Source organism: Pan paniscus, chromosome 19 (genome assembly GCF_029289425.2).
Source record: "Pan paniscus chromosome 19, NHGRI_mPanPan1-v2.0_pri, whole genome shotgun sequence".
NCBI lineage: Eukaryota > Metazoa > Chordata > Mammalia > Primates > Hominidae > Pan > Pan paniscus.
In genome coordinates, this window is record NC_073268.2 from 47,790,106 (window position 1) to 48,078,463 (window position 288,358).

Consider the following 288,358-nt stretch of genomic DNA (forward strand, 5'->3'; position numbering starts at 1 on the left):
AATGGAATGGAATGGAATGGAACCAAACGGAATGGAATGGAAGGGAATGGAATGAAACCAATCGGAATGGAATGGAAAGGGACGGAATCGAATGGACTCAACGCTAATGGAATGGAATGAAATGGAATGAAATGGAATCAAAAAGGAATGGAACGGAAAGGAATGGAATGGAATGGAATGGAGTGGAATCGAACGGAAGCAAGCAGAAAGGAATGGAATGGAAAATCATGGAATGGAATGGAATGGAACGGAATGCAATGGAATGGAATTTAATCAACCCGAGGGGAATGGAATGGAATGCCATGGAATGGAATGGAATGGAATCATCCCGAATGGAACGGAATGGAATGCAATGGAATGGAATGGAATCAACACGAATGGAATGGAATGGAATGGAATCGAATGCAATCAACACGAATGGAATGGAACGGAATGGAATGGAATCAACCCGAATGGAATGAACTGGAATGGAATGGAATGGAATGGAATGGAATCAACCCAAATGGAATGGAAACGAAATAAATGGAATGGAATGGAATGGAATCAACCCGAGCGGAATGGAATGGAATGGAATGGAATCGACTGGAATCAACCAGAATGGAATGGAATGGAATAGAATGGAATGGAATGGAATGGAATGCAATGGAATGGAATGGAACGGAACGGAATGGAATCCACCGGAATGGAATGGAATGGAATGGGATGAAATCGAATGGACTCCACGCGAATGGAATGCAATGGAATGGAATGGAATGGAATGGAATCAACAAGAATGGAATGGAATGGAATGCAAGGGAATGGAATGGAATGGAATCAACCCTATTGCAATGGAATTGAATGGAATGGAATGGAATGGAATGGAATGGAATCATCCCAAACGAAATGGAACGCAACAGAATGGAATGGCATGGAATGGAATCAACCCGAACGGAGTGAAATCTAATGGAATGAATTGGAATGCAATAAAATTGAATCAACCCGAAAAGAATGGAATGGAATAGAATGGAATGGAACCGAATGGAATCGAATGGTATCAACCGGAATGGAATAGAAGGGAATATCTTAGAATAGAATGGAATGGAATGGATTGGATTGTAATCAACCCGAGTGGAATTGAATGGAATGGAATGGAATGGAATCATCCCGAATGGAATGGAATGGAATGGAATGGAATCAACAGAAATGCAATGGAAAGGAATGGAATGGACAGGAATCAACCCAAATGGAAGGGAAGGAAATGGAATGGAATGGAAAGGAATGGAATCAAGCCTGATGGAATGGAATGGAATGGAATGGAATGGATTGGAATGGATTCAACCCGAAGGGAATGGAATGGAATGGAATAGAATGGAATCGAAAGGAATGGAGCAGAATGGAAGGGAATGGAGTGGAATGGAATGGAATTGAATGGAATGGAATCAACACTAATGGAATGGAATGGAATTGAAACGAATGGAATAGAATGAATTGGAATGGAATGGAATGGACTCGAATGGAATCAATCCGAATGGAATGGAACGGAATGGAATGGAACAGAATGGAATGGAATGGAATGGAATCGAATTTAATCAACTCTTATGGAATGGAATGGAATGGAATCGAATGGAATCAACAGGAATGGAATGTAACGGAATATCATAGAATGGAATGGAATGGAATGGAACGGAATGGAATCAACCCGAGTCGAATTGAATGGAATGGAATGGAATGGAATGGAATCATCCCGAATGGAATGGAATGGAATGGAATGGAATGGAATCATCCCGAATGGAATGGAATGGAATGGAATGGAATGGAATGGAATGGAATTAACCCAAATGGAATGGAAAGGAATGGAATGGAATGGAATGGAATGGAATGGAATGCAATGGCATGGAATGGAATTGATTAGAATCAACACGAATGGAATGTAATGGAATGGAATCAACCCGACTGGAATGGAATGAAATGGAGTGGAATGGAATGGAATCAACCCAAATGGAATGGAATGGAATGGAGTGGAATGGAATGGAATGGAGTGGAATGGAATGGAATGGAATGAAATAAACACGGTTGCAATGGAATAGAATGGAATGGAATGGAATGGAATGGAGTGGAATCTAACCAAATGCAATGGAATGGAATGGAATAAAATGAAATGGAATGCAATGGAAAGAAATGGAATGGAATGGAATGAAATGGAATGGAATGGAATCAACCGGAATGGAATGGAATGGAAAGGAATGGAATGCAACGGAATCGAATGGAATGGAATGTTATGGAATGGAATCAACCAGAATGCAATGGAATGGAAAGGAATGGAATGGAACGGAATGGAACGGAATCAAACCGAATGCAATGTACTGGAATGTAATGGAATGGAATGGAATGGAATGGAATGGAATGGAATAAACAAGAATGGAATGGAATGGAATGGAATGGAATGGAATGGAATGGAATGGAATGGAACCAAACGGAATGGAATGGAAGGGAATGGAATGAAACCAACCGGAATGGAATGGAAAGGGATGGAATCGAATGGACTCAACGCTAATGGAATGGAATGAAATGGAATGAAATGGAATCAAACCGAAAGGAATGGAACGGAAAGGAATGGAATGGAATGGAGTGGAATCGAACGGAAGCAAGCAGAAAGGAATGGAATGGAAAATCATGGAATGGAATGGAATGGAACGGAATGCAATGGAATGGAATTTAATCAACCCAAGGGGAATGGAATGGAATGCCATGGAATGGAATGGAGTGGAATCATCCCGAATGGAACGGAATGGAATGCAATGGAATGGAATGGAATCAACACGAATGGAATGGAATGGAATGGAATCGAATGCAATCAACACGAATGGAATGGAACGGAATGGAATGGAATGGAATGGAGTGGAATGGAATCAACCCGAATGGAATGAACTGGAATGTAATGGAATGGAATGGAATGGAATCAACCCAAATGGAATGGAAACGAATTAAATGGAATGGAATGGAATGGAATCAACCCGAGCGGAATGGAATGGAATGGAATGGAATCGACTGGAATCAACCAGAATGGAATGGAATGGAATAGAATGGAATGGAATGGAATGGAATGCAATGGAATGGAATGGAACGGAACGGAATGGAATCCACCGGAATGGAATGGAATGGAATGGGATGAAATCGAATGGACTCCACGCGAATGGAATGCAATGGAATGAAATGGAATGGAATGGAATCAACAAGAATGGAATGGAATGGAATGCAAGGGAATGGAATGGAATGGAATCAACCCTATTGCAATGGAATTGAATGGAATGGAATGGAATGGAATGGAATGGAATCATCCCAAACGGAATGGAACGCAACGGAATGGAATGGCATGGAATGGAATCAACCCGAACGGAATGAAATCTAATGGAATGAATTGGAATGAAATAAAATTGAATCAACCCGAAAAGAATGGAATGGAATAGAATGGAATGGAACCGAATGGAATCGAATGGAATCAACCGGAATGGAATAGAAGGGAATATCATAGAATGGAATGGAATGGAATGGACTGGATTGTAATCAACCCGAGTGGAATTGAATGGAATGGAATGGAATGGAATCATCCCGCATGGAATGGAATGGAATGGAATGGAATCAACAGAAATGCAATGGAAAGGAATGGAATGGACAGGAATCAACCCTAATGGAAGGGAAGGAAATGGAATGGAATGGAAAGGAATGGAATCAAGCCTGATGGAATGGAATGGAATGGAATGGAATGGATTGGAATGGATTCAACCCGAAGGGAATGGAATGGAATGGAATAGAATGGAATCGAAAGGAATGGAGCGGAATGGAAGGGAATGGAGTGGAATGGAATGGAATTGAATGGAATGGAATCAACACTAATGGAATGGAATGGAATTGAAAGGAATGGAATAGAATGAATTGGAATGGAATGGAATGGACTCGAATGGAATCAATCCGAATGGAATGGAACGGAATGGAATGGAACAGAATGGAATGGAATGGAATGGAATCGAATTTAATCAACTCTTATGGAATGGAATGGAATGGAATCGAATGGAATCAACCGGAATGGAATGTAACGGAATATCATAGAATGGAATGGAATGGAATGGAACGGAATGGAATCAACCCGAGTGGAATTGAATGGAATGGAATGGAATGGAATGGAATCATCCCGAATGGAATGGAATGGAATGGAATGGAACGGAATCATCCCGAATGGAATGGAATGGAATGGAATGGAATGGAATGGAATTAACCCAAATGGAATGGAATGGAATGGAATGGAATGGAATGGAATGGAATGGAATGGAATCCAGCCGAATTCAATGGATTGGAATGGAATGGAACGGAATGGAATGGAATAAACACGAATGGCATGGAATAGAACGGAATGTAATGGAATGGAATGGAATGGAATGGAATGGAATGGAAAGGAAAGGAATGGAATGGAATGGAATGGAATGGAATCATCCGGAATGGAATGGAATGGAATGGAATGGAATGGAATCAACAGAAATGGAATGGAATGGAATGGAATGGAATCAACCGAAATGGAATGGAATGCAATGGAATAGAATGGAATGGAATGGAATCCAACCGAATTGAATGGATTGGAATGGAATGGAACGAAAGGGAATGGAATGAACCCGAATGAAATGGTACGGAATGGAATGGAATGGAATGAAATGGAATGGAATCAATCCGAATGGAATGAAATAGTATGGAATGGAATGGAATGGAATAGAATGGAATGGAATGGAATGGAATGGAATGGAATGGAATGGAATAGAATGGAATGGAATGCAATGGAATGGAATGGAATGGAATGGAATGGAATGGAATGGAATGGAATGGAATAGAATGGAATGGAATGCAATGGAATGGAATGGAATGGAATGGAATGGAATGGAATGGAATGGAATAAAATGAAATGGAATGGAATGGAATGAAATGCAATGGAATGGAATGAAATGGAATGGAATGGAAAGGAATGGAATGGAATGGAACCGAATGGAATTGAATGTTATGGAATGGAATCAACCAGAATGGAATGGAATGGAATGGAATGGAATGGAATCAAACCGAATGGAATGGACTGGAATGGAATGGAATGGAATGGAATGGAAGGGAATGGAATGGAATCAACCCAAATGGAATGGAATGGGATGGAATGGAAGGGATTGGAATGGAATCAATCCGAAAGTAATGGAATGTAATGGAATGGAATGGAATGGAATAGAATGGAATCGAATGGAATGGAGTGGAATGGAAAGGAATGGAGTGGAATGGAATGGAATGGAATGGAATGGAATGGAATCACCACTAATGGAATGGAATGGAATTGAAAGGAATGGAATAGAATGAATTGGAATGGAATGGAATGGACTCGAATGGAATCAACCCGAATGGAATGGAATGGAATGGAATGGAATGGAATGGAATGGAATGGAACAGAATGGAAAGGAATGGAATGGAATGGAATTTAGTCAACTCTTATGGATTGGAATGGAATGGAATGGAATGAAATGGAATGGAATGGAATGGAATGGAAAGGAACCAACCGAAATGGAATGGAATGGAATGAAATAGAATAGAATGGAATGGAATCCAGCCGAATTGAATGGATTGGAGTGGAATGGAACGGAATGGAATGGAATGAACCCCAATGAAATGGAATGGAATGGAATGGAATGGAATCAACCCGAGTGGAATGGAATAGAATGGAATGAAACGGAATGGAATGGAACAGAATGGAATGGAATGGAATGGAATGGAATGGAAAGGAATGGAATGGAATGGAATGGAATGGAATGGAATGGAAAGGAATGGAATGGAATGGAATGGAATGGAATGGAATGGAATGCAATGGCATGGAATGGAATTGATTAGAATCAACACGAATGGAATGTAATGGAATGGAATCAACCCGACTGGAATGGAATGAAATGGAGTGGAATGGAATGGAATCAACCCAAATGGAATGGAATGGAATGGAGTGGAATGGAATGGAATGGAGTGGAATGGAATGGAATGGAATGAAATAAACACGGTTGCAATGGAATGGAATGGAATGGAATGGAATGGAATGGAGTGGAATCTAACCAAATACAATGGAATGGAATGGAATAAAATGAAATGGAATGGAATGGAAAGAAATGGAATGGAATGGAATGAAATGGAATGGAATGGAATCAACCGGAATGGAATGGAATGGAAAGGAATGGAATGCAATGGAATCGAATGGAATGGAATGTTATGGAATGGAATCAACCAGAATGCAATGGAATGGAAAGGAATGGAATGGAAAGGAATGGAATGGAACGGAATGGAACGGAATCAAACCGAATGCAATGGACTGGAATGTAATGTAATGGAATGGAATGGAATGGAATGGAAAGGAATCAACCCAAATGGAATGGAATGGAATGGAATGGAATTAAATGGAGTGGAAAGAATGGAATCAACCCGAATGCAATGTAATGTAATGTAATGGAATTTAATGGAATGGAATGGAATAAACCAGAATGGAATGGAATGGAATGGAATGGAATGGAAGGGAATGGAATGGAATGGATTGGAACCAACCGGAATGGAATGGAAGGGAATGGAATGAAACAAATGGGAATGGAATGGAAAGGGACGGAATCGAATTGACTCAACGCAATTGGAATGGAATGAAATGGAATGAAATGGAATCAACCCGGAAGGAATGGAACGGAAATGAATGGAATGGAATGGAATGGAGTGGAATCGAACGGAAGCAAGCAGAAAGGAATGGAATGGAAAATGATGGAATGGAATGGAATGGAACGGAATGCAATGGAATGGAATTTAATCAACCCGCGGGGAATGGAATGGAATGCCATGGAATGGAATGGAATGGAATGGAATCATCCCGAATGGAACGGAATGGAATGCAATGGAATGGAATGGAATCAACAAGATTGGAATGGAATGGAATGGAATCGAATGCAATCAACACGAATGGAATGGAACGGAATGGAATGGAATGGAATGGAGTGGAATGGAATCAACCCGAATGGAATGAACTGGAATGTAATGGAATGGAATGGAATGGAATCAACCCAAATGGAATGGAAACGAATTAAATGGAATGGAATGGAATGGAATCAACCCGAGCGGAATGGAATGGAATGGAATGGAATCGACTGGAATCAACCAGAATGGAATGGAATGGAATAGAATGGAATGGAATGGAATGGAATGCAATGGAATGGAATGGAACGGAACGGAATGGAATCCACCGGAATGGAATGGAATGGAATGGGATGAAATCGAATGGACTCCACGCGAATGGAATGCAATGGAATGGAATGGAATGGAATGGAATCAACAAGAATGGAATGGAATGGAATGCAAGGGAATGGAATGGAATGGAATCAACCCTATTGCAATTGAATGGAATGGAATGGAATGGAATGGAATGGAATGGAATCATCCCAAACGGAATGGAACGCAACGGAATGGAATGGCATGGAATGGAATCAACACGAACGGAATGAAATCTAATGGAATGAATTGGAATGCAATAAAATTGAATCAACCCGAAAAGAATGGAATGGAATAGAATGGAATGGAACCGAATGGAATCGAATGGAATCAACCGGAATGGAATAGAAGGGAATATCATAGAATGGAATGGAATGGAATGGATTGGATTGTAATCAACCCGAGTGGAATTGAATGGAATGGAATGGAATGGAATCATCCCGAATGGAATGGAATGGAATGGAATGGAATCAACAGAAATGCAATGGAAAGGAATGGAATGGACAGGAATCAACCCAAATGGAAGGGAAGGAAATGGAATGGAATGGAAAGGAATGGAATCAAGCCTGATGGAATGGAATGGAATGGAATGGAATGTATTGGAATGGATTCAACCCGAAGGGAATGGAATGGAATGGAATAGAATGGAATCGAAAGGAATGGAGCGGAATGGAAGGGAATGGAGTGGAATGGAATGGAATTGAATGGAATGGAATCAACACTAATGGAATGGAATGGAATTGAAAAGAATGGAATAGAATGAATTGGAATGGAATGGAATGGGCTCGAATGGTATCAATCCGAATGGAATGGAATGGAATGGAGTGGAACAGAATGGAATGGAATGGAATGGAATCTAATGGAATCAAACGGAATGGAATGTAACGGAATATCATAGAATGGAATGGAATGGAATGGAACGGAATGGAATCAACCGAAATGGAATGGAATGGAATGGAATAGAATGGAATGGAATGGAGTCCAACCGAATTGAATGGATTGGAATGGAATGGAACGAAATGGAATGGAATGAACCCGAATGAAATGGAACGGAATGGAATGGAATGGAATGAAATGGAATGGAATCAATCCGAATGGAATGAAATAGAATGGAATGGAATGGAATGGAATAGAATGGAATGGAATGGAATGGAATGGAATAGAATGGAATGGAATGGAATAGAATTGAATAGAATGGAATTGAATGGAATGGAATGGAATGGAATGGAGAGGAATGCAATGGAATGGAATGGAATGGAATGGAATGGAATGGAATGGAATAAAATGAAATGGAATTGAATGGAATGAAATGGAATGAAATGGAATGGAATGGAATGAAATGGAATGGAATGGAATGAAATGGAATGGAATGGAATGAAATGGAATGGAATGGAATGAAATGGAATGGAATGGAAAGAAATGGAATGGAATGGAATGAAATGGAATGGAATGGAAAGGAATGGAATGGAATGGAACCGAATGGAATTGAATGTTATGGAATGGAATTAACCAGAATGGAATGGAATGGAACGGAATGGAATGGAATCAAACCGAATGGAATGGACTGGAATGTAATGGAATGGAATGGAATGGAATGGAATGGAATGGAATGGAATCAACCCAAATGGAATTGAATGGGATGGAATGGAAGGGATTGGAGTGGAATCAACCCGAATGTAATGGAATGTAATGTAATGTAATGGAATGGAATAGAATGGAATCGAATGGAATGGAGTGGAATGGAAAGGAATGGAGTGGAATGGAATGGAATGGAATGGAATGGAATGGAATCACCACTAATGGAATGGAATGGAATTGAAAGGAATGGAATAGAATGAATTGGAATGGAATGGAATGGACTCGAATGGAATCAACCCGAATGGAATGGAACGGAATGGAATGGAATGGAATGGAATGGAATGGAATGGAATGGAATGGAATGGAACAGAATGGAAAGGAATGGAATGGAATGGAATTTAATCAACTCTTATGGATTGGAATGGAATGGAATGGAATGGAATGAAATGGAATGGAATGGAATGGAAAGGAACCAACCGAAATGGAATGGAATGGAATGAAATAGAATGGAATGGAATGGAATCCAGCCGATTTGAATGGATTGGAGTGGAATGGAACGGAATGGAATAGAATGAACCCGAATGAAATGGAATGGAATGGAATGGAATGGAATCAACCCGAATGGAATGGAATAGAATGGAATGGAACGGAATGGAATGGAACAGAATGGAATGGAATGGAATGGAATGGAATGCAAAGGAATGGAATGGAATGGAATGGAATGGAAAGGAATGGAATGGAATGGAATGGAATGGAAAGGAATGGAATGGAATGGAATGGAATGGAATGGAATGGAATGAAATGGCATGGAATGGAATTGATTGGAATCAGCACGAATGGAATGTAATGGAATGGAATCAACCCGACTGGAATGGAATGAAATGGAGTGGAATGGAATGGAATCAACCCAAATGGAATGGAATGGAATGGAATGGAATGGAATGGAATGGAATGGAGTGGAATGGAATGGAATGGAATGAAATAAACACGGTTGCAATGGAATGGAATGGAATGGAATGCAATGGAATGGAATGGAATGAAGTGGAATCTAACCAAATGGAATGGAATGGAATGGAATAAAATGAAATGGAATGGAATGGAATGAAATGGAATGTAATGGAATGAAATGGAATGGAATGGAATGAAATGGAATGGAATGGAATGAAATGAAATGGAATGGAATCAACCGGAATGGAATGGAATGGAAAGGAATGGAATGCAATGGAATCGAATGGAATGGAATGTTATGGAATGGAATCAACCAGAATGCAATGGAATGGAAAGGAATGGAATGGAACGGAATGGAACGGAATCAAACCGAATGCAATGGACTGGAATGTAATGTAATGGAATGGAATGGAATGGAATGGAAAGGAATCAACCCAAATGGAATGGAATGGAATGGAATGGAATTAAATGGAGTGGAAAGAATGGAATCAACCCGAATGCAATGTAATGTAATGTAATGTAATGGAATGGAATGGAATGGAATGGAATACACCAGAATGGAATGGAATGGAATGGAATGGAATGGAACCAACCGGAATGGAATGGAAGGGAATGGAATGAAACCAACCGGAATGGAATGGAAAGGGACGGAATCGAATGGACTCAACGCTAATGGAATGGAATGAAATGGAATGAAATGGAATCAACCCGAAAGGAATGGAACGGAAAGGAATGGAATGGAATGGAATGGAGTGGAATCGAACGGAAGCAAGCAGAAAGGAATGGAATGGAAAATGATGGAATGGAATGGAATGGAACGGAATGCAATGGAATGGAATTTAATCAACCCGCGGGGAATGGAATGGAATGCCATGGAATGGAATGGAATGGAATGGAATCATCCCGAATGGAACGGAATGGAATGCAATGGAATGGAATGGAATCAACAAGAATGGAATGGAATGGAATGGAATCGAATGCAATCAACACGAATGGAATGGAACGGAATGGAATGGAATGGAATGGAGTGGAATGGAATCAACCCGAATGGAATGAACTGGAATGTAATGGAATGGAATGGAATGGAATCAACCCAAATGGAATGGAAACGAATTAAATGGAATGGAATGGAATGGAATCAACCCGAGCGGAATGGAATGGAATGGAATGGAATCGACTGGAATCAACCAGAATGGAATGGAATGGAATAGAATGGAATGGAATGGAATGGAATGCAATGGAATGGAATGGAACGGAACGGAATGGAATCCACCGGAATGGAATGGAATGGAATGGGATGAAATCGAATGGACTCCACGCGAATGGAATGCAATGGAATGGAATGGAATGGAATGGAATCAACAAGAATGGAATGGAATGGAATGCAAGGGAATGGAATGGAATGGAATCAACCCTATTGCAATGGAATGGAATGGAATGGAATGGAATGGAATGGAATGGAATGGAATCATCCCAAACGGAATGGAACGCAACGGAATGGAATGGCATGGAATGGAATCAACACGAACGGAATGAAATCTAATGGAATGAATTGGAATGCAATAAAATTGAATCAACCCGAAAAGAATGGAATGGAATAGAATGGAATGGAACCGAATGGAATCGAATGGAATCAACCGGAATGGAATAGAAGGGAATATCATAGAATGGAATGGAATGGAATGGATTGGATTGTAATCAACCCGAGTGGAATTGAATGGAATGGAATGGAATGGAATCATCCCGAATGGAATGGAATGGAATGGAATGGAATCAACAGAAATGCAATGGAAAGGAATGGAATGGACAGGAATCAACCCAAATGGAAGGGAAGGAAATGGAATGGAATGGAAAGGAATGGAATCAAGCCTGATGGAATGGAATGGAATGGAATGGAATGTATTGGAATGGATTCAACCCGAAGGGAATGGAATGGAATGGAATAGAATGGAATCGAAAGGAATGGAGTGGAATGGAAGGGAATGGAGTGGAATGGAATGGAATTGAATGGAATGGAATCAACACTAATGGAATGGAATGGAACTGAAAAGAATGGAATAGAATGAATTGGAATGGAATGGAATGGGCTCGAATGGAATCAATCCGAATGGAATGGAATGGAATGGAGTGGAACAGAATGGAATGGAATGCAATGGAATCGAATTTAATCAACTCTTATGGAATGGAATGGAATGGAATCGAATGGAATCAAACGGAATGGAATGTAACGGAATATCATAGAATGGAATGGAATGGAATGGAACGGAATGGAATCAACCGAAATGGAATGGAATGGAATGGAATAGAATGGAATGGAATGGAGTCCAACCGAATTGAATGGATTGGAATGGAATGGAACGAAATGGAATGGAATGAACCCGAATGAAATGGAACGGAATGGAATGGAATGGAATGAAATGGAATGGAATCAATCCGAATGGAATGAAATAGAATGGAATGGAATGGAATGGAATAGAATGGAATGGAATGGAATGGAATGGAATAGAATGGAATGGAATGGAATCAAACAGAATGGAATGGACTGGAATGTAATGGAATGGAATGGAATGGAATGGAATGGAATGGAATGGAATGGAATCAACCCAAATGGAATTGAATGGGATGGAATGGAAGGGATTGGAGTGGAATCAACCCGAATGTAATGGAATGGAATGTAATGTAATGGAATGGAATAGAATGGAATCGAATGGAATGGAGTGGAATGGAAAGGAATGGAGTGGAATGGAATGGAATGGAATGGAATGGAATGGAATCACCACTAATGGAATGGAATGCAATTGAAAGGAATGGAATAGAATGAATTGGAATGGAATGGAATGGACTCGAATGGAATCAACCCGAATGGAATGGAACGGAATGGAATGGAATGGAATGGAATGGAATGGAATGGAATGGAATGGAATGGAATGGAACAGAATGGAAAGGAATGGAATGGAATGGAATTTAATCAACTCTTATGGATTGGAATGGAATGGAATGGAATGGAATGAAATGGAATGGAATGGAATGGAAAGGAACCAAACGAAATGGAATGGAATGGAATGAAATAGAATGGAATGGAATGGAATCCAGCCGAATTGAATGGATTGGAGTGGAATGGAACGGAATGGAATAGAATGAACCCGAATGAAATGGAATGGAATGGAATGGAATGGAATCAACCCGAATGGAATGGAATAGAATGGAATGGAACGGAATGGAATGGAACAGAATGGAATGGAATGGAATGGAATGGAATGCAAAGGAATGGAATGGAATGGAATGGAATGGAAAGGAATGGAATGGAATGGAATGGAAAGGAATGGAATGGAATGGAATGGAATGGAATGAAATGGCATGGAATGGAATTGATTGGAATCAGCACGAATGGAATGTAATGGAATGGAATCAACCCGACTGGAATGGAATGAAATGGAGTGGAATGGAATGGAATCAACCCAAATGGAATGGAATGGAATGGAATGGAATGGAATGGAATGGAATGGAGTGGAATGGAATGGAATGGAATGAAATAAACACGGTTGCAATGGAATGGAATGGAATGGAATGGAATGGAATGGAATGGAATGGAATGGAATGAAGTGGAATCTAACCAAATGGAATGGAATGGAATGGAATAAAATGAAATGGAATGGAATGGAATGAAATGGAATGTAATGGAATGAAATGGAATGGAATGGAATGAAATGAAATGGAATGGAATCAACCGGAATGGAATGGAATGGAAAGGAATGGAATGCAATGGAATCGAATGGAATGGAATGTTATGGAATGGAATCAACCAGAATGCAATGGAATGGAAAGGAATGGAATGGAACGGAATGGAACGGAATCAAACCGAATGCAATGGACTGGAATGTAATGTAATGGAATGGAATGGAATGGAATGGAAAGGAATCAACCCAAATGGAATGGAATGGAATGGAATGGAATTAAATGGAGTGGAAAGAATGGAATCAACCCGAATGCAATGTAATGTAATGTAATGTAATGGAATGGAATGGAATGGAATACACCAGAATGGAATGGAATGGAATGGAATGGAATGGAACCAACCGGAATGGAATGGAAGGGAATGGAATGAAACCAACCGGAATGGAATGGAAAGGGACGGAATCGAATGGACTCAACGCTAATGGAATGGAATGAAATGGAATGAAATGGAATCAACCCGAAAGGAATGGAACGGAAAGGAATGGAATGGAATGGAATGGAGTGGAATCGAACGGAAGCAAGCAGAAAGGAATGGAATGGAAAATCATGGAATGGAATGGAATGGAACGGAATGCAATGGAATGGAATTTAATCAACCCGAGGGGAATGGAATGGAATGCCATGGAATGGAATGGAATGGAATCATCCCGAATGGAACGGAATGGAATGCAATGGAATGGAATGGAATCAACACGAATGGAATGGAATGGAATGGAATCGAATGCAATCAACACGAATGGAATGGAACGGAATGGAATGGAATGGAATGGAGTGGAATGGAATCAACCCGAATGGAATGAACTGGAATGCAATGGAATGGAATGGAATGGAATCAACCCAAATGGAATGGAAACGAATTAAATGGAATGGAATGGAATGGAATCAACCCGAGCGGAATGGAATGGAATGGAATGGAATCGACTGGAATCAACCAGAATGGAATGGAATGGAAGAGAATGGAATGGAATGGAATGGAATGCAATGGAATGGAAGGGAATGCAACGGAATGGAATCAACCGGAATGGAATGGAATGGAATGGGATGAAATCGAATGGACTCCACGCGAATGGAATGCAATGGAATGGAATGGAATGGAATGGAATCAACAAGAATGGAATGGAATGGAATGCAAGGGAATGGAATGGAATGGAAACAACCCTGTTGCAATGGAATTGAATGGAATGGAATGGAATGGAATGGAATGCAAGGGAATGGAATGGAATGGAAACAACCCTGTTGCAATGGAATTGAATGGAATGGAATGGAATGGAATGGAATGGAATCATACCAAAAGGAATGGAACGCAACGGAATGGAATGGAATGGAATGGAATCAACCCGAACGGAATGAAATTTAATGGAATGGATTGGAATGCAATAAAATTGAATCAACCCGAAAAGAATGGAATGGAATAGAATGGAATGGAACCGAATGGAATCGAATGGAATCGAATGGAACCAACCGGAATGGAATAGAATGGAATATCATAGAATGGAATGGAATGGAATTGATTGGATTGGAATCACCCCGAGTTTAATTGAACGGAATGGAATGGAATGGAATGGAATCATCCCGAATGGAATGGAATGGAATGGAATGGAATGGAATGGAATCAACAGAAATGCAATGGAAAGGAATGGAATGGACAGGAATCAACCCAAATGGAAGGGAAGGAAATGGAATGGAATGGAAAGGAATGGAATCAAGCCTGATGGAATGGAATGGAATGGAATGGAATGGATTGGAATGGATTCAACCCGAAGGGAATGGCATGGAATGGAATAGAATGGAATCGAACGGAATGGAGCGGAATGGAAGGGAATGGAGTGGAATGGAAAGGAATTGAATGGAATGGAATCAACACTAATGGAATGGAATGGAATTGAAAGGAATGGAATAGAATGAATTGGAATGGAATGTAATGGACTCGAATGGAATCAATCCGAATGGAATGGAATGGAATGGAATGGAACAGAATGGAATGGAATGGAATGGAATCGAATTTAATCAACTCTTATGGAATGGAATGGAATGGAATGGAATGGAATGGAATGGAATCGAATGGAATCAACCGGAATGGAATGTAACGGAATATCATAGAATGGAATGGAATGGAATGTAACGGAATGGAATCAACCCGAGTGGATTTGAATGGAATGGAATGGAATGGAATCATCCCGAATGGAATGGAATGGAATGGAATGGAATGGAATGGAATCATCCCGAATGGAATGGAATGGAATGGAATGGAATGGAATGGAATTAACCCAAATGGAATGGAATGGAATGGAATGGAATGGTATGGAATGGAATGGAATCCAGCCGAATTCAATGGATTGGAATGGAATGGAACGGAATGGAATGGAAGAAACACGAATGGAATGGAATAGAATGTAATGTAATGGAATGGAATGGAATGGAATGGAATGGAATGGAATGGAGTGAAATAAACACGGTTGCAATTGAATGGAATGGAATGGAATGGAATGGAGTGGAATCTGACCAAATGGAATGGAATGGAATGGAATAAAATGAAATGGAATGGAATGGAATGAAATGGAATGGAATGGAATGAAATGGAATGGAATGGAATCAACCGGAATGGAATGGAATGGAAAGGAATGGAATGCAATGGAATCGAATGGAATGGAATGTTATGGAATGGAATCAACCAGAATGCAATGGAATGGAAAGGAATGGAATGGAACGGAATGGAACGGAATCAAACCGAATGCAATGTACTGGAATGTAATGTAATGGAATGGAATGGAATGGAATAAACCAGAATGGAATGGAATGGAATGGAATGGAACCAAACGGAATGGAATGGAAGGGAATGGAATGAAACCAACCGGAATGGAATGGAAAGGGACGGAATCGAATGGACTCAACGCTAATGTAATGGAATGAAATGGAATGAAATGGAATCAACCCGAAAGGAATGGAACGGAAAGGAATGGAATGGAATGGAATGGAGTGGAATCGAACGGAAGCAAGCAGAAAGGAATGGAATGGAAAATCATGGAATGGAATGGAATGGAACGGAATGCAATGGAATGGAATTTAATCAACCCGAGGGGAATGGAATGGAATGCCATGGAATGGAATGGAATGGAATCATCCCGAATGGAACGGAATGGAATGCAATGGAATGGAATGGAATCAACACGAATGGAATGGAATGGAATGGAATCGAATGCAATCAAGACGAATGGAATGGAACGGAATGGAATGGAATGGAATGGAGTGGAATGGAATCAACCCGAATGGAATGAACTGGAATGTAATGGAATGGAATGGAATGGAATCAACCCAAATGGAATGGAAACGAAATAAATGGAATGGAATGGAATGGAATCAACCCGAGCGGAATGGAATGGAATGGAATGGAATCGACTGGAATCAACCAGAATGGAATGGAATGGAATAGAATGGAATGGAATGGAATGGAATGCAATGGAATGGAATGGAACGGAACGGAATGGAATCCACCGGAATGGAATGGAATGGAATGGGATGAAATCGAATGGACTCCACGCGAATGGAATGCAATGGAATGGAATCGAATGGAATGGAATCAACAAGAATGGAATGGAATGGAATGCAAGGGAATGGAATGGAATGGAATCAACCCTATTGCAATGGAATTGAATGGAATGGAATGGAATGGAATGGAATGGAATCATCCCAAACGAAATGGAACGCAACGGAATGGAATGGCATGGAATGGAATCAACCCGAACGGAGTGAAATCTAATGGAATGAATTGGAATGCAATAAAATTGAATCAACCCGAAAAGAATGGAATGGAATAGAATGGAATGGAACCGAATGGAATCGAATGGAATCAACCGGAATGGAATAGAAGGGAATATCTTAGAATAGAATGGAATGGAAGGGATTGGATTGTAATCAACCCGAGTGGAATTGAATGGAATGGAATGGAATGGAATCATCCCGTATGGAATGGAATGGAATGGAATGGAATCAACAGAAATGCAATGGAAAGGAATGGAATGGACAGGAATCAACCCAAATGGAAGGGAAGGAAATGGAATGGAATGGAAAGGAATGGAATCAAGCCTGATGGAATGGAATGGAATGGAATGGAATGGATTGGAATGGATTCAACCCGAAGGGAATGGAATGGAATGGAATAGAATGGAATCGAAAGGAATGGAGCGGAATGGAAGGGAATGGAGTGGAATGGAATGGAATTGAATGGAATGGAATCAACACTAATGGAATGGAATGGAATTGAAAGGAATGGAATAGAATGAATTGGAATGGAATGGAATGGACTCGAATGGAATCAATCCGAATGGAATGGAACGGAATGGAATGGAACAGAATGGAATGGAATGGAATGGAATCGAATTTAATCAACTCTTATGGAATGGAATGGAATGGAATCGAATGGAATCAACAGGAATGGAATGTAACGGAATATCATAGAATGGAATGGAATGGAATGGAACGGAATGGAATCAAACCGAGTCGAATTGAATGGAATGGAATGGAATGGAATGGAATCATCCCGAATGGAATGGAATGGAATGGAATGGAATGGAATCATCCCGAATGGAATGGAATGGAATGGAATGGAATGGAATTAACCCAAATGGAATGGAAAGGAATGGAATGGAATGGAATGGAATGGAATGGAATGCAATGGCATGGAATGGAATTGATTAGAATCAACACGAATGGAATGTAATGGAATGGAATCAACCCGACTGGAATGGAATGAAATGGAGTGGAATGGAATGGAATCAACCCAAATGGAATGGAATGGAATGGAGTGGAATGGAATGGAATGGAGTGGAATGGAATGGAATGGAATGAAATAAACACGGTTGCAATGGAATGGAATGGAATGGAATGGAATGGAATGGAGTGGAATCTAACCAAATGCAATGGAATGGAATGGAATAAAATGAAATGGAATGGAATGGAAAGAAATGGAATGGAATGGAATGAAATGGAATGGAATGGAATGAACCGGAATGGAATGGAATGGAAAGGAATGGAATGCAATGGAATCGAATGGAATGGAATGTTATGGAATGGAATCAACCAGAATGCAATGGAATGGAAAGGAATGGAATGGAACGGACTGGAACGGAATCAAACCGAATGCAATGTACTGGAATGTAATGGAATGGAATGGAATGGAATGGAATGGAATGGAATGGAATGGAATGGAACCAAACGGAATGGAATGGAAGGGAATGGAATGAAACCAACCGGAATGGAATGGAAAGGGACGGAATCGAATGGACTCAACGCTAATGGAATGGAATGAAATGGAATGAAATGGAATCAACCCGAAAGGAATGGAACGGAAAGGAATGGAATGGAATGGAGTGGAATCGAACGGAAGCAAGCAGAAAGGAATGGAATGGAAAATCATGGAATGGAATGGAATGGAACGGAATGCAATGGAATGGAATTTAATCAACCCGAGGGGAATGGAATGGAATGCCATGGAATGGAATGGAGTGGAATCATCCCGAATGGAACGGAATGGAATGCAATGGAATGGAATGGAATCAACACGAATGGAATGGAATGGAATGGAATCGAATGCAATCAACACGAATGGAATGGAACGGAATGGAATGGAATGGAATGGAGTGGAATGGAATCAACCCGAATGGAATGAACTGGAATGTAATGGAATGGAATGGAATGGAATCAACCCAAATGGAATGGAAACGAATTAAATGGAATGGAATGGAATGGAATCAACCCGAGCGGAATGGAATGGAATGGAATGGAATCGACTGGAATCAACCAGAATGGAATGGAATGGAATAGAATGGAATGGAATGGAATGGAATGCAATGGAATGGAATGGAACGGAACGGAATGGAATCCACCGGAATGGAATGGAATGGAATGGGATGAAATCGAATGGACTCCACGCGAATGGAATGCAATGGAATGGAATGGAATGGAATGGAATCAACAAGAATGGAATGGAATGGAATGCAAGGGAATGGAATGGAATGGAATCAACCCTATTGCAATGGAATTGAATGGAATGGAATGGAATGGAATGGAATGGAATGGAATCATCCCAAACGGAATGGAACGCAACGGAATGGAATGGCATGGAATGGAATCAACCCGAACGGAATGAAATCTAATGGAATGAATTGGAATGAAATAAAATTGAATCAACCCGAAAAGAATGGAATGGAATAGAATGGAATGGAACCGAATGGAATCGAATGGAATCAACCGGAATGGAATAGAAGGGAATATCATAGAATGGAATGGAATGGAATGGACTGGATTGTAATCAACCCGAGTGGAATTGAATGGAATGGAATGGAATGGAATCATCCCGCATGGAATGGAATGGAATGGAATGGAATCAACAGAAATGCAATGGAAAGGAATGGAATGGACAGGAATCAACCCAAATGGAAGGGAAGGAAATGGAATGGAATGGAAAGGAATGGAATCAAGCCTGATGGAATGGAATGGAATGGAATGGAATGGATTGGAATGGATTCAACCCGAAGGGAATGGAATGGAATGGAATAGAATGGAATCGAAAGGAATGGAGTGGAATGGAAGGGAATGGAGTGGAATGGAATGGAATTGAATGGAATGGAATCAACACTAATGGAATGGAATGGAATTGAAAGGAATGGAATAGAATGAATTGGAATGGAATGGAATGGACTCGAATGGAATCAATCCGAATGGAATGGAACGGAATGGAATGGAACAGAATGGAATGGAATGGAATGGAATCGAATTTAATCAACTCTTATGGAATGGAATGGAATGGAATCGAATGGAATCAACCGGAATGGAATGTAACGGAATATCATAGAATGGAATGGAATGGAATGGAACGGAATGGAATCAACCCGAGTGGAATTGAATGGAATGGAATGGAATGGAATGGAATCATCCCGAATGGAATGGAATGGAATGGAATGGAATGGAACGGAATCATCCCGAATGGAATGGAATGGAATGGAATGGAATGGAATGGAATTAACCCAAATGGAATGGAATGGAATGGAATGGAATGGAATGGAATGGAATGGAATCCAGCCGAATTCAATGGATTGGAATGGAATGGAATGGAATGGAATGGAATAAACACGAATGGCATGGAATAGAACGGAATGTAATGGAATGGAATGGAATGGAATGGAATGGAATGGAAAGGAAAGGAATGGAATGGAATGGAATGGAATGGAATCATCCGGAATGGAATGGAATGGAATGGAATGGAATGGAATCAACAGAAATGGAATGGAATGGAATGGAATGGAATCAACCGAAATGGAATGGAATGCAATGGAATAGAATGGAATGGAATGGAATCCAACCGAATTGAATGGATTGGAATGGAATGGAACGAAAGGGAATGGAATGAACCCGAATGAAATGGTACGGAAAGGAATGGAATGGAATGAAATGGAATGGAATCAATCCGAATGGAATGAAATAGTATGGAATGGAATGGAATGGAATAGAATGGAATGGAATGGAATGGAATGGAATGGAATGGAATGGAATGGAATGGAATAGAATGGAATGGAATGGAATAGAATTGAATAGAATGGAATTGAATGGAATGGAATGGAATGGAGTGGAATGCAATGGAATGGAATGGAATGGAATGGAATGGAATGGAATAAAATGAAATGGAATGGAATGGAATGAAATGCAATGGAATGGAATGAAATGGAATGGAATGGAGAGGAATGGAATGGAATGGAACCGAATGGAATTGAATGTTATGGAATGGAATCAACCAGAATGGAATGGAATGGAATGGAATGGAATGGAATCAAACCGAATGGAATGGAATGGAATGGAATGGAATGGAATGGAATGGAATGGAATGGAATGGAATCAACCCAAATGGAATGGAATGGGATGGAATGGAAGGGATTGGAATGGAATCAACCCGAAAGTAATGGAATGTAATGGAATGGAATGGAGTGGAATAGAATGGAATCGAATGCAATGGAGTGGAATGGAAAGGAATGGAGTGGAATGGAATGGAATGGAATGGAATGGAATCACCACTAATGGAATGGAATGGAATTGAAAGGAATGGAATAGAATGAATTGGAATGGAATGGAATGGACTCGAATGGAATCAACCCGAATGGAATGGAATGGAATGGAATGGAATGGAATGGAATGGAACAGAATGGAAAGGAATGGAATGGAATGGAATTTAATCAACTCTTATGGATTGGAATGGAATGGAATGGAATGGAATGAAATGGAATGGAATGGAATGGAAAGGAACCAACCAAAATGGAATGGAATGGAATGAAATAGAATAGAATGGAATGGAATCCAGCCGAATTGAATGGATTGGAGTGGAATGGAACGGAATGGAATGGAATGAACCCGAATGAAATGGAATGGAATGGAATGGAATGGAATCAACCCGAGTGGAATGGAATAGAATGGAATGAAACGGAATGGAATGGAACAGAATGGAATGGAATGGAATGGAATGGAATGGAATGGAATGGAATGGAAAGGAATGGAATGGAATGGAATGGAATGGAAAGGAATGGAATGGAATGGAATGGAATGGAATGGAATGGAATGCAATGGCATGGAATGGAATTGATTAGAATCAACACGAATGGAATGTAATGGAATGGAATCAACCCGACTGGAATGGAATGAAATGGAGTGGAATGGAATGGAATCAACCCAAATGGAATGGAATGGAATGGAGTGGAATGGAATGGAATGGAGTGGAATGGAATGGAATGGAATGAAATAAACACGGTTGCAATGGAATGGAATGGAATGGAATGGAATGGAATGGAGTGGAATCTAACCAAATGCAATGGAATGGAATGGAATAAAATGAAATGGAATGGAATGGAAAGAAATGGAATGGAATGGAATGAAATGGAATGGAATGGAATCAACCGGAATGGAATGGAATGGAAAGGAATGGAATGCAATGGAATCGAATGGAATGGAATGTTATGGAATGGAATCAACCAGAATGCAATGGAATGGAAAGGAATGGAATGGAACGGAATGGAACGGAATCAAACTGAATGCAATGGACTGGAATGTAATGGAATGGAATGGAATGGAATGGAATGGAATGGAATGGAAAGGAATCAACCCAAATGGAATGGAATGGAATGGAATGGAATTAAATGGAGTGGAAAGAATGGAATCAACCCGAATGCAATGGAATGTAATGTAATGGAATTTAATGGAATGGAATGGAATAAACCAGAATGGAATGGAATGGAATGGAATGGAATGGAATGGAATGGAATGGAATGGAATGGAATGGATTGGAACCAACCGGAATGGAATGGAAGGGAATGGAATGAAACCAATCGGAATGGAATGGAAAGGGACGGAATCGAATTGACTCAACGCTATTGGAATGGAATGAAATGGAATGAAATGGAATCAACCCGGAAGGAATGGAACGGAAAGGAATGGAATGGAATGGAATGGAGTGGAATCGAACGGAAGCAAGCAGAAAGGAATGGAATGGAAAATGATGGAATGGAATGGAATGGAACGGAATGCAATGGAATGGAATTTAATCAACCCGCGGGGAATGGAATGGAATGCCATGGAATGGAATGGAATGGAATGGAATCATCCCGAATGGAACGGAATGGAATGCAATGGAATGGAATGGAATCAACAAGAATGGAATGGAATGGAATGGAATCGAATGCAATCAACACGAATGGAATGGAACGGAATGGAATGGAATGGAATGGAGTGGAATGGAATCAACCCGAATGGAATGAACTGGAATGTAATGGAATGGAATGGAATGGAATCAACCCAAATGGAATGGAAACGAATTAAATGGAATGGAATGGAATGGAATCAACCCGAGCGGAATGGAATGGAATGGAATGGAATAGACTGGAATCAACCAGAATGGAATGGAATGGAATAGAATGGAATGGAATGGAATGGAATGCAATGGAATGGAATGGAACGGAACGGAATGGAATCCACCGGAATGGAATGGAATGGAATGGGATGAAATCGAATGGACTCCACGCGAATGGAATGCAATGGAATGGAATGGAATGGAATGGAATCAACAAGAATGGAATGGAATGGAATGCAAGGGAATGGAATGGAATGGAATCAACCCTATTGCAATGGAATGGAATGGAATGGAATGGAATGGAATGGAATCATCCCAAACGGAATGGAACGCAACGGAATGGAATGGCATGGAATGGAATCAACACGAACGGAATGAAATCTAATGGAATGAATTGGAATGCAATAAAATTGAATCAACCCGAAAAGAATGGACTGGAATAGAATGGAATGGAACCGAATGGAATCGAATGGAATCAACCGGAATGGAATAGAAGGGAATATCATAGAATGGAATGGAATGGAATGGATTGGATTGTAATCAACCCGAGTGGAATTGAATGGAATGGAATGGAATGGAATCATCCCGAATGGAATGGAATGGAATGGAATGGAATCAACAGAAATGCAATGGAAAGGAATGGAATGGACAGGAATCAACCCAAATGGAAGGGAAGGAAATGGAATGGAATGGAAAGGAATGGAATCAAGCCTGATGGAATGGAATGGAATGGAATGGAATGGATTGGAATGGATTCAACCCGAAGGGAATGGAATGGAATGGAATAGAATGGAATCGAAAGGAATGGAGCGGAATGGAAGGGAATGGAGTGGAATGGAATGGAATTGAATGGAATGGAATCAACACTAATGGAATGGAATGGAATTGAAAAGAATGGAATAGAATGAATTGGAATGGAATGGAATGGACACGAATGGAATCAATTCGAATGGAATGGAATGGAATGGAGTGGAACAGAATGGAATGGAATGGAATGGAATCGAATTTAATCAACTCTTATGGAATGGAATGGAATGGAATGGAATGGAATCGAATGGAATCAAACGGAATGGAATGTAACGGAATATCATAGAATGGAATGGAATGGAATGGAACGGAATGGAATCAACCCGAGTGGAATTGAATGGAATGGAATGGAATGGAATGGAATCATCCCGAATGGAATGGAATGGAATGGAATGGAATGGAATGGAATGGAATCATCCCGAATGGAATGGAATGGAATGGAATTAAATGGAATGGAATGGAATGGAATTAACCCAAATGGAATGGAATGGAATGGAATGGAATGGAATGGAATGGAATGGAATGGAATCCAGCCGAATTCAATGGATTCGAATGGAATGGAACGGAATGGAATGTAATAAACACGAATGGAATGGAATAGAATGTAATGTAATGGAATGGAATGGAATGGAATGGAATGGAATGGAAAGGAAAGGAATGGAATGGAATGGAATCATCCGGAATGGAATGGAATGGAATGGAAAGGAATGGAATCAACAGAAATGGAATGGAATGGAGTGGAATGGAATGGAATCAACCGAAATGGAATGGAATGGAGTGGAATGGAATGGAATCAACCGAAATGGAATGGAATGGAATGGAATAGAATGGAATGGAATGGAGTCCAACCGAATTGAATGGATTGGAATGGAATGGAACGAAATGGAATGGAATGAACCCGAATGAAATGGAACGGAATGGAATGGAATGGAATGAAATGGAATGGAATCAATGCGAATGGAATGAAATAGAATGGAATGGAATAGAATGGAATAGAATGGAATGGAATGGAATGGAATGGAATAGAATGGAATGGAATGGAATAGAATTGAATAGAATGGAATTGAATGGAATGGAATGGAATGGAATGGAGAGGAATGCAATGGAATGGAATGGAATGGAATGGAATGGAATGGAATGGAATAAAATGAAATGGAATTGAATGGAATGAAATGGAATCAAATGGAATGGAATGGAATGAAATGGAATGGAATGGAATGAAATGGAATGGAATGGAATGAAATGGAATGGAATGGAATGAAATGGAATGGAATGGAAAGGAATGGAATGGAATGGAACCGAATGGAATTGAATGTTATGGAATGGAATCAACCAGAATGGAATGGAATGGAATGGAATGGAATGGAATGGAATCAAACCGAATGGAATGGACTGGAATGTAATGGAATGGAATGGAATGGAATGGAATGGAATGGAATCAACCCAAATGGAATTGAATGGGATGGAATGGAAGGGATTGGAATGGAATCAACCCGAATGTAATGGAATGTAATGTAATGGAATGGAATGGAATAGAATGGAATCGAATGGAATGGAGTGGAATGGAAAGGAATGGAGTGGAATGGAATGGAATGGAATGGAATGGAATGGAATCACCACTAATGGAATGGAATGGAATTGAAAGGAATGGAATAGAATGAATTGGAATGGAATGGAATGGACTCGAATGGAATCAACCCGAATGGAATGGAACGGAATGGAATAGAATGGAATGGAATGGAATGGAATGGAATGGAACAGAATGGAAAGGAATGGAATGGAATGGAATTTAATCAACTCTTATGGATTGGAATGGAATGGAATGGAATGGAATGAAATGGAATGGAATGGAATGGAAAGGAACCAACCGAAATGGAATGGAATGGAATGAAATAGAATGGAATGGAATGGAATCCAGCCGAATTGAATGGATTGGAGTGGAATGGAACGGAATGGAATAGAATGAAACCGAATGAAATGGAATGGAATGGAATGGAATGGAATCAACCCGAATGGAATGGAATAGAATGGAATGGAACGGAATGGAATGGAACAGAATGGAATGGAATGGAATGGAAAGGAATGCAAAGGAATGGAATGGAATGGAATGGAATGGAAAGGAATGGAATGGAATGGAATGGAAAGGAATGGAATGGAATGGAATGGAATGGAATGGAAAGGAATGGAATGGAATGGAATGGAATGAAATGGCATGGAATGGAATTGATTGGAATCAGCACGAATGGAATGTAATGGAATGGAATCAACCCGACTGGAATGGAATGAAATGGAGTGGAATGGAATGGAATCAACCCAAATGGAATGGAATGGAATGGAATGGAATGGAATGGAATGGAATGGAGTGGAATGGAATGGAATGGAATGAAATAAACACGGTTGCAATGGAATGGAATGGAATGGAATGGAATGGAATGGAATGGAATGGAATGAAGTGGAATCTAACCAAATGGAATGGAATGGAATGGAATAAAATGAAATGGAATGGAATGGAATGAAATGGAATGTAATGGAATGAAATGGAATGGAATGGAATGAAATGAAATGGAATGGAATCAACCGGAATGGAATGGAATGGAAAGGAATGGAATGCAATGGAATCGAATGGAATGGAATGTTATGGAACGGAATCAACCAGAATGCAATGGAATGGAAAGGAATGGAATGGAACGGAATGGAACGGAATCAAACCGAATGCAATGGACTGGAATGTAATGTAATGGATTGGAATGGAATGGAATGGAAAGGAATCAACCCAAATGGAATGGAATGGAATGGAATGGAATGGAATTAAATGGAGTGGAAAGAATGGAATCAACCCGAATGCAATGTAATGTAATGTAATGGAATGGAATGGAATGGAATGGAATAAACCAGAATGGAATGGAATGGAATGGAATGGAATGGAATGGAACCAACCGGAATGGAATGGAAGGGAATGGAATGAAACCAACCGGAATGGAATGGAAAGGGACGGAATCGAATGGACTCAACGCTAATGGAATGGAATGAAATGGAATGAAATGGTATCAACCCGAAAGGAATGGAACGGAAAGGAATGGAATGGAATGGAATGGAGTGGAATCGAACGGAAGCAAGCAGAAAGGAATGGAATGGAAAATCATGGAATGGAATGGAATGGAACGGAATGCAATGGAATGGAATTTAATCAACCCGAGGGGAATGGAATGGAATGCCATGGAATGGAATGGAATGGAATCATCCCGAATGGAACGGAATGGAATGCAATGGAATGGAATGGAATCAACACGAATGGAATGGAATGGAATGGAATCGAATGCAATCAACACGAATGGAATGGAACGGAATGGAATGGAATGGAATGGAGTGGAATGGAATCAACCCGAATGGAATGAACTGGAATGCAATGGAATGGAATGGAATGGAATCAACCCAAATGGAATGGAAACGAATTAAATGGAATGGAATGGAATGGAATCAACCCGAGCGGAATGGAATGGAATGGAATGGAATCGACTGGAATCAACCAGAATGGAATGGAATGGAAGAGAATGGAATGGAATGGAATGGCATGCAATGGAATGGAAGGGAATGGAACGGAATGGAATCAACCGGAATGGAATGGAATGGAATGGGATGAAATCGAATGGACTCCACGCGAATGGAATGCAATGGAATGGAATGGAATGGAATGGAATCAACAAGAATGGAATGGAATGGAATGCAAGGGAATGGAATGGAATGGAAACAACCCTGTTGCAATGGAATTGAATGGAATGGAATGGAATGGAATGGAATGGAATGCAAGGGAATGGAATGGAATGGAAACAACCCTGTTGCAATGGAATTGAATGGAATGGAATGGAATGGAATGGAATGGAATCATACCAAACGGAATGGAACGCAACGGAATGGAATGGAATGGAATGGAATCATCCCAAACGGAATGGAACGCAACGGAATGGAATGGAATGGAATGGAATCAACCCGAACGGAATGAAATCTAATGGAATGAATTGGAATGCAATAAAATTGAATCAACCCGAAAAGAATGGAATGGAATAGAATGGAATGGAACCGAATGGAATCGAATGGAATCGAATGGAATCAACCGGAATGGAATAGAATGGAATATCATAGAATGGAATGGAATGGAATGGATTGGATTGGAATCAACCCAAGTGGAATTGAATGGAATGGAATGGAATGGAATCATCCCGAATGGAATGGAATGGAATGGAATGGAATGGAATGGAATGGAATGGAATCAACAGAAATGCAATGGAAAGGAATGGAATGGACAGGAATCAACCCAAATGGAAGGGAAGGAAATGGAATGGAATGGAAAGGAATGGAATCAAGCCTGATGGAATGGAATGGAATGGAATGGAATGGATTGGAATGGATTCAACCCGAAGGGAATGGAATGGAAGGGAATAGAATGGAATCGAACGGAATGGAGCGGAATGGAAGGGAATGGAGTGGAATGGAATGGAATTGAATGGAATGGAATCAACACTAATGGAACGGAATGGAATTGAAAGGAATGGAATAGAATGAATTGGAATGGAATGGAATGGACTCGAATGGAATCAATCCGAATGGAATGGAATGGAATGGAATGGAACAGAATGGAATGGACTCGAATGGAATCAATCCGAATGGAATGGAATGGAATGGCATGGAACAGAATGGAATGGAATGGAAAGGAATCGAATTTAATCAACTGGAATCGAATGGAATCAACCGGAATGGAATGTAACGGAATATCATAGAATGGAATGGAATGGAATGGAACGGAATGGAATCAACCCGAGTGAAATTGAATGGAATGGAATGGAATGGAATGGAATCATCCCGAATGGAATGGAATGGAATGGAATGGAATGGAATGGAATCATCCCGAATGGAATGGAATGGAATGGAATGGAATGGAATGGAATGGAATGGAATGGAATTAATCCAAATGGAATGGAATGGAATGGAATGGAATGGAATGGAATGGTATCCAGCCGAATTCAATGGATCGGAATGGAATGGAACGGAATGGAATGGAATAAACACGAATGGAATGTAATAGAATGGAATGTAATGGAATGGAATGGAATGGAATGGAATGGAAAGGAAAGGAATGGAATGGAATGGAATGGAATGGAATCATCCGGAATGGAATGGAATGGAATGGAATGGAATGGAATGGAATGGAATGGAATCATCCGGAATGGAATGGAATGGAATGGAATGGAATGGAATGGAATCAACAGAAATGGAATGGAATGGAATGGAATGGAATGGAATGGAATCAACCGAAATGGAATGAAATGGAATGGAATAGAATGGAATGGAATGGAATCCAACCGAATTGAATGGATTGGAATGGAATGGAACGAAATGGAATGGAATGAACCCGAATGAAATGGAATGGAATGGAATGGAATGAAATGAAATGGAATGGAATCAATCCGAATGGAATGAAATAGAATGGAATGGAATGGAATGGAATAGAATGGAATGGAATGGAATGAAATGGAATGGAATCAATCCGAATGGAATGAAATAGAATGGAATGGAATAGAATGGAATGGAATGGAAAGGAATGGAATGGAATGGAATGGAACAGAATGGAATGGAATGGAATGGAATGGAATGGAAAGGAATGGAACGGAATGGAATGGAATGGAATTGATTGGAATCAACACGAATGGAATGTAATGGAATGGAATCAACCCGACTGTAATGGAATGAAATGGAGTGGAATGGAATGGAATCAACTCAAATGGAATGGAATGGAATGGAGTGGAATAGAATGGAATGGAATGGAATGGAATGGAATAGAATGGAATGGAATGGAATAGAATTGAATAGAATGGAATTGAATGGAATGGAATGGAGTGGAATGCTATGGAATGGAATGGAATGGAATGGAATGGAATAAAATGAAATGGAATTGAATGGAATGAAATGGAATGAAATGGAATGCAATGGAATGAAATGGAATGGAATGGAATGAAATTGATTGGAATGGAATCAACCGGAATGGAATGGAATGGAAAGGAATGGAATGGAATGGAACCGAATGGAATTGAATGTTATGGAATGGAATCAACCAGAATTGAATGGAATGGAATGGAATGGAATGGAATGGAATGGAATGGAATGGAATGGAATCAAACCGAATGGAATGGACTGGAATGTAATGTAATGGAATGGAATGGAAAGGAATCAACCCAAATGGAATTTAATGGGATGGAATGGAAGGGAATGGAATGGAATCAACCCGAAAGTAATGTAATGTAATGTAATGTAATGGAATGGAATAGAATGGAATCGAATGGAATGGAGTGGAATGGAAAGGAACGGAGTGGAATGGAATGGAATGGAATGGAATGGAATCACCAATAATGGAGTGGAATGGAATTGAAAGGAATGGAATAGAATGAATTGGAATGGAATGGAATGGACTCGAATGGCATCAACGCGAATGGAATGGAATGGAATGGAATGGAATGGAATGGAATGGAACAGAATGAAAAGGAATGGAATGGAATCGAATTTAATAAAGTCTTATGGATTGGAATGGAATGGAATGGAATGGAAAGGAACAAAAATGGAATGGAATGGAATGAAATACAATGGAATGGACTGGAATCCAGCCGAATTGAATGGATTGGAGTGGAATGGAATGGAATGGAATGGAATGAACCCGAATGAAATGGAATGGAATGGAATGGAATGGAATCAACCCGAATGGAATGGAATAGAATGGAATGGAACGGAATGGAATGGAACAGAATGGAATGGAATGGAATGGAATGGAATGGAATGGAATGGAATGGAAAGGAATGGAATGGAATGGAATGGAATGGAATCAACACTAATGGAATCGAATGGAATTGAAAGGAATGGAATAGAAGGAATTGGAATGGAATGGAATGGACTCGAATGTAATCAATCCGAATGGAATGGAATGGAATGGAATGGAACAGAATGGAATGGAATGGAATGGAATCGAATTTAATCAACTCTTATGGAATGGAATGGAATGGAATGGAATCGAGTGGAATCAAGCGGAATGGAATGTAACGGAATATCATAGAATGGAATGGAGTGGAATGGAACGGAATGGAATCAATCCGAGTGGAATTGAATGGAATGGAATGGAATGGAATGGAATCATCCCGAATGGAATGGAATGGAATGGAATGGAATGGAATGGAATGGAATGGAATCATCCCGAATGGAATGGAATGGAATGGAATGGAATGGAATGGAATTAACCCAAATGGAATGGAATGGAATGGAATGTAATGTAATGGAATGGAATGGAATGGAATGGAAAGGAAAGAAATGGAATGGAATGGAATGGAATGGAATGGAATCATCCGGAATGGAATGGAATGGAATGGAATGGAATCAACAGAAATGGAATGTAATGGAATGGAATGGTATGGAATGGAATGGAATCAACCGAAATGGAATGGAATGGAATGGAATAGAAAGGAATGGAATGGAATCCAACCAAATTGAATGGATTGGAATGGAATGGAACGAAATGGAATGGAATGAACCCGAATGAAATGGAACGGAATGGAATGGAATGGAATGAAATGGAATGGAATCAATCCGAACGGAATGAAATAGAATGGAATGGAATGGAATGGAATAGAATGGAATGGAATGGAATGGAATGGAATAGTATGGAATGGAATGGAATAGAAATGAATAGAATGGAATTGAATGGAATGGAATGGAATGGAATGGAATGGAGTGGAATGAAATGGAGTGGAATGGAATGGAATGGAATGGAATGGAATGGAATGGAATAAAATGAAATGGAATTGAATGGAATGAAATGGAATGAAAAGGAATGCAATGGAATGAAATGGAATGGAATGGAACGAAATGGAATGGAATGGAATCAACCGGAATGGAATGGAATGGAAAGGAATGGAATGGAATGGAACCGAATGGAATTGAATGTTATGGAATGGAATCAACCAGAAATGAATGGAATGGAATGGAATGGAATGGAATGGAATGGAATGGAATGGAATGGAATCAAACCGAACGGAATGGACTGGAATGTAATGGAATGGAATGGAATGGAATGGAATCAACCCAAATGGAATTTAATGGGATGGAATGGAAGGGATTGGAATGGAATCAACCCGAAAGTAATGGAATGTAATGTAATGGAATGGAATGGAATAGAATGGAATCGAATGGAATGGAGTGGAATGGAAAGGAACGGAGGGGAAAGGAATGGAATGGAATGGAATGGAATGGAATGGAATGGAATCACCACTAATGGAATGGAATGAAATTGAAAGGAATGGAATAGAATGAATTGGAATGGAATGGAATGGACTCGAATGGAATCAACCCGAATGGAATGGAATGGAATGGAAGAGAATTGAAAGGAATGGAATGGAATCGAATTTAATCAACTCTTATGGATTGGAATGGAATGGAATGGAATGGAAAGGAACCAACCGAAATGGAATGGAATGGAATGAAATAGAATGGAATGGAATGGAATCCAGCCGAATTGAATGGATTGGAGTGGAATGGAATGGAATGGAAGGAACCCGAATGAAATGGAATGGAATGGAATGGAATGGAATCAACCCGAATGGAATGGAATAGAATGGAATGGAACCGAATGGAATGGAACAGAATGGAATGGAATGGAATGGAAAGGAATGGAATGGAATGGAATGGAATGGAATGAAATGGCATGGAATGGAATTGATTGGAATCAACACGAATGGAATGTAATGGAATGGAATCAACCCGACTGGAATGGAAGGGAACGGAGTGGAATGGAATGGAATCAACCCAAATGGAATGGAATGGAATGGAGTGGAATGGAATGGAATGGAGTGGAGTGGAATGGAATGGAATGAAATAAACACGGTTGCAATGGAATGGAATGGAATGGAATGGAATGGAATGGAATGGAGTGGAATCTAACAAAATGGAATGGAATGGAATGGAATAAAATGAAATGGAATGGAATGGAATGAAATGGAATGGAATGGAATGGAATGAAATGGAATGGAATGGAATGAAATGGAATGGAATGGAATGAAATGGAATGGAATGGAATCAACCGGAATGGAATGGAATGGAAAGGAATGGAATGAAATGGAATCGAATGGAATGGAATGTTATGGAATGGAATCAACCCGAATGCAAAGGAATGTAATGTAATGTAATGGAATGGAATGGAATTGAATAAACCAGAATGGAATGGAATGGAATGGAATGGAATGGAATGGAATGGAACCAACCGGAATGGAATGGAAGGGAATGGAATGAAACCAACCGGAATGGAATGGAAAGGGACGGAATCGAATGGACTCAACGCTAATGGAATGGAATGAAATGGAATCAACCCGAAAGGAATGGAACGGAAAGGAATGGAATGGAATGGAATGGAGTGGAATCGAACGGAAGTAAGCAGAAAGGAATGGAATGGAAAATCATGGAATGGAATGGAATGGAATCAACCGAAATGGAATGGAATGGAATGGAATAGAGTGGAATGGAATGGAATCAACACGAATGGAATGGAATGGAATGGAATCGAATGCAATCAACACGAATGGAATGGAACGGAATGGAATGGAATGGAATGGAGTGGAAAGGAATCAACCCGAATGGAATGAACTGGAATGTAATGGAATGGAATGGAATGGAATCAACCCAAATGGAATGGAAACGAATTAAATGGAATGGAATGGAATGGAATCAACCCGAGCGGAATGGAATGGAATGGAATGGAATCGATTGGAATCAACCAGAATGGAATGGAATGGAATGGAATGGAGTGGAATGGAATGGAACGGAACGGAATGGAATCAACACTAATGGAATGGAATGGAATTGAAAGGAATGGAATAGAATGAATTGGAATGGAATGGAATGGACTCAAATGGAATCAATCCGAATGGAATGGAATGGAATGGAATGGAACAGAATGTAATGGAATGGAATGGAATCGAATTTAATCAACTCTTATGGAATGGAATGGAATGGAATGGAATCGAATGGAATCAACCGGAATGGAATGTAACGGAATATCATAGAATGGAATGGAATGGAATGGAACGGAATGGAATCAACCCGAGTGGAATTGAATGGAATGGAATGGAATGGAATGGAAGGGAATCGAATTTAATCAACTCTTATGGAATGGAATGGAATGGAATGGAATGGAATGGAATGGAATGGAATCGAATGGAATCAACCGGAATGGAATGTAACGGAATATAATAGAATGGAATGGAATGGAATGGAACGGAATGGAATGAACCCGAGTGGAATTGAATGGAATGGAATGGAATGGAATGGAATCATCCCGAATGGAATGGAATGGAATGGAATGGAATGGAATGGAATGGAATGGAATGGAATGGAATCATCCCGAATGGAATGGAATGGAATGGAATGGAATGGAATGGAATGGAATTAACCCAAATGGAATGGAATGGAAAGGAATGGAATGGAATGGAATGGAATGGAATCCAGCCGAATTCAATGCATTGAAATGGAATGGAACGGAATGGAATGGAACAAACACGAATGGAAAGGAATAGAATGGAATGTAATGGAATGGAATGGAATGGAATCAACCATAATGGAATGGAATGGAATGGAATGGAATCAAACCGAATGGAATGAACTGGAATCAAATGTAATGTAATGGTATGGAATGGAATGGAATCAAACCAAATGGAATGGAATGGGATGGAATGGAATGGAATGGAATGGACTGGAATGGAATGGAATGAAATCAACCCGAATGGAATGGACTTGAATGTAATGTAACACAATGGAATGGAATGGAATGCAATCAACCCAAATGGAATGGATTGGAATGGAATGCAATTAAATGGAGTGGAAACGAATGGAATCAACCCGAATGGAATGTAATGGAATGGAATGGAACGGAATGGAATCAACCGTAATGGAATGGAATGGAATGGAATGGATTGGAATCGAATGGAATGGAATGGAATCCACCGGAATGGAATGGAATGGAATGGAATGGAATGGAATGGAATGGAATGGAATCAACCCGAACGGAATGGAAAGGAATGCAATGGAATGCAATGGAATGGAATGGAATCAACTCGAATGGAATGGACTGGAAAGGAATGGAATGGAATGGAATCAACCCAAATGGAATGAACTGGAATGTAATGGAATGGAATGGAATGGAATGGAATCAACCCAAATGGAATGGAATCGAATTAAATGGAATGGAAAGGAAGGGAGTCAACCCGAATGGAATGGAATGGAATGGAATGGAATGGAATGGAATCGAATGGAATCAACCCGAATGGAATGGAATGGAATGGAATGGAATCGAATGGAAACAATCCGAATGGAATGAAATGGAATGGAATGCAATGGAATGGAATGGAACGGAACGGAATGGAATCAACCGGAATGGAATGGAATGGAATGGAATGGAAAGGAATGGAATCGAATGGACTCCAAGCGAATGGAATGGAATGCAAGGGAATGGAATGGAATGGAACCAACCCTAATGGAATGGAATTGAATGGAAAGGAATGGAAGGGAATGGAATGGAATCATCCCAAACGGAATGGAATGCAATGGAATGGAATGGAATGGAATGGAATCAACCCGAATGGAATTGAATCTAATGGAATGAATTGGAATGCAATGAAGTGGAATCAACCAGAAAGGAATGGAATGGAAGAGAATGGAATGGAATGGAATCAAATGGAATCAACCGGAATGGAATGGAATGGAATATCATGGAATGCATTGGAATGGAATGGAATGAAATGGAGTGGAATGGAATAGATTGGAATGAAATGGAATGGAATGGAATGAAGTGGAATGGAATGGATTAAAATGAAATGGAATGGAATGGAATGGAATGGAATGAAATGGAATGAAATGGAATGGAATGGAATGGAATGGAATGAAATGGAATGGAATGAAATGGAATGGAATGGAATGAAATGGAATGGAATGAAATGGAATGGAATGGAATGTAATGGAATGGAATGAAATGGAATGGAATGGAATGAAATGCAATGGAATGAAATGGAATGGAATGGAATGAAATGGAATGGAATGGAATGAAATGGAATGGCATGGAATGATATGGAATGGAATGGAATGAAATGGAATGGAATGGAATGGAATGGAATGGAATGGAATGGAATCAATCGAAATGGAATGGAATGCAATTTAGTGAAATGGAATGGACAGGAATGGAATAGAATGGAATGGAATGGAATGAAATCAACACGATTGCAATGGAATGGCATGGAATGGAATGGAGTGGAATCAACCGGAATGCAATGGAATGGAATGGAGTGGAATGGAATGGAATCAAATGGAATGGAATGGAATGAAATGGAATGGAATGGAATCAACCGGAATGGAATGGAATGGAATGGAACGGAATGGAATGGAATGGAATGGAACGGAATGGAATGGAATGGAATGGAATGGAATGAAGCAGACTGGAATGCAATGGAATGGAATGGAATGGAATGGAATGGAATGGAATGGAATGGAATCAAACCGAATGGAATGGACCGGAATGAAATGCAATGTAATGGCATGGAATGGAATGGAATCAAACCAAATGGAATGGAATTGGATGGAATGGAATGGAATGGAATGGAATGGAATGGAATCAACCCCAATTGAATGGACTGCAATGTAATGTAATCTAATGGAATGGAATGGATTGGAATGGAATGGAATCGAATCAACCCAAATGGAATGGAATGGAATTAAATGGAGTGGAAAGGAATGGAATCAACACGAATGGAATGGAATGTAATGGAATGGAATGGAATAAACCAGAATGGAATGGAATGGAATGGAATGAAATGGAATGAAATGGAGTCAACACGAAAGGACTGGAACGGAAAGGAATGGAATGGAATGGAATGGAATCGAACGGAAGCAACCCGAATGGAATGGAATGGAAAATCATGGAATGGAATGGAATGGAACGGAATGGAATGGAATGGAATGGAATCAAACTGAATGGAATATAATGGAATGGAATTGAACGGAATGGAATGGAATGGAATGGAATCAACCCTAATGGAATAGAGTGGAATGGAATGGAACGGAATGGAATCGAATGGAATGGAATCAACCCTATAGTAATGGAATGGAATGGAATGGAATGGAATGCAATCAACCCGAATAGAATGGAATGGAATGGAATGGAATAGAATGGAATCGAATGGAATCAACCCATATGGAATGGAATGGAATGGCATGGATTAGAATGGAATGGAATGGAATCCACCCGAGTGGAATGGAATGGAATGGAATGGAATGGAATGGAATCAACCCGAATGGAATGCAAAGGGAAGGAGTGGAATGGAATAGAATCGAATGGTATGTAGTCATCCCGAATGGAATGGAATGGAATGGAACGGATTGGAATCAACCCTAATGGAATGGACTGGAATGGAATGAGATCGAATCAAATCAAATCGAATCGAATAGAATGGAATCAACGCGAATGGAATGAAATTGAATAGCATGTAATGGATGGCAATGGAATGGAATGGAATGGAATCAACCCGATTGGAATGGAATGGAATGGAATCGAATCGAATGGAATGGAATGGAATCCAACCGAATTGAATGGAATGGAATGGAATGGAATGGAATGGAATGGAATGGAATCAACCCGAATGGAATGGAATAGAATGGAGTGGAATGGAATGGAATTGAATGGAATAGAATGGAATGGAATGGAATGGAATGGGATGGAATGGAATGGAATGGAATGAAATGGAATGGAATGGAATGGGATGGAATGGAATGGAATGAAATGGAATGGAATGGAATGGAATGGAATGAAATGGAATGGAATAAAATGAAATGGAATGGAACTGAATGGAATAAAATGAAATGGAATGGAATGGAATGGAATGAAACGGAATGGAATGGAATGACATTGAATGGAATGGAATGAAATGAAATGGAATGGAATGGAATGGAATGGAATGGAATGGAATGACATTGAATTGAATGGAATGAAAGGAAATGGAATGGAATGGAATGAAATGGAATGGAATGGAATCAACTGGAATGGAATGGAATCGAAAGGAATGGAATGGAATGGAACCGAATGGAATGGAATGGAACGGAATGAACCAGAATGGAATGGAATGGAATGGAATGAAGCAGACTGGAATGCAATGGAATGGAATGGAATGGAATGGAATCAAACCGAATGGAATGGGCCGGAATGAAATGCAATGTAATGGCATGGAATGGAATGGAATCAACCCAAATGGAATGGAATTGGATGGAATGGAATGGAATGGAATGGAATGGGATGGAATGGAATCAACCCCAATTGAATGGACTGGAATGTAATGTAATATAATGGAATGGAATGGATTGGAATGGAATGGAATGGAATCAACCCAAATGGAATGGAATGGAATTAAATGGAGTGGAAAGGAATGGAATCAACACGAATGGAATGGAATGTAATGGAATGGAATGGAATAAACCAGAATGGAATGGAATGGAATGGAATGAAATGGAATGAAATGGAGTCAACACGAAAGGACTGGAACGGAAAGGAATGGAATGGAATGGAATGGAATCAAACGGAAGCAACCCGAATGGAATGGAATGGAAAATCATGGAATGGAATGGAATGGAACGGAATGGAATGGAATGGAATGGAACGAAATGAAATAGAATGGAATGGAATGGAATGGAATGAAATGAAATAGAATGGAATGGAATGGAATGGAATGAAATGGAATGGAATGGAATCAACCGGAATGGAATGGAATGCAACAGAATTGAATGGAATGGAATGGACTGTAATCAACCCTAATGGAATGGAACGTAACGGAATGGAATGTAATGGAATCAACCCTAATGGAATGGAATGGAATGGAATGGAACGGAATGGAATCGAATGGAATGGAATCAACCCTAAAGGAATGGAATGGAATGGAGGGGAATGGAATGGAATCAACCCTATGGGAATGGAATGGAATGGAATGGAATGGAATGGAATGGAATGGAATGGAATGGAATGGAATGGAATGGAGAGAAATGAAATGAAATGGAATGGAATGGAATGAAATGGAATGGAATGGAATCAACCGAAATGGAATGGAATGGATAGGAATGGAATGGAATGGAAATGAATGGAATGGAATGGAATGGAACGGAATCAACCAGACTGGAATGGAATGGAATAGAATGGAATGGAATCAAACCGAATGGAATGGACTGGAATGAAATGTAATGCAATGGTATGGAATGGAATGGAATCAACCCAAATGGAAAGAAATGGGATGGAATGGAATGGAATGGAATGGACTGGAATGGAATGGAATAAACCCGAATGGAATGGATTGGAATGTAATGGAATGGAATGGAATGGAATGGAATGCAATCAACCCGAATGGAATGGAATGGAATGGAATGGAATGGAATGGAATGGAATGGAATGGAATGGAATGAATTCAACCCGATTGCAATGGAAGGGAATGGAATGAAATGGAATGGAATGGAATGGAATGAAACGGAATGGAATGGAATGGAATGGAATGGAATGGAATCAACCTGAATGGAATATAATGGAATGGAATGGAATGGAATGGAATGGAATGGAATGGAATGGAATCAACCCCAATGGAATGGAAAGGAATGGAATGGAATGGAATGGTATCAACCCTAATGGAATGGAATGGAATGGAATTGAACGGAATGGAATGGAATGGAATGGAATCAACCCTAATGGAATAGATTGGAATGGAATGGAACGGAATGGAATCGAATGGAATGGAATCAACCCTATAGCAATGGAATGGAATGGAATGGAATGGAATGGAATGGAATGGAATGGAATGGAATGCAATCAACCCGAATAGAATGGAATGGAATGGAATGGAATAGAATGGAATCGAATGGAATCAACCCATATGGAATGGAATGGAATGGCATGGATTAGAATGGAATGGAATGGAATGCAATGGAATCCACCCGAATGGAATGGAATGGAATGGAATGGAATGGAATGGAATGGAATGGAATCAAACCGAATGGAATGCAAAGGGAAGGAGTGGAATGGAATAGAATCGAATGGTATGTAGTCATCCCGAATGGAATGGAATGGAATGGAACGGATTGGAATCAACCCTAATGGAATGGACTGGAATGGAATGAGATCGAATCAAATCAAATCGAATCGAATAGAATGGAATCAACGCGAATGGAATGAAATTGAATGGCATGTAATGGATGGCAATGGAATGGAATGGAATGGAATCAACCCGATTGGAATGGAATGGAATGGATTCGAATCGAATGGAATGGAATGGAATCCAACCGAATTGAATGGAATGGAATGGAATGGAATGGAATCAACCAGAATGGAATGGAATAGAATGGAGTGGAATGGAATGGAATTGAATGGAATAGAATGGAATGGAATGGAATGGGATGGAATGGAATGGAATGAAATGGAATGGAATGGAATGGGATGGAATGGAATGGAATGGAATGGAATGGAATGGGATGGAATGGAATGGAATGAAATGCAATGGAATAAAATGAAATGGAATGGAACTGAATGGAATAAAATGAAATGGAATGGAATGGAATGGAATGAAACGGAATGGAATGGAATGACATTGAATGGAATGGAATGAAATGAAATGGAATGGAATGGAATGGAATGGAATGGAATGACATTGAATGGAATGGAATGAAAGGAAATGGAATGGAATGGAATGAAATGGAATGGAATGGAATCAACCGGAATGGAATGGAATGGAAAGGAATGGAATGGAATGGAACCGAATGGAATGGAATGGAACGGAATGAACCAGAATGGAATGGAATGGAATGGAATGGAATGGAATGGAATCAAACCGAAAGGAATGGACTGCAATGAAATGTAATGTAATGGCATGGAATGGAATGGAATGTAATGGAATGGAATCAAACCGAAAGGAATGGACTGCAATGAAATGTAATGTAATGGCATGGAATGGAATGGACTCAACCCAAATGGAATGGAATGGGATGGAATGGAATGGAATGGACTGGAGTGGAATAGAATCAACCCAAATGGAATGGACTGGAATGTAATGGAATATAATGGAATGGAATGGAATGGAATGGAATCAACCCAAATAGAATGTAATGGAATTAAATGGAGTGGAAAGGAAGGGAATCAACACAAATGGAATGGAATGGAATGGAATGGAATGGAATGGAATGGAATGGAATAAACCAGAATGGAATGGAATGGAATGGAGAGGAATGGAATGGAATGGAATGGAAACAACCGGAATGGAAAGGAATGGAATGGAATGGGATGGAATAGAATGGACTCAACGCTAATGGAATTGAAGGAAATGGAATGAAATGGAATCAACACGAAAGGAATGGAACGGAAGGGAATGGAATGGAATGTAATGGAATCGAACGGAAGCAACCCGAATGGAATGGAATGGAAAATCATGGAATGGAATGGAATGGAATGGAACGGAATGGAATGGAATGGAATGGAATGAAATGGAATGGAATGGAAGGGAATCAACCCGAGGGGAATGGAATGGAATGGAATGGAATGGAATGGAATGGAATGGAATCATTCCGAATGGAATGGCATAGAATGGAATTGAATGGAATGGAATCAACCCGAATGCAATGGAATGGGATGGAATGGAATGGAATGGAATGCAACGGAATGGAGTGGAATGGAATCAACCCGAATGGAATGAACTGGAAAGTAATGAAATGGAATGGAATGGAATGGATTGGAATCAACCCAAATGGAATGGAATCGAATTAAATGGAATGGAATTGAATGGAATCAACCCGAACGGAGTGGAATGGAATCGACTGGAATCAACCAGAATGGAATGGAATGGAATGGAATGGAATGGAATGGAATGGAACGGAATGGAATCAACCCTAATGGAATGGAATGGAATGGAATAGAATGGCATGGAATGGAATGGAATGGAATCAACCCGAATGGAAATGAATGGAATGGAAAGGAATGGAATGGAATAGAATGGAATCGAAAGGAATCAACCGGTATGGAATGGAATGGAATGGAATGGAATGGATTGGAATGGAATGGAATGGAATGGAATGGAATCAACCCGACTGGAATGGAATGGAATGGAATGGAATGAAATGGAATGGAATGGAATCAAACGGAATCAAAACGAATGGAATGGAATGGAATGGCATGGAATCAACCCAACTGGAATGGAATGGAATGGAATGGAATGGAATGGAATGGAATCAACCCAAATGGAATGGAATGGAATGGAGTGGAAGGGAATGGAAAGGAATGGAATAGAATGGAATGGAATGGAATGAAATCAACACAAATGCAGTGGAATGGAATGGAATCGAATGGAGCGGAATCAACCCGAATGGAATGGAAAGGAATGGAGTGGAATGGAATGGAATGGAATGGAATGGAATGGAATCAATCCGAATGGAATGGAATGGAATGGAATGGAATGGAATGGAATGCAATGGAATTTAAATGGAACGGAACGCAGTGGAATCAACTGGAATGGAATGGAGTGGAATGGAAAGGGATGGAATTGAATGGACTCAACGCGAATGGAATAGAATGGAATGGAATGGGATGGAATGGAATCAACCCGAATGGAGTGGAATGGAACGCAAGGAAATGGAATGGAATGGAACCAACCCTAGTTGAATGGAATTGAATGGAATGGAATGCAAGGGAATGGAATGGAATCCACCCGAACGGAATGGAATCTAATGGAATGAATTAGAATGGAATGAAATGGAATCAACCCGAAAACAATGGAATGGAATAGAATGGAATGGTATGGAATCGAATCGAATGGAATCGAATGGAATCAACCAGAATGGGATGGAATGGAATATCATGGAATGGAATGGAATGGAATGGAATGGAATGGAATCAAACCGAATGGAATTGAATGGAATGGAATGGAATGGATTGGAATCATCCCGAATGGAATGGAATGGAATGTCATGGAATGGAATGGAATGGAATGGAATCAACCCGAGTGGAATGCAATGGAATGGAATGGAATGGAATGGAATCATCCCGAATGGAATGGAATGGAATGGAATGGAATGGAATGGAATGGAATGGAATGGAATCAACCCAAATGCAATGGAAAGTAATGGAATGGAATAGAATCAGCCGAAATGGAATGGAATGGAATGGAATGTAATGGAATGGAATGGAATAGCATGGAATCCACCCGAATGAAATGGAATGGAACGGAATGGAATGCAATCAACTCGAATGGAATGGAATAGCATGGAATGGAAAGGAATCAACCCAAATGGATGGGAAGGGAATGGAATGGAATGGAATGGAAAGGAATCAAACCTGATGGAATGGCATGGAATGGAATGGAATGGATTGGAACGGAATCAACCCGAAGGGAATGGAATGTAATGTAATGGAATGGAATGGAATAGAATGGAAAGGAATGGAATGGAATGGAGTGGAATGGAAGGGAATGAAGTGGAATGGAATGCAATGGAATGGAATGGAATCAACACTAATGGAATGGAATGGAAGGGAATGGAATGGAATGGAATGGAATTGAATGGAATGGAATAGGATGGATTGGAATGGAATGGAATGGACTCGAATGGAATCAACCGAATGGCATGGAATGGAATGCAATGGAACGGAATGGAATGGAATGCAATGGAATGGAATGGAAGGGAATCAACACGAGGGGAATGGAATGGAATGGAATGGAATGGAATGGAATGGAATGGAATGGAATACACCCGAATGGAATGGAATGGAATGAATTGGAATGGAATGGAATGGAATGGAATGGATTCAACCCGAATGGAATGGAATGGAATGGAATAGAATGGAAAGGAAAGGAATCAACCCAAATGGAATGGAAGGGAATGGAATGGAATGGAATGGAAACAACCCTAATGGAATGGAATGGAATGGAATGGAATCAACCCGAAGGGAATGGAATGTAATGGAATGGAATAGAATGAAATCAACCCGATTGCAATGGAATGGAATGGAATGAAATGGAATGGAATGGAATGGAATGGAATGAAATGGAATGGAATGGAAAGGAATGGAATGGAATGGGATGGAATGAAATGGAATGGAATGGAATGGAATGGAATGGAATGGAATGGAATGGGATGGAATGAAATGGAATGGGATGGAATGGAATGGAATGGGATGGAATGGAATGAAATGGAATGGAATGGAATGGAATGGAATGGAATGGAATGGAACGGAATGGAATGGAATGAAATGGAATGGAATGGAATCAACCGGAATGGAATGGAATGCAAAGAACTGGAATGGAATGGAATCAACCCTAATGGAATGGAATGAAATGGAATGGAATGGAATGAACCCGAATGAAATGGAATGGAATGGAATGGAATCAACCCGAATGGAATGGAATGGAATGGAATGGAATGGAGTGGAATGGAATGGAATGGAATGAAATGAAATGGAATAGAATGGAATGGAATGGAATGAAATGGAACGGAATGGAATGAAATGGATTGGAATGGAATCAACCGGAATGGAATGGAATGGAATGGAATGGAATAGAATGGTATGGAATGGAATGGAAAGGAATGGAATGGAATGGAATAGAATGGAATGGAATGGAATAGAATGGAATGGAATGGAATGGAATGGAATGGAATGGAAAGGAATGGAATGGAGTCGAACGGAAGCAACCCTAATGGAAAGGAATGGAAAATCGTGGAATGGAATGGAATAGAATCAGCCGAAATTTAATGGAATGCAATGGAATGGAATGGAATGGAATAGCATGGAATCCACACGAATGGAATGGAATGGAATGGAATTGAATGGAATGGAACAGAATGGAATCCACACGAATGGAATGGAATGGAATGGAATGGAATGGAATGGAATCAACTCGAATGGAATGTTATAGAATGGAATGGAAAGGAATCAACCGAAATGGAAGGGAAAGGAATGGAATGGAATGGAATGCAATGGAATCAACCCTGATGGAATGGAATGGAATGGAATGGAATGCAATGGAATGGATTGGAACGGAATCAACCCAAAAGGAATGCAATTTAATGGAATGGAATGGAATGGAACAGAATGGAAAGGAATGGAATGGAATGGAGTGGAATGGAAGGGAACGGAGTGGAATGGTATCGAATGGAATGGAATGGATTCAACACTAATGGAATGGAATGGAATGGAATGGAATTGAATGCTATGGAATAGGATGGATTGGAATGGAATGGAATGGACTCGAATGGAATTAACCCGAATGGAATGGAATGGAATGGAATGGAATGGAATGGAACGGAATGGAATGGAATGGAATGGAATTTAATCAACTCTTATGGAATGGAATGGAATGGAATGGAATGGAATGGAATGGAATGGAATGAAATAGAATGGAATCGAATGGAATCAACCGGAGTGGAATGGTATGGAATATCATGGAATGGAATGGAATGGAATGGAATCAACCCGAGTGTAATTGAATGGAATGGTATCGAATGGAATGGAATGGAATCATCCCGAATGGAATGGAATGGAATGGAATGGAATAGAATGGAATGGAATGGAAACAAGCCAAATGGAATGGAACGGAATGGAATGGAATGGAATGGAATGGAATGGAATGGAATCAACCCAAATGGAATGGAATGGAATGGAATGGAATGGAATGGAAAGGAATGGAATCAAACGAAATGGAATGGAATGGAATGGAATAGAACGGAGTGGAATGGAAGGGAATCGCATGGAATACACCCGAATGGAATGGAATGGAATGAATTGGAATGGAATGGAATGGAATGGATTCAACCCGAATGGAATGGAATGGAATGGAATAGAATGGAATGGAAAGGAATCAACCCAAATGGATTGGAAGGGAATGGAAAGGAATGGAATGGAATGGAAATAACCCTAATGGAATGGAATGGAATGGAATCAACCCGAAGTGAATGGAATGGAATGTAATGGAATGGAATGAAATCAACCAGATTGCAATGGAATGGAATGGAATGAAATGGAATTGAATGGAATGGAATGGAATGAAATGGAATGGAATGGAATGGAATGGAATGGAATGAAATTGAGTGGAATGGAATCAACCGGAATGGAATGGAATGCAAAGGAATGGAATGGAACGGAATGGAATGGAATGGAATGGAATCAACCCTAATGGAATGGAATGGAATGGAAAGGAATGGAATCGAATGGAAAGGAATCAACCCTAAAGGAATGGAATGGAATGGAGTGGAATGGAATGGAATCAACGCAAATGGAATGGAATGGGATGGAATTGGATGGAATGGAATGGACTGGAATGGAATGGAATCAACCCGAATGGGATGGACTGGAATGTAATGGCATGGAATGCAATGGAATGGAATGAAATCAACCCAAATGGAATGGAAAGGAATGGAATCGAATTAAATGGAGTGGAAAGGAATGGAATCAACACGAATGGAATGAAATGGAATGGAATGGAATGGAATGGAATGGAATGAACCAGAATGGAATGGAATGGAATGGAGTGCAATGGAATGGAATGGAATGGAATGGAATGGAATGGAATGGAATGCAGTGAAAAGGAATGGAATGGAGTGAAATGGAATGGAATGGAGTGAAATGGAATGGAATGGAGTGAAATGGAATGGAATGGAGTGAAATGGAATGGAATGGAATCAACCGGAATTGAATGGAATGGAAAGGAATGGTATGGAATGGAACCGAATGGAATGGAATGGAATGGAATGGAATGGAATGGAATGGAATCAACCAGAATGGAATGGAATGGAATGGAATGGAATGGAATCAAACCAAATGGAATGGAATGGGATGGAATGGAATGGAATGGAATGGACTGGAATGAAAAGAATGGAATCAACCCGAATCGAATGGACTTGAATGTAATGTAACACAATGGAATGGAATGGAATGGAATCAACCCAAATGGAATGGATTGGAATGGAATGGAATGGAATTAAACGGAGTGGAAACGAATGGAATCAACCCGAATGGAATGGAATGGAATGGAGTGGAAGGGAATGGAAAGGAATGGAATAGAATGGAATGGAATGGAATGAAATCAACACAAATGCAGTGGAATGGAATGGAATGGAATGGAGCGGAATCAACCCGAATGGAATGGAAAGGAATGGAGTGGAATGGAATGGAATGGAATGGAATGGAATGGAATCAATCCGAATGGAATGGAATGGAATGGAATGGAATGGAATGGAATGCAATGGAATTTAAATGGAACGGAACGCAGTGGAATCAACTGGAATGGAATGGAGTGGAATGGAATGGGATGGAATCGAATGGACTCAACGGGAATGGAATAGAATGGAATGGAATGGGATGGAATGGAATCAACCCGAATGGAATGGAATGGAACGCAAGGGAATGGAATGGAATGGAACCAACCCTAATTGAATGGAATTGAATGGAATGGAATGTAAGGGAATGGAATGGAATCCACCCGAACGGAATGGAATCTAATGGAATGAATTAGAATGGAATGAAATGGAATCAACCCGAAAACAATGGAATGGAATAGAATGGAATGGAATGGAATCGAATCGAATGGAATCGAATGGAATCAACTGGAATGGGATGGAATGGAATATCATGGAATGGAATGGAATGGAATGGAATCAAACCGAATGGAATTGAATGGAATGGAATGGAATGGAATGGAATCATCCCGAATGGAATGGAATGGAATGTCATGGAATGGAATGGAATGGAATGGAATCAACCCGAGTGGAATGGAATGGAATGGAATGGAATGGAATGGAATGGAATCATCCGGAATGGAATGGAATGGAATGGAATGGAATGAAATTGAGTGGAATGGAATCAACCGGAATGGAATGGAATGCAAAGGAATGGAATGGAACGGAATGGAATGGAATGGAATGGAATCAACCCTAATGGATTGGAATGGAATGGAAAGGAATGGAATCGAATGGAAAGGAATCAACCCTAAAGGAATGGAATGGAATGGAGTGGAATGGAATGGAATCAACGCAAATGGAATGGAATGGGATGGAATTGGATGGAATGGAATGGACTGGAATGGAATGGAATCAACCCGAATGGGATGGACTGGAATGTAATGGCATGGAATGCAATGGAATGGAATGAAATCAACCCAAATGGAATGGAAAGGAATGGAATGGAATTAAATGGAGTGGAAAGGAATGGAATCAACACGAATGGAATGAAATGGAATGGAATGGAATGGAATGGAATGGAATGAACCAGAATGGAATGGAATGGAATGGAGTGCAATGGAATGGAATGGAATGGAATGGAATGGAATGCAGTGAAAAGGAATGGAATGGAGTGAAATGGAATGGAATGGAGTGAAATGGAATGGAATGGAGTGAAATGGAATGGAATGGAGTGAAATGGAATGGAATGGAATCAACCGGAATTGAATGGAATGGAAAGGAATGGTATGGAATGGAACCGAATGGAATGGAATGGAATGGAATGGAATGGAATCAACCAGAATGGAATGGAATGGAATGGAATGGAATGGAATGGAATCAAACCAAATGGAATGGAATGGGATGGAATGGAATGGAATGGAATGGACTGGAATGAAATGGAATGGAATCAACCCGAATCGAATGGACTTGAATGTAATGTAACACAATGGAATGGAATGGAATGGAATCAACCCAAATGGAATGGATTGGAATGGAATGGAATGGAATTAAACGGAGTGGAAACGAATGGAATCAACCCGAATGGAATGGAATGGAATGGAGTGGAAGGGAATGGAAAGGAATGGAATAGAATGGAATGGAATGGAATGAAATCAACACAAATGCAGTGGAATGGAATGGAATGGAATGGAATGGAGCGGAATCAACCCGAATGGAATGGAAAGGAATGGAGTGGAATGGAATGGAATGGAATGGAATGGAATGGAATCAATCCGAATGGAATGGAATGGAATGGAATGGAATGGAATGGAATGGAATGGAATGCAATGGAATTTAAATGGAACGGAACGCAGTGGAATCAACTGGAATGGAACGGAGTGGAATGGAATGGGATGGAATCGAATGGACTCAACGCGAATGGAATAGAATGGAATGGAATGGGATGGAATGGAATCAACCCGAATGGAATGGAATGGAACGCAAGGGAATGGAATGGAATGGAACCAACCCTAATTGAATGGAATTGAATGGAATGGAATGTAAGGGAATGGAATGGAATCCACCCGAACGGAATGGAATCTAATGGAATGAATTAGAATGGAATGAAATGGAATCAACCCGAAAACAATGGAATGGAATAGAATGGAATGGAATGGAATCGAATCGAATGGAATCGAATGGAATCAACTGGAATGGGATGGAATGGAATATCATGGAATGGAATGGAATGGAATGGAATCAAACCGAATGGAATGGAATGGAATGGAATGGAATGGAATGGAATCATCCCGAATGGAATGGAATGGAATGTCATGGAATGGAATGGAATGGAATGGAATCAACCCGAGTGGAATGGAATGGAATGGAATGGAATGGAATGGAATCATCCGGAATGGAATGGAATGGAATGGAATGGAATGGAATGGAATGGAATGGAATGGAATCAACCCAAATGCAATGGAAAGGAATGGAATGGAATAGAATCAGCCGAAATGGAATGGAATGGAATGGAATGGAATGGAATAGCATGGAATCCACCCGAATGAAATGGAATGGAACGGAATGGAATGCAATCAACTCGAATGGAATGGAATAGCATGGAATGGAAAGGAATCAACCCAAATGGAAGGGAAGGGAATGGAATGGAATGGAATGGAATGGAAAGGAATCAACCATGATGGAATGGAATGGAATGGAATGGAATGGATTGGAACGGAATCAACCCGAAGGGAATGGAATGTAATGTAATGGAATGGAATGGAATAGAATGGAAAAGAATGGAATGGAATGGAGAGGAATGGAATGGAATGGAATGGAATGGAATAGGATGGATTGGAATGGAATGGAATGGACTCGAATGGAATCAACCGAATGGCATGGAATGGAATGGAATGGAATGGAATGGAATGGAATGCAATGGAATGGAATGGAAGGTAATCAACCCGAGGGGAATGGAATGGAATGGAATGGAATGGAATGGAATGGAATACACCCGAATGGAATGGAATGGAATGAATTGGAATGGAATGGAATGGAATGGATTCAACCCGAATGGAAAGGAATGGAATGGAATAGAATGGATTGGAAAGGAATCAACCCAAATGGAATGGAATGGAATGGAATGGAAACAACCCTAATGGAATGGAATGGAATGGAATGGAATCAACCCGAAGGGAATGGAATGTAATGGAATGGAATAGAATGAAATCAATCCGATTGCAATGGAATGGAATGGAATGAAATGGAATGGAATGGAATGGAATGGAATGGAATGGAATGGGATGGAATGAAATGGAATGGAATGGAATGGAATGGAATGGAATGGAATGGAATGGAATGGAATGGAATGGAACGGAACGGAATGGAATGGAATGAAATGGAATGGAATGGAATCAACCGGAATGGAATGGAATGCAAAGAACTGGAATGGAATGGAATCAACCCTAATGGAATGGAATGGAATGGAATGGAACGGAATGGAATCGAATGGAAAGGAATCAACCCTAAAGGAATGGAATGGAATGGAGTGTAATGGAACGGAATCAACCCTAATGGAATGGAATGGAATGGAGTGGAATGGAATGGAATGAACCCGAATGAAATGGAATGGAATGGAATGGAATCAACCCGAATGGAATGGAATGGAATGGAATGGAATGGAATGGAATGGAATGGAATGGAAAGGAATAAAATGAAATGGAATGGAATGGAATGGAATGGAATGAAATGGAACGGAATGGAATGAAATGGATTGGAATGGAATCAACCGGAATGGAATGGAATGGAATGGAATAGAATGGTATGGAATGGAATGGAATGGAATGGAATAGAATGGAATGGAATGGAATAGAATGGAATGGAATGGAATGGAATGGAATGGAATGGAATGGAATGGAAAGGAATGGAATGGAATCGAACGGAAGCAACCCTAATGGAAAGGAAGGAAAATCGTGGAATGGAATGGAATGGAACGGAATGGAGTGGAATGGAATGGACTGGAATGGAATGGAATGGAAGGGAATAAACCCAAGGGGAATGGAATGGAACGGAATGGAATGGAATGGAATGGAATTTAATCAACTCTTAAGGAATGGAATGGAATGGAATGGAATGGAATGGAATGGAATGAAATCGAATGGAATCGAATGGAATCAACCGGAATGGAATGGTATGGAATATCATGGAATGGAATGGAATGGAATGGAATCAACCCGAGTGTAATTGAATGGAATGGTATCGAATGGAATGGAATGGAATCATCCCGAATGGAATGGAATGGAATGAAATGGAATAGAATGGAATGGAATGGAAACAAGCCAAATGGAATGGAACGGAATGGAATGGAATGGAATGGAATGGAATCAACCCAAATGGAATGGAATGGAATGGAATGGAATGGAATGAAATGGAAAGGAATGGAATCAAACGAAATGGAATGGAATGGAATGGAAAGGAATCAACCCAAATGGAATGGAATGGAATGGAATGGAATGGAATGAAATGGAAAGGAATGGAATCAAACGAAATGGAATGGAATGGAATGGAATAGAACGGAATGGAATGGAAGGGAATCGCATGGAATACACCCGAATGGAATGGTATGGAATGAATTGGAATGGAATGGAATGGAATGGATTCAACCCGAATGGAATGGAATAGAATGGAATGGAAAGGAATCAACCCAAATGGAATGGAAGGGAATGGAATGGAATGGAATGGATTGGAAATAACCGTAATGGAATGGAATGGAATGGAATCAACCCGAAGTGAATGGAATGGAATGTAATGGACTGGAATGAAATCAACCAGATTGCAATGGAATGGAATGGAATGAAATGGAATTGAATGGAATGGAATGGAATGGAATGAAATTGAGTGGAATGGAATCAACCGCAATGGAATGGAATGCAAAGGAATGGAATGGAACGGAATGGAATGGAATGGAATGGAATCAACCCTAATGGAATGGAATGGAATGGAACGGAATGGAATCGAATGGAAAGGAATCAACCCTAAAGGAATGGAATGGAATGGAGTGGAATGGAATGGAATCAACGCAAATGGAATGGAATGGGATGGAATTGAATGGAATGGAATGGACTGGAATGGAATGGAATCAACCCGAATGGGATGGACTGGAATGTAATGGCATGGAATGCAATGGAATGGAATGAAATCAACCCAAATGGAATGGAAAGGAATGGAATGGAATTAAATGGAGTGGAAAGGTATGGAATCAACACGAATGGAATGGAATGGAATGGAATGGAATGGAATGGAATGGAATGGAATGGAATAAACCAGAATGGAATGGAATGGAATGGAGTGCAATGGAATGGAATGGAATGGAACAAACCGTAATGGAAGGGAATGGAATGGAATGGGATGGAATCGAATGGACTCAACGCTAATGGAATGCAATGAAATGGAATGAAATGGAATCAACACGAAAGGACTGGAACGGAAAGGAATGGATTGGAATGGAATCGAACGGAAGCAACCCGAATGGAATGGAATGGAAAATCATAGAATGGAATGGAATGGAACGGAATGGAGTGGAATGGAATGGACTGGAATGGAATGGAATGGAAGGGAATAAACCCAAGGGGAATGGAATGGAATGGAATGGAATGGTATCATCCCGAATGGAATGGAATGGAATGGAATGGAATGGAATGGAATCAACCCGAATGGAATGGGATGGAATGGAATGGAATGGAATGGAATGGAGTCGAATCAACAGGAATGGAATGGAATGCAATGGAATGGAATGGAGTGGAATGGAATGGACTGGAATGGAATCAACCCGAATGGAATGAACTCGAATATAATGGAATGGAATGGAATGGAATGGAATGGAATGGAATGGAATCAACCCAAATTGAATGGAATCGAATTAAATGGAATGGAATGGAATGGAATCAACCCGAACGGAATGGAATGGAATGGAATGGAACCGACTGGAATCAACAAGAATGGAATGGAATGGAATGGAATGCAATGGAATGGAATGGAACGGAACGGAATGGAATCAACCGGCATGGAATGGAATGGAATGGAATGGGATTTAATCGAATTGACTCAACGCGAATGGAATGGAACGGAATGCAATGGGATGGAATGGAATCAAACCGAATGGAATGGAATGGAACGCTAGGGAATCGAATGGAATGGAACCAACCCTAATGCAATGGAATTGAAAGGAATGGAATGGAAGGGAATGGAATGGAATCATACCAAACGGAATGGAATGCAATGGAATGGAATGGAATGGAATCAAACCGAACGGAATGGAATCTAATGGAATGAATTGGAATGGAATGAAATGGAATCAACCCGAAAGGAATGGAATGGAATAGAATGGAATGGAATGGAATGGAATCAAATGGAATCGAATGGAATCAACCAGAATGGAATGGAATGGAATATAATGGAATGGAATGGAAAGGAATGGAATGGAATGGAATGGAATGGAATGGAATGGAATCAACCCCAGTGGAATTGAATGGAATGGAATGGAATGGAATCATCCCGAATGGAATGGAATGGAATGGAATCAACCCAAATGCAATGGAAAGGAATGGAATGGAATAGAATCAGCCGGAATGGAAGGGAAGGGAATGGAATGGAATGGAATGGAATGGAGCAAACCCTGATGGAATGGAATGGAATGGAATGGAAAGGAATGGAATGGAATGGAATGGAATCAACCCCAATGGAATGGAAAGGAATGGAATGGAATGGAATGGAATCAACCCAAATGCAATGGAAAGGAATGGAATGGAATAGAATCAGTCGAAATGGAATGGAATGGAATGGAATCGAATGGAATGGAATGGAATAGCATGGAATCCACCCGAATGGAATAGAATGGAATGGAATGGAATGGAACGGAACGGAATGGAATGGAATGGAATGGAATGGAATATAATCAACTCTTATGAAATGGAATGGAATGGAATGCAATCGAATGGAATCGAATGGAATCAACCGGAATGGAATGGAATGGAATATCATGGAATGGAATGGAATGGAATGGAATGGACTCAACCCGAGTGGAATGGAATGGGATGGAATGGAATGGAATGGAATGGAATCATCCCGAATGGAATGAAATGGAATGGAATGGAATGGAATGGAATGGAATGGAATGGAATGGAATGGAATCAACCCAAATGCAATGGAAAGGAATGGAATGGAATAGAATCAGCCGAAATGCAATGGAATGGAATGGAATGGAATGGAATGGAATCAACTCGAATGGAATGGAATAGAATGGAATGGAAAGGAATCAACCCAAATGGAAGGGAAGGGAATGGAATTTAATGGAATGGAATGGAAGGGAATGGAATCAACCCTGATGGAATGGAATGGAATGGATTGGAACGGAATCAACCCGAAGGGAAAGGAATATAATGTAATGGAATGTAATGGAATAGAATGGAATGGAAAGGAATGGAATGGAGTGGAATGGAAGGGAATGGAGTGGAATGGAATGGAATGGAATGGAATCAACACTAATGGAATGAAATGGAATGGAATGGAATGGAATGGAATGGAATGGAATCAACAATAATGGAATGGAATGGAATGGAATGAAATGGAATTGAATGGAAGGGAATAGAACGGATTGGAATGGAATGGACTCGAATGGAATCACCCCGAATGGAATGGAATGGAATGGAATGGAACGGAACGGAATGGAATGGAATGGAATGGAATGGAATATAATCAACTCTTATGAACTGGAATGGAATGGAATGCAATCGAATGGAATTGAATGGAATCAACCGGAATGGAATGGAATGGAATATCATGGAATGGAATGGAATGGAATGGAATGGAATGGAATCAACCCGAGTGGAATTGAATGTAATGGTATGGAACGGAATGGAATGGAATCATCCCGAATGGAATGGAATGGAATGGAATGGAAAGGAATTTAATCAAACCGAATGGAATGGGATGGAATGGAATGGAATGGAATGGAATGGAATGGAATCTAATCAACACGAATGGAATGGAATGCAATGGAATTGAATGGAATGGAATGCAATGGAATGGAGTGGAATGGAATCAACCCGAATGGCATGAACTGGAATATAATGGGATGGAATGGAATGGAATGGAATGGACTGGAATGAAAAGAATGGAATCAACCCGAATCGAATGGACTTGAATGTAATGTAACACAATGGAATGGAATGGAATGGAATCAACCCAAATGGAATGGATTGGAATGGAATGGAATGGAATTAAACGGAGTGGAAACGAATGGAATCAACCCGAATGGAATGGAATGGAATGGAGTGGAAGGGAATGGAAAGGAATGGAATAGAATGGAATGGAATGGAATGAAATCAACACAAATGCAGTGGAATGGAATGGAATGGAATGGAGCGGAATCAACCCGAATGGAATGGAAAGGAATGGAGTGGAATGGAATGGAATGGAATGGAATCAATCCGAATGGAATGGAATGGAATGGAATGGAATGGAATGGAATGCAATGGAATTTAAATGGAACGGAACGCAGTGGAATCAACTGGAATGGAATGGAGTGGAATGGAATGGGATGGAATCGAATGGACTCAACGGGAATGGAATAGAATGGAATGGAATGGGATGGAATGGAATCAACCCGAATGGAATGGAATGGAACGCAAGGGAATGGAATGGAATGGAACCAACCCTAATTGAATGGAATTGAATGGAATGGAATGTAAGGGAATGGAATGGAATCCACCCGAACGGAATGGAATCTAATGGAATGAATTAGAATGGAATGAAATGGAATCAACCCGAAAACAATGGAATGGAATAGAATGGAATGGAATGGAATCGAATCGAATGGAATCGAATGGAATCAACTGGAATGGGATGGAATGGAATATCATGGAATGGAATGGAATGGAATGGAATCAAACCGAATGGAATTGAATGGAATGGAATGGAATGGAATGGAATCATCCCGAATGGAATGGAATGGAATGTCATGGAATGGAATGGAATGGAATGGAATCAACCCGAGTGGAATGGAATGGAATGGAATGGAATGGAATGGAATGGAATGGAATCATCCGGAATGGAATGGAATGGAATGGAATGGAATGGAATGGAATAGAATGGAACGGAAAGGAATCAACCCAAATGGAATGGAAGGGAATGGAAAGGAATGGAATGGAATGGAAATAACCCTAATGGAATGGAATGGAATGGAATCAACCCGAAGTGAATGGAATGGAATGTAATGGAATGGAATGAAATCAACCAGATTGCAATGGAATGGAATGGAATGAAATGGAATTGAATGGAATGGAATGGAATGAAATGGAATGGAATGGAATGGAATGGAATGGAATGAAATTGAGTGGAATGGAATCAACCGGAATGGAATGGAATGCAAAGGAATGGAATGGAACGGAATGGAATGGAATGGAATGGAATCAACCCTAATGGAATGGAATGGAATGGAAAGGAATGGAATCGAATGGAAAGGAATCAACCCTAAAGGAATGGAATGGAATGGAGTGGAATGGAATGGAATCAACGCAAATGGAATGGAATGGGATGGAATTGGATGGAATGGAATGGACTGGAATGGAATGGAATCAACCCGAATGGGATGGACTGGAATGTAATGGCATGGAATGCAATGGAATGGAATGAAATCAACCCAAATGGAATGGAAAGGAATGGAATGGAATTAAATGGAGTGGAAAGGAATGGAATCAACACGAATGGAATGAAATGGAATGGAATGGAATGGAATGGAATGGAATGAACCAGAATGGAATGGAATGGAATGGAGTGCAATGGAATGGAATGGAATGGAATGGAATGGAATGCAGTGAAAAGGAATGGAATGGAGTGAAATGGAATGGAATGGAGTGAAATGGAATGGAATGGAGTGAAATGGAATGGAATGGAGTGAAATGGAATGGAATGGAATCAACCGGAATTGAATGGAATGGAAAGGAATGGTATGGAATGGAACCGAATGGAATGGAATGGAATGGAATGGAATGGAATCAACCAGAATGGAATGGAATGGAATGGAATGGAATGGAATGGAATCAAACCAAATGGAATGGAATGGGATGGAATGGAATGGAATGGAATGGACTGGAATGAAATGGAATGGAATCAACCCGAATCGAATGGACTTGAATGTAATGTAACACAATGGAATGGAATGGAATGGAATCAACCCAAATGGAATGGATTGGAATGGAATGGAATGGAATTAAACGGAGTGGAAACGAATGGAATCCACCCGAATGGAATGGAATGGAATGGAGTGGAAGGGAATGGAAAGGAATGGAATAGAATGGAATGGAATGGAATGAAATCAACACAAATGCAGTGGAATGGAATGGAATGGAATGGAATGGAGCGGAATCAACCCGAATGGAATGGAAAGGAATGGAGTGGAATGGAATGGAATGGAATGGAATGGAATGGAATCAATCCGAATGGAATGGAATGGAATGGAATGGAATGGAATGGAATGGAATGGAATGCAATGGAATTTAAATGGAACGGAACGCAGTGGAATCAACTGGAATGGAACGGAGTGGAATGGAATGGGATGGAATCGAATGGACTCAACGCGAATGGAATAGAATGGAATGGAATGGGATGGAATGGAATCAACCCGAATGGAATGGAATGGAACGCAAGGGAATGGAATGGAATGGAACCAACCCTAATTGAATGGAATTGAATGGAATGGAATGTAAGGGAATGGAATGGAATCCACCCGAACGGAATGGAATCTAATGGAATGAATTAGAATGGAATGAAATGGAATCAACCCGAAAACAATGGAATGGAATAGAATGGAATGGAATGGAATCGAATCGAATGGAATCGAATGGAATCAACTGGAATGGGATGGAATGGAATATCATGGAATGGAATGGAATGGAATGGAATCAAACCGAATGGAATGGAATGGAATGGAATGGAATGGAATGGAATGGAATGGAATCATCCCGAATGGAATGGAATGGAATGTCATGGAATGGAATGGAATGGAATGGAATCAACCCGAGTGGAATGGAATGGAATGGAATGGAATGGAATGGAATCATCCGGAATGGAATGGAATGGAATGGAATGGAATGGAATGGAATGGAATCAACCCAAATGCAATGGAAAGGAATGGAATGGAATAGAATCAGCCGAAATGGAATGGAATGGAATGGAATGGAATGGAATAGCATGGAATCCACCCGAATGAAATGGAATGGAACGGAATGGAATGCAATCAACTCGAATGGAATGGAATAGCATGGAATGGAAAGGAATCAACCCAAATGGAAGGGAAGGGAATGGAATGGAATGGAATGGAATGGAAAGGAATCAACCATGATGGAATGGAATGGAATGGAATGGAATGGATTGGAACGGAATCAACCCGAAGGGAATGTAATGTAATGTAATGGAATGGAATGGAATAGAATGGAAAAGAATGGAATGGAATGGAGAGGAATGGAATGGAATGGAATGGAATGGAATAGGATGGATTGGAATGGAATGGAATGGACTCGAATGGAATCAACCGAATGGCATGGAATGGAATGGAATGGAATGGAATGGAATGGAATGGAAGGTAATCAACCCGAGGGGAATGGAATGGAATGGAATGGAATGGAATGGAATGGAATGGAATACACCCGAATGGAATGGAATGGAATGAATTGGAATGGAATGGAATGGAATGGATTCAACCCGAATGGAAAGGAATGGAATGGAATAGAATGGATTGGAAAGGAATCAACCCAAATGGAATGGAATGGAATGGAATGGAAACAACCCTAATGGAATGGAATGGAATGGAATGGAATCAACCCGAAGGGAATGGAATGTAATGGAATGGAATAGAATGAAATCAACCCGATTGCAATGGAATGGAATGGAATGAAATGGAATGGAATGGAATGGAATGGAATGGAATGGAATGGGATGGAATGAAATGGAATGGAATGGAATGGAATGGAATGGAATGGAATGGAATGGAATGAAATGGAATGGAATGGAATGGAATGGAATGGAATGGAATGGAATGGAACGGAACGGAATGGAATGGAATGAAATGGAATGGAATGGAATCAACCGGAATGGAATGGAATGCAAAGAACTGGAATGGAATGGAATCAACCCTAATGGAATGGAATGGAATGGAATGGAACGGAATGGAATCGAATGGAAAGGAATCAACCCTAAAGGAATGGAATGGAATGGAGTGTAATGGAACGGAATCAACCCTAATGGAATGGAATGGAATGGAGTGGAATGGAATGGAATGAACCCGAATGAAATGGAATGGAATGGAATGGAATCAACCCGAATGGAATGGAATGGAATGGAATGGAATGGAATGGAATGGAATGGAATGGAAAGGAATAAAATGAAATGGAATGGAATGGAATGGAATGGAATGAAATGGAACGGAATGGAATGAAATGGATTGGAATGGAATCAACCGGAATGGAATGGAATGGAATGGAATAGAATGGTATGGAATGGAATGGAATGGAATGGAATAGAATGGAATGGAATGGAATAGAATGGAATGGAATGGAATGGAATGGAATGGAATGGAATGGAAAGGAATGGAATGGAATCGAATGGAAGCAACCCTAATGGAAAGGAAGGAAAATCGTGGAATGGAATGGAATGGAACGGAATGGAGTGGAATGGAATGGACTGGAATGGAATGGAATGGAAGGGAATAAACCCAAGGGGAATGGAATGGAACGGAATGGAATGGAATGGAATGGAATTTAATCAACTCTTAAGGAATGGAATGGAATGGAATGGAATGGAATGGAATGGAATGAAATCGAATGGAATCGAATGGAATCAACCGGAATGGAATGGTATGGAATATCATGGAATGGAATGGAATGGAATGGAATCAACCCGAGTGTAATTGAATGGAATGGTATCGAATGGAATGGAATGGAATCATCCCGAATGGAATGGAATGGAATGGAATGGAATAGAATGGAATGGAATGGAATGGAATAGAATGGAATGGAATGGAAACAAGCCAAATGGAATGGAACGGAATGGAATGGAATGGAATGGAATGGAATCAACCCAAATGGAATGGAATGGAATGGAATGGAATGGAATGAAATGGAAAGGAATGGAATCAAACGAAATGGAATGGAATGGAATGGAAAGGAATCAACCCAAATGGAATGGAATGGAATGGAATGGAATGGAATGAAATGGAAAGGAATGGAATCAAACGAAATGGAATGGAATGGAATGGAATAGAACGGAATGGAATGGAAGGGAATCGCATGGAATACACCCGAATGGAATGGTATGGAATGAATTGGAATGGAATGGAATGGAATGGATTCAACCCGAATGGAATGGAATAGAATGGAATGGAAAGGAATCAACCCAAATGGAATGGAAGGGAATGGAATGGAATGGAATGGATTGGAAATAACCGTAATGGAATGGAATGGAATGGAATCAACCCGAAGTGAATGGAATGGAATGTAATGGACTGGAATGAAATCAACCAGATTGCAATGGAATGGAATGGAATGAAATGGAATTGAATGGAATGGAATGGAATGGAATGAAATTGAGTGGAATGGAATCAACCGGAATGGAATGGAATGCAAAGGAATGGAATGGAACGGAATGGAATGGAATGGAATGGAATCAACCCTAATGGAATGGAATGGAATGGAACGGAATGGAATCGAATGGAAAGGAATCAACCCTAAAGGAATGGAATGGAATGGAGTGGAATGGAATGGAATCAACGCAAATGGAATGGAATGGGATGGAATTGAATGGAATGGAATGGACTGGAATGGAATGGAATCAACCCGAATGGGATGGACTGGAATGTAATGGCATGGAATGCAATGGAATGGAATGAAATCAACCCAAATGGAATGGAAAGGAATGGAATGGAATTAAATGGAGTGGAAAGGAATGGAATCAACACGAATGGAATGGAATGGAATGGAATGGAATGGAATGGAATGGAATAAACCAGAATGGAATGGAATGGAATGGAGTGCAATGGAATGGAATGGAATGGAACAAACCGTAATGGAAGGGAATGGAATGGAATGGGATGGAATCGAATGGACTCAACGCTAATGGAATGCAATGAAATGGAATGAAATGGAATCAACACGAAAGGACTGGAACGGAAAGGAATGGATTGGAATGGAATCGAACGGAAGCAACCCGAATGGAATGGAATGGAAAATCATAGAATGGAATGGAATGGAACGGAATGGAGTGGAATGGAATGGACTGGAATGGAATGGAATGGAAGGGAATAAACCCAAGGGGAATGGAATGGAATGGAATGGAATGGTATCATCCCGAATGGAATGGAATGGAATGGAATGGAATGGAATGGAATCAACCCGAATGGAATGGGATGGAATGGAATGGAATGGAATGGAATGGAGTCGAATCAACAGGAATGGAATGGAATGCAATGGAATGGAATGGAGTGGAATGGAATGGACTGGAATGGAATCAACCCGAATGGAATGAACTCGAATATAATGGAATGGAATGGAATGGAATGGAATGGAATGGAATGGAATCAACCCAAATTGAATGGAATCGAATTAAATGGAATGGAATGGAATGGAATCAACCCGAACGGAATGGAATGGAATGGAATGGAACCGACTGGAATCAACAAGAATGGAATGGAATGGAATGGAATGGAATGGAATGCAATGGAATGGAATGGAACGGAACGGAATGGAATCAACCGGCATGGAATGGAATGGAATGGAATGGGATTTAATCGAATTGACTCAACGCGAATGGAATGGAACGGAATGCAATGGGATGGAATGGAATCAAACCGAATGGAATGGAATGGAACGCTAGGGAATCGAATGGAATGGAACCAACCCTAATGCAATGGAATTGAAAGGAATGGAATGGAAGGGAATGGAATGGAATCATACCAAACGGAATGGAATGCAATGGAATGGAATGGAATGGAATCAAACCGAACGGAATGGAATCTAATGGAATGAATTGGAATGGAATGAAATGGAATCAACCCGAAAGGAATGGAATGGAATAGAATGGAATGGAATGGAATGGAATCAAATGGAATCGAATGGAATCAACCAGAATGGAATGGAATGGAATATAATGGAATGGAATGGAAAGGAATGGAATGGAATGGAATGGAATGGAATGGAATGGAATGGAATCAACCCCAGTGGAATTGAATGGAATGGAATGGAATGGAATCATCCCGAATGGAATGGAATGGAATGGAATCAACCCAAATGCAATGGAAAGGAATGGAATGGAATAGAATCACCCGGAATGGAAGGGAAGGGAATGGAATGGAATGGAATGGAATGGAGCAAACCCTGATGGAATGGAATGGAATGGAATGGAAAGGAATGGAATGGAATGGAATGGAATCAACCCCAATGGAATGGAAAGGAATGGAATGGAATGGAATGGAATCAACCCAAATGCAATGGAAAGGAATGGAATGGAATAGAATCAGTCGAAATGGAATGGAATGGAATGGAATCGAATGGAATGGAATGGAATAGCATGGAATCCACCCGAATGGAATAGAATGGAATGGAATGGAATGGAACGGAACGGAATGGAATGGAATGGAATGGAATGGAATATAATCAACTCTTATGAAATGGAATGGAATGGAATGCAATCGAATGGAATCGAATGGAATCAACCGGAATGGAATGGAATGGAATATCATGGAATGGAATGGAATGGAATGGAATGGACTCAACCCGAGTGGAATGGAATGGGATGGAATGGAATGGAATGGAATGGAATCATCCCGAATGGAATGAAATGGAATGGAATGGAATGGAATGGAATGGAATCAACCCAAATGCAATGGAAAGGAATGGAATGGAATAGAATCAGCCGAAATGCAATGGAATGGAATGGAATGGAATGGAATGGAATGGAATCAACTCGAATGGAATGGAATAGAATGGAATGGAAAGGAATCAACCCAAATGGAAGGGAAGGGAATGGAATTTAATGGAATGGAATGGAAGGGAATGGAATCAACCCTGATGGAATGGAATGGAATGGATTGGAACGGAATCAACCCGAAGGGAAAGGAATATAATGTAATGGAATGGAATGGAATAGAATGGAATGGAAAGGAATGGAATGGAGTGGAATGGAAGGGAATGGAGTGGAATGGAATGGAATGGAATGGAATCAACACTAATGGAATGAAATGGAATGGAATGGAATGGAATGGAATGGAATGGAATCAACAATAATGGAATGGAATGGAATGGAATGAAATGGAATTGAATGGAAGGGAATAGAACGGATTGGAATGGAATGGACTCGAATGGAATCACCCCGAATGGAATGGAATGGAATGGAATGGAACGGAACGGAATGGAATGGAATGGAATGGAATGGAATATAATCAACTCTTATGAAATGGAATGGAATGGAATGCAATCGAATGGAATTGAATGGAATCAACCGGAATGGAATGGAATGGAATATCATGGAATGGAATGGAATGGAATGGAATGGAATGGAATCAACCCGAGTGGAATTGAATGTAATGGTATGGAACGGAATGGAATGGAATCATCCCGAATGGAATGGAATGGAATGGAATGGAAAGGAATTTAATCAAACCGAATGGAATGGGATGGAATGGAATGGAATGGAATGGAATGGAATGGAATCTAATCAACACGAATGGAATGGAATGCAATGGAATTGAATGGAATGGAATGCAATGGAATGGAGTGGAATGGAATCAACCCGAATGGCATGAACTGGAATATAATGGGATGGAATGGAATGGAATGGAATGGACTGGAATGAAAAGAATGGAATCAACCCGAATCGAATGGACTTGAATGTAATGTAACACAATGGAATGGAATGGAATGGAATCAACCCAAATGGAATGGATTGGAATGGAATGGAATGGAATTAAACGGAGTGGAAACGAATGGAATCAACCCGAATGGAATGGAATGGAATGGAGTGGAAGGGAATGGAAAGGAATGGAATAGAATGGAATGGAATGGAATGAAATCAACACAAATGCAGTGGAATGGAATGGAATGGAATGGAGCGGAATCAACCCGAATGGAATGGAAAGGAATGGAGTGGAATGGAATGGAATGGAATGGAATGGAATGGAATCAATCCGAATGGAATGGAATGGAATGGAATGGAATGGAATGGAATGCAATGGAATTTAAATGGAACGGAACGCAGTGGAATCAACTGGAATGGAATGGAGTGGAATGGAATGGGATGGAATCGAATGGACTCAACGGGAATGGAATAGAATGGAATGGAATGGGATGGAATGGAATCAACCCGAATGGAATGGAATGGAACGCAAGGGAATGGAATGGAATGGAACCAACCCTAATTGAATGGAATTGAATGGAATGGAATGTAAGGGAATGGAATGGAATCCACCCGAACGGAATGGAATCTAATGGAATGAATTAGAATGGAATGAAATGGAATCAACCCGAAAACAATGGAATGGAATAGAATGGAATGGAATGGAATCGAATCGAATGGAATCGAATGGAATCAACTGGAATGGGATGGAATGGAATATCATGGAATGGAATGGAATCAAACCGAATGGAATTGAATGGAATGGAATGGAATGGAATGGAATCATCCCGAATGGAATGGAATGGAATGTCATGGAATGGAATGGAATGGAATGGAATCAACCCGAGTGGAATGGAATGGAATGGAATGGAATGGAATGGAATGGAATCATCCGGAATGGAATGGAATGGAATGGAATGGAATGGAATGGAATAGAATGGAACGGAAAGGAATCAACCCAAATGGAATGGAAGGGAATGGAAAGGAATGGAATGGAATGGAAATAACCCTAATGGAATGGAATGGAATGGAATCAACCCGAAGTGAATGGAATGGAATGTAATGGAATGGAATGAAATCAACCAGATTGCAATGGAATGGAATGGAATGAAATGGAATTGAATGGAATGGAATGGAATGAAATGGAATGGAATGGAATGGAATGGAATGGAATGAAATTGAGTGGAATGGAATCAACCGGAATGGAATGGAATGCAAAGGAATGGAATGGAACGGAATGGAATGGAATGGAATGGAATCAACCCTAATGGAATGGAATGGAATGGAAAGGAATGGAATCGAATGGAAAGGAATCAACCCTAAAGGAATGGAATGGAATGGAGTGGAATGGAATGGAATCAACGCAAATGGAATGGAATGGGATGGAATTGGATGGAATGGAATGGACTGGAATGGAATGGAATCAACCCGAATGGGATGGACTGGAATGTAATGGCATGGAATGCAATGGAATGGAATGAAATCAACCCAAATGGAATGGAAAGGAATGGAATGGAATTAAATGGAGTGGAAAGGAATGGAATCAACACGAATGGAATGAAATGGAATGGAATGGAATGGAATGGAATGGAATGAACCAGAATGGAATGGAATGGAATGGAGTGCAATGGAATGGAATGGAATGGAATGGAATGGAATGCAGTGAAAAGGAATGGAATGGAGTGAAATGGAATGGAATGGAGTGAAATGGAATGGAATGGAGTGAAATGGAATGGAATGGAGTGAAATGGAATGGAATGGAATCAACCGGAATTGAATGGAATGGAAAGGAATGGTATGGAATGGAACCGAATGGAATGGAATGGAATGGAATGGAATGGAATCAACCAGAATGGAATGGAATGGAATGGAATGGAATGGAATGGAATCAAACCAAATGGAATGGAATGGGATGGAATGGAATGGAATGGAATGGACTGGAATGAAATGGAATGGAATCAACCCGAATCGAATGGACTTGAATGTAATGTAACACAATGGAATGGAATGGAATGGAATCAACCCAAATGGAATGGATTGGAATGGAATGGAATGGAATTAAACGGAGTGGAAACGAATGGAATCCACCCGAATGGAATGGAATGGAATGGAGTGGAAGGGAATGGAAAGGAATGGAATAGAATGGAATGGAATGGAATGAAATCAACACAAATGCAGTGGAATGGAATGGAATGGAATGGAATGGAGCGGAATCAACCCGAATGGAATGGAAAGGAATGGAGTGGAATGGAATGGAATGGAATGGAATGGAATGGAATCAATCCGAATGGAATGGAATGGAATGGAATGGAATGGAATGGAATGGAATGGAATGCAATGGAATTTAAATGGAACGGAACGCAGTGGAATCAACTGGAATGGAACGGAGTGGAATGGAATGGGATGGAATCGAATGGACTCAACGCGAATGGAATAGAATGGAATGGAATGGGATGGAATGGAATCAACCCGAATGGAATGGAATGGAACGCAAGGGAATGGAATGGAATGGAACCAACCCTAATTGAATGGAATTGAATGGAATGGAATGTAAGGGAATGGAATGGAATCCACCCGAACGGAATGGAATCTAATGGAATGAATTAGAATGGAATGAAATGGAATCAACCCGAAAACAATGGAATGGAATAGAATGGAATGGAATGGAATCGAATCGAATGGAATCGAATGGAATCAACTGGAATGGGATGGAATGGAATATCATGGAATGGAATGGAATGGAATGGAATCAAACCGAATGGAATGGAATGGAATGGAATGGAATGGAATGGAATGGAATCATCCCGAATGGAATGGAATGGAATGTCATGGAATGGAATGGAATGGAATGGAATCAACCCGAGTGGAATGGAATGGAATGGAATGGAATGGAATGGAATCATCCGGAATGGAATGGAATGGAATGGAATGGAATGGAATGGAATGGAATCAACCCAAATGCAATGGAAAGGAATGGAATGGAATAGAATCAGCCGAAATGGAATGGAATGGAATGGAATGGAATGGAATAGCATGGAATCCACCCGAATGAAATGGAATGGAACGGAATGGAATGCAATCAACTCGAATGGAATGGAATAGCATGGAATGGAAAGGAATCAACCCAAATGGAAGGGAAGGGAATGGAATGGAATGGAATGGAATGGAAAGGAATCAACCATGATGGAATGGAATGGAATGGAATGGAATGGATTGGAACGGAATCAACCCGAAGGGAATGGAATGTAATGTAATGGAATGGAATGGAATAGAATGGAAAAGAATGGAATGGAATGGAGAGGAATGGAATGGAATGGAATGGAATGGAATAGGATGGATTGGAATGGAATGGAATGGACTCGAATGGAATCAACCGAATGGCATGGAATGGAATGGAATGGAATGGAATGGAATGGAATGCAATGGAATGGAATGGAAGGTAATCAACCCGAGGGGAATGGAATGGAATGGAATGGAATGGAATGGAATGGAATGGAATACACCCGAATGGAATGGAATGGAATGAATTGGAATGGAATGGAATGGAATGGATTCAACCCGAATGGAAAGGAATGGAATGGAATAGAATGGATTGGAAAGGAATCAACCCAAATGGAATGGAATGGAATGGAATGGAAACAACCCTAATGGAATGGAATGGAATGGAATGGAATCAACCCGAAGGGAATGGAATGTAATGGAATGGAATAGAATGAAATCAACCCGATTGCAATGGAATGGAATGGAATGAAATGGAATGGAATGGAATGGAATGGAATGGAATGGAATGGGATGGAATGAAATGGAATGGAATGGAATGGAATGGAATGGAATGGAATGGAATGGAATGGAATGGAATGAAATGGAATGGAATGGAATGGAATGGAATGGAATGGAATGGAATGGAACGGAACGGAATGGAATGGAATGAAATGGAATGGAATGGAATCAACCGGAATGGAATGGAATGCAAAGAACTGGAATGGAATGGAATCAACCCTAATGGAATGGAATGGAATGGAATGGAACGGAATGGAATCGAATGGAAAGGAATCAACCCTAAAGGAATGGAATGGAATGGAGTGTAATGGAACGGAATCAACCCTAATGGAATGGAATGGAATGGAGTGGAATGGAATGGAATGAACCCGAATGAAATGGAATGGAATGGAATGGAATCAACCCGAATGGAATGGAATGGAATGGAATGGAATGGAATGGAATGGAATGGAATGGAATGGAATGGAAAGGAATAAAATGAAATGGAATGGAATGGAATGGAATGGAATGAAATGGAACGGAATGGAATGAAATGGATTGGAATGGAATCAACCGGAATGGAATGGAATGGAATGGAATAGAATGGTATGGAATGGAATGGAATGGAATGGAATAGAATGGAATGGAATGGAATAGAATGGAATGGAATGGAATGGAATGGAATGGAATGGAATGGAAAGGAATGGAATGGAATCGAACGGAAGCAACCCTAATGGAAAGGAAGGAAAATCGTGGAATGGAATGGAATGGAACGGAATGGAGTGGAATGGAATGGACTGGAATGGAATGGAATGGAAGGGAATAAACCCAAGGGGAATGGAATGGAACGGAATGGAATGGAATGGAATGGAATTTAATCAACTCTTAAGGAATGGAATGGAATGGAATGGAATGGAATGGAATGGAATGAAATCGAATGGAATCGAATGGAATCAACCGGAATGGAATGGTATGGAATATCATGGAATGGAATGGAATGGAATGGAATCAACCCGAGTGTAATTGAATGGAATGGTATCGAATGGAATGGAATGGAATCATCCCGAATGGAATGGAATGGAATGGAATGGAATAGAATGGAATGGAATGGAAACAAGCCAAATGGAATGGAACGGAATGGAATGGAATGGAATGGAATGGAATCAACCCAAATGGAATGGAATGGAATGGAATGGAATGGAATGAAATGGAAAGGAATGGAATCAAACGAAATGGAATGGAATGGAATGGAAAGGAATCAACCCAAATGGAATGGAATGGAATGGAATGGAATGGAATGGAATGAAATGGAAAGGAATGGAATCAAACGAAATGGAATGGAATGGAATGGAATAGAACGGAATGGAATGGAAGGGAATCGCATGGAATACACCCGAATGGAATGGTATGGAATGAATTGGAATGGAATGGAATGGAATGGATTCAACCCGAATGGAATGGAATAGAATGGAATGGAAAGGAATCAACCCAAATGGAATGGAAGGGAATGGAATGGAATGGAATGGATTGGAAATAACCGTAATGGAATGGAATGGAATGGAATCAACCCGAAGTGAATGGAATGGAATGTAATGGACTGGAATGAAATCAACCAGATTGCAATGGAATGGAATGGAATGAAATGGAATTGAATGGAATGGAATGGAATGGAATGAAATTGAGTGGAATGGAATCAACCGGAATGGAATGGAATGCAAAGGAATGGAATGGAACGGAATGGAATGGAATGGAATGGAATCAACCCTAATGGAATGGAATGGAATGGAACGGAATGGAATCGAATGGAAAGGAATCAACCCTAAAGGAATGGAATGGAATGGAGTGGAATGGAATGGAATCAACGCAAATGGAATGGAATGGGATGGAATTGAATGGAATGGAATGGACTGGAATGGAATGGAATCAACCCGAATGGGATGGACTGGAATGTAATGGCATGGAATGCAATGGAATGGAATGAAATCAACCCAAATGGAATGGAAAGGAATGGAATGGAATTAAATGGAGTGGAAAGGAATGGAATCAACACGAATGGAATGGAATGGAATGGAATGGAATGGAATGGAATGGAATGGAATGGAATAAACCAGAATGGAATGGAATGGAATGGAGTGCAATGGAATGGAATGGAATGGAACAAACCGTAATGGAAGGGAATGGAATGGAATGGGATGGAATCGAATGGACTCAACGCTAATGGAATGCAATGAAATGGAATGAAATGGAATCAACACGAAAGGACTGGAACGGAAAGGAATGGATTGGAATGGAATCGAACGGAAGCAACCCGAATGGAATGGAATGGAAAATCATAGAATGGAATGGAATGGAACGGAATGGAGTGGAATGGAATGGACTGGAATGGAATGGAATGGAAGGGAATAAACCCAAGGGGAATGGAATGGAATGGAATGGAATGGTATCATCCCGAATGGAATGGAATGGAATGGAATGGAATGGAATGGAATGGAATCAACCCGAATGGAATGGGATGGAATGGAATGGAATGGAATGGAATGGAGTCGAATCAACAGGAATGGAATGGAATGCAATGGAATGGAATGGAGTGGAATGGAATGGACTGGAATGGAATCAACCCGAATGGAATGAACTCGAATATAATGGAATGGAATGGAATGGAATGGAATGGAATGGAATGGAATCAACCCAAATTGAATGGAATCGAATTAAATGGAATGGAATGGAATGGAATCAACCCGAACGGAATGGAATGGAATGGAATGGAACCGACTGGAATCAACAAGAATGGAATGGAATGGAATGGAATGGAATGGAATGCAATGGAATGGAATGGAACGGAACGGAATGGAATCAACCGGCATGGAATGGAATGGAATGGAATGGGATTTAATCGAATTGACTCAACGCGAATGGAATGGAACGGAATGCAATGGGATGGAATGGAATCAAACCGAATGGAATGGAATGGAACGCTAGGGAATCGAATGGAATGGAACCAACCCTAATGCAATGGAATTGAAAGGAATGGAATGGAAGGGAATGGAATGGAATCATACCAAACGGAATGGAATGCAATGGAATGGAATGGAATGGAATCAAACCGAACGGAATGGAATCTAATGGAATGAATTGGAATGGAATGAAATGGAATCAACCCGAAAGGAATGGAATGGAATAGAATGGAATGGAATGGAATGGAATCAAATGGAATCGAATGGAATCAACCAGAATGGAATGGAATGGAATATAATGGAATGGAATGGAAAGGAATGGAATGGAATGGAATGGAATGGAATGGAATGGAATCAACCCCAGTGGAATTGAATGGAATGGAATGGAATGGAATCATCCCGAATGGAATGGAATGGAATGGAATCAACCCAAATGCAATGGAAAGGAATGGAATGGAATAGAATCACCCGGAATGGAAGGGAAGGGAATGGAATGGAATGGAATGGAATGGAATGGAGCAAACCCTGATGGAATGGAATGGAATGGAATGGAAAGGAATGGAATGGAATGGAATGGAATCAACCCCAATGGAATGGAAAGGAATGGAATGGAATGGAATGGAATCAACCCAAATGCAATGGAAAGGAATGGAATGGAATAGAATCAGTCGAAATGGAATGGAATGGAATGGAATCGAATGGAATGGAATGGAATAGCATGGAATCCACCCGAATGGAATAGAATGGAATGGAATGGAATGGAACGGAACGGAATGGAATGGAATGGAATGGAATGGAATATAATCAACTCTTATGAAATGGAATGGAATGGAATGCAATCGAATGGAATCGAATGGAATCAACCGGAATGGAATGGAATGGAATATCATGGAATGGAATGGAATGGAATGGAATGGACTCAACCCGAGTGGAATGGAATGGGATGGAATGGAATGGAATGGAATGGAATCATCCCGAATGGAATGAAATGGAATGGAATGGAATGGAATGGAATGGAATGGAATGGAATGGAATGGAATCAACCCAAATGCAATGGAAAGGAATGGAATGGAATAGAATCAGCCGAAATGCAATGGAATGGAATGGAATGGAATGGAATGGAATCAACTCGAATGGAATGGAATAGAATGGAATGGAAAGGAATCAACCCAAATGGAAGGGAAGGGAATGGAATTTAATGGAATGGAATGGAAGGGAATGGAATCAACCCTGATGGAATGGAATGGAATGGATTGGAACGGAATCAACCCGAAGGGAAAGGAATATAATGTAATGTAATGGAATGGAATAGAATGGAATGGAAAGGAATGGAATGGAGTGGAATGGAAGGGAATGGAGTGGAATGGAATGGAATGGAATGGAATGGAATCAACACTAATGGAATGAAATGGAATGGAATGGAATGGAATGGAATGGAATGGAATCAACAATAATGGAATGGAATGGAATGGAATGAAATGGAATTGAATGGAAGGGAATAGAACGGATTGGAATGGAATGGACTCGAATGGAATCACCCCGAATGGAATGGAATGGAATGGAATGGAACGGAACGGAATGGAATGGAATGGAATGGAATGGAATATAATCAACTCTTATGAAATGGAATGGAATGGAATGCAATCGAATGGAATTGAATGGAATCAACCGGAATGGAATGGAATGGAATATCATGGAATGGAATGGAATGGAATGGAATGGAATGGAATCAACCCGAGTGGAATTGAATGTAATGGTATGGAACGGAATGGAATGGAATCATCCCGAATGGAATGGAATGGAATGGAATGGAAAGGAATTTAATCAAACCGAATGGAATGGGATGGAATGGAATGGAATGGAATGGAATGGAATGGAATCTAATCAACACGAATGGAATGGAATGCAATGGAATTGAATGGAATGGAATGCAATGGAATGGAGTGGAATGGAATCAACCCGAATGGCATGAACTGGAATATAATGGGATGGAATGGAATGGAATGGAATGGAATGGACTCAACCCAAATGGAATCGAATCGAATTAAATGGAATGGAATGGAATGGAATCAACCCGAACGGAATGGAATGGAATGGAATGGAATCGACTGGAATCAACAAGAATGGAATGGAATGGAATGGAATGGAATCAATCCGAATGGAATGGAATGGAATGGAATGGAATGGAATGGAATGGAATGCAATGGAATGGAATGGAATGGAATGGAATGGAATGGAATGCAGTGCAATGGAATGGAATGGAGTGAAATGGAATGGAATGGAGTGAAATGGAAGGGAATGGAGTGAAATGGAATAGAATGGAATCAACCGGAATTGAATGGAATGGAAAGGAATGGTATGGAATGGAACCGAATGGAATGGAATGGAATGGAATGGAATGGAATGGAATGGAATCAAACCAAATGGAATGGAATGGGATGGAATGGAATGGAATGGAATGGACTGGAATGAAATGGAATGGAATCAAGCCGAATCGAATGGACTTGAATGTAATGTAACACAATGGAATGGAATGGAATGGAATCAACCCAAATGGAATGGATTGGAATGGAATGGAATTAAATGGAGTGGAAACGAATGGAATCAACCTGAATGGAATGGAATGGAATGGAATGGAATGGAATGGAATAAACCAGAATGGAATGGAATGGAATGGAATGGAATGGAATCGAATGGAATCAACCAGAATGAAATGGAATGGAATGGAATGGAATGGAATGGAATCAAACCGAATGGAATGGAATGGGATGGAATGGAATGGAATGGACTGGAATGGAATGGAATCAACCCGAATTTAATGGACTGCAATGCAATATAATGGAATGGAATGGAATGGAATGGAATGGAATGGAAACAACCCAAATGGAATCGATTGGAATGGAATGGAATTAAAAGCAGTGGAAAGGAACGGAATCAACCCGAATGGAATGGAATGGAATGGATTGGAATGGAATCAACCCGAAGATAATGGAATGGAATGGAAAGGAATGGAATGGAATGGAATAGAGTGGAATGGAATGGAATGGAATGGAATAGAATGGAATGTCATGGAGCGGAATGGAATGGAATGGAGTGGAATGGAATGGAATTTAATCAACTCTTATGGAATGGAATGTAATGGAATTCGTTGGAATGGAATAGAATGGAATAGAATGGAATCAACCTTATGGAATGGAATGGAATGGAAAGGAATGGAATCAACACGAATGGGAATGGAATGGAATGGAATGGAATGGAATGGAATGGAATGGAATGGAATGGAATGGAATGGAAAGGAATGCTATGGAATAGAATAGAATTGGAAGAAATCAACCAGAGTGGAATGGAATGGAATAGATTCGAATGGAATGGAATCGAATGGCATTAACGCGAATGGAATGGAAAGGAATGCAATGGAATCAACACTAATGGAATGGAATGGAATGGAATGGAATCATCCCGAATGCAATGGAATGGAATGGAATGGAATGGAATGGAATCAACCTGAGTGGAATTGAATGGAGTGGAATGGAATGGAACGGAATCATCCCGAATGGAATGGAATGGAATCATCCCGAATGGAATGGAATGGAATGGAATGGAATGGAATAGAATGGAATGGAATGGAATCCAACCGAATTAAATGGATTGTAATGGAATGGAACGGAATGGAATGGAATGAACCCGAATGAAATGGAGTGGAATGGAATGGAATGGAATGGAATCAACACGAATGGAATGGAATAGAATGGAATGGAATGGAATGGAAAGGAATGGAATGAAATGGAATGGAATGGAATGGAACGGAATTGATTGGAATGGAATCAATCCGAAGGGAGTGGAACGTAATGGAATGGAATGGAATGGAATGGAATGAAATGGAAGGGAATGGAATGGAATGGAATGGAATGGAGTTGAATGGAATCAACACTAATGGAATGGAATGGAAGGGAATGGATTTGAATGGAATGGAAAAGAATGGATTGGAATGGAATGGAATTTAATCAACTCTTATGGAATGGAATGGAATGGAATGGAATGGAGTGGAATAGAATGGAATGGAATCAACCCGTGTGGAATTGAATGGAATGGTATCAAAAAGTATGGAATGCAATCATCCCGAATGGAATGGAATGGAATGGAATGGAATGGAATCAACCCAAATGGAATTCAAAGGAATGGAATGGAGTAATCCCGAATGGAATTGAATGGAATGGAATGGAATGGAATGGAATGGAATCGCATGGAATCCACCCGAATGGAATGGAATGGAATGGAATGGAATGGAATGGAATGGAATCAACCCTAATGGAATGGAATGGAATGGAATAGATTGTAATGGAAAGGAATCAACCCAAATAGAATGGAAGGGGATGGAATGGAATGGAATGGAATGGAATCAAACCTAATGGAATGGAATGGAATGGAATGGAATGGAATGGATTGCAATGGAATCAACCAGAAGGGAAAGGAATGGAATGGAATGGAATGGAATGGAAAAGAATGGAATGGAATGGAATGGAATAGAATGGAATGGAATGGAAAGGAATGGAATGGAATGGAATAGAATGGAATGGAATGAAATCAAGATGAATGGAATGCAATGGAATGGAATGGAATGGAATGGAATGGAATGGACTAAAATGTAATCTACCCAAATGGAATGGAATGGAATGGAATGGAATGGAATGGAATGGAACGGAATGAATGGAATGGAATGGAATGGAATTTAATCAAATCTTATGGAATGGAATGGAATGGAATTGGATGGAATAGAAGAGAATGGAATAGAATGGAATCAACCCTTTGGAATGGAATGGAATGTAAAGGAGTGGAATGGAATGGAAAGGAATGGAAGGGAATTGGAGTGAATACAGTAGAATGGAATAGAATGGCATCAACACTTATGGAAGGGAAGGGAATGGAATGGAATGGAATGGAATGGACTGGAATGGAATGAACCCGAATGGGAATGGAATGGAATGGAATGGAATGGAATAGAATGGAATTGAAAGGAATCAAGCCGAGTGGAATGGAATGGAATAGAATGGAATGGAATGGAATCGAATGGCATCAACGCGAATGGAATGGAATGGAATGGAATGGAATGGAATGGAATGGAATGGAATGGAATCAACACTAATGGAATGGAATGGAGTGGGATGGAATGGATTGGAATGGAATGGAATCAACACGAATGGAATGGAATGGAATGGAATGGAATCAACCCGAATGGAATGGAATGGAATGGAAGGGAATGGAATGGAATGGAATGGAATGGAATGCATTCAACCCGAATGGAATGCAACGTAAAGGAATGGAATGGAATGGACAAGAATGGAATGGAATTGAAAGAAATGGAATGGAATGGAGTGGAATGGAATCAACCACAATAGAATAGAATGGAATGGAATGAAATTGAATGGAATGGAATGGAATCAACCCGAACGGAATGGAATGGAATGGAATGGAATCGACTGGAATCAACAAGAATGGAATGGAATGGAATGGAGTGGAATCAATCCGAATGGAATGGAATGGAATGGAATGGAATGGAATGGAATGGAATGGAATGGAATGGAATGCAATGGAATGGAATGGAATGGAATGGAATGGAATGCAATGGAAAGGAATGGAATGGAGTGAAATGGAGTGGAATGGAGTGAAATGGAATGGAATGGAGTGAAATGGAATGGAATAGAGTGAAATGGAATGGAATGGAGTGAAATGGAATGGAATGGAATGAAATGGAATGGAATGGAAACAACCGGAATGGAATGGAATGGAAAGGAATGGTATGGAATGGAACCGAATGGAATGGAATGGAATGGAATGGAATGAAATGGAATTGAATGGAAGGGAATAGAATGGATTGGAATGGAATGGACTCGAATGGAATCAACCCGAATGGAATGGAATGGAATGGAATGGAACGGAACGGAATGGAATGGAATGGAATAGAATATAATCAACTCTTATGAAATGGAATGGAATGGAATGCAATCGAATGGAATCGAATGGAATCAACCGGAATGGAATGGAATGGAATATCATGGAATGGAATGGAATGGAATGGAATGGAATCAACCCGAGTGGATTTGAATGTAATGGTATGGAACGGAATGGAATGGAATCATCCCGAATGGAATGGAATGGAATGGAATGGAATGGAAAGGAATGGAATCAAACCGAATGGAATGGGATGGAATGGAATGGAATGGAATGGAATGGAATGGAATCTAATCAACACGAATGGAATGGAATGCAATGGAATTGAATGGAATGGAATGCAATGGAATGGAGTGGAATGGAATCAACCCGAATGGTATGAACTGGAATATAATGGGATGGAATGGAATGGAATGGAATGGAATGGAATGGACTCAACCCAAATGGAATGGAATCGAATTAAATGGAATGGAATGGAATGGAATCAACCCGAACGGAATGGAATGGAATGGAATGGAATCGACTGGAATCAGCAAGAATGGAATGGAATGGAATGGAATGGAATCAATCCGAATGGAATGGAATGGAATGGAATGGAATGGAATGGAATGCAATGAAATGGAATGGAATGGAATGGAATGGAATGCAGTGAAATGGAATGGAATGGAGTGAAATGGAATGGAATGGAGTGAAATGGAATGGAATGGAGTGAAATGGAATGGAATGGAATCAACCGGAATTGAATGGAATGGAAAGGAATGGTATGGAATGGAACCGAATGGAATGGAATGGAGTGGAATGGAATCAACCAGAATGGAATGGATTGGAATGGAATGGAATCAAACCAAATGGAATGGAACTGAATGGAATGGAATGGAATGGAATGGAATCGCATGGAATCCACCCGAATGGAATGGAATGGAATGGAATGGAATGGAATGGAATGGAATCAACCCTAATGGAATGGAATGGAATGGAATAGATTGTAATGGAAAGGAATCAACCCAAATAGAATGGAAGGGAATGGAATGGAATGGAATGGAATGGAATCAAACCTAATGGAATGGAATGGAATGGAATGGGATGGAATGGATTGCAATGGAATCAACCAGAAGGGAAAGGAATGGAATGGAATGGAATGGAATGGAAAAGAATGGAATGGAATGGAATGGAATAGAATGGAATGGAATGGAATGGAATGGAATGGAATGGAATAGAATGGAATGGAATGGAATGGAATGGAATAGAATGGAATGGAATGAAATCAACATGAATGGAATGCAATGGAATGGAATGGAGTGGAATGGAATGGAATGGAATCAACACGAATGGAATGCAATGGAATGGAATGGAATGAAATGGAATGGAATGGACTCAAATGTAATCTACCCAAATGGAATGGAATGGAATGGAATGTAATGGAATGGAACGGAATGAATGGAATGGAATGGAATGGAATTTAATCAAATCTTATGGAATGGAATGGAATGGAATTGGATGGAATAGAAGAGAATGGAATAGAATGGAATCAACCCTTTGGAATGGAATGGAATGTAAAGGAGTGGAATGGAATGGAATGGAATGGAATGGAATTGGAGGGAATACAGTAGAATGGAATAGAATGGAATCAACACTTATGGAAGGGAACGGAATGGAATGGAATGGAATGGAATGGACTGGAATGGAATGAACCCGAATGGGAATGGAATGGAATGGAATGGAATGGAATAGAATGGAATTGAAAGGAATCAAGCCGAGTGGAATGGAATGGAATAGAATGGAATGGAATGGAATCGAATGGCATCAACGAGAATGGAATGGAATGAAATGGAATGGAATGGAATGGAATCAACACTAATGGAATGGAATGGAGTGGGATGGAATGGATTGGAATGGAATGGAATCAACACGAATGGAATGGAATGGAATGGAATGGAATCAACCCGAATGGAATGGAATGGAATGGAAGGGAATGGAATGGAATGGAATGGAATGGAATGGAATGCATTCAACCCGAATGGAGTGGAACGTAAAGGAATGGAATGGAATGGACACGAATGGAATGGAATTGAAAGAAATGGAATGGAATGGAGTGGAATGGAATCAACCAGAATACAATAGAATGGAATGGAATGAAATTGAATGGAATGGAATGGAATCAACTCGAATGGAATGGACTGGAATGGAATGGAATGGATTGGAATCAACCCGAACGGAATGGAATGGAATGGAATGGAATCGACTGGAATCAACAAGAATGGAATGGAATGGAATGGAGTGGAATCAATCCGAATGGAATGGAATGGAATGGAATGGAATGGAATGGAATGGAATGCAATGGAATGGAATGTAATGGAATGGAATGGAATGCAATGGAAAGGAATGGAATGGAGTGAAATGGAATGGAATGGAGTGAAATGGAATGGAATGGAGTGAAATGGAATGGAATAGAGTGAAAAGGAATGGAATGGAGTGAAATGGAATGGAATGGAATGAAATGGAATGGAATGGAATCAACCGGAATGGAATGGAATGGAAAGGAATGGTATGGAATGGAACCGAATGGAATGGAATGGAATGGAATGGAATGGAATCAACCAGAATGGAATGGAATGGAATCAAACCGAATGGAATGGACTGGAATGAAATGTAATGTAATGGTATGGAATGGAATGGAATCAAACCAAATGGAATGGATTGGAATGGAATGGAATTAAATGGAGTGGAAACGAATGGAATCAACCTGAATGGAATGGAATGGAATGGAATGGAATGGAATGGAATGGAATGGAATAAACCAGAATGGAATGGAATGGAATGGAATGGAATGGAATCGAATGGAATCAACCAGAATGAAATGGAATGGAATGGAATGGAATGGAATGGAATCAAACCAAATGGAATGGAATGGGATGGAATGGAATGGAATGGAATGGACTGGAATGAAATGGAATGGAATCAAGCCGAATCGAATGGACTTGAATGTAATGTAACACAATGGAATGGAATGGAATGGAATCAACCCAAATGGAATGGATTGGAATGGAATGGAATTAAATGGAGTGGAAACGAATGGAATCAACCTGAATGGAATGGAATGGAATGGAATGGAATGGAATGGAATGGAATAAACCAGAATGGAATGGAATGGAATGGAATGGAATGGAATGGAATCGAATGGAATCAACCAGAATGAAATGGAATGGAATGGAATGGAATGGAATGGAATCAAACCGAATGGAATGGAATGGGATGGAATGGAATGGAATGGACTGGAATGGAATGGAATCAACCCGAATTTAATGGACTGCAATGCAATATAATGGAATGGAATGGAATGGAATGGAATGGAATGGAATGGAATGGAATCAACCCGAATTTAATGGACTGCAATGCAATATAATGGAATGGAATGGAATGGAATGGAATGGAATGGAATGGAAACAACCCAAATGGAATCGATTGCAATGGAATGGAATTAAAAGCAGTGGAAAGGAACGGAATCAACCCGAATGGAATGGAATGGAATGGATTGGAATGGAATCAACCCGAAGATAATGGAATGCAATGGAAAGGAATGGAATGGAATGGAATAGAGTGGAATGGAATGGAATGGAATGGAATAGAATGGAATGTCATGGAGCGGAATGGAATGGAATGGAGTGGAATGGAATGGAATTTAATCAACTCTTATGGAATGGAATGTAATGGAATTCGTTGGAATGGAATAGAATGGAATAGAATGGAATCAACCTTATGGAATGGAATGGAATGGAAAGGAATGGAATCAACACGAATGGGAATGCAATGGAATGGAATGGAATGGAAAGGAATGGAATGGAATGGAATGGAAAGGAATGCTATGGAATAGAATAGAATTGGAAGAAATCAACCAGAGTGGAATGGAATGGAATAGATTCGAATGGAATGGAATCGAATGGCATTAACGCGAATGGAATGGAATGGAATGCAATGGAATCAACACTAATGGAATGGAATGGAATGGAATGGAATCATCCCGAATGGAATGGAATGGAATGGAATGGAATGGAATCAACCTGAGTGGAATTGAATGGAGTGGAATGGAATGGAACGGAATCATCCCGAATGGAATGGAATGGAATGGAATGGAATCATCCCGAATGGAATGGAATGGAATGGAATGGAATGGAATAGAATGGAATGGAATGGAATCCAACCGAATTAAATGGATTGTAATGGAAAGGAACGGAATGGAATGGAATGAACCCGAATGAAATGGAGTGCAATGGAATGGAATGGAATGGAATCAACACGAATGGAATGGAATAGAATGGAATGGAATGGAATGGAATGGAAAGGAATGGAATGAAATGGAATGGAATGGAATGGAACGGAATTGATTGGAATGGAATCAATCCGAAGGGAATGGAACGTAATGGAATGGAATGGAATGGAATGAAATGGAAGGGAATGGAATGGAATGGAATGGAATGGAGTTGAATGGAATCAACACTAATGGAATGGAATGGAAGGGAATGGATTTGAATGGAATGGAAAAGAATGGATTGGAATGGAATGGAATTTAATCAACTCTTATGGAATGGAATGGAATGGAATGGAATGGAGTGGAATAGAATGGAATGGAATCAACCCGTGTGGAATTGAATGGAATGGTATCAAAAAGTATGGAATGCAATCATCCCGAATGGAATGGAATGGAATGGAATGGAATGGAATCAACCCAAATGGAATTCAAAGGAATGGAATGGAGTAATCCCGAATGGAATTGAATGGAATGGAATGGAATGGAATGGAATGGAATCGCATGGAATCCACCCGAATGGAATGGAATGGAATGGAATGGAATGGAATGGAATGGAATCAACCCTAATGGAATGGAATGGAATGGAATAGATTGTAATGGAAAGGAATCAACCCAAATAGAATGGAAGGGGATGGAATGGAATGGAATGGAATGGAATCAAACCTAATGGAATGGAATGGAATGGAATGGAATGGAATGGATTGCAATGGAATCAACCAGAAGGGAAAGGAATGGAATGGAATGGAATGGAATGGAAAAGAATGGAATGGAATGGAATGGAATAGAATGGAATGGAATGGAAAGGAATGGAATGGAATGGAATAGAATGGAATGGAATGAAATCAAGATGAATGGAATGCAATGGAATGGAATGGAATGGAATGGAATGGAATGGACTAAAATGTAATCTACCCGAATGGAATGGAATGGAATGGAATGGAATGGAATGGAATGGAATGGAACGGAATGAATGGAATGGAATGGAATGGAATTTAATCAAATCTTATGGAATGGAATGGAATGGAATTGGATGGAATAGAAGAGAATGGAATAGAATGGAATCAACCCTTTGGAATGGAATGGAATGTTAAGGAGTGGAATGGAATGGAAAGGAATGGAAGGGAATTGGAGGGAATACAGTAGAATGGAATAGAATGGCATCAACACTTATGGAAGGGAAGGGAATGGAATGGAATGGAATGGAATGGACTGGAATGGAATGAACCCGAATGGGAATGGAATGGAATGGAATGGAATGGAATAGAATGGAATTGAAAGGAATCAAGCCGAGTGGAATGGAATGGAATAGAATGGAATGGAATGGAATCGAATGGCATCAACGCGAATGGAATGGAATGGAATGGAATGGAATGGAATGGAATGGAATGGAATGGAATCAACACTAATGGAATGGAATGGAGTGGGATGGAATGGATTGGAATGGAATGGAATCAACACGAATGGAATGGAATGGAATGGAATGGAATCAACCCGAATGGAATGGAATGGAATGGAAGGGAATGGAATGGAATGGAATGGAATGGAATGCATTCAACCCGAATGGAATGCAACGTAAAGGAATGGAATGGAATGGACAAGAATGGAATGGAATTGAAAGAAATGGAATGGAATGGAGTGGAATGGAATCAACCACAATAGAATAGAATGGAATGGAATGAAATTGAATGGAATGGAATGGAATCAACCCGAACGGAATGGAATGGAATGGAATGGAATCGACTGGAATCAACAAGAATGGAATGGAATGGAATGGAGTGGAATCAATCCGAATGGAATGGAATGGAATGGAATGGAATGGAATGGAATGGAATGGAATGGAATGCAATGGAATGGAATGGAATGGAATGGAATGGAATGCAATGGAAAGGAATGGAATGGAGTGAAATGGAATGGAATGGAGTGAAATGGAATGGAATGGAGTGAAATGGGATGGAATAGTGTGAAATGGAATGGAATGGAGTGAAATGGAATGGAATGGAATGAAATGGAATGGAATGGAATCAACCGGAATGGAATGGAATGGAAAGGAATGGTATGGAATGGAACCGAATGGAATGGAATGGAATGGAATGGAATGGAATGAAATGGAATTGAATGGAAGGGAATAGAATGGATTGGAATGGAATGGACTCGAATGGAATCAACCCGAATGGAATGGAATGGAATGGAATGGAACGGAACGGAATGGAATGGAATGGAATGGAATATAATCAACTCTTATGAAATGGAATGGAATGGAATGCAATCGAATGGAATCGAATGGAATCAACCGGAATGGAATGGAATGGAATATCATGGAATGGAATGGAATGGAATGGAATGGAATCAACCCGAGTGGATTTGAATGTAATGGTATGGAACGGAATGGAATGGAATCATCCCGAATGGAATGGAATGGAATGGAATGGAATGGAAAGGAATGGAATCAAATCGAATGGAATGGGATGGAATGGAATGGAATGGAATGGAATGGAATGGAATGGAATCTAATCAACACGAATGGAATGGAATGCAATGGAATTGAATGGAATGGAATGCAATGGAATGGAGTGGAATGGAATCAACCCGAATGGTATGAACTGGAATATAATGGGATGGAATGGAATGGAATGGAATGGAATGGACTCAACCCAAATGGAATGGAATCGAATTAAATGGAATGGAATGGAATGGAATCAACCCGAACGGAATGGAATGGAATGGAATGGAATCGACTGGAATCAACAAGAATGGAATGGAATGGAATGGAATGGAATCAATCCGAATGGAATGGAATGGAATGGAATGGAATGCAGTGAAATGGAATGGAATGGAGTGAAATGGAATGGAATGGAGTGAAATGGAATGGAATGGAGTGAAATGGAATGGAATGGAATCAACCGGAATTGAATGGAATGGAAAGGAATTGTATGGAATGGAACCGAATGGAATGGAATGGAGTGGAATGGAATCAACCAGAATGGAATGGATTGGAATGGAATGGAATCAAACCAAATGGAATGGAACTGAATGGAATGGAATGGAATGGAATGGAATCGCATGGAATCCACCCGAATGGAATGGAATGGAATGGAATGGAATGGAATGGAATGGAATGGAATCAACCCTAATGGATTGGAATGGAATGGAATAGATTGTAATGGAAAGGAATCAACCCAAATAGAATGGAAGGGAATGGAATGGAATGGAATGGAATGGAATCAAACCTAATGGAATGGAATGGAATGGAATGGGATGGAATGGATTGCAATGGAATCAACCAGAAGGGAAAGGAATGGAATGGAATGGAATGGAATGGAAAAGAATGGAATGGAATGGAATGGAATAGAATGGAATGGAATGGAATGGAATGGAATGGAATGGAATAGAATGGAATGGAATGAAATCAACATGAATGGAATGCAATGGAATGGAATGGAGTGGAATGGAATGGAATGGAATCAACACGAATGGAATGCAATGGAATGGAATGGAATGAAATGGAATGGAATGGACTCAAATGTAATCTACCCAAATGGAATGGAATGGAATGGAATGTAATGGAATGGAACGGAATGAATGGAATGGAATGGAATGGAATTTAATCAAATCTTATGGAATGGAATGGAATGGAATTGGATGGAATAGAAGAGAATGGAATAGAATGGAATCAACCCTTTGGAATGGAATGGAATGTAAAGGAGTGGAATGGAATGGAATGGAATGGAATGGAATTGGAGGGAATACAGTAGAATGGAATAGAATGGAATCAACACTTATGGAAGGGAACGGAATGGAATGGAATGGAATGGAATGGACTGGAATGGAATGAACCCGAATGGGAATGGAATGGAATGGAATGGAATGGAATAGAATGGAATTGAAAGGAATCAAGCCGAGTGGAATGGAATGGAATAGAATGGAATGGAATGGAATCGAATGGCATCAACGAGAATGGAATGGAATGAAATGGAATGGAATGGAATGGAATCAACACTAATGGAATGGAATGGAGTGGGATGGAATGGATTGGAATGGAATGGAATCAACACGAATGGAATGGAATGGAATGGAATCAACCCGAATGGAATGGAATGGAATGGAAGGGAATGGAATGGAATGGAATGGAATGGAATGGAATGCATTCAACCCGAATGGAGTGGAACGTAAAGGAATGGAATGGAATGGACACGAATGGAATGGAATTGAAAGAAATGGAATGGAATGGAGTGGAATGGAATCAACCAGAATACAATAGAATGGAATGGAATGAAATTGAATGGAATGGAATGGAATCAACTCGAATGGAATGGACTGGAATGGAATGGAATGGAATGGAATCAACCCGAACGGAATGGAATGGAATGGAATGGAATCGACTGGAATCAACAAGAATGGAATGGAATGGAATGGAGTGGAATCAATCCGAATGGAATGGAATGGAATGGAATGGAATGGAATGGAATGGAATGCAATGGAATGGAATGTAAGGGAATGGAATGGAATGCAATGGAAAGGAATGGAATGGAGTAAAATGGAATGGAATGGAGTGAAATGGAATGGAATGGAGTGAAATGGAATGGAATAGAGTGAAAAGGAATGGAATGGAGTGAAATGGAATGGAATGGAATGAAATGGAATGGAATGGAATCAACCGGAATGGAATGGAATGGAAAGGAATGGTATGGAATGGAACCGAATGGAATGGAATGGAATGGAATGGAATGGAATCAACCAGAATGGAATGGAATGGAATCAAACCGAATGGAATTGACTGGAATGAAATGTAATGTAATGGTATGGAATGGAATGGAATCAAACCAAATGGAATGGAAAGGGATGGAATGGAATGGAATGGAATGGACTGGAATGGAATGGAACGGAATCAACCCGAATCGAATGGACTTGAATGTAATGTAAGACAATGGAATGGAATGGAATGGAATCAACCCAAATGGAATGGATTGGAATGGAATGGACATAAATGGAGTGGAAACAAATGGAATCAACCCGAATGGAATGGAATGGAATGGAATGGAATGGAATGGAATAGAATCGAATGGAATCAACCAGAATGAAATGGAATGGAATGGAATGCAATGGAAAGGAATGGAATGGAGTGAAATGGAATGGAATGGAGTGAAATGGAATGGAATGGAGTGAAATGGAATGGAATAGAGTGAAATGGAATGGAATGGAGTGAAATGGAATGGAATGGAATGAAATGGAATGGAATGGAAACAACCGGAATGGAATGGAATGGAAAGGAATGGTATGGAATGGAACCGAATGGAATGGAATGGAATGGAATGGAATGGAATGAAATGGAATTGAATGGAAGGGAATAGAATGGATTGGAATGGAATGGACTCGAATGGAATCAACCCGAATGGAATGGAATGGAATGGAATGGAACGGAACGGAATGGAATGGAATGGAATGGAATATAATCAACTCTTATGAAATGGAATGGAATGGAATGCAATCGAATGGAATCGAATGGAATCAACCGGAATGGAATGGAATGGAATATCATGGAATGGAATGGAATGGAATGGAATGGAATCAACCCGAGTGGATTTGAATGTAATGGTATGGAATGGAATGGAATGGAATCATCCCGAATGGAATGGAATGGAATGGAATGGAATGGAAAGGAATGGAATCAAACCGAATGGAATGGGATGGAATGGAATGGAATGGAATGGAATGGAATGGAATCTAATCAACACGAATGGAATGGAATGCAATGGAATTGAATGGAATGGAATGCAATGGAATGGAGTGGAATGGAATCAACCCGAATGGTATGAACTGGAATATAATGGGATGGAATGGAATGGAATGGAATGGAATGGAATGGACTCAACCCAAATGGAATGGAATCGAATTAAATGGAATGGAATGGAATGGAATCAACCCGAACGGAATGGAATGGAATGGAATGGAATCGACTGGAATCAGCAAGAATGGAATGGAATGGAATGGAATGGAATCAATCCGAATGGAATGGAATGGAATGGAACGGAATGGAATGGAATGCAATGAAATGGAATGGAATGGAATGGAATGGAATGCAGTGAAATGGAATGGAATGGAGTGAAATGGAATGGAATGGAGTGAAATGGAATGGAATGGAGTGAAATGGAATGGAATGGAATCAACCGGAATTGAATGGAATGGAAAGGAATGGTATGGAATGGAACCGAATGGAATGGAATGGAGTGGAATGGAATCAACCAGAATGGAATGGATTGGAATGGAATGGAATCAAACCAAATGGAATGGAACTGAATGGAATGGAATGGAATGGAATGGAATCGCATGGAATCCACCCGAATGGAATGGAATGGAATGGAATGGAATGGAATGGAATGGAATCAACCCTAATGGAATGGAATGGAATGGAATAGATTGTAATGGAAAGGAATCAACCCAAATAGAATGGAAGGGAATGGAATGGAATGGAATGGAATGGAATCAAACCTAATGGAATGGAATGGAATGGAATGGGATGGAATGGATTGCAATGGAATCAACCAGAAGGGAAAGGAATGGAATGGAATGGAATGGAATGGAAAAGAATGGAATGGAATGGAATGGAATAGAATGGAATGGAATGGAATGGAATGGAATGGAATGGAATAGAATGGAATGGAATGAAATCAACATGAATGGAATGCAATGGAATGGAATGGAGTGGAATGGAATGGAATGGAATCAACACGAATGGAATGCAATGGAATGGAATGGAATGAAATGGAATGGAATGGACTCAAATGTAATCTACCCAAATGGAATGGAATGGAATGGAATGTAATGGAATGGAACGGAATGAATGGAATGGAATGGAATGGAATTTAATCAAATCTTATGGAATGGAATGGAATGGAATTGGATGGAATAGAAGAGAATGGAATAGAATGGAATCAACCCTTTGGAATGGAATGGAATGTAAAGGAGTGGAATGGAATGGAATGGAATGGAATGGAATTGGAGGGAATACAGTAGAATGGTATAGAATGGAATCAACACTTATGGAAGGGAACGGAATGGAATGGAATGGAATGGAATGGACTGGAATGGAATGAACCCGAATGGGAATGGAATGGAATGGAATGGAATGGAATAGAATGGAATTGAAAGGAATCAAGCCGAGTGGAATGGAATGGAATAGAATGGAATGGAATGGAATCGAATGGCATCAACGAGAATGGAATGGAATGAAATGGAATGGAATGGAATGGAATCAACACTAATGGAATGGAATGGAGTGGGATGGAATGGATTGGAATGGAATGGAATCAACACGAATGGAATGGAATGGAATGGAATGGAATCAACCCGAATGGAATGGAATGGAATGGAATGGAAGGGAATGGAATGGAATGGAATGGAATGGAATGGAATGCATTCAACCCGAATGGAGTGGAACGTAAAGGAATGGAATGGAATGGACACGAATGGAATGGAATTGAAAGAAATGGAATGGAATGGAGTGGAATGGAATCAACCAGAATACAATAGAATGGAATGGAATGAAATTGAATGGAATGGAATGGAATCAACTCGAATGGAATGGACTGGAATGGAATGGAATGGAATGGAATCAACCCGAACGGAATGGAATGGAATGGAATGGAATCGACTGGAATCAACAAGAATGGAATGGAATGGAATGGAGTGGAATCAATCCGAATGGAATGGAATGGAATGGAATGGAATGGAATGGAATGGAATGCAATGGAATGGAATGTAATGGAATGGAATGGAATGCAATGGAAAGGAATGGAATGGAGTGAAATGGAATGGAATGGAGTGAAATGGAATGGAATGGAGTGAAATGGAATGGAATAGAGTGAAAAGGAATGGAATGGAGTGAAATGGAATGGAATGGAATGAAATGGAATGGAATGGAATCAACCGGAATGGAATGGAATGGAAAGGAATGGTATGGAATGGAACCGAATGGAATGGAATGGAATGGAATGGAATGGAATCAACCAGAATGGAATGGAATGGAATCAAACCGAATGGAATGGACTGGAATGAAATGTAATGTAATGGTATGGAATGGAATGGAATCAAACCAAATGGAATGGATTGGAATGGAATGGAATTAAATGGAGTGGAAACGAATGGAATCAACCTGAATGGAATGGAATGGAATGGAATGGAATGGAATGGAATGGAATGGAATAAACCAGAATGGAATGGAATGGAATGGAATGGAATGGAATCGAATGGAATCAACCAGAATGAAATGGAATGGAATGGAATGGAATGGAATGGAATCAAACCAAATGGAATGGAATGGGATGGAATGGAATGGAATGGAATGGACTGGAATGAAATGGAATGGAATCAAGCCGAATCGAATGGACTTGAATGTAATGTAACACAATGGAATGGAATGGAATGGAATCAACCCAAATGGAATGGATTGGAATGGAATGGAATTAAATGGAGTGGAAACGAATGGAATCAACCTGAATGGAATGGAATGGAATGGAATGGAATGGAATGGAATGGAATAAACCAGAATGGAATGGAATGGAATGGAATGGAATGGAATCGAATGGAATCAACCAGAATGAAATGGAATGGAATGGAATGGAATGGAATGGAATCAAACCGAATGGAATGGAATGGGATGGAATGGAATGGAATGGACTGGAATGGAATGGAATCAACCCGAATTTAATGGACTGCAATGCAATATAATGGAATGGAATGGAATGGAATGGAATGGAATGGAATGGAATGGAATGGAAACAACCCAAATGGAATCGATTGGAATGGAATGGAATTAAAAGCAGTGGAAAGGAACGGAATCAACCCGAATGGAATGGAATGGAATGGATTGGAATGGAATCAACCCGAAGATAATGGAATGGAATGGAAAGGAATGGAATGGATTGGAATAGAGTGGAATGGAATGGAATGGAATGGAATAGAATGGAATGTCATGGAGCGGAATGGAATGGAATGGAGTGGAATGGAATGGAATTTAATCAACTCTTATGGAATGGAATGTAATGGAATTCGTTGGAATGGAATAGAATGGAATAGAATGGAATCAACCTTATGGAATGGAATGGAATGGAAAGGAATGGAATCAACACGAATGGGAATGCAATGGAATGGAATGGAATGGAAAGGAATGGAATGGAATGGAATGGAAAGGAATGCTATGGAATAGAATAGAATTGGAAGAAATCAACCAGAGTGGAATGGAATGGAATAGATTCAAATGGAATGGAATCGAATGGCATTAACGCGAATGGAATGGAATGGAATGCAATGGAATCAACACTAATGGAATGGAATGGAATGGAATGGAATCATCCCGAATGGAATGGAATGGAATGGAATGGAATGGAATCAACCTGAGTGGAATTGAATGGAGTGGAATGGAATGGAACGGAATCATCCCGAATGGAATGGAATGGAATGGAATGGAATCATCCCGAATGGAATGGAATGGAATGGAATGGAATGGAATAGAATGGAATGGAATGGAATCCAACCGAATTAAATGGATTGTAATGGAAAGGAACGGAATGGAATGGAATGAACCCGAATGAAATGGAGTGCAATGGAATGGAATGGAATGGAATCAACACGAATGGAATGGAATAGAATGGAATGGAATGGAATGGAAAGGAATGGAATGAAATGGAATGGAATGGAATGGAACGGAATTGATTGGAATGGAATCAATCCGAAGGGAATGGAACGTAATGGAATGGAATGGAATGGAATGGAATGAAATGGAAGGGAATGGAATGGAATGGAATGGAATGGAGTTGAATGGAATCAACACTAATGGAATGGAATGGAAGGGAATGGATTTGAATGGAATGGAAAAGAATGGATTGGAATGGAATGGAATTTAATCAACTCTTATGGAATGGAATGGAATGGAATGGAATGGAGTGGAATAGAATGGAATGGAATCAACCCGTGTGGAATTGAATGGAATGGTATCAAAAAGTATGGAATGCAATCATCCCGAATGGAATGGAATGGAATGGAATGGAATGGAATCAACCCAAATGGAATTCAAAGGAATGGAATGGAGTAATCCCGAATGGAATTGAATGGAATGGAATGGAATGGAATGGAATGGAATCGCATGGAATCCACCCGAATGGAATGGAATGGAATGGAATGGAATGGAATGGAATGGAATCAACCCTAATGGAATGGAATGGAATGGAATAGATTGTAATGGAAAGGAATCAACCCAAATAGAATGGAAGGGGATGGAATGGAATGGAATGGAATGGAATCAAACCTAATGGAATGGAATGGAATGGAATGGAATGGAATGGATTGCAATGGAATCAACCAGAAGGGAAAGGAATGGAATGGAATGGAATGGAATGGAAAAGAATGGAATGGAATGGAATGGAATAGAATGGAATGGAATGGAAAGGAATGGAATGGAATGGAATAGAATGGAATGGAATGAAATCAAGATGAATGGAATGCAATGGAATGGAATGGAATGGAATGGAATGGAATGGACTAAAATGTAATCTACCCGAATGGAATGGAATGGAATGGAATGGAATGGAATGGAATGGAATGGAACGGAATGAATGGAATGGAATGGAATGGAATTTAATCAAATCTTATGGAATGGAATGGAATGGAATTGGATGGAATAGAAGAGAATGGAATAGAATGGAATCAACCCTTTGGAATGGAATGGAATGTTAAGGAGTGGAATGGAATGGAAAGGAATGGAAGGGAATTGGAGGGAATACAGTAGAATGGAATAGAATGGCATCAACACTTATGGAAGGGAAGGGAATGGAATGGAATGGAATGGAATGGACTGGAATGGAATGAACCCGAATGGGAATGGAATGGAATGGAATGGAATGGAATAGAATGGAATTGAAAGGAATCAAGCCGAGTGGAATGGAATGGAATAGAATGGAATGGAATGGAATCGAATGGCATCAACGCGAATGGAATGGAATGGAATGGAATGGAATGGAATGGAATGGAATGGAATGGAATGGAATCAACACTAATGGAATGGAATGGAGTGGGATGGAATGGATTGGAATGGAATGGAATCAACACGAATGGAATGGAATGGAATGGAATGGAATCAACCCGAATGGAATGGAATGGAATGGAAGGGAATGGAATGGAATGGAATGGAATGGAATGCATTCAACCCGAATGGAATGCAACGTAAAGGAATGGAATGGAATGGACAAGAATGGAATGGAATTGAAAGAAATGGAATGGAATGGAGTGGAATGGAATCAACCACAATAGAATAGAATGGAATGGAATGAAATTGAATGGAATGGAATGGAATCAACCCGAACGGAATGGAATGGAATGGAATGGAATCGACTGGAATCAACAAGAATGGAATGGAATGGAATGGAGTGGAATCAATCCGAATGGAATGGAATGGAATGGAATGGAATGGAATGGAATGGAATGGAATGCAATGGAATGGAATGGAATGGAATGGAATGGAATGCAATGGAAAGGAATGGAATGGAGTGAAATGGAATGGAATGGAGTGAAATGGAATGGAATGGAGTGAAATGGGATGGAATAGAGTGAAATGGAATGGAATGGAGTGAAATGGAATGGAATGGAATGAAATGGAATGGAATGGAATCAACCGGAATGGAATGGAATGGAAAGGAATGGTATGGAATGGAACCGAATGGAATGGAATGGAATGGAATGGAATGGAATGAAATGGAATTGAATGGAAGGGAATAGAATGGATTGGAATGGAATGGACTCGAATGGAATCAACCCGAATGGAATGGAATGGAATGGAATGGAACGGAACGGAATGGAATGGAATGGAATGGAATATAATCAACTCTTATGAAATGGAATGGAATGGAATGCAATCGAATGGAATCGAATGGAATCAACCGGAATGGAATGGAATGGAATATCATGGAATGGAATGGAATGGAATGGAATGGAATCAACCCGAGTGGATTTGAATGTAATGGTATGGAACGGAATGGAATGGAATCATCCCGAATGGAATGGAATGGAATGGAATGGAATGGAAAGGAATGGAATCAAACCGAATGGAATGGGATGGAATGGAATGGAATGGAATGGAATGGAATGGAATCTAATCAACACGAATGGAATGGAATGCAATGGAATTGAATGGAATGGAATGCAATGGAATGGAGTGGAATGGAATCAACCCGAATGGTATGAACTGGAATATAATGGGATGGAATGGAATGGAATGGAATGGAATGGACTCAACCCAAATGGAATGGAATCGAATTAAATGGAATGGAATGGAATGGAATCAACCCGAACGGAATGGAATGGAATGGAATGGAATCGACTGGAATCAACAAGAATGGAATGGAATGGAATGGAATGGAATCAATCCGAATGGAATGGAATGGAATGGAATGGAATGGAATGGAATGGAATGCAATGAAATGGAATGGAATGGAATGGAATGGAATGCAGTGAAATGGAATGGAATGGAGTGAAATGGAATGGAATGGAGTGAAATGGAATGGAATGGAGTGAAATGGAATGGAATGGAATCAACCGGAATTGAATGGAATGGAAAGGAATGGTATGGAATGGAACCGAATGGAATGGAATGGAGTGGAATGGAATCAACCAGAATGGAATGGATTGGAATGGAATGGAATCAAACCAAATGGAATGGAACTGAATGGAATGGAATGGAATGGAATGGAATCGCATGGAATCCACCCGAATGGAATGGAATGGAATGGAATGGAATGGAATGGAATGGAATGGAATCAACCCTAATGGAATGGAATGGAATGGAATAGATTGTAATGGAAAGGAATCAACCCAAATAGAATGGAAGGGAATGGAATGGAATGGAATGGAATGGAATCAAACCTAATGGAATGGAATGGAATGGAATGGGATGGAATGGATTGCAATGGAATCAACCAGAAGGGAAAGGAATGGAATGGAATGGAATGGAATGGAAAAGAATGGAATGGAATGGAATGGAATAGAATGGAATGGAATGGAATGGAATGGAATGGAATGGAATAGAATGGAATGGAATGAAATCAACATGAATGGAATGCAATGGAATGGAATGGAGTGGAATGGAATGGAATGGAATCAACACGAATGGAATGCAATGGAATGGAATGGAATGAAATGGAATGGAATGGACTCAAATGTAATCTACCCAAATGGAATGGAATGGAATGGAATGTAATGGAATGGAACGGAATGAATGGAATGGAATGGAATGGAATTTAATCAAATCTTATGGAATGGAATGGAATGGAATTGGATGGAATAGAAGAGAATGGAATAGAATGGAATCAACCCTTTGGAATGGAATGGAATGTAAAGGAGTGGAATGGAATGGAATGGAATGGAATGGAATTGGAGGGAATACAGTAGAATGGAATAGAATGGAATCAACACTTATGGAAGGGAACGGAATGGAATGGAATGGAATGGAATGGACTGGAATGGTATGAACTCGAATGGGAATGGAATGGAATGGAATGGAATGGAATAGAATGGAATTGAAAGGAATCAAGCCGAGTGGAATGGAATGGAATAGAATGGAATGGAATGGAATCGAATGGCATCAACGAGAATGGAATGGAATGAAATGGAATGGAATGGAATGTAATCAACACTAAAGGAATGGAATGGAGTGGGATGGAATGGATTGGAATGGAATGGAATCAACACGAATGGAATGGAATGGAATGGAATCAACCCGAATGGAATGGAATGGAATGGAAGGGAATGGAATGGAATGGAATGGAATGGAATGGAATGCATTCAACCCGAATGGAGTGGAACGTAAAGGAATGGAATGGAATGGACACGAATGGAATGGAATTGAAAGAAATGGAATGGAATGGAGTGGAATGGAATCAACCAGAATACAATAGAATGGAATGGAATGAAATTGAATGGAATGGAATGGAATCAACTCGAATGGAATGGACTGGAATGGAATGGAATGGAATGGAATCAACCCGAACGGAATGGAATGGAATGGAATGGAATCGACTGGAATCAACAAGAATGGAATGGAATGGAATGGAGTGGAATCAATCCGAATGGAATGGAATGGAATGGAATGGAATGGAATGGAATGCAATGGAATGGAATGTAAGGGAATGGAATGGAATGCAATGGAAAGGAATGGAATGGAGTAAAATGGAATGGAATGGAGTGAAATGGAATGGAATGGAGTGAAATGGAATGGAATAGAGTGAAAAGGAATGGAATGGAGTGAAATGGAATGGAATGGAATGAAATGGAATGGAATGGAATCAACCGGAATGGAATGGAATGGAAAGGAATGGTATGGAATGGAACCGAATGGAATGGAATGGAATGGAATGGAATGGAATCAACCAGAATGGAATGGAATGGAATCAAACCGAATGGAATGGACTGGAATGAAATGTAATGTAATGGTATGGAATGGAATGGAATCAAACCAAATGGAATGGAAAGGGATGGAATGGAATGGAATGGAATGGACTGGAATGGAATGGAACGGAATCAACCCGAATCGAATGGACTTGAATGTAATGTAAGACAATGGAATGGAATGGAATGGAATCAACCCAAATGGAATGGATTGGAATGGAATGGAAATAAATGGAGTGGAAACAAATTGAATCAACCCGAATGGAATGGAATGGAATGGAATGGAATGGAATGGAATAGAATCGAATGGAATCAACCAGAATGAAATGGAATGGAATGGAATGGAATGGAATGGAATGGAATGGAATGGAATCAAAACGAATGGAATGCAATGGGATGGAATGGAATGGAATGGACTGGAATGGAATGGAATCACCCGAATGTAATGGACTGCAATGCAATATAATGGAATGGAATGGAATGGAATGGATTCAAACCAAATGGAATCGATTGGAATGGAATGGAATTAAAAGCAGTGGAAAGGAATGGAATCAACCCGAATGGAATGGAATGGAATGGAATGGAATGGAATGGAATGGAATGGAATGGATTGGAATGGAATCAACCCGAAGATAATGGAATGGAATGGAATGGAATGGAATGGAATGGAATAGAATGGAATGGAATGGAATGGAATGGAATAGAATGGAATGGCATGGAACGGAATGGAATGGAATGGAGTGGAACGGAATGGAATTTAATCAACTCTTATGGAATGGAATGTAATGAAATTCGATGGAATGGAATTGAATGGAATACAATGGAATCAACCTTATGGAATGGAATGGAATGGAATGGAAAGGAATGGAATGGAATGCAATGGAATAGAATAGAATTGGAAGAAATCAACCAGAGTGGAATGGAATGGAATAGATTCGAATGGAATGGAATCGAATGGCATTAAGGCGAATGGAATGGAATGGAATGCAATGGAAACAACACTAATGGAATGGAATGGAATGGAATGGAATGGAATGCAATGCAATGGAATGCAATGCAATGGAATGGAATGGAATGGAATGGAATGGAATGCAATGCAATGGAATGGAATGGAATGGAATGGAATCAACCTGCATGGAATGGAATCTAATGGAATGAATTGGAATGGAATGAAATGGAATAAACCAAAAAGGAATGGAATGGAATGGAATGCAATGGAATGGAATGGAATCGAATGGAATCAACCCGAATGGAGTGGAATGGTATATCAGGGAATGGAATGGAATGGAATTGAATGGAATGGAATGGAATGGATTCAATTCGAATGGAATGGAATGGAATGGAAGGGAGTGGAATGGATTGGAATCGAATGCAATGGAGTCAACCCGAATGGAATGGAATGGAATGGAATGGAATGGAACGGAATGGAATCACCGTAATGGAATGGAATGGAATGGAATGGAATGGATTGGAATCGAATGGAATGGAATGGAATCCACCGGAATGGAATGGAATGGAATGGAATGGAATGGAATTATATGGAATGGAATCAACCCGAATGGAATGGAATGGAATGCAATGGAATGCAATGGAATGGAATCAACCCGAATGGAATGGAATGGAAGGGAATGGAATGGATTGGAATGGAATGGAAAGGATTGAAATGGAATGGAATGGATTGCACCCGAATGGAATGGAGCGGAAAGGAATGGAATGGAATGGATGCGAATGAAATGGAATGGAAAGGAATGGAATGGAATGGAATGGAATCACCCAGCATAGAATAGAATGGAATGGAATGGAATGGAATGAAATTGAACGGAATGGAAAGGAATCAACTCAAATGGAATGGACTGGAATGGAATGGAATGGAATGGAATGAACCCAAATGAAATGGAGTGGAATGGAATGGAATGGAATGGAATCTAATGGAATGGAATGGAATGGAATCAACCCGAATGGAATGGAATAGAATGGAATGGAAATGAATCAACCCAAAGTAAAGGAAGGGAATGGAATGGAATGGAATGCAATCAACCCTAATGGAATGGAATGGAATGGATTGGAATGGAATCAACCCGAAGGGAATGGAATGTAATGGAATGGAATGGAATGGAATGGAATACAATGTAATGAAATGGAATGAAATGGAGTGGAATGGAAGGGAATGGAGTGGAATGGAATGCAAAGGAATGGAATAGAATGGATTGCAGTGGAATGGAATGGACTCGAATGGAATCAACCCGAATGGAATGGAATGAAATAGAATGGAATGGAACGGAACGGAATGGAATGGAATGGAATGGAATTTAATCAACTCTTATGGAATTCAATGGAAAGGAATGGAATGGAATGCGATGGAATGGAATCGAATGGAATCAGTCGGAATGGAATGGAATGGAATATCATGGAATGGAATGGAATGGAATGGAATGGAATGGAATGGAATCAACCTGAGTGGAATTGAATGGAGTGGAATGGAATGGAATGGAATCATCCCGAATGGAATGGAACGGAAAGGAATAGAATGTAATGGAATGGAATCCAACCGAATTGAATGGATTGTAATGGAATGGAACGGAATGGAATGGAATGAACCCGAATGAAATGGAGTGGAATGGAATGGAATGGAATGGAATCAACACGAATGGAATGGAATAGAATGGAATGGAATGGAATGGAAAGGAATGGAATGAAATGGGATGGAATGGAATGGAATGGAATGGAATGGAATGGAATGGAACGGAATTGATTGGAATGGAATCAATCCGAAGGGAATGGAACGTAATGGAATGGAATGGAATGGAATGGAATGGAATGGAATGGAATGGAATGGAATGGAATGGAATGAAATGGAAGGGAATGGAATGGAATGGAATGGAATGGAGTGGAATGGAATCAACACTAATGGAATGGAATGGAAGGGAATGGATTTGAATGGAATGGAAAAGAATGGATTGGAATGGAATGCAATTTAATCAACTCTTTGGAATGGAATGGAATGGAATGGAATGGAATGGAATCGAATCGATTGGAATCAACCGGAATGGAATGGAATGGAATATCATGGAATGGAATGGAATGGAGAGAAATAGAATGGAATGGAATCAACCCGAGTGGAATTGAATGGAATGGTATGGAATGGAATGGAATGGAATCAACAATAATGGAATGGAATGGAATGGAATGAAATGGAATTGAATGGAAGGGAATAGAATGGATTGGAATGGAATGGACTCGAATGGAATCAACCCGAATGGAATGGAATGGAATGGAAAGGAATGGAATGGAACGGAACGGAATGGAATGGAATGGAATGGAATGGAATATAATCAACTCTTATGAAATGGAATGGAATGGAATGCAATCGAATGGAATCGAATGGAATCAACCGGAATGGAATGGAATGGAATATCATGGAATGGAATGGAATGGAATGGAATGGAATCAACCCGAGTGGAATTGAATGTAATGGTATGGAACGGAATGGAATGGAATCATCCCGAATGGAATGGAATGGAATGGAATGGAATGGAATGGAATGGAATGGAATGGAAAGGAATGGAATCAAACCGAATGGAATGGGATGGAATGGAATGGAATGGAATGGAATGGAATGGAATCTAATCAACACGAATGGAATGGAATGCAATGGAATTGAATGGAATGGAATGCAATGGAATGGAGTGGAACGGAATGGAATGGAATGGAATGGAATCAGCCCTAATGGAATGGAATGGAATGGAACGGAATGGAATCGAATGGAAAGGAATCAACCCTAAAGGAATGGAATGGAATGGAGTGGAATGGAATGGAATCAACGCAAATGGAATGGAATGGGATGGAATTGAATGGAATGGAATGGATTGGAATGGAATGGAATCAACCCGAATGGGATGGACTGGAATGTAATGGCATGGAATGCAATGGAATGGAATGAAATCAACCCAAATGGAATGGAAAGGAATGGAATGGAATTAAATGGAGTGGAAAGGAATGGAATCAACACGAATGGAATGGAATGGAATGGAATGGAATGGAATGGAATGGAATAAACCAGAATGGAATGGAATGGAATGGAGTGCAATGGAATGGAATGGAATGGAACAAACCGTAATGGAAGGGAATGGAATGGAATGGGATGGAATCGAATGGACTCAACGCTAATGGAATGCAATGAAATGGAATGAAATGGAATCAACACGAAAGGACTGGAACGGAAAGGAATGGATTGGAATGGAATCGAACGGAAGCAACCCGAATGGAATGGAATGGAAAATCATAGAATGGAATGGAATGGAACGGAATGGAGTGGAATGGAATGGACAGGAATGGAATGGAATGGAAGGGAATAATCCCAAGGGGAATGGAATGGAATGGAATGGAATGGTATCATCCCGAATGGAATGGAATGGAATGGAATGGAATGGAATGGAATGGAATGGAATGGAATCAACCCGAATGCAATGGGATGGAATGGAATGGAATGCAATGGAATGGAGTCGAATCAACAGGAATGGAATGGAATGCAATGGAATGGAATGGAGTGGAATGGAATGGACTGGAATGGAATCAACCCGAATGGAATGAACTCGAATATAATGGAATGGAATGGAATGGAATGGAATGGAATGGAATGGAATGGAATGGAATCAACCCAAATTGAATGGAATCGAATTAAATGGAATGGAATGGAATGGAATCAACCCGAACGGAATGGAATGGAATGGAATGGAACCGACTGGAATCAACAAGAATGGAATGGAATGGAATGGAATGCAATGGAATGGAATGGAACGGAACGGAATGGAATCAACCGGCATGGAATGGAATGGAATGGAATGGGATGGAATCGAATGGACTCAACGCGAATGGAATGGAACGGAATGCAATGGGATGGAATGGAATCAAACCGAATGGAATGGAATGGAACGCTAGGGAATCGAATGGAATGGAACCAACCCTAATGCAATGGAATTGAAAGGAATGGAATGGAAGGGAATGGAATGGAATCAAACCGAACGGAATGGAATCTAATGGAATGAATTGGAATAGAATGAAATGGAATCAACCCGAAAGGAATGGAATGGAATAGAATGGAATGGAATGGAATAGAATCAAATGGAATCGAATGGAATCAACCAGAATGGAATGGAATGGAATATAATGGAATGGAATGGAAAGGAATGGAATGGAATGGAATGGAATGGAATGGAATCAACCAGAGTGGAATTGAATGGAATGGAATGGAATGGAATCATCCCGAATGGAATGGAATGGAATGGAATCAACCCAAATGCAATGGAAAGGAATGGAATGGAATAGAATCAGCCGGAATGGAAGGGAAGGGAATGGAATGGAATGGAATGGAATGGAGCAAACCCTGATGGAATGGAATGGAATGGAATGGAAAGGAATGGAATGGAATGGAACGCAATGGAATGGAATGGAATGGAATGGAATGGAATATAATCAACTCTTATGAAATGGAATGGAATGGAATGCAATCGAATGGAATCGAATGGAATCAACCGGAATGGAATGGAATGGAATATCATGGAATGGAATGGAATGGAATGGAATGGAATGGACTCAACCCGAGTGGAATGGAATGGGATGGAATGGAATGGAATGGAATGGAATCATCCCGAATGGAATGAAATGGAATGGAATGGAATGGAATGGAATGGAATGGAATGGAATGGAATCAACCCAAATGCAATGGAAAGGAATGGAATGGAATAGAATCAGCCGAAATGCAATGGAATGGAAGGGAATGGAATGGAATCAACTCGAATGGAATGGAATAGAATGGAATGGAAAGGAATCAACCCAAATGGAAGGGAAGGGAATGGAATTTAATGGAATGGAATGGAAGGGAATGGAATCAACCCTGATGGAATGGAATGGAATGGATTGGAACGGAATCAACCCGAAGGGAAAGGAATATAATGTAATGGAATGGAATGGAATAGAATGGAATGGAAAGGAATGGAATGGAGTGGAATGGAAGGGAATGGAGTGGAATGGAATGGAATGGAATGGAATGGAATCAACACTAATGGAATGAAATGGAATGGAATGGAATGGAATGGAATCAACAATAATGGAATGGAATGGAATGGAATGAAATGGAATTGAATGGAAGGGAATAGAATGGATTGGATTGGAATGGACTCGAATGGAATCACCCCGAATGGAATGGAATGGAATGGAATGGAACGGAACGGATTGGAATGGAAGGGAATGGAATGGAATATAATCAACTCTTATGAAATGGAATGGAATGGAATGCAATCGAATGGAATCGAAAGGAATCAACCGGAATGGAATGGAATGGAATATCATGGAATGGAATGGAATGGAATGGAATGGAATAAACCCGAGTGGAATTGAATGTAATGGTATGGAACGGAATGGAATGGAATCATCCCGAATGGAATGGAATGGAATGGAATGGAATGGAATGGAAAGGAATTTAATCAAACCGAATGGAATGGGATGGAATGGAATGGAATGGAATGGAATGGAATGGAATCTAATCAACACGAATGGAATGGAATGCAATGGAATTGAATGGAATGGAATGCAATGGAATGGAGTGGAATGGAATCAACCCGAATGGCATGAACTGGAATATAATGGGATGGAATGGAATGGAATGGAATGGAATGGACTCAACCCAAATGGAATGGAATCGAATTAAATGGAATGGAATGGAATGGAATCAACCCGAACGGAATGGAATGGAATGGAATGGAATCGACTGGAATCAACAAGAATGGAATGGAATGGAATGGAATGGAATCAATCCGAATGGAATGGAATGGAATGGAATGGAATGGAATGGAATGCAATGGAATGGAATGGAATGCAATGGAATGGAATGGAATGGAATGGAATGGAATGGAATGCAGTGAAATGGAATGGAATGGAGTGAAATGGAATGGAATGGAGTGAAATGGAATGGAATGGAGTGAAATGGAATAGAATGGAATCAACCGGAATTGAATGGAATGGAAAGGAATGGTATGGAATGGAACCGAATGGAATGGAATGGAATGGAATGGAATGGAATGGAATCAAACCAAATGGAATGGAATGGGATGGAATGGAATGGAATGGAATGGACTGGAATGAAATGGAATGGAATCAAGCCGAATCGAATGGACTTGAATGTAATGTAACACAATGGAATGGAATGGAATGGAATCAACCCAAATGGAATGGATTGGAATGGAATGGAATTAAATGGAGTGGAAACGAATGGAATCAACCTGAATGGAATGGAATGGAATGGAATGGAATGGAATGGAATGGAATAAACCAGAATGGAATGGAATGGAATGGAATGGAATGGAATGGAATCGAATGGAATCAACCAGAATGAAATGGAATGGAATGGAATGGAATGGAATGGAATCAAACCGAATGGAATGGAATGGGATGGAATGGAATGGAATGGAATGGAATGGACTGGAATGGAATGGAATCAACCCGAATTTAATGGACTGCAATGCAATATAATGGAATGGAATGGAATGGAATGGAATGGAATGGAAACAACCCAAATGGAATCGATTGGAATGGAATGGAATTAAAAGCAGTGGAAAGGAACGGAATCAACCCGAATGGAATGGAATGGAATGGATTGGAATGGAATCAACCCGACGATAATGGAATGGAATGGAAAGGAATGGAATGGAATGGAATAGAGTGGAATGGAATGGAATGGAATGGAATAGAATGGAATGTCATGGAGCGGAATGGAATGGAATGGAGTGGAATGGAATGGAATTTAATCAACTCTTATGGAATGGAATGGAATGGAATTCGTTGGAATGGAATAGAATGGAATAGAATGGAATCAACCTTATGGAATGGAATGGAATGGAAAGGAATGGAATCAACACGAATGGGAATGGAATGGAATGGAATGGAATGGAATGGAATGGAATGGAATGGAATGGAAAGGAATGCTATGGAATAGAATAGAATTGGAAGAAATCAACCAGAGTGGAATGGAATGGAATAGATTCGAATGGAATGGAATCGAATGGCATTAACGCGATTGGAATGGAATGGAATGCAATGGAATCAACACTAATGGAATGGAATGGAATGGAATGGAATGGAATCATCCCGAATGGAATGGAATGGAATGGAATGGAATGGAATCAACCTGAGTGGAATTGAATGGAGTGGAATGGAATGGAACGGAATCATCCCGAATGGAATGAAATGGAATGGAATGGAATCATCCAGAATGGAATGGAATGGAATGGAATGGAATAGAATGGAATGGAATGGAATCCAACCGAATTAAATGGATTGTAATGGAATGGAACGGAATGGAATGGAATGAACCCGAATGAAATGGAGTGGAATGGAATGGAATGGAATGGAATCAACACGAATGGAATGGAATAGAATGGAATGGAATGGAATGGAAAGGAATGGAATGAAATGGAATGGAATGGAATGGAACGGAATTGATTGGAATGGAATCAATCCGAAGGGAATGGAACGTAATGGAATGGAATGGAATGGAATGGAATGAAATGGAAGGGAATGGAATGGAATGGAATGGAATGGAGTTGAATGGAATCAACACTAATGGAATGGAATGGAAGGGAATGGATTTGAATGGAATGGAAAAGAATGGATTGGAATGGAATGGAATTTAATCAACTCTTATGGAATGGAATGGAATGGAATGGAATGGAGTGGAATAGAATGGAATGGAATCAACCCGTGTGGAATTGAATGGAATGGTATCAAAAAGTATGGAATGCAATCATCCCGAATGGAATGGAATGGAATGGAATGGAATGGAATCAACCCAAATGGAATTCAAAGGAATGGAATGGAGTAATCCCGAATGGAATTGAATGGAATGGAATGGAATGGAATGGAATGGAATCGCATGGAATCCACCCGAATGGAATGGAATGGAATGGAATGGAATGGAATGGAATGGAATCAACCCTAATGGAATGGAATGGAATGGAATAGATTGTAATGGAAAGGAATCAACCCAAATAGAATGGAAGGGGATGGAATGGAATGGAATGGAATGGAATCAAACCTAATGGAATGGAATGGAATGGAATGGAATGGAATGGATTGCAATGGAATCAACCAGAAGGGAAAGGAATGGAATGGAATGGAATGGAATGGAAAAGAATGGAATGGAATGGAATGGAATACAATGGAATGGAATGGAATGGAATGGAATGGAATGGAATAGAATGGAATGGAATGAAATGGAATGGAATGGAATCAACCGGAATGGAATGGAATGGAAAGGAATGGAATGCAATGGAACCGAATGGAATGGAATGGAACGGAATGAACCAGAATGGAATGGAATGGAATGGAATGGAATGGAATGGAATCAAACCGAAAGGAATGGACTGCAATGAAATGTAATGTAATGGCATGGAATGGAATGGACTCAACCCAAATGGAATGGAATGGGATGGAATGGAATGGAATGGACTGGAGTGGAATAGAATCAACCCAAATGGAATGGACTGGAATGTAATGGAATATAATGGAATGGAATGGAATGGAATGGAATCAACCCAAATAGAATGTAATGGAATTAAATGGAGTGGAAAGGAAGGGAATCAACACAAATGGAATGGAATGGAATGGAATGGAATGGAATGGAATGGAATAAACCAGAATGGAATGGAATGGAATGGAGAGGAATGGAATGGAATGGAATGGAACCAACCGGAATGGAAAGGAATGGAATGGAATGGGATGGAATAGAATGGACTCAACGCTAATGGAATTGAAGGAAATGGAATGAAATGGAATCAACACGAAAGGAATGGAACGGAAAGGAATGGAATGGAGTGGAATGGAATCGAACGGAAGCAACCCGAATGGAATGGAATGGAAAATCATGGAATGGAATGGAATGGAATGGAACGGAATGGAATGGAATGGAATGAAATGGAATGGAATGGAAGGGAAGGGAATCAACCCGAGGGGAATGGAATGGAATGGAATGGAATGGAATGGAATCATTCCGAATGGAATGGCATAGAATGGAATTGAATGGAATGGAATCAACCCAAATGCAATGGAATGGGATGGAATGGAATGGAATGGAATGCAACGGAATGGAGTGGAATGGAATCAACACGAATGGAATGAACTGGAAAGTAATGAAATGGAATGGAATGGAATGGATTGGAATCAACCCAAATGGAATGGAATGGAATTAAATGGAATGGAATTGAATGGAATCAACCCGAACGGAGTGGAATGGAATCGACTGGAATCAACCAGAATGGAATGGAATGGAATGGAATGGAATGGAATGGAATGGAATGGAACGGAATGGAATCAACCCTAATGGAATGGAATGGAATGGAATAGAATGGCATGGAATGGAATGGAATGGAATCAACCCGAATGGAAATGAATGGAATGGAATGGAATGGAATGGAATAGAATGGAATCGAAAGGAATCAACCGGTATGGAATGGAATGAAATGGAATGGAATGGATTGGAATGGAATGGAATGGAATGGAATGGAATGGAATCAACCCGACTGGAATGGAATGGAATGGAATGGAATGAAATGGAATGGAATGGAATCAAACGGAATCAACACGAATGGAATGGAATGGAATGGCATGGAATCAACCCAACTGGAATGGAATGGAATGGAATGGAATGGAATGGAATGGAATGGAATCAACCCAAATGGAATGGAATGGAATGGAGTGGAAGGGAATGGAAAGGAATGGAATAGAATGGAATGGAATGGAATGAAATCAACACAAATGCAGTGGAATGGAATGGAATCGAATGGAGCGGAATCAACCCGAATGGAATGGAAAGGAATGGAGTGGAATGGAATGGAATGGAATGGAATGGAATCAATCCGAATGGAATGGAATGGAATGGAATGGAATGGAATGGAATGGAATGGAATGCAATGGAATTTAAATGGAACGGAACGCAGTGGAATCAACTGGAATGGAATGGATGGGAATGGAAAGGAATGGAATTGAATGGACTCAACGCGAATGGAATAGAATGGAATGGAATGGGATGGAATGGAATCAACCCGAATGGAGTGGAATGGAACGCAAGGAAATGGAATGGAATGGAACCAACCCTAGTTGAATGGAATTGAATGGAATGGAATGCAAGGGAATGGAATGGAATCCACCCGAACGGAATGGAATCTAATGGAATGAATTAGAATGGAATGAAATGGAATCAACCCGAAAACAATGGAATGGAATAGAATGGAATGGTATGGAATCGAATCGAATGGAATCGAATGGAATCAACCAGAATGGGATGGAATGGAATATCATGGAATGGAATGGAATGGAATGGAATCAAACCGAATGGAATTGAATGGAATGGAATGGAATGGAATGGAATCATCCCGAATGGAATGGAATGGAATGTCATGGAATGGAATGGAATGGAATGGAATCAACCCGAGTGGAATGGAATGGAATGGAATGGAATGGAATGGAATGGAATGGAATGGAATGGAATCATCCCGAATGGAATGGAATGGAATGGAATGGAATGGAATGGAATGGAATGGAATGGAATCAACCCAAATGCAATGGAAAGGAATGGAATGGAATAGAATCAGCCGAAATGGAATGGAATGGAATGGAATGGAATGGAATGGAATGGAATAGCATGGAATCCACCCGAATGAAATGGAATGGAACGGAATGGAATGCAATCAACTCGAATGGAATGGAATAGCATGGAATGGAAAGGAATCAACCCAAATGGATGGGAAGGGAATGGAATGGAATGGAATGGAAAGGAATCAACCCGAAGGGAATGGAATGTAATGTAATGGAATGGAATGGAATGGAATGGAAAGGAATGGAATGGAATGGAGTGGAATGGAAGGGAATGGAGTGGAATGGAATGGAATGCAATGGAATGGAATGGAATCAACACTAATGGAATGGAATGGAATGGAATGGAATGGAATGGAATGGAATTGAATGGAATGGAATAGGATGGATTGGAATGGAATGGAATGGACTCGAATGGAATCAACCGAATGGCATGGAATGGAATGGAATGGAACGGAATGGAATGGAATGCAATGGAATGGAATGGAAGAGAATCAACACGAGGGGAATGGAATGGAATGGAAGGGAATGGAATGGAATGGAATGGAATGGAATACACCCGAATGGAATGGAATGGAATGAATTGGAATGGAATGGAATGGAATGGAATGGATTCAACCCGAATGGAATGGAATGGAATGGAATAGAATGGAAAGGAAAGGAATCAACCCAAATGGAATGGAAGGGAATGGAATGGAATGGAATGGAATGGAATGGAAACAACCCTAATGGAATGGAATGGAATGGAATGGAATCAACCCGAAGGGAATGGAATGTAATGGAATGGAATAGAATGAAATCAACCCGATTGCAATGGAATGGAATGGAATGAAATGGAATGGAATGGAAAGGAATGGAATGAAATGGAATGGAATGCAAAGGAATGGAATGGAATGGGATGGAATGAAATGGAATGGAATGGAATGGAATGGAATGGAATGGGATGGAATGAAATGGAATGGGATGGAATGGAATGGAATGGAATGAAATGGAATGGAATGGAATGGAATGGAATGGAATGGAATGGAATGGAACGGAATGGAATGGAATGAAATGGAATGGAATGGAATCAACCGGAATGGAATGGAATGCAAAGAACTGGAATGGAATGGAATCAACCCTAATGGAATGGAATGAAATGGAATGGAATGGAATGAACCCGAATGAAATGGAATGGAATGGAATGGAATCAACCCGAATGGAATGGAATGGAATGGAATGGAATGGAGTGGAATGGAATGGAATGGAATGAAATGAAATGGAATAGAATGGAATGGAATGGAATGAAATGGAACGGAATGGAATGAAATGGATTGGAATGGAATCAACCGGAATGGAATGGAATGGAATGGAATAGAATGGTATGGAATGGAATGGAAAGGAATGGAATGGAATGGAATAGAATGGAATGGAATGGAATAGAATGGAATGGAATGGAATGGAATGGAAAGGAATGGAATGGAGTCGAACGGAAGCAACCCTAATGGAAAGGAATGGAAAATCGTGGAATGGAATGGAATAGAATCAGCCGAAATGGAATGGAATGCAATGGAATGGAATGGAATGGAATAGCATGGAATCCACACGAATGGAATGGAATGGAATGGAATTGAATGGAATGGAACAGAATGGAATCCACACGAATGGAATGGAATGGAATGGAATGGAATGGAATGGAATCAACTCGAATGGAATGTTATAGAATGGAATGGAAAGGAATCAACCGAAATGGAAGGGAAAGGAATGGAATGGAATGGAATGCAATGGAATCAACCCTGATGGAATGGAATGGAATGGAATGGAATGCAATGGAATGGATTGGAACGGAATCAACCCAAAAGGAATGCAATTTAATGGAATGGAATGGAATGGAACAGAATGGAAAGGAATGGAATGGAATGGAGTGGAATGGAAGGGAATGGAGTGGAATGGTATGGAATGGAATGGAATGGATTCAACACTAATGGAATGGAATGGAATGGAATGGAATTGAATGCTATGGAATAGGATGGATTGGAATGGAATGGAATGGACTCGAATGGAATTAACCCGAATGGAATGGAATGGAATGGAATGGAATGGAACGGAATGGAGTGGAATGGAATGGAATTTAATCAACTCTTATGGAATGGAATGGAATGGAATGGCATGGAATGGAATGGAATGGAATGAAATCGAATGGAATCGAATGGAATCAACCGGAATGGAATGGTATGGAATATGATGGAATGGAATGGAATGGAATGGAATCAACCCGAGTGTAATTGAATGGAATGGTATCGAATGGAATGGAATGGAATCATCCCGAATGGAATGGAATGGAATGGAATGGAATAGAATGGAAGGGAATGGAAACAAGCCAAATGGAATGGAACGGAATGGAATGGAATGGAATGGAATGGAATGGAATGGAATGGAATCAACCCAAATGGAATGGAATGGAATGGAATGGAATGGAATGGAATGGAATGGAAAGGAATGGAGTCAAACGAAATGCAATGGAATGGAATGGAATAGAACGGAGTGGAATGGAAGGGAATCGCATGGAATACACCCGAATGGAATGGAATGGAATGAATTGGAATGGAATGGAATGGAATGGATTCAACCCGAATGGAATGGAATGGAATGGAATAGAATGGAATGGAAAGGAATCAACCCAAATGGAATGGAAGGGAATGGAAAGGAATGGAATGGAATGGAAATAACCCTAATGGAATGGAATGGAATGGAATCAACCCGAAGTGAATGGAATGGAATGTAATGGAATGGAATGAAATCAACCAGATTGCAATGGAATGGAATGGAATGAAATGGAATGGAATGGAATGGAATGGAATGAAATGGAATGGAATGGAATGGAATGGAATGGAATGGAATTGAGTGGAATGGAATCAACCGGAATGGAATGGAATGGAATGGAAAGGAATGAAATCGAATGGAAAGGAATCACCCCTAAAGGAATGGAATGGAATGGAGTGGAATGGAATGGAATCAACGCAAATGGAATGGAATGGGATGGAATTGGATGGAATGGAATGGACTGGAATGGAATGGAATCAACCCGAATGGGATGGACTGGAATGTAATGGCATGGAATGCAATGGAATGGAATGAAATCAACCCAAATGGAATGGAAAGGAATGGAATGGAATTAAATGGAGTGGAAAGGAATGGAATCAACACGAATGGAATGAAATGGAATGGAATGGAATGGAATGGAATGGAATGAACCAGAATGGAATGGAATGGAATGGAGTGCAATGGAATGGAATGGAATGGAATGGAATGCAGTGAAAAGGAATGGAATGGAGTGAAATGGAATGGAATGGAGTGAAATGGAATGGAATGGAGTGAAATGGAATGGAATGGAGTGAAATGGAATGGAATGGAATCAACCGGAATTGAATGGAATGGAAAGGAATGGTATGGAATGGAACCGAATGGAATGGAATGGAATGGAATGGAATGGAATGGAATCAACCAGAATGGAATGGAATGGAATGGAATGGAATGGAATCAAACCAAATGGAATGGAATGGGATGGAATGGAATGGAATGGAATGGACTGGAATGAAATGGAATGGAATCAACCCGAATCGAATGGACTTGAATGTAATGTAACACAATGGAATGGAATGGAATGGAATCAACCCAAATGGAATGGATTGGAATGGAATGGAATGGAATTAAACGGAGTGGAAACGAATGGAATCAACCCGAATGGAATGGAATGGAATGGAGTAGAAGGGAATGGAAAGGAATGGAATAGAATGGAATGGAATGGAATGAAATCAACACAAATGCAGTGGAATGGAATGGAATGGAATGGAGCGGAATCAACCCGAATGGAATGGAAAGGAATGGAGTGGAATGGAATGGAATGGAATGGAATGGAATGGAATCAATCCGAATGGAATGGAATGGAATGGAATGGAATGGAATGGAATGGAATGGAATGCAATGGAATTTAAATGGAACGGAACGCAGTGGAATCAACTGGAATGGAATGGAGTGGAATGGAATGGGATGGAATCGAATGGACTCAACGCGAATGGAATAGAATGGAATGGAATGGGATGGAATGGAATCAACCCGAATGGAATGGAATGGAACGCAAGGGAATGGAATGGAATGGAACCAACCCTAATTGAATGGAATTGAATGGAATGGAATGTAAGGGAATGGAATGGAATCCACCCGAACGGAATGGAATCTAATGGAATGAATTAGAATGGAATGAAATGGAATCAACCCGAAAACAATGGAATGGAATAGAATGGAATGGAATGGAATCGAATCGAATGGAATCGAATGGAATCAACTGGAATGGGATGGAATGGAATATCATGGAATGGAATGGAATGGAATGGAATCAAACCGAATGGAATGGAATGGAATGGAATGGAATGGAATCATCCCGAATGGAATGGAATGGAATGTCATGGAATGGAATGGAATGGAATGGAATCAACCCGAGTGGAATGGAATGGAATGGAATGGAATGGAATGGAATCATCCGGAATGGAATGGAATGGAATGGAATGGAATGGAATGGAATGGAATGGAATCAACCCAAATGCAATGGAAAGGAATGGAATGGAATAGAATCAGCCGAAATGGAATGGAATGGAATGGAATGGAATGGAATAGCATGAAATCCACCCGAATGAAATGGAATGGAACGGAATGGAGTGCAATCAACACGAATGGAATGGAATAGCATGGAATGCAAAGGAATCAACCCAAATGGAAGGGAAGGGAATGGAATGGAATGGAATGGAATGGAATGGAAAGGAATCAACCATGATGGAATGGAATGGAATGGAATGGAATGGATTGGAACGGAATCAACCCGAAGGGAATGGAATGTAATGTAATGGAATGGAATGGAATAGAATGGAAAGGAATGGAATGGAATGGAGAGGAATGGAAGGGAATGGAGTGGAATGGAATGGAATGCAATGGAATGGAATGGAATCAACACTAATGGAATGGAATGGAATGGAATGGAATGGAATGGAATGGAATAGGATGGATTGGAATGGAATGGAATGGACTCGAATGGAATCAACCGAATGGCATGGAATGGAATGGAATGGAATGGAATGGAATGGAATGGAATGCAATGGAATGGAATGGAAGGTAATCAACCCGAGGGGAATGGAATGGAATGGAATGGAATGGAATGGAATGGAATGGAATGGAATGGAATGGAATACACCCGAATGGAATGGAATGGAATGAATTGGAATGGAATGCAATGGAATGGATTCAACCCGAATGGAAAGGAATGGAATGGAATAGAATGGAATGGAAAGGAATCAACCCAAATGGAATGGAAGGGAATGGAATGGAATGGAATGGAATGGAAACAACCCTAATGGAATGGAATGGAATCAACCCGAAGGGAATGGAATGTAATGGAATGGAATAGAATGAAATCAACCCGATTGCAATGGAATGGAATGGAATGAAATGGAATGGAATGGAATGGAATGGAATGGAATGGAATGGGATGGAATGAAATGGAATGGAATGGAATGGAATGGAATGGAATGGAATGAAATGGAATGGAATGGAATGGAATGGAATGGAATGGAACGGAATGGAATGGAATGAAATGGAATGGAATGGAATCAACCGGAATGGAATGGAATGCAAAGAACTGGAATGGAATGGAATCAACCCTAATGGAATGGAATGGAATGGAATGGAACGGAATGTAATCGAATGGAAAGGAATCAACCCTAAAGGAATGGAATGGAATGGAGTGTAATGGAACGGAATCAACCCTAATGGAATGGAATGGAATGGAATGGAATGGAATGGAATGGAATGGAATGGAATGAACCCGAATGAAATGGAATGGAATGGAATGGAATCAACCCGAATGGAATGGAATGGAATGGAATGGAATGGAATGGAATGGAATGGAAAGGAATAAAATGAAATGGAATGGAATGGAATGGAATAAAATGAAATGGAATGGAATGGAATGGAATGGAATGGAATGAAATGGAACGGAATGGAATGAAATGGATTGGAATGGAATCAACCGGAATGGAATGGAATGGAATGGAATAGAATGGTATGGAATGGAATGGAATGGAATGGAATAGAATGGAATGGAATGGAATAGAATGGAATGGAATGGAATGGAATGGAATGGAATGGAATGGAATGGAAAGGAATGGAATGGAATCGAAGGGAAGCAACCCAAATGGAAAGGAAGGAAAATCATGGAATGGAATGGAATGGAACGGAATGGAGTGGAATGGAATGGACTGGAATGGAATGGAATGGAAGGGAATAAACCCAAGGGGAATGGAATGGAACGGAATGGAATGGAATGGAATGGAATTTAATCAACTCTTATGGAATGGAATGGAATGGAATGGAATGGAATGGAATGAAATCGAATGGAATCGAATGGAATCAAACGGAATGGAATGGTATGGAATATCATGGAATGGAATGGAATGGAATGGAATCAACCCGAGTGTAATTGAATGGAATGGTATCGAATGGAATGGAATGGAATCATCCCGAATGGAATGGAATGGAATGCAATGGAATAGAATGGAATGGAATGGAAACAAGCCAAATGGAATGGAACGGAATGGAATGGAATGGAATGGAATGGAATCAACCCAAATGGAATGGAATGGAATGGAATGGAATGGAATGAAATGGAAAGGAATGGAATCAAACGAAATGGAATGGAATGGAATGGAATAGAACGGAATGGAATGGAAGGGAATCGCATGGAATACACCCGAATGGAATGGTATGGAATGAATTGGAATGGAATGGAATGGAGTGGATTCAACCCGAATGGAATGGAATAGAATGGAATGGAAAGGAATCAACCCAAATGGAATGGAAGGGAATGGAATGGAATGGAATGGGATGGAATGAAATGGAATGGGATGGAATGGAATGGAATGGAATGAAATGGAATGGAATGGAATGGAATGGAATGGAATGGAATGGAACGGAATGGAATGGAATGAAATGGAATGGAATGGAATCAACCGGAATGGAATGGAATGCAAAGAACTGGAATGGAATGGAATCAACCCTAATGGAATGGAATGAAATGGAATGGAATGGAATGAACCCGAATGAAATGGAATGGAATGGAATGGAATCAACCCGAATGGAATGGAATGGAATGGAATGGAATGGAGTGGAATGGAATGGAATGGAATGAAATGAAATGGAATAGAATGGAATGGAATGGAATGAAATGGAACGGAATGGAATGAAATGGATTGGAATGGAATCAACCGGAATGGAATGGAATGGAATGGAATAGAATGGTATGGAATGGAATGGAAAGGAATGGAATGGAATGGAATAGAATGGAATGGAATGGAATAGAATGGAATGGAATGGAATGGAATGGAATGGAATGGAAAGGAATGGAATGGAGTCGAACGGAAGCAACCCTAATGGAAAGGAATGGAAAATCGTGGAATGGAATGGAATAGAATCAGCCGAAATGGAATGGAATGCAATGGAATGGAATGGAATGGAATAGCATGGAATCCACACGAATGGAATGGAATGGAATGGAATTGAATGGAATGGAACAGAATGGAATCCACACGAATGGAATGGAATGGAATGGAATGGAATGGAATGGAATGGAATCAACTCGAATGGAATGTTATAGAATGGAATGGAAAGGAATCAACCGAAATGGAAGGGAAAGGAATGGAATGGAATGGAATGCAATGGAATCAACCCTGATGGAATGGAATGGAATGGAATGGAATGCAATGGAATGGATTGGAACGGAATCAACCCAAAAGGAATGCAATTTAATGGAATGGAATGGAATGGAACAGAATGGAAAGGAATGGAATGGAATGGAGTGGAATGGAAGGGAATGGAGTGGAATGGTATGGAATGGAATGGAATGGATTCAACACTAATGGAATGGAATGGAATGGAATGGAATTGAATGCTATGGAATAGGATGGATTGGAATGGAATGGAATGGACTCGAATGGAATTAACCCGAATGGAATGGAATGGAATGGAATGGAATGGAACGGAATGGAATGGAATGGAATGGAATTTAATCAACTCTTATGGAATGGAATGGAATGGAATGGAATGGAATGGAATGGAATGGAATGGAATGAAATCGAATGGAATCGAATGGAATCAACCGGAATGGAATGGTATGGAATATCATGGAATGGAATGGAATGGAATGAAATCAACCCGAGTGTAATTGAATGGAATGGTATCGAATGGAATGGAATGGAATCATCCCGAATGGAATGGAATGGAATGGAATGGAATAGAATGGAAGGGAATGGAAACAAGCCAAATGGAATGGAACGGAATGGAATGGAATGGAATGGAATGGAATGGAATGGAATGGAATCAACCCAAATGGAATGGAATGGAATGGAATGGAATGGAATGGAATGGAATGGAAAGGAATGGAATCAAACGAAATGCAATGGAATGGAATGGAATAGAACGGAGTGGAATGGAAGGGAATCGAATGGAATACACCCGAATGGAATGGAATGGAATGAATTGGAATGGAATGGAATGGAATGGATTCAACCCGAATGGAATGGAATGGAATGGAATAGAATGGAATGGAAAGGAATCAACCCAAATGGAATGGAAGGGAATGGAAAGGAATGGAATGGAATGGAAATAACCCTAATGGAATGGAATGGAATGGAATCAACCCGAAGTGAATGGAATGGAATGTAATGGAATGGAATGAAATCAACCAGATTGCAATGGAATGGAATGGAATGAAATGGAATGGAATGGAATGGAATGGAATGAAATGGAATGGAATGGAATGGAATGGAATGGAATGGAATGGAATTGAGTGGAATGGAATCAACCGGAATGGAATGGAATGGAATGGAAAGGAATGAAATCGAATGGAAAGGAATCACCCCTAAAGGAATGGAATGGAATGGAGTGGAATGGAATGGAATCAACGCAAATGGAATGGAATGGGATGGAATTGGATGGAATGGAATGGACTGGAATGGAATGGAATCAACCCGAATGGGATGGACTGGAATGTAATGGCATGGAATGCAATGGAATGGAATGAAATCAACCCAAATGGAATGGAAAGGAATGGAATGGAATTAAATGGAGTGGAAAGGAATGGAATCAACACGAATGGAATGAAATGGAATGGAATGGAATGGAATGGAATGGAATGAACCAGAATGGAATGGAATGGAATGGAGTGCAATGGAATGGAATGGAATGGAATGGAATGCAGTGAAAAGGAATGGAATGGAGTGAAATGGAATGGAATGGAGTGAAATGGAATGGAATGGAGTGAAATGGAAAGGAATGGAGTGAAATGAAATGGAATGGAATCAACCGGAATTGAATGGAATGGAAAGGAATGGTATGGAATGGAACCGAATGGAATGGAATGGAATGGAATGGAATGGAATGGAATCAACCAGAATGGAATGGAATGGAATGGAATGGAATGGAATCAAACCAAATGGAATGGAATGGGATGGAATGGAATGGAATGGAATGGACTGGAATGAAATGGAATGGAATCAACCCGAATAGAATGGACTTGAATGTAATGTAACACAATGGAATGGAATGGAATGGAATCAACCCAAATGGAATGGATTGGAATGGAATGGAATGGAATTAAACGGAGTGGAAACGAATGGAATCAACCCGAATGGAATGGAATGGAATGGAGTAGAAGGGAATGGAAAGGAATGGAATAGAATGGAATGGAATGGAATGAAATCAACACAAATGCAGTGGAATGGAATGGAATGGAATGGAGCGGAATCAACCCGAATGGAATGGAAAGGAATGGAGTGGAATGGAATGGAATGGAATGGAATGGAATGGAATCAATCCGAATGGAATGGAATGGAATGGAATGGAATGGAATGGAATGCAATGGAATTTAAATGGAACGGAACGCAGTGGAATCAACTGGAATGGAATGGAGTGGAATGGAATGGGATGGAATCGAATGGACTCAACGCGAATGGAATAGAATGGAATGGAATGGGATGGAATGGAATCAACCCGAATGGAATGGAATGGAACGCAAGGGAATGGAATGGAATGGAACCAACCCTAATTGAATGGAATTGAATGGAATGGAATGTAAGGGAATGGAATGGAATCCACCCGAACGGAATGGAATCTAATGGAATGAATTAGAATGGAATGAAATGGAATCAACCCGAAAACAATGGAATGGAATAGAATGGAATGGAATGGAATCGAATCGAATGGAATCGAATGGAATCAACTGGAATGGGATGGAATGGAATATCATGGAATGGAATGGAATGGAATGGAATCAAACCGAATGGAATGGAATGGAATGGAATGGAATGGAATGGAATCATCCCGAATGGAATGGAATGGAATGTCATGGAATGGAATGGAATGGAATGGAATCAACCCGAGTGGAATGGAATGGAATGGAATGGAATGGAATGGAATCATCCGGAATGGAATGGAATGGAATGGAATGGAATGGAATGGAATGGAATGGAATCAACCCAAATGCAATGGAAAGGAATGGAATGGAATAGAATCAGCCGAAATGGAATGGAATGGAATGGAATGGAATGGAATAGCATGAAATCCACCCGAATGAAATGGAATGGAACGGAATGGAATGCAATCAACACGAATGGAATGGAATAGCATGGAATGCAAAGGAATCAACCCAAATGGAAGGGAAGGGAATGGAATGGAATGGAATGGAATGGAATGGAAAGGAATCAACCATGATGGAATGGAATGGAATGGAATGGAATGGATTGGAACGGAATCAACCCGAAGGGAATGGAATGTAATGTAATGGAATGGAATGGAATAGAATGGAAAGGAATGGAATGGAATGGAGAGGAATGGAAGGGAATGGAGTGGAATGGAATGGAATGCAATGGAATGGAATGGAATCAACACTAATGGAATGGAATGGAATGGAATGGAATGGAATGGAATGGAATAGGATGGATTGGAATGGAATGGAATGGACTCGAATGGATTCAACCGAATGGCATGGAATGGAATGGAATGGAATGGAATGGAATGGAATGCAATGGAATGGAATGGAAGGTAATCAACCCGAGGGGAATGGAATGGAATGGAATGGAATGGAATGGAATGGAATGGAATGGAATACACCCGAATGGAATGGAATGGAATGAATTGGAATGGAATGCAATGGAATGGATTCAACCCGAATGGAAAGGAATGGAATGGAATAGAATGGAATGGAAAGGAATCAACCCAAATGGAATGGAAGGGAATGGAATGGAATGGAATGGAATGGAAACAACCCTAATGGAATGGAATGGAATCAACCCGAAGGGAATGGAATGTAATGGAATGGAATAGAATGAAATCAACCCGATTGCAATGGAATGGAATGGAATGAAATGGAATGGAATGGAATGGAATGGAATGGAATGGAATGGGATGGAATGAAATGGAATGGAATGGAATGGAATGGAATGGAATGGAATGAAATGGAATGGAATGGAATGGAATGGAATGGAATGGAACGGAATGGAATGGAATGAAATGGAATGGAATGGAATCAACCGGAATGGAATGGAATGCAAAGAACTGGAATGGATTGGAATCAACCCTAATGGAATGGAATGGAATGGAATGGAACGGAATGGAATCGAATGGAAAGGAATCAACCCTAAAGGAATGGAATGGAATGGAGTGTAATGGAACGGAATCAACCCTAATGGAATGGAATGGAATGGAATGGAATGGAATGGAATGAACCCGAATGAAATGGAATGGAATGGAATGGAATCAACCCGAATGGAATGGAATGGAATGGAATGGAATGGAATGGAATGGAATGGAAAGGAATAAAATGAAATGGAATGGAATGGAATGGAATAAAATGAAATGGAATGGAATGGAATGGAATGGAATGGAATGAAATGGAACGGAATGGAATGAAATGGATTGGAATGGAATCAACCGGAATGGAATGGAATGGAATGGAATAGAATGGTATGGAATGGAATGGAATGGAATGGAATAGAATGGAATGGAATGGAATAGAATGGAATGGAATGGAATGGAATGGAATGGAATGGAATGGAATGGAATGGAAAGGAATGGAATGGAATCGAAGGGAAGCAACCCTAATGGAAAGGAAGGAAAATCATGGAATGGAATGGAATGGAACGGAATGGAGTGGAATGGAATGGACTGGAATGGAATGGAATGGAAGGGAATAAACCCAAGGGGAATGGAATGGAACGGAATGGAATGGAATGGAATGGAATTTAATCAACTCTTATGGAATGGAATGGAATGGAATGGAATGGAATGGAATGAAATCGAATGGAATCGAATGGAATCAAACGGAATGGAATGGTATGGAATATCATGGAATGGAATGGAATGGAATGGAATCAACCCGAGTGTAATTGAATGGAATGGTATCGAATGGAATGGAATGGAATCATCCCGAATGGAATGGAATGGAATGCAATGGAATAGAATGGAATGGAATGGAAACAAGCCAAATGGAATGGAACGGAATGGAATGGAATGGAATGGAATGGAATCAACCCAAATGGAATGGAATGGAATGGAATGGAATGGAATGAAATGGAAAGGAATGGAATCAAACGAAATGGAATGGAATGGAATGGAATAGAACGGAATGGAATGGAAGGGAATCGCATGGAATACACCCGAATGGAATGGTATGGAATGAATTGGAATGGAATGGAATGGAGTGGATTCAACCCGAATGGAATGGAATAGAATGGAATGGAAAGGAATCAACCCAAATGGAATGGAAGGGAATGGAATGGAATGGAATGGATTGGAAATAACCCTAATGGAATGGAATGGAATGGAATCAACCCGAAGTGAATGGAATGGAATGTAATGGAATGGAATGAAATCAACCAGATTGCAATGGAATGGAATGGAATGAAATGGAATTGAATGGAATGGAATGGAATGGAATGAAATTGAGTGGAATGGAATCAACCGGAATGGAATGGAATGCAAAGGAATGGAATGGAACGGAATGGAATGGAATGGAATGGAATCAACCCTAATGGAATGGAATGGAATGGAACGGAATGGAATCGAATGGAAAGGAATCAACCCTAAAGGAATGGAATGGAATGGAGTGGAATGGAATGGAATCAACGCAAATGGAATGGAATGGGATGGAATTGAGTGGAATGGAATGGACTGGAATGGAATGGAATCAACCCGAATGGGATGGACTGGAATGTAATGGCATGGAATGCAATGGAATGGAATGAAATCAACCCAAATGGAATGGAAAGGAATGGAATGGAATTAAATGGAGTGGAAAGGAATGGAATCAACACGAATGGAATGGAATGGAATGGAATGGAATGGAATGGAATGGAATGGAATGGAATGGAATAAACCAGAATGGAATGGAATGGAATGGAGTGCAATGGAATGGAATGGAATGGAACAAACCGTAATGGAAGGGAATGGAATGGAATGGGATGGAATCGAATGGACTCAACGCTAATGGAATGCAATGAAATGGAATGAAATGGAATCAACACGAAAGGACTGGAACGGAAAGGAATGGATTGGAATGGAATCGAACGGAAGCAACCCGAATGGAATGGAATGGAAAGTCATAGAATGGAATGGAATGGAACGGAATGGAGTGGAATGGAATGGACTGGAATGGAATGGAATGGAAGGGAATAAACCCAAGGGGAATGGAATGGAATGGAATGGAATGGTATCATCCCGAATGGAATGGAATGGAATGGAATGGAATGGAATGGAATGGAATGGAATGGAATGGAATCAACCCGAATGGAATGGGATGGAATGGAATGGAATGGAGTCGAATCAACAGGAATGGAATGGAATGCAATGGAATGGAATGGAGTGGAATGGAATGGACTGGAATGGAATCAACCCGAATGGAATGAACTCGAATATAATGGAATGGAATAGAATGGAATGGAATGGAATGGAATGGAATGGAATGGAATCAACCCAAATTGAATGGAATCGAATTAAATGGAATGGAATGGAATGGAATCAACCCGAACGGAATGGAATGGAATGGAATGGAACCGACTGGAATCAACAAGAATGGAATGGAATGGAATGGAATGCAATGGAATGGAATGGAACGGAACGGAATGGAATCCACCGGCATGGAATGGAATGGAATGGAATGGGATGGAATGGAATGGACTCAACGCGAATGGAATGGAACGGAATGCAATGGGATGGAATGGAATCAAACCGAATGGAATGGAATGGAACGCTAGGGAATCGAATGGAATGGAACCAACCCTAATGCAATGGAATTGAAAGGAATGGAATGGAAGGGAATGGAATGGAATCATACCAAACGGAATGGAATGCAATGGAATGGAATGGAATGGAATCAAACCGAACGGAATGGAATCTAATGGAATGAATTGGAATGGAATGAAATGGAATCAACCCGAAAGGAATGGAATGGAATAGAATGGAATGGAATGGAATGGAATCAAATGGAATCGAATGGAATCAACCAGAATGGAATGGAATGGAATATAATGGAATGGAATGGAAAGGAATGGAATGGAATGGAATGGAATGGAATCAACCCGAGTGGAATTGAATGGAATGGAATGGAATGGAATCATCCCGAATGGAATGGAATGGAATGGAATCAACCCAAATGCAATGGAAAGGAATGGAATGGAATAGAATCAGCCGGAATGGAAGGGAAGGGAATGGAATGGAATGGAATGGAATGGAGCAAACCCTGATGGAATGGAATGGAATGGAATGGAAAGGAATGGAATGGAATGGAACGGAATGGAATGGAATGGAATGGAATGGAATGGAATCAACCCCAATGGAATGGAAAGGAATGGAATGGAATGGAATGGAATCAACCCAAATGCAATGGAAAGGAATGGAATGGAATAGAATCAGTCGAAATGGAATGGAATGGAATGGAATGGAATGGAATGGAATGGAATGGAATGGAACGGAACGGAATGGAATGGAATGGAATGGAATGGAATATAATCAACTCTTATGAAATGGAATGGAATGGAATGCAATCGAATGGAATCGAATGGAATCAACCGGAATGGAATGGAATGGAATATCATGGAATGGAATGGAATGGAATGGAATGGACTCAACCCGAGTGGAATGGAATGGGATGGAATGGAATGGAATGGAATGGAATCATCCCGAATGGAATGGAATGGAATGGAATGGAATGGAATCAACCCAAATGCAATGGAAAGGAATGGAATGGAATAGAATCAGCCGAAATGCAATGGAATGGAATGGAATGGAATGGAATGGAATGGAATCAACTCGAATGGAATGGAATAGAATGGAATGGAAAGGTATCAACCCAAATGGAAGGGAAGGGAATGGAATTTAATGGAATGGAATGGAAGGGAATGGAATCAACCCTGATGGAATGGAATGGAATGGATTGGAACGGAATCAACCCGAAGGGAAAGGAATATAATGTAATGGAATGGAATGGAATAGAATGGAATGGAAAGGAATGGAATGGAGTGGAATGGAAGGGAATGGAGTGGAATGGAATGGAATGGAATGGAATGGAATCAACACTAATGGAATGAAATGGAATGGAATGGAATGGAATGGAATGGAATGGAATCAACAATAATGGAATGGAATGAAATGGAATTGAATGGAAGGGAATAGAATGGATTGGAATGGAATGGACTCGAATGGAATCACCCCGAATGGAATGGAATGGAATGGAATGGAACGGAACGGAATGGAATGGAATGGAATGGAATGGAATATAATCAACTCTTATGAAATGGAATGGAATGGAATGCAATCGAATGGAATTGAATGGAATCAACCGGAATGGAATGGACTGGAATATCATGGAATGGAATGGAATGGAATGGAATGGAATGGAATGGAATCAACCCGAGTGGAATTGAATGTAATGGTATGGAACGGAATGGAATGGAATCATCCCGAATGGAATGGAATGGAATGGAATGGAATGGAATGGAAAGGAATTTAATCAAACCGAATGGAATGGGATGGAATGGAATGGAATGGAATGGAATGGAATGGAATGGAATCTAATCAACACGAATGGAATGGAATGCAATGGAATTGAATGGAATGGAATGCAATGGAATGGAGTGGAATGGAATCAACCCGAATGGCATGAACTGGAATATAATGGGATGAAATGGAATGGAATGGAATGGAATGGACTCAACCCAAATGGAATGGAATCGAATTAAATGGAATGGAATGGAATGGAATCAACCCGAACGGAATGGAATGGAATGGAATGGAATCGACTGGAATCAACAAGAATGGAATGGAATGGAATGGAATGGAATCAATCCGAATGGAATGGAATGGAATGGAATGGAATGGAATGGAATGCAATGGAATGGAATGGTATGGAATGGAATGGAATGGAATGGAATGCAGTGAAATGGAATGGAATGGAGTGAAATGGAATGGAAAGGAGTGAAATGGAATGGAATGGAGTGAAATGGAATAGAATGGAATCAACCGGAATTGAATGGAAAGGAAAGGAATGGTATGGAATGGAATCGAATGGAATGGAATGGAATGGAATGGAATGGAATGGAATCAAACCAAATGGAATGGAATGGGATGGAATGGAATGGAATGGAATGGACTGGAATGAAATGGAATGGAATCAAGCCGAATCGAATGGACTTGAATGTAATGTAACACAATGGAATGGAATGGAATGGAATCAACCCAAATGGAATGGATTGGAATGGAATGGAATTAAATGGAGTGGAAACGAATGGAATCAACCTGAATGGAATGGAATGGAATGGAATGGAATGGAATGGAATGGAATAAACCAGAATGGAATGGAATGGAATGGAATGGAATGGAATCGAATGGAATCAACCAGAATGAAATGGAATGGAATGGAATGGAATCAAACCGAATGGAATGGAATGGGATGGAATGGAATGGAATGGAATGGAATGGACTGGAATGGAATGGAATCAACCCGAATTTAATGGACTGCAATGCAATATAATGGAATGGAATGGAATGGAATGGAATGGAATGGAATGGAATAGAATGGAATGGAATGGAATGGAATGGAATGGAATGGAATGGAAAGGAATGGAATGGAATCGAAGGGAAGCAACCCTAATGGAAAGGAAGGAAAATCATGGAATGGAATGGAATGGAACGGAATGGAGTGGAATGGAATGGACTGGAATGGAATGGAATGGAAGGGAATAAACCCAAGGGGAATGGAATGGAACGGAATGGAATGGAATGGAATGGAATTTAATCAACTCTTATGGAATGGAATGGAATGGAATGGAATGGAATGAAATCGAATGGAATCGAATGGAATCAACCGGAATGGAATGGTATGGAATATCATGGAATGGAATGGAATGGAATGGAATCAACCCGAGTGTAATTGAATGGAATGGTATCCAATGGAATGGAATGGAATCATCCCGAATGGAATGGAATGGAATGGAATGGAATAGAATGGAATGGAATGGAAACAAGCCAAATGGAATGGAACGGAATGGAATGGAATGGAATGGAATGGAATCAACCCAAATGGAATGGAATGGAATGGAATGGAATGGAATGAAATGGAAAGGAATGGAATCAAACGAAATGGAATGGAATGGAATGGAATAGAACGGAATGGAATGGAAGGGAATCGCATGGAATACACCCGAATGGAATGGTATGGAATGAATTGGAATGGAATGGAATGGAATGGATTCAACCCGAATGGAATGGAATAGAATGGAATGGAAAGGAATCAACCCAAATGGAATGGAAGGGAATGGAATGGAATGGAATGGATTGGAAATAACCCTAATGGAATGGAATGGAATGGAATCAACCCGAAGTGAATGGAATGGAATGTAATGGAATGGAATGAAATCAACCAGATTGCAATGGAATGGAATGGAATGAAATGGAATTGAATGGAATGGAATGGAATGGAATGAAATTGAGTGGAATGGAATCAACTGGAATGGAATGGAATGCAAAGGAATGGAATGGAACGGAATGGAATGGAATGGAATGGAATCAACCCTAATGGAATGGAATGGAATGGAACGGAATGGAATCGAATGGAAAGGAATCAACCCTAAAGGAATGGAATGGAATGGAGTGGAATGGAATGGAATCAACGCAAATGGAATGGAATGGGATGGAATTGAGTGGAATGGAATGGACTGGAATGGAATGGAATCAACCCGAATGGGATGGACTGGAATGTAATGGCATGGAATGCAATGGAATGGAATGAAATCAACCCAAATGGAATGGAAAGGAATGGAATGGAATTAAATGGAGTGGAAAGGAATGGAATCAACACGAATGGAATGGAATGGAATGGAATGGAATGGAATGGAATGGAATGGAATAAACCAGAATGGAATGGAATGGAATGGAGTGCAATGGAATGGAATGGAATGGAACAAACCGTAATGGAAGGGAATGGAATGGAATGGGATGGAATCGAATGGACTCAACGCTAATGGAATGCAATGAAATGGAATCAACATGAAAGGACTGGAACGGAAAGGAATGGATTGGAATGGAATCGAACGGAAGCAACCCGAATGGAATGGAATGGAAAATCATAGAATGGAATGGAATGGAACGGAATGGAGTGGAATGGAATGGACTGGAATGGAATGGAATGGAAGGGAATAAACCCAAGGGGAATGGAATGGAATGGAATGGAATGGTATCATCCCGAATGGAATGGAATGGAATGGAATGGAATGGAATGGAATGGAATGGAATCAACCCGAATGGAATGGGATGGAATGGAATGGAATGGAGTCGAATCAACAGGAATGGAATGGAATGCAATGGAATGGAATGGAGTGGAATGGAATGGACTGGAATGGAATCAACCCGAATGGAATGAACTCGAATATAATGGAATGGAATGGAATGGAATGGAATGGAATGGAATGGAATGGAATGGAATCAACCCAAATTGAATGGAATCGAATTAAATGGAATGGAATGGAATCAACCCGAACGGAATGGAATGGAATGGAATGGAACCGACTGGAATCAACAAGAATGGAATGGAATGGAATGGAATGCAATGGAATGGAATGGAACGGAACGGAATGGAATTCACTGGCATGGAATGGAATGGAATGGAATGGGATGGAATGGAATGGACTCAACGCGAATGGAATGGAACGGAATGCAATGGGATGGAATGGAATCAAACCGAATGGAATGGAATGGAACGCTAGGGAATCGAATGGAATGGAACCAACCCTAATGCAATGGAATTGAAAGGAATGGAATGGAAGGGAATGGAATGGAATCATACCAAACGGAATGGAATGCAATGGAATGGAATGGAATGGAATCAAACCGAACGGAATGGAATCTAATGGAATGAATTGGAATGGAATGAAATGGAATCAACCCAAAAGGAATGGAATGGAATAGAATGGAATGGAATGGAATGGAATCAAATGGAATCGAATGGAATCAACCAGAATGGAATGGAATGGAATATAATGGAATGGAATGGAAAGGAATGGAATGGAATGGAATGGAATGGAATCAACCCGAGTGGAATTGAATGGAATGGAATGGAATGGAATCATCCCGAATGGAATGGAATGGAATGGAATCAACCCAAATGCAATGGAAAGGAATGGAATGGAATAGAATCAGCCGGAATGGAAGGGAAGGGAATGGAATGGAATGGAATGGAATGGAATGGAGCAAACCCTGATGGAATGGAATGGAATGGAATGGAAAGGAATGGAATGGAATGGAACGGAATGGAATGGAATGGAATGGAATGGAATGGAATGGAATCAACCCCAATGGAATGGAAAGGAATGGAATGGAATGGAATGGAATCAACCCAAATGCAATGGAAAGGAATGGAATGGAATAGAATCAGTCGAAATGGAATGGAATGGAATGGAATGGAATGGAATGGAATGGAATAGCATGGAATCCACCCGAATGGAATAGAATGGAATGGAATGGAATGGAACGGAACGGAATGGAATGGAATGGAATGGAATGGAATATAATCAACTCTTATGAAATGGAATGGAATGGAATGCAATCGAATGGAATCGAATGGAATCAACCGGAATGGAATGGAATGGAATATCATGGAATGGAATGGAATGGAATGGAATGGACTCAACCCGAGTGGAATGGAATGGGATGGAATGGAATGGAATGGAATGGAATCATCCCGAATGGAATGGAATGGAATGGAATGGAATGGAATGGAATCAACCCAAATGCAATGGAAAGGAATGGAATGGAATAGAATCAGCCGAAATGCAATGGAATGGAATGGAATGGAATGGAATGGAATCAACTCGAATGGAATGGAATAGAATGGAATGGAAAGGAATCAACCCAAATGGAAGGGAAGGGAATGGAATTTAATGGAATGGAATGGAAGGGAATGGAATCAACCCTGATGGAATGGAATGGAATGGATTGGAACGGAATCAACCCGAAGGGAAAGGAATATAATGTAATGGAATGGAATGGAATAGAATGGAATGGAAAGGAATGGAATGGAGTGGAATGGAAGGGAATGGAGTGGAATGGAATGGAATGGAATGGAATGGAATCAACACTAATGGAATGAAATGGAATGGAATGGAATGGAATGGAATGGAATCAACAATAATGGAATGGAATGGAATGGAATGAAATGGAATTGAATGGAAGGGAATAGAATGGATTGGAATGGAATGGACTCGAATGGAATCACCCCGAATGGAATGGAATGGAATGGAATGGAATGGAACGGAATGGAATGGAATGGAATGGAATGGAATATAATCAACTCTTATGAAATGGAATGGAATGGAATGCAATCGAATGGAATTGAATGGAATCAACCGGAATGGAATGGAATGGAATATCATGGAATGGAATGGAATGGAATGGAATGGAATGGAATGGAATCAACCCGAGTGGAATTGAATGTAATGGTATGGAACGGAATGGAATGGAATCATCCCGAATGGAATGGAATGGAATGGAATGGAATGGAATGGAAAGGAATTTAATCAAACCGAATGGAATGGGATGGAATGGAATGGAATGGAATGGAATCTAATCAACACGAATGGAATGGAATGCAATGGAATTGAATGGAATGGAATGCAATGGAATGGAGTGGAATGGAATCAACCCGAATGGCATGAACTGGAATATAATGGGATGGAATGGAATGGAATGGAATGGAATGGACTCAACCCAAATGGAATGGAATCGAATTAAATGGAATGGAATGGAATGGAATCAACCCGAACGGAATGGAATGGAATGGAATGGAATCGACTGGAATCAACAAGAATGGAATGGAATGGAATGGAATGGAATCAATCCGAATGGAATGGAATGGAATGGAATGGAATGGAATGGAATGGAATGCAATGGAATGGAATGGAATGGAATGGAATGGAATGGAATGGAATGCAGTGAAATGGAATGGAATGGAGTGAAATGGAATGGAATGGAGTGAAATGGAATGGAATGGAGTGAAATGGAATAGAATGGAATCAACCGGAATTGAATGGAATGGAAAGGAATGGTATGGAATTGAATCGAATGGAATGGAATGGAATGGAATGGAATGGAATGGAATCAAACCAAATGGAATGGAATGGGATGGAATGGAATGGAATGGAATGGACTGGAATGAAATGGAATGGAATCAAGCCGAATCGAATGGACTTGAATGTAATGTAACACAATGGAATGGAATGGAATGGAATCAACCCAAATGGAATGGATTGGAATGGAATGGAATTAAATGGAGTGGAAACGAATGGAATCAACCTGAATGGAATGGAATGGAATGGAATGGAATGGAATGGAATGGAATGGAATGGAATGGAATGGAATAAACCAGAATGGAATGGAATGGAATGGAATGGAATGGAATCGAATGGAATCAACCAGAATGAAATGGAATGGAATGGAATGGAATCAAACCGAATGGAATGGAATGGGATGGAATGGAATGGAATGGAATGGAATGGACTGGAATGGAATGGAATCAACCCGAATTTAATGGACTGCAATGCAATATAATGGAATGGAATGGAATGGAATGGAATGGAATGGAATGGAATAGAATGGAATGGAATGGAATGGAATGGAATGGAATGGAATGGAAAGGAATGGAATGGAATCGAAGGGAAGCAACCCTAATGGAAAGGAAGGAAAATCATGGAATGGAATGGAATGGAACGGAATGGAGTGGAATGGAATGGACTGGAATGGAATGGAATGGAAGGGAATAAACCCAAGGGGAATGGAATGGAACGGAATGGAATGGAATGGAATGGAATTTAATCAACTCTTATGGAATGGAATGGAATGGAATGGAATGGAATGAAATCGAATGGAATCGAATGGAATCAACCGGAATGGAATGGTATGGAATATCATGGAATGGAATGGAATGGAATGGAATCAACCCGAGTGTAATTGAATGGAATGGTATCCAATGGAATGGAATGGAATCATCCCGAATGGAATGGAATGGAATGGAATGGAATAGAATGGAATGGAATGGAAACAAGCCAAATGGAATGGAACGGAATGGAATGGAATGGAATGGAATGGAATCAACCCAAATGGAATGGAATGGAATGGAATGGAATGGAATGAAATGGAAAGGAATGGAATCAAACGAAATGGAATGGAATGGAATGGAATAGAACGGAATAGAATGGAAGGGAATCGCATGGAATACACCCGAATGGAATGGTATGGAATGAATTGGAATGGAATGGAATGGAATGGATTCAACCCGAATGGAATGGAATAGAATGGAATGGAAAGGAATCAACCCAAATGGAATGGAAGGGAATGGAATGGAATGGAATGGATTGGAAATAACCCTAATGGAATGGAATGGAATGGAATCAACCCGAAGTGAATGGAATGGAATGTAATGGAATGGAATGAAATCAACCAGATTGCAATGGAATGGAATGGAATGAAATGGAATTGAATGGAATGGAATGGAATGGAATGAAATTGAGTGGAATGGAATCAACCGGAATGGAATGGAATGCAAAGGAATGGAATGGAACGGAATGGAATGGAATGGAATGGAATCAACCCTAATGGAATGGAATGGAATGGAACGGAATGGAATCGAATGGAAAGGAATCAACCCTAAAGGAATGGAATGGAATGGAGTGGAATGGAATGGAATCAACGCAAATGGAATGGAATGGGATGGAATTGAGTGGAATGGAATGGACTGGAATGGAATGGAATCAACCCGAATGGAATGGACTGGAATGTAATGGCATGGAATGCAATGGAATGGAATGAAATCAACCCAAATGGAATGGAAAGGAATGGAATGGAATTAAATGGAGTGGAAAGGAATGGAATCAACACGAATGGAATGGAATGGAATGGAATGGAATGGAATGGAATGGAATGGAATAAACCAGAATGGAATGGAATGGAATGGAGTGCAATGGAATGGAATGGAATGGAACAAACCGTAATGGAAGGGAATGGAATGGAATGGGATGGAATCGAATGGACTCAACGCTAATGGAATGCAATGAAATGGAATGAAATGGAATCAACACGAAAGGACTGGAACGGAAAGGAATGGATTGGAATGGAATCGAACGGAAGCAACCCGAATGGAATGGAATGGAAAATCATAGAATGGAATGGAATGGAACGGAATGGAGTGGAATGGAATGGACTGGAATGGAATGGAATGGAAGGGAATAAACCCAAGGGGAATGGAATGGAATGGAATGGAATGGTATCATCCCGAATGGAATGGAATGGAATGGAATGGAATGGAATGGAATGGAATGGAATGGAATCAACCCGAATGGAATGGGATGGAATGGAATGGAATGGAGTCGAATCAACAGGAATGGAATGGAATGCAATGGAATGGAATGGAGTGGAATGGAATGGACTGGAATGGAATCAACCCGAATGGAATGAACTCGAATATAATGGAATGGAATGGAATGGAATGGAATGGAATGGAATGGAATGGAATCAACCCAAATTGAATGGAATCGAATTAAATGGAATGGAATGGAATGGAATCAACCCGAACGGAATGGAATGGAATGGAATGGAACCGACTGGAATCAACAAGAATGGAATGGAATGGAATGGAATGCAATGGAATGGAATGGAACGGAATGGAATGGAATCCACCGGCATGGAATGGAATGGAATGGAATGGGATGGAATGGAATGGACTCAACGCGAATGGAATGGAACGGAATGCAATGGGATGGAATGGAATCAAACCGAATGGAATGGAATGGAACGCTAGGGAATCGAATGGAATGGAACCAACCCTAATGCAATGGAATTGAAAGGAATGGAATGGAAGGGAATGGAATGGAATCATACCAAACGGAATGGAATGCAATGGAATGGAATGGAATGGAATCAAACCGAACGGAATGGAATCTAATGGAATGAATTGGAATGGAATGAAATGGAATCAACCCGAAAGGAATGGAATGGAATAGAATGGAATGGAATGGAATGGAATCAAATGGAATCGAATGGAATCAACCAGAATGGAATGGAATGGAATATAATGGAATGGAATGGAAAGGAATGGAATGGAGTGGAATGGAATGGAATCAACCCGAGTGGAATGGAATGGAATGGAATGGAATGGAATCATCCCGAATGGAATGGAATGGAATGGAATCAACCCAAATGCAATGGAAAGGAATGGAATGGAATAGAATCAGCCGGAATGGAAGGGAAGGGAATGGAATGGAATGGAATGGAATGGAATGGAGCAAACCCTGATGGAATGGAATGGAATGGAATGGAAAGGAATGGAATGGAATGGAACGGAATGGAATGGAATGGAATGGAATGGAATGGAATGGAATCAACCCCAATGGAATGGAAAGGAATGGAATGGAATGGAATGGAATCAACCCAAATGCAATGGAAAGGAATGGAATGGAATAGAATCAGTCGAAATGGAATGGAATGGAATGGAATGGAATGGAATGGAATGGAATAGCATGGAATCCACCCGAATGGAATAGAATGGAATGGAATGGAATGGAACGGAACGGAATGGAATGGAATGGAATGGAATGGAATATAATCAACTCTTATGAAATGGAATGGAATGGAATGCAATCGAATGGAATCGAATGGAATCAACCGGAATGGAATGGAATGGAATATCATGGAATGGAATGGAATGGAATGGAATGGACTCAACCCGAGTGGAATGGAATGGGATGGAATGGAATGGAATGGAATGGAATCATCCCGAATGGAATGGAATGGAATGGAATGGAATGGAATGGAATGGAATCAACCCAAATGCAATGGAAAGGAATGGAATGGAATAGAATCAGCCGAAATGCAATGGAATGGAATGGAATGGAATGGAATGGAATCAACTCGAATGGAATGGAATAGAATGGAATGGAAAGGAATCAACCCAAATGGAAGGGAAGGGAATGGAATTTAATGGAATGGAATGGAAGGGAATGGAATCAACCCTGATGGAATGGAATGGAATGGATTGGAACGGAATCAACCCGAAGGGAAAGGAATATAATGTAATGGAATGGAATGGAATAGAATGGAATGGAAAGGAATGGAATGGAGTGGAATGGAAGGGAATGGAGTGGAATGGAATGGAATGGAATGGAATGGAATCAACACTAATGGAATGAAATGGAATGGAATGGAATGGAATGGAATGGAATCAACAATAATGGAATGGAATGGAATGGAATGAAATGGAATTGAATGGAAGGGAATAGAATGGATTGGAATGGAATGGACTCGAATGGAATCACCCCGAATGGAATGGAATGGAATGGAATGGAATGGAACGGAATGGAATGGAATGGAATGGAATGGAATATAATCAACTCTTATGAAATGGAATGGAATGGAATGCAATCGAATGGAATTGAATGGAATCAACCGGAATGGAATGGAATGGAATATCATGGAATGGAATGGAATGGAATGGAATGGAATGGAATGGAATCAACCCGAGTGGAATTGAATGTAATGGTATGGAACGGAATGGAATGGAATCATCCCGAATGGAATGGAATGGAATGGAATGGAATGGAATGGAAAGGAATTTAATCAAACCGAATGGAATGGGATGGAATGGAATGGAATGGAATGGAATGGAATGGAATCTAATCAACACGAATGGAATGGAATGCAATGGAATTGAATGGAATGGAATGCAATGGAATGGAGTGGAATGGAATCAACCCGAATGGCATGAACTGGAATATAATGGGATGGAATGGAATGGAATGGAATGGAATGGACTCAACCCAAATGGAATGGAATCGAATTAAATGGAATGGAATGGAATGGAAACAACCCGAACGGAATGGAATGGAATGGAATGGAATCGACTGGAATCAACAAGAATGGAATGGAATGGAATGGAATGGAATCAATCCGAATGGAATGGAATGGAATGGAATGGAATGGAATGGAATGGAATGGAATGGAATGGAATGGAATGGAATGCAATGGAATGGAATGGAATGGAATGGAATGGAATGGAATGGAATGGAATGCAGTGAAATGGAATGGAATGGAGTGAAATGGAATGGAATGGAGTGAAATGGAATGGAATGGAGTGAAATGGAATAGAATGGAATCAACCGGAATTGAATGGAATGGAAAGGAATGGTATGGAATTGAATCGAATGGAATGGAATGGAATGGAATGGAATGGAATGGAATCAAACCAAATGGAATGGAATGGGATGGAATGGAATGGAATGGAATGGACTGGAATGAAATGGAATGGAATCAAGCCGAATCGAATGGACTTGAATGTAATGTAACACAATGGAATGGAATGGAATGGAATCAACCCAAATGGAATGGATTGGAATGGAATGGAATTAAATGGAGTGGAAACGAATGGAATCAACCTGAATGGAATGGAATGGAATGGAATGGAATGGAATGGAATGGAATAAACCAGAATGGAATGGAATGGAATGGAATGGAATGGAATCGAATGGAATCAACCAGAATGAAATGGAATGGAATGGAATGGAATCAAACCGAATGGAATGGAATGGGATGGAATGGAATGGAATGGAATGGAATGGACTGGAATGGAATGGAATCAACCCGAATTTAATGGACTGCAATGCAATATAATGGAATGGAATGGAATGGAATGGAATGGAATGGAATGGAATAGAATGGAATGGAATGGAATGGAATGGAATGGAATGGAATGGAAAGGAATGGAATGGAATCGAAGGGAAGCAACCCTAATGGAAAGGAAGGAAAATCATGGAATGGAATGGAATGGAACGGAATGGAGTGGAATGGAATGGACTGGAATGGAATGGAATGGAAGGGAATAAACCCAAGGGGAATGGAATGGAACGGAATGGAATGGAATGGAATGGAATTTAATCAACTCTTATGGAATGGAATGGAATGGAATGGAATGGAATGAAATCGAATGGAATCGAATGGAATCAACCGGAATGGAATGGTATGGAATATCATGGAATGGAATGGAATGGAATGGAATCAACCCGAGTGTAATTGAATGGAATGGTATCCAATGGAATGGAATGGAATCATCCCGAATGGAATGGAATGGAATGGAATGGAATAGAATGGAATGGAATGGAAACAAGCCAAATGGAATGGAACGGAATGGAATGGAATGGAATGGAATGGAATCAACCCAAATGGAATGGAATGGAATGGAATGGAATGGAATGAAATGGAAAGGAATGGAATCAAACGAAATGGAATGGAATGGAATGGAATAGAACGGAATGGAATGGAAGGGAATCGCATGGAATACACCCGAATGGAATGGTATGGAATGAATTGGAATGGAATGGAATGGAATGGATTCAACCCGAATGGAATGGAATAGAATGGAATGGAAAGGAATCAACCCAAATGGAATGGAAGGGAATGGAATGGAATGGAATGGATTGGAAATAACCCTAATGGAATGGAATGGAATGGAATCAACCCGAAGTGAATGGAATGGAATGTAATGGAATGGAATGAAATCAACCAGATTGCAATGGAATGGAATGGAATGAAATGGAATTGAATGGAATGGAATGGAATGGAATGAAATTGAGTGGAATGGAATCAACCGGAATGGAATGGAATGCAAAGGAATGGAATGGAACGGAATGGAATGGAATGGAATGGAATCAACCCTAATGGAATGGAATGGAATGGAACGGAATGGAATCGAATGGAAAGGAATCAACCCTAAAGGAATGGAATGGAATGGAGTGGAATGGAATGGAATCAACGCAAATGGAATGGAATGGGATGGAATTGAGTGGAATGGAATGGACTGGAATGGAATGGAATCAACCCGAATGGGATGGACTGGAATGTAATGGCATGGAATGCAATGGAATGGAATGAAATCAACCCAAATGGAATGGAAAGGAATGGAATGGAATTAAATGGAGTGGAAAGGAATGGAATCAACACGAATGGAATGGAATGGAATGGAATGGAATGGAATGGAATGGAATAAACCAGAATGGAATGGAATGGAATGGAGTGCAATGGAATGGAATGGAATGGAACAAACCGTAATGGAAGGGAATGGAATGGAATGGGATGGAATCGAATGGACTCAACGCTAATGGAATGCAATGAAATGGAATCAACATGAAAGGACTGGAACGGAAAGGAATGGATTGGAATGGAATCGAACGGAAGCAACCCGAATGGAATGGAATGGAAAATCATAGAATGGAATGGAATGGAACGGAATGGAGTGGAATGGAATGGACTGGAATGGAATGGAATGGAAGGGAATAAACCCAAGGGGAATGGAATGGAATGGAATGGAATGGTATCATCCCGAATGGAATGGAATGGAATGGAATGGAATGGAATGGAATGGAATGGAATCAACCCGAATGGAATGGGATGGAATGGAATGGAATGGAGTCGAATCAACAGGAATGGAATGGAATGCAATGGAATGGAATGGAGTGGAATGGAATGGACTGGAATGGAATCAACCCGAATGGAATGAACTCGAATATAATGGAATGGAATGGAATGGAATGGAATGGAATGGAATGGAATGGAATGGAATGGAATGGAATGGAATCAACCCAAATTGAATGGAATCGAATTAAATGGAATGGAATGGAATGGAATCAACCCGAACGGAATGGAATGGAATGGAATGGAACCGACTGGAATCAACAAGAATGGAATGGAATGGAATGGAATGCAATGGAATGGAATGGAACGGATTGGAATGGAATCCACCGGCATGGAATGGAATGGAATGGAATGGGATGGAATGGAATGGACTCAACGCGAATGGAATGGAACGGAATGCAATGGGATGGAATGGAATCAAACCGAATGGAATGGAATGGAACGCTAGGGAATCGAATGGAATGGAACCAACCCTAATGCAATGGAATTGAAAGGAATGGAATGGAAGGGAATGGAATGGAATCATACCAAACGGAATGGAATGCAATGGAATGGAATGGAATGGAATCAAACCGAACGGAATGGAATCTAATGGAATGAATTGGAATGGAATGAAATGGAATCAACCCGAAAGGAATGGAATGGAATAGAATGGAATGGAATGGAATGGAATCAAATGGAATCGAATGGAATCAACCAGAATGGAATGGAATGGAATATAATGGAATGGAATGGAAAGGAATGGAATGGAATGGAATGGAATGGAATCAACCCGAGTGGAATGGAATGGAATGGAATGGAATGGAATCATCCCGAATGGAATGGAATGGAATGGAATCAACCCAAATGCAATGGAAAGGAATGGAATGGAATAGAATCAGCCGGAATGGAAGGGAAGGGAATGGAATGGAATGGAATGGAATGGAGCAAACCCTGATGGAATGGAATGGAATGGAATGGAAAGGAATGGAATGGAATGGAACGGAATGGAATGGAATGGAATGGAATGGAATGGAATGGAATCAACCCCAATGGAATGGAAAGGAATGGAATGGAATGGAATGGAATCAACCCAAATGCAATGGAAAGGAATGGAATGGAATAGAATCAGTCGAAATGGAATGGAATGGAATGGAATGGAATGGAATGGAATGGAATAGCATGGAATCCACCCGAATGGAATAGAATGGAATGGAATGGAATGGAACGGAACGGAATGGAATGGAATGGAATGGAATGGAATATAATCAACTCTTATGAAATGGAATGGAATGGAATGCAATCGAATGGAATCGAATGGAATCAACCGGAATGGAATGGAATGGAATATCATGGAATGGAATGGAATGGAATGGAATGGACTCAACCCGAGTGGAATGGAATGGGATGGAATGGAATGGAATGGAATGGAATCATCCCGAATGGAATGGAATGGAATGGAATGGAATGGAATGGAATCAACCCAAATGCAATGGAAAGGAATGGAATGGAATAGAATCAGCCGAAATGCAATGGAATGGAATGGAATGGAATGGAATGGAATCAACTCGAATGGAATGGAATAGAATGGAATGGAAAGGAATCAACCCAAATGGAAGGGAAGGGAATGGAATTTAATGGAATGGAATGGAAGGGAATGGAATCAACCCTGATGGAATGGAATGGAATGGATTGGAACGGAATCAACCCGAAGGGAAAGGAATATAATGTAATGTAATGGAATGGAATAGAATGGAATGGAAAGGAATGGAATGGAGTGGAATGGAAGGGAATGGAGTGGAATGGAATGGAATGGAATGGAATGGAATCAACACTAATGGAATGAAATGGAATGGAATGGAATGGAATGGAATGGAATGGAATCAACAATAATGGAATGAAATGGAATGGAATGAAATGGAATTGAATGGAAGGGAATAGAATGGATTGGAATGGAATGGACTCGAATGGAATCACCCCGAATGGAATGGAATGGAATGGAATGGAACGGAACGGAATGGAATGGAATGGAATGGAATGGAATATAATCAACTCTTATGAAATGGAATGGAATGGAATGCAATCGAATGGAATTGAATGGAATCAACCGGAATGGAATGGAATGGAATATCATGGAATGGAATGGAATGGAATGGAATGGAATCAACCCGAGTGGAATTGAATGTAATGGTATGGAACGGAATGGAATGGAATCATCCCGAATGGAATGGAATGGAATGGAATGGAATGGAATGGAAAGGAATTTAATCAAACCGAATGGAATGGGATGGAATGGAATGGAATGGAATGGAATGGAATGGAATCTAATCAACACGAATGGAATGGAATGCAATGGAATTGAATGGAATGGAATGCAATGGAATGGAGTGGAATGGAATCAACCCGAATGGCATGAACTGGAATATAATGGGATGGAATGGAATGGAATGGAATGGAATGGACTCAACCCAAATGGAATGGAATCGAATTAAATGGAATGGAATGGAATGGAATCAACCCGAACGGAATGGAATGGAATGGAATGGAATCGACTGGAATCAACAAGAATGGAATGGAATGGAATGGAATGGAATCAATCCGAATGGAATGGAATGGAATGGAATGGAATGCAATGGAATGGAATGGAATGGAATGGAATGGAATGGAATGGAATGGAATGCAGTGAAATGGAATGGAATGGAGTGAAATGGAATGGAATGGAGTGAAATGGAATGGAATGGAGTGAAATGGAATAGAATGGAATCAACCGGAATTGAATGGAATGGAAAGGAATGGTATGGAATGGAACCGAATGGAATGGAATGGAATGGAATGGAATGGAATGGAATCAAACCAAATGGAATGGAATGGGATGGAATGGAATGGAATGGAATGGACTGGAATGAAATGGAATGGAATCAAGCCGAATCGAATGGACTTGAATGTAATGTAACACAATGGAATGGAATGGAATGGAATCAACCCAAATGGAATGGATTGGAATGGAATGGAATTAAATGGAGTGGAAACGAATGGAATCAACCTGAATGGAATGGAATGGAATGGAATGGAATGGAATGGAATGGAATAAACCAGAATGGAATGGAATGGAATGGAATGGAATGGAATCGAATGGAATCAACCAGAATGAAATGGAATGGAATGGAATGGAATCAAACCGAATGGAATGGAATGGGATGGAATGGAATGGAATGGAATGGAATGGACTGGAATGGAATGGAATCAACCCGAATTTAATGGACTGCAATGCAATATAATGGAATGGAATGGAATGGAATGGAATGGAATGGAATGGAAACAACCCAAATGGAATCGATTGGAATGGAATGGAATTAAAAGCAGTGGAAAGGAACGGAATCAACCCGAATGGAATGGAATGGAATGGATTGGAATGGAATCAACCCGAAGATAATGGAATGGAATGGAAAGGAATGGAATGGAATGGAATAGAGTGGAATGGAATGGAATGGAATGGAATAGAATGGAATGTCATGGAGCGGAATGGAATGGAATGGAGTGGAATGGAATGGAATTTAATCAACTCTTATGGAATGGAATGTAATGGAATTCGTTGGAATGGAATAGAATGGAATAGAATGGAATCAACCTTATGGAATGGAATGGAATGGAAAGGAATGGAATCAACACGAATGGGAATGGAATGGAATGGAATGGAATGGAATGGAATGGAAAGGAATGCTATGGAATAGAATAGAATTGGAAGAAATCAACCAGAGTGGAATGGAATGGAATAGATTCGAATGGAATGGAATCGAATGGCATTAACGCGAATGGAATGGAATGGAATGCAATGGAATCAACACTAATGGAATGGAATGGAATGGAATGGAATGGAATGGAATGGAATCCAACCGAATTAAATGGATTGTAATGGAATGGAACGGAATGGAATGGAATGAACCCGAATGAAATGGAGTGGAATGGAATGGAATGGAATGGAATCAACACGAATGGAATGGAATAGAATGGAATGGAATGGAATGGAAAGGAATGGAATGAAATGGAATGGAATGGAATGGAACGGAATTGATTGGAATGGAATCAATCCGAAGGGAATGGAACGTAATGGAATGGAATGGAATGAAATGGAAGGGAATGGAATGGAATGGAATGGAATGGAGTTGAATGGAATCAACACTAATGGAATGGAATGGAAGGGAATGGATTTGAATGGAATGGAAAAGAATGGATTGGAATGGAATGGAATTTAATCAACTCTTATGGAATGGAATGGAATGGAATGGAATGGAGTGGAATAGAATGGAATGGAATCAACCCGTGTGGAATTGAATGGAATGGTATCAAAAAGTATGGAATGCAATCATCCCGAATGGAATGGAATGGAATGGAATGGAATGGAATCAACCTAAATGGAATTCAAACGAATGGAATGGAGTAATCCCGAATGGAATTGAATGGAATGGAATGGAATGGAATGGAATGGAATCGCATGGAATCCACCCGAATGGAATGGAATGGAATGGAATGGAATGGAATGGAATGGAATCAACCCTAATGGAATGGAATGGAATGGAATAGTTGTAATGGAAAGGAATCAACCCAAATAGAATGGAAGGGGATGGAATGGAATGGAATGGAATGGAATCAAACCTAATGGAATGGAATGGAATGGAATGGAATGGAATGGATTGCAATGGAATCAACCAGAAGGGAAAGGAATGGAATGGAATGGAATGGAATGGAAAAGAATGGAATGGAATGGAATGGAATAGAATGGAATGGAATGGAATGGAATTAAATGGAATGGAATAGAATGGAATGGAATGAAATCAAGATGAATGGAATGCAATGGAATGGAATGGAGTGGAATGGAATGGAATCAACACGAATGGAATGCAATGGAATGGAATGGAATGGAATGGAATGGAATGGAATGGACTAAAATGTAATCTACCCAAATGGAATGGAATGGAATGGAATGGAATGGAATGGAATGGAATGGAACGGAATGAATGGAATGGAATGGAATGGAATTGGATGGAATAGAAGAGAATGGAATAGAATGGAATCAACCCTTTGGAATGGAATGGAATGTAAAGGAGTGGAATGGAATGGAATGGAATGGAATTGGAGGGAATACAGTAGAATGGAATAGAATGGAATCAACACTTATGGAAGGGAACGGAATGGAATGGAATGGAATGGAATGGACTGGAAAGGAATGAACCCGAATGGGAATGGAATGGAATGGAATGGAATGGAATAGAATGGAATTGAAAGGAATCAAGCCGAGTGGAATGGAATGGAATAGAATGGAATGGAATGGAATCGAATGGCATCAACGAGAATGGAATGGAATGAAATGGAATGGAATGGAATGGAATCAACACTAATGGAATGGAATGGAGTGGGATGGAATGGATTGGAATGGAATGGAATCAACACGAATGGAATGGAATGGAATGGAATGGAATCAACCCGAATGGAATGGAATGGAATGGAAGGGAATGGAATGGAATGGAATGGAATGGAATGGAATGCACTCAACCCGAATGGAGTGGAACGTAAAGGAATGGAATGGAATGGACTCGAATGGAATGGAATTGAAAGAAATGGAATGGAATGGAGTGGAATGGAATCAACCAGAATACAATAGAATGGAATGGAATGAAATTGAATGGAATGGAATGGAATCAACTCGAATGGAATGGACTGGAATGGAATGGAATGGAATGGAATCAACCCGAACGGAATGGAATGGAATGGAATGGAATCGACTGGAATCAACAAGAATGGAATGGAATGGAATGGAGTGGAATCAATCCGAATGGAATGGAATGGGATGGAATGGAATGGAATGCAATGGAATGGAATGTAATGGAATGGAATGGAATGCAATGGAAAGGAATGGAATGGAGTGAAATGGAATGGAATGGAGTGAAATGGAATGGAATGGAGTGAAATGGAATGGAATAGAGTGACAAGGAATGGAATGGAGTGAAATGGAATGGAATGGAATGAAATGGAATGGAATGGAATCAACCGGAATGGAATGGAATGGAAAGGAATGGTATGGAATGGAACCGAATGGAATGGAATGGAATGGAATGGAATGGAATCAACCAGAATGGAATGGAATGGAATCAAACCGAATGGAATGGACTGGAATGAAATGTAATGTAATGGTATGGAATGGAATGGAATCAAACCAAATGGAATGGAAAGGGATGGAATGGAATGGAATGGAATGGACTGGAATGGAATGGAACGGAATCAACCCGAATCGAATGGACTTGAATGTAACGTAAGACAATGGAATGGAATGGAATGGAATCAAACCAAATGGAATGGATTGGAATGGAATGGAAATAAATGGAGTGGAAACAAATGGAATCAACCCGAATGGAATGGAATGGAATGGAATGGAATGGAATGGAATAGAATAGAATGGAATCAACCAGAATGAAATGGAATGGAATGGAATGGAATGGAATGGAATGGAATGGAATGGAATCAAAACGAATGGAATGCAATGGGATGGAATGGAATGGAATGGACTGGAATGGAATGGAATCAACCCGAATGTAATGGACTGCAATGCAATATAATGGAATGGAATGGAATGGAATGGATTCAAACCAAATGGAATCGATTGGAATGGAATGGAATTAAAAGCAGTGGAAAGGAATGGAATCAACCCGAATGGAATGGAATGGAATGGAATGGAATGGAATGGAATGGAATGGATTGGAATGGAATCAACCCGAAGATAATGGAATGGAATGGAATGGAATGGAATGGAATGGAATGGAATAGAATGCAATGGAATGGAATGGAATGGAATAGAATGGAATGGCATGGAACGGAATGGAATGGAATGGAGTGGAACGGAATGGAATTTAATCAACTCTTATGGAATGGAATGTAATGAAATTCGATGGAATGGAATTGAATGGAATACAATGGAATCAACCTTATGGAATGGAATGGAATGGAATGGAAAGGAATGGAATGGAATGCAATGGAATAGAATAGAATTGGAAGAAATCAACCAGAGTGGAATGGAATGGAATAGATTCGAATGGAATGGAATCGAATGGCATTAAGGCGAATGGAATGGAATGGAATGCAATGGAAACAACACTAATGGAATGGAATGGAATGGAATGGAATGGAATGCAATGCAATGGAATGGAATGGAATGGAATGGAATGGAATGCAATGCAATGCAATGCAATGGAATGGAATGGAATGGAATGGAATCAACCCGCATGGAATGGAATCTAATGGAATGAATTGGAATGGAATGAAATGGAATAAACCAAAAAGGAATGGAATGGAATGGAATGCAATGGAATGGAATGGAATCGAATGGAATCAACCCGAATGGAGTGGAATGGTATATCAGGGAATGGAATGGAATGGAATTGAATGGAATGGAATGGAATGGATTCAATTCGAATGGAATGGAATGGAATGGAAGGGAGTGGAATGGATTGGAATCGAATGCAATGGAGTCAACCCGAATGGAATGGAATGGAATGGAATGGAATGGAACGGAATGGAATCAACCGTAATGGAATGGAATGGAATGGAATGGAATGGAATGGAATGGAATGGAATGGATTGGAATCGAATGGAATGGAATGGAATCCACCGGAATGGAATGGAATGGAATGGAATGGAATGGAGTTGTATGGAATGGAATCAACCCGAACGGAATGGAATGGAATGCAATGGAATGCAATGGAATGGAATCAACCCGAATGGAATGGAATGGAAGGGAATGGAATGGATTGGAATGGAATGGAAAGGATTGAAATGGAATGGAATGGATTGCACCCGAATGGAATGGAGCGGAAAGGAATGGAATGGAATGGATGCGAATGAAATGGAATGGAAAGGAATGGAATGGAATGGAATGGAATCACCCAGCATAGAATAGAATGGAATGGAATGGAATGGAATGAAATTGAACGGAATGGAAAGGAATCAACTCAAATGGAATGGACTGGAATGGAATGGAATGGAATGGAATGAACCCGAATGAAATGGAGTGGAATGGAATGGAATGGAATGGAATCTAATGGAATGGAATGGAATGGAATCAACCCGAATGGAATGGAATAGAATGGAATGGAAATGAATCAACCCAAAGTAAAGGAAGGGAATGGAATGGAATGGAATGCAATCAACCCTAATGGAATAGAATGGAATGGATTGGAATGGAATCAACCCGAAGGGAATGGAATGTAATGTAATGGAATGGAATGGAATGGAATACAATGTAATGAAATGGAATGAAATGGAGTGGAATGGAAGGGAATGGAGTGGAATGGAATGCAATGGAAAGGAATAGAATCAACACGAATGGAATGGAATGGAATGGAATGGAATGGAATGCAAAGGAATGGAATAGAATGGATTGCAGTGGAATGGAATGGACTCGAATGGAATCAACCCGAATGGAATGGAATGAAATGGAATGGAATGGAACGGAACGGAATGGAATGGAATGGAATGGAATGGAATGGAATTTAATCAACACTTATGGAATTCAATGGAAAGGAATGGAATGGAGTGCCATGGAATGGAATCGAATGGAATCAGTCGGAATGGAATGGAATGGAATATCATGGAATGGAATGGAATGGAATGGAATGGAATGGAATCAACCTGAGTGGAATTGAATGGAGTGGAATGGAATGGAATGGAATCATCCCGAATGGAATGGAACGGAAAGGAATAGAATGTAACGGAATGGAATCCAACCGAATTGAATGGATTGTAATGGAATGGAACGGAATGGAATGGAATGAACCCGAATGAAATGGAGTGGAATGAAATGGAATGGAATGGAATCAACACGAATGGAATGGAATAGAATGGAATGGAATGGAATGGAAAGGAATGGAATGAAATGGAATGGAATGGAATGGAATGGAATGGAATGGAATGGAACGGAATTGATTGGAATGGAATCAATCCGAAGGGAATGGAACGTAATGGAATGGAATGGAATGGAATGGAATGGAATGGAATGGAATGAAATGGAAGGGAATGGAATGGAATGGAATGGAATGGAGTGGAATGGAATCAACACTAATGGAATGGAATGGAAGGGAATGGATTTGAATGGAATGGAAAAGAATGGATTGGAATGGAATGCAATTTAATCAACTCTTTGGAATGGAATGGAATGGAATGGAATGGAATGGAATGGAATCGAATCGATTGGAATCAACCGGAATGGAATGGAATGGAATATAATGGAATGGAATGGAATGGAGAGAAATAGAATGGAATGGAATCAACCCGAGTGGAATTGAATGTAATGGTATGGAATGGAATGGAATGGAATCAACAATAATGGAATGGAATGGAATGCAATGAAATGGAATTGAATGGAAGGGAATAGAATGGATTGGAATGGAATGGACTCGAATGGAATCAACCCGAATGGAATGGAATGGAATGGAATGGAATGGAATGGAACGGAACGGAATGGAATGGAATGGAATGGAATGGAATATAATCAACTCTTATGAAATGGAATGGAATGGAATGCAATCGAATGGAATCGAATGGAATCAACCGGAATGGAATGGAATGGAATATCATGGAATGGAATGGAATGGAATGGAATGGAATCAACCCGAGTGGAATTGAATGTAATGGTATGGAACGGAATGGAATGGAATCATCCCGAATGGAATGGAATGGAATGCAATGGAATGGAATGGAATGGAATGGAAAGGAATGGAATCAAACCGAATGGAATGGGATGGAATGGAATGGAATGGAATGGAATGGAATGGAATCTAATCAACACGAATGGAATGGAATGCAATGGAATTGAATGGAATGGAATGCAATGGAATGGAGTGGAACGGAATGGAATGGAATGGAATGGAATCAGCCCTAATGGAATGGAATGGAATGGAACGGAATGGAATCGAATGGAAAGGAATCAACCCTAAAGAATGGAATGGAATGGAGTGGAATGGAATGGAATCAACGCAAATGGAATGGAATGGGATGGAATTGAATGGAATGGAATGGACTGGAATGGAATGGAATCAACCCGAATGGGATGGACTGGAATGTAATGGCATGGAATGCAATGGAATGGAATGAAATCAACCCAAATGGAATGGAAAGGAATGGAATGGAATTAAATGGAGTGGAAAGGAATGGAATCAACACGAATGGAATGGAATGGAATGGAATGGAATGGAATGGAATGGAATGGAATAAACCAGAATGGAATGGAATGGAATGGAGTGCAATGGAATGGAATGGAATGGAACAAACGGTAATGGAAGGGAATGGAATGGAATGGGATGGAATCGAATGGACTCAACGCTAATGGAATGCAATGAAATGGAATGAAATGGAATCAACACGAAAGGACTGGAACGGAAAGGAATGGATTGGAATGGAATCGAACGGAAGCAACCCGAATGGAATGGAATGGAAAATCATAGAATGGAATGGAATGGAACGGAATGGAGTGGAATGGAATGGACTGGAATGGAATGGAATGGAAGGGAATAAACCCAAGGGGAATGGAATGGAATGGAATGGAATGGTATCATCCCGAATGGAATGGAATGGAATGGAATGGAATGGAATGGAATCAACCCGAATGGAATGGGATGGAATGGAATGGAATGGAATGGAATGGAGTCGAATCAACAGGAATGGAATGGAATGCAATGGAATGGAATGGAGTGGAATGGAATGGACTGGAATGGAATATAATCAACTCTTATGAAATGGAATGGAATGGAATGCAATCGAATGGAATCGAATGGAATCAAACGGAATGGAATGGAATGGAATATCATGGAATGGAATGGAATGGAATGGAATGGAATCAACCCGAGTGGAATTGAATGTAATGGTATGGAACGGAATGGAATGGAATCATCCCGAATGGAATGGAATGGAATGGAATGGAATGGAATGGAATGGAAAGGAATTTAATCAAACCGAATGGAATGGGATGGAATGGAATGGAATGGAATGGAATGGAATGGAATGGAATCTAATCAACACGAATGGAATGGAATGCAATGGAATTGAATGTAATGGAATGCAATGGAATGGAGTGGAATGGAATCAACCCGAATGGCATGAACTGGAATATAATGGGATGGAATGGAATGGAATGGAATGGAATGGACTCAACCCAAATGGAATGGAATCGAATTAAATGGAATGGAATGGAATGGAATCAACCCGAACGGAATGGAATGGAATGGAATGGAATCGACTGGAATAAACAAGAATGGAATGGAATGGAATGGAATGGAATCAATCCGAATGGAATGGAATGGAATGGAATGGAATGGAATGGAATGCAATGGAATGGAATGGAATGCAATGGAATGGAATGGAATGGAATGGAATGGAATGGAATGGAATGCAGTGAAATGGAATGGAATGGAGTGAAATGGAATGGAATGGAGTGAAATGGAATGGAATGGAGTGAAATGGAATAGAATGGAATCAACCGGAATTGAATGGAATGGAAAGGAATGGTATGGAATGGAACCGAATGGAATGGAATGGAATGGAATGGAATGGAATGGAATGGAATCAAACCAAATGGAATGGAATGGGATGGAATGGAATGGAATGGAATGGACTGGAATGAAATGGAATGGAATCAAGCCGAATCGAATGGACTTGAATGTAATGTAACACAATGGAATGGAATGGAATGGAATCAACACAAATGGAATGGATTGGAATGGAATGGAATTAAATGGAGTGGAAACGAATGGAATCAACCTGAATGGAATGGAATGGAATGGAATGGAATGGAATGGAATGGAATGGAATGGAATAAACCAGAATGGAATGGAATGGAATGGAATGGAATGGAATCGAATGGAATCAAACAGAATGAAATGGAATGGAATGGAATGGAATGGAATGGAATCAAACCGAATGGAATGGAATGGGATGGAATGGAATGGAATGGAATGGAATGGACTGGAATGGAATGGAATCAACCCGAATTTAATGGACTGCAATGCAATATAATGGAATGGAATGGAATGGAATGGAATGGAATGGAAACAACCCAAATGGAATCGATTGGAATGGAATGGAATTAAAAGCAGTGGAAAGGAACGGAATCAACCCGAATGGAATGGAATGGAATGGATTGGAATGGAATCAACCCGAAGATAATGGAATGGAATGGAAAGGAATGGAATGGAATGGAATAGAGTGGAATGGAATGGAATGGAATGGAATAGAATGGAATGTCATGGAGCGGAATGGAATGGAATGGAGTGGAATGGAATGGAATTTAATCAACTCTTATGGAATGGAATTCGTTGGAATGGAATAGAATGGAATAGAATGGAATCAACCTTATGGAATGGAATGGAATGGAAAGGAATGGAATCAACACGAATGGGAATGGAATGGAATGGAATGGAATGGAATGGAATGGAATGGAATCGAATGGCATCAACGCGAATGGAATGGAATGGAATGGAATGGAATGGAATGGAATGGAATGGAATCAACACTAATGGAATGGAATGGAGTGGGATGGAATGGATTGGAATGGAATGGAATCAACACGAATGTAATGGAATGGAATGGAATGGAATCAACCCGAATGGAATGGAATGGAATGGAAGGGAATGGAATGGAATGGAATGGAATGGAATGCATTCAACCCGAATGGAATGCAACGTAAAGGAATGGAATGGAATGGACACGAATGGAATGGAATTGAAAGAAATGGAATGGAATGGAGTGGAATGGAATCAACCACAATAGAATAGAATGGAATGGAATGAAATTGAATGGAATGGAATGGAATCAACCCGAACGGAATGGAATGGAATGGAATGGAATCGACTGGAATCAACAACAATGGAATGGAATGGAATGGAGTGGAATCAATCCGAATGGAATGGAATGGAATGGAATGGAATGGAATGGAATGGAATGGAATGGAATGGAATGCAATGGAATGGAATGGAATGGAATGGAATGCAATGGAAAGGAATGGAATGGAGTGAAATGGAATGGAATGGAGTGAAATGGAATGGAATAGAGTGAAATGGAATGGAATGGAGTGAAATGGAATGGAATGGAGTGAAATGGAATGGAATGGAATGAAATGGAATGGAATGGAATCAACCGGAATGGAATGGAATGGAAAGCAATGGTATGGAATGGAACCGAATGGAATGGAATGGAATGGAATGGAATCAACCAGAATGGAATGGAATGGAATGGAATGGAATCAAACCGAATGGAATGGACTGGAATGAAATGTAATGTAATGTTATGGAATGGAATGGAATCAAACCAAATGGAATGGAATGGGATGGAATGGAATGGAATGGAATGGAATGGAATGGAACGGAATCAACCCGAATCGAATGGACTTGAATGTAATGTAACACAATGGAATGGAATGGAATGGAATCAACCCAAATGGAATGGATTGGAATGGAATGGAAATAAATGGAGTGGAAACAAATGGAATCAACTCGAATGGAATGGAATGGAATGGAATGGAATGGAATGGAATGGAATCGAATGGAATCAACCAGAATGAAATGGAATGGAATGGAATGGAATGGAATGGAATCAAAACGAATGGAATGCAATGGGATGGAATGGAATGGAATGGAATGGACTGGAATGGAATGGAATCAACCCGAATGTAATGGACTGCAATGCAATATAATGGAATGGAATGGAATGGAATGGAATGGAAACAACCCAAATGGAATCGATTGGAATGGAATGGAATTAAAAGCAGTGGAAAGGAACGGAATCAACCCGAATGGAATGGAATGGAATGGAATGGAATGGAATGGAATGGAATGGAATGGAATGGATTGGAATGGAATCAACCCGAAGATAATGGAATGGAATGGAATGGAATGGAAAGGAATGGAATAGAATGTAATGTAATGGAATGGAATGGAATAGAATGGAATGGCATGGAGCGGAATGGAATGGAATGGAGTGGAATGGAATTGAATTTAATCAACTCTTATGGAATGGAATGTAATGGAATTCGTTGGAATGGAATAGAATGGAATAGAATGGAATCAACCTTATGGAATGGAATGGAATGGAATGGAAAGGAATGGAATCAACACGAATGGGAATGGAATGGAATGGAATGGAAAGGAATGGAATGGAATGGAATGCAATGGAATAGAATAGAATTGGAAGAAATCAACCAGAGTGGAATGGAATGGAATAGATTCGAATGGAATGGAATCGAATGGCATTAACGCGAATGGAATGGAATGGAATGCAATGGAATCAACACTAATGGAATGGAATGGAATGGAATCATCCCGAATGGAATGGAATGGAATGGAATGGAATGGAATGGAATGGAATCAACCTGAGTGGAATTGAATGGAGTGGAATGGAATGGAATGGAATCATCCCGAATGGAATGGAATGGAATGGAATGGAATGGAATAGAATGGAATGGAATGGAATCCAACCGAATTAAATGGATTGTAATGGAATGTAACGGAATGGAATGGAATGAACCCGAATGAAATGGAGTGGAATGGAATGGAATGGAATGGAATCAACACGAATGGAATGGAATAGAATGGAATGGAATGGAATGGAAAGGAATGGAATGAAATGGAATGGAATGGAATGGAATGGAATGGAACGGAATTGATTGGAATGGAATCAATCCGAAGGGAATGGAACGTAATGGAATGGAATGGAATGGAATGGAATGGAATGAAATGGAATGGAATGGAATGGAATGGAATGGAATGGAGTGGAATGGAATCAACACTAATGGAATGGAATGGAAGGGAATGGATTTGAATGGAATGGAAAAGAATAGATTGGAATGGAATGGAATTTAATCAACTCTTATGGAATGGAATGGAATGGAAGGGAATGGAATGGAATCGAATGGAATCGAATGGAACCAACCGGAATGGAATGGAATGGAATATCATGGATTGGAATGGAATAGAATGGAATGGAATGGAATGGAGTGGAATAGAATGGAATGGAATCAACCCGTGTGGAATTGAATGGAATGGTATCAAAAAGTATGGAATGCAATCATCCCGAATGGAATGGAATGGAATGGAATGGAATGGAATCAACCCAAATGGAATTCAAAGGAATGGAATGGAGTAATCCCGAATGGAATTGAATGGAATGGAATGGAATGGAATGGAATCGCATGGAATCCACCCGAATGGAATGGAATGGAATGGAATGGAATCAACCCTAATGGAATGGATTGGAATGGAATAGATTGTAATGGAAAGGAATCAACCCAAATAGAATGGAAGGGAATGGAATGGAATGGAATGGAATGGAATCAAACCTAATGGAATGGAATGGAATGGAATGGAATGGAATGGAATGGATTGCAATGGAATCAACCAGAAGGGAAAGGAATGGAATGGAATGGAATGGAATGGAAAAGAATGGAAAGGAATGGAATGGAATAGAATGGAATGGAATGGAATGGAATGGAATGGAATGGAATAGAATGGAATGGAATGAAATCAACATGAATGGAATGCAATGGAATGGAATGGAGTGGAATGGAATGGAATGGAATCAACACGAATGGAATGCAATGGAATGGAATGGAATGGAATGGAATGGAATGGACTCAAATGTAATCTACCCAAATGGAATGGAATGGAATGGAATGGAAAGGAATGGAATGGAAAGGAATGAATGGAATGGAATGGAATGGAATTTAATCAAATCTTATGGAATGGAATGGAATGGAATTGGATGGAATAGAAGAGAATGGAATAGAATGGAATCAACCCTTTGGAATGGAATGGAATGTAAAGGAGTGGAATGGAATGGAATGGAATTGGAGGGAATACAGTAGAATGGAATAGAATGGAATCAACACTTATGGAACGTAATGGAATGGAATGGAATGGAATGGACTGGAATGGAATGAACCCGAATGGGAATGGAATGGAATGGAATGGAATGGAATAGAATGGAATTGAAAGGAATCAAGCCGAGTGGAATGGAATGGAATAGAATGGAATGGATTCAACCCGAATGGAATGGAATGGAATAGAATTGAATGGAAAGGAATCAACCCAAATGGAATGCAAGGGAACGGAATGGAATGGAATGGAATGGAATGGAATGGAATGGAATGGAAACAACCCTAATGGAATGGAATGGAATGGAATCAACCAGAAGGGAATGGAACGTAATGTAATGGAATGGAATGGAATGGAATGGAACGGAATCAACTCGAATTGAATGGAATGGAATGGAATGGAGTGAAATGGAATGGAATGGAGTGGGATGGAATGGATTGGAATGGAATGGATTGGAATGGAATGGAATCAACACGAATGGAATGGAATGGAATGGAATGGAATGGAATCAACCCGAATGGAATGGAATGGAATGGAATGGAATGGAACGGAATGGAAGGGAATGGAATGGAATAAACCCGAATGGAATGGAATGGAATGGAATGGAATGGAATGCAATGGAATGAAATGGAATGGAATGGATTCAACCCGAATGGAAAGGAACGTAAATCAATGGAATGGAATGGACCCGAATGGAATGGAATCGAATTCAAAGGGATGTAATGGAATGGAATCAACCAGAATAGAATGGAATGGAACGGAATGAAATTGAATGTAATCAACCCGAATGTAATGGAATGGAATGGAATGCAATGGAATGGAATGGAACGGGAAGGAATGGAATCAACCGGAATGGAATGGAATGGTATGGAATTGAATGGGAAGGAAGCGAATGGACTCAACGCGAATGGAATGGAATGCAAGGGAACGGAATGGAAAGGAACCAAACCTAATGGAATGGAATTGAATGGAATGGAATGGAAGGGAAAGGAATGGAATCATTCCAAAGGGAATGGAATGCAATGGAACTGAATGGAATGGAATGGAATCAACCCGAACGGAATGGAATCTAATGGCATGAATTGGAATGCAATGAAATGGAATCAACCCGGAAGGAATGGAATGGAATAGAAAGGAATGGAATGGAATGGAATGGAATCAAATGGAATCAACCGGAAAGGAATGGAATGGAATATCATGGAATGGAATGGAATGGAATGGAATTAACCCGAGTGGAATTGAATGGAATGGAATGGGATGGAATCATCCCGAATGCAATGGAATGGACCGGAATGGAATGGGATGGAATCAACCCAAATGGAATGGAAAGGAATGGAATGGAATGGAATCAACCGATATGGAATTGAATGGAATGGAATGGAATGGAATCGCATGGAATCCACCCGAATGGAATGGAATGGAATGGAATGGAATGGAATCAACCACAATGGAATGGAATTGAATGTAATAGATTGTAATGGAAAGGAATCAACCCAAATAGAATGGAAGGGAATGGAATGGAATGGAATGGAATGGAATCAAACATAATGGAATGGAATGGAATGGAATGGAATGGATTGCAATGGAATCAACCAGAAGGGAAAGGAATGGAATGGAATGGAATGGAATGGAAAAGAATGGAATGGAATGGAATGGAATAGAATGGAATGGAATGGAATGGAATGGAATGGAATGGAATGGAATAGAATGGAATGGAATGAAATCAACATGAATGGAATGCAATGGAATGGAATGGAGTGGAATGGAATGGAATGGAATCAACACGATTGGAATGCAATTGAATGGAATGGAATGGAATGGAATGGACTCAAATGTAATCTACCCAAATGGAATGGAATGGAATGGAATGGAATGGAATGGAACGGAATGAATGGAATGGAATGGAATGGAATGGAATTTAATCAACTCTTATGGAATGCAATAGAAAGGAATGGAATGGAATGCGATGGAATGGAATCGAATGGAATCAGTCGGAATGGAATGGAATGGAATATCATGGAATGGAATGGAATGGAATGGAATGGAATGGAATGGAATGGAATCAATCCGAGTGGAATGGAATGGAATTGAATGGAATGGAATGGAATCATCCCGAATGGAATGGAATGGAATGGAATGGAATGGAATGGAATGGAATCAACCTGAGTGGAATTGAATGGAGTGGAATGGAATGGAATGGAATCATCCCGAATGGAATGGAATGGAATAGAATGGAATGGAATGGAATCCAACCGAATTGAATGGATTGTAATGGAATGGAACGGAATGGAATGGAATGAACCCGAATGAAATGGAGTGGAATGGAATGGAATTGAATGGAATCAACAGGAATGGAATGGAATAGAATGGAATGGAATGGAATGGAAAGGAATGGAATGAAATGGAATGGAATGGAATGGAATGGAATGGAATGGAACGGAATTGATTGGAATGGAATCAATCCGAAGGGAATGGAACGGAATGGAATGGAATGGAATGGAATGGAATGGAATGGAATGGAATGGAATGGAATGAAATGGAAGGGAATGGAATGGAATGGAATGGAATGGAGTGGAATGGAATCAACACTAATGGAATGGAATGGAAGGGAATGTATTTGAATGGAATGGAAAAGAATGGATTGGAATGGAATGGAATTTAATCAACTCTATGGAATGGAATGGAATGGAATGGAATGGAATGGAATGGAATGGAATCGAATGGAATCAACCGGAATGGAATGGACTGGAATATCATGGAATGGAATGAAATAGAATGGAATGGAATGGAATGGAGTGGAATAGAATGGAATGGAATCAACCCGAGTGGAATTGAATGGAATGGTATGAAAATGTGTGGAATGGAATCATCCCGAATGGAATGGAATGGAATGGAATGGAATGGAATCAACCCAAATGGAATGGAAAGGAATGGAATGGAGTAATCCCGAATGGAATGGAATGGAATGGAATGGAATGGAATGGAATGGAATGGAATGGAATCAACCCAAATGGAATGGAATGGAATTGAATGGAAAGGATTCGATTGAAATGGAATGGAATGGAATGGAATCAACCGAAATGGAATGGAATGGAATGGAATAGAATGGAATGGAATGGAAGGGAATCGCATGGAATCCACCCGAATGGAATGGAATGGAATGGATTGGAATGGAATGGAATGGAATGGATTCAAGCCGAATGGAATGGAATGGAATGGAATAGAATGGAATGGAAAGGAATCAACCCAAATGGAATGGAAGGGAATGGAATGGAATGGAATGCAATGGAACCTACACTAATGGCATGGAATGGAATGGAATGTAACGGATTGGAATGGAATGGAATGGAATAGAATGGATTGAAATGGAATCGAATGGACTCAAATGGAATCAACCCGAATGGAATGGAATGGAATGGAATGGAATGGATTCAACCCGAATGGAATGGAATGGAATAGAATGGAATGGAAAGGAATCAACCCAAATGGAATGCAAGGGAACGGAATGGAATGGAATGGAATGGAATGGAATGGAATGGAATGGAAACAACCCTAATGGAATGGAATGGAATGGAATCAACCAGAAGGGAATGGAACGTAATGTAATGGAATGGAATGGAATGGAATGGAACGGAATCAACTCGAATTGAATGGAATGGAATGGAATGGAGTGAAATGGAATGGAATGGAGTGGGATGGAATGGATTGGAATGGAATGGATTGGAATGGAATGGAATCAACACGAATGGAATGGAATGGAATGGAATGGAATGGAATCAACCCGAATGGAATGGAATGGAATGGAATGGAATGGAATGGAATGGAAGGGAATGGAATGGAATAAACCCGAATGGAATGGAATGGAATGGAATGCAATGGAATGAAATGGAATGGAATGGATTCAACCCGAATGGAAAGGAACGTAAATCAATGGAATGGAATGGACCCGAATGGAATGGAATCGAATTCAAAGGGATGTAATGGAATGGAATCAACCAGAATAGAATGGAATGGAACGGAATGAAATTGAATGTAATCAACCCGAATGTAATGGAATGGAATGGAATGCAATGGAATGGAATGGAACGGAAAGGAATGGAATCAACCGGAATGGAATGGAATGGTATGGAATTGAATGGGAAGGAAGCGAATGGACTCAACGCGAATGGAATGGAATGCAAGGGAACGGAATGGAAAGGAACCAAACCTAATGGAATGGAATTGAATGGAATGGAATGGAAGGGAAAGGAATGGAATCATTCCAAAGGGAATGGAATGCAATGGAACTGAATGGAATGGAATGGAATCAACCCGAACGGAATGGAATCTAATGGCATGAATTGGAATGCAATGAAATGGAATCAACCCGGAAGGAATGGAATGGAATAGAAAGGAATGGAATGGAATGGAATGGAATCAAATGGAATCAACCGGAAAGGAATGGAATGGAATATCATGGAATGGAATGGAATGGAATGGAATTAACCCGAGTGGAATTGAATGGAATGGAATGGGATGGAATCATCCCGAATGCAATGGAATGGACCGGAATGGAATGGGATGGAATCAACCCAAATGGAATGGAAAGGAATGGAATGGAATGGAATCAACCGATATGGAATTGAATGGAATGGAATGGAATGGAATGGAATGGAATCGCATGGAATCCACCCGAATGGAATGGAATGGAATGGAATGGAATGGAATCAACCACAATGGAATGGAATTGAATGTAATAGATTGTAATGGAAAGGAATCAACCCAAATAGAATGGAAGGGAATGGAATGGAATGGAATGGAATGGAATCAAACATAATGGAATGGAATGGAATGGAATGGAATGGATTGCAATGGAATCAACCAGAAGGGAAAGGAATGGAATGGAATGGAATGGAATGGAAAAGAATGGAATGGAATGGAATGGAATAGAATGGAATGGAATGGAATGGAATGGAATGGAATGGAATGGAATGGAATAGAATGGAATGGAATGAAATCAACATGAATGGAATGCAATGGAATGGAATGGAGTGGAATGGAATGGAATGGAATCAACACGATTGGAATGCAATTGAATGGAATGGAATGGAATGGAATGGACTCAAATGTAATCTACCCAAATGGAATGGAATGGAATGGAATGGAACGGAATGAATGGAATGGAATGGAATGGAATGGAATTTAATCAACTCTTATGGAATGCAATGGAAAGGAATGGAATGGAATGCGATGGAATGGAATCGAATGGAATCAGTCGGAATGGAATGGAATGGAATATCATGGAATGGAATGGAATGGAATGGAATGGAATGGAATGGAATGGAATGGAATGGAATCAACCCGAGTGGAATGGAATGGAATTGAATGGAATGGAATGGAATCATCCCGAATGGAATGGAATGGAATGGAATGGAATGGAATGGAATGGAATCAACCTGAGTGGAATTGAATGGAGTGGAATGGAATGGAATGGAATCATCCCGAATGGAATGGAATGGAATAGAATGGAATGGAATGGAATCCAACCGAATTGAATGGATTGTAATGGAATGGAACGGAATGGAATGGAATGAACCCGAATGAAATGGAGTGGAATGGAATGGAATTGAATGGAATCAACACGAATGGAATGGAATAGAATGGAATGGAATGGAATGGAAAGGAATGGAATGAAATGGAATGGAATGGAATGGAATGGAATGGAATGGAATGGAACGGAATTGATTGGAATGAAATCAATCCGAATGGAATGGAACGTAATGGAATGGAATGGAATGGAATGGAATGGAATGGAATGGAATGGAATGAAATGGAAGGGAATGGAATGGAATGGAATGGAATGGAGTGGAATGGAATCAACACTAATGGAATGGAATGGAAGGGAATATATTTGAATGGAATGGAAAAGAATGGATTGGAATGGAATGGAATTTAATCAACTCTATGGAATGGAATGGAATGGAATGGAATGGAATGGAATGGAATGGAATCGAATGGAATCAACCGGAATGGAATGGACTGGAATATCATGGAATGGAATGAAATAGAATGGAATGGAATGGAATGGAGTGGAATAGAATGGAATGGAATCAACCCGAGTGGAATTGAATGGAATGGTATGAAAATGTGTGGAATGGAATCATCCCGAATGGAATGGAATGGAATGGAATGGAATGGAATGGAATCAACCCAAATGGAATGGAAAGGAATGGAATGGAGTAATCCCGAATGGAATGGAATGGAATGGAATGGAATGGAATGGAATGGAATCAACCCAAATGGAATGGAATGGAATTGAATGGAAAGGATTCGATTGAAATGGAATGGAATGGAATGGAATCAACCGAAATGGAATGGAATGGAATGGAATAGAATGGAATGGAATGGAAGGGAATCGCATGGAATCCACCCGAATGGAATGGAATGGAATGGATTGGAATGGAATGGAATGGAATGGATTCAAGCCGAATGGAATGGAATGGAATGGAATAGAATGGAATGGAAAGGAATCAACCCAAATGGAATGGAAGGGAATGGAATGGAATGGAATGCAATGGAACCTACACTAATGGCATGGAATGGAATGGAATGTAACGGATTGGAATGGAATGGAATGGAATAGAATGGATTGAAATGGAATCGAATGGACTCAAATGGAATCAACCCGAATGGAATGGAATGGAATGGAATGGAATGGATTCAACCCGAATGGAATGGAATGGAATAGAATGGAATGGAAAGGAATCAACCCAAATGGAATGCAAGGGAACGGAATGGAATGGAATGGAATGGAATGGAATGGAATGGAATGGAATGGAATGGAAACAACCCTAATGGAATGGAATGGAATGGAATCAACCAGAAGGGAATGGAACGTAATGTAACGGAATGGAATGGAATGGAATGGAACGGAATCAACTCGAATTGAATGGAATGGAATGGAATGGAGTGAATTGGAATGGAATGGAGTGGGATGGAATGGATTGGAATGGAATGGATTGGAATGGAATGGAATCAACACGAATGGAATGGAATGGAATGGAATGGAATGGAATCAACCCGAATGGAATGGAATGGAATGGAATGGAATGGAATGGAATGGAAGGGAATGGAATGGAATAAACCCGAATGGAATGGAATGGAATGGAATGGAATGGAATGCTATGGAATGAAATGGAATGGAATGGATTCAACCCGAATGGAAAGGAACGTAAATCAATGGAATGGAATGGACCCGAATGGAATGGAATCGAATTCAAAGGGATGTAATGGAATGGAATCAACCAGAATAGAATGGAATGGAACGGAATGAAATTGAATGTAATCAACCCGAATGTAATGGAATGGAATGGAATGCAATGGAATGGAATGGAACGGAAAGGAATGGAATCAACCGGAATGGAATGGAATGGTATGGAATTGAATGGGAAGGAAGAGAATGGACTCAACGCGAATGGAATGGAATGCAAGGGAACGGAATGGAAAGGAACCAAACCTAATGGAATGGAATTGAATGGAATGGAATGGAAGGGAAAGGAATGGAATCATTCCAAAGGGAATGGAATGCAATGGAACTGAATGGAATGGAATGGAATCAACCCGAACGGAATGGAATCTAATGGCATGAATTGGAATGCAATGAAATGGAATCAACCCGGAAGGAATGGAATGGAATAGAAAGGAATGGAATGGAATGGAATGGAATCAAATGGAATCAACCGGAAAGGAATGGAATGGAATATCATGGAATGGAATGGAATGGAATGGAATGGAATGGAATTAACCCGAGTGGAATTGAATGGAATGGAATGGGATGGAATCATCCCGAATGCAATGGAATGGACCGGAATGGAATGGGATGGAATCAACCCAAATGGAATGGAAAGGAATGGAATGGAATGGAATCAACCGATATGGAATTGAATGGAATGGAATGGAATGGAATGGAATGGAATCGCATGGAATCCACCCGAATGGAATGGAATGGAATGGAATGGAATGGAATCAACCACAATGGAATGGAATTGAATGTAATAGATTGTAATGGAAAGGAATCAACCCAAATAGAATGGAAGGGAATGGAATGGAATGGAATGGAATGGAATCAAACATAATGGAATGGAATGGAATGGAATGGAATGGATTGCAATGGAATCAACCAGAAGGGAAAGGAATGGAATGGAATGGAATGGAATGGAAAAGAATGGAATGGAATGGAATGGAATAGAATGGAATGGAATGGAATGGAATGGAATGGAATGGAATGGAATAGAATGGAATGGAATGAAATCAACATGAATGGAATGCAATGGAATGGAATGGAGTGGAATGGAATGGAATGGAATCAACACGATTGGAATGCAATTGAATGGAATGGAATGGAATGGAATGGACTCAAATGTAATCTACCCAAATGGAATGGAATGGAATGGAATGGAATGGAACGGAATGAATGGAATGGAATGGAATGGAATGGAATTTAATCAACTCTTATGGAATGCAATGGAAAGGAATGGAATGGAATGCGATGGAATGGAATCGAATGGAATCAGTCGGAATGGAATGGAATGGAATATCATGGAATGGAATGGAATGGAATGGAATGGAATGGAATGGAATCAACCCGAGTGGAATGGAATGGAATTGAATGGAATGGAATGGAATCATCCCGAATGGAATGGAATGGAATGGAATGGAATGGAATGGAATGGAATCAACCTGAGTGGAATTGAATGGAGTGGAATGGAATGGAATGGAATCATCCCGAATGGAATGGAATGGAATAGAATGGAATGGAATGGAATCCAACCGAATTGAATGGATTGTAATGGAATGGAACGGAATGGAATGGAATGAACCCGAATGAAATGGAGTGGAATGGAATGGAATTGAATGGAATCAACACGAATGGAATGGAATAGAATGGAATGGAATGGAATGGAAAGGAATGGAATGAAATGGAATGGAATGGAATGGAATGGAATGGAATGGAATGGAATGGAATGGAACGGAATTGATTGGAATGAAATCAATCCGAATGGAATGGAACGTAATGGAATGGAATGGAATGGAATGGAATGGAGTGGAATGGAATGGAATGGAATGAAATGGAAGGGAATGGAATGGAATGGAATGGAATGGAGTGGAATGGAATCAACACTAATGGAATGGAATGGAAGGGAATGGATTTGAATGGAATGGAAAAGAATGGATTGGAATGGAATGGAATTTATTCAACTCTATGGAATGGAATGGAATGGAATAGAATGGAATGGAATCAACCCGAGTGGAATTTAATGGAATGGTATGAAAAAGTATGGAATGGAATCATCCCGAATGGAATGGAATGGAATGGAATGGAATGGAATGGAATCAACCCAAATGGAATGGAATGGAATGGAATGGAATCAACCCAAATGGAATGGAAAGGAATGGAATGGAGTAATCCCGAATGGAATGGAATGGAATGGAATGGAATGGAATGGAATCAACCCAAATGGAATGGAATGGAATTGAATGGAAAGGATTCGACTGAAATGGAATGGAATGGAATGGAATCAACCGAAATGGAATGGAATGGAATGGAATAGAATGGAATGGAATGGAAGGGAATCACATGGAATCCACCCGAATGGAATGGAATGGAATGGATTGGAATGGAATGGAATGGAATGGATTCAAGCCGAATGGAATGGAATGGAATGGAATAGAATGGAATGGAAAGGAATCAACCCAAATGGAATGGAAGGGAATGGAATGGAATGGAATGCAATGGAACCAACACTAATTGCATGGAATGGAATGGAATGTAACGGATTGGAATGGAATGGAATGGAATAGAATGGATTGAAATGGAATCGAATGGACTCAAATGGAATCAACCCGAATGGAATGGAATGGAATGGAATGGATTCAACCCGAATGGAATGGAATGGAATGGAATGGAATGGAATGGAATGGAATAGAATGGAATGGAAAGGAATCAACCCAAATGGAATGCAAGGGAAGGGAATGGAATGGAATGGAATGGAATGGAATGGAATTGAACGGAATGAATGGAATGGAATGGAATGGAATTTAATCAAATCTTATGGAATGGAAAGGAATGGAATGGAATTGGATGGAATAGAAGAGAATGGAATAGAATGGAATCAACCCTTTGGAATGGAATGGAATGTAATGGAGTGGAATGGAATGGAATGGAATGGAATTGGATGGAATAGAATAGAATGGAGTAGAATGGAATCAACACTTATGGAAGGGAATGGAATGGAATGGAATGGAGTGGAATGGACTGGAATGGAATGAACCCGAATGGGAATGGAATGGAATGGAATGGAATGGAATAGAATGGTATTGAAAGGAATCAATGCGAGTGGAATGGAATGGATTAGAATGGAATGGAATGGAATCGAATGGCATCAACGCGAATGGAATGGAATGGAATGCAATGGAATGGAATGGAATGGAATCAACAATAATGGAATGGAATGGAGTGGGATGGAATGGATTGGAATGCAATGGAATCAACACGAATGGAATGGAATGGAATGGAATGGAATCAACCCGAATGGAATGGAATGGAATGGAAGGGAATGGAATTGAATAAAACAGAATGGAATGGAATGGAATGGAATGGAATGGAATGGAATGGAATGGAATGGAATGCATTCAACCCGAATGGAATGGAACGTAAAGGAATGGAATGGAACGGACACGAATGGAATGGAATTGAAAGAAATGGAATGGAATGGAGTGGAATGGAATCAACCAGAATAGAATGGAATGGAATGGAATGAAATTGAATGGAATGGAATGGAATCAACTCGAATGGAATGGACTGGAATGGAATGGAATGGAATGGAATCAACCCGAATGGAATGAACTGGAATGTAATGGAATGGAATGGAATCAACCCAAAGGGAATGGAATCGAATTAAATGGATTGGAAAGGAAGGGAGTTAACCCGAATGGAATGGAATGGAATGGAATGGAATCGAATGGAATCAACCCAAATGGAATGGAATGGAATGGAATGGAATCGAATGGAAACAACCCGAATGGAATGAAATGGAATGGAATGCAATGGAATGGAATGGAACAGAACGGAATGGAATCAACCGGAATGGAATGGAATGGAATGGAATGGAATGGAATCGAAAGGACTCAACGCGAATGGAATGGAATGCAAGGGAATGGAATGGAATGGAACCAACCCTAATGGAATGGAATTGAATGGAAAGTAATGGAAGGGAATGGAATGGAATCATCCAAAACGGAATGGAATGCAATGGAATGGAATGGAATGGAATGGAATCAACGCGAATGGAATGGAATCTAATGGAATGAATTGGAATGCAATGAAATGGAATCAACCCGAAAGGAATGGAATGGAAGAGAATGGAATGGAATGGAATCAAATGGAATCAACCGGAATGGAATGGAATGGAATATCATGGAATGCATTGGAATGGAATGGAATGAAATGGAATGGAATGGAACAGATTGGAATGAAATGGAATGGAATGGAATGAAATGGAATGGAATGGATTAAAATGGAATGGAATGGAATGGAAAGGAATGGAATGGAATGGAATGGAATGGAATGAAATGGAATGGAATGGAATGAAATGGAATGGAATGGAATGGAATGGAATGAAATGGAATGGAATGGAATGAAATGGAATGGAATGGAATGGAATGGAATGGAATGGAATGAAATGGAATGGAATGGAATGAAATGAAATGGAATGGAATGGAATGGAATGGAATGGAATGAAATGGAATGGAATGGAATGAAATGGAATGGAATGGAATGGAATGAAATGGAATGGAATGGAATGAAATGGAATGGAATGGAATGAAATGGAATGGAATGGAGTGAAATGGAATGGAATGGAGTGACATGGAATGGAATGGAATGAAATGGAATGGAATGGAGTGAAATGGAATGGAATGGAGTGAAATGGAATGGAATGGAGTGAAATGGAATGGAATGGAATGAAATGGAATGGAATGGAATCAACCGGAATGGAATTGAATGGAAAGGAATGGAATTGAATGGAACCGAATGGAATGGAATGGAATGGAATCAACCAGAATGGAATGGAATGGAATCAAACCGAATGGAATGAACTGGAATCAAATGTAATGTAACGGTATGCAATGGAAAGGAATCAAAACGAATGGAATGGAATGGGATGGAATGGAATGGAATGGAATGGAATGGACTGGAATGGAATGGAATGAAATCAACCCGAATGGAATGGACTTGAATGTAATGTAACACAATGGAATGGAATGGAATGCAATCAACCCAAATGGAATGGATTGGAATGGAATGCAATTAAATGGAGTGGAAACGAATGGAATCAACCCGAATGGAATGGAATGGAATGGAATGGAACGGAATGGAATCAACCGTAATGGAATGGAATGGAATGGAATGGATTGGAATCGAATGGAATGGAATGGAATCCACCGGAATGGAATGGAATGGAATGGAATGGAATGGAATGGAATGGAATCAACCCGAACGGAGTGGAAAGGAATGAAATGGAATGCAATGGAATGGAATGGAATGGAATGGAATGGAATGGAATGGAATCAACCCGAACGGAATGGAAAGGAATGAAATGGAATGCAATGGAATGGAATGGAATCAACTCGAATGGAATGGACTGGAATGGAATGGAATGGAATGGAATCAACCCGAATGGAATGAACTGGAATGTAATGGAATGGAATGGAATGGAATGGAATCAACCCAAATGGAATGGAATCGAATTAAATGGAATGGAAAGGAAGGGAGTCAACCCGAATGGAATGGAATGGAATGGAATGGAATCGAATGGAATCAACCCGAATGGAATGGAATGGAATGGAATGGAATCGAATGGAAACAATCCGAATGGAAGGAAATGGAATTGAATGCAATGGAATGGAATGGAACGGAACGGAATGGAATCAACCGGAATGGAATGGAATGGAATGGAATGGAATGGAATGCAATGGAATCAAACCGATTTGAATGGACCGGAATGAAATGCAATGTAATGGCATGGAATGGAATGGTATCAACCCAAATGGAATGGAATTGGATGGAATGGAATGGAATGGAATCAACACAAATGGAATGGAATGGAATTAAATGGAGTGGAAAGGAATGGAATCAACACGAATGGAATGGAATGTAATGGAATGGAATGGAATAAACCAGAATGGAATGGAATGGAATGGAGTCAACACGAAAGGAGTGGAATTGAAAGGAATGGAATGGAATGGAATGGAATCGAACGGAAGCAACCCGAATGGAATGGAATGGAAAATCATGGAATGGAATGGAATGGAACGGAATGGAATGGAATGGAATGGAATGGAATGGAATGGAATGGAATGGAACGAAATGAAATAGAATGGAATGGAAAGGAATGGAATGAAATGAAATAGAATGGAATGGAATGGAATGGAATGAAATGGAATGGAATGGAATCAACCGGAATTGAATGGAATGCAACAGAATGGAATGGAATGGAATGGACTGTAATCAACCCTAATGGAATGGAAAGTAACGGAATGGAATGTAATGGAATCAACCCTAATGGAATGGAATGGAATGGAATGGAACGGAATGGAATCGAATGGAACGGAATCAACCCTAAAGGAATGGAATGGAATGGAGGGGAATGGAATGGAATCAACCCTAATGGAATGGAATGGAATGGAATGGAATGGAATGGAATGGAGAGAAATGAAATGAAATGGAATGGAATGGAATGAAATGGAATGGAATGGAATCAACCGAAATGGAATGGAATGGATAGGAATGGAATGGAATGGAAACGAATGGAATGGAATGGAATGGAACGGAATCAACCAGACTGGAATGGAATGGAATAGAATGGAATGGAATCAAACCGAATGGAATGGACTGGAATGAAATGCAATGTAATGGTATGGAATGGAATGGAATCAACCCAAATGGAAAGAAATGGGATGGAATGGAATGGAATGGAATGGACTGGAATGGAATGGAATCAACCCGAATGGAATGGATTGGAATGTAATGTAATGGAAAGGAATGGAATGGAATGCAATCAACCAGAATGGAATGGAATGGAATGGAATGGAATGGAATGGAATGAATTCAACCCGATTGCAATGGAAGGGAATGGAATGAAATGGAATGGAATGGAAGGGAATGAAACGGAATGGAATGGAATGGAATGGAATGGAATCAACCTGAATGGAATATAATGGAATGGAATGGAATGGAATGGAATGGAATGGAATGGAATGGAATGGAATCAACCCCAATGGAATGGAAAGGAATGGAATGGAATGGAATGGTATCAACCCTAATGGAATGGAATGGAATGGAATGGAACGGAATGGAATGGAATGGAATGGAATCAGCCCTAATGGAATGGAGTGGAATGGAATGGAACGGAATGGAATCGAATGGAATGGAATCAACCCTATAGTAATGGAATGGAATGGAATGGAATGGAATGGAATGCAATCAACCCGAATAGAATGGAATGGAATGGAATGGAATGGAAAGCCATGGATTAGAATGGAATGGAATGGAATGGAATGGAATCCACCCGAATGGAATGGAATGGAATGGAATGGAATGGAATCAACCCGAATGGAATGCAAAGGGAAGGAGTGGAATGGAATGGAATCGAATGGTATGTAGTCATCCCGAATGGAATGGAATGGAATGGAACGGATTGGAATCAACCCTAATGGAAAGGACAGGAATGGAATGAGATCGAATCAAATCAAATCGAATCGAATAGAATGGAATCAACGCGAATGGAATGAAATTGAATGGCATGTAATGGATTGCAATGGAATGGAATGGAATGGAATCAACCCGATTGGAATGGAATGGAATGGAATCGAATCGAATGGAATGGAATGGAATCCAACCGAATGGAATGGAATGGAATGGAATGGAATGGAATCAACCCGAATGGAATGGAATAGAATGGAGTGGAATGGAATGGAATTGAATGGAACAGAATGGAATGGAATGGAATGGAATGGAATGGAATGGGATGGAATGGAATGGAATGAAATGGAATGGGATGGAATTGAATGGAATGAAATGGAATGGAATGGAATGGAATGAAATGGAATGGAATAAAATGGAATGGAATGGAACTGAATGGAATAAAATGAAATGGAATGGAATGGAATGAAACGGAATGGAATGGAATGACATTGAATGGAATGGAATGAAATGAAATAATGGAATGGAATGGAATGGAATGAAATGGAATGGAATGGAATGACATTGAATGGAATGGAATGAAAGGAAATGGAATGGAATGGAATGAAATGGAATGGAATGGAATCAACCGGAATGGAATGGAATGGAAAGGAATGGAATGGAATGGAACCGAATGGAATGGAATTGAACGGAATGAACCAGAATGGAAAGGAATGGAATGGAATGGAATGGAATGGAATGGAATCAAACCGAAAGGAATGGACTGGAATGAAATGTAATGTAATGGCATGGAATGGAATGGACTCAACCCAAATGGAATGGAATGGGATGGAATGGAATGGAATGGACTGGAGTGGAATAGAATCAACCCAAATGGAATGGACTGGAATGTAATGGAATATAATGGAATGTAATGGAATGGAATGGAATATATAATGGAATGTAATGGAATGGAATGGAATGGAACGGAATGAAATGGAATGGAATGGAATGGAATGGAACGGAATGGAATGGAATGAAATGGAATGGAATGGAATCAAACGGAATGGAATGGAATGCAAAGAACTGGAATGGAATGGAATCAACCCTAATGGAATGCAATGGAATGGAATGGAACGGAATGGAATCGAATGGAAAGGAATCAACCCTAAAGGAATGGAATCGAATGGAGTGGAATGGAACGTAATCAACCCTAATGGAATGGAATGGAATGGAATGGAATGGAATGGAATGGAATGGAATGGAATGGAATGAACCCGAATGAAATGGAATGGAATGGAATGGAATCAACCCGAATGGAATGGAATGGAATGGAATGGATAGGAATGGAATGGAATGGAATGGAATAAAATGAAATGGAATGGAATGGAATGAAATGGAAAGGAATGGAATGAAATGGATTGGAATGGAATCAACCGGAATGGAATGGAATGGAATGGAATAGAATGGTATGGAATGGAATGGAATGGAATGGAATGGAATGGAATGGAATAGAATGGAATGGAATGGAATAGAATGGAATGGAATGGAATGGAATGGAATGGAATGGAATGGAAAGGAATGGAATGGAATCGAACGGAAGCAACCCTAATGGAAAGGAATGGAAAATCGTGGAATGGAATGGAATAGAATCAGCCGAAATGGAATGGAATGGAATGGAATGGAATGGAATGGAATAGCATGGAATCCACACGAATGGAATGGAATGGAATGGAATGGAATGGAATGGAATGGAATCAACTCGAATGGAATGGAATAGAATGAAATGGAAAGGAATCAACCGAAATGGAAGGGAAAGGAATGGAATGGAATGGAATGCAATGGAATCAACCCTGATGGAATGGAATGGAATGGAATGGAATGGAATGGATTCAACACTAATGGAATGGAATGGAATGGAATGGAATTGAATGCTATGGAATAGGAAGGATTGGAATGGAATGGAATGGACTCGAATGGAATTAACCCGAATGGAATGGAATGGAATGGAATGGAATGGAACGGAATGGAATGGAATGGAATGGAATTTAATCAACTCTTATGGAATTGAATGGAATGGAATGGAATGGAATGGAATGGAATGAAATCGAATGGAATCGAATGGAATCAACCGGAATGGAATGGTATGGAATATCATGGAATGGAATGGAATGGAATGGAATCAACCCGAGTGTAATTGAATGGAGTGGTATGGAATGGAATGGAATGGAATCATCCCGAATGGAATGGAATGGAATGGAATGGAATAGAATGGAATGGAATGGAAACAAGCCAAATGGAATGGAACGGAATGGAATGGAATGGAATGGAATGGAATGGAATGGAATGGAATGGAATCAACCCAAATGGAATGGAATGGAATGGAATGGAATGGAATGGAATGGAGTCAAACGAAATGGAATGGAATGGAATGGAATAGAATGGAATGGAATGGAAGGGAATCGCATGGTATACACCCGAATGAAATGGAATGGAATGAATTGGAATGGAATGGAATGGAATGAATTCAACCGGAATGGAATGGAATGGAATGGAATAGAATGGAATGGAAAGGAATCAACCCAAATGGAATGGAAGGGAATGGAATGGAATGGAATGGAATGGAAATAACCCTAATGGAAAGGAATGGAATGGAATCAACCCGAAGTGAATGGAATGGAATGTAGTGGAATGGAATGAAATCAACCAGATTGCAATGGAATGGAATGGAATGAAATGGAATTGAATGGAATGGAATGGAATGAAATGGAATGGAATGGAATGGAATGGAATGGAATGAAATTGAGTGGAATGGAATCAACCGGAATGGAATGGAATGCAAAGGAATGGAATGGAACGGAATGGAATGGAATGGAATGGAATCAACCCTAATGGAATGGAATGGAATGGAACGGAATGGAATCGAATGGAAAGGAATCAACCCTAAAGGAATGGAATGGAATGGAGTGGAATGGAATGGAATCAACGCAAATGGAATGGAATGGGATGGAATTGAATGGAATGGAATGGACTGGAATGGAATGGAATCAACCCGAATGGGATGGACTGGAATGTAATGGCATGGAATGCAATGGAATGGAATGAAATCAACCCAAATGGAATGGAAAGGAATGGAATGGAATTAAATGGAGTGGAAAGGAATGGAATCAACACGAATGGAATGGAATGGAATGGAATGGAATGGAATGGAATGGAATGGAATGGAACAAACCGTAATGGAAGGGAATGGAATGGAATGGGATGGAATCGAATGGACTCAACGCTAATGGAATGCAATGAAATGGAATGAAATGGAATCAACCCGAAAGGACTGGAACGGAAAGGAATGGATTGGAACGGAATCGAACGGAAGCAACCCGAATGGAATGGAATGGAAAATCATACAATGGAATGGAATGGAACCGAATGGAGTGGAATGGAATGGACTGGAATGGAATGGAATGGAAGGGAATAAACCCAAGGGGAATGGAATGGAATGGAATGGAATGGAATCATCCCAAATGGAATGGAATGGAATGGAATGGAATGGAATCAACCCGAATGGGATGGAATGGAATGGAATGGAATGGAATGGAGTGGAATCAACACGAATGGAATGGAATGCAATGGAATGGAATGGAGTTGAATGGAATGGAGTGGAATGGAATCAACCCGAATGGAATGAACTCGAATATAATGGAATGGAATGGAATGGAATGGAATGGAATGGAATGGAATCAACCCAAATTGAATGGAATCGAATAAAATGGAATGGAATGGAATGGAATCAACCCGAACGGAATGGAATGGAATGGAATGCAATGGAACCGACTGGAATCAACCAGAATGGAATGGAATGGAATGGAATGCAATGGAATGGAATGGAACGGAACGGAATGGAATCAACCGGCATGGAATGGAATGGAATGGAATGGGATGGAATCGAATGGACTCAAAGCGAATGGAATGGAACGGAATGCAATGGGATGGAATGGAATCAACCCGAATGGAATGGAATGGAACGCTAGGGAATCGAATGGAATGGAACCAACCCTAATGCAATTGAATTGAAAGGAATGGAATGGAAGGAAATGGAATGGAATCATACAAAACGGAATGGAATGCAATGGAATGGAATGGAATGGAATCAAACCGAACGGAATGGAATCTAATGGAATGAATTGGAATGGAATGAAATTGAATCAACTCGAAAGGAATGGAATGGAATAGAATGGAATGGAATCAACCCGAGTGGAATTGAATGGAATGGAATGGAATGGAATCATCCCGAATGGAATGGAGTGGAATGGAATGGAATCAACCCAAATGCAATGGAAAGGAATGGAATGGAATAGAAACAGCCGGAATGGAAGGGAAGGGAATGGAATGGAATGGAATGGAATGGAGCAAACCCTGATGGAATGGAATGGAATGGAATGGAATGGAATGGAACGGAACGGAACGGAATGGAATGGAATGGAATGGAATGGAATGGAATGGAATCAACCCCAATGGAATGGAAAGGAATGGAATGGAATGGAATGGAATGGAATGGAATCATCCCGAATGCAATGGAATGGAATGCAATGGAATGGAATGGAATCATCCCAAATGGAATGGAATGGAATGGAATGGAATGGAATGGAATGGAATGGAATGGAATCAACCGAAATGGAATGGAATGGAATGGAATAGAAAGGAATGCAATGGAAGGGAATCGCATGGAATACACCCGAATGGAATGGAATGGAATGGAATGGAATGAAATGGAATGGAATGGAATCAACCGAAATGGAATGGAATGGAATGGAATAGAAAGGAATGCAATAGAAGGGAATCGCATTGAATACACCCGAATGGAATGGAATGGAATGAATTGGAATGGAATGGAATTGAATGGATTCAACCCGAATGGAATGGAATGGAACGGAATAGAATGGAAGGGAAAGGAATCAACCCAAATGGAATGGAAGGGAATTGAATGGAATTGAATGGAAAGGAAACAACCCTAATGGAATGGAGTGGAATGGAATGGAACGGAATGGAATGGAGTGGAATAGAATGGAATCAAACCGAGTGCAATTGAGTGGAATGGAATGGAATGGAATCATCACGAATGGAATGGAATGGAATGGAATGCAATGGAATGGAATGGAATCAACCCAAGTGCAATGGAAAGGAATGGAATGGAATAGAATCAGCTGAAATGGAATGGAATGGAATGGAACGGAATAGGATGGAAGCCACCCAAATGGAATGGAATGGAATGGAATGGAATGGAATGGAATGGAAAGGAATCAACTCGAATGGAATGGAATAGAATGGAATGGAAAGGAATCAACCCAAATGGAAGTAAAGGGAATGGAATGGAATGGAATGGAATTTAATGGAATGGAACGGAAACAACCCTGATGGAATGGAATGGAATGGAATGGAATGGAATGGATTGGAAAGGAATCAACCTGCAGGGAATGGAATGTTTGGAATGGAATGGAATAGAATGGAATGGAATGGAATGGAATGGAGTGGAATGGAAGGGAATGGAGTGTAATGGAATGGAAAGGAATGGAATGGAATGGAATCAACAATAATGGAATGCAATGGCATCAATGGAGTGGAATGGAATGGAATTGAATGGAATGGAAAAGGATGGATTGGAATGGAATGGAATGGAATGGACTTGAATGGAATCAACCGGAATGGAATGGAATGGAATGGAATGGAATGGAAAGGAATGGAATCGAATGGAATCGAATGGAATCAACCGGAATGGAATGGAATGGAATATCATGGAATGGAATGGAATGGAATGGAATGGAATCAACCCTAGTGGAATTGAATGGAATTGAATGGAATGGAATGGAATGGAATCATCCCGAATGGAATGGAATGGAATGGAATGGAATGGAATGGAATGGAATGGAATCAACCGAAATGGAATGGAATGGAATGGAATGGAATGGAATAGAATGGAATGGAATGGAATGCAATCAACGCAAATGGAATGGAATGGAATGGAATGGAGTGGAATGGAATGGATTGGAATCAACCGAAATGGAATGGAATGGAATGGAATAGAAAGGAATGGAATGGAAGGGAATCGCATGGAATACACCCGAATGGAATGGAATGGAATGAATTGGAATGGAATGGAATGGAATGGATTCAACCCGAATGGAATGGAATGGAATGGAATAGAATGGAATGGAAAGGAATCAACCCAAATGGAATGGAAGGGAATTGAATGGAATGGAATGGAAAGGAAACAACCCTAATGGAATGGAATGGAATGGAATGGAATCAACCCGAAGGGAATGGAATGGAATGGAATGGAATGGAATGGAATGGAATGGAATGGAATGGAATCAACCCAAATTGAATGGAATCGAATAAAATGGAATGGAATGGAATGGAATCAACCCGAACGGAATGGAATGGAATGGAATGGAATGGAACCGACTGGAATCAACCAGAATGGAATGGAATGGAATGGAATGCAATGGAATGGAATGGAACGGAACGGAATGGAATCAACCGGCATGGAATGGAATGGAATGGAATTGGATGGAATCGAATGGACTCAAAGCGAATGGAATGGAACGGAATGCAATGGGATGGAATGGAATCAACCCGAATGGAATGGAATGGAACGCAAGGGAATCGAATGGAATGGAACCAACCCTAATGCAATTGAATTGAAATGAATGGAATGGAAGGGAATGGAATGGAATCATACCAACCGGAATGGAATGCAATGGAATGGAATGGAATGGAATCAAACCGAACGGAATGGAATCTAATGGAATGAATTGGAATGGAATGAAATTGAATCAACTCGAAAGGAATGGAATGGAATAGAATGGAATGGAATGGAATGGAATCAAATGGAATCGAATGGAATCAACCGGAATGGAATGGAATGGAATATAATGGAATGGAATGGAATGGAATGGAATGGAATGGAATGGAATCAACCCGAGTGGAATTGAATGGAATGGAATGGAATGGAATCATCCCGAATGGAATGGAATGGAATGGAATGGAATCAACCCAAATGCAATGGAAAGGAATGGAATGGAATAGAAACAGCCGGAATGGAAGGGAATGGAATGGAATGGAATGGAATGGAGCAAACCCTGATGGAATGGAATGGAATGGAATGGAATGGAATGGAATGGAACGGAACGGAATGGAATGGAATGGAATGGAATGGAATGGAATGGAATGGAATGGAATCAACCCCAATGGAATGGAATGGAATGGAATGGAATGGAATGGAATGGAATCATCCCGAATGCAATGGAATGGAATGCAATGGAATGGAATGGAATCATCCCAAATGGAATGGAATGGAATGGAATGGAATGGAATGGAATGGAATGGAATGGAATGGAATGGAATCAACCGAAATGGAATGGAATGGAATGGAATAGAAAGGAATGCAATGGAAGGGAATCGCATGGAATACACCCGAATGGAATGGAATGGAATGGAATGGAATGGAATGAAATGGAATGGAATGGAATCAACCGAAATGGAATGGAATGGAATGGAATAGAAAGGAATGCAATAGAAGGGAATCGCATTGAATACACCCGAATGGAATGGAATGGAATGAATTGGAATGGAATGGAATTGAATGGATTCAACCCGAATGGAATGGAATGGAACGGAATAGAATGGAAGGGAAAGGAATCAACCCAAATGGAATGGAAGGGAATTGAATGGAATGGAATGGAAAGGAAACAACCCTAATGGAATGGAGTGGAATGGAATGGAATGGAATGGAATGGAGTGGAATAGAATGGAATCAAACCGAGTGCAATTGAGTGGAATGGAATGGAATGGAATCATCACGAATGGAATGGAATGGAATGGAATGCAATGGAATGGAATGGAATCAACCCAAGTGCAATGGAAAGGAATGGAATGGAATAGAATCAGCTGAAATGGAATGGAATGGAATGGAACGGAATAGGATGGAAGCCACCCAAATGGAATGGAATGGAATGGAATGGAATGGAATGGAATGGAATGGAATCTACTCGAATGGAATGGAATAGAATGGAATGGAAAGGAATCAACCCAAATGGAAGTAAAGGGAATGGAATGGAATGGAATGGAATTTAATGGAATGGAACGGAAACAACCCTGATGGAATGGAATGGAATGGAATGGAATGGAATGGATTGGAAAGGAATCAACCTGCAGGTAATGGAATGTTTGGAATGGAATGGAATAGAATGGAATGGAATGGAATGGAATGGAGTGGAATGGAAGGGAATGGAGTGTAATGGAATGGAAAGGAATGGAATGGAATGGAATCAACAATAATGGAATGCAATGGCATCAATGGAGTGGAATGGAATGGAATTGAATGGAATGGAATAGGATGGATTGGAATGGAATGGAATGGAATGGACTTGAATGGAATCAACCGGAATGGAATGGAATGGAATGGAATGGAATGGAAAGGAATGGAATCGAATGGAATCGAATGGAATCAACCGGAATGGAATGGAATGGAATATCATGGAATGGAATGGAATGGAATGGAATGGAATCAACTCGAATGGAATGGAATAGAATGAAATGGAAAGGAATCAACCGAAATGGAAGGGAAAGGAATGGAATGGAATGGAATGCAATGGAATCAACCCTGATGGAATGGAATGGAATGGAATGGAATGGAATGGAATGGAATGGAATGGATTCAACACTAATGGAATGGAATGGAATGGAATGGAATGGAATTGAATGCTATGGAATAGGATGGATTGGAATGGAATGGAATGGACTCGAATGGAATTAACCCGAATGGAATGGAATGGAATGGAGTGGAATGGAACGGAATGGAATGGAATGGAATGGAATTTAATCAACTCTTATGGAATGGAATGGAATGGAATGGAATGGAATGGAATGGAATGGAATGGAATGAAATCGAATGGAATCGAATGGAATCAACCGGAATGGAATGGTATGGAATATCATGGAATGGAATGGAATGGAATGGAATCAACCCGAGTGTAATTGAATGGAGTGGTATGGAATGGAATGGAATGGAATCATCCCGAATGGAATGGAATGGAATGGAATGGAATAGAATGGAATGGAATGGAAACAAGCCAAATGGAATGGAACGGAATGGAATGGAATGGAATGGAATGGAATGGAATGGAATGGAATGGAATCAACCCAAATGGAATGGAATGGAATGGAATGGAATGGAATGGAATGGAATGGAATGGAATGGAATCAAACGAAATGGAATGGAATGGAATGGAATAGAATGGAATGGAATGGAAGGGAATCGCATGGAATACACCCGAATGTAATGGAATGGAATGAATTGGAATGGAATGGAATGGAATGAATTCAACCGGAATGGAATGGAATGGAATGGAATAGAATGGAATGGAAAGGAATCAACCCAAATGGAATGGAAGGGAATGGAATGGAATGGAATGGAATGGAAATAACCCTAATGGAATGGAATGGAATGGAATCAACCCGAAGTGAATGGAATGGAATGTAGTGGAATGGAATGAAATCAACCGGATTGCAATGGAATGGAATGGAATGAAATGGAATTGAATGGAATGGAATGGAATGAAATGGAATGGAATGGAATGGAATGGAATGGAATGAAATTGAGTGGAATGGAATCAACCGGAATGGAATGGAATGCAAAGGAATGGAATGGAACGGAATGGAATGGAATGGAATGGAATCAACCCTAATGGAATGGAATGGAATGGAACGGAATGGAATCGAATGGAAAGGAATCAACCCTAAAGGAATGGAATGGAATGGAGTGGAATGGAATGGAATCAACGCAAATGGAATGGAATGGGATGGAATTGAATGGAATGGAATGGACTGGAATGGAATGCAATCAACCCGAATGGGATGGACTGGAATGTAATGGCATGGAATGCAATGGAATGGAATGAAATCAACCCAAATGGAACGGAAAGGAATGGAATGGAATTAAATGGAGTGGAAAGGAATGGAATCAACACGAATGGAATGGAATGGAATGGAATGGAATGGAATGGAATGGAATGGAAAAAACCGTAATGGAAGGGAATGGAATGGAATGGGATGGAATCGAATGGTTTCAACGCTAATGGAATGCAATGAAATGGAATGAAATGGAATCAACCCGAAAGGACTGGAACGGAAAGGAATGGATTGGAATGAAATCGAACGGAAGCAACCCGAATGGAATGGAATGGAAAATCATACAATGGAATGGAATGGAACGGAATGGAGTGGAATGGAATGGACTGGAATGGAATGGAATGGAAGGGAATAAACCCAAGGGGAATGGAATGGAATGGAATGGAATGGAATCATCCCGAATGGAATGGAATGGAATGGAATGGAATGGAATGGAATGGAATGGAATCAACACGAATGGGATGGAATGGAATGGAATGGAATGGAATGGAGTGGAATCAACACGAATGGAATGGAATGCAATGGAATGGAATGGAGTGGAATGGAATGGAGTGGAATGGAATCAACCCGAATGGAATGAACTCGAATATAATGGAATGGAATGGAATGGAATGGAATGGAATGGAATGGAATGGAATCAACCCAAATTGAATGGAATCGAATAAAATGGAATGGAATGGAATGGAATCAACCCGAACGGAATGGAATGGAATGGAATGCAATGGAACCGACTGGAATCAACCAGAATGGAATGGAATGGAATGGAATGCAATGGAATGGAATGGAACGGAACGGAATGGAATCAACCGGCATGGAATGGAATGGAATGGAATGGGATGGAATCGAATGGACTCAAAGCGAATGGAATGGAACGGAATGCAATGGGATGGAATGGAATCAACCCGAATGGAATGGAATGGAACGCTAGGGAATCGAATGGAATGGAACCAACCCTAATGCAATTGAATTGAAAGGAATGGAATGGAAGGGAATGGAATGGAATCATACCAAACGGAATGGAATGCAACGGAATGGAATGGAATGGAATCAAACCGAACGGAATGGAATCTAATGGAATGAATTGGAATGGAATGAAATTGAATCAACTCGAAAGGAATGGAATGGAATAGAATGGAATGGAATCAACCCGAGTGGAATTGAATGGAATGGAATGGAATGGAATCATCCCGAATGGAATGGAGTGGAATGGAATGGAATCAACCCAAATGCAATGGAAAGGAATGGAATGGAATAGAAACAGCCGGAATGGAAGGGAAGGGAATGGAATGGAATGGAATGGAATGGAGCAAACCCTGATGGAATGGAATGGAATGGAATGGAATGGAATGGAACGGAACGGAACGGAATGGAATGGAATGGAATGGAATGGAATGGAATGGAATGGAATCAACCCCAATGGAATGGAAAGGAATGGAATGGAATGGAATGGAATGGAATGGAATCATCCCGAATGCAATGGAATGGAATGCAATGGAATGGAATGGAATCATCCCAAATGGAATGGAATGGAATGGAATGGAATGGAATGGAATGGAATGGAATGGAATCAACCGAAATGGAATGGAATGGAATGGAATAGAAAGGAATGCAATGGAAGGGAATCGCATGGAATACACCCGAATGGAATGGAATGGAATGGAATGGAATGAAATGGAATGGAATGGAATCAACCGAAATGGAATGGAATGGAATGGAATAGAAAGGAATGCAATAGAAGGGAATCGCATTGAATACACCCGAATGGAATGGAATGGAATGAATTGGAATGGAATGGAATTGAATGGATTCAACCCGAATGGAATGGAATGGAACGGAATAGAATGGAAGGGAAAGGAATCAACCCAAATGGAATGGAAGGGAATTGAATGGAATTGAATGGAAAGGAAACAACCCTAATGGAATGGAGTGGAATGGAATGGAATGGAATGGAATGGAGTGGAATAGAATGGAATCAAACCGAGTGCAATTGAGTGGAATGGAATGGAATGGAATCATCACGAATGGAATGGAATGGAATGGAATGCAATGGAATGGAATGGAATCAACCCAAGTGCAATGGAAAGGAATGGAATGGAATAGAATCAGCTGAAATGGAATGGAATGGAATGGAACGGAATAGGATGGAAGCCACACAAATGGAATGGAATGGAATGGAATGGAATGGAATGGAATGGAAAGGAATCAACTCGAATGGAATGGAATAGAATGGAATGGAAAGGAATCAACCCAAATGGAAGTAAAGGGAATGGAATGGAATGGAATGGAATTTAATGGAATGGAACGGAAACAACCCTGATGGAATGGAATGGAATGGAATGGAATGGAATGGATTGGAAAGGAATCAACCTGCAGGGAATGGAATGTTTGGAATGGAATGGAATAGAATGGAATGGAATGGAATGGAATGGAGTGGAATGGAAGGGAATGGAGTGTAATGGAATGGAAAGGAATGGAATGGAATGGAATCAACAATAATGGAATGCAATGGCATCAATGGAGTGGAATGGAATGGAATTGAATGGAATGGAAAAGGATGGATTGGAATGGAATGGAATGGAATGGACTTGAATGGAATCAACCGGAATGGAATGGAATGGAATGGAATGGAATGGAAAGGAATGGAATCGAATGGAATCGAATGGAATCAACCGGAATGGAATGGAATGGAATATCATGGAATGGAATGGAATGGAATGGAATGGAATCAACCCTAGTGGAATTGAATGGAATTGAATGGAATGGAATGGAATGGAATCATCCCGAATGGAATGGAATGGAATGGAATGGAATGGAATGGAATGGAATGGAATCAACCGAAATGGAATGGAATGGAATGGAATGGAATGGAATAGAATGGAATGGAATGGAATGCAATCAACGCAAATGGAATGGAATGGAATGGAATGGAGTGGAATGGAATGGTTTGGAATCAACCGAAATGGAATGGAATGGAATGGAATAGAAAGGAATGGAATGGAAGGGAATCGCATGGAATACACCCGAATGGAATGGAATGGAATGAATTGGAATGGAATGGAATGGAATGGATTCAACCCGAATGGAATGGAATGGAATGGAATAGAATGGAATGGAAAGGAATCAACCCAAATGGAATGGAAGGGAATTGAATGGAATGGAATGGAAAGGAAACAACCCTAATGGAATGGAATGGAATGGAATGGAATGGAATCAACCCGAAGGGAATGGAATGGAATGGAATGGAATGGAATGGAATGGAATGGAATGGAATGGAATCAACCCAAATTGAATGGAATCGAATAAAATGGAATGGAATGGAATGGAATCAACCCGAACGGAATGGAATGGAATGGAATGGAACCGACTGGAGTCAACCAGAATGAAATGGAATGGAATGGAATGCAATGGAATGGAATGGAACGGAACGGAATGGAATCAACCGGCATGGAATGGAATGGAATGGAATTGGATGGAATCGAATGGACTCAAAGCGAATGGAATGGAACGGAATGCAATGGGATGGAATGGAATCAACCCGAATGGAATGGAATGGAACGCAAGGGAATCAAATGGAATGGAACCAACCCTAATGCAATTGAATTGAAAGGAATGGAATGGAAGGGAATGGAATGGAATCATACCAACCGGAATGGAATGCAATGGAATGGAATGGAATGGAATCAAACCGAACGGAATGGAATCTAATGGAATGAATTGGAATGGAATGAAATTGAATCAACTCGAAAGGAATGGAATGGAATAGAATGGAATGGAATGGAATGGAATCAAATGGAATCGAATGGAATCAACCGGAATGTAATGGAATGGAATATAATGGAATGGAATGGAATGGAATGGAATGGAATGGAATGGAATCATCCCGAATGGAATGGAATGGAATGGAATGGAATGGAATGGAATCAAATGGAATCGAATGGAATCAACCGGAATGGAATGGAATGGAATATAATGGAATGGAATGGAATGGAATGGAATGGAATGGAATGGAATGGAATGGAATGGAATGGAATCAACCCGAGTGGAATTGAATGGAATGGAATGGAATGGAATCATCCCGAATGGAATGGAGTGGAATGGAATGGAATCAACCCAAATGCAATGGAAAGGAATGGAATGGAATAGAAACAGCCGGAATGGAAGGGAAGGGAATGGAATGGAATGGAAGGAATGGAGCAAACCCTGATGGAATGGAATGGAATGGAATGGAATGGAATGGAATGGAATGGAATGGAACGGAACGGAACGGAATGGAATGGAATGGAATGGAATGGAATGGAATGGAATGGAATCAACCTCAATGGAATGGAAAGGAATGGAATGGAATGGAATGGAATGGAATGGAATCATCCCGAATGCAATGGAATGGAATGCAATGGAATGGAATGGAATCATCCCAAATGGAATGGAATGGAATGGAATGGAATGGAATGGAATGGAATGGAATGGAATGGAATCAACCGAAATGGAATGGAATGGAATGGAATAGAAAGGAATGCAATGGAAGGGAATCGCATGGAATACACCCGAATGGAATGGAATGGAATGGAATGGAATGAAATGGAATGGAATGGAATCAACCGAAATGGAATGGAATGGAATGGAATAGAAAGGAATGCAATAGAAGGGAATCACATTGAATACACCCGAATGGAATGGAATGGAATGAATTGGAATGGAATGGAATTGAATGGATTCAACCCGAATGGAATGGAATGGAACGGAATAGAATGGAAGGGAAAGGAATCAACCCAAATGGAATGGAAGGGAATTGAATGGAATGGAATGGAAAGGAAACAACCCTAATGGAATGGAGTGGAATGGAATGGAATGGAATGGAATGGAGTGGAATAGAATGGAATCAAACCGAGTGCAATTGAGTGGAATGGAATGGAATGGAATCATCACGAATGGAATGGAATGGAATGGAATGCAATGGAATGGAATGGAATCAACCCAAGTGCAATGGAAAGGAATGGAATGGAATAGAATCAGCTGAAATGGAATGGAATGGAATGGAACGGAATAGGATGGAAGCCACCCAAATGGAATGGAATGGAATGGAATGGAATGGAATGGAATGGAATCAACTCGAATGGAATGGAATAGAATGGAATGGAAAGGAATCAACCCAAATGGAAGTAAAGGGAATGGAATGGAATGGAATGGAATTTAATGGAATGGAACGGAAACAACCCTGATGGAATGGAATGGAATGGAATGGAATGGAATGGATTGGAAAGGAATCAACCTGCAGGGAATGGAATGTTTGGAATGGAATGGAATAGAATGGAATGGAATGGAATGGAATGGAGTGGAATGGAAGGGAATGGAGTGTAATGGAATGGAAAGGAATGGAATGGAATGGAATCAACAATAATGGAATGCAATGGCATCAATGGAGTGGAATGGAATGGAATTGAATGGAATGGAAAAGGATGGATTGGAATGGAATGGAATGGAATGGACTTGAATGGAATCAACCGGAATGGAATGGAATGGAATGGAATGGAATGGAAAGGAATGGAATCGAATGGAATCGAATGGAATCAACCGGAATGGAATGGAATGGAATATCATGGAATGGAATGGAATGGAATGGAATGGAATGGAATCAACCCTAGTGGAATTCAATGGAATTGAATGGAATGGAATGGAATGGAATCATCCCGAATGGAATGGAATGGAATGGAATGGAATGGAATGGAATGGAATCAACCGAAATGGAATGGAATGGAATGGAATAGAATGGAATGGAATGGAATGCAATCAACGCAAATGGAATGGAATGGAATGGAATGGAGTGGAATGGAATGGATTGGAATCAACCGAAATGGAATGGAATGGAATGGAATAGAAAGGAATGGAATGGAAGGGAATCGCATGGAATACACCCGAATGGAATGGAATGGAATGAATTGGAATGGAATGGAATGGAATGGATTCAACCCGAATGGAATGGAATGGAATGGAATAGAATGGAATGGAAAGGAATCAACCCAAATGGAATGGAAGGGAATTGAATGGAATGGAATGGAAAGGAAACAACCCTAATGGAATGGAATGGAATGGAATGGAATCAACCCGAAGGGAATGGAATGGAATGGAATGGAATGGAATGGAATGGAATGGAATGGAATGGAATCAACCCAAATTGAATGGAATCGAATAAAATGGAATGGAATGGAATGGAATCAACCCGAACGGAATGGAATGGAATGGAATGGAATGGAACCGACTGGAATCAACCAGAATGGAATGGAATGGAATGGAATGCAATGGAATGGAATGGAACGGAACGGAATGGAATCAACCGGCATGGAATGGAATGGAATGGAATTGGATGGAATCGAATGGACTCAAAGCGAATGGAATGGAACGGAATGCAATGGGATGGAATGGAATCAACCCGAATGGAATGGAATGGAACGCAAGGGAATCGAATGGAATGGAACCAACCCTAATGCAATTGAATTGAAAGGAATGGAACGGAAGGGAATGGAATGGAATCATACCAACCGGAATGGAATGCAATGGAATGGAATGGAATGGAATCAAACCGAACGGAATGGAATCTAATGGAATGAATTGGAATGGAATGAAATTGAATCAACTCGAAAGGAATGGAATGGAATAGAATGGAATGGAATGGAATGGAATCAAATGGAATCGAATGGAATCAACCGGAATGGAATGGAATGGAATATAATGGAATGGAATGGAATGGAATGGAATGGAATGGAATGGAATCAACCCGAGTGGAATTGAATGGAATGGAATGGAATGGAATCATCCCGAATGGAATGGAATGGAATGGAATGGAATCAACCCAAATGCAATGGAAAGGAATGGAATGGAATAGAAACAGCCGGAATGGAAGGGAATGGAATGGAATGGAATGGAATGGAGCAAACCCTGATGGAATGGAATGGAATGGAATGGAATGGAATGGAATGGAACGGAACGGAATGGAATGGAATGGAATGGAATGGAATGGAATGGAATGGAATCAACCCCAATGGAATGGAATGGAATGGAATGGAATGGAATGGAATGGAATCATCCCGAATGCAATGGAATGGAATGCAATGGAATGGAATGGAATCATCCCAAATGGAATGGAATGGAATGGAATGGAATGGAATGGAATGGAATGGAATGGAATGGAATCAACCGAAATGGAATGGAATGGAATGGAATAGAAAGGAATGCAATGGAAGGGAATCGCATGGAATACACCCGAATGGAATGGAATGGAATGGAATGGAATGGAATGAAATGGAATGGAATGGAATCAACCGAAATGGAATGGAATGGAATGGAATAGAAAGGAATGCAATAGAAGGGAATCGCATTGAATACACCCGAATGGAATGGAATGGAATGAATTGGAATGGAATGGAATTGAATGGATTCAACCCGAATGGAATGGAATGGAACGGAATAGAATGGAAGGGAAAGGAATCAACCCAAATGGAATGGAAGGGAATTGAATGGAATGGAATGGAAAGGAAACAACCCTAATGGAATGGAGTGGAATGGAATGGAATGGAATGGAATGGAGTGGAATAGAATGGAATCAAACCGAGTGCAATTGAGTGGAATGGAATGGAATGGAATCATCACGAATGGAATGGAATGGAATGGAATGCAATGGAATGGAATGGAATCAACCCAAGTGCAATGGAAAGGAATGGAATGGAATAGAATCAGCTGAAATGGAATGGAATGGAATGGAACGGAATAGGATGGAAGCCACCCAAATGGAATGGAATGGAATGGAATGGAATGGAATGGAATGGAATCTACTCGAATGGAATGGAATAGAATGGAATGGAAAGGAATCAACCCAAATGGAAGTAAAGGGAATGGAATGGAATGGAATGGAATTTAATGGAATGGAACGGAAACAACCCTGATGGAATGGAATGGAATGGAATGGAATGGAATGGAATGGAATGGATTGGAAAGGAATCAACCTGCAGGTAATGGAATGTTTGGAATGGAATGGAATAGAATGGAATGGAATGGAATGGAATGGAGTGGAATGGAAGGGAATGGAGTGTAATGGAATGGAAAGGAATGGAATGGAATGGAATCAACAATAATGGAATGCAATGGCATCAATGGAGTGGAATGGAATGGAATTGAATGGAATGGAATAGGATGGATTGGAATGGAATGGAATGGAATGGACTTGAATGGAATCAACCGGAATGGAATGGAATGGAATGGAATGGAATGGAAAGGAATGGAATCGAATGGAATCGAATGGAATCAACCGGAATGGAATGGAATGGAATATCATGGAATGGAATGGAATGGAATGGAATGGAATCAACTCGAATGGAATGGAATAGAATGAAATGGAAAGGAATCAACCGAAATGGAAGGGAAAGGAATGGAATGGAATGGAATGCAATGGAATCAACCCTGATGGAATGGAATGGAATGGAATGGAATGGAATGGAATGGAATGGAATGGATTCAACACTAATGGAATGGAATGGAATGGAATGGAATGGAATTGAATGCTATGGAATAGGATGGATTGGAATGGAATGGAATGGACTCGAATGGAATTAACCCGAATGGAATGGAATGGAATGGAATGGAATGGAACGGAATGGAATGGAATGGAATGGAATTTAATCAACTCTTATGGAATGGAATGGAATGGAATGGAATGGAATGGAATGGAATGGAATGGAATGAAATCGAATGGAATCGAATGGAATCAACCGGAATGGAATGGTATGGAATATCATGGAATGGAATGGAATGGAATGGAATCAACCCGAGTGTAATTGAATGGAGTGGTATGGAATGGAATGGAATGGAATCATCCCGAATGGAATGGAATGGAATGGAATGGAATAGAATGGAATGGAATGGAAACAAGCCAAATGGAATGGAACGGAATGGAATGGAATGGAATGGAATGGAATGGAATGGAATGGAATGGAATCAACCCAAATGGAATGGAATGGAATGGAATGGAATGGAATGGAATGGAATGGAATGGAATGGAATCAAACGAAATGGAATGGAATGGAATGGAATAGAATGGAATGGAATGGAAGGGAATCGCATGGAATACACCCGAATGTAATGGAATGGAATGAATTGGAATGGAATGGAATGGAATGAATTCAACCGGAATGGAATGGAATGGAATGGAATAGAATGGAATGGAAAGGAATCAACCCAAATGGAATGGAAGGGAATGGAATGGAATGGAATGGAATGGAAATAACCCTAATGGAATGGAATGGAATGGAATCAACCCGAAGTGAATGGAATGGAATGTAGTGGAATGGAATGAAATCAACCGGATTGCAATGGAATGGAATGGAATGAAATGGAATTGAATGGAATGGAATGGAATGAAATGGAATGGAATGGAATGGAATGGAATGGAATGAAATTGAGTGGAATGGAATCAACCGGAATGGAATGGAATGCAAAGGAATGGAATGGAACGGAATGGAATGGAATGGAATGGAATCAACCCTAATGGAATGGAATGGAATGGAACGGAATGGAATCGAATGGAAAGGAATCAACCCTAAAGGAATGGAATGGAATGGAGTGGAATGGAATGGAATCAACGCAAATGGAATGGAATGGGATGGAATTGAATGGAATGGAATGGACTGGAATGGAATGCAATCAACCCGAATGGGATGGACTGGAATGTAATGGCATGGAATGCAATGGAATGGAATGAAATCAACCCAAATGGAACGGAAAGGAATGGAATGGAATTAAATGGAGTGGAAAGGAATGGAATCAACACGAATGGAATGGAATGGAATGGAATGGAATGGAATGGAATGGAATGGAAAAAACCGTAATGGAAGGGAATGGAATGGAATGGGATGGAATCGAATGGTTTCAACGCTAATGGAATGCAATGAAATGGAATGAAATGGAATCAACCCGAAAGGACTGGAACGGAAAGGAATGGATTGGAATGAAATCGAACGGAAGCAACCCGAATGGAATGGAATGGAAAATCATACAATGGAATGGAATGGAACGGAATGGAGTGGAATGGAATGGACTGGAATGGAATGGAATGGAAGGGAATAAACCCAAGGGGAATGGAATGGAATGGAATGGAATGGAATCATCCCGAATGGAATGGAATGGAATGGAATGGAATGGAATGGAATGGAATGGAATCAACACGAATGGGATGGAATGGAATGGAATGGAATGGAATGGAGTGGAATCAACACGAATGGAATGGAATGCAATGGAATGGAATGGAGTGGAATGGAATGGAGTGGAATGGAATCAACCCGAATGGAATGAACTCGAATATAATGGAATGGAATGGAATGGAATGGAATGGAATGGAATGGAATGGAATCAACCCAAATTGAATGGAATCGAATAAAATGGAATGGAATGGAATGGAATCAACCCGAACGGAATGGAATGGAATGGAATGCAATGGAACCGACTGGAATCAACCAGAATGGAATGGAATGGAATGGAATGCAATGGAATGGAATGGAACGGAACGGAATGGAATCAACCGGCATGGAATGGAATGGAATGGAATGGGATGGAATCGAATGGACTCAAAGCGAATGGAATGGAACGGAATGCAATGGGATGGAATGGAATCAACCCGAATGGAATGGAATGGAACGCTAGGGAATCGAATGGAATGGAACCAACCCTAATGCAATTGAATTGAAAGGAATGGAATGGAAGGGAATGGAATGGAATCATACCAAACGGAATGGAATGCAACGGAATGGAATGGAATGGAATCAAACCGAACGGAATGGAATCTAATGGAATGAATTGGAATGGAATGAAATTGAATCAACTCGAAAGGAATGGAATGGAATAGAATGGAATGGAATGGAATGGAATCAAATGGAATCGAATGGAATCAACCGGAATGGAATGGAATGGAATAGAATGGAATGGAATGGAATGGAATGGAATGGAATGGAATGGAATGGAATCAACCCGAGTGGAATTGAATGGAATGGAATGGAATGGAATCATCCCGAATGGAATGGAATGGAATGGAATGGAATCAACCCAAATGCAATGGAAAGGAATGGAATGGAATAGAAACAGCCGGAATGGAAGGGAAGGGAATGGAATGGAATGGAATGGAATGGAGCAAACCCTGATGGAATGGAATGGAATGGAATGGAATGGAATGGAATGGAACGGAACGGAACGGAATGGAATGGAATGGAATGGAATGGAATGGAATGGAATCAACCCCAATGGAATGGAAAGGAATGGAATGGAATGGAATGGAATGGAATGGAATCATCCCGAATGCAACGGAATGGAATGCAATGGAATGGAATGGAATCATCCCAAATTCAATGGAATGGAATGGAATGGAATGGAATGGAATGGAATGGAATGGAATCAACCGAAATGGAATGGAATGGAATGGAATAGAAAGGAATGCAATGGAAGGGAATCGCATGGAATACACCCGAATGGAATGGAATGGAATGGAATGGAATGAAATGGAATGGAATGGAATCAACCGAAATGGAATGGAATGGAATGGAATAGAAAGGAATGCAATAGAAGGGAATCGCATTGAATACACCCGAATGGAATGGAATGGAATGAATTGGAATGGAATGGAATTGAATGGATTCAACCCAAATGGAATGGAATGGAACGGAATAGAATGGAAGGGAAAGGAATCAACCCAAATGGAATGGAAGGGAATTGAATGGAATGGAATGGAAAGGAAACAACCCTAATGGAATGGAGTGGAATGGAATGGAATGGAATGGAATGGAGTGGAATAGAATGGAATCAAACCGAGTGCAATTGAGTGGAATGGAATGGAATGGAATCATCACGAATGGAATGGAATGGAATGGAATGCAATGGAATGGAATGGAATCAACCCAAGTGCAATGGAAAGGAATGGAATGGAATAGAATCAGCTGAAATGGAATGCAATGGAATGGAACGGAATAGGATGGAAGCCACCCAAATGGAATGGAATGGAATGGAATGGAATGGAATGGAATGGAATGGAATCAACTCGAATGGAATGGAATAGAATGGAATGGAAAGGAATCAACCCAAATGGAAGTAAAGGGAATGGAATGGAATGGAATGGAATTTAATGGAATGGAACGGAAACAACCCTGATGGAATGGAATGGAATGGAATGGAATGGAATGGAATGGATTGGAAAGGAATCAACCTGCAGGGAATGGAATGTTTGGAATGGAATGGAATAGAATGGAATGGAATGGAATGGAATGGAGTGGAATGGAAGGGAATGGAGTGTAATGGAATGGAAAGGAATGGAATGGAATGGAATCAACAATAATGGAATGCAATGGCATCAATGGAGTGGAATGGAATGGAATTGAATGGAATGGAATAGGATGGATTGGAATGGAATGGAATGGAATGGACTTGAATGGAATCAACCGGAATGGAATGGAATGGAATGGAATGGAATGGAAAGGAATGGAATCGAATGGAATCGAATGGAATCAACCGGAATGGAATGGAATGGAATATCATGGAATGGAATGGAATGGAATGGAATGGAATCAACCCTAGTGGAATTGAATGGAATTGAATGGAATGGAATGGAATGGAATCATCCCGAATGGAATGGAATGGAATGGAATGGAATGGAATGGAATGGAATGGAATCAACCGAAATGGAATGGAATGGAATGGAATGGAATGGAATAGAATGGAATGGAATGGAATGCAATCAACGCAAATGGAATGGAATGGAATGGAATGGAGTGGAATGGAATGGATTGGAATCAACCGAAATGGAATGGAATGGAATGGAATAGAAAGGAATGGAATGGAAGGGAATCGCATGGAATACACCCGAATGGAATGGAATGGAATGAATTGGAATGGAATGGAATGGAATGGATTCAACCCGAATGGAATGGAATGGAATGGAATAGAATGGAATGGAAAGGAATCAACCCAAATGGAATGGAAGGGAATTGAATGGAATGGAATGGAAAGGAAACAACCCTAATGGAATGGAATGGAATGGAATGGAATCAACACGAAGGGAATGGAATGGAATGGAATGGAATGGAATGGAATGGAATGGAATGGAATCAACCCAAATTGAATGGAATCGAATAAAATGGAATGGAATGGAATGGAATCAACCCGAACGGAATGCAATGGAATGGAATGGAATGGAACCGACTGGAATCAACCAGAATGGAATGCAATGGAATGCAATGCAATGGAATGGAATGGAACGGAACGGAATGGAATCAACCGGCATGAAATGGAATGGAATGGAATGGGATGGAATCGAATGGACTCAAAGCGAATGGAATGGAACGGAATGCAATGGGATGGAATGGAATCAACCCGAATGGAATGGAATGGAACGCTAGGGAATCGAATGGAATGGAACCAACCCTAATGCAATTGAATTGAAAGGAATGGAATGGAAGGGAATGGAATGGAATCATACCAACCGGAATGGAATGCAATGGAATGGAATGGAATGGAATCAAACCGAACGGAATGGAATCTAATGGAATGAATTGGAATGGAATGAAATTGAATCAACTCGAAAGGAATGGAATGGAATAGAATGGAATGGAATGGAATGGAATCAAATGGAATCGAATGGAATCAACCGGAATGGAATGGAATGGAATATAATGGAATGGAATGGAATGGAATGGAATGGAATGGAATGGAATGGAATCATCCCGAATGGAATGGAATGGAATGGAATGGAATCAAATGGAATCGAATGGAATCAACCGGAATGGAATGGAATGGAATATAATGGAATGGAATGGAATGGAATGGAATGGAATGGAATGGAATGGAATGGAATGGAATGGAATCAACCCGAGTGGAATTGAATGGAATGGAATGGAATGGAATCATCCCGAATGGAATGGAATGGAATGGAATGGAATCAACCCAAATGCAATGGAAAGGAATGGAATGGAATAGAAACAGCCGGAATGGAAGGGAAGGGAATGGAATGGAATGGAATGGAATGGAGCAAACCCTGATGGAATGGAATGGAATGGAAAGGAATGGAATGGAATGGAACGGAATGGAATGGAATGGAATGGAATGGAATGGAATGGAATGGAATCAACCCCAATGGAATGGAAAGGAATGGAATGGAATGGAATGGAATGGAATGGAATCATCCCGAATGCAATGGAATGGAATGCAATGGAATGGAATGGAATCATCCCAAATGGAATGGAATGGAATGGAATGGAATGGAATGGAATGGAATGGAATGGAATGGAATCAACCGAAATGGAATGGAATGGAATGGAATAGAAAGGAATGCAATGGAAGGGAATCGCATGGAATACACCCGAATGGAATGGAATGGAATGGAATGGAATGAAATGGAATGGAATGGAATCAACCGAAATGGAATGGAATGGAATGGAATAGAGAGGAATGCAATAGAAGGGAATCGCATTGAATACACCCGAATGGAATGGAATGGAATGAATTGGAATGGAATGGAATTGAATGGATTCAACCCGAATGGAATGGAATGGAACGGAATAGAATGGAAGGGAAAGGAATCAACCCAAATGGAATGGAAGGGAATTGAATGGAATGGAATGGAAAGGAAACAACCCTAATGGAATGGAGTGGAATGGAATGGAATGGAATGGAATGGAGTAGAATAGAATGGAATCAAACCGAGTGCAATTGAGTGGAATGGAATGGAATGGAATCATCACGAATGGAATGGAATGGAATGGAATGCAATGGAATGGAATGGAATCAACCCAAGTGCAATGGAAAGGAATGGAATGGAATAGAATCAGCTGAAATGGAATGGAATGGAATGGAACGGAATAGGATGGAAGCCACCCAAATGGAATGGAATGGAATGGAATGGAATGGAATGGAATGGAATGGAATCAACTCGAATGGAATGGAATAGAATGAAATGGAAAGGAATCAACCCAAATGGAAGTAAAGGGAATGGAATGGAATGGAATGGAATTTAATGGAATGGAACGGAAACAACCCTGATGGAATGGAATGGAATGGAATGGATTGGAAAGGAATCAACCTGCAGGGAATGGAATGTTTGGAATGGAATGGAATAGAATGGAATGGAATGGAATGGAATGGAGTGGAATGGAAGGGAATGGAGTGTAATGGAATGGAAAGGAATGGAATGGAATGGAATCAACAATAATGGAATGCAATGGCATCAATGGAGTGGAATGGAATGGAATTGAATGGAATGGAATAGGATGGATTGGAATGGAATGGAATGGAATGGACTTGAATGGAATCAACCGGAATGGAATGGAATGGAATGGAATGGAATGGAAAGGAATGGAATCGAATGGAATCGAATGGAATCAACCGGAATGGAATGGAATGGAATATCATGGAATGGAATGGAATGGAATGGAATGGAATCAACCCTAGTGGAATTGAATGGAATTGAATGGAATGGAATGGAATGGAATCATCCCGAATGGAATGGAATGGAATGGAATGGAATGGAATGGAATGGAATGGAATGGAATCAACCGAAATGGAATGGAATGGAATGGAATAGAATGGAATGGAATGGAATGCAATCAACGCAAATGGAATGGAATGGAATGGAATGGAGTGGAATGGAATGGATTGGAATCAACCGAAATGGAATGGAATGGAATGGAATAGAAAGGAATGGAATGGAAGGGAATCGCATGGAATACACCCGAATGGAATGGAATGGAATGAATTGGAATGGAATGGAATGGAATGGATTCAACCCGAATGGAATGGAATGGAATGGAATAGAATGGAATGGAAAGGAATCAACCCAAATGGAATGGAAGGGAATTGAATGGAATGGAATGGAAAGGAAACAACCCTAATGGAATGGAATGGAATGGAATGGAATCAACCCAAATGGATTGGAAGGGAATTGAATGGAATGGAATGGAAAGGAAACAACCCTAATGGAATGGAATGGAATGGAATGGAATCAACCCGAAGGGAATGGAATGGAATGGAATGGAATGGAATGGAATGGAATGAAATCAACCCGATTGCAATGGAATGGAATGCAATGAAATGGAATGGAATGGAATGGAATGGAATGCAATGAAATGAAATGGAATGGAATGGAATTTCATGGAATGAAATGAAATGGAATGGAATGGAGTGCAATGGAATGGAATGAAATGTAATGGAATGTAATCAACCGGAATGGAATGGAATGCAAAGGAATGGAATGGAATGGAATGGAATGGAATCAACCCTAATGGAATGGAATGGAATGGAATGGAATGAAATGAAATGGAATGGAATGGAGTGGAATGGAATGGAATGAAATGTAATGGAATGGAATCAACCGGAATGGAATGGAATGCAAAGGAATGGAATAGAATGGAATGGAACGGAATGGAATCAACCCTAATGGAATGGAATGGAATGGAATGGAACGGAATGGAATCGAATGAAAGGAATCAACCCTAAAGGAACGCAATGGAATGGAGTCGAATGGAATGGAATCAACCCTAATAGAATGGAATGGAAAGGAATGGAATGGAATGAACCCGAATGAAATGGAATGGAATGGAATGGAATGGAATGGAATCAACCCGAATGGAATGGAATAGAATGGAATGGAATGGAATGGAATGGAATGGAATAAAATGAAATGAAATGGAATGGAATGGAATGCAATGGAATGGAATGGAATGGAATGAAATGGAATGGAATGGAATGCAATGGAATGGAATGGAATGGAATGCAATGGAATGGAATCAAACCGAATGGAATGGACCGGAATGAAATGCAATGTAATGGCATGGAATGGAATGGAATCAACCCAAATGGAATGGAATTGGATGGAATGGAATGGAATGGAATGGAATGGAATGGAATGGAATGGAATGGAATGGAATCAACCCCAATTGAATGGACTGGAATGTAATGTAATCTAATGGAATGGAATAGATTGGAATGGAATGGAATGGAATCAACCCAAATGGAATGGAATGGAATTAAATGGAGTGGAAAGGAATGGAATCAACACGAATGGAATGGAATGTAATGGAATGGAATGGAATAAACCAGAATGGAATGGAATGGAATGGAATGAAATGGAATGAAATGGAGTCAAAACGAAAGGACTGGAACGGAAAGGAATGGAATGGAATGGAATGGAATCGAACGGAACAACCCGAATGGAATGGAATGGAAAATCAAGGAATGGAATGGAATGGAACGGAATGGAATGGAATGGAATGGAACGAAATGAAATAGAATGGAATGGAATGGAATGGAATGAAATGAAATAGAATTGAATGGAATGGAATGGAATGAAATGGAATGGAATGGAATCAACCGGAATGGAATGGAATGCAACAGAATTGAATGGAATGGAATGGACTGTAATCAACCCTAATGGAATGGAAGGTAACGGAATGGAATGTAATGGAATCAACCCTAATGGAATGGAATGGAATGGAATGGAATGGAATGGAATCGAATGGAATGGAATCAACCCTAAAGGAATGGAATGGAATGGAGCGGAATGGAATGGAATCAACCCTATGGGAATGGAATGGAATGGAATGGAATGGAATGGAATGGAATGGAATGGAGAGAAATGAAATGAAATGGAATGGAATGGAATGAAATGGAATGGAATGGAATCAACCGAAATGGAATGGAATGGATAGGAATGGAATGGAATGGAAACGAATGGAATGGAATGGAATGGAACGGAATCAACCAGACTGGAATGGAATGGAATAGAATGGAATGGAATCAAACCGAATGGAATGGACTGGAATGAAATGTAATGCAATGGTATGGAATGGAATGGAATCAACCCAAATGGAAAGAAATGGGATGGAATGGAATGGAATGGAATGGAGTGGAATGGAATGGAATCAACCCGAATGGAATGGATTGGAATGTAATGTAATGGAATGGAATGTAATGGAATGCAATCAACACGAATGGAATGGAATGGAATGGAATGGAATGGAATGGAATGGAATGGAATGGAATGAATTCAACCCGATTGCAATGGAAGGGAATGGAATGAAATGGAATGGAATGGAATGGAATGAAACGGAATGGAATGGAATGGAATGGAATGGAATCAACCTGAATGGAATATAATGGAATGGAATGGAATGGAATGGAATGGAATGGAATCAACCCCAATGGAATGGAAAGGAATGGAATGGAATGGAATGGTATCAACCCTAATGGAATGGAATGGAATGGAATTGAACGGAATGGAATGGAATGGAATGGAATCAACCCTAACGGAATAGAGTGGAATGGAAAGGAACGGAATGGAATCGAATGGAATGGAATCAACCATATAGTAATGGAATGGAATGGAATGGAATGGAATGCAATCAACCCGAATAGAATGGAATGGAATGGAACAGAATGGAATCGAATGGAATCAACCCATATGGAACGGAATGGAATGGCATGGATTAGAATGGAATGGAATGGAATGGAATGGAATCCACCCGAATGGAATGGAATGGAATGGAATGGAATGGAATCAACCCGAAGGGAATGCAAAGGGAAGGAGTGGAATGGAATAGAATCGAATGGTATGTAGTCATCCTGAATGGAATGGAATGGAATGGAACGGATTGGAATCAACCCTAATGGAATGGACTGGAATGGAATGAGATCGAATCAAATCAAATCGAATCGAATAGAATGGAATCAACGCGAATGGAATGAAATTGAATGGCATGTAATGGATGGCAATGGAATGGAATGGAATGGAATCAACCCGATTGGAATGGAATGGAATGGAATCGAATCGAATGGAATGGAATGGAATCCAACCGAATTGAATGGAATGGAATGGAATGGAATGGAATGGAATCAACCCGAATGGAATGGAATAGAATGGAGTGGAATGGAATGGAATTGAATGGAATAGAATGGAATGGAATGGAATCGGATGGAATGGAATGGAATGAAATGGAATGGAATGGAATGGGATGGAATGGAATGGAATGAAATGGAATGGAATGGAATGGAATGGAATGAAATGAAATGGAATGGAATGGAGTGGAATGGAATGGAATGAAATGTAATGGAATGGAATCAACCGGAATGGAATGGAATGCAAAGGAATGGAATAGAATGGAATGGAACGGAATGGAATCAACCCTAACGGAATGGAATGGAATGGAATGTAACGGAATGGAATCGAATGAAAGGAATCAACCCTAAAGGAACGCAATGGAATGGAGTCGAATGGAATGGAATCAACCCTAATAGAATGGAATGGAAAGGAATGCAATGGAATGAACACGAATGAAATGGAATGGAATGGAATGGAATCAACCCGAATGGAATGGAATAGAATGGAATGGAATGGAATGGAATGGAATGGAATAAAATGAAATGAAATGGAATGGAATGGAATGGAATGGAATGGAATGGAATGGAATGGAATGGAATGAAATGGAATGGATTGGAATGAAATGGAATGGAATGGAATCAACCGGAATGGAATGGAATGGAAAGGAATGGAATGGAATGGAAACGAATGGAATGGAATGGAATGGAATCAACCAGACTGTAATGGAATGGAATGGAATGGAATAGAATGGAAACGAATCAAACCGAATGGAATAGGCTGGAATGAAATGTAATGTAATGGTATGGAATGGAATGGAATCAACCCAAATGGAATGGAATGGGATGGATTTGAATGGAATGGAATGCAATGGACTGTAATGGAATGCAATCAACCCGAATGGAATGGACTGGAATGGAATGGAATGGAATGGAATGGAATGGAATCAACCCAAATGGAATGGAAAGGAATGGAATGCAATGAAATGGAATGAAATCAACCTGATTGCAATGGAATGGAATAGAATGAAATGGAATGGAATGGAATGGAATGGAATGAAATGAAATGGAATGGAATCAACCCTAATGGAATGGAATGGAATTGAACGCAAAGGAACGGAATAGAATGGAATGGAATCAACCCTGATGGAGTGGAATGGAATGGAGTGGAATGGAGTAAAATCAACCCTAATGGAAAGGAATGTAATGGAATGGAATGGAATGGAATGGAATGGAACCGAATGGAATGGAATGGAACGGAATGAACCAGAATGGAATGGAATGGAATGGAATGAAGCAGACTGGAATGCAATGGAATGGAATGGAATGGAATGGAATGGAATGGAATGGAATCAAACCGAATGGAATGGACCGGAATGAAATGCAATGTAATGGCATGGAATGGAATGGAATCAACCCAAATGGAATGGAATTGGATGGAATGGAATGGAATGGAATGGAATGGAATGGAATGGAATGGAATGGAATCAACCCCAATTGAATGGACTGGAATGTAATGTAATCTAATGGAATGGAATGGATTGGAATGGAATGGAATGGAATCAACCCAAATGGAATGGAATGGAATTAAATGGAGTGGAAAGGAATGGAATCAACACGAATGGAATGGAATGTAATGGAATGGAATGGAATAAACCAGAATGGAATGGAATGGAATGGAATGAAATGGAATGAAATGGAGTCAACACGAAAGGACTGGAACGGAAAGGAATGGAATGGAATGGAATCGAACGGAACAACCCGAATGGAATGGAATGGAAAATCAAGGAATGGAATGGAATGGAACGGAATGGAATGGAATGGAATGGAAGGAAATGAAATAGAATGGAATGGAATGGAATGGAATGAAATGAAATAGAATGGAATGGAATGGAATGGAATGAAATGGAATGGAATGGAATCAACCGGAATGGAATGGAATGCAACAGAATTGAATGGAATGGAATGGACTGTAATCAACCGTAATGGAATGGAAGGTAACGGAATGGAATGTAATGGAATCAACCCTAATGGAATGGAATGGAATGGAATGGAACGGAATGGAATCGAATGGAATGGAATCAACCCTAAAGGAATGGAATGGAATGGAGGGGAATGGAATGGAATCAACCCTATGGGAATGGAATGGAATGGAATGGAATGGAATGGAATGGAATGGAATGGAATGGAATGGAATGGAGAGAAATGAAATGAAATGGAATGGAATGGAATGAAATGGAATGGAATGGAATCAACCGAAATGGAATGGAATGGATAGGAATGGAATGGAATGGAAACGAATGGAATGGAATGGAATGGAACGGAATCAACCAGACTGGAATGGAATGGAATAGAATGGAATGGAATCAAACCGAATGGAATGGACTGGAATGAAATGTAATGCAATGGTATGGAATGGAATGGAATCAACCCAAATGGAAAGAAATGGGATGGAATGGAATGGAATGGAATGGAGTGGAATGGAATGGAATCAACCCGAATGGAATGGATTGGAATGTAATGGAATGGAATGTAATGGAATGCAATCAACCCGAATGGAATGGAATGGAATGGAATGGAATGGAATGAATTCAACCCGATTGCAATGGAAGGGAATGGAATGAAATGGAATGGAATGGAATGGAATGAAACGGAATGGAATGGAATGGAATGGAATGGAATCAACCTGAATGGAATATAATGGAATGGAATGGAATGGAATGGAATGGAATGGAATGGAATGGAATGGAATCAACCCCAATGGAATGGAAAGGAATGGAATGGAATGGAATGGTATCAACCCTAATGGAATGGAATGGAATGGAATTGAACGGAATGGAATGGAATGGAATGGAATCAACCCTAATGGAATAGAGTGGAATGGAAAGGAACGGAATGGAATCGAATGGAATGGAATCAACCATATAGTAATGGAATGGAATGGAATGGAATGGAATGCAATCAACCCGAATAGAATGGAATGGAATGGAACAGAATGGAATCGAATGGAATCAACCCATATGGAACGGAATGGAATGGCATGGATTAGAATGGAATGGAATGGAATCCACCCGAATGGAATGGAATGGAATGGAATGGAATGGAATGGAATCAACCCGAAGGGAATGCAAAGGGAAGGAGTGGAATGGAATAGAATCGAATGGTATGTAGTCATCCTGAATGGAATGGAATGGAATGGAACGGATTGGAATCAACCCTAATGGAATGGACTGGAATGGAATGAGATCGAATCAAATCAAATCGAATCGAATAGAATGGAATCAACGCGAATGGAATGAAATTGAATGGCATGTAATGGATGGCAATGGAATGGAATGGAATGGAATCAACCCGATTGGAATGGAATGGAATGGAATCGAATCGAATGGAATGGAATGGAATCCAACCGAATTGAATGGAATGGAATGGAATGGAATGGAATGGAATCAACCCGAATGGAATGGAATAGAATGGAGTGGAATGGAATGGAATTGAATGGAATAGAATGGAATGGAATGGAATGGGATGGAATGGAATGGAATGAAATGGAATGGAATGGAATGGGATGGAATGGAATGGAATGAAATGGAATGGAATGGAATGGAATGGAATGAAATGAAATGGAATGGAATGGAATGGAATGAAATGAAATGGAATGGAATGGAGTGGAATGGAATGGAATGAAATGTAATGGAATGGAATCAAGCGGAATGGAATGGAATGCAAAGAAATGGAATAGAATGGAATGGAACGGAATGGAATCAACCCTAATGGAATGGAATGGAATGGAATGGAACGGAATGGAATCGAATGAAAGGAATCAACCCTAAAGGAACGCAATGGAATGGAGTCGAATGGAATGGAATCAACCCTAATAGAATGGAATGGAATGGAACAGAATGGAATCGAATGGAATCAACCCATATGGAACGGAATGGAATGGCATGGATTAGAATGGAATGGAATGGAATCCACCCGAATGGAATGGAATGGAATGGAATGGAATGGAATGGAATCAACCCGAAGGGAATGCAAAGGGAAGGAGTGGAATGGAATAGAATCGAATGGTATGTAGTCATCCTGAATGGAATGGAATGGAATGGAACGGATTGGAATCAACCCTAATGGAATGGACTGGAATGGAATGAGATCGAATCAAATCAAATCGAATCGAATAGAATGGAATCAACGCGAATGGAATGAAATTGAATGGCATGTAATGGATGGCAATGGAATGGAATGGAATGGAATCAACCCGATTGGAATGGAATGGAATGGAATCGAATCGAATGGAATGGAATGGAATCCAACCGAATTGAATGGAATGGAATGGAATGGAATGGAATGGAATCAACCCGAATGGAATGGAATAGAATGGAGTGGAATGGAATGGAATTGAATGGAATAGAATGGAATGGAATGGAATGGGATGGAATGGAATGGAAAGAAATGGAATGGAATGGAATGGGATGGAATGGAATGGAATGAAATGGAATGGAATGGAATGGAATGGAATGAAATGAAATGGAATGGAATGGAATGGAATGAAATGAAATGGAATGGAATGGAGTGGAATGGAATGGAATGAAATGTAATGGAATGGAATCAACCGGAATGGAATGGAATGCAAAGAAATGGAATAGAATGGAATGGAACGGAATGGAATCAACCCTAATGGAATGGAATGGAATGGAATGGAACGGAATGGAATCGAATGAAAGGAATCAACCCTAAAGGAACGCAATGGAATGGAGTCGAATGGAATGGAATCAACCCTAATAGAATGGAATGGAAAGGAATGGAATGGAATGAACACGAATGAAATGGAATGGAATGGAATGGAATGGAATGGAATCAACCCGAATGGAATGGAATAGAATGGAATGGAATGGAATGGAATGGAATGGAATAAAATGAAATGAAATGGAATGGAATGGAATGGAATGGAATGGAATGGAATGGAATGGAATGAAATGGAATGGAATGGAATGAAATGGAATGGAATGGAATCAACCGGAATGGAATGGAATGGAAAGGAATGGAATGGAATGGAAACGAATGGAATGGAATGGAATGGAATCAACCAGACTGTAATGGAATGGAATGGAATGGAATAGAATGGAAACGAATCAAACCGAATGGAATAGGCTGGAATGAAATGTAATGTAATGGTATGGAATGGAATGGAATCAACCCAAATGGAATGGAATGGGTTGGATTTGAATGGAATGGAATGCAATGGACTGTAATGGAATGCAATCAACCCGAATGGAATGGACTGGAATGGAATGGAATGGAATGGAATGGAATGGAATCAACCCAAATGGAATGGAAAGGAATGGAATGCAATGAAATGGAATGAAATCAACCTGATTGCAATGGAATGGAATAGAATGAAATGGAATGGAATGGAATGGAATGGAATGAAATGAAATGGAATGGAATCAACCCTAATGGAATGGAATGGAATTGAATGCAAAGGAACGGAATAGAATGGAATGGAATCAACCCTGATGGAGTGGAATGGAATGGAGTGGAATGGAGTAAAATCAACCCTAATGGAAAGGAATGTAATGTAATGGAATGGAATGGAATGGAATGGAACCGAATGGAATGGAATGGAACGGAATGAACCAGAATGGAATGGAATGGAATGGAATGAAGCAGACTGGAATGCAATGGAATGGAATGGAATGGAATGGAATGGAATGGAATGGAATCAAACCGAATGGAATGGACCGGAATGAAATGCAATGTAATGGCATGGAATGGAATGGAATCAACCCAAATGGAATGGAATTGGATGGAATGGAATGGAATGGAATGGAATGGAATGGAATGGAATGGAATCAACCCCAATTGAATGGACTGGAATGTAATGTAATCTAATGGAATGGAATGGATTGGAATGGAATGGAATGGAATCAACCCAAATGGAATGGAATGGAATTAAATGGAGTGGAAAGGAATGGAATCAACACGAATGGAATGGAATGTAATGGAATGGAATGGAATAAACCAGAATGGAATGGAATGGAATGGAATGAAATGGAATGAAATGGAGTCAACACGAAAGGACTGGAACGGAAAGGAATGGAATGGAATGGAATGGAATCGAACGGAACAACCCGAATGGAATGGAATGGAAAATCAAGGAATGGAATGGAATGGAACGGAATGGAATGGAATGGAATGGAAGGAAATGAAATAGAATGGAATGGAATGGAATGGAATGAAATGAAATAGAATGGAATGGAATGGAATGGAATGAAATGGAATGGAATGGAATCAACCGGAATGGAATGGAATGCAACAGAATTGAATGGAATGGAATGGACTGTAATCAACCGTAATGGAATGGAAGGTAACGGAATGGAATGTAATGGAATCAACCCTAATGGAATGGAATGGAATGGAATGGAACGGAATGGAATCGAATGGAATGGAATCAACCCTAAAGGAATGGAATGGAATGGAGGGGAATGGAATGGAATCAACCCTATGGGAATGGAATGGAATGGAATGGAATGGAATGGAATGGAATGGAATGGAGAGAAATGAAATGAAATGGAATGGAATGGAATGAAATGGAATGGAATGGAATCAACCGAAATGGAATGGAATGGATAGGAATGGAATGGAATGGAAACGAATGGAATGGAATGGAATGGAACGGAATCAACCAGACTGGAATGGAATGGAATAGAATGGAATGGAATCAAACCGAATGGAATGGACTGGAATGAAATGTAATGCAATGGTATGGAATGGAATGGAATCAACCCAAATGGAAAGAAATGGGATGGAATGGAATGGAATGGAATGGAGTGGAATGGAATGGAATCAACCCGAATGGAATGGATTGGAATGTAATGGAATGGAATGTAATGGAATGCAATCAACCCGAATGGAATGGAATGGAATGGAATGGAATGGAATGAATTCAACCCGATTGCAATGGAAGGGAATGGAATGAAATGGAATGGAATGGAATGGAATGAAACGGAATGGAATGGAATGGAATGGAATGGAATCAACCTGAATGGAATATAATGGAATGGAATGGAATGGAATGGAATGGAATGGAATGGAATGGAATCAACCCCAATGGAATGGAAAGGAATGGAATGGAATGGAATGGTATCAACCCTAATGGAATGGAATGGAATGGAATTGAACGGAATGGAATGGAATGGAATGGAATCAACCCTAATGGAATAGAGTGGAATGGAAAGGAACGGAATGGAATCGAATGGAATGGAATCAACCATATAGTAATGGAATGGAATGGAATGGAATGGAATGCAATCAACCCGAATAGAATGGAATGGAATGGAACAGAATGGAATCGAATGGAATCAACCCATATGGAACGGAATGGAATGGCATGGATTAGAATGGAATGGAATGGAATCCACCCGAATGGAATGGAATGGAATGGAATGGAATGGAATGGAATCAACCCGAAGGGAATGCAAAGGGAAGGAGTGGAATGGAATAGAATCGAATGGTATGTAGTCATCCTGAATGGAATGGAATGGAATGGAACGGATTGGAATCAACCCTAATGGAATGGACTGGAATGGAATGAGATCGAATCAAATCAAATCGAATCGAATAGAATGGAATCAACGCGAATGGAATGAAATTGAATGGCATGTAATGGATGGCAATGGAATGGAATGGAATGGAATCAACCCGATTGGAATGGAATGGAATGGAATCGAATCGAATGGAATGGAATGGAATCCAACCGAATTGAATGGAATGGAATGGAATGGAATGGAATGGAATGGAATCAACCCGAATGGAATGGAATAGAATGGAGTGGAATGGAATGGAATTGAATGGAATAGAATGGAATGGAATGGAATGGGATGGAATGGAATGGAATGAAATGGAATGGAATGGAATGGGATGGAATGGAATGGAATGAAATGGAATGGAATGGAATGGAATGGAATGAAATGAAATGGAATGGAATGGAATGGAATGAAATGAAATGGAATGGAATGGAGTGGAATGGAATGGAATGAAATGTAATGGAATGGAATCAACCGGAATGGAATGGAATGCAAAGAAATGGAATAGAATGGAATGGAACGGAATGGAATCAACCCTAATGGAATGGAATGGAATGGAATGGAACGGAATGGAATCGAATGAAAGGAATCAACCCTAAAGGAACGCAATGGAATGGAGTCGAATGGAATGGAATCAACCCTAATAGAATGGAATGGAATGGAACAGAATGGAATCGAATGGAATCAACCCATATGGAACGGAATGGAATGGCATGGATTAGAATGGAATGGAATGGAATCCACCCGAATGGAATGGAATGGAATGGAATGGAATGGAATGGAATCAACCCGAAGGGAATGCAAAGGGAAGGAGTGGAATGGAATAGAATCGAATGGTATGTAGTCATCCTGAATGGAATGGAATGGAATGGAACGGATTGGAATCAACCCTAATGGAATGGACTGGAATGGAATGAGATCGAATCAAATCAAATCGAATCGAATAGAATGGAATCAACGCGAATGGAATGAAATTGAATGGCATGTAATGGATGGCAATGGAATGGAATGGAATGGAATCAACCCGATTGGAATGGAATGGAATGGAATCGAATCGAATGGAATGGAATGGAATCCAACCGAATTGAATGGAATGGAATGGAATGGAATGGAATGGAATCAACCCGAATGGAATGGAATAGAATGGAGTGGAATGGAATGGAATTGATTGGAATAGAATGGAATGGAATGGAATGGGATGGAATGGAATGGAATGAAATGGAATGGAATGGAATGGGATGGAATGGAATGGAATGAAATGGAATGGAATGGAATGGAATGGAATGAAATGAAATGGAATGGAATGGAATGGAATGAAATGAAATGGAATGGAATGGAGTGGAATGGAATGGAATGAAATGTAATGGAATGGAATCAACCGGAATGGAATGGAATGCAAAGAAATGGAATAGAATGGAATGGAACGGAATGGAATCAACCCTAATGGAATGGAATGGAATGGAATGGAACGGAATGGAATCGAATGAAAGGAATCAACCCTAAAGGAACGCAATGGAATGGAGTCGAATGGAATGGAATCAACCCTAATAGAATGGAATGGAAAGGAATGGAATGGAATGAACACGAATGAAATGGAATGGAATGGAATGGAATGGAATGGAATCAACCCGAATGGAATGGAATAGAATGGAATGGAATGGAATGGAATGGAATGGAATAAAATGAAATGAAATGGAATGGAATGGAATGGAATGGAATGGAATGGAATGGAATGGAATGAAATGGAATGGAATGGAATGAAATGGAATGGAATGGAATCAACCGGAATGGAATGGAATGGAAAGGAATGGAATGGAATGGAAACGAATGGAATGGAATGGAATGGAATCAACCAGACTGTAATGGAATGGAATGGAATGGAATAGAATGGAAACGAATCAAACCGAATGGAATAGGCTGGAATGAAATGTAATGTAATGGTATGGAATGGAATGGAATCAACCCAAATGGAATGGAATGGGATGGATTTGAATGGAATGGAATGCAATGGACTGTAATGGAATGCAATCAACCCGAATGGAATGGACTGGAATGGAATGGAATGGAATGGAATGGAATGGAATCAACCCAAATGGAATGGAAAGGAATGGAATGCAATGAAATGGAATGAAATCAACCTGATTGCAATGGAATGGAATAGAATGAAATGGAATGGAATGGAATGGAATGGAATGAAATGAAATGGAATGGAATCAACCCTAATGGAATGGAATGGAATTGAATGCAAAGGAACGGAATAGAATGGAATGGAATCAACCCTGATGGAGTGGAATGGAATGGAGTGGAATGGAGTAAAATCAACCCTAATGGAAAGGAATGTAATGTAATGGAATGGAATGGAATGGAATGGAACCGAATGGAATGGAATGGAACGGAATGAACCAGAATGGAATGGAATGGAATGGAATGAAGCAGACTGGAATGCAATGGAATGGAATGGAATGGAATGGAATGGAATGGAATGGAATGGAATCAAACCGAATGGAATGGACCGGAATGAAATGCAATGTAATGGCATAGAATGGAATGGAATCAACCCAAATGGAATGGAATTGGATGGAATGGAATGGAATGGAATGGAATGGAATGGAATGGAATGGAATCAACCCCAATTGAATGGACTGGAATGTAATGTAATCTAATGGAATGGAATGGATTGGAATGGAATGGAATGGAATCAACCCAAATGGAATGGAATGGAATTAAATGGAGTGGAAAGGAATGGAATCAACACGAATGGAATGGAATGTAATGGAATGGAATGGAATAAACCAGAATGGAATGGAATGGAATGGAATGAAATGGAATGAAATGGAGTCAACACGAAAGGACTGGAACGGAAAGGAATGGAATGGAATGGAATGGAATCGAACGGAACAACCCGAATGGAATGGAATGGAAAATCAAGGAATGGAATGGAATGGAACGGAATGGAATGGAATGGAATGGAAGGAAATGAAATAGAATGGAATGGAATGGAATGGAATGAAATGAAATAGAATGGAATGGAATGGAATGGAATGAAATGGAATGGAATGGAATCAACCGGAATGGAATGGAATGCAACAGAATTGAATGGAATGGAATGGACTGTAATCAACCGTAATGGAATGGAAGGTAACGGAATGGAATGTAATGGAATCAACCCTAATGGAATGGAATGGAATGGAATGGAACGGAATGGAATCGAATGGAATGGAATCAACCCTAAAGGAATGGAATGGAATGGAGGGGAATGGAATGGAATCAACCCTATGGGAATGGAATGGAATGGAATGGAATGGAATGGAATGGAATGGAATGGAATGGAGAGAAATGAAATGAAATGGAATGGAATGGAATGAAATGGAATGGAATGGAATCAACCGAAATGGAATGGAATGGATAGGAATGGAATGGAATGGAAACGAATGGAATGGAATGGAATGGAACGGAATCAACCAGGCTGGAATGGAATGGAATAGAATGGAATGGAATCAAACCGAATGGAATGGACTGGAATGAAATGTAATGCAATGGTATGGAATGGAATGGAATCAACCCAAATGGAAAGAAATGGGATGGAATGGAATGGAATGGAATGGAGTGGAATGGAATGGAATCAACCCGAATGGAATGGATTGGAATGTAATGTAATGGAATGGAATGTAATGGAATGCAATCAACCCGAATGGAATGGAATGGAATGGAATGGAATGGAATGGAATGGAATGGAATGGAATGAATTCAACCCGATTGCAATGGAAGGGAATGGAATGAAATGGAATGGAATGGAATGGAATGAAACGGAATGGAATGGAATGGAATGGAATGGAATCAACCTGAATGGAATATAATGGAATGGAATGGAATGGAATGGAATGGAATGGAATGGAATGGAATCAACCCCAATGGAATGGAAAGGAATGGAATGGAATGGAATGGTATCAACCCTAATGGAATGGAATGGAATGGAATTGAACGGAATGGAATGGAATGGAATGGAATCAACCCTAATGGAATAGAGTGGAATGGAAAGGAACGGAATGGAATCGAATGGAATGGAATCAACCATATAGTAATGGAATGGAATGGAATGGAATGGAATGCAATCAACCCGAATAGAATGGAATGGAATGGAACAGAATGGAATCGAATGGAATCAACCCATATGGAACGGAATGGAATGGCATGGATTAGAATGGAATGGAATGGAATGGAATGGAATCCACCCGAATGGAATGGAATGGAATGGAATGGAATGGAATGGAATCAACCCGAAGGGAATGCAAAGGGAAGGAGTGAAATGGAATAGAATCGAATGGTATGTAGTCATCCTGAATGGAATGGAATGGAATGGAACGGATTGGAATCAACCCTAATGGAATGGACTGGAATGGAATGAGATCGAATCAAATCAAATCGAATCGAATAGAATGGAATCAACGCGAATGGAATGAAATTGAATGGCATGTAATGGATGGCAATGGAATGGAATGGAATGGAATCAACCCGATTGGAATGGAATGGAATGGAATCGAATCGAATGGAATGGAATGGAATCCAACCGAATTGAATGGAATGGAATGGAATGGAATGGAATGGAATCAACCCGAATGGAATGAAATAGAATGGAGTGGAATGGAATGGAATTGAATGGAATAGAATGGAATGGAATGGAATGGGATGGAATGGAATGGAATGAAATGGAATGGAATGGAATGGGATGGAATGGAATGGAATGAAATGGAATGGAATGGAATGGAATGGAATGAAATGGAATGGAATAAAATGAAATGGAATGGAACTGAATGGAATAAAATGAAATGGAATGGAATGGAATGGAATGAAACGGAATGGAATGGAATGACATTGAATGGAATGGAATGGAATGGAATGGAATGGAATGACATTGAATGGAATGGAATGAAAGGAAATGGAATGGAATGGAATGAAATGGAATGGAATGGAATCAACCGGAATGGAATGGAATGGAAAGGAATGGAATGGAATGGAACCGAATGGAATGGAATGGAACGGAATGAACCAGAATGGAATGGAATGGAATGGAATGGAATGGAATCAAACCGAAAGGAATGGACTGGAATGAAATGTAATGTAATGGCATGGAATGGAATGGACTCAACCCAAATGGAATGGAATGGGATGGAATGGAATGGAATGGACTGGAGTGGAATAGAATCAACCCAAATGGAATGGACTGGAATGTAATGGAATATAATGGAATGGAATGGAATGGAATGGAATCAACCCAAATAGAATGTAATGGAATTAAATGGAGTGGAAAGGAAGGGAATCAACACAAATGGAATGGAATGGAATGGAATGGAATGGAATAAACCAGAATGGAATGGAATGGAATGGAGAGGAATGGAATGGAATGGAATGGAACCAACCGGAATGGAAAGGAATGGAATGGAATGGGATGGAATAGAATGGACACAACGCTAATGGAATTGAAGGAAATGGAATGAAATGGAATCAACACGAAAGGAATGGAACGGAAAGGAATGGAATGGAATGGAATGGAATCGAACGGAAGCAACCCGAATGGAATGGAATGGAAAATCATGGAATGGAATGGAATGGAATGGAACGGAATGGAATGGAATGGAATGGAATGAAATGGAATGGAATGGAAGGGAATCAACCCGAGGGGAATGGAATGGAATGGAATGGAATGGAACCGAATGGAATGGAATCATTCCGAATGGAATGGCATAGAATGGAATTGAATGGAATGGAATCAACCAGAATGCAATGGAATGGGATGGAATGGAATGGAATGGAATGCAACGGAATGGAGTGGAATGGAATCAACCCGAATGGAATGAACTGGAAAGTAATGAAATGGAATGGAATGGAATGGATAGGAATCAACCCAAATGGAATGGAATCGAATTAAATGGAATGGAATTGAATGGAATCAACCCGAACGGAGTGGAATGGAATCGACTGGAATCAACCAGAATGGAATGGAATGGAATGGAATGGAATGGAATGGAATGGAATGGAACGGAATGGAATCAACCCTAATGGAATGGAATGGAATGGAATAGAATGGCATGGAATGGAATGGAATCAACCCGAATGGAAATGAATTGAATGGAAAGGAATGGAATGGAATAGAATGGAATCGAAAGGAATCAACCGGTATGGAATGGAATGGAATGGAATGGAATGGATTGGAATGGAATGAAATGGAATGGAATGGAATCAAACGGAATCAACACGAATGGAATGGAATGGAATGGCATGGAATCAACCCAACTGGAATGGAATGGAATGGAATGGAATGGAATGGAATGGAATGGGTTGGAATGGAATCAACCCGAATGGAATGGAATGGAACGCAAGGAAATGGAATGGAATGGAACCAACCCTAATTGAATGGAATTGAATGGAATGGAATGCAAGGGAATGGAATGGAATCCACCCGAACGGAAAGGAATCTAATGGAATGAATTAGAATGGAATGAAATGGAATCAACCCGAAAACAATGGAATGGAATAGAATGGAATGGTATGGAATCGAATCGAATGGAATCGAATGGAATCAACCAGAATGGGATGGAATGGAATATCATGGAATGGAATGGAATGGAATGGAATGGAATGGAATCAAACCGAATGGAATTGAATGGAATGGAATGGAATGGAATGGAATGGAATCATCCCGAATGGAATGGAATGGAATGTCATGGAATGGAATGGAATGGAATGGAATCAACCCGAGTGGAATGGAATGGAATGGAATGGAATGCAATGGAATCATCCCGAATGGAATGGAATGGAATGGAATTGAATGGAATGGAATGGAATGGAATGGAATGGAATCAACCCAAATGCAATGGAAAGGAATGGAATGGAATAGAATCAGCCGAAATGGAATGGAATGGAATGGAATGCAATGGAATGGAATGGAATAGCATGGAATCCACCCGAATGAAATGGAATGGAACGGAATGGAATGCAATCAACTCGAATGGAATGGAATAGCATGGAATGGAAAGGAATCAACCCAAATGGATGGGAAGGGAATGGAATGGAATGGAATGGAAAGGAATCAACCCTGATGGAATGGAATGGAATGGAATGGAATGGAATGGATTGGAACGGAATCAACCCGAAGGGAATGGAATGTAATGTAATGGAATGGAATGGAATAGAATGGAAAGGAATGGAATGGAATGGAGTGGAATGGAAGGGAATGGAGTGGAATGGAATGGAATGCAATGGAATGGAATGGAATCAACACTAATGGAATGGAATGGAATGGAATGGAATGGAATTGAATGGAATGGAATAGGATGGATTGGAATGGAATGGAATGGACTCGAATGGAATCAACCGAATGGCATTGAATGGAATGGAATGGAATGGAATGGAATGGAATGCAATGCAATGGAATGGAATGGAAGGGAATCAACCCGAGGGGAATGGAAAGGAATGGAATGGAATGGAATGGAATGGAATGGAATGGAATGGAATACACCCGAATGGAATGGAATGGAATGAATTGGAATGGAATGGAATGGAATGGAATGGATTCAACCCGAATGGAATGGAATGGAATGGAATAGAATGGAATGGAAAGGAATCAACCAAAATGGAATGGAAGGGAATGGAATGGAATGGAATGGAAACAACCCTAATGGAATGGAATGGAATGGAATGGAATCAACCCGAAGGGAATGGAATGTAATGGAATGGAATAGAATGAAATCAACCCGATTGCAATGGAATGGAATGGAATGAAATGGAATGGAATGGAATGGAATGGAATGAAATGGAATGGAATGGAAAGGAATGGAATGGAATGGGATGGAATGAAATGGAATGGAATGGAATGGAATGGAATGGAATGGAATGGGATGGAATGAAATGGAATGGGATGGAATGGAATGGAAGGGAATGGAATGGAATGGAATGGAATGAAACGGAATGGAATGGAATGGAATGGAATGGAATGGAACGGAATGGAATGGAATGAAATGGAATGGAATGGAATCAACCGGAATGGAATGGAATGCAAAGAACTGGAATGGAATGGAATCAACCCTAATGGAATGGAATGAAATGGAATGGAATGGAATGAACCCGAATGAAATGGAATGGAATGGAATGGAATCAACCCGGATGGAATGGAATGGAATGGAATGGAATGGAATGGAATGGAATGAAATGGAATGGAATGGAATGGAATGGAATGAAATGGAACGGAATGGAATGAAATGGATTGGAATGGAATCAACCGGAATGGAATGGAATGGAATGGAATAGAATGGTATGGAATGGAATGGAAAGGAATGGAATGGAATGGAATAGAATGGAATGGAATGGAATAGAATGGAATGGAATGGAATGGAATGGAATGGAAAGGAATGGAATGGAGTCGAACGGAAGCAACCCTAATGGAAAGGAATGGAAAATCGTGGAATGGAATGGAATAGAATCAGCCGAAATGGAATGGAATGCAATGGAATGGAATGGAATGGAATAGCATGGAATCCACACGAATGGAATGGAATGGAATGGAATGGAATGGAATGGAATGGAATGGAATGGAACAGAATGGAATCCACACGAATGGAATGGAATGGAAGGGAATGGAATGGAATCAACTCGAATGGAATGGAATAGAATGGAATGGAAAGGAATCAACCGAAATGGAAGGGAAAGGAATGGAATGGAATGGAATGCAATGGAGTTAAACCTGATGGAATGGAATGGAATGGAATGGAATGCAATGGAATGGATTGGAACGGAATCAACCCAAAAGGAATGCAATTTAATGGAATGGAATGGAATGGAATAGAATGGAAAGGAATGGAATGGAATGGAGTGGAATGGAAGGGAATGGAGTGGAATGGTATGGAATGGAATGGAATGGATTCAACACTAATGGAATGGAATGGAATGGAATGGAATTGAATGCTATGGAATAGGATGGATTGGAATGGAATGGAATTGACTCGAATGGAATTAACCCGAATGGAATGGAATGGAATGGAATGGAATGGAACGGAATGGAATGGAATGGAATGGAATTTAACCAACTCTGATGGAATGGAATGGAATGGAATGGAATGGAATGGAATGAAATCGAATGGAATCGAATGGAATCAACCGGAATGGAATGGTATGGAATATCATGGAATGGAATGGAATGGAATGGAATCAACCCGAGTGTAATTGAATGGAATGGTATCGAATGGAATGGAATGGAATCATCCCGAATGGAATGGAATGGAATGGAATGGAATAGAATGGAATGGAATGGAAACAAGCCAAATGGAATGGAACGGAATGGAATGGAATGGAATGGAATGGAATGGAATGGAATGGAATCAACCCGAATGGAATGGAATGGAATGGAATGGAATGGAATGGAATGGAAAGGAATGGAATCAAACGAAATGGAATGGAATGGAATGGAATAGAACGGAGTGGAATGGAAGGGAATCGCATGGAATACACCCGAATGGAATGGAATGGAATGAATTGGAATGGAATGGAATGGAATGGATTCAACACGAATGGAATGGATTGGAATGGAATAGAATGGAATGGAAAGGAATCAACCCAAATGGAATGGAAGGGAATGGAAAGGAATGGAATGGAATGGAAATAACCCTAATGGAATGGAATGGAATGGAATCAACCCGAAGTAAATGTAATGTAATGTAATGGAATGGACTGAAATCAACCAGATTGCAATGGAATGGAATGGAATGAAATGGAATTGAATGGAATGGAATGGAATGAAATGGAATGGAATGGAATGGAATGGAATGGAATGAAATTGAGTGGAATGGAATCAACCGGAATGGAATGGAATGCAAAGGAATGGAATGGAACGGAATGGAATGGAATGGAATGGAATCAACCCTAATCGAATGGAATGGAATGGAAAGGAATGGAATTGAATGGAAAGGAATCAACCCTAAAGGAATGGAATGGAATGGAGTGGAATGGAATGGAATCAACGCAAATGGAATGGAATGGGATGGAATTGGATGGAATGGAATGGACTGGAATGGAATGGAATCAACCCGAATGGGATGGACTGGAATGTAATGGCATGGAATGCAATGGAACGGAATGAAATCAACCCAAATGGAATGGAAAGGAATGGAATGGAATTAAATGGAGTGGAAAGGAATGGAATCAACACGAATGGAATGAAATGGAATGGAATGGAATGGAATGGAATGGAATGAAATGGAATGGAATGGAAAGGAATGGAATGGAATGGGATGGAATGAAATGGAATGGAATGGAATGGAATGGAATGGAATGGAATGGAATGGGATGGAATGAAATGGAATGGGATGGAATGGAATGGAATGGAATGGAATGAAATGAAATGGAATGGAATGGAATGGAATGGAATGAAATGGAACGGAATGGAATGAAATGGATTGGAATGGAATCAACCGGAATGGAATGGAATGGAATGGAATAGAATGGTATGGAATGGAATGGAAAGGAATGGAATGGAATGGAATAGAATGGAATGGAATGGAATAGAATAGAATGGAATGGAATGGAATGGAATGGAAAGGAATGGAATGGAGTCGAACGGAAGCAACCCTAATGGAAAGGAATGGAAAATCGTGGAATGGAATGGAATAGAATCAGCCGAAATGGAATGGAATGCAATGGAATGGAATGGAATGGAATAGCATGGAATCCACACGAATGGAATGGAATGGAATGGAATGGAATGGAATGGAACAGAATGGAATCCACACGAATGGAATGGAATGGAATGGAATGGAATGGAATGGAATCAACTCGAATGGAATGGAATAGAATGGAATGGAAAGGAATCAACCGAAATGGAAGGGAAAGGAATGGAATGGAATGGAATGCAATGGAATCAACCCGGATGGAATGGAATGGAATGGAATGGAATGCAATGGAATGGATTGGAACGGAATCAACCCAAAAGGAATGCAATTTAATGGAATGGAATGGAATGGAATAGAATGGAAAGGAATGGAATGGAATGGAGTGGAATGGAAGGGAATGGAGTGGAATGGTATGGAATGGAATGGAATGGATTCAACACTAATGGAATGGAATGGAATGGAATGGAATTGAATGCTATGGAATAGGATGGATTGGAATGGAATGGAATGGACTCGAATGGAATTAACCTGAATGGAATGGAATGGAATGGAATGGAACGGAATGGAATGGAATGGAATGGAATTTAATCAACTCTTATGGAATGGAATGGAATGGAATGGAATGGAATGAAATCGAATGGAATCGAATGGAATCAACCGGAATGGAATGGTATGGAATATCATGGAATGGAATGGAATGGAATGGAATCAACCCGAGTGTAATTGAATGGAATGGTATCGAATGGAATGGAATGGAATCATCCCGAATGGAATGGAATGGAATGAAATGGAATGGAATAGAATGGAATGGAATGGAAACAAGCCAAATGGAATGGAACGGAATGGAATGGAATGGAATGGAATGGAATGGAATGGAATGGAATCAACCCAAATGGAATGGAATGGAATGGAATGGAATGGATTGGAATGGAACGGAATGGAATCAAACGAAATGGAATGGAATGGAATGGAATAGAACGGAGTGGAATGGAAGGGAATCGCATGTAATACACAAGAATGGAATGGAATGGAATGAATTGGAATGGAATGGAATGGAATGGATTCAACCCGAATGGAATGGAATGGAATGGAATAGAATGGAATGGAAAGGAATCAACCCAAATGGAATGGAAGGGAATGGAAAGGAATGGAATGGAATGGAAATAACCCTAATGGAATGGAATGGAATGGAATCAACCCGAAGTGAATGGAATGGAATGGAATGGAATGGAATGGAATGAAATCAACCAGATTGCAATGGAATGGAATGGAATGAAATGGAATTGAATGGAATGGAATGGAATGAAATGGAATGGAATGGAATGGAATGGAATGGAATGGAATGAAATTGAGTGGAATGGAATCAACCGGAATGGAATGGAATGCAAAGGAATGGAATGGAACGGAATGGAATGGAATGGAATGGAATCAAACCTAATGGAATGGAATGGAATGGAAAGGAATGGAATCGAATGGAAAGGAATCAACCCTAAAGGAATGGAATGGAATGGAGTGGAATGGAATGGAATCAACGCAAATGGAATGGAATGGGATGGAATTGAATGGAATGGAATGGACTGGAATGGAATGGAATCAACCCGAATGGGATGGACTGGAATGTAATGGCATGGAATGCAATGGAATGGAATTAAATCAACCCAAATGGAATGGAAAGGAATGGAATGGAATTAAATGGAGTGGAAAGGAATGGAATCAACACGAATGGAATGAAATGGAATGGAATGGAATGGAATGGAATGGAATAAACCAGAATGGAATGGAATGGAATGGAGTGCAATGGAATGGAATGGAATGGAATGCAATGGAATGCAGTGAAAAGGAATGGAATGGAGTGAAATGGAATGGAATGGAGTGAAACGGAATGGAATGGAGTGAAATGGAATGGAATGGAGTGAAATGGAATGGAATGGAATCAACCGGAATTGAATGGAATGGAAAGGAATGGTATGGAATGGAACCGAATGGAATGGAATGGAATGGAATGGAATGGAATCAACCAGAATGGAATGGAATGGAATGGAATGGAATCAAACCAAATGGAATGGAATGGGATGGAATGGAATGGAATGGAATGGAATGGACTGGAATGAAATGGAATGGAATCAACCCGAATCGAATGGACTTGAATGTAATGTAACACAATGGAATGGAATGGAATGGAATCAACCCAAATGGAAAGGATTGGAATGGAATGGAATGGAATTAAACGGAGTGGAAACGAATGGAATCAACCCGAATGGAATGGAATGGAATGGAGTGGAAGGGAATGGAAAGGAATGGAATAGAATGGAATGGAATGGAATGAAATCAACACAAATGCAGGGGAATGGAATGGAATGGAATGGAGCGGAATCAACCCGAATGGAATGGAAAGGAATGGAGTGGAATGGAATGGAATGGAATGGAATGGAATCAATCCGAATGGAATGGAATGGAATGGAATGGAATGGAATGGAATGGAATGGAATGCAATGGAATTTAAATGGAACGGAACGCAGTGGAAACAACTGGAATGGAATGGAGTGGAATGGAATGGGATGGAATCGAATGGACTCAACGCGAATGGAATAGAATGGAATGGAATGGGATGGAATGGAATCAACCCGAATGGAATGGAATGGAACGCAAGGGAATGGAATGGAATGGAACCAACCCTAATTGAATGGAATTGACTGGAATGGAATGCAAGGGAATGGAATGGAATCCACCCGAACGGAATGCAATCTAATGGAATGAATTAGAATGCAATGAAATGGAATCAACCCTAAAACAATGGAATGGAATAGAATGGAATGGAATGGAATCCAATCGAATGGAATCGAATGGAATCAACCGGAATGGGATGGAATGGAATATCATGGAATGGAATGGAATGGAATGGAATCAAACCGAATGGAATTGAATGGAATGGAATGGAATGGAATGGAATGGAATGGAATCATCCCGAATGGAATGGAATGGAATGTCATGGAATGGAATGGAATGGAATGGAATCAACCCGAGTGGAATGGAATGGAATGGAATGGAATGGAATGGAATGGAATCATCCGAAATAGAATGGAATGGAATGGAATGGAATGGAATGGAATGGAATGGAATCAACCCAAATGCAATGGAAAGGAATGGAATGGAATAGAATCAGCCGAAATGGAATGGAATGGAATGGAATGGAATGGAATAGCATGGAATCCACCCGAATGAAGTGGAATGGAACGGAATGGAATGCAATCAACTCGAATGGAATGGAATAGCATGGAATGGAAAGGAATCAACCCAAATGGAAGGGAAGGGAATGGAATGGAATGGAATGGAATGGAAAGGAATCAACCCTGATGGAATGGAATGGAATGGAATGGAATGGATTGGAACGGAATCAACCTGAAGGGAATGGAATGTAATGTAATGGAATCGAATGGAATAGAATGGAAAGGAATGGAATGGAATGGAGTGGAATGGAAGGGAATGGAGTGGAATGGAATGGAATGCAATGGAATGGAATGGAATCAACACTAATGGAATGGAATGGAATGGAATGGAATGGAATTGAATGGAATGGAATAGGATGGATTGGAATGGAATGGAATGGACTCGAATGGAATCAACCGAATGGCATGGAAGGGAATGGAATGGAATGGAATGGAATGGAATGGAAGGGAATCAACCCGACGGGAATGGAATGGAATGGAATGGAATGGAATGGAATGGAATGGAATACACCCGAATGGAATGGAATGGAATGAATTGGAATGGAATGGAATGGAATGGATTCAACCCGAATGGAAAGGAATGGAATGGAATAGAATGGAATGGAAAGGAATCAACCCAAATGCAATGGAAGGGAATGGAATGGAATGGAATGGAATGGAAACAACCCTAATGGAATGGAATGGAATGGAATGGAATCAACCCGAAGGGAATGGAATGTAATGGAATGGAATAGAATGAAATCAACCCGATTGCAATGGAATGGAATGGAATGAAATGGAATGGAATGGAATGGAATGGAATGGAATGGAATGGGATTGGATGGAATGAAATGGAATGGAATGGGATGGAATGGAATGGAATGGAATGAAATGGAATGGAATGGAATGGAATGGAATGGAATGGAACGGAATGGAATGGAATGAAATGCAATGGAATGGAATCAACCGGAATGGAATGGAATGCAATGAACTGGAATGGAATGGAATCAACCCTAATGGAATGGAATGGAATGGAATGGAACGGAATGGAATCGAATGGAAAGGAATCAACCCTAAAGGAATGGAATGGAATGGAGTGTAATGGAACGGAATCAACCCTAATGGAATGGAATGGAATGGAATGGAATGGAATGGAATGGAATGAACCCGAATGAAATGGAATGGAATGGAATGGAATCAACCCGAATGGAATGGAATGGAATGGAATGGAATGGAATGGAATGGAATAAAATGAAATGGAATGGAATGGAATGGAATGGAATGAAATGGAACGGAATGGAATGAAATGGATTGGAATGGAATCAACTGGAATGGAATGGAATGGAATGGAATAGAATGGTATGGAATGGAATGGAATAGAATGGAATGGAATGGAATAGAATGGAATGGAATGGAATGGAATGGAATGGAATGGAATGGAATGGAAAGGAATGGAATGGAATCGAACGGAAGCAACCCTAATGGAAAGGAATGGAAAATCGTGGAATGGAATGGAGTAGAATCAGCCGAAATGGAATGGAATGGAATGGAATGGAATGGAATGGAATAGCATGGAATCCACACGAATGGAATGGAATGCAATGGAATGGAATGGAATCAACTCGAATGGAATGGAATAGAATGGAATGGAAAGGAATCAACCGAAATGGAAGGGAAAGGAATGGAATGGAATGCAATGCAATGGAATAAACCCTGATGGAATGGAATGGAATGGAATGCAATGCAATGGAATGGATTGGAACGGAATCAACCCAAAAGGAATGCAATTTAATGGAATGGAATGGAATGGAGTAGAATGGAAAGGAATGGAATGGAATGGAGTGGAATGGAAGGGAATGGAGTGGAATGGTATGGAATGGAATGGAATGGATTCAACACTAATGGAATGGAATGGAATGGAATGGAATTGAATGCTATGGAATAGGATGGATTGGAATGGAATGGAATGGACTCGAATGGAATTAACCCGAATGGAATGGAATGGAATGGAATGGAACGGAATGGAATGGAAAGGAATGGAATTTAATCAACTCTTATGGAATGGAATGGAATGGAATGGAATGGAATGGAATCAACCCGAGTGGAATTGAATGGAATGGAATCATCCCGAATGGAATGGAATGGAATGGAATCAACCCAAATGCAATGGAAAGGAATGGAATGGAATAGAATCAGCCGGAATGGAAGGGAAGGGAATGGAATGGAATGGAATGGAATGGAGCAAACCCTGAAGGAATGGAATGGAATGGAATGGAAAGGAATGGAATGGAATGGAACGGAATGGAATGGAATGGAATGGAATGGAATGGAATCAACCCCAATGGAATGGAAAGGAATGGAATGGAATGGAATGGAATCAACCCAAATGCAATGGAAAGTAATGGAATGGAATAGAATCAGTCGAAATGGAATGGAATGGAATGGAATGGAATAGCATGGAATCCACCCGAATGGAATAGAATGGAATGGAATGGAATGGAACGGAACGGAATGGAATGGAATGGAATGGAATGGAATATAATCAACTCTTATGAAATGGAATGGAATGGAATGCAATCGAATGGAATCGAATGGAATCAACCGGAAAGGAATGGAATGGAATATCATGGAATGGAATGGAATGTAATGGAATGGAATGGAATGGAATCATCCCGAATGGAATGAAATGGAATGGAATGGAATGGAATGGAATGGAATGGAATGGAATGGAATGGAATCAACCCAAATGCAATGGAAAGGAATGGAATGGAATAGAATCAGCCGAAATGCAATGGAATGGAATGGAATGGAATGCAATCAACTCGAATGGAATGGAATAGAATGGAATGGAAAGGAATCAACCCAAATGGAAGGGAAGGGAATGGAATTTAATGGAATGTAATGGAAGGGAATGGAATCAACCCTGATGGAATGGAATGGAATGGAATGGAATGGAATGGAATGGATTGGAACGGAATCAACCCGAAGGGAAAGGAATGTAATGTAATGGAATGGAATGGAATAGAATGGAATGGAAAGGAATGGAATGGAGGGGAATGGAAGGGAATGGAGTGGAATGGAATGGAATGGAATGGAATGGAATCAACACTAATGGAATGGAATGGAATGGAATGGAATGGAATGGAATCAACAATAATGGAATGGAATGGAATGGAATGAAATGGAATTGAATGGAAGGGAATAGAATGGACTGGAATGGAATGGACTCGAATGGAATCACCCCGAATGGAATGGAATGGAATGGAATGGAACGAAACGGAATGGAATGGAATGGAATGGAATGGAATATAATCAACTCTTATGAAATGGAATGGAATGGAATGCAATCGAATGGAATCGAATGGAATCAACCGGAATGGAATGGAATGGAATATCATGGAATGGAATGGAATGGAATGGAATCAACCCGAGTGGAATTGAATGTAATGGTATGGAACGGAATGGAATGGAATCATCCCGAATGGAATGGAATGGAATGGAATGGAATGGAATGGAAAGGAATTTAATCAAACCGAATGGAATGGGATGGAATGGAATGGAATGGAATGGAATGGAATGGAATGGAATCTAATCAACACGAATGGAATGGAATGCAATGGAATTGAATGGAATGGAATGCAATGGAATGGAGTGGAATGGAATCAACCCGAATGGCATGAACTGGAATATAATGGGATGGAATGGAATGGAATGGAATGGAATGGACTCAACCCAAATGGAATGGAATCGAATTAAATGGAATGGAATGGAATGGAATCAACCCGAACGGAATGGAATGGAATGGAATGGAATCGACTGGAATCAACAAGAATGGAATGGAATGGAATGGAATGGAATCAATCCGAATGGAATGGAATGGAATGGAATGGAATGCAATGGAATGGAATGGAATGCAATGGAATGGAATGGAATGGAATTGAATGGAATGGAATGCAGTGAAATGGAATGGAATGGAGTGAAATGGAATGGAATGGAGTGAAATGGAATGGAGTGGAGTGAAATGGAATAGAATGGAATCAACCGGAATTGAATGGAATGGAAAGGAATGGTATGGAATGGAACAGAATGGAATGGAATGGAATGGAATGGAATGGAATGGAATGGAATGGAATCAACCAGAATGGAATGGAATGGAATGGAATGGAATCAAACCAAATGGAATGGAATGGGATGGAATGTAATGGAATGGAATGGACTGGAATGAAATGGAATGGAATCAAGCCGAATCGAATGGACTTGAATGTAATGTAACACAATGGAATGGAATGGAATGGAATCAACCCAAATGGAATGGATTGGAATGGAATGGAATTAAATGGAGTGGAAACGAATGGAATCAACCTGAATGGAATGGAATGGAATGGAATGGAATGGAATGGAATGGAATGGAATAAACCAGAATGGAATGGAATGGAATGGAATGGAATCGAATGGAATCAACCAGAATGAAATAGAATGGAATGGAATGGAATGGAATGGAATGGAATCAAACCGAATGGAATGGAATGGGATGGAATGGAATGGAATGGAATGGAATGGACTGGAATGGAATGGAATCAACCCGAATTTAATGGACTGCAATGCAATATAATGGAATGGAATGGAATGGAATGGAATGGAATGGAATGGAATGGAATGGAAACAACCCAAATGGAATCGATTGGAATGGAATGGAATTAAAAGCAGTGGAAAGGAACGGAATCAACCCGAATGGAATGGAATGGAATGGATTGGAATGGAATCAACCCGAAGATAATGGAATGGAATGGAAAGGAATGGAATGGAATGGAATAGAATGGAATGGAATGGAATGGAATGGAATAGAATGGAATGTGATGGAGCGGAATGGAATGGAATGGAGTGGAATGGAAGGGAATTTAATCAACTCTTATGGAATGGAAAGTAATGGAATTCGTTGGAATGGAATAGAATGGAATAGAATGGAATCAACCTTATGGAATGGAATGGAATGGAAAGGAATGGAATCAACACGAATGGGAATGGAATGGAATGGAATGGAATGGAATGGAATGGAAAGGAATGCTATGGAATAGAATAGAATTGGAAGAAAACAACCAGAGTGGAATGGAATGGAATAGATTCGAATGGAATGGAATCGAATGGCATTAACGCGAATGGAATGGAATGGAATGCAATGCAATCAACACTAATGGAATGGAATGGAATGGAATCATCCCGAATGGAATGGAATGGAATGGAATGGAATGGAATCAACCCAAATGGAATTCAAAGGAATGGAATGGAGTAATCCCGAATGGAATTGAATGGAATGGAATGGAATGGAATGGAATGGAATCGCATGGAATCCACCCGAATGGAATGGAATGGAATGGAATGGAATGGAATCAACCCTAATGGAATGGAATGGAATGGAATAGATTGTAATGGAAAGGAATCAACCCAAATAGAATGGAAGGGGATGGAATGGAATGGAATGGATTGCAATGGAATCAACCAGAAGGGAAAGGAATGGAATGGAATGGAATAGAATGGAAAAGAATGGAATGGAATGGAATGGAATAGAATGGAATGGAATGGAATGGAATGGAATGGAATAGAATGGAATGGAATGAAATCAACATGAATGGAATGCAATGGAATGGAATGGAGTGGAATGGAATGGAATCAACACGAATGGAATGCAATGGAATGGAATGGAATGGAATGGAATGGAATGGAATGGACTCAAATGTAATCTACCCAAATGGAATGGAATGGAATGGAATGGAATGGAATGGAACGGAATGAATGGAATGGAATGGAATGGAATTTAATCAAATCTTATGGAATGCAATGGAATGGAATTGGATGGAATAGAAGAGAATGAAATAGAATGGAATCAACCCTTTGGAATGGAATGGAATGTAAAGGAGTGGAATGGAATGGAAAGGAATGGAATGGAATTGGAGGGAATACAGTAGTATGGAATAGAATGGAATCAACACTTATGGAAGGGAAGGGAATGGAATGGAATGGAATGGAATGGACTGGAATGGAATGAACCCGAATGGGAATGGAATGGAATGGAATGGAATGGAATAGAATGGAATTGAAAGGAATCAAGCCGAGTGGAATGGAATGGAATAGAATGGAATGGAATGGAATCGAATGGCATCAACGCGAATGGAATGGAATGGAATGGAAAGGAATGGAATGGAATCAACACTAATGGAATGGAATGGAGTGGGATGGAATGGATTGGAATGGAATGGAATCAACACGAATGGAATGGAATGGAATGGAATGGAATCAACCCGAATGGAATGGAATGGAATGGAAGGGAATGGAATGGAATGGAATGGAATGGAATGGAATGCATTCAACCCGAATGGAATGGAACGTAAAGGAATGGAATGGAATGGACACGAATGGAATGGAATTGAAAGAAATGGAATGGAATGGAGTGGAATGGAATCAACCACAATAGAATAGAATGGAATGGAATGAAATTGAATGGAATGGAATGGAATCAACCCGAACGGAATGGAATGGAATGGAATGGAATCGACTGGAATCAACAAGAATGGAATGGAATGGAATGGAGTGGAAGCAATCCGAATGGAATGGAATGGAATGGAATGGAATGGAATGGAATGGAATGCAATGGAATGGAATGCAATGGAAAGGAATGGAATGGAGTGAAATGGAATGGAATGGAGTGAAATGGAATGGAATGGAGTGAAATGGAATGGAATGGAGTGAAATGGAATGGAATGGAGTGAAATGGAATGGAATGGAATGAAATGGAATGGAATGGAATCAACCGGAATGGAATGGAATGGAAAGGAATGTTATGGAATGGAACCGAATGGAATGGAATGGAATGGAATGGAATGGAATCAACCAGAATGGAATGGAATGGAATGGAATGGAATCAAACCGAATGGAATGGACTGGAATGACATGTAATGTAATGGTATGGAATGGAATGGAATCAAACCAAATGGAATGGAATGGGATGGAATGGAATGGAATGGAATGGACTGGAATGGAATGGAACGGAATCAACCCGAATCGAATGGACTTGAATGTAATGTAACACAATGGAATGGAATGGAATGGAATCAACCCAAATGGAATGGATTGGAATGGAATGGAAATAAATGGAGTGGAAACAAATGGAATCAACTCGAATGGAATGGAATAGAATGGAATCGAATGGAATCAACCAGAATGAAATGGAATGGAATGGAATGGAATGGAATGGAATGGAATGGAATCAAAACGAATGGAATGCAATGGGATGGAATGGAATGGAATGGAATGGACTGGAATGGAATGGAATCAACCCGAATGTAATGGACTGCAATGCAATATAATGGAATGGAATGGAATGGAATGGAATGGAATGGATTCAAACCAAATGGAATCGATTGGAATGGAATGGAATTAAAAGCAGTGGAAAGGAATGGAATCAACCCGAATGGAATTGAATGGAATGGAATGGAATGGAATGGAATGGAATGGAATGGATTGGAATGGAATCAACCCGAAGATAATGGAATGGAATGGAATGGAATGGAATGGAATGGAATAGAATGGAATGGAATGGAATGGAATGGAATGGAATGGAATAGAATGGAATGGCATGGAACGGAATGGAATGGAATGGAGTGGAATGGAATGGAATTTAATCAACTCTTATGGAATGGAATGTAATGAAATTCGATGGAATGGAATAGAATGGAATACAATGGAATCAACCTTATGGAATGGAATGGAATGGAATGGAAAGGAATGGAATGGAATGCAATGGAATAGAATAGAATTGGAAGAAATCAACCAGAGTGGAATGGAATGGAACAGATTCGAATGGAATGGAATCGAATGGCATTAACGCGAATGGAATGGAATGGAATGCAATGGAAACAACACTAATGGAATGGAATGGAATGGAATGGAATGGAATGGAATGCAATGGAATGGAATGGAATGGAATGGAATGGAATCAACCCGCATGGAATGGAATCTAATGGAATGAATTGGAATGGAATGAAATGGAATAAACCAAAAAGGAATGGAATGGAATGGAATGCAATGGAATGGAATGGAATCGAATGGAATCAACCCGAATGGAGTGGAATGGTATATCAGGGAATGGAATGGAATGGAATTGAATGGAATGGAATGGAATGGATTCAATTCGAATGGAATGGAATGGAATGGAAGGGAGTGGAATGGATTGGAATCGAATGCAATGGAGTCAACCCGAATGGAATGGAATGGAATGGAATGGAACGGAATGGAATCAACCGTAATGGAATGGAATGGAATGGAATGGAATGGATTGGAATCGAATGGAATGGAATGGAATCCACCGGAATGGAATGGAATGGAATGGAATGGAATGGAATTGTATGGAATGGAATCAACCCTAACGGAATGGAATGGAATGCAATGGAATGCAATGGAATGGAATCAACCCGAATGGAATGGAATGGAAGGGAATGGAATGGATTGGAATGGAATGGAAAGGAATGAAATGGAATGGAATGGATTGCACCCGAGTGGAATGGAGCGGAAAGGAATGGAATGGAATGGATGCGAATGAAATGGAATGGAAAGGAATGGAATGGAATGGAATGGAATCACCCAGCATAGAATAGAATGGAATGGAATGGAATGAAATTGAACGGAATGGAAAGGAATCAACTCAAATGGAATGGACTGGAATGGAATGGAATGGAATGGAATGAACCCGAATGAAATGGAGTGGAATGGAATGGAATGGAATGGAATCTAATGGAATGGAATGGAATGGAATCAACCCGAATGGAATGGAATAGAATGGAATGGAATGGAATGGAATGGAATGGAATGAAAAGGAATGGAATGGAATGGAATGGAATGGAATGGAATGGAATCAACCGGAATGGAATGGAATAGAATGGAATGGAAATGAATCAACCCAAAGTAAAGGAAGGGAATGGAATGGAATGGAATGCAATTAACCCTAATGGAATGGAATGGAATGGATTGGAATGGAATCAACCCGAAGGAATGGAATGTAATGGAATGGAATGGAATGGAATGGAATAGAATGTAATGAAATGGAATGAAATGGAGTGGAATGGAAGGGAAAGGAGTGGAATGGAATGCAATGGAATGGAATAGAATCAACACGAATGGAATGGAATGGAATGGAATGGAATGGAATGGAATGCAACGGAATGGAATAGAATGGATTGGAGTGGAATGGAATGGACTCGAATGGAATCAACCCGAATGGAATGGAATGAAATGGAATGGAATGGAACGGAACGGAATGGAATGGAATGGAATGGAATGGAATGGAATTTAATCAACTCTTATGGAATTCAATGGAAAGGAATGGAATGGAATGCGATGGAATGGAATCGAATGGAATCAGTCGGAATGGAATTGAATGGAATATCATGGAATGGAATGGAAAGGAATGGAATGGAATGGAATGGAATGGAATGGAATGGAATCAACCTGAGTGGAATTGAATGGAGTGGAATGGAATGGAATGGAATCATCCCGCATGGAATGGAATGGAATGGAATAGAATGGAATGGAATGGAATCCAACCGAATTGAATGGATTGTAATGGAATGGAACGGAATGGAATGGAATGAACCCGAATGAAATGGAGTGGAATGGAATGGAATGGAATGGAATCAACACGAATGGAATGGAATAGAATGGAATGGAATGGAATGGAAAGGAATGGAATGAAATGGAATGGAATGGAATGGAATGGAATGGAATGGAACGGAATTGATTGGAATGGAATCAATCCGAAGGGAATGGAACGTAATGGAATGGAATGGAATGGAATGGAATGGAATGGAATGGAATGAAATGGAAGGGAGTGGAATGGAATGGAATGGAATGGAGTGGAATGGAATCAACACTAATGGAATGGAATGGAAGGGAATGGATTTGAATGGAATGGAAAAGAATGGATTGGAATGGAATGCAATTTCATCAACTCTTTGGAATGGAATGGAATGGAATGGAATGGAATGGAATGGAATGGAATGGAATCGAATGGAATCAACCGGAATGGAATGGAATGGAATATCATGGAATGGAATGGAATGGAGAGAAATAGAATGGAATGGAATCAACCCGAGTGGAATTGAATGGAATGGTATGGAATGGAATGGAATGGAATCAACAATAATGGAATGGAATGGAATGGAATGAAATGGAATTGAATGGAAGGGAATAGAATGGATTGGAATGGAATGGACTCGAATGGAATCAACCCGAATGGAATGGAATGGAATGGAATGGAACGGAACGGAATGGAATGGAATGGAATGGAATGGAATATAATCAACTCTTATGAAATGGAATGGAATGGAATGCAATCGAATGGAATCGAATGGAATCAACCGGAATGGAATGGAATGGAATATCATGGAATGGAATGGGATGGAATGGAATGGAATGGAATGGAATGGACTGGAATGGAATGGAATCAACCCGAATTTAATGGACTGCAATGCAATATAATGGAATGGAATGGAATGGAATGGAATGGAAACAACCCAAATGGAATCGATTGGAATGGAATGGAATTAAAAGCAGTGGAAAGGAACGGAATCAACCCGAATGGAATGGAATGGAATGGATTGGAATGGAATTAACCCGAAGATAATGGAATGGAATGGAAAGGAATGGAATGGAATGGAATAGAATGGAATGGAATGGAATGGAATGGAATAGAATGGAATGTCATGGAGCGGAATGGAATGGAATGGAGTGGAATGGAATGGAATTTAATCAACTCTTATGGAATGGAAAGTAATGGAATTCGTTGGAATGGAATAGAATGGAATAGAATGGAATCAACCGTATGGAATGGAATGGAATGGAAAGGAATGGAATCAACACGAATGGGAATGGAATGGAATGGAATGGAATGGAATGGAATGGAATGGAATGGAATGGAATGGAATGGAAAGGAATGCTATGGAATAGAATAGAATTGGAAGAAATCAACCAGAGTGGAATGGAATGGAATAGATTCGAATGGAATGGAACCGAATGGCATTAACGCGAATGGAATGGAATGGAATGCAATGGAATCAACACTAATGGAATGGAATGGAATGGAATCATCCCGAATGGAATGGAATGGAATGGAATGGAATGGAATGGAATGGAATCAACCTGAGTGGAATTGAATGGAGTGGAATGGAATGGAATGGAATCATCCCGAATGGAATGGAATGGAATGGAATGGAATCATCCCGAATGGAATGGAATGGAATGGAATGGAATAGAATGGAATGGAATGGAATCCAACCGAATTAAATGGATTGCAATGGAATGGAACGGAATGGAATGGAATGAACCCGAATGAAATGGAGTGGAATGGAATGGAATGGAATGGAATCAACACGAATGGAATGGAATAGAATGGAATGGAATGGAATGGAAAGGAATGGAATGAAATGGAATGGAATGGAATGGAATGGAACGGAATTGATTGGAATGGAATCAATCCGAAGGGAATGGAACGTAATGGAATGGAATGGAATGGAATGGAATGGAATGAAATGGAAGGGAATGGAATGGAATGGAATGGAATGGAGTGGAATGGAATCAACACTAATGGAATGGAATGGAAGGGAATGGATTTGAATGGAATGGAAAAGAATGGATTGGAATGGAATGGAACTTAATCAACTCTTATGGAATGGAATGGAATGGAATGGAATGGAGTGGAATAGAATGGAATGGAATCAACCCTTGTGGAATTGAATGGAATGGTATCAAAAAGTATGGAATGCAATCATCCCGAATGGAATGGAATGGAATGGAATGGAATGGAATCAACCCAAATGGAATTCAAAGGAATGGAATGGAGTAATTCCGAATGGAATTGAATGGAATGGAATGGAATGGAATGGAATGGAATCGCATGGAATCCACCCGAATGGAATGGAATGGAATGGAATGGAATCAACCCGAATTTAATGGACTGCAATGCAATATAATGGAATGGAATGGAATGGAAACAACCCAAATGGAATCGATTGGAATGGAATGGAATTAAAAGCAGTGGAAAGGAACGGAATCAACCCGAATGGAATGGAATGGAATGGATTGGAATGGAATCAACCCGAAGATAATGGAATGGAATGGAAAGGAATGGAATGGAATGGAATAGAATGGAATGGAATGGAATGGAATGGAATAGAATGGAATGGAATGGAATGGAATGGAATAGAATGGAATGTCATGGAGCAGAATGGAATGGAATGGAGTGGAATGGAATGGAATTTAATCAACTCTTATGGAATGGAAAGTAATGGAATTCGTTGGAATGGAATAGAATGGAATAGAATGGAATCAACCTTATGGAATGGAATGGAATGGAAAGGAATGGAATCAACACGAATGGGAATGGAATGGAATGGAATGGAATGGAATGGAATGGAATGGAAAGGAATGCTATGGAATAGAATAGAATTGGAAGAAATCAACCAGAGTGGAATGGAATGGAATAGATTCGAATGGAATGGAATCGAATGGCATTAACGCGAATGGAATGGAATGGAATGCAATGGAATCAACACTAATGGAATGGAATGGAATGGAATCATCCCGAATGGAATGGAATGGAATGGAATGGAATGGAATCAACCTGAGTGGAATTGAATGGAGTGGAATGGAATGGAATGGAATCATCCCGAATGGAATGGAATGGAATGGAATGGAATCATCCCGAATGGAATGGAATGGAATGGAATGGAATAGAATGGAATGGAATGGAATCCAACCGAATTAAATGGATTGTAATGGAATGGAACGGAATGGAATGGAATGAACCCGAATGAAATGGAGTGGAATGGAATGGAATGGAATGGAATCAACACGAATGGAATGGAATAGAATGGAATGGAATGGAATGGAAAGGAATGGAATGAAACGGAATGGAATGGAATGGAATGGAATGGAACGGAATTGATTGGAATGGAATCAATCCGAAGGGAATGGAAGGTAATGGAATGGAATGGAATGGAATGGAATGGAATGGAATGGAATGAAATGGAAGGGAATGGAATGGAATGGAATGGAATGGAGTGGAATGGAATCAACACTAATGGAATGGAATGGAAGGGAATGGATTTGAATGGAATGGAAAAGAATGGATTGGAATGGAATGGAATTTAGTCAACTCTTATGGAATGGAATGGAATGGAATGGAATGGAGTGGAATAGAATGGAATGGAATCAACCCGTGTGGAATTGAATGGAATGGTATCAAAAAGTATGGAATGCAATCATCCCGAATGGAATGGAATGGAATGGAATGGAATGGAATCAACCCAAATGGAATTCAAAGGAATGGAATGGAGTAATCCCGAATGGAATTGAATGGAATGGAATGGAATGGAATGGAATGGAATCAACCCGAATTTAATGGACTGCAATGCAATATAATGGAATGGAATGGAATGGAAACAACCCAAATGGAATCGATTGGAATGGAATGGAATTAAAAGCAGTGGAAAGGAACGGAATCAACCCGAATGGAATGGAATGGAATGGATTGGAATGGAATCAACCCGAAGATAATGGAATGGAATGGAAAGGAATGGAATGGAATGGAATAGAATGGAATGGAATGGAATGGAATGGAATGGAATAGAATGGAATGGAATGGAATGGAATGGAATAGAATGGAATGTCATGGAGCGGAATGGTATGGAATGGAGTGGAATGGAATGGAATTTAATCAACTCTTATGGAATGGAAAGTAATGGAATTCGTTGGAATGGAATAGAATGGAATAGAATGGAATCAACCTTATGGAATGGAATGGAATGGAAAGGAATGGAATCAACACGAATGGGAATGGAATGGAATGGAATGGAAGGTAATGGAATGGAATGGAATGGAATGGAATGGAATGGAATGAAATGGAAGGGAATGCAATGGAATGGAATGGAATGGAGTGGAATGGAATCAACACTAATGGAATGGAATGGAAGGGAATGGATTTGAATGGAATGGAAAAGAATGGATTGGAATGGAATGGAATTTAATCAACTCTTATGGAATGGAATGGAATGGAATGGAATGGAATGGAATGGAGTGGAATAGAATGGAATGGAATCAACCCGTGTGGAATGGAATGGAATGGTATCAAAAACTATGGAATGCAATCATCCCGAATGGAATGGAATTGAATGGAATGGAATGGAATCAACCCAAATGGAATTCAAAGGAATGGAATGGAGTAATCCCGAATGGAATTGAATGGAATGGAATGGAATGGAATGGAATGGAATCGCATGGAATCCACCCGAATGGAATGGAATGGAATGGAATGGAATGGAATGGAATCAACCCTAATGGAATGGAATGGAATGGAATAGATTGTAATGGAAAGGAATCAACCCAAATAGAATGGAAGGGGATGGAATGGAATGGAATGGAATGGAATCAAACCTAATGGAATGGAATGGAATGGAATGGAATGGAATGGATTGCAATGGAATCAACCAGAAGGGAAAGGAATGGAATGGAATGGAATGGAATGGAAAAGAATGGAATGGAATGGAATGGAATAGAATGGAATGGAATGGAATGGAATGGAATGGAATAGAATGGAATGGAATGAAATCAAGATGAATGGAATGCAATGGAATGGAATGGAGTGGAATGGAATGGAATCAACACGAATGGAATGCAATGGAATGGAATGGAATGGAATGGAATGGAATGGAATGGAATGGACTAAAATGGAATCTACCCAAATGGAATGGAATGGAATGGAATGGAATGGAATGGAATGGAACGGAATGAATGGAATGGAATGGAATGGAATTTAATCAAATCTTATGGAATGGAATGGAATGGAATTGGATGGAATAGAAGAGAATGGAATAGACTGGAATCAACCCTTTGGAATGGAATGGAATGTAAAGGAGTGGAATGGAATGGAAAGGAATGGAATGGAATTGGAGGGAATACAGTAGAATGGAATAGAATGGAATCAACACTTATGGAAGGGAAGGGAATGGAATGGAATGGAATGGAATGGACTGGAATGGAATGAACCCGAATGGGAATGGAATGGAATGGAATGGAATGGAATAGAATGGAATTGAAAGGAATCAAGCCGAGTGGAATGGAATGGAATAGAATGGAATGGAATGGAATCGAATGGCATCAACGCGAATGGAATGGAATGGAATGGAATGGAATGGAATGGAATGGAATGGAATAAACACTAATGGAATGGAATGGAGTGGGATGGAATGGATTGGAATGGAATGGAATCAACACGAATGGAATGGAATGGAATGGAATGGAATCAACCCGAATGGAATGGAATGGAATGGAAGGGAATGGAATGGAATGGAATGGAATGGAATGCATTCAACCCGAATGGAATGGAACGTAAAGGAATGGAATGGAATGGACACGAATGGAATGGAATTGAAAGAAATGGAATGGAATGGAGTGGAATGGAATCAACCACAATAGAATAGAATGGAATGGAATGAAATTGAATGGAATGGAATGGAATCAACCCGAACGGAATGGAATGGAATGGAATGGAATCGACTGGAATCAACAAGAATGGAATGGAATGGAATGGAGTGGAATCAATCCGAATGGAATGGAATGGAATGGAATGGAATGGAATGGAATGGAATGGAATGGAATAGAATGGAATGGAATGGAATGGAATGGAATAGAATGGAATGGCATGGAACGGAATGGAATGGAATGGAGTGGAATGGAATGGAATTTAATCAACTCTTATGTAATGGAATGTAATGAAATTCGATGGAATGGAATAGAATGGAATACAATGGAATCAACCTTATGGAATGGAATGGAATGGAATGGAAAGGAATGGAATGGAATGCAATGGAATAGAATAGAATTGGAAGAAATCAACCAGAGTGGAATGGAATGGAATAGATTCGAATGGAATGGAATCGAATGGCATTAACGCGAATGGAATGGAATGGAATGCAATGGAAACAACACTAATGGAATGGAATGGAATGGAATGGAATGGAATGGAATGGAATGGAATGGAATGGAATGCAATGCAATGGAATGGAATGGAATGGAATGGAATCAACCCGCATGGAATGGAATCTAATGGAATGAATTGGAATGGAAAGAAATGGAATAAACCAAAAAGGAATGGAATGGAATGGAATGCAATGGAATGGAATGGAATCGAATGGAATCAACCCGAATGGAGTGGAATGGTATATCAGGGAATGGAATGGAATGGAATTGAATGGAATGGAATGGAATGGATTCAATTCGAATGGAATGGAATGGAATGGAAGGGAGTGGAATGGATTGGAATCGAATGCAATGGAGTCAACCAGAATGGAATGGAATGGAATGGAATGGAATGGAACGGAATGGAATCAACCGTAATGGAATGGAATGGAATGGAATGGAATGGATTGGAATCGAATGGAATGGAATGGAATCCACCGGAATGGAATGGAATGGAATGGAATGGAATGGAATGGAATTGTATGGAATGGAATCAACCCGAACGGAATGGAATGGAATGCAATGGAATGCAATGGAATGGAATCAACCCGAATGGAATGGAATGGAAGGGAATGGAATGGATTGGAATGGAATGGAAAGGAATGAAATGGAATGGAATGGATTGCACCCGAATGGAATGGAGCGGAAAGGAATGGAATGGAATGGATGCGAATGAAATGGAATGGAAAGGAATGGAATGGAATGGAATGGAATCACCCAGCATAGAATAGAATGGAATGGAATGGAATGAAATTGAACGGAATGGAAAGGAATCAACTCAAATGGAATGGACTGGAATGGAATGGAATGGAATGGAATGAACCCGAATGAAATGGAGTGGAATGGAATGGAATGGAATGGAATCTAATGGAATGGAATGGAATGGAATCAACCCGAATGGAATGGAATAGAATGGAATGGAATGGAATGGAATGGAATGGAATGAAAAGGAATGGAATGGAATGGAATGGAATGGAATGGAATGGAATGGAATGGAATGGAATCAACCCGAATGGAATGGAATAGAATGGAATGGAAATGAATCAACCCAAAGTAAAGGAAGGGAATGGAATGGAATGGAATGCAATCAACCCTAATGGAATGGAATGGAATGGACTGGAATGGAATCAACCCGAAGGGAATGGAATGTAATGGAATGGAATGGAATGGAATGGAATACAATGTAATGAAATGGAATGAAATGGAGTGGAATGGAAGGGAAAGGAGTGGAATGGAATGCAATGGAAAGGAATAGAATCAACACGAATGGAATGGAATGGAATGGAATGGAATGGAATGGAATGCAACGGAATGGAATAGAATGGATTGGAGTGGAATGGAATGGACTCGAATGGAATCAACCCGAATGGAATGGAATGAAATGGAATGGAATGGAACGGAACGGAATGGAATGGAATGGAATGGAATGGAATGGAATTTAATCAACTCTTATGGAATGCAATGGAAAGGAATGGAATGGAATGCGATGGAATGGAATCGAATGGAATCAGTCGGAATGGAGTGGAATGGAATATCATGGAATGGAATGGAATGGAATGGAATGGAATGGAATGGAATGGAATGGAGTCAACCTGAGTGGAATTGAATGGAGTGGAATGGAATGGAATGGAATCATCCCGAATGGAATGGAATGGAAAGGAATAGAATGGAATGGAATGGAATCCAACCGAATTGAATGGACTGTAATGGAATGGAACGGAATGGAATGGAATGAACCCGAATGAAATGGAGTGGAATGGAATGGAATGGAATGGAATCAACACGAATGGAATGTAATAGAATGGAATGGAATGGAATGGAATGGAAAGGAATGGAATGAAATGGAATGCAATGGAATGGAATAGAATCAACACGAATGGAATGGAATGGAACGGAATTGATTGGAATGGAATCAATCCGAAGGGAATGGAACGTAATGGAATGGAATGGAATGGAATGAAATGGAATGGAATGGAATGGAATGGAATGGAATGAAATGGAAGGGAATGGAATGGAATGGAATGGAATGGAGTGGAATGGAATCAACACTAATGGAATGGAATGGAAGGGAATGGATTTGAATGGAATGGAAAAGAATGGATTGGAATGGAATGCAATTTAATCAACTCTTTGGAATGGAATGGAATGGAATGGAATGGAATGGAATGGAATCGAATGGAATCAACCGGAATGGAATGGAATGGAATATCATGGAATGGAATGGAATGGAGAGAAATAGAATGGAATGGAATCAACCCGAGTGGAATTGAATGGAATGGTATGGAATGGAATGGAATGGAATCAACAATAATGGAATGGAATGGAATGGAATGAAATGGAATTGAATGGAAGGGAATAGAATGGATTGGAATGGAATGGACTCGAATGGAATCAACCCGAGTGGAATGGAATGGAATGGAATGGAATGGAATGGAACGGAACGGAATGGAATGGAATGGAATGGAATGGAATATAATCAACTCTTATGAAATGGAATGGAATGGAATGCAATCGAATGGAATCGAATGGAATCAACCGGAATGGAATGGAATGGAATATCATGGAATGGAATGGAATGGAATGGAATGGAATCAACCCGAGTGGAATTGAATGTAATGGTATGGAACGGAATGGAATGGAATCATCCCGAATGGAATGGAATGGAATGGAATGGAATGGAATGGAAAGGAATGGAATCAAACCGAATGGAATGGGATGGAATGGAATGGAATGGAATGGAATGGAATAGAATCTAATCAACACGAATGGAATGGAATGCAATGGAATTGAATGGAATGGAATGCAATGGAATGGAGTGGAATGGAATCAACCCGAATGGTATGAACTGGAATATAATGGGATGGAATGGAGTGGAATGGAATGGAATGGACTCAACCCAAATGGAATGGAATCGAATTAAATGGAATGGAATGGAATGGAATCAACCCGAACGGAATGGAATGGAATGGAATGGAATCGACTGGAATCAACAAGAATGGAATGGAATGGAATGGAATGGAATGGAATCAATCCAAATGGAATGGAATGGAATGGAATGGAATGGAATGGAATGGAATGGAATGGAATGCAATGGAATGGAATGGAACGGAATGGAATGGAATGGAATGCAGTGAAATGGAAAGGAATGGAGTGAAATGGAATGGAATGGAGTGAAACGGAATGGAATGGAGTGAAATGGAATGGAATGGAATCAACCGGAATTGAATGGAATGGAAAGGAATGGTATGGAATGGAACCGAATGGAATGGAATGGAATGGAATGGAGTGGAATGGAATCAACCAGAATGGAATGGAATGGAATGGAATTGAATCAAACCAAATGGAATGGAATGGGATGGAATGGAATGGAATGGAATGGACTGGAATGAAATGGAATGGAATCAACCCGAATCGAATGGACTTGAATGTAATGTAACACAATGGAATGGAATGGAATGGAATCAACGCAAATGGAATGAATTGGAATGGAATGGAATTAAATGGAGTGGAAACGAATGGAATCAACCCGAATGGAATGGAATGGAATGGAATGGAATGGAATGGAATGGAATGGAATGGAATGGAGTGGAATAAACCAGAATGGAATGGAATGGAATGGAATGGAATCGAATCGAATGGAATCAACCAGAATGAAATGGAATGGAATGGAATGGAATGGAATGGAATCAAAACGAATGGAATGGAATGGGATGGAATGAAATGGAATGGAATGGAATGGACTGGAATGGAATGGAATCAACCCGAATTTAATGGACTGCAATGCAATATAATGGAATGGAATGGAATGGAATGGAATGGAAACAACCCAAATGGAATCGATTGGAATGGAATGGAATTAAAAGCAGTGGAAAGGAACGGAATCAACCCGAATGGAATGGAATGGAATGGAATGGAATGGAATGGAATGGAATGGAATGGATTGGAATGGAATCAACCCGAAGATAATGGAATGGAATGGAATGGAATGGAAAGGAATGGAATAGAATGGAATGGAATGGAATGGAATGGAATAGAATGGAATGGCATGGAGCGGAATGGAATGGAATGGAGTGGAATGGAATGGAATTTAATCAACTCTTATGGAATGGAATGTAATGGAATTCGTTGGAATGGAATAGAATGGAATAGAATGGAATCAACCTTATGGAATGGAATGGAATGGAATGGAAAGGAATGGAATCAACCCGAATGGGAATGGAATGGAATGGAATGGAAAGGAATGGAATGGAATGGAATGCAATGGAATAGAATAGAATTGGAAGAAATCAACCAGAGTGGAATGCAATGGAATAGATTTGAATGGAATGGAATCGAATGGCATTAACGCGAATGGAATGGAATGGAATGCAATGGAATCAACACTAATGGAATGGAATGGAATGGAATCATCCCGAATGGAATGGAATGGAATGGAATGGAATGGAATGGAATCAACCTGAGTGGAATTGAATGGAGTGGAATGGAATGGAATGGAATCATCCCGAATGGAATGGAATGGAATGGAATGGAATGGAATAGAATGGAATGGAATGGAATCCAACCGAATTAAATGGATTGTAATGGAATGGAACGGAATGGAATGGAATGAACCCGAATGAAATGGAGTGGAATGGAATGGAATGGAATGGAATCAACACGAATGGAATGGAATAGAATGGAATGGAATGGAATGGAAAGGAATGGAATGAAATGGAATGGAATGGAATGGAATGGAATGGAATGGAATGGAATGGAATGGAATGCAATGCAATGCAATGGAATGGAATGGAATGGAATCAAACCGCATGGAATGGAATCTAATGGAATGAATTGGAATGGAATGAAATGGAATAAACCAAAAAGGAATGGAATGGAATGGAATGCAATGGAATGGAATGGAATCGAATGGAATCAACCCGAATGGAGTGGAATGGTATATCAGGGAATGGAATGGAATGGAATTGAATGGAATGGAATGGAATGGATTCAATTCGAATGGAATGGAATGGAATGGAAGGGAGTGGAATGGATTGGAATCGAATGCAAAGAAGTCAACCCGAATGGAATGGAATGGAATGGAATGGAATGGAATAGATCGGAATGGAATCAACCGTAATGGAATGGAATGGAATGGAATGGAATGGAATGGATTGGAATCGAATGGAATGGAATGGAATCCACAGGAATGGAATGGAATGGAATGGAATGGAATGGAATGGAATGGAATGGAATGGAATCAACCCGAACGGAATGGAATGCAATGCAATGGAATGCAATGGAATGGAATCAACACGAATGGAATGGAATGGAAGGGCATGGAATGGATTGGAATGGAATGGAAAGGAATGAAATGGAATGGAATGGATTCCACCCGAATGGAATGGAGCGGAAAGGAATGGAATGGAATGGATGCGAATGAAATGGAATGGAAAGGAATGGAATGGAATGGAATGGAATCACCCAGCATAGAATAGAATGGAATGGAATGGAATGAAATTGAACGGAATGGAAAGGAATCAACTCAAATGGAATGGACTGGAATGGAATGGAATGGAATGGAATGAACCCGAATGAAATGGAGTGGAATGGAATGGAATGGAATGGAATCTAATGGAATGGAATGGAATGGAATCAACCCGAATGGAATGGAATAGAATGGAATGGAATGGAATGGAATGGAATGGAATGAAAAGGAATGGAATGGAATGGAATGGAATGGAATGGAATGGAATGGAATGGAATCAACCCGAATGGAATGGAATAGAATGGAATGGAAATGAATCAACCCAAAAGTAGAGGAAGGGAATGGAATGGAATGCAATCAACCCTAATGGAATGGAATGGAATGGATTGGAAAGGAATCAACCCGAAAGGAATGGAATGTAATGGAATGGAATGGAATGGAATGGAATAGAATGTAATGAAATGGAATGAAATGGAGTGGAATGGAAGGGAATGGAGTGGAATGGAATGCAATGGAATGGAATAGAATCAACACGAATGGAATGGAATGGAATGGAATGGAATGGAATGGAATGCAACGGAATGGAATAGAATGGATTGGAATGGAATGGAATGGACTCGAATGGAATCAACCCGAATGGAATGGAATGAAATGGAATGGAATGGAACGGAATGGAATGGAATGGAATGGAATGGAATTTAATCAACTCTTATGGAATGCAATGGAAAGGAATGGAATGGAATGCGATGGAATGGAATCGAATGGAATCAGTCGGAATGGAATGGAATGGAATATCATGGAATGGAATGGAATGGAATGGAATGGAATGGAATGGAATGGAATCAACCCGAGTGGAATGGAATGGAATTGAATGGAATGGAATGAAATCATCCCGAATGGAATGGAATGGAATGGAATTGAATCAACCTGAGTGGAATTGAATGGAGTGGAATGGAATGGAATGGAATCATCCCGAATGGAATGGAATGGAATAGAATGGAATGGAATGGAATCAAACCGAATTGAATGGATTGTAATGGAATGGAACGGAATGGAATGGAATGAACCCGAATGAAATGGAGTGGAATGGAATGGAATGGAATGGAATCAGCACGAATGGAATGGAATAGAATGGAATGGAATGGAATAGAATCCAATGGAATGGAATGGAAAGGAATGGAATGAAATGGAATGGAATGGAATGGAATGGAATGGAATGGAATGGAATGGAACGGAATTGATTGGAATGGAATCAATCCGAAGGGAATGGAACGTAATGGAATGGAATGGAATGGAATGGAATGGAATGGAATGGAATGGAATGGAATGAAATGGAAGGGAATGGAATGGAATGGAATGGAATGGAGTGGAATGGAATCAACACTAATGGAATGGAATGGAAGGGAATGGATTTGAATGGAATGGAAAAGAATGGATTGGAATGGAATGGAATTTAATCAACTCTATGGAATGGAATGGAATGGAATGGAATGGAATGGAATGGAATCGAATCGAATGGAATCAACCGGAATGGAATGGAATGGAATATCATGGAATGGAATGAAATAGAATGGAATGGAATGGAATGGAGTGGAATAGAATGGAATGGAATCAACCCGAGTGGAATTGAAAGGAATGGTATGAAAAAGTGTGGAATGGAATCATCCCGAATGGAATGGAATGGAATGGAATGGAATGGAATCAACCCAAATGGAATGGAAAGGAATGGAATGGAGTAATCCCGAATGGAATGGAATGGAATGGAATGGAATGGAATCAACCCAAATGGAATGGAATGGAATTGAATGGAAAGGATTCGATTGAAATGGAATGGAATGGAATGGAATCAACCGAAATGGAATGGAATGGAATGGAATAGAATGGAATGGAATGGAAGGGAATCGCATGGAATCCACCCGAATGGAATGGAATGGAATGGATTGGAATGGAATGGAATGGAATGGATTCAAGCCGAATGGAATGGAATGGAATGGAATAGAATGGAATGGAAAGGAATCAACCCAAATGGAATGGAAGGGAATGGAATGGAATGGAATGCAATGGAACCAACACTAATGGCATGGAATGGAATGGAATGTAACGGATTGGAATGGAATGGAATGGAATAGAATGGATTGAAATGGAATCGAATGGACTCAAACGGAATCAACCCGAATGGAATGGAATGGAATGGAATGGAATGGATTCTACCCCAATGGAATGGAATGGAATGGAATAGAATGGAATGGAAAGGAATCAACCCAAATGGAATGCAAGGGAATGGAATGGAATGGAATGGAATGGAATGGAATGGAATGGAAACAACCCTAATGGAATGGAATGGAATGGAATCAACCAGAAGGGAATGGAACGTAATGTAATGGAATGGAATGGAATGGAACGGAATCAACTCGAATTGAATGGAATGGAATGGAATGGAGTGAAATGGAATGGAATGGAGTGGGATGGAATGGATTGGAATGGAATGGATTGGAATGGAATGGAATCAACACGAATGGAATGGAATGGAATGGAATGGAAAGGAATCAACCCGAATGGAATGGAATGGAATGGAATGGAATGGAATGGAAGGGAATGGAATGGAATAAACCCGAATGGAATGGAATGGAATGGAATGGAATGGAATGCAATGGAATGAAATGGAATGGAATGGATTCAACCCGAATGGAAAGGAACGTAAATCAATGGAATGGAATGGACCCGAATGGAATGGAATCGAATTCAAAGGAATGTAATGGAATGGAATCAACCAGAATAGAATGGAATGGAACGGAATGAAATTGAATGTAATCAACCCGAATGGAATGGAATGGAATGGAATGCAATGGAATGGAATGGAACGGAAAGGAATGGAATCAACCGGAATGGAATGGAATGGTATGGAATTGAATGGGATGGAAGCGAATGGACTCAACGCGAATGGAATGGAATGCAAGGGAACGGAATGGAAAGGAACCAAACCTAATGGAATGGAATTGAATGGAATGGAATGGAAGGGAATGGAATGGAATCATTCCAAAGGGAATGGAATGCAATGGAACTGAATGGAATGGAATGGAATCAACCCGAACGGAATGGAATCTAATGGCCTGAATTGGAACGCAATGAAATGGAATCAACCCGGAAGGAATGGAATGGAATCGAAAGGAATGGAATGGAATGGAATGGAATCAAATGGAATCAACCGGAAAGGAATGGAATGGAATATCATGGAATGGAATGGAATGGAATGGAATGGAATTAACCCGAGTGGAATTGAATGGAATGGAATGGGATGGAATCATCCCGAATGCAATGGAATGGACCGGAATGGAATGGGATGGAATCAACCCAAATGGAATGGAAAGGAATGGAATGGAATGGAATCAACCGATATGGAATGGAATGGAATGGAATGGAATGGAATGGAATGGAATGGAATGGAATGGAATCGCATGGAATCCACCCGAATGGAATGGAATGGAATCAACCACAATGGAATGGAATTGAATGTAATAGATTGTAATGGAAAGGAATCAACCCAAATAGAGTGGAATGGAATGGAATGGAATGGAATGGAATGGATTGCAATGGAATCAACCAGAAGGGAAAGGAATGGAATGGAATGGAATGGAATGGAAAAGAATGGAATGGAATGGAATGGAATAGAATGGAATGGAATGGAACGGAATGGAATGGAATAGAATGGAATGGAATGAAATCAACATGAATGGAATGCAATGGAATGGAATGGAGTGGAATGGAATGGAATGGAATCAACACGATTGGAATGCAATTGAATGGAATGGAATGGAATGGAATGGACTCAAATGTAATCTACCCAAATGGAATGGAATGGAATGGAATGGAACGGAATGAATGGAATGGAATGGAATGGAATGGAATTTAATCAACTCTTATGGAATGCAATGGAAAGGAATGGAATGGAATGCGATGGAAAGGAATCGAATGGAATCAGTCGGAATGGAATGGAATGGAATATCATGGAATGGAATGGAATGGAATGGAATGGAATGGAATGGAATGGAATCAACACGAGTGGAATGGAATGGAATTGAATGGAATGGAATGGAATCATCCCGAATGGAATGGAATGGAATGGAATGGAATGGAATGGAATCAACCTGAGTGGAATTGAATGGAGTGGAATGGAATGGAATGGAATCATCCCGAATGGAATGGAATGGAATAGAATGGAATGGAATGGAATCCAACCGAATTGAATGGATTGTAATGGAATGGAACGGAATGGAATGGAATGAACCCGAATGAAATGGAGTGGAATGGAATGGAATTGAATGGAATCAACACGAATGGAATGGAATAGAATGGAATGGAATGGAATGGAAAGGAATGGAATGAAATGGAATGGAATGGAATGGAATGGAATGGAATGGAATGGAACGGAATTGATTGGAATGGAATCAATCCGAAGGGAATGGAACGTAATGGAATGGAATGGAATGGAATGGAATGGAATGGAATGGAATGGAATGAAATGGAAGGGAATGGAATGGAATGTAATGGAATGGAGTGGAATGGAATCAACACTAATGGAATGGAATGGAAGGGAATGGATTTGAATGGAATGGAAAAGAATGGATTGGAATGGAATGGAATTTAATCAACTCTATGGAATGGAATAGAATGGAATGGAATGGAATCGAATCGAATGGAATCAACCGGAATGGAATGGAATGGAATATCATGGAATGGAATGAAATAGAATGGAATGGAATGGAATGGAGTGGAATAGAATGGAATGGAATCAACCCGAGTGGAATTGAATGGAATGGTATGAAAAAGTGTGGAATGGAATCATCCCGAATGGAATGGAATGGAATGGAATGGAATGGAATCAACCCAAATGGAATGGAAAGGAATGGAATGGAGTAATCCCGAATGGAATGGAATGGAATGGAATGGAATGGAATGGAATCAACCCAAATGGAATGGAATGGAATTGAATGGAAAGGATTCGATTGAAATGGAATGGAATGGAATGGAATCAACCGAAATAGAATGGAATGGAATGGAATAGAATGGAATGGAATGGAAGGGAATCGCATGGAATCCACCCGAATGGAATGGAATGGAATGGATTGGAATGGAATGGAATGGAATGGATTCAAGCCGAATGGAATGGAATGGAATGGAATAGAATGGAATGGAAAGGAATCAACCCAAATGGAATGGAAGGGAATGGAATGGAATGGAATGCAATGGAACCAACACTAATGGCATGGAATGGAATGGAATGTAACGGATTGGAATGGAATGGAATGGAATAGAATGGATTGAAATGGAATCGAATGGACTCAAATGGAATCAACCCGAATGGAATGGAATGGAATGGAATGGAATGGATTCTACCCCAATGGAATGGAATGGAATGGAATAGAATGGAATGGAAAGGAATCAACCCAAATGGAATGCAAGGGAAGGGAATGGAATGGAATGGAATGGAATGGAATGGAATGGAATGGAAACAACCCTAATGGAATGGAATGGAATGGAATCAACCAGAAGGGAATGGAACGTAATGTAATGGAATGGAATGGAATGGAACGGAATCAACTCGAATTGAATGGAATGGAATGGAATGGAGTGAAATGGAATGGAATGGATTGGGATGGAATGGATTGGAATGGAATGGATTGGAATGGAATGGAATCAACACGAATGGAATGGAATGGAATGGAATGGAACGGAATCAACCCGAATGGAATGGAATGGAATGGAATGGAATGGAATGGAATGGAATGGAAGGGAATGGAATGGAATAAACCCGAATGGAATGGAATGGAATGGAATGGAATGGAATGCAATGGAATGAAATGGAATGGAATGGATTCAACCCGAATGGAAAGGAACGTAAATCAATGGAATGGAATGGACCCGAATGGAATGGAATCGAATTCAAAGGAATGTAATGGAATGGAATCAACCAGAATAGAATGGAATGGAACGGAATGAAATTGAATGTAATCAACCCGAATGGAATGGAATGGAATGGAATGCAATGGAATGGAATGGAACGGAAAGGAATGGAATCAACCGGAATGGAATGGAATGGTATGGAATTGAATGGGATGGAAGCGAATGGACTCAACGCGAATGGAATGGAATGCAAGGGAACGGAATGGAAAGGAACCAAACCTAATGGAATGGAATTGAATGGAATGGAATGGAAGGGAATGGAATGGAATCATTCCAAAGGGAATGGAATGCAATGGAACTGATTGGAATGGAATGGAATCAACCCGAACGGAATGGAATCTAATGGCCTGAATTGGAAGGCAATGAAATGGAATCAACCCGGAAGGAATGGAATGGAATAGAAAGGAATGGAATGGAATGGAATGGAATCAAATGGAATCAACCGGAAAGGAATGGAATGGAATATCATGGAATGGAATGGAATGGAATGGAATGGAATGGAATTAACCCGAGTGGAATTGAATGGAATGGAATGGGATGGAATCATCCCGAATGCAATGGAATGGACCGGAATGGAATGGGATGGAATCATCCAAATGGAATGGAAAGGAATGGAATGGAATGGAATCAACCGATATGGAATGGAATGGAATGGAATGGAATGGAATGGAATCGCATGGAATCCACCCGAATGGAATGGAATGGAATGGAATGGAATCAACCACAATGGAATGGAATTGAATGTAATAGATTGTAATGGAAAGGAATCAACCCAAATAGAATGGAATGGAATGGAATGGAATGGAATGGAATGGAATCAAACATAATGGAATGGAATGGAATGGAATGGAATGGAATGGAATGGAATGGAATGGAATGGATTGCAATGGAAACAACCAGAAGGGAAAGGATTGGAATGGAATGGAATGGAATGGAAAAGAATGGAATGGAATGGAATGGAATAGAATGGAATGGAATGGAATGGAATGGAATGGAATGGAATAGAATGGAATGGAATGAAATCAACATGAATGGAATGCAATGGAATGGAATGGAGTGGAATGGAATGGAATGGAATCAACACGATTGGAATGCAATTGAATGGAATGGAATGGAATGGAATGGACTCAAATGTAATCTACCCAAATGGAATGGAATGGAATGGAATGGAACGGAATGAATGGAATGGAATGGAATGGAATGGAATTTAATCAACTCTTATGGAATGCAATGGAAAGGAATGGAATGGAATGCGATGGAATGGAATCGAATGGAATCAGTCGGAATGGAATGGAATGGAATATCATGGAATGGAATGGAATGGAATGGAATGGAATGGAATGGAATCAACCCGAGTGGAATGGAATGGAATTGAATGGAATGGAATGGAATCATCCCGAATGGAATGGAATGGAATGGAATGGAATGGAATGGAATGGAATCAACCTGAGTGGAATTGAATGGAGTGGAATGGAATGGAATGGAATCATCCCGAATGGAATGGAATGGAATAGAATGGAATGGAATGGAATCCAACCGAATTGAATGGATTGTAATGGAATGGAACGGAATGGAATGGAATGAACCCGAATGAAATGGAGTGGAATGGAATGGAATTGAATGGAATCAACACGAATGGAATGGAATAGAATGGAATGGAATGGAATGGAAAGGAATGGAATGAAATGGAATGGAATGGAATGGAATGGAATGGAATGGAATGGAATGGAACGGAATTGATTGGAATGAAATCAATCCGAATGGAATGGAACGTAATGGAATGGAATGGAATGGAATGGAATGGAATGGAATGGAATGAAATGGAAGGGAATGGAATGGAATGGAATGGAGTGGAATGGAATCAACACTAATGGAATGGAATGGAAGGGAATGGATTTGAATGGAATGGAAAAGAATGGATTGGAATGGAATGGAATTTATTCAACTCTATGGAATGGAATGGAATGGAATGGAATGGAATAGAATGGAATGGAATCAACCCGAGTGGAATTGAATGGAATGGTATGAAAAAGTATGGAATGGAATCATCCCGAATGGAATGGAATGGAATGGAATGGAATGGAATGGAATGGAATGGAATCAACCCAAATGGAATGGAAAGGAATGGAATGGAGTAATCCCGAATGGAATGGAATGGAATGGAATGGAATGGAATCAACGCAAATGGAATGGAATGGAATTGAATGGAAAGGATTCGATTGAAATGGAATGGAATGGAATGGAATCAACCGAAATGGAATGGAATGGAATGGAATAGAATGGAATGGAATGGAAGGGAATCACATGGAATCCACCCGAATGGAATGGAATGGAATGGATTGGAATGGAATGGAATGGAATGGATTCAAGCCGAATGGAATGGAATGGAATGGAATAGAATGGAATGGAAAGGAATCTACCCAAATGGAATGGAAGGGAATGGAATGGAATGGAATGCAATGGAACCAACACTAATGGCATGGAATGGAATGGAATGTAACGGATTGGAATGGAATGGAATGGAATAGAATGGATTGAAATGGAATCGAATGGACTCAAATGGAATCAACCGGAATGGAATGGAATGGAATGGAATGGATTCAACCCGAATGGAATGGAATGGAATGGAATGGAATGGAATAGGATGGAATGGAAAGGAATCAACCCAAATGGAATGCAAGGGAAGGGAATGGAATGGAATGGAATTGAACGGAATGAATGGAATGGAATGGAATGGAATTTAATCAAATCTTATGGAATGGAAAGGAATGGAATGGAATTGGATGGAATAGAAGAGAATGGAATAGAATGGAATCAACCCTTTGGAATGGAATGGAATGTAATGGAGTGGAATGGAATGGAATTGGATGGAATAGAATAGAATGGAATAGAATGGAATCAACACTTATGGAAGGGAATGGAATGGAATGGGATGGAGTGGAATGGACTGGAATGGAATGAACCCGAATGGGAATGGAATGGAATGGAATGGAATCAACCCGAATGGAATGAACTGGAATGTAATGGAATGGAATGGAATCAACCCAAAGGGAATGGAATCGAATTAAATGGAATGGAAAGGAAGGGAGTCAACCCGAATGGAATGGAATGGAATGGAATGGAATCGAATGGAATCAACCCAAATGGAATGGAATGGAATGGAATGGAATCGAATGGAAACAACCCGAATGGAATGAAATGGAATGGAATGCAATGGAATGGAATGGAACAGAACGGAATGGAATCAACCGGAATGGAATGGAATGGAATGGAATGGAATGGAATGGAATGGAATCGAAAGGACTCAACGCGAATGGAATGGAATGCAAGGGAGTGGAATGGAATGGAACCAACCCTAATGGAATGGAATTGAATGGAAAGGAATGGAAGGGAATGGAATGGAATCATCCAAAACGGAATGGAATGCAATGGAATGGAATGGAATGGAATGGAATCAACGCGAATGGAATGGAATCTAATGGAATGAATTGGAATGCAATGAAATGGAATCAACCCGAAAGGAATGGAATGGAAGAGAATGGAATGGAATGGAATCAAATGGAATCAACCGGAATGGAATGGAATGGAATATCATGGAATGCATTGGAATGGAATGGAATGAAATGGAATGGAATGGAACAGATTGGAATGAAATGGAATGGAATGGAATGAAATGGAATGGAATGGAATGAAATGGAATGGAATGGATTAAAATGGAATGGAATGGAATGGAATGCAATGAAATGGAATGGAATGGAATGAAATGGAATGGAATGGAATGGAATGGAATGAAATGGAATGGAATGGAATGAAATGGAATGGAATGGAATGAAATGGAATGGAATGGAGTGAAATGGAATGGAATGGAGTGAAATGGAATGGAATGGAATGAAATGGAATGGAATGGAGTGAAATGGAATGGAATGGAGTGAAATGGAATGGAATGGAGTGAAATGGAATGGAATGGAATGAAATGGAATGGAATGGAATGAAATGGAATGGAATGGAATCAACCGGAATGGAATTGAATGGAAAGGAATGGAATTGAATGGAACCGAATGGAATGGAATGGAATGGAATGGAATGGTATCAACCAGAATGGAATGGAATAGAATGGAATGGAATCAAACCGAATGGAATGAACTGGAATCAAATGTAATGTAACGGTATGCAATGGAATGGAATCAAAACAAATGGAATGGAATGGGATGGAATGGAATGGAATGGAATGGACTGGAATGGAATGGAATGAAATCAACCCGAATGGAATGGACTTGAATGTAATGTAACACAATGGAATGGAATGGAATGCAATCAACCCAAATGGAATGGATTGGAATGGAATGCAATTAAATGGAGTGGAAACGAATGGAATCAACCCGAATGGAATGGAATGGAATGGAACGGAACGGAATGGAATCAACCGTAATGGAATGGAATGGAATGGAATGGATTGGAATCGAATGGAATGGAATGGAATCCACCGGAATGGAATGGAATGGAATGGAATGGAATGGAATGGAATGGAATGGAATCAACACGAACGGAATGGAAAGGAATGAAATGGAATGCAATGGAATGGAATGGAATCAACTCGAATGGAATGGACTGGAATGGAATGGAATGGAATGGAATCAACCCGAATGGAATGAACTGGAATGGAATGGAATGGAATGGAAAGGAATGGAATCAACCCAAATGGAATGGAAGCGAATTAAATGGAATGGAAAGGAAGGGAGTCAACCCGAATGGAATGGAATGGAATGGAATGGAATCGAATGGAATCAACCCGAATGGAATGGAATGGAATGGAATGGAATCGAATGGAAACAATCCGAATGGAAGGAAATGGAATGGAATGCAATGGAATGGAATGGAACGGAACGGAATGGAATCAACCGGAATGGAATGGAATGGAATGGAATGGAATGGAATGGAATGGAATGGAAAGGAATGGAATGGAATCAAGCAGACTGGAATGGAATGGAATGGAATGGAATCAACCCAAATGGAATGGAATTGGATGGAATGGAATGGAATGGAATGGACTGGAATGGAATGGAATCAACCCCAATGGAATGGACAGGAATGTAATGTAATCTAATGGAATGGAATGGAATGGAATGGAATGGAATGGAATGGAATCAACCCAAATGGAATGAAATGGAATTAAATGGAGTGGAAAGGAATGGAATCAACACGAATGGAATGGAATGCAATGGAATGGAATGGAATAAACCAGAATGGAATGGAATGGAATGGAATGAAATGGAATGAAATGGAGTCAACACGAAAGGACTGGAACTTAAAGGAATGGAATGGAATGGAATGGAATCGAACGGAAGCAACCCGAATGGAATGGAATGGAAAATCATGGAATGGAATGGAATGGAACGGAATGGAATGGAATGGAATGGAATGGAATGGAATGGAATGGAACGAAATGAAATAGAATGGAATGGAACGGAATGGAATGAAATGAAATAGAATGGAATGGAATGGAATGGAATGAAATGGAATGGAATGGAATCAACCGGAATGGAATGGAATGCAACAGAATGGAATGGAATGGAATGGACTGTAATCAACCCTAATGGAATGGAAAGTAACGGAATGGAATGTAATGGAATCAACCCTAATGGAATGGAATGGAATGGAATGGAATGGAATGGAATCGAATGGAATGGAATCAACCCTAAAGGAATGGAATGGAATGGAGGGGAATGGAATGGAATCAACCCTAATGGAATGGAATGGAATGGAATGGAATGGAATGGAATGGAGAGAAATGAAATGAAATGGAATGGAATGGAATGAAATGGAATGGAATGGAATCAACCGAAATGGATTGGAATGGATAGGAATGGAATGGAATGGAAACGAATGGAATGGAATGGAATGGAACGGAATCAACCAGATTGGAATGGAATGGAATAGAATGGAATGGAATCAAACCGAATGGAATGGACTGGAATGAAATGTAATGTAATGGTATGGAATGGAATGGAATCAACCCAAATGGAAAGAAATGGGATGGAATGGAATGGAATGGAATGGACTGGAATGGAATGGAATCAACCCGAATGGAATGGATTGGAATGTAATGTAATGGAATGGAATGTAATGGAATGCAATCAACCAGAATGGAATGGAATGGAATGGAATGGAATGGAATGGAATGGAATGAATTCAACCCGATTGCAATGGAAGGGAATGGAATGAAATGGAATGGAATGGAATGGAATGAAACGGAATGGAATGGAATGGAATGGAATGGAATCAACCTGAATGGAATATAATGGAATGGAATGGAATGGAATGGTATCAACACTAATGGAATGGAATGGAATGGAATGGAACGGAATGGAATGGAATGGAATGGAATCAACCCTAATGGAATGGAGTGGAATGGAATGGAACGGAATGGAATCGAATGGAATGGAATCAACCCTATAGTAATGGAATGGAATGGAATGGAATGGAATGCAATCAACCCGAATAGAATGAAATGGAATGGAATGGAATGGAATGGAATAGAATGGAATCGAATGGAATCAACCCATATGGAATGGAATGGAATGGAATGGAATGCCATGGATTAGAATGGAATGGAATGGAATGGAATGGAATCCACCCGAATGGAATGGAATGGAATGGAATGGAATCAACCCGAATGGAATGCAAAGGGAAGGAGTGGAATGGAATGGAATCGAATGGTATGTAGTCATCCCGAATGGAATGGAATGGAATGGAACGGATTGGAATCAACCCTATTGGAATGGAATGGAATGGAATAGAATGGCATGGAATGGAACGGAATCAACCCAAATGGAAATGAATGGAATGCAATGGAATGGAATGGAATAGAATGGAATCGAAAGGAATCAACCGGTATGGAATGGAATGGAATGGAATGGAATGGATTGGAATGGAATGGAATGGAATGGAATGGAATCAACCCGACTGGAATGGAATGGAATGGAAAGGAATGAAATTTAATGGAATGGAATCAAACGGAGTCAACACGATTGGAATGGAAAGAATGGCATGGAATCAACCCAACTGGAATGGAATGGAATGGAATGGAATGGAATGGAATGGAATGGAATGGAATCAACCCAAATGGAATGGAATGGAATGGAGTGGAAGGGAATGGAAAGGAATGGAATAGAATGGAATGGAATGGAATGAAATCAACATAAATGCAGTGGAATGGAATGGAATGGAATGGAGCGGAATCAACCCGAATGGAATGGAAAGGAATGGAGTGGAATGGAATGGAATGGAATGGAATGGAATGGAATGGAATGGAATCAATCCGAATGGAATGGAATGGAATGGAATGGAATGGAATGGAATGCAATGGAATTTAAATGGAACGGAACGCAGTGGAATCAACTGGAATGGAATGGAGTGGAATGGAATGGGATGGAATCGAATGGACTCAACGCGAATGGAATGGAATGGAATGGAATGGGATGGAATGGAATCAACCCGAATGGAATGGAATGGAACGCAAGGGAATGGAATGGAATGGAACCAACCCTATTTGAATGGAATTGAATGAAATGGAATGCAAGGGAATGGAATGGAATCCACACGAACGGAATGGAATCTAATGGAATGAATTAGAATGGAATGAAATGGAATCAACCCTAAAACAATGGAATGGAATAGAATGGAATGGAATGGAATCGAATCGAATGGAATCGAATGGAATCAACCGGAATGGGATGGAATGGAATATCATGGAATGGAATGGAATGGAATGGAATGGAATGGAATGGAATGGAATCAAACCGAATGGAATAGAATGGAATGGAATGGAATGGAATGGAATCATCCCGAATGGAATGGAATGGAATGTCATGGAATGGAATGGAATGGAATGGAATCAACCCGAGTGGAATTGAATGGAATGGAATGGAATGGAATGGAATCATCCCGAATGGAATGGAATGGAATGGAATGGAATGGAATGGAATGGAATCAACCCAAATGCAATGGAAAGGAATGGAATGGAATAGAATCAGCCGAAATGGAATGGAATGGAATGGAATGGAATGGAATGGAATGGAATGGAATAGCATGGAATCCACCCGAATGAAATGGAATGGAACGGAATGGAATGCAATCAACTCGAATGGAATGGAATAGCATGGAATGGAAAGGAATCAACCCAAATGGAAGGGAAGGGATTGGAATGGAATGGAATGGAAAGGAATCAACCCTGATGGAATGGAATGGAATGGAATGGAATGGATTGGAACGGAATCAACCCGAAGGGAATGGAATGTAATGTAATGCAATGGAATGGAATAGAATGGAAAGGAATGGAATGAAATGGAGTGGAATGGAAGGGAATGGAGTGGAATGGAATTGAATGGAATGGAATAGGATGGATTGGAATGGAATGGAATGGACTCGAATGGAATCAACCGAATGGCATGGAATGGAATGGAATGGAACGGAATGGAATGGAATGCAATGGAATGGAATGGAAGGGAATCAACCCGAGGGGAATGGAATGGAATGGAATGGAATGGAATGGAGTACACCCGAATGGAATGGAATGGAATGAATTGGAATGGAATGGAATGGAATGGATTCAACCCGAATGGAATGGAATGGAATGGAATAGAATGGAATGGAAAGGAATCAACCCAAATGGAATGGAAGGGAATGTAATAGAATGGAATGGAATGGAAACAACCCTAATGGAATGGAATGGAATGGAATGGAATCAACCCGAAGGGAATGGAATGTAATGGAATGGAATAGAATGAAATCAACCCGATTGCAATGGAATGGAATGGAATGAAATGGAATGGAATGGAATGGAATGGAATGGAATGGGATGGAATGAAATGGAATGGAATGGAATGGAATGGAATGGAATGAAATGGAATGGAATGGAATGGAATGGAACGGAATGAAATGGAATGGAATGGAATGGAATGGAACGGAATGGAATGGAATGAAATGGAATGGAATGGAATCAAACGGAATGGAATGGAATGCAAAGAACTGGAATGGAATGGAATCAACCCTAATGGAATGCAATGGAATGGAATGGAACGGAATGGAATCGAATGGAAAGGAATCAACCCTAAAGGTATGGAATGGAATGGAGTGGAATGGAACGGAATCAACCCGAATGGAATGGAATGGAATGGAATGGAAAGGAATGGAATGAAATGGAATGGAATGGAATGGAATGGAACGGAATTGATTGGAATGGAATCAATCCGAAGGGAATGGAACGTAATGGAATGGAATGGAATGGAATGGAATGGAATGACATGGAAGGGAATGGAATGGAATGGAATGGAATGGAGTGGAATGGAATCAACACTAATGGAATGGAATGGAAGGGAATGGATTTGAATGGAATGGAAAAGAATGGATTGGAATGGAATGGAACTTAATCAACTCTTATGGAATGGAATGGAATGGAATGGAATGGAGTGGAATAGAATGGAATGGAATCAACCCTTGTGGAATTGAATGGAATGGTATCAAAAAGTATGGAATGCAATCATCCCGAATGGAATGGAATGGAATGGAATGGAATGGAATGGAATCAACCCAAATGGAATTCAAAGGAATGGAATGGAGTAATTCCGAATGGAATTGAATGGAATGGAATGGAATGGAATGGAATGGAATCGCATGGAATCCACCCGAATGGAATGGAATGGAATGGAATGGAATCAACCCGAATTTAATGGACTGCAATGCAATATAATGGAATGGAATGGAATGGAATGGAAACAACCCAAATGGAATCGATTGGAATGCAATGGAATTAAAAGCAGTGGAAAGGAACGGAATCAACCCGAATGGAATGGAATGGAATGGATTGGAATGGAATCAACCCGAAGATAATGGAATGGAATGGAAAGGAATGGAATGGAATGGAATAGAATGGAATGGAATGGAATGGAATGGAATAGAATGGAATGGAATGGAATGGAATGGAATAGAATGGAATGTCATGGAGCAGAATGGAATGGAATGGAGTGGAATGGAATGGAATTTAATCAACTCTTATGGAATGGAAAGTAATGGAATTCGTTGGAATGGAATAGAATGGAATAGAATGGAATCAACCTTATGGAATGGAATGGAATGGAAAGGAATGGAATCAACACGAATGGGAATGGAATGGAATGGAATGGAATGGAATGGAATGGAATGGAAAGGAATGCTATGGAATAGAATAGAATTGGAAGAAATCAACCAGAGTGGAATGGAATGGAATAGATTCGAATGGAATGGAATCGAATGGCATTAACGCGAATGGAATGGAATGGAATGCAATGGAATCAACACTAATGGAATGGAATGGAATGGAATCATCCCGAATGGAATGGAATGGAATGGAATGGAATGGAATCAACCTGAGTGGAATTGAATGGAGTGGAATGGAATGGAATGGAATCATCCCGAATGGAATGGAATGGAATGGAATGGAATCATCCCGAATGGAATGGAATGGAATGGAATGGAATAGAATGGAATGGAATGGAATCCAACCGAATTAAATGGATTGTAATGGAATGGAACGGAATGGAATGGAATGAACCCGAATGAAATGGAGTGGAATGGAATGGAATGGAATGGAATCAACACGAATGGAATGGAATAGAATGGAATGGAATGGAATGGAAAGGAATGGAATGAAACGGAATGGAATGGAATGGAATGGAATGGAACGGAATTGATTGGAATGGAATCAATCCGAAGGGAATGGAAGGTAATGGAATGGAATGGAATGGAATGGAATGGAATGGAATGGAATGAAATGGAAGGGAATGGAATGGAATGGAATGGAATGGAGTGGAATGGAATCAACACTAATGGAATGGAATGGAAGGGAATGGATTTGAATGGAATGGAAAAGAATGGATTGGAATGGAATGGAATTTAGTCAACTCTTATGGAATGGAATGGAATGGAATGGAATGGAGTGGAATAGAATGGAATGGAATCAACCCGTGTGGAATTGAATGGAATGGTATCAAAAAGTATGGAATGCAATCATCCCGAATGGAATGGAATGGAATGGAATGGAATGGAATCAACCCAAATGGAATTCAAAGGAATGGAATGGAGTAATCCCGAATGGAATTGAATGGAATGGAATGGAATGGAATGGAATGGAATCAACCCGAATTTAATGGACTGCAATGCAATATAATGGAATGGAATGGAATGGAATGGAATGGAATGGAAACAACCCAAATGGAATCGATTGGAATGGAATGGAATTAAAAGCAGTGGAAAGGAACGGAATCAACCCGAATGGAATGGAATGGAATGGATTGGAATGGAATCAACCGGAAGATAATGGAATGGAATGGAAAGGAATGGAATGGAATGGAATAGAATGGAATGGAATGGAATGGAATGGAATAGAATGGAATGGAATGGAATGGAATGGAATAGAATGGAATGTCATGGAGCGGAATGGTATGGAATGGAGTGGAATGGAATGGAATTTAATCAACTCTTATGGAATGGAAAGTAATGGAATTCGTTGGAATAGAATAGAATGGAATAGAATGGAATCAACATTATGGAATGGAATGGAATGGAAAGGAATGGAATCAACACGAATGGGAATGGAATGGAATGGAATGGAATGGAATGGAATGGAATGGAATGGAATGGAAAGGAATGCTATGGAATAGAATAGAATTGGAAGAAATCAACCAGAGTGGAATGGAATGGAATAGATTCGAATGGAATGGAATCGAATGGCATTAACGCGAATGGAATGGAATGGAATGCAATGGAATCAACACTAATGGAATGGAATGGAATGGAATCATCCCGAATGGAATGGAATGGAATGGAATGGAATGGAATGGAATCAACCTGAGTGGAATTGAATGGAGTGGAATGGAATGGAATGGAATCATCCCGAATGGAATGGAATGGAATGGAATGGAATCATCCCGAATGGAATGGAATGGAATGGAATGGAATAGAATGGAATGGAATGGAATCCAACCGAATTAAATGGATTGTAATGGAATGGAACGGAATGGAATGGAATGAACCCGAATGAAATGGAGTGGAATGGAATGGAATGGAATGGAATCAACACGAATGGAATGGAATAGAATGGAATGGAATGGAATGGAAAGGAATGGAATGAAATGGAATGGAATGGAATGGAATGGAATGGAACGGAATTGATTGGAATGGAATCAATCCGAAGGGAATGGAAGGTAATGGAATGGAATGGAATGGAATGGAATGGAATGGAATGAAATGGAAGGGAATGCAATGGAATGGAATGGAATGGAGTGGAATGGAATCAACACTAATGGAATGGAATGGAAGGGAATGGATTTGAATGGAATGGAAAAGAATGGATTGGAATGGAATGGAATTTAATCAACTCTTATGGAATGGAATGGAATGGAATGGAATGGAATGGAATGGAGTGGAATAGAATGGAATGGAATCAACCCGTGTGGAATGGAATGGAATGGTATCAAAAAGTATGGAATGCAATCATCCCGAATGGAATGGAATTGAATGGAATGGAATGGAATCAACCCAAATGGAATTCAAAGGAATGGAATGGAGTAATCCCGAATGGAATTGAATGGAATGGAATGGAATGGAATGGAATGGAATCGCATGGAATCCACCCGAATGGAATGGAATGGAATGGAATGGAATGGAATGGAATCAACCCTAATGGAATGGAATGGAATGGAATAGATTGTAATGGAAAGGAATCAACCCAAATAGAATGGAAGGGGATGGAATGGAATGGAATGGAATGGAATCAAACCTAATGGAATGGAATGGAATGGAATGGAATGGAATGGATTGCAATGGAATCAACCAGAAGGGAAAGGAATGGAATGGAATGGAATGGAATGGAAAAGAATGGAATGGAATGGAATGGAATAGAATGGAATGGAATGGAATGGAATGAAATCAAGATGAATGGAATGCAATGGAATGGAATGGAGTGGAATGGAATGGAATCAACACGAATGGAATGCAATGGAATGGAATGGAATGGAATGGAATGGAATGGAATGGAATGGACTAAAATGGAATCTACCCAAATGGAATGGAATGGAATGGAATGGAATGGAATGGAATGGAACGGAATGAATGGAATGGAGTGGAATGGAATTTAATCAAATCTTATGGAATGGAATGGAATGGAATTGGATGGAATAGAAGAGAATGGAATAGACTGGAATCAACCCTTTGGAATGGAATGGAATGTAAAGGAGTGGAATGGAATGGAAAGGAATGGAATGGAATTGGAGGGAATACAGTAGAATGGAATAGAATGGAATCAACACTTATGGAAGGGAAGGGAATGGAATGGAATGGAATGGAATGGACTGGAATGGAATGAACCCGAATGGGAATGGAATGGAATGGAATGGAATGGAATAGAATGGAATTGAAAGGAATCAAGCCAAGTGGAATGGAATGGAATAGAATGGAATGGAATGGAATCGAATGGCATCAACGCGAATGGAATGGAATGGAATGGAATGGAATGGAATGGAATGGAATCAACACTAATGGAATGGAATGGAGTGGGATGGAATGGATTGGAATGGAATGGAATCAACACGAATGGAATGGAATGGAATGGAATGGAATCAACCCGAATGGAATGGAATGGAATGGAAGGGAATGGAATGGAATGGAATGGAATGGAATGCATTCAACCCGAATGGAATGGAACGTAAAGGAATGGAATGGAATGGACACGAATGGAATGGAATTGAAAGAAATGGAATGGAATGGAGTGGAATGGAATCAACCACAATAGAATAGAATGGAATGGAATGAAATTGAATGGAATGGAATGGAATCGACTGGAATCAACAAGAATGGAATGGAATGGAATGGAGTGGAATCAATCCGAATGGAATGGAATGGAATGGAATGGAATGGAATGGAATGGAATGGAATAGAATGGAATGGAATGGAATGGAATGGAATAGAATGGAATGGCATGGAACGGAATGGAATGGAATGGAGTGGAATGGAATGGAATTTAATCAACTCTTATGTAATGGAATGTAATGAAATTCGATGGAATGGAATAGAATGGAATACAATGGAATCAACCTTATGGAATGGAATGGAATGGAATGGAAAGGAATGGAATGGAATGCAATGGAATAGAATAGAATTGGAAGAAATCAACCAGAGTGGAATGGAATGGAATAGATTCGAATGGAATGGAATCGAATGGCATTAACGCGAATGGAATGGAATGGAATGCAATGGAAACAACACTAATGGAATGGAATGGAATGGAATGGAATGGAATGGAATGGAATGGAATGGAATGGAATGCAATGCAATGGAATGGAATGGAATGGAATGGAATCAACCCGCATGGAATGGAATCTAATGGAATGAATTGGAATGGAATGAAATGGAATAAACCAAAAAGGAATGGAATGGAATGGAATGCAATGGAATGGAATGCAATCGAATGGAATCAACCCGAATGGAGTGGAATGGTATATCAGGGAATGGAATGGAATGGAATTGAATGGAATGGAATGGAATGGATTCAATTCGAATGGAATGGAATGGAATGGAAGGGAGTGGAATGGATTGGAATCGAATGCAATGGAGTCAACCCGAATGGAATGGAATGGAATGGAATGGAATGGAACGGAATGGAATCAACCGTAATGGAATGGAATGGAATGGAATGGAATGGATTGGAATCGAATGGAATGGAATGGAATCCACCGGAATGGAATGGAATGGAATGGAATGGAATGGAATGGAATTGTATGGAATGGAATCAACCCGAACGGAATGGAATGGAATGCAATGGAATGCAATGGAATGGAATCAACCCGAATGGAATGGAATGGAAGGGAATGGAATGGATTGGAATGGAATGGAAAGGAATGAAATGGAATGGAATGGATTGCACCCGAATGGAATGGAGCGGAAAGGAATGGAATGGAATGGATGCGAATGAAATGGAATGGAAAGGAATGGAATGGAATGGAATGGAATCACCCAGCATAGAATAGAATGGAATGGAATGGAATGAAATTGAACGGAATGGAAAGGAATCAACTCAAATGGAATGGACTGGAATGGAATGGAATGGAATGGAATGAACCCGAATGAAATGGAGTGGAATGGAATGGAATGGAATGGAATCTAATGGAATGGAATGGAATGGAATCAACCCGAATGGAATGGAATAGAATGGAATGGAATGGAATGGAATGGAATGGAATGAAAAGGAATGGAATGGAATGGAATGGAATGGAATGGAATGGAATGGAATGGAATGGAATCAACCCGAATGGAATGGAATAGAATGGAATGGAAATGAATCAACCCAAAGTAAAGGAAGGGAATGGAATGGAATGGAATGCAATCAACCCTAATGGAATGGAATGGAATGGATTGGAATGGAATCAACCCGAAGGGAATGGAATGTAATGGAATGGAATGGAATGGAATGGAATACAATGTAATGAAATGGAATGAAATGGAGTGGAATGGAAGGGAAAGGAGTGGAATGGAATGCAATGGAAAGGAATAGAATCAACACGAATGGAATGGAATGGAATGGAATGGAATGGAATGGAATGCAACGGAATGGAATAGAATGGATTGGAGTGGAAAGGAATGGACTCGAATGGAATCAACCCGAATGGAATGGAATGAAATGGAATGGAATGGAACGGAACGGAATGGAATGGAATGGAATGGAATGGAATGGAATTTAATCAACTCTTATGGAATGCAATGGAAAGGAATGGAATGGAATGCGATGGAATGGAATCGAATGGAATCAGTCGGAATGGAGTGGAATGGAATATCATGGAATGGAATGGAATGGAATGGAATGGAATGGAATGGAGTCAACCTGAGTGGAATTGAATGGAGTGGAATGGAATGGAATGGAATCATCCCGAATGGAATGGAATGGAAAGGAATAGAATGGAATGGAATGGAATCCAACCGAATTGAATGGACTGTAATGGAATGGAACGGAATGGAATGGAATGAACCCGAATGAAATGGAGTGGAATGGAATGGAATGGAATGGAATCAACACGAATGGAATGTAATAGAATGGAATGGAATGGAATGGAATGGAAAGGAATGGAATGAAATGGAATGCAATGGAATGGAATAGAATCAACACGAATGGAATGGAATGGAACGGAATTGATTGGAATGGAATCAATCCGAAGGGAATGGAACGTAATGGAATGGAATGGAATCTAATGGAATGGAATGGAATGGAATCAACCCGAATGGAATGGAATAGAATGGAATGGAATGGAATGGAATGGAATGGAATGAAAAGGAATGGAATGGAATGGAATGGAATGGAATGGAATGGAATGGAATGGAATGGAATCAACCCGAATGGAATGGAATAGAATGGAATGGAAATGAATCAACCCAAAGTAAAGGAAGGGAATGGAATGGAATGGAATGCAATCAACCCTAATGGAATGGAATGGAATGGATTGGAATGGAATCAACCCGAAGGGAATGGAATGTAATGGAATGGAATGGAATGGAATGGAATACAATGTAATGAAATGGAATGAAATGGAGTGGAATGGAAGGGAAAGGAGTGGAATGGAATGCAATGGAAAGGAATAGAATCAACACGAATGGAATGGAATGGAATGGAATGGAATGGAATGGAATGCAACGGAATGGAATAGAATGGATTGGAGTGGAATGGAATGGACTCGAATGGAATCAACCCGAATGGAATGGAATGAAATGGAATGGAATGGAACGGAACGGAATGGAATGGAATGGAATGGAATGGAATGGAATTTAATCAACTCTTATGGAATGCAATGGAAAGGAATGGAATGGAATGCGATGGAATGGAATCGAATGGAATCAGTCGGAATGGAGTGGAATGGAATATCATGGAATGGAATGGAATGGAATGGAATGGAATGGAATGGAGTCAACCTGAGTGGAATTGAATGGAGTGGAATGGAATGGAATGGAATCATCCCGAATGGAATGGAATGGAAAGGAATAGAATGGAATGGAATGGAATCCAACCGAATTGAATGGACTGTAATGGAATGGAACGGAATGGAATGGAATGAACCCGAATGAAATGGAGTGGAATGGAATGGAATGGAATGGAATCAACACGAATGGAATGTAATAGAATGGAATGGAATGGAATGGAATGGAAAGGAATGGAATGAAATGGAATGCAATGGAATGGAATAGAATCAACACGAATGGAATGGAATGGAACGGAATTGATTGGAATGGAATCAATCCGAAGGGAATGGAACGTAATGGAATGGAATGGAATGGAATGAAATGGAATGGAATGGAATGGAATGGAATGAAATGGAAGGGAATGGAATGGAATGGAATGGAATGGAGTGGAATGGAATCAACACTAATGGAATGGAATGGAAGGGAATGGATTTGAATGGAATGGAAAAGAATGGATTGGAATGGAATGCAATTTAATCAACTCTTTGGAATGGAATGGAATGGAATGGAATGGAATGGAATGGAATCGAATGGAATCAACCGGAATGGAATGGAATGGAATATCATGGAATGGAATGGAATGGAGAGAAATAGAATGGAATGGAATCAACCCGAGTGGAATTGAATGGAATGGTATGGAATGGAATGGAATGGAATCAACAATAATGGAATGGAATGGAATGGAATGAAATGGAATTGAATGGAAGGGAATAGAATGGATTGGAATGGAATGGACTCGAATGGAATCAACCCGAGTGGAATGGAATGGAATGGAATGGAATGGAATGGAACGGAACGGAATGGAATGGAATGGAATGGAATGGAATATAATCAACTCTTATGAAATGGAATGGAATGGAATGCAATCGAATGGAATCGAATGGAATCAACCGGAAGGGAATGGAATGGAATATCATGGAATGGAATGGAATGGAATGGAATGGAATCAACCCGAGTGGAATTGAATGTAATGGTATGGAACGGAATGGAATGGAATCATCCCGAATGGAATGGAATGGAATGGAATGGAATGGAATGGAAAGGAATGGAATCAAACCGAATGGAATGGGATGGAATGGAATGGAATGGAATGGAATGGAATGGAATCTAATCAACACGAATGGAATGGAATGCAATGGAATTGAATGGAATGGAATGCAATGGAATGGAGTGGAATGGAATCAACCCGAATGGTATGAACTGGAATATAATGGGATGGAATGGAATGGAATGGAATGGAATGGACTCAACCCAAATGGAATGGTATCGAATTAAATGGAATGGAATGGAATGGAATCAACCCGAACGGAATGGAATGGAATGGAATGGAATCGACTGGAATCAACAAGAATGGAATGGAATGGAATGGAATGGAATGGAATCAATCCAAATGGAATGGAATGGAATGGAATGGAATGGAATGGAATGGAATGGAATGGAATGCAATGGAATGGAATGGAACGGAATGGAATGGAATGGAATGGAATGCAGTGAAATGGAAAGGAATGGAGTGAAATGGAATGGAATGGAGTGAAACGGAATGGAATGGAGTGAAATGGAATGGAATGGAATCAACCGGAATTGAATGGAATGGAAAGGAATGGTATGGAATGGAACCGAATGGAATGGAATGGAATGGAATGGAGTGGAATGGAATCAACCAGAATGGAATGGAATGGAATGGAATTGAATCAAACCAAATGGAATGGAATGGGATGGAATGGAATGGAATGGAATGGACTGGAATGAAATGGAATGGAATCAACCCGAATCGAATGGACTTGAATGTAATGTAACACAATGGAATGGAATGGAATGGAATCAACGCAAATGGAATGAATTGGAATGGAATGGAATTAAATGGAGTGGAAACGAATGGAATCAACCCGAATGGAATGGAATGGAATGGAATGGAATGGAATGGAATGGAGTGGAATAAACCAGAATGGAATGGAATGGAATGGAATGGAATCGAATCGAATGGAATCAACCAGAATGAAATGGAATGGAATGGAATGGAATGGAATGGAATCAAAACGAATGGAATGGAATGGGATGGAATGAAATGGAATGGAATGGAATGGACTGGAATGGAATGGAATCAACCCGAATTTAATGGACTGCAATGCAATATAATGGAATGGAATGGAATGGAATGGAATGGAAACAACCCAAATGGAATCGATTGGAATGGAATGGAATTAAAAGCAGTGGAAAGGAACGGAATCAACCCGAATGGAATGGAATGGAATGGAATGGAATGGAATGGAATGGAATGGAATGGATTGGAATGGAATCAACCCGAAGATAATGGAATGGAATGGAATGGAATGGAAAGGAATGGAATAGAATGGAATGGAATGGAATGGAATGGAATAGAATGGAATGGCATGGAGCGGAATGGAATGGAATGGAGTGGAATGGAATGGAATTTAATCAACTCTTATGGAATGGAATGTAATGGAATTCGTTGGAATGGAATAGAATGGAATAGAATGGAATCAACCTTATGGAATGGAATGGAATGGAATGGAAAGGAATGGAATCAACCCGAATGGGAATGGAATGGAATGGAATGGAAAGGAATGGAATGGAATGGAATGCAACGGAATAGAATAGAATTGGAAGAAATCAACCAGAGTGGAATGCAATGGAATAGATTTGAATGGAATGGAATCGAATGGCATTAACGCGAATGGAATGGAATGGAATGCAATGGAATCAACACTAATGGAATGGAATGGAATGGAATCATCCCGAATGGAATGGAATGGAATGGAATGGAATGGAATGGAATCAACCTGAGTGGAATTGAATGGAGTGGAATGGAATGGAATGGAATCATCCCGAATGGAATGGAATGGAATGGAATGGAATGGAATAGAATGGAATGGAATGGAATCCAACCGAATTAAATGGATTGTAATGGAATGGAACGGAATGGAATGGAATGAACCCGAATGAAATGGAGTGGAATGGAATGGAATGGAATGGAATCAACACGAATGGAATGGAATAGAATGGAATGGAATGGAATGGAAAGGAATGGAATGAAATGGAATGGAATGGAATGGAATGGAATGGAATGGAATGGAATGGAATGGAATGCAATGCAATGCAATGGAATGGAATGGAATGGAATCAAACCGCATGGAATGGAATCTAATGGAATGAATTGGAATGGAATGAAATGGAATAAACCAAAAAGGAATGGAATGGAATGGAATGCAATGGAATGGAATGGAATCGAATGGAATCAACCCGAATGGAGTGGATTGGTATATCAGGGAATGGAATGGAATGGAATTGAATGGAATGGAATGGAATGGATTCAATTCGAATGGAATGGAATGGAATGGAAGGGAGTGGAATGGATTGGAATCGAATGCAATGAAGTCAACCCGAATGGAATGGAATGGAATGGAATGGAATGGAATAGATCGGAATGGAATCAACCGTAATGGAATGGAATGGAATGGAATGGAATGGAATGGATTGGAATCGAATGGAATGGAATGGAATCCACAGGAATGGAATGGAATGGAATGGAATGGAATGGAATGGAATGGAATGGAATGGAATGGAATCAACCCGAACGGAATGGAATGCAATGCAATGGAATGCAATGGAATGGAATCAACACGAATGGAATGGAATGGAAGGGCATGGAATGGATTGGAATGGAATGGAAAGGAATGAAATGGAATGGAATGGATTCCACCCGAATGGAATGGAGCGGAAAGGAATGGAATGGAATGGATGCGAATGAAATGGAATGGAAAGGAATGGAATGGAATGGAATGGAATCACCCAGCATAGAATAGAATGGAATGGAATGGAATGAAATTGAACGGAATGGAAAGGAATCAACTCAAATGGAATGGACTGGAATGGAATGGAATGGAATGGAATGAACCCGAATGAAATGGAGTGGAATGGAATGGAATGGAATGGAATCTAATGGAATGGAATGGAATGGAATCAACCCGAATGGAATGGAATAGAATGGAATGGAATGGAATGGAATGGAATGGAATGAAAAGGAATGGAATGGAATGGAATGGAATGGAATGGAATGGAATGGAATGGAATCAACCCGAATGGAATGGAATAGAATGGAATGGAAATGAATCAACCCAAAAGTAGAGGAAGGGAATGGAATGGAATGCAATCAATCCTAATGGAATGGAATGGAATGGATTGGAAAGGAATCAACCCGAAAGGAATGGAATGTAATGGAATGGAATGGAATGGAATGGAATAGAATGTAATGAAATGGAATGAAATGGAGTGGAATGGAAGGGAATGGAGTGGAATGGAATGCAATGGAATGGAATAGAATCAACACGAATGGAATGGAATGGAATGGAATGGAATGGAATGGAATGCAACGGAATGGAATAGAATGGATTGGAATGGAATGGAATGGACTCGAATGGAATCAACCCGAATGGAATGGAATGAAATGGAATGGAATGGAACGGAATGGAATGGAATGGAATGGAATGGAATTTAATCAACTCTTATGGAATGCAATGGAAAGGAATGGAATGGAATGCGATGGAATGGAATCGAATGGAATCAGTCGGAATGGAATGGAATGGAATATCATGGAATGGAATGGAATGGAATGGAATGGAATGGAATGGAATGGAATCAACCCGAGTGGAATGGAATGGAATTGAATGGAATGGAATGGAATCATCCCGAATGGAATGGAATGGAATGGAATGGAATCAACCTGAGTGGAATTGAATGGAGTGGAATGGAATGGAATGGAATCATCCCGAATGGAATGGAATGGAATAGAATGGAATGGAATGGAATCAAACCGAATTGAATGGATTGTAATGGAATGGAACGGAATGGAATGGAATGAACCCGAATGAAATGGAGTGGAATGGAATGGAATGGAATGGAATCAGCACGAATGGAATGGAATAGAATGGAATGGAATGGAATAGAATGCAATGGAATGGAATGGAAAGGAATGGAATGAAATGGAATGGAATGGAATGGAATGGAATGGAATGGAATGGAATGGAACGGAATTGATTGGAATGGAATCAATCCGAAGGGAATGGAACGTAATGGAATGGAATGGAATGGAATGGAATGGAATGGAATGGAATGGAATGGAATGAAATGGAAGGGAATGGAATGGAATGGAATGGAATGGAGTGGAATGGAATCAACACTAATGGAATGGAATGGAAGGGAATGGATTTGAATGGAATGGAAAAGAATGGATTGGAATGGAATGGAATTTAATCAACTCTATGGAATGGAATGGAATGGAATGGAATGGAATGGAATGGAATCGAATCGAATGGAATCAACCGGAATGGAATGGAATGGAATATCATGGAATGGAATGAAATAGAATGGAATGGAATGGAATGGAGTGGAATAGAATGGAATGGAATCAACCCGAGTGGAATTGAAAGGAATGGTATGAAAAAGTGTGGAATGGAATCATCCCGAATGGAATGGAATGGAATGGAATGGAATGGAATCAACCCAAATGGAATGGAAAGGAATGGAATGGAGTAATCCCGAATGGAATGGAATGGAATGGAATGGAATGGAATCAACCCAAATGGAATGGAATGGAATTGAATGGAAAGGATTCGATTGAAATGGAATGGAATGGAATGGAATCAACCGAAATGGAATGGAATGGAATGGAATAGAATGGAATGGAATGGAAGGGAATCGCATGGAATCCACCCGAATGGAATGGAATGGAATGGATTGGAATGGAATGGAATGGAATGGATTCAAGCCGAATGGAATGGAATGGAATGGAATAGAATGGAATGGAAAGGAATCAACCCAAATGGAATGGAAGGGAATGGAATGGAATGGAATGCAATGGAACCAACACTAATGGCATGGAATGGAATGGAATGTAACGGATTGGAATGGAATGGAATGGAATAGAATGGATTGAAATGGAATCGAATGGACTCAAATGGAATCAACCCGAATGGAATGGAATGGAATGGAATGGAATGGATTCTACCCCAATGGAATGGAATGGAATGGAATAGAATGGAATGGAAAGGAATCAACCCAAATGGAATGCAAGGGAAGGGAATGGAATGGAATGGAATGGAATGGAATGGAATGGAAACAACCCTAATGGAATGGAATGGAATGGAATCAACCAGAAGGGAATGGAACGTAATGTAATGGAATGGAATGGAATGGAACGGAATCAACTCGAATTGAATGGAATGGAATGGAATGGAGTGAAATGGAATGGAATGGAGTGGGATGGAATGGATTGGAATGGAATGGATTGGAATGGAATGGAATCAACACGAATGGAATGGAATGGAATGGAATGGAATGGAATCAACCCGAATGGAATGGAATGGAATGGAATGGAATGGAATGGAAGGGAATGGAATGGAATAAACCCGAATGGAATGGAATGGAATGGAATGGAATGGAATGCAATGGAATGAAATGGAATGGAATGGATTCAACCCGAATGGAAAGGAACGTAAATCAATGGAATGGAATGGACCCGAATGGAATGGAATCGAATTCAAAGGAATGTAATGGAATGGAATCAACCAGAATAGAATGGAATGGAACGGAATGAAATTGAATGTAATCAACCCGAATGGAATGGAATGGAATGGAATGCAATGGAATGGAATGGAACGGAAAGGAATGGAATCAACCGGAATGGAATGGAATGGTATGGAATTGAATGGGATGGAAGCGAATGGACTCAACGCGAATGGAATGGAATGCAAGGGAACGGAATGGAAAGGAACCAAACCTAATGGAATGGAATTGAATGGAATGGAATGGAAGGGAATGGAATGGAATCATTCCAAAGGGAATGGAATGCAATGGAACTGAATGGAATGGAATGGAATCAACCCGAACGGAATGGAATCTAATGGCCTGAATTGGAACGCAATGAAATGGAATCAACCCGGAAGGAATGGAATGGAATAGAAAGGAATGGAATGGAATGGAATGGAATCAAATGGAATCAACCGGAAAGGAATGGAATGGAATATCATGGAATGGAATGGAATGGAATGGAATGGAATTAACCCGAGTGGAATTGAATGGAATGGAATGGGATGGAATCATCCCGAATGCAATGGAATGGACCGGAATGGAATGGGATGGAATCAACCCAAATGGAATGGAAAGGAATGGAATGGAATGGAATCAACCGATATGGAATGGAATGGAATGGAATGGAATGGAATGGAATGGAATGGAATGGAATCGCATGGAATCCACCCGAATGGAATGGAATGGAATCAACCACAATGGAATGGAATTGAATGTAATAGATTGTAATGGAAAGGAATCAACCCAAATAGAGTGGAATGGAATGGAATGGAATGGAATGGAATGGATTGCAATGGAATCAACCAGAAGGGAAAGGAATGGAATGGAATGGAATGGAATGGAAAAGAATGGAATGGAATGGAATGGAATAGAATGGAATGGAATGGAACGGAATGGAATGGAATAGAATGGAATGGAATGAAATCAACATGAATGGAATGCAATGGAATGGAATGGAGTGGAATGGAATGGAATGGAATCAACACGATTGGAATGCAATTGAATGGAATGGAATGGAATGGAATGGACTCAAATGTAATCTACCCAAATGGAATGGAATGGAATGGAATGGAACGGAATGAATGGAATGGAATGGAATGGAATGGAATTTAATCAACTCTTATGGAATGCAATGGAAAGGAATGGAATGGAATGCGATGGAAAGGAATCGAATGGAATCAGTCGGAATGGAATGGAATGGAATATCATGGAATGGAATGGAATGGAATGGAATGGAATGGAATGGAATGGAATGGAATCAACACGAGTGGAATGGAATGGAATTGAATGGAATGGAATGGAATCATCCCGAATGGAATGGAATGGAATGGAATGGAATGGAATGGAATCAACCTGAGTGGAATTGAATGGAGTGGAATGGAATGGAATGGAATCATCCCGAATGGAATGGAATGGAATAGAATGGAATGGAATGGAATCCAACCGAATTGAATGGATTGTAATGGAATGGAACGGAATGGAATGGAATGAACCCGAATGAAATGGAGTGGAATGGAATGGAATTGAATGGAATCAACACGAATGGAATGGAATAGAATGGAATGGAATGGAATGGAAAGGAATGGAATGAAATGGAATGGAATGGAATGGAATGGAATGGAATGGAATGGAACGGAATTGATTGGAATGGAATCAATCCGAAGGGAATGGAACGTAATGGAATGGAATGGAATGGAATGGAATGGAATGGAATGGAATGGAATGGAATGAAATGGAAGGGAATGGAATGGAATGTAATGGAATGGAGTGGAATGGAATCAACACTAATGGAATGGAATGGAAGGGAATGGATTTGAATGGAATGGAAAAGAATGGATTGGAATGGAATGGAATTTAATCAACTCTATGGAATGGAATGGAATGGAATGGAATGGAATCGAATCGAATGGAATCAACCGGAATGGAATGGAATGGAATATCATGGAATGGAATGAAATAGAATGGAATGGAATGGAATGGAGTGGAATAGAATGGAATGGAATCAACCCGAGTGGAATTGAATGGAATGGTATGAAAAAGTGTGGAATGGAATCATCCCGAATGGAATGGAATGGAATGGAATGGAATGGAATCAACCCAAATGGAATGGAAAGGAATGGAATGGAGTAATCCCGAATGGAATGGAATGGAATGGAATGGAATGGAATGGAATCAACCCAAATGGAATGGAATGGAATTGAATGGAAAGGATTCGATTGAAATGGAATGGAATGGAATGGAATCAACCGAAATAGAATGGAATGGAATGGAATAGAATGGAATGGAATGGAAGGGAATCGCATGGAATCCACCCGAATGGAATGGAATGGAATGGATTGGAATGGAATGGAATGGAATGGATTCAAGCCGAATGGAATGGAATGGAATGGAATAGAATGGAATGGAAAGGAATCAACCCAAATGGAATGGAAGGGAATGGAATGGAATGGAATGCAATGGAACCAACACTAATGGCATGGAATGGAATGGAATGTAACGGATTGGAATGGAATGGAATGGAATAGAATGGATTGAAATGGAATCGAATGGACTCAAATGGAATCAACCCGAATGGAATGGATTGGAATGGAATGGAATGGATTCTACCCCAATGGAATGGAATGGAATGGAATAGAATGGAATGGAAAGGAATCAACCCAAATGGAATGCAAGGGAAGGGAATGGAATGGAATGGAATGGAATGGAATGGAATGGAATGGAAACAACCCTAATGGAATGGAATGGAATGGAATCAACCAGAAGGGAATGGAACGTAATGTAATGGAATGGAATGGAATGGAACGGAATCAACTCGAATTGAATGGAATGGAATGGAATGGAGTGAAATGGAATGGAATGGATTGGGATGGAATGGATTGGAATGGAATGGATTGGAATGGAATGGAATCAACACGAATGGAATGGAATGGAATGGAATGGAATGGAATCAACCCGAATGGAATGGAATGGAATGGAATGGAATGGAATGGAATGGAAGGGAATGGAATGGAATAAACCCGAATGGAATGGAATGGAATGGAATGGAATGGAATGCAATGGAATGAAATGGAATGGAATGGATTCAACCCGAATGGAAAGGAACGTAAATCAATGGAATGGAATGGACCCGAATGGAATGGAATCGAATTCAAAGGAATGTAATGGAATGGAATCAACCAGAATAGAATGGAATGGAACGGAATGAAATTGAATGTAATCAACCCGAATGGAATGGAATGGAATGGAATGCAATGGAATGGAATGGAACGGAAAGGAATGGAATCAACCGGAATGGAATGGAATGGTATGGAATTGAATGGGATGGAAGCGAATGGACTCAACGCGAATGGAATGGAATGCAAGGGAACGGAATGGAAAGGAACCAAACCTAATGGAATGGAATTGAATGGAATGGAATGGAAGGGAATGGAATGGAATCATTCCAAAGGGAATGGAATGCAATGGAACTGATTGGAATGGAATGGAATCAACCCGAACGGAATGGAATCTAATGGCCTGAATTGGAAGGCAATGAAATGGAATCAACCCGGAAGGAATGGAATGGAATAGAAAGGAATGGAATGGAATGGAATGGAATCAAATGGAATCAACCGGAAAGGAATGGAATGGAATATCATGGAATGGAATGGAATGGAATGGAATGGAATGGAATTAACCCGAGTGGAATTGAATGGAATGGAATGGGATGGAATCATCCCGAATGCAATGGAATGGACCGGAATGGAATGGGATGGAATCATCCAAATGGAATGGAAAGGAATGGAATGGAATGGAATCAACCGATATGGAATGGAATGGAATGGAATGGAATGGAATGGAATCGCATGGAATCCACCCGAATGGAATGGAATGGAATGGAATGGAATCAACCACAATGGAATGGAATTGAATGTAATAGATTGTAATGGAAAGGAATCAACCCAAATAGAATGGAATGGAATGGAATGGAATGGAATGGAATGGAATCAAACATAATGGAATGGAATGGAATGGAATGGAATGGAATGGAATGGAATGGAATGGAATGGATTGCAATGGAAACAACCAGAAGGGAAAGGATTGGAATGGAATGGAATGGAATGGAAAAGAATGGAATGGAATGGAATGGAATAGAATGGAATGGAATGGAATGGAATGGAATGGAATGGAATAGAATGGAATGGAATGAAATCAACATGAATGGAATGCAATGGAATGGAATGGAGTGGAATGGAATGGAATGGAATCAACACGATTGGAATGCAATTGAATGGAATGGAATGGAATGGAATGGACTCAAATGTAATCTACCCAAATGGAATGGAATGGAATGGAATGGAACGGAATGAATGGAATGGAATGGAATGGAATGGAATTTAATCAACTCTTATGGAATGCAATGGAAAGGAATGGAATGGAATGCGATGGAATGGAATCGAATGGAATCAGTCGGAATGGAATGGAATGGAATATCATGGAATGGAATGGAATGGAATGGAATGGAATGGAATGGAATCAACCCGAGTGGAATGGAATGGAATTGAATGGAATGGAATGGAATCATCCCGAATGGAATGGAATGGAATGGAATGGAATGGAATGGAATGGAATCAACCTGAGTGGAATTGAATGGAGTGGAATGGAATGGAATGGAATCATCCCGAATGGAATGGAATGGAATAGAATGGAATGGAATGGAATCCAACCGAATTGAATGGATTGTAATGGAATGGAACGGAATGGAATGGAATGAACCCGAATGAAATGGAGTGGAATGGAATGGAATTGAATGGAATCAACACGAATGGAATGGAATAGAATGGAATGGAATGGAATGGAAAGGAATGGAATGAAATGGAATGGAATGGAATGGAATGGAATGGAATGGAATGGAATGGAATGGAATGGAACGGAATTGATTGGAATGAAATCAATCCGAATGGAATGGAACGTAATGGAATGGAATGGAATGGAATGGAATGGAATGGAATGGAATGAAATGGAAGGGAATGGAATCGAATGGAATGGAGTGGAATGGAATCAACACTAATGGAATGGAATGGAAGGGAATGGATTTGAATGGAATGGAAAAGAATGGATTGGAATGGAATGGAATTTATTCAACTCTATGGAATGGAATGGAATGGAATGGAATGGAATAGAATGGAATGGAATCAACCCGAGTGGAATTGAATGGAATGGTATGAAAAAGTATGGAATGGAATCATCCCGAATGGAATGGAATGGAATGGAATGGAATGGAATGGAATGGAATGGAATCAACCCAAATGGAATGGAAAGGAATGGAATGGAGTAATCCCGAATGGAATGGAATGGAATGGAATGGAATGGAATCAACCCAAATGGAATGGAATGGAATTGAATGGAAAGGATTCGATTGAAATGGAATGGAATGGAATGGAATCAACCGAAATGGAATGGAATGGAATGGAATAGAATGGAATGGAATGGAAGGGAATCACATGGAATCCACCCGAATGGAATGGAATGGAATGGATTGGAATGGAATGGAATGGAATGGATTCAAGCCGAATGGAATGGAATGGAATGGAATAGAATGGAATGGAAAGGAATCTACCCAAATGGAATGGAAGGGAATGGAATGGAATGGAATGCAATGGAACCAACACTAATGGCATGGAATGGAATGGAATGTAACGGATTGGAATGGAATGGAATGGAATAGAATGGATTGAAATGGAATCGAATGGACTCAAATGGAATCAACCGGAATGGAATGGAATGGAATGGAATGGATTCAACCCGAATGGAATGGAATGGAATGGAATGGAATGGAATAGGATGGAATGGAAAGGAATCAACCCAAATGGAATGCAAGGGAAGGGAATGGAATGGAATGGAATTGAACGGAATGAATGGAATGGAATGGAATGGAATTTAATCAAATCTTATGGAATGGAAAGGAATGGAATGGAATTGGATGGAATAGAAGAGAATGGAATAGAATGGAATCAACCCTTTGGAATGGAATGGAATGTAATGGAGTGGAATGGAATGGAATTGGATGGAATAGAATAGAATGGAATAGAATGGAATCAACACTTATGGAAGGGAATGGAATGGAATGGGATGGAGTGGAATGGACTGGAATGGAATGAACCCGAATGGGAATGGAATGGAATGGAATGGAATCAACCCGAATGGAATGAACTGGAATGTAATGGAATGGAATGGAATCAACCCAAAGGGAATGGAATCGAATTAAATGGAATGGAAAGGAAGGGAGTCAACCCGAATGGAATGGAATGGAATGGAATGGAATCGAATGGAATCAACCCAAATGGAATGGAATGGAATGGAATGGAATCGAATGGAAACAACCCGAATGGAATGAAATGGAATGGAATGCAATGGAATGGAATGGAACAGAACGGAATGGAATCAACCGGAATGGAATGGAATGGAATGGAATGGAATGGAATGGAATGGAATCGAAAGGACTCAACGCGAATGGAATGGAATGCAAGGGAGTGGAATGGAATGGAACCAACCCTAATGGAATGGAATTGAATGGAAAGGAATGGAAGGGAATGGAATGGAATCATCCAAAACGGAATGGAATGCAATGGAATGGAATGGAATGGAATGGAATCAACGCGAATGGAATGGAATCTAATGGAATGAATTGGAATGCAATGAAATGGAATCAACCCGAAAGGAATGGAATGGAAGAGAATGGAATGGAATGGAATCAAATGGAATCAACCGGAATGGAATGGAATGGAATATCATGGAATGCATTGGAATGGAATGGAATGAAATGGAATGGAATGGAACAGATTGGAATGAAATGGAATGGAATGGAATGAAATGGAATGGAATGGAATGAAATGGAATGGAATGGATTAAAATGGAATGGAATGGAATGGAATGCAATGAAATGGAATGGAATGGAATGAAATGGAATGGAATGGAATGGAATGGAATGAAATGGAATGGAATGGAATGAAATGGAATGGAATGGAATGAAATGGAATGGAATGGAGTGAAATGGAATGGAATGGAGTGAAATGGAATGGAATGGAATGAAATGGAATGGAATGGAGTGAAATGGAATGGAATGGAGTGAAATGGAATGGAATGGAGTGAAATGGAATGGAATGGAATGAAATGGAATGGAATGGAATGAAATGGAATGGAATGGAATCAACCGGAATGGAATTGAATGGAAAGGAATGGAATTGAATGGAACCGAATGGAATGGAATGGAATGGAATGGAATGGTATCAACCAGAATGGAATGGAATAGAATGGAATGGAATCAAACCGAATGGAATGAACTGGAATCAAATGTAATGTAACGGTATGCAATGGAATGGAATCAAAACAAATGGAATGGAATGGGATGGAATGGAATGGAATGGAATGGACTGGAATGGAATGGAATGAAATCAACCCGAATGGAATGGACTTGAATGTAATGTAACACAATGGAATGGAATGGAATGCAATCAACCCAAATGGAATGGATTGGAATGGAATGCAATTAAATGGAGTGGAAACGAATGGAATCAACCCGAATGGAATGGAATGGAATGGAACGGAACGGAATGGAATCAACCGTAATGGAATGGAATGGAATGGAATGGATTGGAATCGAATGGAATGGAATGGAATCCACCGGAATGGAATGGAATGGAATGGAATGGAATGGAATGGAATGGAATGGAATCAACACGAACGGAATGGAAAGGAATGAAATGGAATGCAATGGAATGGAATGGAATCAACTCGAATGGAATGGACTGGAATGGAATGGAATGGAATGGAATCAACCCGAATGGAATGAACTGGAATGGAATGGAATAGAATGGAAAGGAATGGAATCAACCCAAATGGAATGGAATCGAATTAAATGGAATGGAAAGGAAGGGAGTCAACCCGAATGGAATGGAATGGAATGGAATGGAATCGAATGGAATCAACCCGAATGGAATGGAATGGAATGGAATGGAATCGAATGGAAACAATCCGAATGGAAGGAAATGGAATGGAATGCAATGGAATGGAATGGAACGGAACGGAATGGAATCAACCGGAATGGAATGGAATGGAATGGAATGGAATGGAATGGAATGGAAAGGAATGGAATGGAATCAAGCAGACTGGAATGGAATGGAATGGAATGGAATCAACCCAAATGGAATGGAATTGGATGGAATGGAATGGAATGGAATGGAATGGAATGGAATGGAATGGAATCAACCCCAATGGAATGGACAGGAATGTAATGTAATCTAATGGAATGGAATGGAATGGAATGGAATGGAATGGAATGGAATGGAATCAACCCAAATGGAATGAAATGGAATTAAATGGAGTGGAAAGGAATGGAATCAACACGAATGGAATGGAATGCAATGGAATGGAATGGAATAAACCAGAATGGAATGGAATGGAATGGAATGAAATGGAATGAAATGGAGTCAACACGAAAGGACTGGAACTTAAAGGAATGGAATGGAATGGAATGGAATCGAACGGAAGCAACCCGAATGGAATGGAATGGAAAATCATGGAATGGAATGGAATGGAACGGAATGGAATGGAATGGAATGGAATGGAATGGAATGGAATGGAACGAAATGAAATAGAATGGAATGGAATGGAATGGAATGAAATGAAATAGAATGGAATGGAATGGAATGGAATGAAATGGAATGGAATGGAATCAACCGGAATGGAATGGAATGCAACAGAATGGAATGGAATGGAATGGACTGTAATCAACCCTAATGGAATGGAAAGTAACGGAATGGAATGTAATGGAATCAACCCTAATGGAATGGAATGGAATGGAATGGAACGGAATGGAATCGAATGGAATGGAATCAACCCTAAAGGAATGGAATGGAATGGAGGGGAATGGAATGGAATCAACCCTAATGGAATGGAATGGAATGGAATGGAATGGAATGGAATGGAATGGAGAGAAATGAAATGAAATGGAATGGAATGGAATGAAATGGAATGGAATGGAATCAACCGAAATGGATTGGAATGGATAGGAATGGAATGGAATGGAAACGAATGGAATGGAATGGAATGGAACGGAATCAACCAGACTGGAATGGAATGGAATAGAATGGAATGGAATCAAACCGAATGGAATGGACTGGAATGAAATGTAATGTAATGGTATGGAATGGAATGGAATCAACCCAAATGGAAAGAAATGGGATGGAATGGAATGGAATGGAATGGACTGGAATGGAATGGAATCAACCCGAATGGAATGGATTGGAATGTAATGTAATGGAATGGAATGTAATGGAATGCAATCAACCAGAATGGAATGGAATGGAATGGAATGGAATGGAATGGAATGGAATGAATTCAACCCGATTGCAATGGAAGGGAATGGAATGAAATGGAATGGAATGGAATGGAATGAAACGGAATGGAATGGAATGGAATGGAATGGAATCAACCTGAATGGAATATAATGGAATGGAATGGAATGGAATGGTATCAACACTAATGGAATGGAATGGAATGGAATGGAACGGAATGGAATGGAATCGAACGGAAGCAACCCGAATGGAATGGAATGGAAAATCATGGAATGGAATGGAATGGAATGGAATCGAACGGAAGCAACCCGAATGGAATGGAATGGAAAATCATGGAATGGAATGGAATGGAACGGAATGGAATGGAATGGAATGGAATGGAATGGAATGGAATGGAACGAAATGAAATAGAATGGAATGGAATGGAATGGAATGAAATGAAATAGAATGGAATGGAATGGAATGGAATGAAATGGAATGGAATGGAATCAACCGGAATGGAATGGAATGCAACAGAATGGAATGGAATGGAATGGACTGTAATCAACCCTAATGGAATGGAAAGTAACGGAATGGAATGTAATGGAATCAACCCTAATGGAATGGAATGGAATGGAATGGAACGGAATGGAATCGAATGGAATGGAATCAACCCTAAAGGAATGGAATGGAATGGAGGGGAATGGAATGGAATCAACCCTAATGGAATGGAATGGAATGGAATGGAATGGAATGGAATGGAATGGAGAGAAATGAAATGAAATGGAATGGAATGGAATGAAATGGAATGGAATGGAATCAACCGAAATGGATTGGAATGGATAGGAATGGAATGGAATGGAAACGAATGGAATGGAATGGAATGGAACGGAATCAACAAGACTGGAATGGAATGGAATAGAATGGAATGGAATCAAACCGAATGGAATGGACTGGAATGAAATGTAATGTAATGGTATGGAATGGAATGGAATCAACCCAAATGGAAAGAAATGGGATGGAATGGAATGGAATGGAATGGACTGGAATGGAATGGAATCAACCCGAATGGAATGGATTGGAATGTAATGTAATGGAATGGAATGTAATGGAATGCAATCAACCAGAATGGAATGGAATGGAATGGAATGGAATGGAATGGAATGGAATGAATTCAACCCGATTGCAATGGAAGGGAATGGAATGAAATGGAATGGAATGGAATGGAATGAAACGGAATGGAATGGAATGGAATGGAATGGAATCAACCTGAATGGAATATAATGGAATGGAATGGAATGGAATGGTATCAACACTAATGGAATGGAATGGAATGGAATGGAACGGAATGGAATGGAATGGAATGGAATCAACCCTAATGGAATGGAGTGGAATGGAATGGAACGGAATGGAATCGAATGGAATGGAATCAACCCTATAGTAATGGAATGGAATGGAATGGAATGGAATGCAATCAACCCGAATAGAATGAAATGGAATGGAATGGAATGGAATGGAATAGAATGGAATCGAATGGAATCAACCCATATGGAATGGAATGGAATGGAATGGAATGCCATGGATTAGAATGGAATGGAATGGAATGGAATGGAATCCACCCGAATGGAATGGAATGGAATGGAATGGAATCAACCCGAATGGAATGCAAAGGGAAGGAGTGGAATGGAATGGAATCGAATGGTATGTAGTCATCCCGAATGGAATGGAATGGAATGGAACGGATTGGAATCAACCCTATTGGAATGGAATGGAATGGAATAGAATGGCATGGAATGGAACGGAATCAACCCAAATGGAAATGAATGGAATGCAATGGAATGGAATGGAATAGAATGGAATCGAAAGGAATCAACCGGTATGGAATGGAATGGAATGGAATGGAATGGATTGGAATGGAATGGAATGGAATGGAATGGAATCAACCCGACTGGAATGGAATGGAATGGAAAGGAATGAAATTTAATGGAATGGAATCAAACGGAGTCAACACGATTGGAATGGAAAGAATGGCATGGAATCAACCCAACTGGAATGGAATGGAATGGAATGGAATGGAATGGAATGGAATGGAATGGAATGGAATCAACCCAAATGGAATGGAATGGAATGGAGTGGAAGGGAATGGAAAGGAATGGAATAGAATGGAATGGAATGGAATGAAATCAACATAAATGCAGTGGAATGGAATGGAATGGAATGGAGCGGAATCAACCCGAATGGAATGGAAAGGAATGGAGTGGAATGGAATGGAATGGAATGGAATGGAATGGAATGGAATGGAATCAATCCGAATGGAATGGAATGGAATGGAATGGAATGGAATGGAATGCAATGGAATTTAAATGGAACGGAACGCAGTGGAATCAACTGGAATGGAATGGAGTGGAATGGAATGGGATGGAATCGAATGGACTCAACGCGAATGGAATGGAATGGAATGGAATGGGATGGAATGGAATCAACCCGAATGGAATGGAATGGAACGCAAGGGAATGGAATGGAATGGAACCAACCCTATTTGAATGGAATTGAATGAAATGGAATGCAAGGGAATGGAATGGAATCCACACGAACGGAATGGAATCTAATGGAATGAATTAGAATGGAATGAAATGGAATCAACCCTAAAACAATGGAATGGAATAGAATGGAATGGAATGGAATCGAATCGAATGGAATCGAATGGAATCAACCGGAATGGGATGGAATGGAATATCATGGAATGGAATGGAATGGAATGGAATGGAATGGAATGGAATGGAATCAAACCGAATGGAATAGAATGGAATGGAATGGAATGGAATGGAATCATCCCGAATGGAATGGAATGGAATGTCATGGAATGGAATGGAATGGAATGGAATCAACCCGAGTGGAATTGAATGGAATGGAATGGAATGGAATGGAATCACCCCGAATGGAATGGAATGGAATGGAATGGAATGGAATGGAATGGAATCAACCCAAATGCAATGGAAAGGAATGGAATGGAATAGAATCAGCCGAAATGGAATGGAATGGAATGGAATGGAATGGAATGGAATGGAATGGAATAGCATGGAATCCAACCGAATGAAATGGAATGGAACGGAATGGAATGCAATCAACTCGAATGGAATGGAATAGCATGGAATGGAAAGGAATCAACCCAAATGGAAGGGAAGGGATTGGAATGGAATGGAATGGAAAGGAATCAACCCTGATGGAATGGAATGGAATGGAATGGAATGGATTGGAACGGAATCAACCCGAAGGGAATGGAATGTAATGTAATGCAATGGAATGGAATAGAATGGAAAGGAATGGAATGAAATGGAGTGGAATGGAAGGGAATGGAGTGGAATGGAATTGAATGGAATGGAATAGGATGGATTGGAATGGAATGGAATGGACTCGAATGGAATCAACCGAATGGCATGGAATGGAATGGAATGGAACCGAATGGAATGGAATGCAATGGAATGGAATGGAAGGGAATCAACCCGAGGGGAATGGAATGGAATGGAATGGAATGGAATGGAGTACACCCGAATGGAATGGAATGGAATGAATTGGAATGGAATGGAATGGAATGGATTCAACCCGAATGGAATGGAATGGAATGGAATAGAATGGAATGGAAAGGAATCAACCCAAATGGAATGGAAGGGAATATAATAGAATGGAATGGAATGGAAACAACCCTAATGGAATGGAATGGAATGGAATGGAATCAACCCGAAGGGAATGGAATGTAATGGAATGGAATAGAATGAAATCAACCCGATTGCAATGGAATGGAATGGAATGAAATGGAATGGAATGGAATGGAATGGAATGGAATGGGATGGAATGAAATGGAATGGAATGGAATGGAATGGAATGGAATGAAATGGAATGGAATGGAATGGAATGGAACGGAATGAAATGGAATGGAATGGAATGGAATGGAACGGAATGGAATGGAATGAAATGGAATGGAATGGAATCAAACGGAATGGAATGGAATGCAAAGAACTGGAATGGAATGGAATCAACCCTAATGGAATGCAATGGAATGGAATGGAACGGAATGGAATCGAATGGAAAGGAATCAACCCTAAAGGTATGGAATGGAATGGAGTGGAATGGAACGGAATCAACCCGAATGGAATGGAATGGAATGGAATGGAATGGAATGAACCCGAATGAAATGGAATGGAATGGAATGGAATCAACCCGAATGGAATTGAATGGAATGGAATGGAATGGAATGGAATGGAATAAAATGAAATGGAATGGAATGGAATGAAATGGAACCGAATGGAATGAAATGGATTGGAATGGAATCAACCCTAATGGAATGGAAGGGAATTGAATGGAATGGAATGGAAAGGAAACAACCCTAATGGAATGGAATGGAATGGAATGGAATCAACCCGAAGGGAATGGAATGGAATGGAATGGAATGGAATGGAATGGAATGAAATCAACCCGATTGCAATGGAATGGAATGCAATGAAATGTAATGGAATGGAATGGAATGGAATGCAATGAAATGAAATGGAATGGAATGGAATTTCATGGAATGAAATGAAATGGAATGGAATGGAGTGCAATGGAATGGAATGAAATGTAATGGAATGGAATCAACCGGAATGGAATGGAATGCAAAGGAATGGAATGGAATGGAATGGAATGGAATCAACCCTAATGGAATGGAATGGAAAGGAATGTAATGAAATGAAATGGAATGGAATGGAGTGGAATGGAATGGAATGAAATGTAATGGAATGGAATCAACCGGAATGGAATGGAATGCAAAGGAATGGAATAGAATGGAATGGAACGGAATGGAATCAACCCTAATGGAATGGAATGGAATGGAATGGAACGGAATGGAATCGAATGAAAGGAATCAACCCTAAAGGAACGCAATGGAATGGAGTCGAATGGAATGGAATCAACCCTAATAGAATGGAATGGAAAGGAATGGAATGGAATGAACCCGAATGAAATGGAATGGAATGGAATGGAATGGAATGGAATGGAATCAACCCGAATGGAATGGAATAGAATGGAATGGAATGGAATGGAATGGAATGGAATAAAATGAAATGAAATGGAATGGAATGGAATGGAATGGAATGGAATGGAATGGAATGGAATGGAATGAAATGGAATGGAATGGAATGAAATGGAATGGAATGGAATGAAATGGAATGGAATGGAATCAACCGGAATGGAATGGAATGGAAAGGAATGGAATGGAATGGAAACGAATGGAATGGAATGGAATGGAATCAACCAGTCTGTAATGGAATGGAATGGAATGGAATAGAATGGAAACGAATCAAACCGAATGGAATAGGCTGGAATGAAATGTAATGTAATGGTATGGAATGGAATGGAATCAACCCAAATGGAATGGAGTGGGATGGATTTGAATGGAATTCAATGGAATGGACTGTAATGGAATGCAATCAACCGGAATGGAATGGACTGGAATGGAATGGAATGGAATGGAATGGAATGGAATGGAATCAACCCAAATGGAATGGAAAGGAATGGAATGCAATGAAATGGAATGAAATCAACCTGATTGCAATGGAATGGAATAGAATGAAATGGAATGTAATGGAATAGAATGAAATGGAATGGAATGGAATGGAATGGAATGGAATGGAATGAAATGAAATGGAATGGAATCAACCCTAATGGAATGGAATGGAATTGAATGCAAAGGAACGGAATAGAATGGAATGGAATCAACCCTGATGGAGTGGAATGGAATGGAGTGGAATGGAGTAAAATCAACCCTAACGGAAAGGAATGGAATGGAATGGAATGGAATGGAATGGAATGGAATGGAATGGAATGCCATCAACCCGAATGGAATGGAATGGAGTGGAATGGAATGGAATGGAATGGAATCCAAAGGAATGGAATGGAATGGAATGGAATGGAATGGAATGGAATGGAATGGAATCAACCAGACTGGAATGCAACGCAATGGAATGGAATGAAATGGAATGGAATGGAAATGAAGGGAATCAAACGAATGGAATGGAAAGGAATCAACCCGACTGGAATGGAATGCAATGGAGTGGAATGGAATCAACCTAAATGGAATAGAATGCAATCGAGTGGAATGGAATGGAATGGAATGGAGTGGAATGGAATGGAATGGAATGCTATGGAATGGAGTGGAATAGAATCAACCCGAATGGAATGGAAAGGAAAGGAGTGGAATGGAATGGAATCGAATGGTATGGAGTCATCCCGAATGGAATGGAATGGAATGCAACGGAATGGAAATAAACCCTAATGGAATGGACTGGAATGGAATGGAATCGAATCAAATGAAATCGAATCGAATAGAATGGAATCAACGCGAATGAAATGAAATTGAATGGAATGGAATGGATGGGAATGGAATGCAATGCAATGGAAACAACCCAAATGGAATGGAATGGAATGGAATGGAATGGAATCGAATGGAATGGAATGGAATGGAATGGAATGGAATGGAATGGAATCCACCCGAATGGAATGGAATGGAATGGAATGGAATGGAATGGAATGGAATGGAATGAAGCCGAATGAAATGGAATGGAATGGAATGGAATGCAATCAACCCAAATGGAATGGAATGGGATGGAATGGAATCAATCCAAATGGAATGGAATGGAATGGAATGGAATGGAATGGAATCAACCCAGATGGAATGGAATGGATTTAAATGGAGTGAAAAGGAATGGAATCAACACGAATGGAATGGAATGGAATGGAATGGAATGAAATGGAATGGAATAAACCAGAATGGAATGGAATGGAATGGAATGAAATGGAATCAACACGAAGGGACTGGAATGGAAAGGAATGGAATGGAATGGAATGGAACCGAATGGAGGCAACCCGAATGGAATGGAATGGAAAATCATGGAATGGAATGGAACGCAATGGAATGGAATGGAATGGAATGGAATGAAATGGAATGGAACTGAAGGGAATCAACCCGAGGGGAATGGAATGGAATGGAATGGAATCATCCCGAATGGAATGGCATAGAATGGAATTGAAAGGAATGGAATCAACCCGAATGGAATGGAATGGAATGGAATGGAATGGAATGGAATGGAATGGAATGGAATGGAGTGGAATGGAATCAACCCGAATGGTATGAACTGGAATGGAATGGAATGGAATGGAATGGAATGGAATGGAATGGAAGGGAGTCAAACCAAATGGAATGGAATCGAATTAAGTGGAATGGAATGGAATGGAATCAACGCGAACGGAATGGAATGGAATCGACTGGAATCAACAAGGATGGAATGGAATGGAATGGAATGGAATGGAATGGAATGGAATCAACCCGAATGGAATGGGTTGGAAGGGAATGTAATGGAATGGAATGGTATCAACCCGAATGGAATGGGATGGAAACAAATGGAGTGGAATGGAATGGAATGGAATCAACCGAAATGGAATGGAATGGAATGGAATAGAAAGGAATGGAATGGAAGGGAATCGCATGGAATACACCCGAATGGATTGGAATGGAATGGAATGGAATGGAATAGAAACAACCCTAATGGAATGGAATGGAATGGAATGGAATCAACCCGATGGGAATGGAATGTAATGGAACGGAATGGAATGAAATCAACCCGATTGCAATGGAATGGAATGGAAAGAAATGGAATTGAGTGGAACAGAATGAAATGAAATGGAATGGAATGGAATGGAATGGAATGAAATGGAATGGAATGGAATGAAATGAAATGGAATGGAATCAACTGGAATGGAATCGAATGCAAAGGAATGGAAAGGAATGGAATGGAAAGGAATTAACCCTAATGGAATGGAATGGAATGCAATGGAACGGAATGGAATCGAATGGAAAGGAATCAACCCTAAAGGAAGGGAATGGAATGGATTGGAATGGAATGGAATCAACCCTAATGGAATGGAATGGAATGGAATGGAATGGAATGGAATGCAATGAACCCGAATGAAATGGAATCGAATGGAATGGAAAGGAATGGAATGGAATCAACCCTAATGGAATGGAATAGGATGGAATGGAATGGAATGGAATGGAATCAACACTAATGGAATGCAATGGAATGGAATGAAATGGAATTGAATTGAATGGAATTGGATGGATTGGAATGGAATGGAATGCACTCGAATGCAGTCAACCTCAATGGAATGGAATGGAATGGAACGGAACGGAATGAAATGGAATGGAATGGAATTTAACCAACTCTTATGGAATGGAATGGAATGGAATGGAATGGAATCGAATGGAATTGAATGTAATCAACCGGAATGGAATGGAATGGAATATAATGGAATGGAATGGAATGGAATGGAATGGAATCAACCCGAGTGGAATTGAATGGAATGGTATGGAATGGAATGGAATGGAATCATCCCGAATGGAATGCAATGGAATGGAATGGAATGGAATGGAATGGAATGGAATGGAATGGAATGGAATCAACCCAAATGGAATGGAATAGAATGCAATCAACCGACATGGAATGGAATGGAATGGAATAGAAAGGAATGGAATGGAAGGGAATCACATGGAATACACCCGAATGGATTGGAATGGAATGAATTGGAATGGAATGGAATGGAATGGATTCAACCCGAATGGAATGGAATGGAATGGAATAGAATGGAATGGAAAGGAATCAACCCAAATGGAATGGAAGGGAAGGGAATGTAATGGAATGAAGTGGAAACAACCCTAATGGAATGGAATGCAATGGAATGGAATCAACCCGATGGGAATGGAATGTAATGGAATGGAATGGAATGAAATCAAACCGATTGTAATGGAATGGAATGGAATGAAATGGAATGGAATGGAATGGAATGGAATGGAATGGAATGGAATGGAATCAACCGGAATGGAATGGAATGCAAAGAAATGGAATGGAATGGAATGGAACGGAACAGAATGGAATCAATCAGAAAGGAATGCAACGGAATGGAATGGGATGGAATCGAATGGACTCAACGCAATTGGAATGGAATGGAATGGAATGGAATGGAATGAAATGGAATGGAATCAACCCAAATGGAATGGAACTGAATGCAATGGAACGGAATGGAATGGAACCAACCCTAATGGAATGGAATTGAATGGAATGGAATGGAAGGGAATGGAATGGAATCATCCGAAGCGGAATGGAATGCAATGGAATGTAATGGAATGGAATCAACCCGAACGGAATGGAATCTAATGGAATGAATTGGAATGGAATGAAATGGAATCAACCCGAAAGGAGTGGAATGGAATAGAATGGAATGGAATGGAATGGAATCGAATGGAGTCGAATGGAATCAACCGGAATGGAATGGAATGGAATATCATGGAATGGAAATGAATGGAATGGAATGGAAAGGAATGGAATCAACCCGAGTGTAATTGAATGGAATGGAATGGAATGGAACGGAATAAAATGGAATCAATCCAAATATAATGGAATGGAATGGAATGAAATCAACCGAAATGGAATGGAATGGAATGGAATAGAATGGTATGGAATGGAATCCAACCGAATTAAATGGATTGGAAGGGAATGGAACGGAATGGAATTGAATCAACCCAAATGGAATGGATTGGAATGGAATGGAATTAATTGGAGTGGAAAAGAATGGAATCAACTCGAATGGAATGGAATGGAATGGAATGGAATGGAATGGAATGGAATAAACCAGAATGGAATGGAATGGAATGGAGTGGAATGGAATGGAATGGATCCAACTGGAATGGAATGGAATGTAATGTAATGGAATGGAACGGAATGGAATCATCCCGAATGGAATGGAATGGAATGGAATGGAACGGCATCAACAGAAATGGAATAGAATGGAATGGAATGGAATGGAATCAACCGAAATGGAATGGAGTGGAATGGAATAGAATGGAATGCAGTGGAATCCAATCGAATTTAACGGATTGGAAGGGAATGGAACGGAATGGAGTGGAATGAATCCGAATGAATTGGAATGGTAAGGAATGGAATGGAATCAAACCGAATGGAATGGAATAGAATGGAATGGAACGGAATGGAATGTAAAGGAAAAGAATGGAATGGAATGGAATGGAATGGAATGGAATAGAATGAAATGCAATGGAATGGAATGCAAAAGAATGGAATGGAATGGAATGGAATGCAATGGAATTGAATGGAATGAAATGGAAAGGAATAAAATGAAATGGAATGGAATGAAATGGAATGAAATGGAATGGAATGGAATGAAATGGAATGGAATGGATTCTACCAGAATGGAATGGAATGGAAAGGAATGGAATGGAATGGAACCGAATGGAATAGAATGTTATGGAATGGAATCAACCAGAATGGAATGGAATGGAATGGAATGGAATGGAATGGAATGGAATGGAATGGAATGGTATGGAAAGGAATGGAATCAACCCAAATGGAATGGAATGGGATGGAA